This window comes from Prosopis cineraria, unplaced genomic scaffold (assembly GCF_029017545.1).
Source record: "Prosopis cineraria cultivar Desert tree isolate PC_DT_omini unplaced genomic scaffold, ASM2901754v1 PC15, whole genome shotgun sequence".
NCBI classification, from domain to species: Eukaryota; Viridiplantae; Streptophyta; class Magnoliopsida; order Fabales; family Fabaceae; genus Prosopis; species Prosopis cineraria.
This window is the reverse complement of record NW_026555346.1, coordinates 6,048,429-6,326,856: the sequence shown is the minus strand read 5'-3', so window position 1 is coordinate 6,326,856 and position 278,428 is coordinate 6,048,429. Positions and strand designations below refer to the sequence as shown.

General features: G+C 34.0%; 37 protein-coding genes, 1 long non-coding RNA gene, 2 other non-coding genes and 1 pseudogene across 68 annotated transcripts; 21 read left to right on the top strand and 20 right to left on the bottom strand.

Annotated features, from left to right (window-relative positions):
• Window positions 1-11,926: 11,926 nt before the first annotated feature.
• Window positions 11,927-14,691, top strand: LOC129294714 (putative clathrin assembly protein At2g25430). Of its 2 annotated transcripts, none has more exons than XM_054933179.1 (2): window positions 11,927-12,121; window positions 12,252-14,691. In XM_054933179.1, the coding sequence occupies exon 2, from the start codon at window positions 12,351-12,353 to the stop codon at window positions 14,304-14,306; it is 1,956 nt and encodes a 651-aa protein (XP_054789154.1). In that variant the 5' UTR covers window positions 11,927-12,121; window positions 12,252-12,350; the 3' UTR covers window positions 14,307-14,691. The 2 variants fall into 2 exon arrangements, with proteins under 2 accessions (XP_054789154.1, XP_054789153.1); XM_054933178.1 differs by having other exon boundaries at window positions 11,927-12,126.
• A 5,460-nt stretch (window positions 14,692-20,151) lies between these two features.
• LOC129294253 (G-type lectin S-receptor-like serine/threonine-protein kinase SD2-5) lies at window positions 20,152-23,131 on the top strand. Its single transcript, XM_054932470.1, has one exon. The coding sequence runs from the start codon at window positions 20,518-20,520 to the stop codon at window positions 22,972-22,974; it is 2,457 nt and encodes an 818-aa protein (XP_054788445.1). The 5' UTR covers window positions 20,152-20,517; the 3' UTR covers window positions 22,975-23,131.
• An 11,297-nt stretch (window positions 23,132-34,428) lies between these two features.
• Window positions 34,429-39,864, top strand: LOC129294626 (protein WVD2-like 5). Of its 3 annotated transcripts, none has more exons than XM_054933060.1 (11): window positions 34,429-34,569; window positions 34,674-34,818; window positions 35,482-35,526; window positions 35,831-36,107; window positions 36,191-36,430; window positions 36,587-36,627; window positions 36,738-36,809; window positions 36,936-37,035; window positions 37,136-37,207; window positions 37,301-37,411; window positions 38,813-39,864. In XM_054933060.1, the coding sequence occupies exons 4-11, from the start codon at window positions 35,841-35,843 to the stop codon at window positions 39,326-39,328; spliced, it is 1,419 nt and encodes a 472-aa protein (XP_054789035.1). In that variant the 5' UTR covers window positions 34,429-34,569; window positions 34,674-34,818; window positions 35,482-35,526; window positions 35,831-35,840; the 3' UTR covers window positions 39,329-39,864. The 3 variants fall into 3 exon arrangements, with proteins under 3 accessions (XP_054789035.1, XP_054789036.1, XP_054789037.1); XM_054933061.1 differs by having other exon boundaries at window positions 34,468-34,574; XM_054933062.1 differs by lacking the exons at window positions 34,429-34,569; window positions 35,482-35,526 and having other exon boundaries at window positions 34,586-34,818.
• A 1,106-nt stretch (window positions 39,865-40,970) lies between these two features.
• LOC129294375 (uncharacterized) lies at window positions 40,971-42,031 on the bottom strand. The gene is made up of 2 exons (XR_008589378.1): window positions 41,552-42,031; window positions 40,971-41,119 (listed from the first exon to the last, which is right to left on the bottom strand). It is a non-coding gene; the product is annotated as an uncharacterized LOC129294375 (long non-coding RNA).
• A 638-nt stretch (window positions 42,032-42,669) lies between these two features.
• On the bottom strand, window positions 42,670-46,415 carry LOC129294374 (EIN3-binding F-box protein 1-like). Its single transcript, XM_054932694.1, has 2 exons — window positions 46,143-46,415; window positions 42,670-45,389 (listed from the first exon to the last, which is right to left on the bottom strand). The coding sequence occupies exons 1-2, from the start codon at window positions 46,165-46,167 to the stop codon at window positions 43,477-43,479; spliced, it is 1,938 nt and encodes a 645-aa protein (XP_054788669.1). The 5' UTR covers window positions 46,168-46,415; the 3' UTR covers window positions 42,670-43,476.
• A 6,833-nt stretch (window positions 46,416-53,248) lies between these two features.
• On the bottom strand, window positions 53,249-57,055 carry LOC129294623 (uncharacterized). Of its 6 annotated transcripts, XM_054933052.1 has the most exons (7): window positions 56,451-56,582; window positions 55,707-55,874; window positions 55,477-55,610; window positions 54,521-54,782; window positions 53,889-53,976; window positions 53,721-53,787; window positions 53,249-53,645 (listed from the first exon to the last, which is right to left on the bottom strand). In XM_054933052.1, the coding sequence occupies exons 3-7, from the start codon at window positions 55,480-55,482 to the stop codon at window positions 53,592-53,594; spliced, it is 477 nt and encodes a 158-aa protein (XP_054789027.1). In that variant the 5' UTR covers window positions 55,483-55,610; window positions 55,707-55,874; window positions 56,451-56,582; the 3' UTR covers window positions 53,249-53,591. The 6 variants fall into 6 exon arrangements, with proteins under 6 accessions (XP_054789027.1, XP_054789025.1, XP_054789026.1 ...); XM_054933050.1 differs by lacking the exons at window positions 55,477-55,610; window positions 55,707-55,874 and adding an exon at window positions 56,726-57,055 and having other exon boundaries at window positions 54,521-54,777; window positions 56,451-56,580; XM_054933051.1 differs by having other exon boundaries at window positions 55,477-55,874.
• A 1,741-nt stretch (window positions 57,056-58,796) lies between these two features.
• On the bottom strand, window positions 58,797-64,768 carry LOC129294201 (phospholipase D alpha 1-like). The gene is made up of 6 exons (XM_054932386.1): window positions 64,730-64,768; window positions 64,506-64,635; window positions 62,265-62,330; window positions 59,817-61,677; window positions 59,266-59,728; window positions 58,797-59,026 (listed from the first exon to the last, which is right to left on the bottom strand). Exons 2-5 carry the CDS (start codon window positions 64,593-64,595, stop codon window positions 59,286-59,288), a joined length of 2,460 nt encoding a protein of 819 aa, XP_054788361.1. The 5' UTR covers window positions 64,596-64,635; window positions 64,730-64,768; the 3' UTR covers window positions 58,797-59,026; window positions 59,266-59,285.
• Window positions 64,769-65,903: 1,135 nt separating this feature from the next.
• LOC129294221 (phospholipase D alpha 1-like) lies at window positions 65,904-69,472 on the bottom strand. Of its 2 annotated transcripts, none has more exons than XM_054932421.1 (5): window positions 69,364-69,472; window positions 69,180-69,275; window positions 68,534-68,599; window positions 66,558-68,430; window positions 65,904-66,468 (listed from the first exon to the last, which is right to left on the bottom strand). In XM_054932421.1, exons 2-5 carry the CDS (start codon window positions 69,267-69,269, stop codon window positions 66,020-66,022), a joined length of 2,478 nt encoding a protein of 825 aa, XP_054788396.1. In that variant the 5' UTR covers window positions 69,270-69,275; window positions 69,364-69,472; the 3' UTR covers window positions 65,904-66,019. The 2 variants fall into 2 exon arrangements, with proteins under 2 accessions (XP_054788396.1, XP_054788395.1); XM_054932420.1 differs by having other exon boundaries at window positions 69,180-69,272; window positions 69,364-69,434.
• A 1,459-nt stretch (window positions 69,473-70,931) lies between these two features.
• Window positions 70,932-71,918, top strand: LOC129294808 (ethylene-responsive transcription factor SHINE 3-like). Its single transcript, XM_054933306.1, has 2 exons — window positions 70,932-71,067; window positions 71,192-71,918. The coding sequence occupies exons 1-2, from the start codon at window positions 70,988-70,990 to the stop codon at window positions 71,673-71,675; spliced, it is 564 nt and encodes a 187-aa protein (XP_054789281.1). The 5' UTR covers window positions 70,932-70,987; the 3' UTR covers window positions 71,676-71,918.
• Window positions 71,919-77,357: 5,439 nt separating this feature from the next.
• On the top strand, window positions 77,358-77,430 carry TRNAR-CCU (transfer RNA arginine (anticodon CCU)). Its single transcript has one exon. It is a non-coding gene; the product is annotated as a tRNA-Arg (tRNA).
• Window positions 77,431-77,666: 236 nt separating this feature from the next.
• LOC129294082 (probable carboxylesterase 17) lies at window positions 77,667-79,010 on the top strand. Its single transcript, XM_054932196.1, has one exon. The coding sequence runs from the start codon at window positions 77,811-77,813 to the stop codon at window positions 78,732-78,734; it is 924 nt and encodes a 307-aa protein (XP_054788171.1). The 5' UTR covers window positions 77,667-77,810; the 3' UTR covers window positions 78,735-79,010.
• Window positions 79,011-80,527: 1,517 nt separating this feature from the next.
• LOC129294490 (DEAD-box ATP-dependent RNA helicase 15) lies at window positions 80,528-85,961 on the bottom strand. 2 transcript variants are annotated; one of them, XM_054932916.1, is made up of 13 exons: window positions 85,908-85,945; window positions 85,800-85,845; window positions 85,542-85,657; window positions 84,965-85,065; window positions 84,333-84,505; window positions 83,980-84,211; window positions 83,772-83,890; window positions 83,086-83,142; window positions 82,808-82,992; window positions 82,320-82,464; window positions 82,131-82,214; window positions 81,990-82,053; window positions 80,528-81,205 (listed from the first exon to the last, which is right to left on the bottom strand). In XM_054932916.1, the coding sequence occupies exons 3-13, from the start codon at window positions 85,652-85,654 to the stop codon at window positions 81,195-81,197; spliced, it is 1,284 nt and encodes a 427-aa protein (XP_054788891.1). In that variant the 5' UTR covers window positions 85,655-85,657; window positions 85,800-85,845; window positions 85,908-85,945; the 3' UTR covers window positions 80,528-81,194. The 2 variants fall into 2 exon arrangements, with proteins under 2 accessions (XP_054788891.1, XP_054788890.1); XM_054932915.1 differs by having other exon boundaries at window positions 85,800-85,961.
• Window positions 85,962-91,656: 5,695 nt separating this feature from the next.
• On the top strand, window positions 91,657-92,550 carry LOC129294606 (uncharacterized). The gene has a single exon (XM_054933020.1). It carries the CDS (start codon window positions 91,657-91,659, stop codon window positions 92,548-92,550), a length of 894 nt encoding a protein of 297 aa, XP_054788995.1.
• Window positions 92,551-96,028: 3,478 nt separating this feature from the next.
• LOC129294482 (probable sugar phosphate/phosphate translocator At5g25400) lies at window positions 96,029-97,670 on the top strand. Its single transcript, XM_054932900.1, has one exon. It carries the CDS (start codon window positions 96,303-96,305, stop codon window positions 97,350-97,352), a length of 1,050 nt encoding a protein of 349 aa, XP_054788875.1. The 5' UTR covers window positions 96,029-96,302; the 3' UTR covers window positions 97,353-97,670.
• Window positions 97,671-97,991: 321 nt separating this feature from the next.
• LOC129294481 (pentatricopeptide repeat-containing protein At4g21065-like) lies at window positions 97,992-100,758 on the bottom strand. 3 transcript variants are annotated; one of them, XM_054932898.1, is made up of 2 exons: window positions 98,807-100,758; window positions 97,992-98,713 (listed from the first exon to the last, which is right to left on the bottom strand). In XM_054932898.1, the coding sequence occupies exons 1-2, from the start codon at window positions 100,623-100,625 to the stop codon at window positions 98,709-98,711; spliced, it is 1,824 nt and encodes a 607-aa protein (XP_054788873.1). In that variant the 5' UTR covers window positions 100,626-100,758; the 3' UTR covers window positions 97,992-98,708. The 3 variants fall into 3 exon arrangements, with proteins under 3 accessions (XP_054788873.1, XP_054788874.1, XP_054788872.1); XM_054932899.1 differs by having other exon boundaries at window positions 98,822-100,758; XM_054932897.1 differs by having other exon boundaries at window positions 97,992-100,757.
• A 1,378-nt stretch (window positions 100,759-102,136) lies between these two features.
• LOC129294447 (uncharacterized) lies at window positions 102,137-109,315 on the top strand. Its single transcript, XM_054932835.1, has 14 exons — window positions 102,137-102,477; window positions 102,635-102,771; window positions 102,884-103,029; window positions 103,234-103,379; window positions 103,589-103,668; window positions 103,845-104,102; window positions 104,239-104,349; window positions 104,516-104,638; window positions 105,210-105,331; window positions 105,408-105,477; window positions 106,180-106,272; window positions 106,578-106,705; window positions 107,896-108,037; window positions 108,781-109,315. The coding sequence occupies exons 1-14, from the start codon at window positions 102,342-102,344 to the stop codon at window positions 108,913-108,915; spliced, it is 1,827 nt and encodes a 608-aa protein (XP_054788810.1). The 5' UTR covers window positions 102,137-102,341; the 3' UTR covers window positions 108,916-109,315.
• A 2,436-nt stretch (window positions 109,316-111,751) lies between these two features.
• LOC129294435 (EG45-like domain containing protein 2) lies at window positions 111,752-112,864 on the bottom strand. The gene is made up of 3 exons (XM_054932814.1): window positions 112,597-112,864; window positions 112,222-112,501; window positions 111,752-112,073 (listed from the first exon to the last, which is right to left on the bottom strand). The coding sequence occupies exons 1-3, from the start codon at window positions 112,847-112,849 to the stop codon at window positions 112,067-112,069; spliced, it is 540 nt and encodes a 179-aa protein (XP_054788789.1). The 5' UTR covers window positions 112,850-112,864; the 3' UTR covers window positions 111,752-112,066.
• Window positions 112,865-114,173: 1,309 nt separating this feature from the next.
• On the top strand, window positions 114,174-118,196 carry LOC129294434 (adenine nucleotide transporter BT1, chloroplastic/mitochondrial-like). Of its 2 annotated transcripts, none has more exons than XM_054932813.1 (3): window positions 114,174-115,422; window positions 116,939-117,100; window positions 117,415-118,196. In XM_054932813.1, the coding sequence occupies exons 1-3, from the start codon at window positions 114,877-114,879 to the stop codon at window positions 117,847-117,849; spliced, it is 1,143 nt and encodes a 380-aa protein (XP_054788788.1). In that variant the 5' UTR covers window positions 114,174-114,876; the 3' UTR covers window positions 117,850-118,196. The 2 variants fall into 2 exon arrangements, with proteins under 2 accessions (XP_054788788.1, XP_054788787.1); XM_054932812.1 differs by having other exon boundaries at window positions 117,376-118,196.
• Window positions 118,197-119,334: 1,138 nt separating this feature from the next.
• On the bottom strand, window positions 119,335-126,408 carry LOC129294242 (cellulose synthase A catalytic subunit 1 [UDP-forming]). The gene is made up of 14 exons (XM_054932451.1): window positions 126,141-126,408; window positions 124,960-125,155; window positions 124,696-124,877; window positions 123,994-124,105; window positions 123,725-123,911; window positions 123,247-123,513; window positions 122,808-123,153; window positions 122,589-122,726; window positions 122,375-122,500; window positions 121,702-121,914; window positions 121,358-121,616; window positions 121,033-121,229; window positions 120,567-120,917; window positions 119,335-120,242 (listed from the first exon to the last, which is right to left on the bottom strand). The coding sequence occupies exons 1-14, from the start codon at window positions 126,219-126,221 to the stop codon at window positions 119,655-119,657; spliced, it is 3,243 nt and encodes a 1,080-aa protein (XP_054788426.1). The 5' UTR covers window positions 126,222-126,408; the 3' UTR covers window positions 119,335-119,654.
• Window positions 126,409-128,130: 1,722 nt separating this feature from the next.
• LOC129294243 (transcription factor HY5-like) lies at window positions 128,131-130,612 on the bottom strand. Its single transcript, XM_054932452.1, has 4 exons — window positions 130,430-130,612; window positions 129,830-130,010; window positions 129,545-129,701; window positions 128,131-128,419 (listed from the first exon to the last, which is right to left on the bottom strand). Exons 1-4 carry the CDS (start codon window positions 130,524-130,526, stop codon window positions 128,348-128,350), a joined length of 507 nt encoding a protein of 168 aa, XP_054788427.1. The 5' UTR covers window positions 130,527-130,612; the 3' UTR covers window positions 128,131-128,347.
• Window positions 130,613-135,205: 4,593 nt separating this feature from the next.
• LOC129294651 (uncharacterized) lies at window positions 135,206-137,806 on the top strand. Its single transcript, XM_054933098.1, has 3 exons — window positions 135,206-135,404; window positions 136,857-137,088; window positions 137,391-137,806. Exons 1-3 carry the CDS (start codon window positions 135,265-135,267, stop codon window positions 137,685-137,687), a joined length of 669 nt encoding a protein of 222 aa, XP_054789073.1. The 5' UTR covers window positions 135,206-135,264; the 3' UTR covers window positions 137,688-137,806.
• Window positions 137,807-139,109: 1,303 nt separating this feature from the next.
• On the bottom strand, window positions 139,110-142,489 carry LOC129294129 (UPF0481 protein At3g47200). 2 transcript variants are annotated; one of them, XM_054932269.1, is made up of 2 exons: window positions 142,348-142,489; window positions 139,110-140,608 (listed from the first exon to the last, which is right to left on the bottom strand). In XM_054932269.1, the coding sequence occupies exon 2, from the start codon at window positions 140,606-140,608 to the stop codon at window positions 139,343-139,345; it is 1,266 nt and encodes a 421-aa protein (XP_054788244.1). In that variant the 5' UTR covers window positions 142,348-142,489; the 3' UTR covers window positions 139,110-139,342. The 2 variants fall into 2 exon arrangements, with proteins under 2 accessions (XP_054788244.1, XP_054788245.1); XM_054932270.1 differs by having other exon boundaries at window positions 139,110-140,597; window positions 142,348-142,484.
• A 2,249-nt stretch (window positions 142,490-144,738) lies between these two features.
• LOC129294099 (tRNA (cytosine(38)-C(5))-methyltransferase 2) lies at window positions 144,739-148,930 on the top strand. 2 transcript variants are annotated; one of them, XM_054932231.1, is made up of 10 exons: window positions 144,739-144,940; window positions 145,029-145,139; window positions 145,397-145,490; window positions 145,568-145,686; window positions 145,850-145,912; window positions 146,710-147,067; window positions 147,200-147,294; window positions 148,040-148,102; window positions 148,268-148,332; window positions 148,548-148,930. In XM_054932231.1, exons 1-10 carry the CDS (start codon window positions 144,845-144,847, stop codon window positions 148,624-148,626), a joined length of 1,143 nt encoding a protein of 380 aa, XP_054788206.1. In that variant the 5' UTR covers window positions 144,739-144,844; the 3' UTR covers window positions 148,627-148,930. The 2 variants fall into 2 exon arrangements, with proteins under 2 accessions (XP_054788206.1, XP_054788205.1); XM_054932230.1 differs by having other exon boundaries at window positions 145,790-145,912.
• Window positions 148,931-150,737: 1,807 nt separating this feature from the next.
• LOC129294464 (uncharacterized) lies at window positions 150,738-154,507 on the top strand. Of its 4 annotated transcripts, XR_008589396.1 has the most exons (5): window positions 150,738-150,942; window positions 151,804-152,229; window positions 152,584-153,911; window positions 153,997-154,050; window positions 154,164-154,507. XR_008589396.1 is itself a non-coding variant. In XM_054932860.1 (3 exons), exons 2-3 carry the CDS (start codon window positions 151,831-151,833, stop codon window positions 153,337-153,339), a joined length of 1,155 nt encoding a protein of 384 aa, XP_054788835.1. In that variant the 5' UTR covers window positions 150,738-150,942; window positions 151,804-151,830; the 3' UTR covers window positions 153,340-154,507. The 4 variants fall into 4 exon arrangements, 1 of the variants encoding a protein (XP_054788835.1); XR_008589395.1 differs by having other exon boundaries at window positions 153,997-154,507; XR_008589394.1 differs by having other exon boundaries at window positions 152,584-154,050.
• A 6,628-nt stretch (window positions 154,508-161,135) lies between these two features.
• On the bottom strand, window positions 161,136-163,959 carry LOC129294645 (GTP-binding nuclear protein Ran1A). The gene is made up of 8 exons (XM_054933092.1): window positions 163,837-163,959; window positions 163,595-163,664; window positions 163,118-163,174; window positions 162,912-163,029; window positions 162,332-162,421; window positions 162,057-162,236; window positions 161,882-161,959; window positions 161,136-161,607 (listed from the first exon to the last, which is right to left on the bottom strand). The coding sequence occupies exons 1-8, from the start codon at window positions 163,837-163,839 to the stop codon at window positions 161,538-161,540; spliced, it is 666 nt and encodes a 221-aa protein (XP_054789067.1). The 5' UTR covers window positions 163,840-163,959; the 3' UTR covers window positions 161,136-161,537.
• Window positions 163,960-165,425: 1,466 nt separating this feature from the next.
• Window positions 165,426-167,264, bottom strand: LOC129294739 (protein DUF642 L-GALACTONO-1,4-LACTONE-RESPONSIVE GENE 2-like). Of its 2 annotated transcripts, none has more exons than XM_054933209.1 (3): window positions 167,111-167,264; window positions 166,510-167,010; window positions 165,426-166,015 (listed from the first exon to the last, which is right to left on the bottom strand). In XM_054933209.1, exons 1-3 carry the CDS (start codon window positions 167,181-167,183, stop codon window positions 165,471-165,473), a joined length of 1,119 nt encoding a protein of 372 aa, XP_054789184.1. In that variant the 5' UTR covers window positions 167,184-167,264; the 3' UTR covers window positions 165,426-165,470. The 2 variants fall into 2 exon arrangements, with proteins under 2 accessions (XP_054789184.1, XP_054789185.1); XM_054933210.1 differs by having other exon boundaries at window positions 165,426-165,997.
• Window positions 167,265-172,748: 5,484 nt separating this feature from the next.
• On the bottom strand, window positions 172,749-174,800 carry LOC129294655 (cytochrome b-c1 complex subunit 7-2, mitochondrial). Its single transcript, XM_054933104.1, has 4 exons — window positions 174,622-174,800; window positions 174,328-174,485; window positions 173,726-173,773; window positions 172,749-173,024 (listed from the first exon to the last, which is right to left on the bottom strand). Exons 1-4 carry the CDS (start codon window positions 174,713-174,715, stop codon window positions 172,956-172,958), a joined length of 369 nt encoding a protein of 122 aa, XP_054789079.1. The 5' UTR covers window positions 174,716-174,800; the 3' UTR covers window positions 172,749-172,955.
• Window positions 174,801-176,567: 1,767 nt separating this feature from the next.
• Window positions 176,568-181,223, bottom strand: LOC129294654 (probable boron transporter 7). 2 transcript variants are annotated; one of them, XM_054933102.1, is made up of 12 exons: window positions 181,034-181,223; window positions 180,444-180,546; window positions 180,274-180,356; window positions 179,930-180,122; window positions 179,691-179,829; window positions 178,936-179,101; window positions 178,674-178,840; window positions 178,368-178,541; window positions 178,160-178,255; window positions 177,935-178,051; window positions 177,519-177,826; window positions 176,568-177,429 (listed from the first exon to the last, which is right to left on the bottom strand). In XM_054933102.1, exons 2-12 carry the CDS (start codon window positions 180,542-180,544, stop codon window positions 177,042-177,044), a joined length of 1,932 nt encoding a protein of 643 aa, XP_054789077.1. In that variant the 5' UTR covers window positions 180,545-180,546; window positions 181,034-181,223; the 3' UTR covers window positions 176,568-177,041. The 2 variants fall into 2 exon arrangements, with proteins under 2 accessions (XP_054789077.1, XP_054789078.1); XM_054933103.1 differs by lacking the exon at window positions 181,034-181,223 and adding an exon at window positions 180,795-180,813.
• A 1,064-nt stretch (window positions 181,224-182,287) lies between these two features.
• Window positions 182,288-188,776, bottom strand: LOC129294246 (probable 1-deoxy-D-xylulose-5-phosphate synthase, chloroplastic). Its single transcript, XM_054932460.1, has 10 exons — window positions 188,410-188,776; window positions 187,077-187,196; window positions 186,803-186,967; window positions 186,409-186,559; window positions 185,925-186,193; window positions 184,935-185,214; window positions 184,110-184,402; window positions 183,528-183,806; window positions 183,045-183,329; window positions 182,288-182,635 (listed from the first exon to the last, which is right to left on the bottom strand). Exons 1-10 carry the CDS (start codon window positions 188,554-188,556, stop codon window positions 182,483-182,485), a joined length of 2,142 nt encoding a protein of 713 aa, XP_054788435.1. The 5' UTR covers window positions 188,557-188,776; the 3' UTR covers window positions 182,288-182,482.
• A 1,207-nt stretch (window positions 188,777-189,983) lies between these two features.
• LOC129294249 (probable histone H2A variant 3) lies at window positions 189,984-191,932 on the top strand. Its single transcript, XM_054932463.1, has 2 exons — window positions 189,984-190,150; window positions 191,480-191,932. The coding sequence occupies exons 1-2, from the start codon at window positions 190,043-190,045 to the stop codon at window positions 191,774-191,776; spliced, it is 405 nt and encodes a 134-aa protein (XP_054788438.1). The 5' UTR covers window positions 189,984-190,042; the 3' UTR covers window positions 191,777-191,932.
• Window positions 191,933-192,175: 243 nt separating this feature from the next.
• On the bottom strand, window positions 192,176-203,436 carry LOC129294245 (carbon catabolite repressor protein 4 homolog 6). 6 transcript variants are annotated; one of them, XM_054932455.1, is made up of 17 exons: window positions 203,300-203,436; window positions 202,818-203,208; window positions 201,725-201,891; window positions 201,322-201,387; window positions 200,717-200,769; window positions 200,029-200,110; window positions 199,887-199,918; window positions 198,919-199,000; window positions 196,274-196,366; window positions 196,134-196,166; window positions 195,957-196,045; window positions 195,576-195,880; window positions 194,964-195,494; window positions 194,042-194,163; window positions 193,788-193,873; window positions 193,431-193,515; window positions 192,176-192,667 (listed from the first exon to the last, which is right to left on the bottom strand). In XM_054932455.1, exons 1-17 carry the CDS (start codon window positions 203,378-203,380, stop codon window positions 192,584-192,586), a joined length of 2,382 nt encoding a protein of 793 aa, XP_054788430.1. In that variant the 5' UTR covers window positions 203,381-203,436; the 3' UTR covers window positions 192,176-192,583. The 6 variants fall into 6 exon arrangements, with proteins under 6 accessions (XP_054788430.1, XP_054788431.1, XP_054788428.1 ...); XM_054932456.1 differs by having other exon boundaries at window positions 194,964-195,476; XM_054932453.1 differs by having other exon boundaries at window positions 194,964-195,880.
• Window positions 203,437-203,732: 296 nt separating this feature from the next.
• On the top strand, window positions 203,733-205,958 carry LOC129294248 (uncharacterized). The gene is made up of 7 exons (XM_054932462.1): window positions 203,733-203,875; window positions 204,357-204,399; window positions 204,482-204,574; window positions 204,662-204,724; window positions 204,803-204,898; window positions 205,103-205,180; window positions 205,604-205,958. The coding sequence occupies exons 1-7, from the start codon at window positions 203,733-203,735 to the stop codon at window positions 205,688-205,690; spliced, it is 603 nt and encodes a 200-aa protein (XP_054788437.1). The 3' UTR covers window positions 205,691-205,958.
• A 1,105-nt stretch (window positions 205,959-207,063) lies between these two features.
• On the top strand, window positions 207,064-209,329 carry LOC129294247 (uncharacterized). Its single transcript, XM_054932461.1, has 4 exons — window positions 207,064-207,616; window positions 207,951-208,255; window positions 208,340-208,550; window positions 208,737-209,329. Exons 1-4 carry the CDS (start codon window positions 207,371-207,373, stop codon window positions 209,226-209,228), a joined length of 1,254 nt encoding a protein of 417 aa, XP_054788436.1. The 5' UTR covers window positions 207,064-207,370; the 3' UTR covers window positions 209,229-209,329.
• Window positions 209,330-210,776: 1,447 nt separating this feature from the next.
• Window positions 210,777-212,557, top strand: LOC129294117 (hydroxycinnamoyltransferase). Its single transcript, XM_054932251.1, has 2 exons — window positions 210,777-211,273; window positions 211,357-212,557. The coding sequence occupies exons 1-2, from the start codon at window positions 210,851-210,853 to the stop codon at window positions 212,272-212,274; spliced, it is 1,341 nt and encodes a 446-aa protein (XP_054788226.1). The 5' UTR covers window positions 210,777-210,850; the 3' UTR covers window positions 212,275-212,557.
• On the bottom strand, window positions 212,414-212,485 carry TRNAG-UCC (transfer RNA glycine (anticodon UCC)). Its single transcript has one exon. It is a non-coding gene; the product is annotated as a tRNA-Gly (tRNA).
• Window positions 212,558-214,387: 1,830 nt separating the features above from the next.
• LOC129294165 (pleiotropic drug resistance protein 1-like) lies at window positions 214,388-218,432 on the top strand (annotated as a pseudogene).
• Window positions 218,433-223,473: 5,041 nt separating this feature from the next.
• LOC129294100 (probable indole-3-pyruvate monooxygenase YUCCA4) lies at window positions 223,474-226,241 on the top strand. Its single transcript, XM_054932232.1, has 4 exons — window positions 223,474-224,429; window positions 224,571-224,819; window positions 224,912-225,034; window positions 225,861-226,241. The coding sequence occupies exons 1-4, from the start codon at window positions 223,794-223,796 to the stop codon at window positions 226,080-226,082; spliced, it is 1,230 nt and encodes a 409-aa protein (XP_054788207.1). The 5' UTR covers window positions 223,474-223,793; the 3' UTR covers window positions 226,083-226,241.
• A 12,754-nt stretch (window positions 226,242-238,995) lies between these two features.
• Window positions 238,996-249,349, top strand: LOC129294384 (transcriptional corepressor LEUNIG-like). 3 transcript variants are annotated; one of them, XM_054932713.1, is made up of 18 exons: window positions 238,996-239,222; window positions 239,719-239,816; window positions 239,943-240,052; window positions 241,851-242,219; window positions 242,311-242,399; window positions 242,780-242,861; window positions 242,946-243,021; window positions 243,182-243,231; window positions 243,529-243,834; window positions 243,974-244,171; window positions 244,830-245,060; window positions 245,147-245,291; window positions 245,822-245,931; window positions 246,123-246,272; window positions 247,313-247,468; window positions 247,564-247,680; window positions 248,354-248,560; window positions 248,934-249,349. In XM_054932713.1, the coding sequence occupies exons 1-18, from the start codon at window positions 239,191-239,193 to the stop codon at window positions 249,075-249,077; spliced, it is 2,670 nt and encodes an 889-aa protein (XP_054788688.1). In that variant the 5' UTR covers window positions 238,996-239,190; the 3' UTR covers window positions 249,078-249,349. The 3 variants fall into 3 exon arrangements, with proteins under 3 accessions (XP_054788688.1, XP_054788689.1, XP_054788687.1); XM_054932714.1 differs by having other exon boundaries at window positions 238,997-239,222; window positions 244,815-245,060; window positions 245,174-245,291; XM_054932712.1 differs by having other exon boundaries at window positions 238,997-239,222; window positions 244,815-245,060.
• A 2,397-nt stretch (window positions 249,350-251,746) lies between these two features.
• LOC129294604 (gibberellin 3-beta-dioxygenase 1-like) lies at window positions 251,747-252,857 on the bottom strand. The gene is made up of 2 exons (XM_054933018.1): window positions 252,397-252,857; window positions 251,747-252,326 (listed from the first exon to the last, which is right to left on the bottom strand). The coding sequence occupies exons 1-2, from the start codon at window positions 252,855-252,857 to the stop codon at window positions 251,747-251,749; spliced, it is 1,041 nt and encodes a 346-aa protein (XP_054788993.1).
• An 11,180-nt stretch (window positions 252,858-264,037) lies between these two features.
• LOC129294719 (protein TIFY 8-like) lies at window positions 264,038-268,738 on the bottom strand. Of its 2 annotated transcripts, none has more exons than XM_054933185.1 (6): window positions 268,313-268,738; window positions 267,322-267,509; window positions 266,773-267,221; window positions 266,574-266,661; window positions 264,422-264,584; window positions 264,038-264,340 (listed from the first exon to the last, which is right to left on the bottom strand). In XM_054933185.1, exons 1-6 carry the CDS (start codon window positions 268,536-268,538, stop codon window positions 264,288-264,290), a joined length of 1,167 nt encoding a protein of 388 aa, XP_054789160.1. In that variant the 5' UTR covers window positions 268,539-268,738; the 3' UTR covers window positions 264,038-264,287. The 2 variants fall into 2 exon arrangements, with proteins under 2 accessions (XP_054789160.1, XP_054789159.1); XM_054933184.1 differs by having other exon boundaries at window positions 264,038-264,344; window positions 268,313-268,737.
• Window positions 268,739-273,598: 4,860 nt separating this feature from the next.
• Window positions 273,599-276,231, top strand: LOC129294666 (photosynthetic NDH subunit of subcomplex B 3, chloroplastic). Its single transcript, XM_054933121.1, has 6 exons — window positions 273,599-273,965; window positions 274,109-274,222; window positions 274,567-274,620; window positions 275,216-275,278; window positions 275,387-275,449; window positions 275,892-276,231. Exons 1-6 carry the CDS (start codon window positions 273,783-273,785, stop codon window positions 275,925-275,927), a joined length of 513 nt encoding a protein of 170 aa, XP_054789096.1. The 5' UTR covers window positions 273,599-273,782; the 3' UTR covers window positions 275,928-276,231.
• Window positions 276,232-278,428: the final 2,197 nt, after the last annotated feature.

The following is a 278,428-nucleotide window of genomic DNA, read 5'->3' as shown; positions in this document are numbered from 1 at the left end:
ACGAAAGAGTAAATGAGGGCTGTATGAATGATTAACTTGATAGGATTTTGATTTAATCTAAAATCTTATCATTTTTATAAAAAGACTGGATTAGGCAATTCATAGTCTGATCTAATCCTAGTATGACCTAAAGTTAAACAGGATTGAATTGATCCAGTGGGACTAGGAAGCTAGCCTCAATCTTTTCTAATGTCTCACTTCATTTTTTCCTTTTCATTTATGAGAAGAAGTAATTTATTTTAACATAATAAATTCAATTAACATAATAAAATTACTTATTTATCATAATAAAAATAATTATAAATTTACAATAATCTCCAACGACATCAAAAAGTATTTTAGTTATAACACAAATGATTCAAATTAAATAAACTTTACCAATATTAAATAACCTCCAACATGTTTTAAATTCATTACATTAAGTTAACAACAAATTTTATCAATAAAAGAAAAGGATTAAGGTTAGTCAATGCTGAAATTTTGTTGATATTCATGATTTTATAAGTATAAAATAAAAAAAATACTAATTATTATTATAAATTAACTCATTGCAATGATAATTAATAAATTTATTATAATTATATTAAATAAATTTATAAGACTGGACCAGACCAGATGACCCAGATACTCGATTCCTTGTCCAGTTCAGCTGAAAAAAAGAGTTTGATTTTTTTTATCTTAAAATACTAGTTTTTATTTAGATTGGATTAAATCAAAGGACTTTTGCAAGGCCCTGAAGTAAATAACTATTTGTTTATTCTTACACATATTATTATTTTATAAAATAATATAAACAGTAATTGCGTACCTCGTAAAAATTAAAAGTTTAAAAACATGTCCTGGTTTAAAATTTATTACTCTTTTTTTGGACCAATCGTTTAAAATTTATTACTCAATCCACATTTAAAATGTAAGTAACGTGTTTATTTGATAATTTCCTATCCCTATGAACAATAAAAATATTAATAACAGCTTATTTATTTTAAAATTATTTATCCTTACAAATTAAAATATAAGTGTTTGCATCCAAATTGCACCACGCCTGATTGTTTTTTACAAACAATAAGTAACAACACGTGTTGTTTTATAATTTGTTAGATATCCATATTAAAAGGATTGATTATCTTTTATATTGATTGTTATAATACAACAGTAACAACAAAAAACTTATCCCACCAGGTGAGATCAGTTGTATGGCTACATGGCTCTTATAATTTAGAAAAATCATAAATCACTTTTCACCATGTAGCCATGCATTTGTATATTTTTCCCATGCTTTTCTTTGCACATTCCCAATGATTCTACAATTTAAAAAAAGTAAAATTTTAACTTGTAACTTGCATTTGCTTGTAATCATATTTCTTCATTTTTTAAATATAAACAAATTTAACGAATTCACTTAGTCTAAGAAAGATGTTAAATGTAACAATTATATTTGAAATTAAAAATTTAGGATAAATTATCTTTATAATCAATGAAATAAGTTTGTCTCACAAAAATAATTTTTTATTTTTATAGAGGTATTTTTCAAAATATAATAAAAATTTATTGAATTTTATTATTTTATTTATAACAAACAATAAATTATATGATAGTTTCTCTCATGATAAAAACTGAAAAAGTATTTATGAATTTTTTTGACAGCTAGTCCAAAGCCTTGAGAAGCTTGAAAGAAGTACAGTTAAAATTAATTATTGTTTGCAGAAATGATAGAAATTAAAGCATCAAATCAATGCCACCAATTGTATACATCATTCATGAGACTCTCTAAAATGGTAAAGTAGGGGAAGTATCTAAAATGACTATATACAATCTATAAAACCATAAGATATGATGATCGTCGACCAACTGAGGAGGTAACCCATTTAAAAGAATAAGAAATGACAAAATCGTTGTTATAGGATTTAATAAGTAGGAGAGCCCATCAGAGAGCATGGCGATGGTAGGCTAACCCACTCAACAGAGATCAAATCGAGCCTGCTGGAGATTGATGAGGCAATTAATTTGATATTTGTCAACAAAAAGCTTAATCTGGTGGAGGACGGGGTTAGAGTAAGGAATGGCTTGAGAAGGCAAGTCTCAATGCTCGTTTTGACTTCATAGCTGTAATATGTAAATACATATAGGTTCGTCATGGGATACACGGAAAGCTTTTGCTGGTCATGCATTAGTGGTGGGTTGGTTACGTCGCACGTGTTAGCTAGTATTTGCTATTGTGTTCTGTATTAAACGTATCGATCATCGATTAGTTTAAAACATATGTTGTATATATTATATTTCAAATCCATGTTAATGTGTATTTTGTAAATGGAATTTAGTGTAATGTCATTGACATATACCATGCCTAGTTTGGCAGGCTGCATAACACTTTTACAAGACTCGTTGACGGGACGTTGAACCATATGCATCATTTTCAACCAATTCAATATTCATATTTGAAAGCGACGACTTTAACTAGTTTCAGATTCTATTTAAGAGAGTCTAACCCTTTTTAATTTCTAAATTGAAGGCTCCTTGAGACTGTTCCATCTTATATGTATAGTGTTGATTGATTCATAATTTCAAACCTCACAGAGTTTGAGGTGGTGAGTCAATGCTTGGTTGAAAACAAAATTTTTACCTCATGCATCAGAGACAATAAGATCTAATAAAAATGACACATTAAATTTTAATTTGGTTAAAATACATAAAATTTTCTTAAACTTTAAGATAATTGTACATAACACTCCTCACCTTCAAAAGTTTAAAATTAATCTTCCAACCTTTAATTTTATTTTTCAAAACCCTCTATTGTTAATCATGTTATTTTTTCATGAGGGCTAAAATATCATTCAACTAAAAAATGTCACTAAACAAAAATATTATATTGTATAAATATTAATAATGATTTTTTATATAGTCGAGGCATTGAAAAAAATTATTATTATCACTATATAAAATTTTAATATTTATGTCTACATTAGTTTTATCCATGTTTTTTTGTTAATTTTATTATTTTAAAAGACAAATTTTTATTTATATTTCCATATTAGACTAATGTAATGCACATGGTTAAAATATTTAAAATTTTAAAATATTATCATGTTAGGTTATTTTATCCTTTAATAGTAGAAAACTATGCACCATAGATAATAAAAAAAAGATAAAATAATATAAAAGAAATATTTAAAATTTTATATGGTGACAATAACATTTGTTTTGGCTATTATCAATGCATCAACTATTTAAAAAATATAAAAAATTAATTAGTCATAGTTCTACAATATAATATTTTGTTTAATAATATTTTTTAGTTGAATGACATTTTAACCCTCATGAAAAAATAACATAATTAGCAATAGGGGGTTTTAAAAATAAAATTAAAGTTTAGAAGGGTTTATTTTAAACTTTTAAAAGTGAGAAGTGTTATATATAATTGTTGCAAAGTTTAAGAGATTTTTATATATTTTAGCCTTTTAATTTTAAAAAATAAAGGGATATTTGTTTAAATTTAATGATGAGATAAAATTTTTCTCATTTTAATTATTTAAAATTTAAAATATATATTTTAAAAGTTTATGATTCAAATTACCCCTAAACCTATAGTTTAAAATTCAAATCATATATTAACCCTATTAAAAAATTATTTTAATATCCTTAAAGTAAAATATATGATTTTTCCTTTATTTTATCTTAACTATATAGATTTTTAAATTTTTAAAATCCATACGAATCCTTCTTAAAATCAATACTTAACAGTTATAAAATATAAATATGCCTTTTATTTTTAATTTTTTATTTTTATCCATCTAATCATTAATTGACAGTTAGGTTATATATGTTGGATTATAATATCATTTTAATATATTCTTTTAAATTTGTATTAAAATTTTAAATTTATTAGTCATATAAACTAATTTACTTAGTTTTTTTTAAATTAAATACATACTCTTTGTTTTAAAAAATATAAGATATTTTTAATTAATTTTACTCTCAATAAAATAGTTACTTATTTTATTTACTATTTAATTTAGTGTTTCACTCTAAAATAAATATAAAATAATTTATTTATTAAGAATATTTTTTTAAAAAAGGGAACAATGATACTAAAAATGTCTTATATTTTCTAACATTCTAACCCTAAAAAATATCTTACAGTTTTAAATGAAAAGAGTAAGTTTATTAAAATAATATTTCAAACATGTATATTAAAAAAAACTTGATGAAATAAGAGATAAATTGATTAATATAAGTTTTGCTTATGTTTATTTAAATTTTGTAATCTTAATAAAATATTTTGAAATTATTGTCATACTTAATTATTATTATTTTTTGTTGCCACAAACTATTTGAAATTCCTTGAATTAAGAAGTAAGAGGATAGACAAATAGATTAAAGGAATAAATTAATAATTTAAATTTTTTCAACACAAATACAAATAATAAATTAAATATTTTATTATATTTAACATAATATTCCAAGTCATATTAAAAATGAGACTAAAGTATATGTTTTTAAAATAAAGAAGAAGTCTTTATAATTCTAACAAAACAAAAGAGATGTAAGGGTATTTTACTCTATAATATATTAATTTATGAAAATTAAAATTTAAAAATATTTAATTTTAATTTTTTGTTTGTATATATTAAAAATATAAATAACAACTCATTTTATTTTAGAATATATTATCTTCTATAAGTTAAAATATAAGGAACAACTTCTTCTTCTTTTTTGTTTTCTAAAATATCCTCATAGCTAGCAAGTATGATATTAAAATTTTAATAGGATGATACCTATAAGGAATAACTTTTATTTTGTAATATATTACTTTTATGCATATAAAAAATAATTATATTTTTTAAAGAGTATCATCACCTGCAATTTGAATTATAATCTAACTTATTCTTTTTCAAAATGTGTTACTTAATGTATCACTTTAAGAAAGATAAAACATATACTGTAATGAATCATACTACAATTTATGTGATAATATTATTTATAAATCATAATTATAATAATTGTAAATCAAGCAAATGATATAATCCATGTTTTAATACCATTTACCAACATACGTACAAACATTACGAGTAACATAGTGATTATTAAGAAAAGACTAGGTGTGCGATGAAAAATAAATTTATTAATATTATATAATTAATTTGTAGCTCGTAATTTTTTTACTCAGACTTGAGGCACATAATTATATCAATATTTTTTATAGGTGTTCAAACCATAATCAACTTTTACTTTTAAATGATAGAATAATAGATTTGTATATGTTATACATTTTAAGAATATAAACAAGTTAATAAAAATTTTTACTATTGATCCTATATGATCTTTTAAAATATAAAAATTTTATTATTTTTTTCTCTTTATGTAAAATTTTAACATTTAAAAATGAAATTTTATATGGCAAATGGTTTTCATCCTTTATAAATAAATTTTATTAATTAAATTATAGGTCCTACTCACATTTCTAAATATAGACCCCTACTCATACTTTTTAATCATAGGTCTCACACACTTTTTTATGACACACTACTCCAATTGTTTAAACATGAAGTTTATTAAAATCTTATATTTTCTTCATTTTTTTAGAGCTTCAATTTATATTGAATTTAAAATATCTAAATATATAAAAAATTTATAATTGAACTTGACTCTTAACACCTCTGATTTTTAAGTTTATTTAGGCTAATTTAATTTAACTATCCCAAATTATTTAAAAATATTTTATTTTATTTTCTCTTTATTATCAAAAATCTTATATCCACCTCTAATTTTTACAATGAATCCTATATGATCTTTTATAATATAAAAATATTATTATTTGTTACATCTTATCTAAAATTTTAACATTGGCAAATGAAAATTTATATGGCAAAGGTTTTTCACCCTACATAAATAAATTTTATTAATTAAATTATAGGTCCCACTCATATTTAAAAATGTAGACCCCGACCTTGGCATATTTTCTTATCCAATTTATATTTAATTTTTTTAAAAAGTTGCAAAATAAATACATTTAAATAATAATAAATTATTCTTTTGATAATTTAATAATTTTTAGATAATATTTTATATTTATATTTAAATAGGGGTCAGTAGATGAAAATAAAATCTTAACAATAAAAGGAAGGTTTGTATTTTATAATTATCTATATTAAAAAATGTTTATATAAATTTCAAAAACGAAAGTGATGTGTTATTAATTAAAATAAAAATATAAAAAATATTTTACTTATTTTTAATTTTAAGTTTTATATTAGAAATTTATTTATTTAGATCCCACGCGTATTTTTTTACCCACATTATTTTGTACCTTCTTACTGTATCATATTAAAAATTTAAGAAATAAAATTTAAAAAAAATGTGAAAAAGTCATATGGTACATCTAATAGTAACAAATAAAAATTTTAAAAAGGTGAAAAGGTCAGACCACAATGATAAATAAAAATAAAAATAAAATTTGAATGATACTGTAGATATACAGTACCATCCATAACAAATACAATAGATTATATACACAAATATAGTTGCATTGATAGCTCATCATTCTTTTTTTTTTTCATATTTTAGATTTTTTATTCAAATTCAACGTGCACACACTCTGTTGATTGCGTAATTTAAATTTAAATTTAAATAAATTTTCTCAATTGAAATCATACCACGTGAATATTGAATCAGCGTGACTTGAAATATACACGCCTTGTTGTTTTATAGCCTGGATTAATTGTTTCATTGTATTCTTTTTTTAAATACATTGAATGAAAAATAACATAGTTGAAAATTTTCAAGTTAATGATATGCTTATTTGAATACACTTCTGCGTACAAAAAAAAATCCTTTTATTATATTATTTAATATTTAAAAATACAAATATATAAAATTTAATTTGCATGTTATAAATGTGTATTCTATTTTAGTTATCGAAATCATGAAAATATAAACAACTGGATTAAAGCAAGAAAAAATTTGGAGTAGGGAAAAATGCAGCTTGTCAATCTTTTTTTTCCCCGCCAAGAGAAATGCTACTTGTTTTGATTCAGATGTATGTACGAAACTTTGAGATCATCGTGTCCCTTCCGCAGGCAAGTACTAGCTTATATGGATCACGTTGCATCTAATTAAATAGAATAACGATACATAACATGTATACACTTTATAAAAATAATCATTGATATGCTTGGCATAAGTTGAATTCATGAATGAAAAAGGGAGATAGTATAGAATAATCTGTAAAAGTAAAATTACCTTTTTTGTAAGAGTTAATGAGTAAATAAGACCCTTAACTTTTACTCAAAAATTACCCTAAATGCTAAACTCTTTAAATATGTAAAATAAATCTTAAATATTTAATTTTATTATAAAATAAATCATGACTGTTAGCTTTTTGATACTGTTACTATCATGTAAATATTGTTTACGATTTATGTTCTCACAAATTTAACCCCGACTGTTATAGTGTTCGTGTGGACAGTAACAGTGTTAAAAAAGTTAATGGTCAGGATTTATTTTGTTATTAATTTAAAAATTTATAGTTTGTTTTGTATATTTTAAGAGTTCAAGACTCAGAATGATTTTTGAGCAAGAACAATAATTCAGGATCCTATTTACTCATTAATCTTTTTTATAATGAACACTTATAGGTATGTGAAAATATTTACAATTGCAATTACAACAACTTCTTTCACCCCCTCCTACTTGTGGCCACATTTGTAGAAGTTTCAGTATTAAGATGTAAAATTATCCAATGTTTTTAGGAATTTTCGATATCCTTAAATCAATAATAATATATGAATGTCTATTAATTTTATAAAGGAAAACAACTTTCTCCAATTGGTAAAAATAACTTGATAGCAATCATTAATTCCTAAAGAACAAATTTAAGAGACTAGGGACAGAGGAATGTTGACTTCTTTTATAAAATTAGTGAGTACTCACGCAATATAAGTTGTTAGAGAAAATTCTTTTGAATATTTTTACACCTTAATGCAAAATTTTAATTAAAATTTACCACCAACAAAGGCAATATAATCATGGCAAAACGATTGAGAAAATTTAACCTACATGTCCTTGTAATTTTGCTCAGTTTTCAATTGAGTACCTATAGTTTAGTTTATTTTAATCAACTCTTTATAATTATGATTTATTATATATGTTATGTTAATCCCTTGAAGTTAAAACTAGAAATGAAATATTAAATTTTACAAAACAAAAATGCTCTTGAAATTTACAAAAAATGTAATTTAATGCTTTTAGTCAGACTCGGAAAATGATAGTTTAATTTAATACACCGTTTACATTTTTATTAATTTTTTTATAAAAAAGTTATGTGTATAAAGTAATATTTAGAAGACAACTTAGTTATATAAATTTTGAGTTATAAAAATTATGTAATAAATTCTAAAATTATACAATCATTTAATAAAAATAGTTACTGGTTTTGTTTTCTAAAGAAAAATTTAAGGATTTTAACCTTCAACGAATAAAAAAATTAATCAATCAACCTATAAAAAGCTCAATTAAAATAAAATACACTATAAAAACTTAATTTATAATTGAATAAAATTGTAAGGATTTGTAGATATATTTTCTCAAATGATTGCGGTGTCAAAGTAGCAACCAATAACCTTGGAAGTTGCCATCACCAATTTATTATGCACATACGTAGATGCACGTGTGTAATCCAGATGATGAGGTGAATGCATCATGCAACTAAGTAAAGGCAGAGCTAGGGTTTAATAATAAAGGAATTAAGATTAAAAAAATTATGTATTATGAGGCTTTCATAAATTTTAAAGAGACTGAAAGTATATAATACCTATATGATATAGCAAGAAAGAATTAAAAATTTGAGAAGTCATGACACCCTATTGGTCTCCCATTTCCGTCTCTTTAATCAAGTAATGTTCCAACACCCGTATTATGGCTTCTATGCTTGCGTTTTCTGTTTTTTGTTTTGTATTTTTTTAAGTTTTCAATCCTACCAATTTATTAAGTAATGCAAACAAAGTAAAATCCAGGAAGAGTTTTTTCTTTTTCGGGCAAAAGAGCAAGAGATTTTCAACGCGGGTTAAAAAGCAATGAAAACCAATTTAAGAAGACTTGAATTAGTCGGCTATAAGCGAAGTATCCCCGACATAGTTCTCTGGTTTTGAACCTTGGGGCTAGCAAAAGCCACCTCTAATCATCTTAGGGGCACATACCAAGACAAACTATTTGGCTAGTAAAACTTTGTTCCGTAATTTATAAAGCTGGAGCTCAAGTTCCATTGCTAATCCACAGACAATGCCGTCAAGTAAGTGAATAAACAATTCCCTAAATTTTAGGTTGAATACATAATATTATAGTCATTAAACTTATTTATTATGTAAATTATTTACTTAACATTTTAAAACTATACAATCTAACTCATATTTAAAATCAATAATTTAAATCAAGTTTGATAATCAACCCGCACTCTTCTAAAAAATTTGGATCAAGCTAAATCGGGGTTTAGACTTGGCTCAAATATCCAAAATATTTTTTCCAAACAAATATATAAAATATAATAAATATTAAGTAATTTTTTAAAATTTTTATTATTTTATTTTAAAATACCATATATTTAAGTGCATTACTATAGTTATTTTTTTAAAAAATTAAAAATATTTATATTTTCATATTTTTATTATTTTGAATCAAAAATATCTTAAAATAATATTTTGTTTTTTATATTTTAATACCAATTAATTTTTTAAATTTTTTTGTATCCTATACATCATTTGAGTACTTAAAACATATATTTTATATTTCCTTTATAAAATAACATAATTAATTTTAAAATAAAAATTTAATTAAAAATAGTTTTAAAAATAAAATTCAAGTATGTATGAATTCCTAACTTTACTACTAGATAAACAGAATAAATAAAATAATATTTTTGAATAATTATTTGATTAACATCTAAGCTAAACTTGATTAAAAGTTAAGAAAAAATTAGAGTAAATACATCTCATATGCAGGGGCTAAACAATATTAAAAGTTAAATAAAAATAATTCAAAAAATAATATTTTACTTATAACTAATTGATTTTTTTATATAATATAATGATGGTTATTTTTTTATATTTTTAAAAACAAAAAGTATAGTTTACCTAAAAATTATTAAAAAATTTGAACTAATTGGGGCAATAATTTTAAATTAACGGTGTAACTGTGATTGAACTGAAATCAACTTAATCATCTTAAAATAATATAATTTAATTAAAATATATAAAATATTTATATATGATCATGATAAGAGTAATATTTAAATAACTAAAACATTAATTTACAAGCAAATAAAACATTCATGAATAAATTACACATAATACAGTAAAACAATAACAAAGTTACTTAAGTATAAAGTGGATAAGTTATTATTTTTTATATTATTCTTTTAGGTTCAAAATAATATTTTATACGTAATAGAATTATTTTAAAATTAAAATTAGTTTAAAAATAAAAAAATTTAAAAGTTTTGAGTGTCAAAGCCGGGTTTAGCTATATGAGTTCTTTTTAAGGATACTTGAAGCCTGATTTGAATAAATTTTGCTCGAATTAAATTCAAATCGAATAAGCTCGATCCATTTGAATCACTAACTCTACCCTTGCCGTCAACAAAATATAATTTTGACAGTTGATTGATCAAAAAATAACATAAAAGAATTTCAAAAGTTATAGAAATGACAAAAACATCTTTGGCCATTTGCCTGTAATATTTTTGTCCCAATCTATAATTATTTTGGTTTTTTTCAAATTTTTTAAAGTCTTTTTTATTTTTTTATTAACTAACAATTAAAGTTAATTTTTATTAACAACATGAGTTAAATTATACCATTTTAAAAAATTAAAAAAATAATTTATATAATAAATAAATTTAAAATTTATAATATTAATTAATATAAAATTTAAAAAATAATTTACTCATTCATGTGAGTCTGCTCTTTGAACAAGAGCACATGCAAGCCCCCCTCTCCCCACAGAAAAAAAAAAAAATCTTATTCCTTTAACTGAGGGAATTGTAGGTGATCAAATAAATGAAGTAGCCAGCTAAATTAGACCAAGTTTGGCGGTTAGGGGTTCGTGATCAATCACATTTATCAGCAGCTCAGCTGTCTCCTGCAGAATTTTCATCCTCGTGGACATGGATTGTGCAGGAAAACGCAGGGAAGACGATCCCACCACGAAAAATTACCTTCTCGACAATCTACAGTTCCCATGAACATACTGCTGCTTTTTTCCTTCACACTCAATGTATGATGTCATCGGTCACCACATTTGACATGGAATATACACAAATTGATACCAAAATATTGAGTTTCAAGTTTCACTGGACAAATAGTAGTAGTATTGAAATCAATTATTGATCTGTCCAATATATAATATATTATTTAAAAAAAGGTTCCTCCCATGTCAAGAATCACCATACGCCCTTTTCACCACTAATTATTCTTCTGTCCTTCTGGGCTTCAGGCAGGTCTTTTACTCTTCCTCCTCCTCACTGCTGCTCCAAACGAATGGAATCAAACTATATTATTAGTTAATCAATATTCTGTGGCAATTATAAGCCAAAAGGAGAGCAATAAGGGAAGAGGGAGGCAAAATTACCAGAAATAGCAAGCATATAAAACAAATCACAAATTCGTTGCTTCCCGTAAATATAAAAGTATACCGTTTTAAAGCTTTGAACACCTCTCCCCCGTAATTCCCACCGACACGCCTCATCCCCTAAAACAGAAGTAGGCCCCACCAATCCCCATACCGATATCAGCACCATCTCGATCCACGTGTCCGCTCCCCTTTCCACGAATCAATCACGCTCACGTCACCGGATCCCTGTGAGTCGTATCGTATAGGCCAGGGAGTCCCGACCGCACTGGATCGCAGCCTCCTCCGTATAATGCAGCTCTTTCCCAAACAGACCCGCACATCGCGGATTAGGTGTTCCGGTGGGTGGAGCTTCCTCGTCTCCTCGTCCAGATCTCACACCCCTGGCTTCTCGATTCAAATCCTTCCACCATCTTTCGTCTCCCACAGCTGCGAATCCACAATCAAGAGTTAATCGGAGCATTCATACCCGGATTATTCGGACCGCAGATCTAGGAGAAGAAAAGTAAGGTCAGTTCCGGGAATTTCTAGTTTCTAATTTTGGAAAATTGTTATTTCAACAATTTGACCTGAAAATTGACGAAGACGAGCTCTCACAAATTGAAAAAAATGCGATGATGGTTCTTTACTTTCAGTTTTGAGCTCGGCGAGTTGGTGACTGAAAGGGTGGGCGACTGTTAGATCCGGGTCGGAGAAAGTGGAATAGTATCTGGCCTGGGAATCATCTTTGAGAGATGGCGCCGAGCACGATCCGGAAGGCGATTGGGGCGGTGAAGGACCAGACTAGTATCGGGATTGCGAAGGTGGCTAGCAATTTGGCACCGGAACTCGAGGTGGCGATCGTCAAGGCGACGAGTCACGACGATGACCCAGCAAGCGAGAAATACGTACGGGAGATCTTGAGCTTGATGTCTTTTTCTCGTGGTTATGTTCATGCCTGTGTTTCGGCGGTGTCCAAGCGCTTGGGGAAGACCCGGGACTGGATTGTGGCGCTCAAAGCACTTATGCTTGTGCACAGGTTGATGAATGAGGGCCCCCCCTTGTTTCAAGAGGAGATCTTATATGCGACGAGGAGGGGAACTAGGCTTCTCAACATGTCCGATTTCAGGGACGAGGCTCACTCTAGCTCCTGGGATCATTCGGCTTTTGTCAGGACCTATTCTATGTATCTGGATCAACGGCTCGAGTTGATGTTGTTCGACAGGAAAAGTGGGAGTGTTGGGGGTGGTAGTGGCGGGGGCAGCGTGGACGACAGATTTGGGGGGAGAGATAATTTTAGGTCACCCCCACCGAGACCGTATGAAAATGAGTATGGACATGGAGACTTCAGGGCGGAAAGTGGGCCTGGTGGTGGGATGCGACGGACAAGATCGTTTGGTGATATGAGCGAAACGGTGGGTCGAGAAGGTAGAGAGGAGAAAAGGGTCAATACTCCGTTGAGGGATATGAAGCCCGAGCGTCTTTTTGGCAAGATGGCTCATCTGCAGAGGTTGTTGGATAGATTCTTGGCTTGTAGGCCTACGGGATTGGCAAAGAATAGTAGGATGATTTTGATTGCATTGTACCCTGTTGTCAGGGAGAGCTTTCAACTGTATGCTGATATTTGCGAGGCTTTGGCTGTTTTACTTGACAAATTCTTTGATATGGAATACCCGGACTGTGTTAAGGCATTTGACGCATATGCCAGTGCGGCAAAGCAGATCGATGAGCTTGTTGCCTTCTACAATTGGTGCAAGGATACTGGTGTGGCAAGATCATCAGAGTACCCTGAAGTTCAGAAGATTACAAGTAAGTTACTGGAGACACTGGAGGAATTTGTGAGGGACAGGGCAAAGAGGCCTAAAAGTCCAGAGAGGAAGGAGGAACCTCAGCCTGTGGTTAAAGAAGAGGAGCCTGCACCTGATATGAATGAAATAAAGGCATTACCTCCGCCCGAGAATCACACCCCATCTCCTCCACCAGAGCCAGAACCTCAGCTGCCTCAGCAGCAAGTTACAGAGGACTTGGTGAATCTGAGAGATGATGGTGTCTCCGCAGATGATCAAGGCAATAGATTGGCTTTGGCACTCTTCAATGGTGCACCGGCTAACAATGCAAATGGATCATGGGAAGCATTCCCATCAAACGGACAGCCAGAAGTAACTTCTGCCTGGCAAACCCCAGCTGCAGAATCTGGAAAGGCTGATTGGGAATTGGCATTGGTTGAGACTGCTAGCAATTTATCTAGGCAAAAAGCAGCTTTAGGTGGTGGGCTTGATCCGTTGTTGTTGAATGGCATGTACGATCAAGGAATGGTGAGACAGCATGTCAGCACTGCCCAACTGAGTGGAGGGAGCGCTAGCAGTGTTGCATTGCCAGGACCAGGAAAGAGCGCGACCCCTGTTTTAGCTCTCCCAGCCCCAGATGGATCTGTGCAGGCAGTTAATCAGGATCCATTTGCTGCGTCACTAAGCATTCCACCACCATCATATGTGCAAATGGCTGATATGGAGAAGAAGCAGCATTTGCTTGCACATGAGCAGCAGGTGTGGCAGCAATACGCGAGGGAAGGGATGCAAGGTCAAACTAGCTTGGCCAAGATCAATGGAACTGGATATTATGCTGGGGCTCCTATGCCAGCGATGCCTTATGGAATGCCCCCAGTCAATGGAATGGGACCTCCCTCCGGGTATTACTATACGCCTTACTGATTTTCCCCACACAACTTTATAGATGACTCCGATAATTTCTTATGGTGACCTGATGGCTGATGTTTTGTTTTTTGAACGATGTCATGTTATTCTTGAGATTTGCACATTATATGATGAGGATTTTGGGGACACTGAGTTGGAGAGACAAGTTTCTTGTCGTGGGTTTGATGGAGGGAAATGTGTAATTCAATTGTGATGTCTCTTTGTTTTATAATTGTAGAATTTTCTTCTCGGTTTTGTACTTGATGCTTCTTGCTCTTCATAGACAAACTTGGCGACTGTAAATTTTACTTAACGTTTGCTGCTGATTGAGTGGTATACTTTGTATGCCTAATTCTATTTCTAATTGCGGGAAATAAAATTAGAGATCCATTGTTCGGAACCACACACTGCTTATTAATGGTTTCCTCCATGTGTAGACAGCGCGAGTAACATATTCCGTGTCTGTCAGTGGATGGAGCTCGAGAGGACGTGCCTATTCTTGGGGGACGTTGGGGTTTTCTAATCGCCTTTGTATTCACTATTTACTATTTAGAGTCAACCTTATTTTCTTTGGTCCTGAGAAATACTTAACTAGATTGGGTGAATCACGTGGTTTGTGATTTATTCAATTAAAATATTTTAAATAATTTAAATAAAATTTTGTATGATATTTTTTAAATTGATTTTATTTTTATAATAAAGTACACATTTGATTTTGTCTTTTATCTCTTAATTATCATTTATATTAGAATTAATTTATATATTTGATACTATCTAAATGTTATATTTTTTATTGAATAGACTATAAATAAAGTGGTGCATTTGGTCTATTTAAGTATTTTTTTTTTAATCACATAATACAGCGGCCCATGTCAATATTACCACGTCATCAACTAATAAAAAATTTAACCAGTAAAAATATACGCGTGGTACTTTTTCATGTAAAGGGGGAGGCACTAATGGTAAAAGCATGGCTGAATTCCTTTAACCATGTCACGGTGGATTGAGAGGCTCTGGTTCAGGCATTCAGCAACAGGATCTTCTGATTGAATGGCTCGGCCTATGCCCTCTCTGTTGTGGCTTCTCCTGGGATTACAAGCCCATGACCTCTTGCATTATAAAAACCTAATAAATGTGTTTTTTAGTGTTAAAAGAAATATTATGATGATCAGTCACATTATTTAGGTTACGTATTTTGATATTTCTGATGTGAAATCCGTGTTGATAGGGTGTGCGTGATATGAATGAGTAAGGGGGCTGAAAAGGTCAAACATTTCTACAAATTTCATTAGGAAAATGGTGAGGGTATAGGCTGATCTTTGCCGTTTACCAACAAAGAGGGGCCCTTTATTTAGAAGGAAAATTGAATTTTGTCATGGTGGTGATCGCGCCGCATGAAGTTATGTTTGAATGTGTAAAATAGTTGGGACTTCGGAAAAGTATTGACATGGACCAAATCGAAGGATAATGAGAAAGTCCACCATCCAGCGTGCCCGTACGCTGGGTTTTTTTTTTTGGGGGGGGGGGGGTTGACCAACAGGAGAACTGCTTGTTTACGTTCTACGATTGTGGCGGGGGAAAAAATCGTTGGACCTTTCTTTGCCGGCCAGCTATAAAAATGACGGGAGCCGAAAGGTATCTGAGAGCAGTGGTAGACAGTTAGTGAGATAGCTTGATATTTTGAGCGGAAGAATCATTCTATAGGGTCCATAGGGTCTAGACCTTACTCCTTGTTTATAATTATTACGTGGGGTTTAGCGCACAGCTGTATGAGGCAGTGCCACCGTCCACGCCACAGGTTTCACGATAACTCATAAAAAGCTTTTCGGCGTCTACAATTCTACATGACCTGCCTCTTTTCGGCTCAAGGCTCCAAGTGGGAAAACCGTCCCGCGCTAGATCCGTACTTTGCGTCCAGCTTCCTCTCCCATGTTTCCTTTGTTCGTGGAATTCAAACGCAAGGCATACCCTCCCGTTAAAAAATATAAATTATTTTTTTTAAGTGTTGTATGTTTAGAAATATAGAATATTTTTAAATCTTTTAATTTTTAATTATTATTTTTTTAAAATACTTTTATTGAATAAATAACTTTGTATTTATTTTAATATATTTATAAGAATAAATATAAAAAAATAAAATTAATTCAAACATAAATAATTACTCTATTGAATGTAAGATTAAATTAAAAATATTTTATATTTTTTTTAGCAGTGGGGTATGTACCTTCAATTCTAATCTGGCATTCACTTAAGTTTCAACCTCGTGATTCTCTGTTAGTCACACTTTCATGTGTATTACATTTGTATTAAGAAAAATTTAAAGATAATTTTGTGATTCCACTGCTGCATAACTGTTTGTCTTGCTGTGGTAAGTGGCAGTTGGGCTATCAACTGGCTGTCTAGTTTAGGTGACTTGTAACCTGTAAAAGTTTGATATGTTCGGCAATTGGGAGGGGAAGGGTAGTCAAAGTTTAAAACTGGAGTTATGGTAAGGCTCAGCTGACAGATATTAAAACGTCAACTGATCAACTGGCAACCTTGATCGGACGCTTGTGGGGCCCACTCTTTTCCTAATCACATCTATGCCGCCCCTTCTTCACCTGTTTCTGCTTTTTCAAAGGTCAACGACATATTTTTCGGTGATTATGGCCCCCCCCCCCTTCCTTGACCAGAAGGTAGATTCTGGGTTTAACTTCATTTCTTTTGTGGGAAATAAATGGATCCGTAAGAAACGAAAAGCAAAACCCCACCAAAAACATCTTTTGTTTTGGAAGGCAAATGCCCATTGGAGGGCTGGTTGATAAATCCCTTGGACCTGTAGGCCCATCAGAAGGTTATGCATGGGCCATTGGAAGACATTCCTAAGATCATAACATGTATAGTCTTTTCTTTTTCTTCTACATATCAAATACTCCCTCCATTCCTGTATGTATATATTATATCACATAATTTTAAAAAATTAATTAATTATAATAATTATATTTAAAAATAAAAAATTAAATTAAAATATTCTATGTTAATCAATATAAATATATATTAATTATTTTTTATTAATATAAATTATGTGAAATATATAATTTTGCTTATATAAAAAATAATTAAAAAGTAATAATTTTTTTTATAAATAAAAATAGAGGGAGTATACCGGATGCGTTCTTCTTTCTCACTTCATTTTTCAGATTATTGTCCAAGCCCATAACAAGCCTTGAGTTAAAGATGAGAAACTCTGCTGACGGAATAGTTTGCTTAGGAGTTTGCCTATTATAAAATTTATCAAATAAATTTCTCTCTTCATTTTAATTTATAAGACACTTTTAAAAAAAATTTTATATATCAATAAATTTTATTAAATATGCTTAATAATATTATTTTTTAAAAACAAATATATAAAATTATAAAAATATTTTTTATTTAATATATTAAAAATAAAAGGAAACAAGAATCAAATAGAAATAGAAATTATAATATTAAAATAAGTCCATTCAATAAAATCTTAATTTTTTAAAGTATAGGTTAAATTATTTTCAAAATGTCAGAGCATGGAGTATTTCAAATGATAATATCAATACGACACCCCATCTACTCGAGATTCAAAGTAATCAAGCACCGGAATCATGAATATTACCGAAGAAGTGTCTGACGGTTGCGTTGACACTCGGTGACTGGAAGTGGGAGCTGGCACGGTGGCGAATAATAAAATAATGGCGATGATGAACACAAATGCTGATAAAATGGCAGGAGCCAACTTATGCGTGTGGTCTGGGGTGGATCATTTGGTGTAAAAGCAACTATTTACATATATAAAGCCACCCGATGACCCGACATTACTTCAACAATAGGTGAGTGTGGAATGTGGATGGGAATCAAAGCTGAAACTTGAAACCCTCCTAGTATTTTAAAAAGGGAGTGGTTAAATAAAGTCTTACACGTGAATTAAATAGCATAGTTAATGCACTGGTGATTTCTTAACTGATATCCCAACGATGTTGATTAACAAAAACCTTTTGAAAATTGAACACGATTGTCTACTGCTGCCCAAAGCTTTAAGCGCTGACCTCGGCCGCACTGAACAAGAGGAGTAATCCTCACGGAATCGCAAAAACTAGCATTATTTTGACCTAAACCATCTCTCTCTATTGGTGGATTTTCCCTGTGGTCTCTTCGACAACAAAAACAATTCATTAATGCCGTGGGAGCCAAAGTATGCTTCCGGTGTCTAATTCTCTATTCAAATTCAAGCGGGAATGCTGAAATGAAATTTTGGGATCGATCATTTCACCCCTAATTCAATTTGTCTGAAAGTTGAGACTTTAGAACTGTTCTATTATTTTACACTTCCTCCATTCAAAAAATGTAAGACATTTTTTAAGGAATTGAATGTTTAAAAATGTAAGACATTTATAGTTTTTTGAGGTGTAATCATTATCTTTTTTTTTAAATGTTCCTAATGATAGATGATTTTATATTTATTGTAGAGTATTTAATAGAGATAAATATAAAAAGATAAAGTCAATTTAAAAATAAATAACTACTTTATTGAAGGATAAGATTTAATTAAAAATATCTTACATTTTTAAACAGAGGGGATAGAAGTTTTTTTGTGTGAAGCGAGGGCATGCAAAGTTCAATACCTAATACTCAATCCATCAAAAATTATAAAACATTTTTAAATATATTTAATGTTCTAAAATATAAAACACTTTAAGAAGGTTAAGATTTTATTAAATATGTTTATTATAATATTATTTTTTCTTTCTCTGTTTGATCTATGTCCCCCACCTTTTTTAATATATTAAATGAAAGGTATTTTTAAAAGTTTTTGAAAAGATAAAATTGTTAAACGTATTTAATATGAAATTTATTAATATATAAAATTTTATTTAAAAATGTATTATAGTTTGATATGAAGGGAGTACTTTATATATAAAGAAAATTTTAATGAAGTCCCCTTAACAAACTTAATTTCAGTTAAAACTTTTAAAATTATGAAGTTTCACTGCATATAGGAGGAATTGAAATGAAATTAAAGAATTGACTGAAATGATTTTATTATTTCAAATGAAATGAACAACTCATGTAAGGAAATTAACAGCTGATGGATGAAAAATAAACAATTGATATTGGTAAAATTTGTAACTCTTATTAACAGTATAACACCATTATGAATTTGTAAATTTTATTTCACTTACATTAGTTGTTTATTTTTCACACATAAATTATTTATACATATAATTTCACTTGTTTATATTCATAAAAATATTATATTATTAATAAGTTATAAGAGTTGCAAATTTTACCCATATTAATGGTTTATTTTTCATAAATTTATTGTTAATTTTTCTATATAAATTATTTTTGTGCCCAATTTTTTCGAGAACAGCAAAGTCATTTCAATCAATTTTTTTAATTTTATTCTAACCTCTCACATGTGCCATAAAATTTTAGAATTTTAGATGCTTTAACTAAAATTAATTCGGGTTCTTATTGAAATTTTCCTCATATATATGGGCTGAATTTGAATCTTAACGTGTCTGAAAAGCATCGCGCAAGAATTCGACACGAGGGTCTTACTTTGTCCTCGCAAACCCTCGACCTGTGCATCAACCATTCTCTCACGGTCTGTGACAAAACGTTCAAAGATTTCGATCATTTCAAACATTGTCTAAAAAGAAAAAAAGAAAAAAGCCATTAATTGTTCTAACATTGATGTGATGGATAAAAATGATTTATAAATAAAAGTAGGAGTATTTATTATTACCTGTAATAATATTCAAGACTAGTTAACACCACCAAGTCTGAAAAGGATCTGTCAGATTGACAGCCAACAACGCTATAAAATCTCGAACTTCCCTATAGTTTTAGAACCGCCCCACTGCAGATTCATGAAAACAGTCAACGACCCCTGTCTTCAAATCCCACTTGTTCTGTGTCGCATCCTCATTCTTACCCCACCGCATAATTGCCATGCATTAGCAAATCCACGGTTCCCCCAGTTATGGTTATCTCTTGACTCTCTGCAACTTGCTCTCCCTTTGACTCTCATGATCAAATTTAAAGAGTAACCGGTGCCTATTTTGTCGGCTTCTTCTCAAGTTGCTCGTCCTACTTCTGACTTCTGCTCCAGCAAGTCAGATCACCTATAAGCTCTCAATATGAGTCTGTGACTTGCTAAATGTCCTTCTTTCTTGTATCGAGTTTTTCTCTCGAGTAACAAATTCTTGGAACGATCATGGAAAAAAATCTCCTGTCTTTGTTCCATATAATTGCTCCCTTCATCTTGGTGTCGATTCTTTCCCTTTCGTCTGAAGTCTGTCTAGGGAGGGTTCTAAGTGTTGGCAAGATCTCTCCAGGATTTCAAGGATCTTATATGAGATACATAGACAATGGTGGCAAGTTTCTCGAGTCAAACAGTGGAGAATTCTCCTTTGGCTTCATCTCTACAACAAATGACACCTCATTATTTCTACTAGGAATCGTCCACAGGGCTACCGCTACAGTGGTTTGGACTGCAAACAAAGGAAGTCTTGTTTCAGATTCTGATAACTTTGTGTTTGATGAAAATGGTAACGCCTTCTTACAGAAAGGAAGATCCATGGTCTGGTCTACAGATACTAGTGACAAAGAGGTCTCGTCAATGGAATTGTTGGACACAGGAAACCTAGTTTTGCTTGGGAACAATGGAAGCGTTGTTTGGCAGAGTTATAGCTACCCAACGGATACCTTGTTTCCAAATCAAGTCTTCACAGAAGGAATGAAACTTATCAGTGAGCTTTCACCTCATAACTTGACCTATGTTCTTGAGATCAAATCTGGTGACGTCATTCTTTCCGCTGATTTCTTAGCTCCTCAGACTTACTGGTCCTTACAGAAGGATAACCGCAAGACCATTGATAAAGATGGTGGTCTTGTGGCTTCAGCATCACTGACTGAAAATTCCTGGAGGTTCTATGATAAAAACAAATCCTTGTTGTCGCAATTTATTTTTGCTGGAGATTCAGGGGCGAATACCACTTGGGTTGCTGTTTTGGGAAATAAAGGTTTTCTCACTTTCTTTGGTTTACAAAGTGAAGGTGCAAGGAGTGTTTCTCCAATTAGAATTCCACAAAACTCTTGTAGTACACCACAACCTTGTGGCCCATATTACATATGTACAGGTGATAACAACTGTCGTTGTCCTTCTGTTCTTAGCTCTCGTTCGGATTGCAAGCCAAGGAATATTGTCTCTTCTTGTAATGACTCTAAAAGTTCTGTTGAGCTCGTGAAAGCTGACCATGGAATCCATTACTTTGCGCTTGATTTTCTTCCACCCTCTTCAAGAACTGACTTGAATGGTTGCAAAGATTCTTGCCTTGGTAATTGCTCGTGCCTTGCTATGTTCTTCCATAATAACTCAGGGAACTGTTTTTTGTTAGACAACATAGGAAGCTTCGAGACTTCTGATGCAAATTCAGGGTTTGTTTCTTACATCAAAGTCTCGACTTCAGGAAGCAGAGGTAGTAATGAAAGGAGCAAGAATCGCACCATAGTTGCTGTGATCTTTGCCTTATCTACATTACCTGTAATATTGGTTGTCTCTTATTTGGGATTTCGATACTGCAGAAGAAAGCCAAAATTGGATGATCCTTCTGGGGAATATTCAGAAGATGACGTCGTCTTGTTGCGGAATTTAACTGGCTTGCCAACTCGTTTTAGCTACAAAGATCTTGAAATAGCAACAAATAATTTCTCAGTGAAGCTGGGACAAGGGGGTTTTGGTTCGGTTTATAAAGGGATTCTACCGGATGGGACTCATGTAGCCGTGAAGAAACTGGAAGCCACTGGGCAAGGAAAAAAAGAGTTTAGAGCAGAAGTTAGCATCATCGGAAGCATCCATCATCATCATTTGGTTAGGCTTAAAGGCTTTTGTGCAGAAGGATCTCACAAGCTTCTTGCTTATGAGTACATGGCAAATGGGTCATTGGATCAATGGATATTCAAGAAAAGCGATGGAGAATTCATGCTGGGTTGGGATACCAGGTTTAATATAGCACTGGGAACAGCAAAAGGACTAGCTTACCTCCATGAAGATTGTGACTCCAAGATTGTACATTGTGACATCAAACCAGAAAATGTGCTTCTTGATGACAATTTCCTTGCTAAAGTATCAGACTTCGGTTTGGCCAAGCTAATGAATCGTGAACAAAGCCGTGTTTTCACAACACTCAGGGGCACAAGGGGATATCTAGCACCAGAGTGGATCACAAACACGGCTATATCAGAGAAAAGTGATGTTTATAGCTATGGGATGGTGTTGTTGGAGATCATTGGAGGAAGGAAGAATTATGATCCTAATGAAACTTCAGAGAATTTCCATTTCCCATCTTTTGCTTTTAAGATGATGGAAGAAGGGAAACTGAGAGATATTGTTGATTCAAAGTTGGAAATAGATGAAAACGATGAAAGACTTCATAATGCTATTAAAGTCTCATTTTGGTGCATGCAGGAAGACATGTCTCGAAGACCTTCCATGGCCAAAGTTGTTCAAATGCTTGAGGGTCTCTGTGTTGTTCCTGAGCTTCCAACTTGTTACCCATTGGGTTTTCGCCTTTACTCGTCTCTGTTTCATCCCACCCGAGAAGGAGTTGAACCATCAAACTTTAATAAAGGTTCTTATATCTCTGCAGTTCATCTTTCAGGACCAAGATAACAATAACGCATTTATTTGGTACCAATGACACAGTTAGATATCTGCAATGTAAATTTTGTTGAGTTTCATGAGGGATATATAGTTATCAGGTTTCATGTTCAGATTGTTTCCAGCGTTACATGGTGAAAGCAATTTGATTAATATTTATAAAATACCATGAGATTATTAACTAATCCAAATAAATGCCCAATTCTCTCTAAATTCCAGAGGTTTCAAAACAGGTTGACCCTAAAATATAAATGTTTACTAGCAAAAACACCCATAATACCCGGTTAAAACTTGAGACATAAGGGTTGACTCTGAAATATTTAGTGCCCCCAAACATTGCTGGAAGTAAGTGTTTAATTGGAGGCCCAAATTATTAGTCTTCATGTTATGGTAAAAATGTACCGGCGCGAATGAATGGCTCAACACGATGCTGAATCAGAGGCACTTAACCTATTCATTTTTTGTTTTTTTTATTGTGTAAATAAATTCATTTGTTGAACTGATACGTTGAATAACTGTGAGAAACAGTGAGAATATGGAGTTTGAAGATTTTAAAAAAGCACAGTAACCATGCATTTTTGGGAATATGGGGTTTAATTTGTCGATATTGTGAAGAGACGTGAACGGTTTGATTTAGTCAAATTGGTGCCTTCCCAAACTTGTCGCTCCTTAATACATCTCTTAATGAGTTTAACTCTTTTTCCTTTTTTCTAAAAATAAGCACATACTGTATGCTATATATATGAGCAACAACTTCTCTTATGTTCAATTTAAAAAGGAAAGTTATGTGCAATTAAACTTTTTCTTCTCGGAGCTTAAATTTACTTGCCATCAACTTTTAAGCTTTGACTCAAAAGAAAAGCCCCATCCTTTTTAGAGGAATTAGCCTACCGATCTGGCTCAGACGTGACATGTCAATTTTAAGAGTTTTGCTCTGTTAAACAAACTATCTCAAAATAAGAAAATAGGGAATGACTATTTAGGGCATTAAATTTATTCTGGTATCCGATTGCCTTGTGTTTCACAACTTCACCACTTCAAATGCAACAAGACAACGTGAGAGTTTGGGATTTGCATTCAGTTATGCTCATTAGGGCAGGAATCCATTTGAGTCCAAATTGATCACTATCATTCATTTGAATTAATTTTTAAATATTGTTAATATTATATTTATAAATATAAAAAATTTTAAAATTTTAATAAATCTGTTTATTACTAATTTAGCATAGATTTAATAACATTTTAATTTAATATTAAAAATTTTATAATTTGATTATCTAGATAGTTTAGATGCAATCTATATGACCTAATTTAATATTAAAAATTTATAAATTTTATAAATTGATGATTTAAATGTATTTTAAATAATTTAGATTTAATATTAAATTTTTTATATTTCTTATTTTAATAAATATAATATTGAAAATTAATTTAAAAGAACAGCAAAGATCATTTTAGATTAAAATGAATGCTGGCTCTGATGAGCACCAAGTACACACAAGAGTTTGTTGGTTGACTGGTAGAATAGCGTATGATAAAGTACATGTCAGGGGCTTGACCTGTATGTACGAGTCACAGCGTGTGCAAAAATATCCACATATTTTAGGCAAACATGTACGTAGTTTTAAATCACACTGCAGCAAGATTAAAGACAAGAATTTAGTCCCTCGGTTCTCATGCACTGCGCAATCATGCTGATTAAGGCGTAGGAGTATTCTAGAACTGATACACCAGATAATTATATTGTTTAATGGCGCGTGTATAATTGAGGCCATGAAAGGTGACCCACCAGAGTGTCTGGATTAAATCACCCTGCTGGTAGAGATACTCAGGACCCACAATCAATGCCCGAAGAGAGCGAAATACAGTGTGTGTGTGTGTGTGAGATAGAGAGAGAGAGAGAGAGAGAGAGAGAGAGAGAGTTTTGAACTATTTTACTTGACAAGCCCAAAAATCAAACCCATGAAGGAAGAAAGAAAATGTTGTGGATGTGGACGAAAGTTTTGTCCTCGTGGGTCAATGCTGATGACTAGAAGCCTGATAAAAAAAACGGTGAGATCTTGTGACTTTGTGTTTGGCTGGCATCTTGGTTTTTCTGTGAAGCAAGTGAGAAATGTTTAGTTTAGTCCCACACTTTGAAAGTCCAAAAATTGAAAATTGGAATGCACGAAAGATGTTGTTAGGAATCTTATCATCATTATCTTTTAATAAAAGAAGTGGGGTATGTTTATGGTTGCACTCTCTCTATTCCTTTCCCTATTATGATTGATGATTGATTCAACTGGTATTCAAATCACCAACAAGCCCAGGGAATTAACAGTAACCTACTTTATAAGGCGTTTCATAAATGTCGTAAATATGAAATTAAATCTTCCATAAATCAATCTTCCATGGCTAGACAACAGAAACAGATGAGGCTATACATGATGTTAATTCTCTTTTTGAATCTAGACCCGTTTGAGACATGGTTATAAAATATTAGATATGAGTATTTCTCTTATTAAAAATTTAAATATTGTTTTATCAGCGATCAATCATTTCCATCACTTGGTAGTAGAAACTTTTTGCATATCAACGTGACTTAAGTTCTTTATGCAGGATTTGTTTGTGGCCTTCCATTCTCAAAATAAATAAATAAATAAATTCAACCCCTTTAATAACAATCAAAATCTTATATCAGTAAATATAGAAGACTGAAATTGAGGGATAGGGGGTTGTTTGCTTGTAATCTAGTGGATCAGCGGCCAGCCCAGCCGAAGAAAATGAAGGATCTAGGATAGAGGACTAGGTCATGTTTGGCTACTTGTAGTTGATGCGTGGAATATTGTTGGGGAGAACGACAATTGCTGGAGGCTGTCTTTTTCGCTGCCACGCGAAACAAGTGACACAAACAAGACTACAAAAGTGTTTCAATCTTCATCGTCCGAATGATGATGGTGATTATTACATTACACAATAAGTGATGCTTATCCACAAACACTCACTTCCTTAATGCATGCGCCTTAGTGGGTAATTTCCCCCTCAATTTACCTTCACTCATTATCATGCCTGTTTTCTGTTTTTTCATAATACCAACCTACACTGTACTTTCTATGTACGTTTACGCCAAATTAGTTGTTTTCAGGTACTCGTGATTTATTAATAATACCTTTTATATACTTATTTAATGTTATCTCATCATATTCTGACATTATTAAACCTGATATTTGCGAATAACTTTTCTAATATAAGTTATTCCATTTCCACAATTCAAATCCTCGATTATACTTAAAGAAAATTAAGTCCCTTTCTTACTTGACTAGCTACTATTGAATATATTTGACATTGCATGTAAGAATATTTACTGTTCATTTGTAATTAAACAACTTGCGTGTAATCAGCTGAACGAGTAAATTTAGTTATTTCTTTTTTTTCCTGGTAAGGAGTAAATTTAGTTATTTCATTAACTTCATTTGCAAAACGTGCGTGTTAGTGAAGGTTGCTTGGGCTGGTTTTCATATATTCAAGAACTTCGATAGTATTGTACTTGGCCATGAAAAGACAGTATTGTGCCGAGAAAAACTTCGATAGTAAAATAATATCGCATCAATATAATGACCGAAACATAATGTTAATTAATTGATACTATCTTTCTAAATCAACTCTTCATCAATATAATGCCTTCTGCGCTCGCCTTTGAATTTGTTCATTTCGGGCCAAATAAAATTTTTCAATAAATAAAATTGTTTTAATTTCAAAATGAAAAGAGGTAAACTATAATGTACACTCCGTGTATATAACTCAGGTATTCGTACATTATATACATTGCTAGATTATGATAACGGAGAGCACGTCGGGTGGCTAGAAAAAATGTTGAAATACGCAAAATGTTTTTTGAATGAAAGACGGGGTGAATAAAATGTATGTCAAATAATGAAATATTCAATTTTGTTTTGATTAATTTTTTTAAATCATAATTCTCCCTTAATTACTAGCTATTTTTAAAATTTTGTAGATTTATACATAGAAATTTCAGATATTAACTTTAATGGAAAGCGTGGATGTCTTGTCATTATTGGTATTACAGTTCATTAAGCAAAGGGAAACAAGTTTGATTAAATTAAACGGTGATGCCTCGCCACCTAACTCACCACCCCATTTAAAAGATAATGACTGATTTACTTGCTCTCCGTGACTAATGTGGGTCTTTGATCATTATAGGCTAGACACAACACGCTTCAATTGTGTGTGTGTGTGTGTGTTAAAGTTATACTTATTTTCTAAAGATATGACAAAATTACGCCCGATATTTTTAATTTCAGATTCAGATGCCAGATATGGCTCTCGTAAATATAGAAGTCGACGTTAAACTTAATAAATTAAAAATTAATTTTTTATTGATAAGAATTAGTGTTTTTATAAAAAAAAGTGTATTTTTCTAAAAAAATATAAAATACAAATTGTCAAGAAATAACTAATCAAGAAATACTTTAGGGGTCTGTCAGAAAAATGATTTTTCAATGAAAGATCAATTAATTAGCGGGTGAAACTAAATTTACAGTACAAATATCACAATTAGATATTGCTAAAAATGATTTTTTTTTTGTCAAGAGTTAAAAATGAGTTTAATTCTGAATAATTACATGGGAGAATTTCAATGATGACAAGGAAAGAGAAATATTTATCAGTTGGTCCTAAAAAAATTTAAAAATTCTCAACAAGTTTTTAGAACTGAACTGAAATAAAATTGATGACTGAAAATACTGAATTTCCCTTCTATAAAAATTAATAAGTAAAGATTTTTTCTATGAAGTGTGTAAATGTTACATGTTAATCATGTTACATTACTTATTGCTTCTTTTGTATTAGTTATAAAAATTTTGAAATGATATTGCAACAATAGATATGACAAGTTCATTCTAAAACCCCTTATAGTCAACTACATTACTCAATTATTATCTAATTTTACTCATTAATTGCTTGCTTGTATTTATTAATTCATTAATAGTAGTTGTTAAATAGCCAACTAGTTAAGTACGTAGCTTCGTAATCTTAAGAACATTACTTATTAATTTCATAATTTTGTTAACATGACTTGTTAACTACTTGACTTACGAATCATTTACAAAACCTATTTACTTAATTTGACTTAAAAAAAATTATTAATTGTTAATTTTCTTATCTCAGTTGTCAATGCACCAATATCAATTGCAAATTATCTGACTTCACTTATTAATAATCATGCTAGTTCAGTTTTTTGTCCGAAACGTGGAAGTTGTTAATCATATAACTTTTACTTGTTTAATTTATTAATATCAATTATAAAATATATGACTTCACTTGTTTACAGTCATATTAATTTAGTTATGTTGTCTGAAATACATAATCATTGATTGTTGGTTCTTCAATTTTATTTGTTAATTTATCAATATTGATTGTCAATCGCTTTTTCCTTTCCTTTGCAGATCACTGTTACTGTTGATCTATAATTGGATTGGATGAGCAGTAATAATTTTTTAAAAAATATTTTTTATGTTAACATATCTTGTAGGTATCATTAATATTAGGAAAAAATGTAGGGTCCACGGTAAAAAATTAATAGCAAATATAAGATTCATATTAAAAATGATAAATATGAGATATGTTATATGCCACCTGTATTTTGTACAGGTATAAAATAATAAACTGTATAATGAAATACAAAGCTAAATAACAAATTATAAGATACAATTTTTTATTTTTAAAATTTTAATTCATATGAAAATAATATATATATATATATAATAAATTATTTTTTATATTTTTAATATCCACGGCTAACAAATTCTTATATATAATTGTTTAGAATTTAAATCATCTAAATTTGATGTCGGTAAGTTTTCATGAAATGTGCCCTTTTAAGGAAGAAAGAAAAAACTTTATATTTTATAAAAAATGACAAAATGAAAAATATTTAAAAATAAAAAATAAAGCTTACTAAAATTTATAGATATCAATCTTAGAAAATATAAATCTAAATTTTTAATATATGGAAGATGTTATTTATATGTATTATGCTGGAAAAAATTTAAAATATAACAAATTATTTAAATTTTAATTTGAACATAGTAGTACATAAATTTAAAAATTTAAGTTATGACATATAAGTTTTAAATTAATAAAATACAAATTAGAATATATTGTTATTTGAATTTTAATTTGTGTGAGAACAACACATCATAGGATAACAAATTGTTTATTGTAATTTTTCATATATATATATACAAATTATAAAATAATATACGTCAAAAATAAAATAAATCATTGTCAATATTCTTAATATGCACGAGGTAACAAAATTATTATTAACATATACAAGTGTATCACAACTTGAAAATTTATTGAAAACATTATAATTATGTACTTTAAATTTAATACTATGAGGTTGATAAATTTATTTTCATTACATTTCCTAATCCTAAATCCCTCTTACTCGTTATTTTATCATTACAGGCTTATATATGATTAATAAATGGTACTATAATAGTGGTTATTCTACTTGCTTAATTTAAAATCATTATTCATATTTATTTTTACTTTTATCTATAATTATGATTTATAAGAATTATTATGACATAAATTATAGTGTATGATTTATTATTATACATGTTTTATTTTTCTCAGGATGCATGGACCAACAGATTCTTAAAGAAAATAAACTAATTTTATTTTGCATCATATGCTAAATTAAACAAAGATTTATAGTTTTTAGAATGCATAAGGGCAGTGCATTGTAAAATATAAATTGTTTCTTAGAAATTTAGACAAAGAAAATAGTGACAAATCTAATAATATTTGTTGGAGAATATTTTTTTTTCTTTAATTAATTATGTGGTAGAACTTAACGGTAAATTTATTCTTCAACAGGATTTCAAAGTTTGGAAGGGCACAAATATAGGTTTTGCTTTCTTAAATTCATTAGGGGGCAATATCTTTAATATATTTGGGTAAAATAAGTTTTAAAATAGAATAAATTTTTATTTAAATTTATACTTACGTAAAGCAACACATTACAAGTACATGAAAATAAATTATTTTAAAATTTTCATTTCTTCATTTCATGATTGATTACCATAACAAATCGTTACAAATATTCAAAAATATTTCGAGTAAGTTTTTACAATATCCATGCAAAAGTTAAAAACTATTATTAATTCTTATGTGCCGCACGGCTTAAAACCCAGCTAGTTGAGTTGTAAAGGTGGTTTAAATTTAGTTTCCTGAAACCCTTAATTTACTTTTGAATTATAGACACCGCCATCGCTTTCTTTTCATTTGTCATTTACACGAAAAGGCTACCATACTTATATCAGCATTGTATATACTTTTGTTGACAAAATCTGACGCTTATGTCCCTGCGCGTTGACGCAATGACAGAATTTAAATGAAGTTTCTCCCAGCAAAAATGTAATAACAATTTTTACAAATCAATTTTACATTACACAATAATTCATGAATCTATTAAAATATCAACGATAGACATTTTAGTATTTCATCACACATGCACATATATGCTGATGCGCATTTTTTATGAATTAAAAATGGATAAAGTAGTAAATTTGATCATAAATTATTTTTCAAGAAACATCTGGTAGTCTAAATTATCAGATGATGTAAAATAAATTATGAACTTTAAAAAATGAAGCATCCAATAGCCCACCGTTACCTTAAGCTAACAGATGTTATGTGAGGCCCGCAATGACACATGACACGACACGGGCGCAACACGTTAACATGGTAAAGGTGCAAATTTAGTCATGAATTATTTTCCTAGGAGCATTGGGTAGCTTTTACTATAAAAAAAATGGATCATCCAACATCTTCTCATCAATTTTGACTAAAACACCATTTATTTCCATACTTATAATGCCCATAAAGCATTAATCTCCCAGTCTTCTTGCCTTTGTTCTCAATATAAGCTTTAAAAGAAGATATTCAATGAGTTTTTATCTGAAGACATTTACAAGGACGATGCCAATGAAGTAAAAACTTGATTCTAACTTAATTTAGTCATGAATTATTTTTTCTACTTTATTAGTGTCGTCCTCATGAATATTTTCAAATAAAAACTCTTTGAATCTCTTATTCTCGAGTTGAAATTGAGAATGAAGGCAAGAAGATTTAGAGATTAATGCTTTGTGGACCTCATAAGTATGAAAATAAATTATGTTTAGTCAAAATTGAGAGAAAGGTGTTGGATTATCCATTTTTTTTACAGTAGATATTACCCAACGCTCCTCGAAAAATAGTTCGTGGCTAAATTTACACCTTTACCATGCTAACGTGTCACGCCTATGTCGTGTCACGTGTCATTGTGAGCCCCATATAACATCCGTTAGCTTAACTTAATGGCAGGTTATTGAATGCTCCATTTTTGAATGTTCGTGATTTATTTTGTACCATCTGATAATTTAGGCTACTAGATGCTCCTCAAAAATTAATTTGTAGCCAAATTTGCACCTTTATCCATTAAAAATCAACGTACTTAAAAGGGCGATAATCAATTTTCCTCCAAAGATATTCTCTCTGTCTCAAAGATGGTTCAATGTCCTCAAATATAAGTTACTTGGACAAAAATAAAATTTTATTAATCATATTTTTTTCAATATTACTCTTCATTTTTTATGATATTTTATCTCCCTAATTCACGAATAATGTTATATTAAACTAATGGCGCTTTAAAAAAATTATATTTATATTATGAAAAATAAAATTGTGAAGGGTATTTACTAAGATTTATTTTATTTGATTTCATGTTGGATTGAAAAAAATATATTTTATAAACTATGACGGATGCATGGGCGGCGCTAGGTATAATTCGGGGGGCATTGCCCCCCCTAAACTTGGAAAAAGTTATAAGAAGGGATTATATGTTTCACTATTTTACACCTCCTATTTCAAATATTTTACACCCTTTAACCTGATTTTAAAAATATTTGAGTTTCAAAATTTTTTTAAATATTTTTAGCTAAAGTCTAAAAAAATATTGCATCCCCTGATCTAAGGTCCACTGGACGGATGGATGCGGCAATTTCCCTGGATGGCTTAATCAATTTCTACTTGATTTTATTTGGATTGCACTTTGATTAATTGTTACCAAACCCTTTTGATATGACTCGTTACTTGTAGTGATCTAATCTCCCAATAAAGCATTCATAAATTAAATTGACTCGCCTAAACTTCCGTGGCAGGATTCTAACTAACCAAACTTAAATGCTATTTTATGGTGTTGTTTTTAAAACAGGTAATGACAATAATTATACAAATAAAAGTTGATCGATTTGGCACCCAATCATCAACAAAAGAAGATGAAATAATTAATTTACGGGTCATGTTTTGATTTTGATATTTCATGACAACAGAGATGTTTGTTTTGGAATGCAAACGCAATTAATTATCTAATTAAAGTTAAGTGTGTGTTTGGATAGTAAAAATAATTAATTTTTGGCTCAAAAAATTAATTTTCCACAAAATTATCCAAACACCCACCTTTTTGGTTAATCAATTGTTGGGTTAAAAGTTGATTATTTTCAGAAGCTGAGAATCGGAGCCTCTATAAAAAAAGCTTGTAAAAAATGTTAGAAAAAATTATAAAGACAAGCCTAAAAAATAATTATAAAAAAGCACATAATTTAATAAAAATTAAATTAAATTCTCTTTTTATCTCTCTTTTTTTAATAAAATTCAAACTTTATATTTTTAAAAAATTAATATTTGATATTTAAGAATTAAATTATATAGTAATTTATATAGTTAAAAATTAATTTTTATTAAATTATTCAAATATCTTCAACTCTTTTAAAATTAATTTTAAAAAATAATATTTAAAATAAATTACGTTATAATATAATTAATTATAATTAAAATATATCATTTGAGTAATTATTTTTTTAATTTATTATATTCAATTAAAATTTAAACTGACAATAAAAAATTGATTATCCAATCACGGTGGCCATTGGAGAAGCAATTGCCAAATACGAACGCTGTGTCGTGTTTGTGGATGACATCTCATGTTCCCACGCGCCATCTCCTTGTTGGTTTATTTGTCGTCTTCAATAATTCATTATTGGTTATTACTATATCTAGCATACACTGCTAATACTTATGACCAATTTTTATAAACTAATTATTAATAAAATAAATTAGGCTAGCTCTTGAGGTTTCTTTGAATATATTTGATTTTATAAATTCAAAATGCATATTAGCCCTCGTAACCTTTTGATGTATATTTTAAATTTTAAATTTTCTATTTCAAAAAAAAAAAGAATATCATATTGTAATTTTATTCTCAACATGATCAGTAAAATTGTAAAACGATAAAATTATCGTTAAGTCCGCAAACTTCAATATTGTTTGTCAAACAACTTCAAAACCGCGTGTTTTTTCCCCTCCTCTTTGAACCATCTTCTCATTAAACAAGTTCGAAGGAAGTTCAATGCACTTTTTAGAAATTTGAATATCTACTTTAATCATGTTTTGCAGTTTTAAAATATTCATTTACAAATTAAGTTTGCTTCTTGATAGATCTATAACATGCGTGTGTGCTGAAAGATTGTAGGACACTATCTAAATTGTCAAGCTTTCTTTGCACTTTAAAAAAAAAAAAAACAAAGAGAGCGTGAGCAGAGTTTGTTTTATAAAAATGAAAAACATATTGCCATATTAATTTTTTTTTTATCAGTCTATATTAATTCAATTTAAGCTTTGGTTAAATTAAAGTTGCCATTACTTTTTTTAAGCTCCCCCCTTCCTCTGGGACCTTCGATTGGAGATTATACTGTTTTGTACTCTTCTTTGTTATTTTACTTACATTCTTTCAATTTTTTTTTTCTATTTCTACGAAAAATATTTCATTTAACTAATAAGTTTTTACAAATAATATTTTTATCAGTTTACTCATGTAATAAAATAAATTAAACCCTGTACATTACGTCTCACTAATCATGATCTGAGAAACCAAATATACTTTTCCATGTCACATAACATCTGAAAAATAAACCACACCTCAATTTCCATATTCTATAAATGATATTACTTGTTATAGAATTTTTAAGATATATTCCTGTATTAACTAATTCATTGGAAACACGATTCGTTAAAAATATTTTATAACATTGAAAAGAGAAAGTAAACATCTTTAAATTTATAGTTTGCATATTTTGTTCAAGAGATAATAAAATTTATAATCTTTTAAATTTGACTCAGTTATTAATTTTATTTTTGAAATTTAATCTTCATCATTAATGAATAATAATTAAATTTTAGGGACTAAAGGGACAATTTCGAGAACCAAATTTAAAAGTTTTCACTATCTCTTGGTTTAATTATAAATTAATTATAATTTTCTTTTATAAAAAATAAAAAAAAAAAACAATGGACGGGGTTAGACATTTAAGACTGTTAGTTGCAACTTGCAAGTTTCGTTGTGGAGTGCGTTATTTTCGTGAAAACCGTATGTACAATAACTGTAGAGCTGAACGTAACCGTATATTCTCACTCTTCGATCCGACTGACTCTTCTACGTTTGCGGACAGCGACTTCAGTCATCCCCGAGTTGGATTTGGAGGCTCCTGCTGTAAAACTCTTGTACTGTAATCCCCTCTCTCCCACCGCTTCATTTTTGAATTACAAAATCCACTTACTCATTAATAAGTCTCCTCAACTCACTTTGAATCTTTCGGATCTTACAGGCTCCGATTATCTGATCGTCAAATCCATCCCCATTGCCGCTTATCCCTTGCTTTCTCGGCCAGATCTCTTGGGTCCTCCGCAAATCCCTGGTTAAATAGCTATTCGCGGTTTCATGGCATTTTGACTGTTGTTCTCTTTTACGAGGTAGCGAGGACTGTGGAATTTCAATTGTCAAGTGTTCAGTTTGTGGGCAAACTTTTTGGAAGAGACAATTATGAAGAAAGTCTCTTCTTTTTTTGGTCTTTTTCCCCTTGCATTCCAATTATAAGAAATTCTCAACTTGATGCTAGTCGATTTAGTTGTTGTGTATGTATCCCCAGTTGCTTGTCTGCAGACTTGTGGTCATCATCTGTTGACACTATTAGTGGATATCCAAGTGTTTCTTTTGAGTTTATTACTTGACTGCTCGTGCTTCATTTGATTCCTGAGAAAATGCCGCACGAGCTAGTTTATTCTGAGCTATACATTAGTTCTCTGTCAATTGAAGCCTTGTAGACATCTTTCTCCCTCTTATTAGTTTCCCGCCAGCCAAATTCGTCTTTCTTTTTGCCTTTGGGTTCTTTCTCCCTCTTATTAGTTTCCCGCTAGCCAAATTCGTCTTTCTTTTTGCCTTTGGCTACTAAGCTGAGATTCTATGCATCTTTTTATTCAGCACAGTGCGTCTGCTGATTAATATCCATGCCTTTGAAACGCCGGGTTTATACTCTCATTATTTATTGAAATATCTAAATTCTGATTGTGTTACCGCATTCCTTTCTCCCTTTTTATCCCGTAAATAACTTATGCTGTTATACTCCCACATGACAGGTCTATAATTTTGTAATTTCGCTCCTATCTTTCTCCTTCTAGTGGGTAAGTTGCAACTAGACCTAAAGGCTTATGAGTCTGTGTTCTGAAAAATGGCATTCTGTTTTGTTCTTTGTGTTGTATAACTAAATTCATTGTGGAAATGATAAGGTTAAAATGTATGCAAACTTGAAAGTCTAGTCTAGTTACTCGATTAAAGCCATTCTGGCTGAGAAAGCCAAGGTAAATCTTCTAGATAAACACCATAGAATTGGTGAGACATTTCTGCAAGAATATAAGTTCTAGTGCTGTGGTTTTCTCGTCTTGAATCATCTCTAAGTTCAGTTCGTTGTCTATATGCAACTTGCAGGTTTTTGTTAATGATGGATTCAAGTAACCTTTCACCTGCTGTTGGACTTGAAACAGCCCATCAAAATGGTGTTGATGAAGAACTTTCTGACTCTGGAAAGCATGATGTTGTTCCAAATGATGCTGAACCCATTGTGGCTGAAATTGCAGAGGCTGTAGCTCAAAATGGTTTGGGAAATGATGTTCTGTTGGATAGCCCTGCAACTGACATATCTTTTGCAGAAAGCAAAGAGGAATCAAATGACAGCACAGTCAGCAGCAATGCAGCCATTACTCAGGCAAGTGACTTTTTTGCTCTTGAGTTGATTTCATCAAGATATTTTGCATTTTCAAAAATCTCATTTATGTGTTATTGTTCTAGCAAGAGGAAGTGAAAATTACAGATCAATCACAACAATTAAGATCATCAAAGGTTCCTGTCAAGACCAAGGCTTTGAAGCCAGCTAATCCTAAGGGTGTTCATACAAGTGGGGTGAAGAAAAGTAAGGACAGAAAGGATGAAGAGGCACAGACCTCTTTGTTAAATGGCTCTTTGACTCTGAACTCTCAGCAGCCCATTAAAAGCAGATCATTAAATGACCGCAAGACTCAAATTTCCAGGGTACTATTTGTTGTTGTCTTTGCCTGCTTTGCCTAATCTTTATTGAAGCACTCGTTATTTGCCTCCCTTTGTTTCTTCTCTTCTAATTCTTTTTCATTGTTAAAACTGAATGACATGGGCAATCCCTAATAATGTTCTACGCCTTGTTTGTCTCAGCATTCTGATAAGTCTGATGCAGCATCCTCAGGTTCACCTGTGTATGTTCCTTGTATTGATTTGTGTATACAAGTACTTTGAGGATAGAAAATTTTGATATAAAGCATTGATGGTAATTATTCTACTTGTAACCGTGATTTATTGTACACAGAGAGAATAAAAAACCAAAAGCATTGAAGAAAGGAACTCTTGATAAAGTTGAAGGAGAGGCAAGGTCTTTTCTGTATCCTTTTCTTTATAGTAAGTTCAAGTGGAAGCACTCGAGGTCTTTCTATGTACATGCAGTAAGTCTATTTTGGTGTCTGTGGTGATATGTACGATTATTGCTTATCCTTAGTCCACTCTGTAGAAATATCACTGCAGAAGATGCCAAACCTCCCAAGGTGGGGACGCTTCCAAATTATGGATTTAGTTTCCGGTGTGGTGAACGAGCTGAGAGAAGAAAAGAGGTAGATTCCACTTTCTAGCATATTATTTATGTTGCAGATTTATTTTGCAATAGGGTTTGTACTTTGTAGGTTCAAATGAAATTTATATTTTGCTGGACAGTTCTACTCTAAGCTTGAGGAAAAGATTCATGCAAAGGAAGTGGAGAAGAGTAACTTGCAAGCAAAAACCAAGGTAGTGATATATATATATATATATATATATTTAGGTTGAAATGTAACTGTTATATGCTCCCTTAATCACATTAATTGCACAATTCTTTTATAGGAGAGCCAGGAAGCTGAAATTAAGATGCTTAGGAAGAGTCTAGGATTTAAAGCGACTCCAATGCCGAGCTTTTACCAGGAGCCTCCTCCTCCAAAGGCAGAGCTAAAGAAGGTGGGTTTCTCTGTGTGTGGTGGTGCAGAGGGAACAAAGGTTGGCATGTCTTTGTATGTCTGTGGTGCTGTTTGAATAGCAACTGCACAGACATACACATATCTGCAATGCATATAGCTTTAGAGAATAGTCAGAGGATATAGGATTGTGTTAAACCTAGCCAGAAGTGTCCTCGTGGGGGGTGAAAGCTTTCTTCTCACCATACCCCTGTTTCCATTACTTAGCATCTGTCTGAGTCAATATGTCTTGCTTGTTATTTGATACCCTTTGATCCAAGCATTACTGTCTCTTTTGGCTTGTTAGAAAGAAGTTTCCATTGGTAGAATACTTATTAATTGCTGCATGTTTGGACTCTATGGCAATGGTCATAAAATTTGATTTTGTTTACAACTAGACAATTTAGATATCATATAGATGATGATGGATGAGAATGTTCTAAATTATATAATGGATGTCGTTTATGTACCATATAATAATGATTTTGCTATGGAAAGCTGTATTTTCTGAGGTTGTTGGAGGAACATTTGCAGAGGTTGACTAAAGTGCTTTATGCGTATGATAATTTTAAAATTCTGTGTGTTGAAGTTCATTAATCCTGATTTCAATTTGTGAATTTGACTGTTCATGTTAGAAATTTAAAGACTATCTATCAGTTGTTGTATTGCCGCAACTGTTCCTGTAAGCTGCTTTCACCAATCTTTATAAGAAATAAACGTGGATTGTGATTTCATGAGTTACATATGTTAAGCTGTTTTGTTTAAGTTCTGATTAATTGAGCTGAACTGTGCTTGCAGGCTTTCTAGGTTATGTTTTGTTACGAACATTTGATAGCTTTTGATTTATTGACATAGATTGCCTCATTTCACTTATATCTATCTATCAGTGAATTAATTGAGTGGATGTGGGTGAACTTATATCACTTGGACTCCGATGGATTTTGAAAACTTCCTCATATTAATAGATGGTTTTGTGGGGATATTCTATTTATTGACCTCGAATATCATTTGGCAGTTGCACAAGTCCTTTCTGTGCCTGCTTTACTGCAACCAGAATTGAATGTTCAATTTTTAAAACTGCAAGCTTTCTAATGCCTTTTAATTGTATAGTCATGCTCCTTGTTGCTATCTAGATGTGTATGAAACATGAGATGCTTCATAAATGAGCCGTATCCATGTTAACCGATGGTGGTCATCCATCTTAGTGATGATATGTCACTGCAGATTTTTTCACATTGCAGCATCAATGTCATAATTCTTAGAGATGTAGTTATTATGCACAAAACAAGATCCTTTTTGAGAGCTTGTCTGTTATCTGAACCATAGACCCTTTTTTTGTTTTTTTGTTTTTTCGGCTTTGACATTTGAAATAAAAAATTTTAGCCATTGGACATTACTAATGTAGATACCAACTACAAGAGCAAAATCTCCTAAGCTTGGACGAAGGAAGGATTCGACGGGACCAGAGTTAGATGGAAGTCCTAGCAGCAGTGCTCAATTGGGTCGTCTAAGTCTGGATGAGAAAGTGTCTAAGAGTAACCCCACCAAGAAAATTACTCATGCCCATCCAAAGAAGCCACAACGGAGATCTCTTCCTTCTAAACTGCCTTCTGAAAAGACCAGTTCATCCAATTCATCTAAGGCACTGAATGATGAGAAGACCACGTCATCCAGTGTAACAAATAAAGGTACCACCTTGTCCAGTATTGTTGAGAGAGAGAAATGTCAATTGGATCGTGCAGCCAATGAAGAGAATGGTGCCTTGTCCTGTAATACAAGTGAACCTCCTTCGCTGAATATAGATCAAACAGCTCTCTCAGACAAGCCAATCGAAACAGAGCCTCAAGTGAATGGTGACATTGTGGTTGAAGAGCAACCTCAGCCCCCATTGGTGCAGGAACCAGTCGGGGCAGACCATTAAGCGAACAGCAGGAACATAAACATGTGTTGAACTTTTCAGAGTTTGTGGAGTCATCGCGTGAATGTTAAGGCAAATAGCTGACATTATTTGACAGTGAAGTTTTGAAGATTTGCATTCTATGGTTTGTGATGTCATCTTGTCCATAGCAGCGTTGTTTCTTTATGTTCTTACTCTTCAAGGTTGCTGTTTTTGCCCTTATTAATATCTTGCTTGCAACAACGTAACTATTTGCCAAGTAATTGTGGCATACATTATTTTGGCAAGCAGAAGTTGCCTGTGTTGTTTAGTGTATATCTGGTAAAGTTTTGAGGAAGCTTGGTAGTAGATGGTTCAAGTTACAGGCCTTTGTTGAACAATTAGAAAAAGCTTTTTGTGTTTCGGGAACCCTCTTACCGAATATGTATACTTGTCAGGTCGATTTCCGCTAGTAGTTAATGATTAGGATTTGAATTTGGAGAGCTTGTTATTTCTTCACCTTGTATATCATTATAGGATTTTGTTGGTAAAAGTGTACCTTTAGCTTTTTAGCTTTTTAATCTCATATAAGGTTTGATTTCTTAATTTTATAAAGTTTTTTTAAACTTTTAACCTTAACATTGTTAATTTTATTAACAAAATATACGGATATTGAATTTTTAAATTTTAACAAAATATTTTTAAATGTTAATATATTAAGTTTAATTTCTTAAAATAATAATGATAAACACAACATATCATCTGAGATTAATAGTGTTAAAGTTAGATGATTAAAAAAAATTAAAGGATCAAACTAAAATTTTATATAAAATTAAATGATAAAAATGCAATTTTGCCAAGTTGATTCATGAGGCCATCTTTATTTATTTATTTGCTTTTTTTTTTTCGGGTAGAAGTGGAGCAATAAACTGACGTCCGGTTGAGCTGCACAAACATGATCTATTTTCTTTATAATTTACAGATTGGATGCCCTTAGTAAATTTTGTATGTTGAAAACGATGTAATTCTACTGAATTTTCAAGCGCAGCGCATAACTTATTTTCTTTAGTATTTTTTATTTCAAATACCAAATGTGGAACTCATATCCAATATTTTCAAGTGCAAGGTCGGTGAAAGTTTTTTTTTTTTTGAATTACTAGCAAGTATGTTTTTATTAAAGGTAATTTTATTTGAAGTACAGTCAAATAATAAATATAGACACATTTTTTAATAAAGATTCAAACCTTTCGTTACTTAAGTTGTGAGAGACTAACTTCATTCACTACATCTCATCCCTTTTGATTGGAGGAAGGCTTATATTAGGGCAAACGAGCGGCCTTGGATTAAAAGATGATAATAAATAAAAAGCAAAGCCCATAATCCACATAACTCATTTGATTTTGGTTTCAAACTCGTGGATGAATCTATTCCAGAGGACGCCGTTTTCCAATTGGACGCAAAGCCTTTAATTTCTTGTTTGGGTGGGGCCACTTGTATCAGCAATGATACCTGGAATTTAATGCTTAGACCCGAGAAGACCAAAATTGGCTGAAGCATCATTTTCAGATTTTAATGGAGTCTGTTTTCATTTCGTCACATGTATTTCTTTTTTAAGTTTTGTCATTTCCTTTTTTGTAAAAATTCCTAACGTCTTCTTATCTGCTATTATCACCAGAAGACACAAATATAGACGTTAGGTTATTAACATAAATATCTGACCTAAGATCCACCGTCATGGACATAATATGGAAGCTTTCGTGAGATTCAAGCTTGAACTCTTTCCTGAGGAGTGAGCCAGAGAATTGGGTACGATGGGAGCTTATTTGTCATGTTCATCTGGAAGAGAAAGTAAACGCTTTTATGAGACTTGTTTATGGCTTTTTTCTTCCTTCAGAAAAAGTAAATGCTTCCTTTCTTTGATATTGCCGTCTAATCTATTATGTCCACGATCTCACTGTTCTAAAATCAACACAAGGCCCCACTACCCTCTATTATTGCTCTCTCCTCTATCCCATGAACTTCTCAAATGTCTATTCAATGGATTGCAAGAGTTATTTCAAATCCTTCCCATAGATCTCAAACCATCCTCCCTCTAAATTTACAGCATCAGAACAGACCATCTCCCTCTAAATTTACAGTATCAGAACAGAGTAATGCAATGTTTAGCAAGCCAAAAAACTATTTTTTTTAAAAATGCCTCTAAACTGGCTTCTCATACAACTTTCAAGCTTATGTGAAAGAAATCAATGGTGAAGATGATATACAAACCTGTGCTTAGGAGGATTAGATTACATGCTTGTGAACTAAGTGTGGGTCTGGTGAGGATTAGACAAAATATGATTGTAGAAACACCACTGTCCCTGAAGCCAGATACTGTTGAGGCGCGTGGAAAGTCTCGACCATGATAATTCACACAGTACAAGAGGGTTGACAAAACTGAAAGTTTGCCCCTCACGGAAGATTTTCTAACCACCACAGATTTCCCAGTGAAGCTCACATGATTCACCGGTCTTTTTTATAAAATCATTTGTCTCTGGCGTCACCAACCTCCATTATTTACTCAATATTTTATTTACCAATAGCTAATGCAGACAAATCAGATTATAGGAGTATTTTTTACTCTCTCCATTTAAAAATATAAAATATTTTTAATCGAATTTTACTTTTAATAAAGTAAATATCTACTTTTCAACTAACTTTATTTTTTAATATTTATTTTTATTAAATCTCTTATAATAAATATAAAGTCACTATGAGGCACTTTTAAAAAAAAGATAATAATTACATCTTAAAAGATAAAATATTAACATTTAATTTTTAAAAAATATCTTATATTTTTAAGGGAGTGATTACCTGTTAGCCTCTACAGAATCGAGTCACAAGTAATATGAGATTTAATCTGAAAATCTCGAACAAATTAAGGGATGGGCCAAAATGCAAATGGGGCTTCTGAGCACCGAGGGAAGCTTCGTATGTCTAGTCCAGTGACGTGGGGCGTCAATAATCAATAATCAATAATCAATAATCAATAATAGCTCAGCTTTGCTTTACATGACAGATGCGTGTGATGTTCATGTGCCATTGCATCGTCTGAAAACATTGTCTTGCAGTGGGGTAAATAGTGATTCCACCCAGCCCAGCCATCCTTCTGGAACACGTCAGCATTCTATAACTAGGCTTCCAAAAACTCCCCGAGTGCGTTCAATTCAAGGGCAATCTTGTCATTACAATACCCAATCTTATTTTTGTTTTTCATTCACAGCCATCGGTTCTCCGAATTTATTGCTCAATTTCAGGCCAGAAAGGAGAGGAGATCATTGTTGAAATGGTTAACAAGCAAGAGTACAATCAGCAGATCCAAGAGGACACATCTCACGCTCAAATGCTAACAGAAGAAGATTGCAGATCTTTATTCATTACTTTCCATAACATACATCAACAAAGGGCAGGCATCAATATAATACACGACTCAAATCAGATGTTGCAGTTTACAGTTCCCGAAAAATGAGGCCTAAAAAACAAGGGCTTGGTGAAAAAAACAACCCTTCCCCCATGTGGCAGGGAGGATTGTCATGGCAGACCTGTATAACTTGCTGCCACGGCCAAAGCCCTAGAAATCAAGGCATCATCATAACTAAGAACTACAAACTGCATCAAGGATTACATAACCACAGATTCTTCAACCGAACCTGCCCTTTGAGTAAAACTGAGACCCCAACCATCACGCCTAGAGTTTACAAACGCGAAAGATTTGGCAAAACATCAGATCGACTCCAGTACTGATCGCTGCAAGAGACTAGAAAAGGAGAACTAAAGACACACATGGCGGCAAGACCAACGCAAAGCTGAGCTAAAACCATCAGGTGCAAAACACCACTAACAAAGAATCCTAACCCCAGAACTCGGTATCTATGTTCACGGAGGTTCACAGTCACTTAAAAAGACGGCATACCATGGATTGGAGCCAAAAACTTTGAACAGATTTCCGATTGAAGGAAACCCGCAAAAAAATAAAAATTAAGTGACTGTATGCTCCGGAAAAAGGGAACAGAGACACTGGATGACTAAAGACCCACAGGTAATGGACCCAAAAACTACTGTGCAACGCTAATCGTCTAAAAAAACCTCCTGCCTGTTCCAATTCGTGGCACTAGCTGGCTGTTCTAATTTGCAGTGAGATTAAGTCGTCCTGCTCAGAAGAGGAAGTCACACCTCCAAAGAAGTTCCAAAAGCAAATCGACGGATCTGCTGCTGATTGCTTTGCATTGCTGGATATTTAATCCCAAAAGGGTCTGGCCCAATTTCGTCAAACTAGACAGGCTCCTATCTGAAACCAAAGAGCAGCCTGCCAAAGAAAGGACCTGCAAGTTGAGTCGGTCAGCACTGCCCAGGGCTGCAATTCCAGCATCAGTGACTGTGCACTTGGAAACGTCAAGATCAGATAGCAATGGGCAATTTCCGGCAATTGCTATCAAGCTAGCATCACTGATTCTTTTACAACCATCAAGGTTTAGCATCTCAAGTGTCCAGCCATGCTTATTGGTTATTGACAAGACTACTTCGTCTGTCAGATTTATGCAACCACTAAGATTAACCTTAACCAGACCAGCCTCAGAGCATTCCATCAGTGGAAGCAACCCAGCATCTGTCACACCCTCAAGGCGACTTAATTCAATATGCTGCAGATGAGGGCACAACTTCCCTAGAACAGCCAAGGTGGAATCACCAAATCCAGGGCAGTTAGAGATTGTTAGTGATTGGAGTGACTTGCATGGAGACACCTGAGGCAATCTCAAATTCAGATCTCTGAATCCAAAGCAACTTGCAAGGGCAAGAGCCTTCAATTTTGCACTACAGTTAATAACACCAAAAAACCCAAGTTGGGTAATCCTGTGGCACTCCTCAAACCGCAGGCTCTCAAGTGATGGAGCAGCTTTGGCAAATGATAACAATCCATTGTCCGATAGAAATGCACATTTACGAAGGTGGAAGTGTTTGAGATTCGGACAGCCCTTTCCTACAGATTCAAGCCCAACATCTGTAACTCCTTGGCAGGATGCAATCGTGAGAGACTTTAGCTTCTGCAATCCATGACCACTACCCATGACCCAGAATCCCCTCTCACCAACATTCGGGAGGCAAGATAGGACAAGATCAGTAACTGCCTTTCCATAATGTCCAATAACAGCGAGAGAGAGATCAGAAATAGCCAGACCCTGAAGCTTCACCTTTACCAAATCAAAAGAACGTGAAGAAAGCAGGCCTGCAATTCCCTGATCACCAACACATGCACAGTTCTTGATTGAAATAGACCTCAGATTGGGGCATAACTGCCCAATAGCTTGTAGACCGTCATTACCAATTTTAGGGCATGATTCTATGGATAACTCAGTCAAATTAGGGCAGTTCTTTGCAATTGCAATTAAAGCCTTGTCAGAAATTGCCGGGCACTTGCAAAGGTCCAGCTTCTCTAGCTGCTGACATCCATGAGCGATATCAATAAGGCCTTCATCACTGATGGTGGCAATATCCCACAGTGAAAGCCCCTTTAAAGAAGGGCATCCATGGGCAACAGACTTGAGACCTAGATTGGTCACCGCACGATCTGAATTGCTCCCATGGATTGAAAGTTGTCCAAGTCCTCCACGAGAAGCAGTACCAACAGCAATGGCAGCAAGTCTAACATCCGTTGCCTTCTTACCCACTAGGCTCCGGGACAGGTATCCATCACCCCCAAATTCCAGATCATCAGCCTCCTTTGCACAAAACTTGTTCTCATGTCTGGTGACTTTGCTGCTGCAGATTTCATCCTTACAAATACTGCTTAGAAGCATAAGCCAGCGCTTGGAGACACGAGCACATGCACTCCTTTCTTGGCCAACGGGCAACCTTCTAAAGATCTCAAAAAGGCATTCATCTGGCAAAGCTTCAATAGATGTATTCTGCTTCTGTTCAAACCATTCTCCGTCAAAAACAAAAGGTGCTGTGACACGAGATCTCTTCCGAGGAGGAAAGTAAACATCAACATGGTTGCCAAGAGACAATAATAGATTAGATTCCTTGGGATTAGTGTATATTGATCCCCCAGGGCAAAAATCGTCACCTCCTGATAATCATGAACGCATGCTAAGTCAGGAAAATTAACTCCGTGCAAACAAAATTTGACTAGACAAGTTGATTTGACCAGTACGTGCAGAATATGAACTACCAAGTCTGTGAATGAAACCATGGAATAAAATACAGACAACCACGTATATTTGTGAAATTCATTAGGCTCTCCTAAATCGACAGAAGGATTAAGATTTGGATTAACTTTCAACAGAAAATATCGATCTCAAATACGCACTCAAAAAGACTTTTTCTCCTCTTTTCATTGAACAAAAAGGTTTATAACATAATTCCAATACCGAATTAGCTGTCTTACAAACAGAAACCAAGCTCACAACAAAGACTAAAATCCGAAGCCCTGGATATCCCTCGGCATCATCTGAGGAAAAGGAGGTCTATCATGAAAGAACTAAAAAAATAACCCCTGAAACCTGATTACAGAATGCATATTTTCCTATCCTCCACATATCAATCAGTCATCGAAAACCCAAAAAAATTAAGCCTAAAGAAACTGAGAAAAACGCAGTAAATAACTAAAAGCATCGCGGGGCAACAAAACTATTTGCACGATCATCAACTACCACGATTAAATCTCAGCGCAAAATGAGATTACCATAAAAAAAAAAAAACTAAACTTCAGTTTCTATTGCATGTCCAAAATTCTAAACAACCGCAAGCCAGAAGAATTTCAGGATAAGCATGACAGTCAAGCCCAGGAATCAAACACAATAGGATTAATCCATAAACATACCGGTGAACCCGATGACCTTGGACATGGGTACAGTTCAACAAACCCCGGGAGGTCAAATCTGCAGTGATTTCCACCAAGGAACCCTCGAAAAAGAGCAAAAACGATAGAGCAGAAGAGAATTTTGGCGTTAATTGCGTTGTATAGATGTTGAGGGCAAGAATGCATGAGAGAGTGGATCTAGAGGATCAAGAAAACCCTATTAGATAGGGCAAAAAGGAAGATGGGGAAGAGGAATTGGGGAGAAGAGAAATGAAGGGTTGAAGTTTGTCAAAGGGCTTATATTATCGCGAGTGGAAATAGAATCATTCCGGTACGCGACAATACACTGAATGGTACCCACATGCAATGTATCTGGGCATAGAAAGTGGGGTTTCTTCGTAAGATTCTTCCACCCCAAAAACCAGAAACCAGATATATGGGGATCTGGTTTTGATTTTCCAACGTATTTTTTTTAATTTGATAGTTGGCATTTATTTGTTTAGTTGGTGGCAAAAATATTAATTAAAATTTACTATTATTGGTGGAAAATTAATATTTAAATATATACATTACTTATTTATTTTCATTTTCCATCACAGATAGAAAAATTTTTATATTGCTGGCGGGTAACCAGCTTTGAATTGAAGATGTTAAATTCATGTAGGACAACTTATTTATGAGTGTGAAAAATTGGTGCAGATAAGCATATCCTCAAGGTGGATTATGAAATATAGAAATAGAAAAGATATGATTAAATGACATGGGATTCATTTTTCACACGCCTGAAATTTAGTACATTTACTTCTGTGGATTTCTAGGAATAATGCTCCTTCTTCACATCTTTTTATTAAAAAAAAATTCAATAACCAAATTGCGTGGATAAAAAATATAGTCAAAACCAATTATATTTAACAGATATGATAAAAATGTAAATTTTTTTTTAAAAAATATCCCCGTGTATGGTCTATGGAGTTCAATGGTGGTTTACAATAATTGATGTCATAAATATGCAACAATTCATGAGGGTAAAATAGGAAGACAACAATAGACATTCCAAACAATAAGTCATAACGACATAACCTCTTATAATTTACAAATAAGATTAAAGAATCCTTGTAAAGCCTCTTATGAAAAGAAGAAACTTTTATCCTTATTACCAAATATTGCTAAGATCTGTGAAAGAAAAGTGAATGCAACAATTTTAATTTGGGTAAAAATAGAATTTTAAATGGTTTTTTACTTTTAATAATATACCAATTTTTTTTCTTAACATGAGTGAAATTAATATTGAAAACGTCTTTGCTTAGACCACAATAAGTATATTGAGGTTTCCAAAGTGAACTTGTGTCTAAAGTAATGTTTAAATTGAACCTAAGTTTAAGTTTTGGCAGGTATGGGTGTTTTTTTTTTTTTAAAACCTTGATATTGAAGAATGGCCTGTTTCAAATGAAAGAGACTGGAATGGAAAGTACAGAACCACTTGTCAAGAAAGTTCGTTTTTCTCCTTTGAAACAAAATTATAAGGCACGAAACTTTCAGGTTCATGCATGGAGACCAACTTGATATTTCTGAAACGCTTTACGTTTAATTTAATATATAATGGAGACATTGGAAAACACATGATGTATTATTATAAATCAATGACATATGGTCATGGTAGGTCCATCCTTGCATTTAATTTGCCTATTATTGTCTGAAACGGGCTTGTATGCTGGATTTTTTTTTTTTTAACTTTCTTTTTTCTCTCCTTTCACACTCACGAGAGCCATTAATTAATATTGAGTTCATAAAGTCGGCCCTTTTAAATTAAAAAAAATTGAAGGCCAAGCCACTACTTTAATATTTAAAAAGGTAAATTAAATATAAAAAGGCTGCCTGAAAATAAAAGGGTCGATCCTTTTAAATCTTAATATATTTTTTTGAACAACATAAAAAAATAAACAAAAAGAAAACAACACATCACTCAAGTTCAGCACTCATTATATAGTCTAGATAATAGATACACGTATTATTATTTGCTTACTTTGAATATTTTTTCATTCTTTAAATATCTTAAAATTATAATTTTGATTTATTATTTATTGCAAATAATAAGAATGAAGAAGAAAGATATGAAAAACTTAACATATTTGCCATTGATGAGGATCCATAAGGAGAAGGATCAAATCATATTGATGTTGATGATGATAAAAATCATCAAAATTTAGCTAATGATGCTACCAATGTGTAATTGATATCGGAGTTAATTTTGAGATGTTATTTTTTTATCAAATTTAAAATTTTTGTTATGTGAATTGATTTTATTTTATTTTTCTTAACTTAATGTGATGTGTAATAATTTTGTTATAATTTTAAATTTTTTTATTTTTAAATTGAAAAATAAAAAAATAATTAGGGTCGGTCTTTCAGCCTTAAGGGCCAAGATTAGACTGCTAAAACTAGAGCCCTAAGATATAATCAAGTTTAAAAGGGCTTGACACTTGAAGAATCGGTCTTAATTAACACCTCTATGTGTGTGTATTAAAGGTTATTACAAATCATGTTGAAATGTTTCCATGCTGGATATCTGCAAATCAAATTAAAATATATTATATTATATTCCTCAATTTTTAGTTATTTTGTAAACAAAGAACTAATGTGTTGTATGACTGTGTGTGCATGCAATAAAATCTAGGGACAATATAGTGAATTTTTTGTTAAGGTATTATTATAATTAGTGGCAGAGTCAATATCTAAAGTTAGGAGTGCAAAATAATTTAATAAAAAATTAATATTTTTAAATAATAATTATGCTATGATTAAAATTATAATAATATAAATAGATTGATCATCATTTTTCTTTTAAAAAAATTATATTGAATATGTTAATATGGTCATTTATTATAAATACGCTCTTTATATATATATATATATATATATTATAGGATAAGATATATATTTAATTTTTTAACTTTACTCAACATTTTATTTTAATTTTTTAATTTTATAAAGTATCTTTTTAATCCTTTAAATATAATATTATTAGTTTTATCTCAATAAATTTTCATATTAAACTTTGAATATTGATAAAAAATTATCAAATGTTGATATTTTAAGTTTAATTTTTTTTAAATAATAATAATTGACACAAAAAAATTATTTAAAATTAATGATGTTAGAATTAAATGACTAAAAATATACTTTATAAAATGAAATGGACAAATTAAAATCTCATATAAAGTTAGAGAACTAAAAATATACTTTAACTAAATATTATATATTTAATAAGTTTTTAAGCTCAAATATTTATTTATTTATTTTAGATGGTACAAAATATAAAGAGTCAGGAGTGCAAAGTTATAAAATTTATATGACTCATTTATAATTTTTTTTAAAGTGAGAGGGATGCACTCGTAACCTTCTAACTAATGTGGCTCCGCCACTGGTTATAATCATGATGATGATAATAATAATAATCGGTTTACTATTTTTAGTTAATAACAAATATTTTCAATTCAGGAAATTATTTTTATTCTATTTTTAATTTTATTACATCCTGTACGTTGTTTAATTCATATGAAATCGGAATACTCTCTTCGTTTTGATTTCTTTCACGCTTCATATGTAAGATGTTTTTTTTTTTAAATGTTTTTTTAATGATCATATGTTTCAAACATACCCTTCAGTTTCAGCTAGGGGGAAAAAAATAACATACCCTTCACTAATTAAGTTCAGGTTAATTAGAAATTAATGTTAAACGAATGACTTTTTTTGGCTAATTTTTTTTAAAATTTTATAAATATTTTTTAAGAAATTTAATGTTTCCAACCATATTTAATAAAGTTTATCAGTCCTTAAAATCTATTTTAAAAATATCTTATAAATTAATGAGATTGAAGAGGAATAATTAAAATGTAAAAATGATATAAAATAACCAACAAGGACTAAGTTTAACAAAAATGACCAAACCCTCGTAAATTTGAATCTCTGTTAACAAACATGCTAACGGTTAGTATCAAACTGCCTCGCCTCATAATAGATGATATCAATAAATAAAGAAAAGAAACGAAGTAAAATACAGGAAAAATGGGAAAGAAGCAGAGTAGAAGTGAATTATGACTTGTGAGGAAGATGAGGCAGTCCTTTCTTGGCAGATTCACAGGCAGACGCACTCACGTTTGGTCCCCAGGTTCATTGGTTGAAGTCAAATGCCACCCACCCTCTTGTTTTTTTTTTTTTTTTCCCATTCATTCACACACACCATACTTGTTTAAACATGTACACCGTACTTAGCTTACATAATCTCTCTATTATTATCAATTAATTATAAAATAAGACTTTGGAGAAAGCGAGATTCGCTTTTCCTCAAAGCATATCATCCCCCACTTGCCTTATACTATGCAATACATATTATAATCCCACAACACGTATGTGCTGGTCTGCCATGGATATGCATGCAGTACCTTACATATCTTCAACTTGTAACCTCAGACCTCGGACTATTCATGTCTCCAACTCATCCTCTCGTCTTTATATAATTTCTTCATCTCTCCTTTTGAGGCTAAACCCTCCATTAAATTATATCCAACTTGAACCACGTCCATGTGCCGCTACATCACTGACGCACACAATCACAGTCTGGCCTGTATTGTTTTGCTGGTCCAGTAACAGCTTAACAAGTTAAGGAACTTTGCTTTGCTCTGAGGGGCTTTGCAAAACGATAAGGATGCAAAAACATAAAATCTGACAATGGAGAGTGGGAATATATGTATGATCTTGAACGAGCAATGGCAAGGAGATACGTCACTGCTAAGGTCTAGTCTGTTTTACACACTTCTCTTTCCATGGCCTCAGCAATAACTGATGTGACACCATTACTTTGACTCTATGTCATCACGGCCACACACCCGACACCCGCATATGATAATTGCACAAACAAACTTTCTTAAATTGTGAGAAATTTTTATGATTGATATTATTTTGAGGAAAAAGACAATAATAGTTCCGCCCACTTTGATGGCATTTTTATTTATAATCCTCATATAGTTTTATTTTGTTGTTCTAATTTCTTTTAATTTAATCCATAGAACATTAGTTCTCGAAGTTTGTAAAAATATGCATAAGGATCATGAGTTAACACTGATAAAATTAATTTTGTTAACATATAATTAACTCTGTTAACCTATTTGTTAAATTGTATTCAATACACCTTCATCTCCCACATATTTTCATGCCAGCATATTTTAACCATGGTAGTGGCAAATGAGTTAGCTGAGTTATAATGAAATTAACTACATAAGTACCAACCAACTCATGGCTGTTATGAATATTTTTAAAATTATAGGGACTAATGTCGCTGATGGCGAATTGAATTAAAAGAGTTGAGAACAATGAAATAAGATCACAGAAACTAAAAACAAAATACAGTTATTATTCGTTACAAACAAGTTGATCCTTCCCTCAACGTGCATGGTAGGTCACAGGCATGAGCGTTAAGTTGTAAGGATTGTGGGGGTGGTTACTTCTTGTTAATGCTGTAAAATCTGTAATGCGTTAAAAGCTTGTTATTATAAATTATATGTGAGATTAAAATTAAAGACATGAGTAGGGGGATGGGGATGGGGATGGGAAGATCTTATCCCATTAAACAAATATACTACTGGAAATGGCCCACACCGCACTTTCTCTTTCTCTGGTGAGAAAGGCACATTCCAAAAGGCAATGTTGTTGTGTGACACTCGATGGTGGTGGTGGGGGACGAGGCGCACACGTTGTCTCAATCCTTTGTTTTTTTCTATTATGGAATGAACATGGACTACATCAATCACCACCTTGTCCTTGTTTCATCGTTTCGATTATGGTAATGAACATCGTTTAGGTTCAGTTTGGAGGCCAGAGCAGTTCCTCTGTTCTCTCCCTCTTGTTTTGCTTTGCTAGGTGCTGCCTGTGAATGAACCAGCATCTGCTGCCATTGGAGTTTTGAGGGGCAACATCAGTCATCAAATGAGCCATTATTCAAAGGATCAGCCCAAAACGAGGAAAAGACATTTGGGACTGAATATATACTGAGGAGACTGTAAAACAAGGTCATAAAGTTCGATGATGATTCCACCGTCAACACCACCAAGTCTGCTTATAAGAGGAAGGAACCATCTTCACACGGCCCTGGTTCTGGTGTGGATATTACTTTTGATTTTCAGCTGGGCCGGGGCTTCACCAGGAAAAAAAAAAAAAAGAAAAAACATTAACCCACAGCCACAGAACCAGGCAATAGTTTAAGATTTTAGGGGGCGTGGGGGAGAAACAATTATTTGAAATCTTAAATTGTTGAAATGAAGGATCATAATCCTTATTTATAATTAAAAATTAAAAATTATTAAAATAATCAATGAAATATTGTTTATGAATTTAAGAAAAGTTTGTTGTAAATTTAAGTAATATCATGTGCAAATCAATGGAAATTTAATTATAAATAAATAATCTCATTAATTTATCCATTGTTATTTTTTAATTTAAGAATAGTCACTTATAAATTTTAATACGATTGCTTGTGAATTTATGAAAAATTAGTAATAAATAAATAAGTAGTTTTATAAATTTATACATCATTACATGTGATTTAAAAACAATCAGTAATGGATTTAAGAAATATTACTTATAAATATATGATTAAAAAACTTTTTTATATGTTTTAACATTCATTCATAACTAATTTCTATAATAAGCGATGTATAAATTTATGTAATTATCAATCCATTGAGAATTAACTTTCTATGAGTTCACAAATAACTCTCTTAAAATTCATAACTCACTTTAAAAATAATAATAATAATAAGTGACATTCCATTAACATTTCAATAATTAGAAATCTTTTTTTCTCAAAGTAATAATTAGGAGTCTTATAATTGCAAATCAAGATTATAATCTTGACATTTTAATAATTCAAGAGCTTCAGTTGTCTTTAATGCTTTCACAAGCTCCATAAATAAAATTTTCCCAATTTTTTTTTTTTTTTGGGTCCACTGAATTAGCTGAAGCTGCTGCTGCTAAATTGAATAGTCTGTTCTGTAAGGAGGGGCATTCATGTGTCAAATATCTTAAATTATTACGGTCCATATTATTAGGACAATCGTTGAGGAAATCGACAATAACAGAATCCCTTAACCATAAAATGAAGCTAAAGAGGGTTTAAAATTTTCTAACATCATAAAAATAAAAATTCAAAATAAGTAATTTAAGGGGGGAGGGGGGACCCTCAACGACCTCTCAAGCATTCGCGTTATGGTATATATACCTGGAACACAGGCAAAACAAGAGCAGAACATTCCTTTAAACAAATAATCCAATTGACATAACCAAAGTAAGGAAGAGACGGTGTAATCAAATTACAACATCCACAACTCTGGAAGCAATGAGCAGGACAATGAACAGATTCCACCTGAGCTCCCTTCCTCTGCAAAATCCAAGAAAAATAAGGCCAATTTTGGTTGATCAGTCATACAGACCATCTTGCTCCCAAACTTCAACAAGAAAGTCAACCATTTCCTGCCATGACAATCATTCGAAGTCAATTTCACGGTCCGTTCCATGAATGAAAGAAGCAAGTGTAGAAGCACTCACTCTCAGAGGTACAGGCCGAGGAAAGGGCTTGTTGGTCCCGAGTAGGCTCTCGTACGTGGCATTCCCGCTGAGCCAAACATAATCTCAATTAGTATTGCAGAAAGCAAGTGTTTATGCCACACATTAACGCTTAATGCTTCATTGCAGAAAGCTTATGTATTCCTTTACCTTATTTTGGGTTCTCTAACTTGTGTCTGCTTCTCAGACTTTTGGCTTCCAATCCATTGCTGCCTTATCTGGTTCCAGAGAAGAAGACCTGCATTCATCAAACTCTTCAGCGATTAAAAGTAATACCTACCAACAAACACATAGCTCAATTGATAAGAAATTGTGCTAGCTTAACCAGTAGCCTTGAATTCAAGTTCTAGATATGTAGCCATGTTAAATGCTCATGGGGAGAGTTTTGCTGCCAATGTAGTCCTACCTGGCTCAGCTCATGAATAATAAGTAATTGGATCCCAAAAAAAAAAAAAAAAAAAAAAACCTTGATGATCATAATAACATGATGATTCACAACCAAAAAATAAAAAGAGAAAGTATTAACACAAAAGACATCAAATGGCTTTGACCAATCAACTTCCCCACCATAAATCTCATCTTTTTGTCAAGAAGAACGAAAATCTATAGGAGCCACAGCAATGCAGCACCAGCATTCCAGGTGGCACTCTAGCTATTCCAAGCAAGACACAGCAGAGAAAATGAGTACCAAGAAGGTACAAAATTACTAGTAGTCTTTGATAAAATCCTAGACAAGCACATGAAGCAACTGATAATAGATAGATATATAACAGCAAACTTGCCATGATTGATGAACTCAGGAGGATCAATCTGACTGCTGGAACTACTCTGGGGATCAGAGGCATGGTTAGATATGCCAATTGATGAGAAGCTTCTCTGGGACTGACCAGCACTGTGATCCATTCTTACAGGGCTGCTATTCCAGAAGTCTTCTGATCCGTTATCTTTTGTCTCTGTTGCACTTGGATTCCTTAGTCTCTTGGATGGATCGTCAATGGAAACAATTATTGGAGATTTTACGCAGCATCCTAGGCAGCCTCTGCTCTGTTACAAAGCAGGTTCAACCTGAAGCATGATTACTCTACCAGCTTGAATTTAAAGAAGATGATGATGAACAGCAGATATTAGTCATGACGCATGAATATGATTTAATTCACATACCATAACCTAGCATACGTAATTGAGGGTGTTACTCTGTTTACCGCATCATACTTTTTGTTCGGCCAAATTAGTACATGCACAGAAAACAAAGCAGAGAGACCTAATAGCCTTCAATTGCTATGAGTTTCTTCAACAGTAGCATGTTAATACTTGCAAAAAAGATTGCATTCCCTCTCTAAGGTAAGCTGAAAATACTAAATGCACTCCAGAATAAGAATGCTAGCATTTCCATTGCGTTGATAACCTTTTAACATTCACTACGCTGAATTCTAGAAAAGTCACAATATGATGCTCTTCCACATTTCTAGTAAGCCACTAAATAATACAAACTTCTACTGCTCTTCCGCATTAAATGTTCTTCCTCCTCATTTCGTACAAGCCATGAGACAGTATATTTTGATTTCTTTCTGAAACAGATACTTTCTTTTTGAAAAAAATACATAAAAAGGGAAACAACATATCATCTGATATTTTCATGTCAAATAACATCACTGAACGCGAGAGCAATGTTTTGGCAGGAAATATGCTCAAGAGTTAGAAGAAAAGCACTAGAAAGGTTGTGCAAGGCTTAACAGACCAGCATGTAGAATTTGACAATCAGGTCCTGAGTACCCAATCGCCGGAACAACTTCTTTATCCTTTATTTATTTTTCTTCTTCTTCCTCTCCCTTTATCTTTCAATTGAACTCACAACAGTTGAACAAGATGCCGCTTATGATATAGAACAAGGACACGAACACAATTAGTGCTACAACTAACAATATAATTCCTGAAATTGAATTCCGTAGGAAATAAATTCTTCCTTACACTATAAAGCTCCTTGCACTTAAGCTTTAACTTTTCCATGGCAGAAAACACCAGCACACGACAACAAGCGCCACAAAATAGTAAAAATGAATAGCAGGGTTTCTTCCCCGAGCATCTCTCCCATCGTGATAACAAGCAACACCTAGAATACATACCTACAAGGCAATCCTAAAGTGGGGAAAATATTATATGCATCTAATCACCAACTTCCCAGGAACCCAAGGAAGGAATGGAAAACAATAAAGCCCAAGCAAAGTTCCCTGCTCACCAGATCTTATGCTTGCTTAGAAAAGAAGCAGGAATAAGCATGAGATTCCAAATAAGATTAGAAGAGTACTAATGACTACAGAGAATGACCTTAACTTTTCCAGAAAGTGCAGGAAGAGGCAAAATAAAAAAAATGAAAAATATAATAAAAACCCAATCTTTAGTTTATCAAAGTTTCAGAACTAAAGTCAGCAACATCTACACGGTTTTCTTTGAGCCCAGTGGTTTGAATCTCCGACAACCAGAATCTCAGATCGTTTTCTTCCACAACCTTGTAACAAAAAAAACTCAACGTGGCTTGTTTTTTCACTATCTAAGAAAGCTGACTAAACTAAACAGTATCTGTCTGCTCTCTGGTAATGTAATTTTCTGTCTTGTTTAACCAGACAAGGTAGAAGAAAAATTCAAATGGTAAAAACAATCTTGTTTTTCTCTGCTACCAAACAACGCAAACAAAGACAAGACCAGTAAACTCACCCCATTGATTCCAGAATTCCACAGACCCAAGGGGGAACGTATCTACAGAAATGCATTTACGCAGATCGCAGCAGAGATCTGTCCCATATAATACGAATTCCAAAATCCAGGAAGGAGAGAATTCAATACCCTGCATGTACAATAAAAGGAAGTGAAACCCTCAGAATTTAACCCAATACATATAAAAGAACGGGGAACAACAAGCGAGGAAACATTCTAGCTGTTACGTTCCCGAAGGGGGGGAGGAATCGAACATAATAAATTCAACAGGCTACCTCTAATCTAAGCTTCCCGAGCACCCGTCTTCGAAAACCCTAAAGAGAAGAAGAATGCCAAAAAGAGGAAGAAGGCTGAAAGAGCGTGCTTGCTTGGGACTCCCAGAAATAAAAAGCGAAAATTTTCTGACTTTCCTCCGAATATATGCGGATAAAAAGAAATTAAAAAAGAAACAACCTGAAAGTTGACATGCTCAAGTTGAGGATTGCGAGTCAATCTCTGAAAGGTTGGCCATATGGTAATTTGGTTGGAAATATAACCAAAAGGGTTCCCATAGTTTCTCCACTAATGTTATTCAGATGATAAACGAGATGAGGCGATAAATTACTCAGAGAAATAAGCATGCTTCTTTTACTTGCTACGTACGGTACAGCCACAGGAATTTTATACTCGTTACATGGAATTTGGTTCTTGACTTTTCAACATCGCACGGCACTACGCAAATAAAATACAACGTATCTTTAATTCATAAGGTAATTACATCAATTTCAAGATTTTCTTCGGCGGAATCATCTAACCATTAAGTTTCTAATAATGGTTTTCATTGATGACATATGGTTAGTGCGTATGGATTGAGCATCTGGTTCCTTTCGCTGCCATATGCCGTCTTCTGCAACTTTGGATGCCTCGCATGCGTCAATGTACTATCATGCAGCTAAACCCTAAACCTTTGAGATGATAATTACGAAAAATACAACATTTACATCTTTTTGCCAGCCACAATATTTAAATTTGCGTTCAAGGACAAAAGTGCTAATGAATTTTTTACTCCTAGAGGCTCTCAATATCCTAAAGTGAAGAATAATATAAAAGTGTATGTAATATTGATAAAATGAGTGCAAAAGTAGCTGCACAGTTAAATTTGATTAACATTCTTTAATATCAAACGTTCAAAAAAAAAAAGCAAATATAAAGTATAAAAATATCCATAAACTTTTTATCTATGAGTTTGTGGTGTCCTTGAGTCAACAATAGTATATAGATACCCATTAATTTTATAAAAGAGGCCAAATAGCTAGGTTTGACCATAACAACTTGGGCTTATTCGAGTTAACCTGAATATTTAAATATCAAAATATTATTTTATTTTATTTTTAGAAAATTTTAATTTTTATCTTTAAAAAATAATGATTTTTCAATTTTTATATGATTTTAATGTTATTTTATTAATAATAATAATAAAGAATTTAGGTATTTAAGCTAAGCTCCAAGCAAAGAAAATTTGTGGTTGCCTCAAGCCTAATATTAAGATTTTTCAAACCTATTCAAATTGGCGCGTTGAGCTAAATCCAAATTATCATATCTAAGTTTTCCTAATCCATTAAAACAACTTAATGTTGCCTATGAAATTCTAAGAATACAACTTAAAGAGTCGGGAAAGGTTATCATATTTTATAAAATTAATAGGTACTCATGCATCATTGTTAATTTTAGGATACCAAAAACTCTTAAAATAAAAGTTTATGGGTATTTTTACATCTTATATTTGCTCTCTCTTTTTTTTAATAGTCAAAATTAATGAACATTGGTCATATTTAATGGACTGAGCACTTTTGCACCCATTGCATCATCTTTGTGGGCACTCTTGTACCATCCTTTACTTAAGGATATTGGATGCCTTGAAGAAAGAATTCATGGATATTTTTGTCTTTTAAACTTGAATTTTTACTTAAATGTACAACATTACAAGGTCACCCCCCTTTATATATATATATATATATTGGTAGCTTCTACTAAAATCTAACCTAAAATATCACTTTATAAGTATGGCTAATCTCCCCTGTAACCTTGTAGTGTGACCACTCTTCAACCTTCAATCATAAGTTGTGCTTCCTAACTAGGAGGCCTATTTGGCAAGCAAGAAAAAAAAATAATTTGAACTTTTTCATTTTTGATGTTCTAAATTAACGATGATCAAAATATTAATTACTCATTAGGGCAAGGCCTTTTAAGATTCAAGATATATCGGTTTGATTAGCCACTTTTTTGTGTGGAGGAGTTGTTTTCTTCTTGTCTTTACTTACCAAAGAAAGATAGAATTATATGAGTGATTTTGTAAAGAGCATCAAATAACACATCAACACATGCCAATTATATATAAAAAGATCGAAAGCTTTTACAATAATTCCAACCTTCTTGGCATGATGAAATTTAACACTATTTTTGAATAATCGTTCTCATTTTAATTAAAGAAGATTCTTATAATCGATAGAACATCTACTTCCTTTGGCCATCCATGCATGCCTTATCTCTATCTTCTTGCCTCACTTTGTTGCTTGTGGTAGCTGAAGCGACTAATTCTTCAAATATAATCATTACAATTATTAGACCATAATAACTATCAAGTAAAACAAGATTTTAATGTGAAGCTTTCGTATAAAGAGGCTATGAATATGGAATATTGTAAAGCAAAGATCAGTATGCATGATCTCTATTATCCATGCACATTATGATAGGAGAATGCAACTACATGACGATGAACAATAACTAAACTTGTTGGATCAAATAAGTATCACAAAGAAAGATGGGTGTTGCTTACCATGATCATCATGCATAAAGTTAGGTGGTGAGCATTGGAGGAAGGCTTGATTTAGAACCTAAAACTGAAGCATTAGTGTCGGGAAAGAATTCAAACTCTTGTAATTGTGTTACATTCCCATCTCTAGTTATATCTATAGGGTAACGCATAAGGTGGTTGAATGAACTTCGTGGATCAAATGTTTGACTTGAGTAATTTTCCCAGTTCAAATCTGAAAGATAATTCACAAGCTTCACACAATCTTCACTTTCTGGATGGTCAAACGCTTCATCACCTTTAGGATTATTCCCAAGGTGCTCGTACCATAAAGCTCGTCTAAATCCATATATCTGACCTCTAGGTGGGCCATAGGATGCAAGGTGATATGGTTGGAATGCACCCATTGCAATCTCACTATCTCTTGCACCATCCATTGATCTCTGGTTTATGTTGGCAGAACCAATGATTATGTATTCATCATCAACTATAAAAGCAAAAAATCATTGAAGTCTGTTAACATGTTAAACTAGTTAACTTTAAAGTTCAATGTTACAGAGTTTTGAATCTCTCACCTATCATCATCTTGGCATGAACATAAATCATAAAGCGCCTAGCATTTTGTGCCTTGCTATAATTACTATCAGGATCTGGTCTCTCTGGAGGAACATATTCACCATTTTTCTTACTCTCTCGATTTCCAAGGCAGAAAAATGTCAAGTAATCTCTAGGGTGGGCTTTAATTCCCTTTCTCTGAATGGCTACAGCAATATCAATATACATCATCTCCATTGTCCTTCTCTGCCAATCTAATATTGCTTGTACTGAATCACTCTCAGGGACACCTTCTGGCCACATTGGAATCACAATGTACACTGAAAACCTTTCTCCTACTTCAATCTTGCTTATGATCTTCAGGGACAACTCCTTTGGTATAAGATGTAGAGCCCCAATATCTTCAACTTTTATGTCACACTCTTTCCAACCATATGAACTCCCTAAGAAATATTGGTTTTCAATGTAGATGAAGTTCTTGGCTCGTCTAATTGCATTTATATAAGCATCCTGAACACTTCTATCAATGATGTTATCTTTCCCACTGACAAGGCCTAATTCAATTACTTTAGATGGGTCTTGAGGAAAGCCAGAAGCTGCACCACTATCAATAGATCTGAATAATTGAACAGTCCATGTATGTCTATCATTTGTTGTTATGGAAAATTGAGGTACTAGAATCCGATCAAGAAGTTTAGGAGGGAGTAAGAATTTCTTACCAACTTGCTTCTCCCACCTTTGTTGAAAGTTGAATAAGACATCCCAAGCCACTGGCCCTTCTAATTTGCAGTGAATATCATGCCACGGCTCTCTTGGGCCTCCTTTCTTGATTGAAGCTCCAGGAAAGTTAGGTTGGTGGAAATCATTATAATGGGTTGTGTTGAGAGTTGAAAATAAAGGATGTTCTTGAGTATCATACCTCCCATCACACAGATCAATACCACCAATAAAACTTACTATCCTTCGCCTACTATCAAATCCTCCGCCAGGTACTTCACTATCAACAATCACTGTCTTTTGATGATGAGTGAACATTGTTGAGATCTCAAAACCTTGAATTATGCTACGTCCATCATCTGGGTTACGTGGACACAACACACATTGCACTTTAGTGTTCTTAAAATACTCTTGTGTTTCTTGATCATGAGTTGCCATCAACCCATCTTTCTTTATCTCTTTAATAGAAGTTCTGTCATCCCACACAAGCATCAGAACATTAACACCTTCATCAGCTTTCTTCTTAAGAAGTTCCCCAAGGGTCATATTTCCCCCAGAAATTGGCCTCCTTAGATCTCTTACTAAGGTTATTTTAGTATATATAGACCATCCAGTTATGTAAACCAAGTGCTTAGCATTTGTGATTGCATTGAAAATGTCCTCCCAACATCTATAGGGCTCATAACATCTTCCTTCGGACAGAGGAATCCTTGGAAGATAAGCATTTAAGATATGAGCATCTTGGTAAAAAGTAACTTTGCAGCCAACTTTTTGGGCAAAGAATGCACGAGGAACACCTGCATTTCGCGGGCTCTTGATTCCTTTAGACCAAGTTACATCCATAGTAACATTAAAGAATTGCATTCTAACATGTATTTTAGAGCCACCCTGTATGGGACGACGATCTTCGTCGGTTATAGCAACCCAAGTATCCATTATATTGCCTTTGAGGATTTGCTCAACAGGTACATGAGCTCTTCCAATAAGAGTTGCCCCAACAGGATTATCATATTTAAGAGTGAATATAATCTCAAAAATGGAATGGGCACAATATATATGAAATGTCTCGTTCCATTTAGGTTTAGAGACTTGGCGTATCATTCTTGTTCTCCCAACCCTTGCTTTATCTAAATCAACTGTTGCATACAATCTAGTCCCAATTATCTACATTCATACAATTTCAATGTTAATTAGATTTGTGATCTTGAAAAAGTGGAGGCTATAATATGTTTCAATCATACTTAAACTATATAGGTGAGATTTGCTTAGTCATAAATTGATTGGTTTATATTACATCAGTCAATACTGTTTATTTATAAATGTGTTCAATCAATATCAATTAAATAATACTCCATCAGTTTCCAGTTATAGGATGCATTCTAGGAGAGTTATTTAATCCTTAATATAAGACAAACTTCATGTGGTATTAATTATATTTTTAATATTATTTTTATTTAATCTTTTTAACTATAAGGGAGAATGTAATGTAAATTTAAAAATTTTTCATTTTAATAGGGATAAATTAGAAGTTCAATTTATTATCAGATAAAGTTAATAACTTAATCACTTCTTCTTAATTCTAGTAGGATAGATAAAAATGCCAATATATCTCAACCTCATATTTTGTGCAGCGGCATGAATTTCAATAAATATTTTTCTCACATGATAGCATAAACCTTCATTAATATGGAAAAACATATTGTCACATATTTGTAATTGAAGTTAAAGGAAAAGGTCAACAATTCACATACTTGAGGTTTGGATCGCAAAATACTCTTGACTCGGGTAAGAACTTTCTTCCCAAAATTTCTTGCACCCTAATTTTTAAAATCACAAATTGGAAAAAGAAATTAGAAAACACAATATAAAAAATGAAAGGTATAAGTTCAAATATTTATCTTCCAAAAATAAATAGAATATTGTATTGCACAATTTTAAATGATAAATTATTTATATAAGTGGCTAGACTTGAAAATTACAAAATATATATGACATGATCCCTGATAACATTAAGGAAAAATTAAATTTTAACAAATGAACACCCAATGATATCCACGTGTACACACACATATGACTAGATTGAGCAATGGCAGACCTATATGTAGTAGACTATGGGCAAATACCTCTACTCAACTTAAAAAAAAAAATTTACATTTAATATGTATTATAATTTTTGAAAATTTGCACCTAATAGACTTAAAATAAAATATATTTCAATTTTAAAAAAAAATTAAGTCTAATGGATTTTAAATTCAAAACCTATTAGATTTAAATTTATATTATTATTTTCGATCATATAATATAAATTTATATTATTTTTTGATAAAAATAATACAATTTAATTTTTAAGGTAAAGGTATAAATTTAGTTATGAACTATTTTCTGAGGAGCCTTAGGTATCTTATATTATAAAATGGTATAAAATAAATTATCAACTATTTAAAATGTAGCATTTGGCACCTACAATCCATTTTTAATGAACATTCATTTGTCTCTCTCTTGTTTGTTTGAAGCAAAAGCTATCGTGGTACACGTTGGACTCTTAACATTCACGGTTGCAACTCGTAAGGATTCTCTTAACAAACATTCATTTATCTCCCTTAAACACCGAAGGCAAGCCTCTCACCCCCTTAAGTACTACACTACCCTTGGAATCTTCATGGATGACGTCAAGCTCCGAGGCAACAATGCCATCTTCATCAATGTAAAGATCATCTAGGTCTTATTAGTCCTTTTTGGTTGCAACTGCCATTATTGATTGCAAAGCAGTGGTAACATTTGCCTAAACAATTTTCAACTTGTTGAGATTAAACCTCTTGACATCCTCCATGCACATGTTTCTTGAATAGCCCAACATTTATAGTCCCTCGAATCAACTCATAGCCACGCTTCCTAAATTGGTAGGGGCTATCGAACGGTAGGCTATACTAGCCAAGTAAGACTACCCACCCTCATTCCTCTTCACCCTTAAAATTATGCTCTCTATCTTTATCATCATTATCACGAGCACCCTTGTTCTTAAGCTTTTAGAATAGAGCTTATGGATGGCCTGGGCTAGCAGCTAGACAGGATGTGGTACGGGTCTGTGAGACTTGGGAAGAGCTTGAAACCCTTTCATGGAGTAAGGAATGTGTGAAGATTGATAGTTACTAGTATCACGGTTGCTTCCTAAATACCGGATGAGCGAGCAACGCTAAATTAAACAAACTTGAAATAGAATTACTTTTTGTGGAGAAGAAGAAGAAAGGGATGTGTAAGTGATAGCTTCTTCAAGTAGGAAGGGGAAGAAAGGGATTAATAAAAACAAAAGAAGAAAGGGATATGTGGGTAACAGCTTCTCTTGATGTTTTTCTTCAAGTGTATTGAGTTTTACGTCATTAATGGTAGTTGCTAACAAATGAGAGAGAAGGAAGTTTGAGAGAGGTAAGTGTCAAAGAAAAGATGAAATATGGTTGGTTAAAAAGAGAATTAAATGAACATTGGGCCCATATAAATGGACATTTGTTAAAAATAGATAAGAGATGTTGAGTGCCCTATTTTAAATAATTAATAATTTATTTTACATCACCCTATAATATAAGATATCAAATGCTATTCAAAAAATAGTTTGTAGCTAAATTTATACTTTTATCCTAATTTTTATTATGTTTAAATTTTACATTCCATTAATTTAAAGTCTTTCGTCATGTTGAAAGATGAATAAGTTATTAGAAAAAATTCATACGGGTCAACTTTATGATTTTATGCTTCATGTGTGCTTTTTTATTTAGTGTAATTAAATAGCTACTCAAGAAGATGCATTTATATATATATATGTGTGTGTGTGTGTGTGTAGATCAAATGTACGTAGTCTATTCTTTAATACACATGTGAATTAAAAAACCAAATTAATAATGAATTAACAAAGTATACTCAAAAACTCATGACAGCTCAAATGAAATTCTCTGCAAGGGTCTCATAATGAATCAAAGAATTGATTTTGAGGAAGGCACCTGGTTGTTGAGATTGAAGTTGTGTCCAGAATGTAGCTTATCGACTTCATATATGATCACTTGAAGCGTCCCGTGCAGTAAATGCAACATTCCCTTTAATTATATTTACTTTTCGATCCTCCTCAATGATCTGTGAAAGAAAATCATACACACAAAGAGATCAAAAGAATTGATCCGCTAGGAAATTTTCATGTTTAGACTTATAGTTGCTGAAATGTAAGTACGTGGATATTGATGAGCGTGGTGGCTGATGCGAAGAAAACTTGAGGAATGATCTAGAGGGTAAAGCTTGAATCATCATATATTTATATTGCAAAGAGGCAAAAGGTGAAGATAGAATCTAGAGATGATAATGTTAGGCTTTGAGATGAAGCAAGAGATGTGTGAATGAGAAGTTAAAGGTAGAATCTATTCCCTGCTTTCCGTTCAAGTTCAAGAAGACGTACTTTGATTAGACTACCTGTGAATAATAACTAGTGTTGTCATTGCCAAAGTATATTCTCATTGTTGGCTTTCCCGTTCTGTTTGTTTTGCTTCAGAAACATCGTCAAGTCATATGATCTAAATTTGAAAGCCTTGGATTCATTTTGAAACAATATTAAATTACATCATTCATTCATGGTGGTGTCATTATACCCCTTTCAGAGGATGAAAAAGTTGGCTAAAATTGGTTACTAAGGATAAAAAATTGTTATAATTTTTCAGAATTATCTAGCCTTCAAAGTTTGATGCCTGATCTTTTTTTTTTTTAAATCTCAATAATAGATAATACCACATCCGAGATTTGAAAATTGATCCCTGCAAATGCAAATAAAAAGTAAATTTGCATATGGCATATGCACATCTCCAGTCTCCACCAAATAGACCAATTTGAATTTTTTTTTGTATTTTTTGAATAAATTTTCTCTTTCTATATATATAAAGGAATAGAGAAAAAGGAGGGGATGACAAAAATAAGTTAGATGCAAGTAAATTTTCTTTTTTTATTCTTTTTATATCTGTACTTTTTAATCAATAATTGTCGAGGAATATGATTTGTTGCGACTTTCATTTTCAGCATACGCTTATCTAATCAAGCATTTATTTTAGTCATCATAACATGTGCTTCTTCTGGCAGCTTATTTTAACAAATTATATTTCCTCTCTTAAATCTTGTCTTTTCAATATTCCAACAGTGATAAATCAAATTAAAGATGACCATGATATTTAATAAGATTGTACAAATCACACACACACCCCCCTTGATTAATTAGACAACCTACAAGGTGAAGTTTGTTGTCTTCTTGCATCTTTTATTTTGATTAATTGCACAAGGGATTTCTGTAAAGAGCGTAATTGATGATATTTGAGATATATATATATATATATTGGGGTGAGAAAGATAATTAAATAAATATATTTATAGTTACTAAAATTCTATTGCATGATATTATAACTTGAACAGTTTGCTCTTGATGGAATCTTTGACATTGACTTGTTTAAACAATACATAAAAGATACCTAAGGAGTTTAACCTAGGTGGTGAGGATAGGAGGAAGGTAATCACTTTTCGAACCTAAAATACGAGCTTTGGTATCAGTAAAGAATTCAAATCCTTCAAGGGTAGTTACATGCCCACTTTTTGTTATGTGAACGGGGTAGCGCAGGAGGTGATTAAAGTTGTTAGAATCAGCCTCACTAAATGTTTCCTTTGTGTATAATTTCCAGTTCTCTTGAGTAACATAGTTCACAAGCTTCACACAGTCTTCACTTTCTGGACGGTCCAACACTTCGGCATCAACATCTCCAAGATGCTCAAGCCATAATGCCCTTCTGAATCCATGTATCTGACCTTTTGGTCGATTCTCCTCCTCTGTTAGATGGTGTGGCTGGAATGCCCCCATTGCAATTTCTGTGTCTCTTCCTCCATCCATTGATCTCTGGTTTATGTTGGCTGAACCAACTATTATATACTCATCATCAACTGTGAGGAAACATAAACATATGCAAATCATCAATAAGCTTTCTTGCTTGTGTTTAAACCAAAAACAATTTTTTACACGTGTAACTTACCTATCATCATCTTTGAATGAACATAGATCATGAAGCGCCTGGCTTTTTGTGCTCTGTCATAGTTACTACCAGGCACTGGTCTCTCTGGAGGAACATATTCTCCAGGTTTCTCTACCTCTCTATTCCCAAGGCAAAAAAAAGTGAGATATTCTGTGGGGTCCGCTTTAGATCCTACTTCTTCAATGGCTTCAACTATATCAATATACATCATCTCCATTGTCCTCCTTTGCCAATCTAATATTGCTTGAACTGAAGCACTCTCAGGATCACCTTCAGGCCACATTGGGATCACAATGTACACAACAAACCTCTCCCTTGCTTTAATCTTGCTCACAATCTTCAGTGATAGCTCCTTTGGTACAAGATGCAGGGCCCCAATATCTTCAACTTTTATATCAGTTGCTTTCCAACCATATGAGCTCCCTAGGAAATACTGGTTTTCAATATAGATGAAATTCCTAGCTCGCCTAATAGCAATTATGTAAGCATCCTGAATGCTTCTATCAATAATGTTATTTTTCCCACTGACAAGGCCTAATTCAGCTGCTTCATTTAGGTCTTTTGGAAACCCAGAAACAGCACCACCATCAATGGACCTAAACAACTGAACAGTCCATTTCTCATTGTCTTCTAATGCTTTTATTTCAGATGGAGAGACAAGAATTTGATCATGCATGGAAAGAGGTATGAGGAGGCCCTTCCTGACTTGCTTCTCCCACCTTTGCTCAAAATTGTATAAGACATCCCAAGCAACAGGTCCTTCTAGTTTGCAATGAATGTCATGCCAGGGCTCTCTTGGACCTCCTCTCTTAATAGAAGCTCCTGAAAAGTTTGGCTGATGGAAATCATCTTGATGGATTGTGTTTAGAGTTGAAAACAAAGGATGCTCATGTGTATCATATCGGCCATCACACAGATCAATTCCGCCTATAAAACTTACAATACTCCTTTTACGTGTTTCTTCATTTGATCCTTCATTAATGCCAGATAAGTCACTATCAACAACTATTGCCTTTTGGTGGTGAGTGAACATAGTTGAAGTTTGAAGCCCTTGAATTATGCTCCTTCCAACATCAGGATTTCTGGGGCACAAGATACATTGTACTTTAGTATTCCTAAAGTACTGTGCTGTTTCTTGATCATGGGTTGCCATCAAACCCTCCTTTTTAAGATTATCAGAAGTTCTGTCATCCCAAATAAGCATAAGCACTTTCACTCCTTCCTCTGCTTTCATCAAAAGCAACTCTCCTAGAGTTATGGTTTGCTCCCCATAGTTCCTAGTTAAGGTTATTTTAGTGTAAACAGACCACCCAGTTATGTAAATTAAGTGCTTAGCATTGCAAATGGCTTTGAAAATGTCCTCCCAACATCTTCCTGGATTATAATATCTAATTCCCCCAGACAGTGGGATAGATACCTTGATGAAGTCATTAAGGACATGGGCATCTTGGTATAAAGTTACTCTGCAATTTTCTCTCTGGTTGAGGAATGCATGAGGAACTCCAGGATAATCTGCACTCATTATTCCTCTAGACCAGTGTGGATCATTGGTCACATGATCGAATTGTATTTTGACATGTATTTTAGAGCCACCTTGTATAGGACGAGAGTCTTCATCATATATTTGAAATTGTGTGTTGATTGGGTCCCCCTTTAGAACTTGATCTACAGGGACGGAAGCTCTTCCAATCAGGGTTGCTCCAATAGGATTTCCATCTTTGACTGTGAATACAATGTGTGACACCGTATGGGCACAGTATATGTGAAAGGTTTCGTTCCACTTGGGGTTGGAAGTGTGATGTCGTATCACTCTGGTTCTTGCAACTCTGGCTTTATCTAAATCAACTGTTGCATACAATCTAGTACCAACAAGCTTCATACCGTTTATAGATAAAATTAGTTTCATAAGTATATGACTGACACATAGGAGTAAATTAGTTGATGTTGAATTTAGCAGAAAAGGTGGGTGAGAATACCTCTGGTCGACACAGTAAACAAGCCTTGACTTGGGCTAGAAATCTCTTCGTTTTGTGAGGCGTATCCTTAATTTCACATTTTCAAAGAAAAAGCAATTCAGTTTAGTTATTTTCTATCGATAAACATAGAAGAAAACAATGGACTTCAGCATTCGGCATTGAGAGTTCTAGAACTTTATTTCGTAAAAGTCTTATATGTACAACATTAATTTTCTCCATCAGATTGAGAATTTGGGTAAGTTTTTATATTTTCTATGGGAAACTTGTTTAAAAAATTATGGGGACCGTAAGAGTATCCTAAAACTGCGTAGTTTTCCAGGCTGCATTATCCTAATATGTTGTTATAATTTCTTGATTAAAGGGCCAAACTGAGTTGAAATATCTAAAGAATTTTGAAACCTTGAATATCAGAAAAAATATGGCTGACATGATGAATGAGCTGAAAATTTTAACATTATGATTCATACACTGATCACATTGTATGCAGACTACTCTTTCATAATACGCATATATTTAATGATATCTTTGTGCTAAATAGCTAGATTAGACTGTCTAAGTTCAAATTCAATGGATCCAGGATAGCAGACACTGAAAACTATTATCATCTTTTTTTTTTTTTGGTGAATAGAGAAAATGGAGAAGGTACCTTATTGCAAAAATCCAAGTTAGATCTATTGTGCAGCTTATCAACATCATATATCGTTACACAAAGCGTCCCATGCAACAAACACGCCATTTACTTCTATCACACAACCAAAAAGGTTAAAGTAAGTTATACAAATATAGACAGAAGAATTTCAACGAACATGTGGCAGGCGGGGTAAACTAACACGAAAACTTATAAGGTTATAGGTAATCGAGGCGCTAGCTCGTCGAATATTTCTTGGACGAAATCACTATTCCTTTAATAGAGCCAACGTTTGCAATTGTGTGTCTCTAAATATATTTTGGGGGGGGGGGAGAAATTTGTGAGAGAAAGAGAATGTAATGAATATTTGGTTTGAAGCAAGAGAAGCGTATCCAAAGAATATAAGGCTAGTATCGATTCTCTCCATGACTTTACAAGTACGTTGTTACAAGACTAGAAACCAATTTACCAAGTTATTCTTTCCGAATTATAGCCCAAACTAAATTACGTATTGGACTTCCTTCTCCGTCTTCGTTTCTTGTGTTAATACTTCATTACCTTGTCAGCTTACGTGTATGATCGAAGAAACTAGTAGTGCCTGCGTATATTAATGGATTCTTCCGGAAGCAAGCACAATGGCAGAATCTCGGGTTCATTAATCTAATGACGCATTGAGTTGTTTTTGTTTCTCTGTTGTCTTTACTTGGTTTCTTCTTCTTAAAAATGCGAGTCAAATTTGATTATTATAAGTTAATTTAGGTTTCAAGTCTTGTTTTGTTGCCATTGTTGTCCAAACAAAATGTTCTGAACCTCAAGTGACCCTGGGTAATTTGCTTGATTTTATATATATTACATCAATTGCAACGCACACGCGTTATTAACTTGACATGCATATAATTAATTATAATTTGTATATAAAAAAGATTATAATTTTGAACTTTCTCATTTCTCACTAATTTTCGCTCCCAAACATAATTAATTAAAAAACTATACATCCAAAATTTTATGTCTGCTAAATTTTGAGCAGACCCTAGCCCTACCAATAAATGAAGCAAGCAAAAGCTCTCCAATAAGGAAGAAACGTGTAGCTGTGGTGTTACAAATAAATTGTCAATCCACAACAACCATAGTTGACTTCCCCGAGCCATTGCACTTCTGGGCAGCAACGAATGACTAAGTCAACGAGAAGTTCTTGTGTCCATACAATTCCAGTTGATGATTTTCTGATCAATGGTCCCTCTTGTCCCTGAAATGTATTAGGGATCCTCCCAAGTTTTATCTTTAACCAGTCGTTTCAAAGAAGACAAGTTGAGAATCTGGGGGCAAAAAGTAAGCAGCTTCAAATTATATCACGGGAGCGATCTGAGGGATTCCTGATTCAACAATAAAAAAGTGTCTTCTTTTTTGGGTTCACAAAAACCCAACCCAGAGTGTAAAACAAGTTGCTTTGAAAATGTGGATGGAAATTGAAAAGAGAAAACATTATCTTCCTCTCATGCAAAAATACACATATCATTATTTTGTTGTGGGGGAGAAGAGAAGGTCATTTAATTGAGTTGTTAAGAAGCTATGGAATAATCAAACCTGTGCAGGTGAAACTTTTATTGCAATTTGTACTGTTCCAATCCCACTTTCCGACCAATCCACCGACAATCAATAGCAATTCACGAACACCTCACAAACTCCAATGAGTTGCTCCTTCTTGACTTTATACCCTCATCTCATCATCCCACTATTAATATCCCTGCATCTCCATTATTCGTACTTAAACTTAAGCCTTCTCTCTCTCTCTCTCTCCCCCCCCCCCCGGATCTCCATGAGTCAGCATGGTACAATCAAAGAAGTTCAGAGGAGTGAGGCAGCGCCAGTGGGGCTCTTGGGTGTCAGAAATTCGCCATCCTCTGCTGTAATCACCACTTACTTTTTTATCTATGATTCTCTTACACTCATGTGCTACATTAACTGACGTCATTTACTACTGTTAAGATTCTGATCTCTGATACATATCACTGTATGTGTGTGCGCTGCAGAAAGAGAAGGGTGTGGCTAGGGACATTTGAGACAGCAGAGGCAGCTGCGAGGGCATATGATCAAGCAGCCATTTTGATGAATGGTAGAAATGCAAAGACCAATTTCCCACCACCTTTGAATGAAGCTGAAGATGGTGGGTCTTTCTTGTCTCCCAAGGCTCTCTCTGAGCTGTTGTCCACAAAGCTTAAGAAATGCTGCAAGGACCCATCTCCATCCCTCACTTGTCTCAGGCTCGATTCTGATAATTCTCATATTGGTGTGTGGCAAAAGAGACCTGGACCGCGCTCTGATTCCAATTGGGTCATCAGGGTAGAGCTTGGCAAGAAACGAGCACAGCAAGATGATAAAACTGCTGCAGACGCCATTAGCAGTGAAGCTGCCAGCGAGGTGGAAGATGAAGAGGCAATGCAGATGATTGATGAGCTTCTTAATTGGAACTATCCTTGCGATTCCTCCAGTAGCCCTGAAGAAGAACAAAGATAACCTTACCATCTCAGGAGCCTTGAATTAGAATGTCCTTTTTTCTGCCATCTTTCGTCCATTTACTCCAGTCTTCTTTTGGGAAAAAAAATGACAGCGAGTCTTCTAGTACACCATGCATGAGTCTATCTGGAAGATGATGTAAACGTTGCACAGGAAGTGCTTGGAATAACACAAGCCTCGGGCACTATTTTCTGCAGCCATAGTCCTCTTAGTTGAGGACAGTTCCGAGGTTATTTTTCCTAACTGGGTTAACTTTTTTATCTGTGATTCGTAATTGAAGCAAACAAAAGGACAGGAAATTGCCCAGGTTACCTACTCTCATGCTTTTTCTTCCTTTAATCCTTCTGCTTATTGCATGCTGTCAATAATTAAAAGTTGCCTGCTCTTTTTCCATATCCACGAAACAAGCATTTGCTTTAATCCTATCCACCATGGTTAATCAGCGGGGCTTAGAAATTGGCCATTCTGGTAGTAGCATTTATTACTTGTGTGTATTAATGGGCCCTGAAATAACTCTTACACTGAATGTGAAGCACTTTATGTTGGACCATAAATATAAAGTCCGCTGGAATGCCCACTTTATCTTCAAGATTTTTCTCGTGAATTTCCACTCATCAATATGCATTGAATTGATATGACTCAAAATTAATCCATAATACATGAGCAGGGCACTTCATTGTCAGAAAATCAAAATTATGTAGTGGATAAAGCTTCCGCTTATGTTACACTAGTCTTGTACTAATATGTGAAAGGCAATAATCTACTTGAAAATTCTTTCTTGAAAGAAAATAGAACTGTCAAATACTAGTAGAGATTACAATTGGTCATGTATAGTGAATGGAGATTTGATGAGAAAGGAAGAGTTCTGAAAACCCAATGGCATATGGGATAATAGTAATTCAGAAAAAAGAAGCATAAAGGGTCTACATCATTGGCTTTGGCATTTAAAATACTCACCTACACGCCAAAACATTAACATATATAAATAATGTTCTCTTCCTTTACTAGCTATCAAGCAATTAAAACTTAGTACGTATGGCCCTAAAATGCTGAATCCATTATCATATTTCTTTCTTCTATCCAGAAACCCGCCCCCCGGGGGGAAAAACGGGAGAAATTGTACAAGAATTAAGTGCGAAAATAACAGAAGCTTGGATATTGACAGGTGTTCTCAATATGAGATCACATGGTAGGTACGTTATTTTCAGTTGTTGTTGTGACAGCAATTAAATAGTTGTCTCATAATTTAAAAATTTACAAATGCACCAGCTAAAAAGGGAATGGCTGTAGAGCCTTTCATGGTTGAGTACGAATTAAAAGTTGCCAAGAGTTTAGATTTTCTGCAGTAAATATATATATATATATATATATAAGAAGGAGAAAATGAGAATAAAGCAGAAAGTAGAAGATTTCATGCAAACTTGCTCTTAATAATGCACAACTGTGCTACAAAGGCTTCAGAGTCAGCTGTTAGTTTCTTAGCACCAAAGTTAGTGGTCTGCATTTATTCTGGTTTTCTTAACTTGGACAATAAGTTGGATCGGCTTCTACAATACCATAAAGCAGAAATTGACATGAAAAGAATGAAAAGCCTTGTGGCTGGGTTTCAAGAACTGCTCTGCTTCAGGCATCAAGGAGGAACAGTACAAAAGAAGATGATGACTTATTGTTATTATTACTATTATTTGCCTTGAATTTTTCGGTATAAAAAGCAAAGAAATAGTCTGTGTCATCTACAGACTCCAGCATACCTAACATGCTTTCTCTATAATTGTGAAAATGATACAAGGCTTCCCATCAATGTCTGTCTCCATGTACTTTAGTGGGGAAACTATTTCTTCCAAATTATTGAAGAATTAATTAAACACATCAACTCAATTGGTTGCCGTGCATTAATACTTTTCTTTATGATGAACTGTAATATTTGTTCGGAAATGCTGATAACTCGCTCTTGTTGACTGGTTAGACTGCCCTTTTTCGTTTTTTGTCGGTTCTGGCCTTGATCTATTTAATGAATTCATCCACTTAATTACTTGCCTGAAAATATTATAGCTTACATGTTAATCCACGGATAGAATGGAGCCTGCACTCTGGAGCTACTGACAATAGTAGAAGTAGAAATTTGCTATAGAGGGTGTAATTGTACAAGATTTTGAAGTCGTGGAACTGTGACAAGGCAAGTATTCAACCTAAGATAGGGTGTTTGGCAAGATTTTAAAAACCAGCCGGTGGTCCGGTCCGGAACATACCATTAAATCGCCAAGTCAACGAACGGGTCAAATACCGGAAACTAGTCAACGAACCGGACAAAAACGGAAAAAGCAACCGGTCTAATGAGTTGATCGGTATACTTCAAAAGGCCAAAAAGAACAGATGGAAGGGGTAAAAAAGCAGATAAAAGATAAAAAACGAGGAAGATGAAAGTGATTCACCAAAAATATAGAAAAGAAGACATTTTTCAGCAAACCATCCTCTTCAATATTTTTTTTTCATCATAAATTTATGATATCTAACATGAAAAATATAAGATGAGAAGCCACAATGCTGAAATCAAGAGACATCGATGGCTGAGAGACGAGGTAGAAAGAAGAAGACAAGAACCCTTTATGCTTTAGATTGTATTAGGTTTTACTTTTGGGCTTTTAGTTAGAGAGAATGACAATTGAAAACCCTGCAAGGACATTAATATGAAATAAAAACCTTTGAACTGTAAATTTCTAATGGTTCAATTGTAAATTCTTAATATTTCAGTTGTAAAACGTCCTTGATTTTTTTAAGAGTGCTTATTTATCATTCTTACTTTTGGTTATTAATACTGGTTGGTGAACACAATCTTTCATCACTATCCACGAGCCTGCAACATTTTTTAATTTTTTATATTGTTTTATTATATTCCATTAAACAAGAAAGCAAGTAGCGGAAGGGAATTGGGATGGGAGGGAGTTGAAAGTATTATTATATTTTTATTTATTTCTCAGACAATGCAAATAATTTTTATATGAATGATTTATATTAACATTATGGTTTATATATAAATATTATTTAAAATTATTAAATTAATCATAACTAATTTAATTATTATTCAATCACTAACCTTTAAACCAATGTCTTGTTTGATTTAATATTTAGTTCAGTTTTTAAAATATTGGATAAGATGAAAAGTGGGAGTGAGGAAAGGAGGAGGAAGAAAAACCTAATGAATTATCACACATATCTATTCAAGACCAGAGCTATCCGACTCCATGTCCACTCACCTTAGGCTCAAAAGTGCTCCTTGAACAAACTAGATGCTGATTCAAATATTCACATTTAAATATACAAGAGATATGTTCCAACAAGTTTGCGTCCAGATTTCTAGCATCTGCATCACCACATTCTCTACAGTAAGGGTGGAAAATACAGTCCAAGTACTAAATGTGACTGATAGAGCAGGTTTTTACCTTGGCAAAAAAGATGGAAACAAGCCTTAGACAGAAAAAAGCATAGCAATAATAATGACCACCAATTCTAACTCCATAGAGTTGTAGCTTAAACTTGTGTAAGTAGCAAAGTAGCCTTAAAGCCAAAAACAGAACAAAAAACAAAGACTTACAGCTTTTTAGATAGGTACTTTGTCAGAGAATCAAATGGCTTAATTGAATCAACGTTTTCAATCCTACAATCCCATATCTTAATGCGAGCCACGTAATCAACTAAAAACCCAAGGAAATTTGGCATCTATACCATACCAAAGGTGATAAAGCCGGATGTAATAGAACAGCTAAATATGATGCATCTTTGTCTCTCGATCTCATTGCGTCTCTAACTAAGAACTCTGCCTTAAATCACACTTTATCATAGTCTTTTTGCTTGCATCATTAAGAGAGAAAGCAATGTCTCTGTTGAAACAAAATTTGCATGTCTAACCAAGTGGATCAGCCAGAAAGTCGACCCCTCAAGCAGGTCCTCTCCAAGCAACTTATAATTCATATGAGTTAACCAAAGTCCCAATTTCAATAATTACATCAAATAGCTTATTAGGAGTTGTAGTTATCCTCCTTTGGTTCAACGAGAATGAGTTTTAGGTCCCCAAGCTAAAGTGTTGATTCCGCCAAAAAAGATCACATTGGCCAGCAGCATTGGGGATCTACTTTGATCTAACTATCCAATCCACCAATATGCTCTCCCTAGCTTTTTGGAAAAAGATTTTTGATGCAAACATGAATGAACTTTTTAGAATATACGTTTTGAAATAAAATACTAGCCAAACAACTTTCATTTTATAAAAACCACAAAAGTCATTTAGGAATGGGGAGAGTTGAATACCCAAACGAGCACTAACTTAGATAATGATGAAATTGTTGCGGTGAGTGGCATTGAGTTAGCTTCTCCACTGAGTTGATGAAAGGGATTCACTATGTCTCAGACTTTGCTTTCGTGCAAAAAACATGACGTGTCAATTTTTTTGTTAGAATCATCGATCGTTGACCCTTTTTCATTCATGTTGCAACAAACCATTTTTTTTCATTTAATATTATGAGGTATTTTTTAACTGATTTACACATTTTCAATGAATTAGTTAATAGTTAATAGTTAATAACATTTGAAATTGTAGATTTATTATTTTATATCTAACCTTTTTTTGGTATCCTATTTTATGTTTACCCTTATCTGTGAAGTATATTGATTAAAAAATTTGTTAATTGTATCTCTAATTTATGATGTTTTTGGAAAAAAATATTATTAACTATACATTAAAATATTCAAAATATCTTATATTATATTTGTTAACATGATATTTCAAAAAACTGTCTTGTATATTGAATGAAGGGGACATTTCTTGCGTGCATTTGACGCATCGATTATAGTGGAACCAAAATTGAGGTTTTATATTTATTTAGTATAAGGTAGAGAAAAGGTGAAAGAGCATCATGCTTCTAATATTTAAATTTTATAGAGTATTTTATTTCTTTCAATTTTAGAGAAGGGCCAAACACTCTCACTAATCTGCCTCCATATACTTTATTTTTTTAATTTAAGGGACAAGTACTAATGATTTGATATTACAAGTGAAATAAAACACACGACCTCCTACTTATAAAGAAACTTGTATGCCATTAGGTTATAAAGCTATTGATGCCTTCATATATGTTATTAAATTCTATAATTTGCCCTCTTGTGTTCTAATTGCTTCTTTTGCTCATTGTTGTGAAAACTTATCTGATACTAGTATTGTCTCGTTGTCATTTTCCTAATAAACCCTCTTCATCAAGTTTCCCACAATTGTTATTTATAATGTGGTTTCAAGTTATTAAGAGATACTTTTAAGTTACTCTTATTTACTGCTACTTTCATTTTAACTTAGCTAGTCTAGTCACTAACCCTATGCAACACCCTTGTTAGCCAAGTGAGTGTGCTCAAATTATGAATCATAGTTGAGTTGTGATTTCTTTTTATTCCTTTTTTTTCCCTCAAATTATGCATGATCCCTATAAATATTGATAAAATATTCTTAAATATTGATATATTAATATTATTTTTTAAATAAAAAATAAGAAATATAATCATTTGAAATTAAAAGGGTTAGAGTTAAATAAATAAAAAAATATTTTATAAAATTAAAGAACCAAACTGAAATTTGATATGAAGTGAGTAGACCGCAATAAAAAGGTTAACAAATATAACTACGCAGAATCAGCCCCAGCGCCTGTAGCTCAGTGGATAGAGCGTCTGTTTCCTAAGCAGAAAGTCGTAGGTTCGACCCCTACCTGGCGCGAAACCATAGAGCCTCTTTTAGCTCAACGGCTGTCGAATATCTTGGCCTATAAATCAACTTGAGGTGTCTCTACGAGACTCTAGTTTTCAAATCACAGTTTCACACCTTCAGCAATTTTAGAATAGTAATTCGAGACTGGGAATGTCATATGTTGTGAATGTCCTTTAAAAGGAAAAAAACAAAGAAAGCAAAATGTTGTGATCGTTGTATGTTGCAAGAACAGAAATAGAAGATTATCTGCAACAAGGCCAAAACGAGATTTACGTGACCAACAATACATCTTGTGGCAAATATATGTAACCCCGGCTCGAGATCCAGAACCTCATCATCCTGATCAACCTCTTCGTCTCTGAACTCGTTCTTAACTATAAGCCCATATAATGTCTCTGATAGAAGAAGCACCAGGATACCTTCAGGTCTACTCCGACGGTTCCGTAAAACGCTTTGCCCCTGAAATCGCGCCGCCTTCTGTAAACTCATCCTGTAAATCCAAGGACGTGATCATCCACCCCTCGAAACCCGTCACCGCAAGGCTCTTCTTCCCTAATTGTCCTTCCCCGTCCTACAAGCTTCCCGTCTTGGTTTACTTCCATGGCGGCGGTTTCTGCATCGGCTCCACCACGTGGCTCGGCTACCACCAATTCCTATCCGACTTCTCAGTCGCCTCTCAATCCATCGTTCTTTCCGTCGATTACCGTTTGGCTCCGGGGCATCGTCTTCCAACGGCCTACGAAGATTGCTACGCCTCACTTGAATGGCTTCATGATCATGCCGGGTCTGAGCCCTGGCTTCAGCGAGCCAATCTGTCGAGGGTGTTTCTCTCCGGTGATAGCGCCGGTGGAAACATCGCACACCACGTGGCCATGAAGGCGATGCAGAACATTGCACGTGACTTGAAAATCAAAGGGATATTACCGATACATCCTTATTTTGGAAGCGAGAAGAGGACGGAAAGAGAGAATGCAGATGAAGCAAGAGGGGAAGTGAGAATGAATGACATGTTCTGGAGGCTCAGTATGCCAGAAGGCTCAGACAGAGACTACTATGGGTGCAACTTTGAGAAAGCAGAGATGTGTGGGAGTGAGTGGTCTAAATTCCCTGCAATTCAAGTTCACGTGGCTGAGAATGATTTTTTGAAGGAAAGGGGAGAGATGTATGCAGAGTTCATGAAGAAGAAGGGGGCAAAGGAGGTGGAGCTCGTGGAGGCTAAAGAAGAGAAACACATATTCCATGTGTTCCATCCTCAGTCTGAAGCAACTCGCTTGCTTCAAACCCAGATAACCCGCTTCTTGAACACGCATTAATTTAAATCTCTAAGTTTCAAATATATGTGCTTGACTATATATCGTCAAGAAGTTGCTCCTATATATACTGCTTTTTTGTTAATGTCACGGTAACTTTAATTCTATTTGATCAACTCGTTTGATTGCGGGTTAACCTTTTTTTTTTTTTTTTTGGGCATGAGCACCCTCGTCTACCGAAAACAGATAGATAAATGTATATTGGATACATCACCTAAATAATACTTGGACTAATTTATTTAAATGGGTGAAGGTAGAGTGATTTATTTATTTATGCATGTTCTTTTCCTGATATAATGGCAAACACACACGGACAGAAAAGCTCACAAAAGAAAAGATGAGAAGAAAGAAAAAGAGCCTTAACCGAATCCATTATTACCACCGTGGCACCTTCTGTCGCTGCCCTGTAAGCTGAAGAATTTCGTCAAAGTTGCCGTGGGGAGTAACCTTTCAAAGGGCATCATCGGCAACAATATTATTGAGTGGCCCCATGTCTTTATTGAAGTCACCCTTCAACAAACTTGTATTCCTGCCTTTATATCCCACACGATTATATGTTTAAATGTCATGTGTAAATATTTTTATCGGTGTACTTTGAACTTGAAACATCCTCATTTTGATAAGCAATTAAAACTCAATTCACCTGAACTTTTTTTCAAGAAAATAAACATACTTGTACAAAAATACAGGCGACACGCAAGACCTTCCCACAGTTCAAAACCCACTGCAAGGCAAGAATCAAGATTCTTCACATTATTTAAGGGTCGCTAGTTCAAATATTTAATATATTTCTAATTATATGTGCTAAATCAAACATTAGAGGTAATATTTATAGAATATTATTTCACAACATTAAGTTTGTGCAATGAGTTCAGATTTTTTTTAATTTTTTTTTTCATTTTATGGGCATAAAAGAATTTGGAAGGAAAAAAGCAAGATGTCTTCTCTTTAATTTAACAAAATGTTATTACTGATCCTTATGAATATAATGAAATAATAATTACTAATTACTAAATATTTATAATTATGAAATGCAACATTTATATAGAGTATCTAAATTTTTTAGTATGTAAATTTCATACTCCACGCACACATAATTATTGCACATATCACGACTCTTTTTTCAATGTTCATAATGTACAAAATATTTGTAAACTACATCTTAAAAACATAATTTGACTTTACATCTTTCCTAAAAAACTTTCAGCCAACTTCATCCCAAAAAGATTAAAAGAAAATAAAATAAAACATATAAACATACAAACATATACATATATATACATATTTTTTGACTCGTTCATCAATTTACAGGTTCTCTGCCAATGGTTCAACCTTCAAACTAGTTCCCCGTTTCACCCAGTACCAGAACTTGAAACTTGGGAGGAACCACTTTCTGTATGTAATTTAAAGACCTTGGCCAAATGTTACTACCACCTTTTGGTTTTGAAGTCATCCCACTGTCTAAATATTCGGCTTTAGTTGTTGTTTTACAAATTCAAGATGTCGTTTTGATCCTCAACATCAATGACATCAAACTCCGACCTTATAATCAAATGAATCTAATAATGAGTGGTCCAAAAATAAAAGATCTACTGAATTAGCTTCAGGTTACATTATTATCAATTTTCAAACATCGCTGGATTAATCTTCTGATCCTCTCCTGCTATTTTTAAATACTAAAAGCAACAGAAAAGCACCTCGTTTTCATCTTTAAAAATTATTCTCCAATAGCTATAAAAGCATGTTTGCACGTTGATGAAAAATCAAATGTCAAAGATCCAATCATGATGCAGAAATAACCAATAAAAATAGAGGCAAAGATATGGGAGACATCTATCGCCTAGTCGTCTACCGAGTAGCCAGCATCTTATGGCACAATTTATACATCAAACTACAATGACGGGGAACAATTCGGCCAAAAAACTATGGTACATTATGCCTAACGATTATCATCAGAATCAACTAAGAGACGATTAAATGGCAACGAACCTGATATTCTGCTACCACGAGCTTCGCCCAAAAAATGAATTGCTTGCCCTAGAAACATGCACTCAGAACTCCTAGATGGGTCCCAGGCACGAGCAACACTTTAAAAGACAATAATAAAAAGCATGTGGTATCTTGACAAGCCACCATATCAACTTCCAAACTAAAATGTTTCAAATGCGACGAGTTAAAACGAAAAGTGTAGCATACGAGCAAATCTACACAACATAATAATACACAACACAGCAAATGAAACCCAACGTATAAGCCATATATTACTGCCAAGTCCTCATGCTGATAAGCTTTCAAAGTAGAATGGCCTTGACTGCCTACCACACTACAAAGAAAGGACTTGATATTATCAGTGGGGCGGATCATCTGCAGCTCAAGAAGCGGTCACTCGTGAGATGGAAGTAGCCTCCAAGAGCCACTTGTAAGTTGTAACATCCAAGCAAATGATGTTTCGTCCACATACCACTATGATGGCACTGCATAAAATGTCAAGGAAACCCAGCAAGAAACATGAGCGTCTCAAAATAACAGTGACACAACTCCCAAAATAAGGAGGAAAGAGAAGAAATGCCTCCAGAACAGGAAAATAAGCATGTTTTGCTAGCAGATTGTACAATACAAGTAACTAAGAACAAAGTACTTTAAAAGGGGGGAAAAATCATGTATTTGAAACAAGATCTTGTTTACAGTTTCAGAGAAATAACCAAGGACATAAAGCAATTTAATTAAGTGCAGTTCAACAAGCGTGAACTGCTTACAGACTTTGCGCTTAAAGAATACACTAGAAAAAAAATCCAAATGGAACAAAAGGAAAGTTATGAAATTTCAAGAACAATGAATTCTTCACTTTAAAACCTCCAAGCCAAAATAGAATAAAAGGTAAAGATGTGCTTTTTTCGGCAGTTGATGCCTAGAATATCAATAATACAAAATATGTGAATTGCAAAGAAATTGATGAATGAAATGCTCTACCCATGACTTGCGAATAATGCAGCTCCTTATAAATGTATACAACAGCCAACCTCAGCTATTGTGACAAGGCTTGTGATTGTTGCCATAGTAAACAGTGACATTAATGATAGTGATATCATTATTGATACTGATTCACTAATGATAATGATATAACGATTATAAGGATGCATACCACACCAATAGGATGGGGATGGCAAATAAGCATGCGCAGATAAGTAGAGCATAATAGAACAAAATACAGGATGAACCATCATGTGGATCAAGTTCAAGATATGAGAAAGAACATACTGTATGTAGAGGTATCAATCTGCTCCGGAAGCTGCTTTATATCAACTTCAAACCTTGACTGAACCTGAAATATAGAATAGTCAAAATTCAGAACCGCCAATGAGCCCATCATCAATGCAATGATTCAAAAAAGACCCTTACATTGTTAAGAACATCGACATCAGCAGAACACGAAACAAATGTAATTGCAAGACCTTTGGTGCCAAACCTTCCAGCTCTGCCAACCTGGCCAAAGCCCCACCCAAGATAAGAGAAGAGAAATTTATGGTCTGAAAAAAAAAAATATTGCACTAAAATTAAATTTCAACAGGCAAGATTTTCCAATCATACCCTGTGCAAGTAGGTGTCTGCAGAATCAGGCATGTCATAGTTTATTACAATGTTAACACGCTCGATGTCAATTCCCCTCCCAACTAAGTCTGTTGCCACAAGAATCCTAGTATGTCCCTCCTTAAAGCCTTTATAACGCTTTAACCTACAAAACCATAAAATAGATTAGTCTCGCAAGCTACCATTACATGCTGTACAGAACCACTTTCACTAAAAGTGTATAATTAAGCCCCAGAAAAGTACACAATTGAACCTCTTTATGAGGTAATAAGTACAAGACTCATGAGCAAGCAAGACAAATAGTGGATTGAAAAAGGTCCCAAAGGCTTCACCCCTGACACAGACACATCCATGATTCTACAAGCTAGAGTTATGACAACTATCATTCATAAGTTATGACAAAACCCAACACAATGATGAATAATTGATTTATTGACTGAACATTTCTATAATTTATTAGCATACACTGATATCCTCATAATACAAACCTTTCCTCCTGTGACATGCCAGAGTGGATGCATATAGATGGGAAGTTGCACTCCACAAGTAGTCTGTCAAGCTCAGCTGCTCTACTGACACTCTTCACAAAGATAACAACTTGGTTGAAGTCTAGTGCATCAAGAAGGTCGTTCAACTTCCGGTTCTTTTCTTCCTCTTTCAATTTGATGTAGTGCTGCCATTTAAAACATCCACGTAAGCCATCTACATGTCATAAGAAATTTCTTTAAAAAAAGGAAGTAATGAATCTCTCATTTAAATAGCCCACCTGCACAAGTCCATGAAGGGTCAACTTGGCCTCGTCATCAACATAAATTTCCATTGGCTGTAAGGAACAAATGTCACATAAATCATATTAGAGGCCTTCCTCAAGCAGATGGAATCCAGAAGGAAATGAATGATGGATGCAGATCCCTTGTATCACAGTTCTGGTCCATCCGTTTAGTCTCCTTGCAGATACCTTTATTTAATTCATGCCAAGCAAGTGCCAGACTCTTTGACACACTTAAGTACAGCAACTAGCACGAACCCTAGAATACACTATCACCCAAAACAACTCTCAAAGGAGAGATAAAAAGAAACAGCCCAAGTCGTGAAAGACCTCACTTGACAGGCACAGGCTTCAAGGGACCCCAAAAAAAGTTTAAATGCAGACAAAAATTAAAAAAAATAAAAATACTATACACAGAGTGATGGCAGAGTTGAACTACTAAACATTCTCGTCACAATCTTCAAGCCCCATTTGCCGCAACCAAATCACACACTTCACCCAACCAGCTGGACATCCTAAAATTTGGCTGGAATAAAGCACTGTACAGATAGACCCAGAACTAAAAGCAAATATAGGCAGAACCACAACATCCTGTATCCTACATATCTAATAAGGCTCTTAGAGAATGCGGCAATATCAAAAAGAGACTTCTCATTCAAGTAGTACTGGCCATGGGACATTACATCTTGCATAAATTTCTTGCAGACTGGGCGAATTTCCTTGCTGAGTGTTGCAGAAAACATCATAACTTGCTTATCATGAGGAGTCATCTTGAAGATCTCTTGCACATCTCTCCTCATGTCTACAGAAGGCACAATGGATATTATTAAAACCATGTTAAATTCACATGGAGCATGAAAGTAGGATTTAAGATAGAGCAGCTGAACATACCCAGTGATTCCAGCATCTTGTCACACTCGTCCAAAATAAAATGCCTGACATTCTTTAATGAAAGATCCTTATCCCTAGCCAATGCAAGTATTCTTCCAGGTGTTCCAACAACAATATGAGGACACTCATTTTTCAACAGATCCTTGTGAACTTTAATGTTGACACCACCATAGAAGACAGCAACCTTGAGATCAGGCAAGTAGGTACTGAACCTCTCGAACTCATGGCATATCTGCGTGAGACAGATTGTTGACATAATTAACTGGTAAGTACACATAAATATCTGGTAGACTACAAAATGGTATCAAGTACTGGAAATTCTTTTTTACTCAGACTAAGCACCACATAAATACCTGGTATGCTAATTCCCTTGTATGACACAGAACAAGTGCAGCAACTTGGCCTGAAACGGGATCAATCTGCTGTAAGGTTGAGAGAACAAAGACAGCAGTTTTTCCCATTCCAGATTTAGCTTGACAAATCACGTCCATTCCAAGGATTGCTTGAGGAATGCATTCATGTTGTACTGATGATGAACCACAGAAAATGGGCCGAAGGAACCAGTTGTAAACAAAAAACCTTTCAGACCCTTTAATTTGATAGCTTTACCAAACCATGTTAAGTCTCCAACACAAGATTATGATAGAAGAATTACCTGCAAAATGAAAATTAAACAAGCACATAAGAGTGGGAACATTGTCATGAATATCACATGCATCAAAGTGTATACAAATGGAGAAAAAAATAACAATGAATTATTCAAACTTTTTCAAAATCCCCAAAACTCCACACTAGAAATAATAACCGTGGAAACAAAAAAAAAATGAAGAGATAAAAGCAAACTAACGAGACTTTTTTTAACAAATATAGCATGTTTCCAAACAAAAGTCCAAATCTCAATTAAAGCCTAGAGTCCCTAAAAACTCATAAAATAGATGCAACAAGAATGAATAAGTTAACGAGTTTGGAAGTTTTGATGATTTGCCTTCAGAAGGATGCTCAAATCCTGAGTCTACAATGGCACGAAGAAGCTCTGGCTTCAGAAGAAAGTCTCTGAATCCTGAACTATGAATCCCAACGTAGCCCCTGCCAACAGAAAAGTAATAGGAGGCACATAAATAAGCGGGCAAAGAGAAAATCAAGGACAACAGATATTGTTTGCAAATTAATTGAAACTATTAACTCCAAGAAAATAAACCCGTAAAATCCCCCCATATTCATTTTCAAGACACTGCTCTCTATAAAAACATCCGTGATATACCCGTTCCAATAGATTTATACTATCTATACTTCACGGGGAATCTAGAAAGGCTTTAAAATAATATTGGACGACCTAAATTTATATCTTAACCGGACGTCCGGGTCAAATACATCGTTTAGAATAAAATTCACCAGATCTCATGTCTTTTCCAACATTTCTAGGGTAAGATTTACCGATGACCCCCAAGCCTCACCGATCAATTCTCCATCTAATCAATCTATGCAAACAAGTCTGGGTACCAGCCAATTCGAAAAGCCGACACCCGGCCCCAATAGGCTATGATAAATAACAGAAAACTTACTTCTTCACAGCTTCACCATTGACTTTGGTTCCAACGGAATCAGGGGCTTTGTCTTCTTCCTCTTCATAGTCAAGAAGCTCTTCCTCGTATCCTTCATCCTTTGTTTCTCCCATATTCTGCAAATCCCAAAACAGTAGAGCTAGTTAATCATACCAGAACATTAAATTCTCGAAAACGAATCCAGGACTAAAACTAGGGTTTAAAACTAAAACTCGAGGAAGAAAGAAAAACCTGGGGTTTAAGAATATATGAGAATACCTGTGCGAAGACTTGGATGAGAAGACTGGTTTAGGGTTCGAAGAGTCTGCAAATGAAATTTGTTAGCTTAAAGACAATTGGGTGAAAAGAAGCTTCAGAGAGCGGAACCTCTTCGAGAGTGTAAACGACGGGGCAGCGTCACGGACAACTGATGGTAGGATTGTGAAATTGGAAATAGAAGCAATTTTATAACCTAGGTGTTTTTGTTTCCCCCTTTTTAACTTTTGACTAAGGGGGTAAGAACCCAAATGTTATTTTTTCGGCCAGGGCCCAAATGTTCGCCAACAAAACTAATTAATTGATTATCTATTTATAATTAAAATAAAATAGTCCAAATATTTAATTTGAGCATTCAGAATTAAATATTTATTTCTATCATTCATATCTTCTAAAATTGATAATATGAGTCAACCTATGATTCACAAGCTAGCTCATAGTTGCGAGCTTGGCAAGACAAGTTGATCTACTAATAAAAGATATTTTTGTGTATGCTTTTTCCTAATTTTGAAACTTATAAATTCACTTATTTTCATTATTTTTTGTAGTAAAAAAATCATATCTTCTCCCTACAAATTAATTATCCAAATAATAATAAAATTCCTTGTAAATCATTAAAAAAAATACATTAATACAGTACAAAATAAATATATATCAATCATAAACAAACATACTAAAAAGTTTAATTATAATCCAAAGCTTCAAGATTTATTCTAATTAATCATAATACTATTATTAGAGGCTACAATAACATTAAGTTAAGTAGATTAACCCAGCGCTTCATTTGCTACAAACAAAAAAATGAAACAACGTGAAAATATAATTAATGTGTAAAAGTCTAAAAAGTAAATGCAAAAATGTAGTTATCGAGGTGCAGAGATTTTGATGTATTTCCTTTTATTTTTATTCACATGACTGAATTGCTTTCTCTTATTTATTGCATGGAATAAAAAATGCAGCTTGATACATTAATTTCGTTTATATTATATGTTGATATTGATTTTGGTAATGGAAATTCATTCTTCATCTCTTTGTTGTCTAAATGAAGTATTCATACCCTTTAATGAAAGTTAATTAGTTTAGTTGTTAAGAATATGCCATAATACATTGAGTCTAATTTCGGTTTTGGATGGTCCATCTTAACCATTTTTATTTTATTAAAATAAAAATTATAAAAATAATATAGATTTAATCTTATGGCCAATTCAATGTTAAAAGTTCTTAAAATTTGTATAAATTAACTATCCAAAATTACTTTAGGCGATTTAGTTTTAAAATTTTGACAAGTTAAAACTTGAGAGCAATTTTACAATTTTTATTTTTTTTTAAATGATAAGTGGGCTAACCCACCAATTAGTGAGTTTGTTATTGCGGGTTTAATTTATGCAAGGCAAGTCAAAATCACCTCACATAAAATTAAATTCATTTTTTTAACCCAACTTATATATTTTTGTGAGTTAGCTCAATCTATATTACCGGCTATAGTTAATAGCTAGTTGACTGATTATGAGAGGTCCATGAAATAGAAAGTTCATATTTCTCTCAATTTGCATTTCCTTCCATTTATCTCATAAATAAATTCCAGTCACTTAATTGTTCTAGCAATTAAATTTATTCTTTTTATATGCATGTAATTGTATTAAAATGGGAACAAAAAATATTGCATCATTTTCGTTGTTTAGGAAGGGGAAAAATAAATTACAATCCAAATTAATGAGATATATATGTATAATACATATGGCATTCTTCAATTTAAGAAGAAAATACCTTGTAATGATTTAGACCAATCCAACAATTAAAAGTCAAAATCGAGATAAATTAAGAAAATTATAACTATGAATTGAGGGGATCCAAAGCCACCGATTTTCTTTCTATCTTAAATATCCTGAGTTCAATTAGCTGAGGAGATTCAAATCATGGTAACCATTGTTATTAAACGTGCGACTCAACTCGGTTCACTCATCGACTTTACGATCTTGCAACCAATTTTTTTGTGTCAAGTCGCTAGTAAAATTGCTAATGATGCTAACTCAACCAAACTCGTGAGAGAGTCCAGTAAACTCATATGAGTCATGCTTTGTCGCCGCTTTGAGAACGAATTTAAATTGGTTCCAACATTCACAATAACTATTAGCCAGCTGACCTGTTAAGCATCTTTAACAATTTTTTTTTTGTTTTTTATATATATGATAACAATAGACGTAGTGACCATAAATAAACAGGAGGAAAAAGCGAAATCCCAAAGAGATATAAGCAAATGTCTTATAAAAAAATATAGTAAATAAATTAAAAGTTCAAGCATAGCATGCTAATAAAGTTGATTTTTACAAAATTTTGGTGTTGATTATAAGTAATTATAAACGATCAATAATTTTAAAATTAATACAATTTGAATATTAAAAAAATTAAATCACCTGAGGCTAGAACAGGTGAAAAAAAAGGGAACAGACATGATTGGATTAGAGTTCAAATTTTCTTGATATAAAAAATAACACGCGCGCGCGCGCGTATATATATTGATAAAATGCACATATATTCCATTCTGTTTTTTATCATTTGGCCTATCTTAAAATAATTTTTTATGACATTCATTGACAATAATAAACTCTTAGGAGTTTACATTTGGAGTTTACAATAGGAGTTCATCTGATAATTAGAAAATCACAAGTTTGACAATCTTGATGGGAACATTTGTCTAAGATTTTTTTTTTTTAGTATAAAGAGAACAGTATTTTAACTTTTCTAATCAATAATACTATATCTATAACAATAAGCTATGCTTGGCTTGTTACTAGAAGTATTTAACTTATACCCATCCCAATTAATCCGGTATCGTCCTGATTATATCGTAATGAGTCTTATTCTTACTCAAAAACAATCAAAATAAGACTTTGAAGGACAAGACGAGATACAAAATTACTATCGAAATGTCCGGTTTCATCCCAAATATTACATATATTATTTTTTATTTTACAAATATGCATTAAATATATTAATTATACTGATATAAATTATACTTATATCAACTATTGATAAGTACATGTTTTATAATTAAATAAGTATAAATTTTTATTTGAGTTTATTATATTTATTAAAATTTTATATCTATTTAATTAATATTTATATATTTTCTTTCGTCACTTCATTACAAGATAACGATAAATTTTTATATAAAATCTACTCATATCTTTATTTTTTACATTGCATCAGAAAATTTACAAAAAAAAGGGGGGAGAACAAGAAGACTGGAGTAGATAAAAATGTGAGTCAATATATGGATATAGACATATATATACACATAGATGAGGAAATTCACAGAGGAGTTGAAGAAAAATAAAACAAAATAAAAGCAAAGAAAACCTAGTATAGGGTAAATCATAAATTCTAATGCTTTAAGTAATTATGTTTTCATCATTGTTATTTTCTTGATTTATTTTTATATTTTCATCAAATCATTCATTTTATCTATTTTTTTCTAAATTATTAATTATTTAAATTAGTAAAAGGGTGATTTTCTTGTGGTTTTGACACTTTAAATATTTCGGGCAATTTATTATTGTGATCTCATAATCTGTGAGAGTAATTAATTTTATCCATTATAATTTTAATATTTGCAATTCTTATATAAATAACATAAACTAAATAGGATGATATATTTTTTATAATATATTAATATAATTTATTCTTATATCTATCTATTTAATAATTTTTATTTACAACATATTTCTTATTTCATGTTTGGAAGAGTAATTAACTTAGAACATCTCAACTAAATCAGAAGAATAATGATTTGACGTTGTGCTTGGCTTGCTTGTTGTTACTGCTATTATATTCCAGAGATCACTTATAATTGTTATTATAATGTATAGTTATGATTAATATAATTCAATAATTGACTTTAAATTGACGTAATTTATATACTTATATTATTTTAATTTTAAACTTAATGAATTATATAATTTCAAATTTTAATCAATGTTATTGTTTAAATTTTTTTTGACATTATTTAATTTTTTAAGATGACAGGACGCCTCAATTTTATCCTAACTTTTAATGTGATAGGACATGAGACAATAATTTAATTTTGATTCTTTTTTTTTTAACGTCTCTTTGACTATGAAAAACCAATGTTTTGAATTCTGAAGTTAATGAGTTTGGCATATTCTCTCTCTCACACTCGCTAGCATTATTTTCTTGTTTTTCAGGTGACGTAGTAAACCATGTACTGTATGCAAACCGTGTTTAAGTGGGATTTGTGTTTTTGACGGAATTAAAACCATACCCTGAAACAATAAATGAAAGAGCGATGAGTTAAAACCAGAATCATTCATTGAACAATTGAAAAAAAAAAAAAAAAAAGGAACTACTCATTGAACTGTCTACATTTCTTTTTACTATTCAATTGAACTGAACAACCTAAATTTCTCCTTTTGTTATAGTTGAAAGATTATTTTAACCAACATGGGTGACTCAAATTAATTAGACTATTTAATTTTTACCTATAATAATCATCATCATCATCATAATAGTAATAATAATAATAATAGCTTTCAGAAGAAGAAGAAGCTTTCATGAGAATTTAAAATTTCATTTCCGGTGCCACTTCAAACATTCATTTCATATCCTGTCTCTATTGTGTGTTGAAACATTTTGCACTAATCATAACCGTCAGTTATATTTGACTTGTTAGCGGGCAGGTGACAAACTCTCTGCTTTTGACTTTGAAATGCTGGTGTTTTGAATTCTGAAATTAATGATTTCGTCATACTCATATGCACACGTATATATACACATGTTAAATTATATGCCTAACCAAAATCATTGAGATGTAGTTAAATCATTAAAATATTCTAAGAATGAAACAACTCTCCAAGTTTATCCTTAATTAAAATCAAGTTATAGACAGGAATTTTGGAAAACGCTAATTCTTCTAGGATATATGATTGTTAAATTATTCTTGAAGGTGATTGATATAGGATCAGAAGAAGTATCAAACAGGAAAAAAAAGTTCATGCACCGTATTTAAATTCCCACACAGATTCCTAATATAACTTGTCATGATAATAAAATTATTACACTTGGCTAATTGATTATTGGGATTTGGGAAAATGACAATCAATAATCTTCTAAGAAAGTTAATAATACTATATCAGGATTTTTAAAAGACCTTCACTGCTGAAATATAGAATGATGAAGGCATCATTTAAAAATAAAAATTAAAATAAGATCCTGATTTAACATTTATTTTATTATAAAGTTTTTAGTTGTTATTCTCCTTAGCTTAGTCGTTTATTGATGAAGTAGAGAAACATATAAGCACAATTTTTTTTTTTTTAAAGTAGGTTCTACTTAGGCAGCTGGTTCATTTGTACAGAAGTGGTGTTTATTATTTAGTTTCTTAATTTCTCTTCATACTTCACCGTGGTAAAAAAATCATTATTTTAACATACCATGTATATACTTTGGCAAAAAAAAAAAATCACATCCAAGACAATAAAAGAAAAGGTGATGAATTAAATTGAATAAGAGAATCCGGCGTGTTGGATTTTGGATGCAAATTAATGGATTAAAGGCAAGGCATTGAACCAGGCCGAAAAAACAAAAACAAAAACAGTAAAAAGAAAGTCTAAATACATGATCATAAAGTCAATGCAGGGTGACACATTCAAGTCATCCCCAATAAAATCAAAGAAGATGCATTAATGGCATTAACCTCACAAATTAATTACCATAAAATAGAAAATATTCAAAATGAGATTCTCACACTTGACACACCATTACTTTCAGTATAATATAAAGAGGAATGTGAGTGTTCCAAGTCAAAGAAACACACACACTCACACACACACAGGGACTGATAATGATGCCTATACGTGAAAGTCAGATTCATCTCTTCCACAAGGTAGACCGAGAAGTGTTCTGTTGCTTGCTTCTGAAACTGTCTCTGGAACCTTCTCAGTGCCTTCTCATAATGTCCCTCTGGCTCTGGCTCGAGAACGTAGGGTACCCTAACGTCGTCCCTCAGCTCGTAGGACTCTCTAGTCCTCTCCTCAACGCTGTGGCCAAAGAAGCTCAAGCTTGCCTCAAGTGTCTCGAAGAGGATAACCCTCGCATCCCTAAAGGTGGTGGCCTCCCTCTCACTTCCACACTCATTGAAAAGGACATTTCCCTCCAACTCTTTCACCTCAAAAGGTTCACTGCCATCGCCGGAATCAAGAGCGTCCTCAACAACGTCTCCGTCAGAATCTTCTCTGATATATTACACAACGTTCTGAGTATTAATAATAACGGCGCCGTCAGGTCCGGATTCGGCCCGGGTCCGGGAACGAATGGGTCGTTGTCGATTCCGGGTTTTCCGCATCCGGTGTTCGGGAACGTGACCGTGCCGCCGTTGAGCCACGACTTGCCGGTGGAGCTGTGGTGGTACGATGACTTGGACGACAACGTGTCGTGGAGCAGCAGGCCATCGGATGACGTGAGGGACGAGGACAAGACGATGTTTCTGACATTCTCGAGGGGATTTCCGGTGACGGAGGAGGAGGTGTTGCATCTGTTCACGACCAACTTCGGGGATTCGAGTGTGCGGGTCATAAACATGGGAGAACCGGACGCTGCGAACGAGCAGCCACTGTTCGCGACGATGGTGCTGGACAGTGTGGCTACCGTCGACGAAATCCTGATGGGGAAACGCATCGCCAAGTTCAAGATTAACGGCAAGCACATCTGGGCTCGCAAGTACGAGAATCGTGTCTGAAGAAGAATCCATGCAACATTAATCAACGCTAAAACAAAACTCATATATATATATATATACGTAAGCAAATATAATAATGTATGTGGTATGTGATGCCAAGCGCGCATGTCACTTTCCTCGTCGCCGATATCGTGATGCTCTATGAAACGTATGAATAAATGCAGTGACTGACACAGAATATGGCTTTGGGGGAGGTTTTGCTCAATGCATATAGCCGTGTGTGTTGATTTTTACTACCTTAAATCTCGTCTATGTTTGTCATTGCACTGCTTTGTCTTATATAATGGAATGAAAATGTTACAGAGCATCTTCACGCTGTTCTTGCCTTCCCGCTTTTCTGCACAGGGTCTGAATTAGAATTATGCACTTGCATGTTAATAAAATAACAAAGAAAAAATTAATATTTTACTGCTTGAACTTTTAATTTAATTCAGTCTCTTAAACTTGCAGTGATTTAATCTCTCAACTTTTAACTCATTTTTATTTAACTTTTAATCTCTTTTTTCATATTAACTTAAATCTCGTATCAAAAAGTAAGAATAGAGTATTTTAAAATAAGATATAAGGATTTATTTTATTTTTAATAAGGATAATTTTTAAAAAATTAAAAATAAAGACTGAATTATAAATAAATTAAAAGTTAAGGAATGTATCAAGTTATAATCAAGAGATAAATTACAATAGAATTAAAAGATTAATTTTTTTAAAAACAAAAGTAATTTTATATGCAACGTTTATTTTACTATTGCCGGACCCATTAGTAGATTAAACGCTTCGCGATCGAGAGGCTCAGAGACAATCAGCATCTCAGACACAGCAAATAGATCGCTGAAGGGAACACAATTGATGCCTAAAATTCATTTTATTTTAAAATAATTTATAATGTATTCTAAATATGAAGAGAATCCCATAATATTTTTTTCGAAAAAGAAAAATATAATGGCAAGTACAATCAATAAAAATATGTAGACCCCGACGTGATAGTCCAATAACTCTTGAGTTTGATTTCTCTAAATAAAAATAAAAAAAAAAACCATGAGGGCGTTCAAGGGTGTTTAAGAATTAGAACTTAAAAAATTCTGAAGCAAAAATTCCAAAAAATTAAAATGAATGCATCATTCTTCAGGCGGAGTCCAAAGTCATATTTTAGGTTCTGGATGTGTAATATATATATATATAATGAAACCTTAAAAAAAAAAAAACACACACACACACACACACACACACACATACATGAATGAAGCACCCAGACGACTGCTTAATAATTTGGGCCTGGGCCTCTTATAAGAGCATATGGAGTTGTTGACCGATGTTGAAATTGAAGATATAGAAGCTCGTTTGGTTCGACCCAAGTCAGCCGAAACCAAAGCATTGCAAATGGAATTAAATCAATTGTTGGTTCGACTCAAGAAAACCCCATTTACAATGTGTTTTTTTAAATTAGTTTAGTTATGTTGATAATTGCGAAAGATGTGAGGAAAAAAGAAGAAAAAACGAAAGATGAAGGTGAGGAGAGAACACGAAGGTGCGTAAGAAATATGGTTAATATTAAAATGCGAGAAATATAAAAATCAAAGTTGAAGTTGAAGGAGGAGGGGTGTCAAAATGTGAGTAAAGAAAAAGGTCATGAATGAGATCTGTGCATTAATCAAATAATATTAACAACGATGACAACAATAACAACGAATGCAGTTACAGTCTACAGAACACGCGACTTATGTGGCACATTTCAGTTGGCCTTGTCGTCAGGACCTAAATCTGCCTCCAAGGTCATATTAGAGTTGGAGATCCTCGCGCGTACAAATACCACGATAATATCAGCGAACTTGTTTGTCAAGATCAAATAAATTAGGGAAAATTAAATTAAATCTTGAAAGAAATAATTAATGATAATTAGATCTTGATAATTTTTTCTGGAGAATAAGTTACAGATATGAATTCAAATAAATGTAAATTTAAAAGTTTTAATTTTAAATAAGACATTTTAATTTTAAATGTAAACCTCAACTTGCAATGCAAATCTAAGTTGTAATGATTTAAATCAATATTTATATTTTTTTTGAAAAAAAATTTGTTGGGACCTAACTGTTATTATTTCCTTTTCTAAAATTTTATTGCCATCCACGAAAAAAACACATATACCCTGGTATTGGTAATAGTTTAGCTTTCATAAATAATTAAATATATTTAATGATGAAAAATAGCATGCTTTAAAAAGTTAAGTGATTTGGGATTGTTTGCTAAAATACAGCTTTAGTCCTTTAACTCGTACAATATTTTATTTTAATCTCATAATTTTATAAAATATTTTTTAATTTTTTAATTCTATCGCCGTTAGTTTCATAAATAAAGAATTCATATGTTGAACTTTTAAATATTGATAAAATATTTTTAACATTGACATGTTAAATTTTATTTATTAAAATATTAATTATTGACATAGTAAGTAATCATTTGAAACAAATTATGTTAGTGTTTAGAGGATTGAAAAAATATTTTATAAAATTAAATCGTCAAATCTGAAAATTAGAGGATTAAAATTGCCCTTTCTTCCATTTTTTTCCTTTGGTTAACTTGTTCACAATAGTTCATTTGGGCATTGACATTCTAGAAGTTCATATTCCAGAAATTAATGTTTAACATGCTCTTTGAACTTAAAATAAAGCATCAGCCTAAAATAAAAATAAAAAAAGAAGTTAGACAAAATAACAGGCTTAAGATGCTGACAAAGACATAATCCATTTTTAAAAGAAGGGTTGTGCTATGCATAAACTTGACGTAACTCTCAAGACTCGGAGTAACTGAACATTGAAGACTGTTGAGTGGATATGGCATTATTTTATGACATGCCAAGAATCTTGCAAGGTTGTATGCAAGGTTTTATTAAATGGTTGTTGATGTTTCATGCGTAGGCATTGAATTTTGTAGGTACAATGGACTCGGGCAAATTCTTATAAAAGAAACAAACAACATCAAAGGGAGGATCATCATCAAAATCAATCTGATTAATATTAATATTCACCATAATTCATTTTCACTTCCTAAATTATTCACCTTGCATTTCCAATTTAGTCTTATAATTATTTTCAGTTTCTAGCTGCAATCAACAAAACTCTGTATCTACTTTCACAATAATCCAAAACGCCTTATATTCTAACCTTTTTGTATCTTCACAACACTATAAAATATAATGAGAAAGTCAGAGAATTTTATTATTATCTTTGAGATCCAATATCTTTGATACATCTAGTATTTATTATTTCCTGAAAAACACACAGCAATATTTTGCAAAGTTACGACGAGATATTCATCTTACGTGGAAGGTAGATAACCTTTAACACGTTAATATGGTAGTTAATTAATTTTTTTTTTTGGGTCAACAACTATGGTAGTTAAATCAAATCCCAATAAAATATACAATCCAAAGAATGAATTCGTAGCCAAATATAGATAACGGTCAAACCATCATTTTGCACTGCGGAGAAACATTTTCAGTTCACAATCCATCACACAGGAGAGAATCCATCCGTGTCAATATTTCATTCATTCATACATTTAACATTATCTAGAAAATAGCTTTCCATTTCCACTTTTCCGCTTAAAGCACACCAAAGTGTGGAAGCTGTTATAGCTGTTTATTTCACCGCATGAAAGCTGAAACCGCTCTTTCTGCCTCCGCTCACTCGCCATTCTGATCCAGACCCTTTCTTCTCCTCCTTTCCTGATCAGTTTTTGCCATCGTTTCTTCCACAATGGGTAATGGAGGCTCTTTGAGCGAGGGTGTTCTCAGGAAGATCATCATCTCTTACACCTACGTCGCCGTATGGATCTTCCTCAGCTTCACCGTCATCGTCTACAACAAATATATCCTCGACAGGAAGATGTACAATTGGCCCTATCCCATTTCCCTCACCATGATCCACATGGCCTTCTGTGCCTCCCTCGCCTTCCTCCTCGTTCGCGTCTTCAAGGTCGTCGAGCCCATCTCCATGTCCCGCGACGTTTACATCTCCTCCGTCGTCCCCATCGGAGCACTCTACTCTCTTTCTCTCTGGCTTTCCAATTCCGCTTACATCTACCTCTCCGTCTCCTTCATCCAAATGCTCAAGGCACTCATGCCCGTCGCTGTTTATTCCATTGGGGTTCTGTTCAAGAAAGAATCCTTCAAGAACGAAACCATGGCCAACATGGTCTCGATCTCGCTCGGCGTCGGCATTGCCGCCTATGGAGAAGCCAGATTTGATTCTTGGGGCGTGATTCTTCAGCTGGGCGCCGTCGTTTTTGAAGCTACCAGGTTGGTAATGATCCAAATCTTGCTTACCTCTAAAGGTATCTCTCTGAATCCCATTACTTCTCTTTACTATGTCGCGCCTTGTTGTTTGGCCTTCTTGTCCGTGCCTTGGATCATCGTGGAGTACCCTGTCTTGAAGGCAGCTTCAGCCTTCAAATTCGATTTTGTGATATTTGGGACCAATTCTCTGTGCGCCTTTGCTTTGAATCTTGCTGTTTTCCTGCTTGTCGGGAAAACCTCTGCTTTAACGATGAATGTGGCCGGCGTGGTGAAGGACTGGCTGCTGATTGCTTTCTCGTGGTCGGTTATTAAGGACACGGTCACGTCCCTCAATCTGTTCGGGTATGGACTTGCCTTTTTGGGCGTCGCCTATTACAACCATTCGAAGCTGAAGGCCCTTAAGGCCAAGGAGACGCAGAAGAAGACTACACAGACCGATGAAGAGGAAGGTAGGTTGCTGGAGGAGAGAGAAGGGGACGGAATGGGGAAAAGGAACGAACTGCAGAATTAATTCTATAGCTAATTTAGACAGATTTAGAACGGAAGGGAGTCTGAAAATAAAATGAGGAGGAAGAGCAGTCTTGATATTTTGAATTGGAAGCAGAAAGGAATTTACGTACTCTGTTTTCTTTTTGGCATCCTCTGCTCAAATTGCTAATTCGGTATGGCATTCCAGATCTTCATGTTACTGTTGCTTAGATGTGTCATTGACCAAGAGTTTCAAATCCTTATTGGCTTTCTGTTTCTTGGCATTTTGCTCTGTACTTTTATGTTACGCTCTTGTAGAAACTCGATTTCTGGAGTTTTTTTTACTAGCTCTTTTGGCCAATCTTGTTGTATGCTGACTATTAATTCATTTCTGTTCACCCGAAAAATGCGAACTGGTTTAATCACCCCCAACATGCAGCTAAATCTGTGTAAATTTCGGCTCATTTTGACATGGATCCGTGACTCCAACTGTAAACAAAGTATAATTAAAAAAAAAAATTAATTCCTACGTCGCAAGTTAAAAATGCACAAGGACATGACATGCCCATTTCCATTTGACTGCAAAAGAAGTCAGGTTTCCTTCCTGGCTGGAAATCCAATACATCATCAAAGATTGCGACGCTGTGAAAATAGACCACTTTCTTGTCTTAAGTGATAGAACTGATGAAATATCAAGCAATATATTTGTCTGCCTTAAGTCATAGAGAGCCAGCTGGGTTTTAAGATATTACATGAAACGGAGCCCTATTTGTATGGGAATTACATGGAGATGCAGGTCTCGCCTCTTCAGCATCATTATCTAGTTGAATGAGTCCTTGGAATTTTATGAATCAACATTCTTCAGCAAAGCAAGCGAATTCAACATTCTTGCTTTTAGCTTATCGTGGTCCCTGCTCCAATTCAGGTTGACTTCCGTTTCATTAACGCTGAGTTCAGTACTCCATTTATGTCTCTAGATATAGTAAAAGAATGGGGCTGGTAGTCACCAAATTCAATGTCACAAAAAAAAAAAAAAAAAATGAACCCTTGCCACTTCACTTGACAAGGGACCATTTCACTACCCTTCCTTCCAACGAACCCAGAATCTTTATCGACTCAACAATAAATTCATTCTGATGGTTCGGGTTACATCATCCACAGGGCATTTGGGCTGTCAGTAATCCATTGGTGAAACACTGGCCTGGGCTTGGTGCATAATAAAAGAAGGCCATCTCCCACGATAAATTGGAATCCGGTCATGGAAAATATAAAAGAAAATCTATGTAGCTTTCTCAACTTTCCCAACAGTAGTCTAAGATCAATTAAAAAAAAAAATGACTTCCTACTGTTACTGGGTACATGAACCTGACTGGGATAGCTTTGAAGTGATCGGCCGCTTCTAACCTGGAAATGCCATGAGGACAAACAAAGATTGATGCTTTAGGCAAATGATTCACATATCTTTAATGCTAAAAGGATTTGGTCACCAGAAGTCACCACATGAACACGAACCACTCTTGAAGTGGTGGAAGCGATTGCGGTCCCTCACCACAATCTCTCGGTTATATATCTTTGATATGAACTTCGTGGCTGAGTGGCAATCTTCACAAACGCGCAAATTCTTCACAAATCTAATTGTTGTTCCAGGGGGTGTGTTTATAAGAGCAAAAGCTATAGCAAGCTTTTCACTGTGTCTGTATAAAGAATCCTCTTTGTCTTCTTCGTCAATGTCAAGCAACACCTGTGATGTTGTAGGCACATATCCTGCCCTCTTCATCTCCCTTCCCATCTCATCCATCATTTCATATATTTCTTTGTACTGGTGGTGCGATTTATCTCCAGCCACAAACTCGTACAATTCATTATTTAGCTCTATCATAGTGCTCCCTGGAATCTTTTTCATCCCTTTCATATCCATCATTTCTCTAATCTTGGTTTTCCTCTCCCAGTGCAGCAACTTTGCATAAATGTTTGAAAGCAGCACATAGTTAGATTCATGCATGGGTTCGTTTTCTATTAGCTGTTTTGTGATGCTCTCTCCGAGCTTGAGCTCTCCACGGGCGTGACAGGCAGTGATTATGCTTCTCCATATAATCTGGTTTGGTTCAATGGGCATTTGCTGTACAAAATCAAGAGCTTCTTTTACAAGTCCAGCTCTGCTGAATAGATCAACCATACAGCCATAATGTTCTATCTTGGGCTCAATTCCGAATTTCTCCACCATTGAATTGAAATAATGACGTCCTGCTTCAACTAATCCTGAGTGGCTACAAGCAGAAAGCAATCCAATAAAAGCAACATCGTCAGGGGCCAGTCCTGCTTCTATCATCTCTTTAAACACAGAAACAGCTTCTTCGCCACGACCATGCATGGCCAGACCAACAATAACAGAAGTCCACGAAACTATAGTACGAACGCTCATTTGTCTGAACAATTTTATGGCCTTGTCAATCGCACCACATTTTGCAAACATGTCTATTAGCGCATTGCAGAGCTCCACAGGCTGTTGGATTTTTTCTCGACGAACATAAGATTCTATCCAATTCCCTAGCTCAAGTGCTCCTGAATCCGCACACGCAGATAAAACCGAAACCATTGTGATTTCATCTGGGCGAACTCCCATAACCTGCATTTCCCGAAACAATGCAATGGCGTTTGCAGAACGGCCTAAACGTGCATACCCGCCAATCATCGCACTCCATGTCACTGAATCTAATTTCGGAGTTTCGTCGAACACCTTTCTTGCAAACTCGAGCCCTTCGTCACAACAACAGTACATGTGAATCATTGTGTTCTGGACATGAAGATCGTCATCAAATCCGAACTTCACGACCGACCCATGAACAGATTTGCCTAAATTCAAATGTGCAATGCCCGCACAGGACTTGAGGACGAACGGGAAAGTGAATTTATTAGGGAAAACTCCATAATCGAGCATAGTTCGGTAGAAATATATAGCCTTTTCCTTTGAGTTACTCGTATGAGCATACGCCCTAATGACAGTATTGAACAGGAATGGGTCATAAACACGGGTGTCGGCGTCGGGAGAGAATACAAATGACGAAGCATAATGGATGGCACGAAGCTCGGAGGAAGTGGAGGCAAACTTGGTGAGGACTAATGGGTTGTTTCGAAGACCCAATTTGAGAATAAGGGTTTGGATTTGAGTAAGCTTCTGGATAGTATCGCAGGATTGAAGAAGAGCTAAGCAGCTCTGCTCAGCAACTCTTCGTTTTGTGGTATCGGGTGGAAGTTGGAGATTGGCCAAGAGACTAAAGGTGGTGATCGGACGACACAGGCTGGTCGGAAATCGCATAGGTTCGTTTCAGAACCCCGGACGGCTGATAGCCTAATACCAGCACGCCCGGTTCATGGCTCCATGCTTCAGCGTCCTCTTCCCTCCTTTCATTTGACCGACGAAAATCTACTTCCAAGAAAAAGAAGTCTGAACTATACATTTTTGGCCCAAAATTTTTGGTGAAGACCAAATACTAAAATATAAATTTTAAAATATCAAAATTTGTTTTTAATTAAATTTTTTATACTTTATTTAACCACAATTTAAATTGAATTTGATGGATATATTACTGATAAAAATAAATAAACAAATAAATAATACTAGAAATTAAAATAAGTAAAAAATTTCTTGTGCTTTAAAGATTTACAAATAAGTTGTTATTAAATTTTTTTAAACCAATGAAAAAATAAAACGTAATAACTTTTTAAAATAATTTTTTTAAATTTTATTGATTTAAATTTTTAAAAATAATAATTTTAAAATTATATTGAATTAATTATTAAAAAATTAAATATTTTTTTAAAATATACTGCTTTAGTTAAATTTAATATTATATTTTTATTTTTATTTGTGTGGAATTGAAATCTGCACTACTTTATCTTTAAAAGAGTTTTTTTATAATTTATATAATACCATTTAATTTTAAGGTATTATTAACAAGGTTTATATTAAAGTTATAATAGTCAATTAGATTTATTTTGTAACCTAATTTTAATTTTTATGGTACTTTATAATAAATATTATTTTTTCAAGTCTTTAACAATAAGTTTCTCACAAATAAAATACTCCACAGATAAAATTATATTGAATTAATTATTAAAAAAGTAATTATTTTTTAAAATATATTGCTTTAGTTAAATTTAATATTATACTTTTGTTTTTATTTGTATGGAATTGAAATCTGCACAACTTTATCTTTAAAAGAGTTTATTTATAATTTATATAATATAAGTTAATTTTAAGGTATTATTAACAAGGTTTATATCAAAGTTATAGTAGTCAATTAGAATTATTTTGTAACTTACTTTTAATTTTTATGGTACTTTATAATAAATATTATTTTTTTCAAGTCTCTAGCAATAAGTTTCTCACAAATAAAATATTCCACAAATAATATAATAAATCAAATGTTGATTTATTATTTAAAAAATAAAAAATTTATTAGTAAAATATATTTATTTTTAAATATTATTTTATAAAAAATATAATTTTTAATTTCTGTATTTTTTTAATATTCTAAATTTTTATATTTTTATATTTTTATATTTTAGATTCAAATAAAATGTAAAAATTTTAAAGAAATTTATAACGTTAAAAAATAAAAATTTAAAAATTTAAAATATAAAAAAAATAGACATTTATAATAAAATACTAATAAAATGTATGAATAAAAATTATATTTTTTTTATTTTATAATTATATATTATATATTAACAAATTTAACAACTTTAAACATAATTATAATTACACTGCCCCCGCGCTTGAATCAAAGTCTTGGATTATGAAACTCCCAATCTGCATCCAACAGAGATCCATCCAAAGTTTCAAACCCACCCTCTCATTTCGAATAAGCTGTTTTAAGTTTGTGCTCTCACGTGGCTGTTGACTGGTGAGAATAGCGGCCACGTCAGTCTCCATCCACGATCGACCCCTATATGAATACGAATATATACGATCGAGTCCCGCGCCATGAGGCGCAAGTCGCAGCCAGGGTGATTGCTAAAGCGTACGAGAATGATCAGAAGGATATCAATTTGGTATCATATTTCTGAGGGAGTCGTTGCTAGAGGAATTTCGAAGTTCGGCGTCAATGTAGTTCGGTCTTATTGTGATGGCTCCCAGTCACGCGTTCGCCATCAAAAGATTCCAGGTACCTCCCACACTTAATCAAGTTTTTTGTTTTTGTTTTTTAGGCTTTCGTCGTGAAACTCCATTGTGCTTAAATGTTTAGATTTTCAACCATTCAAGTGATTCAATTATTTGATTTGAATTTTACGTTTCTTTTTCCTGTAACTGTGATCCTCCAGGGCCGCTTGTGCAGTATAGAAGTCTGGTTGAGCAAGGGAAGCTGCAACATGATCCTTATCAAGAAAGTGTTGCTTCAGAGCTAGAGAAGTTGCTTGCAAGGTTGGAGCAGTATGACAAAGAAATGGAGGAATATCAGGTAAAACCTATTCTATTCACTCTCTACGTCCGCTAACAATTTTCTTCTATATGAAATATATGAATGCTTATCTTGTGGCTCTTGGATACTTTTGAATCTTAACTCCTCGCAGGTAAATCTGTTCAACTGGGAGAAGAATCGGGAAAGTGAACGTCGTAGACTCATGATGCAGGAAGTCGAGCTCCAGCAACAACAAGAGGACTGGTGGAAGCGGTTAACCGAGCGTCGAAATAAACTTGTTGAAAGATGGACCTCTCGGTAATTTTTTGGGCCGAATTTGATATGGTCTGATTCAACTTGGCTTTGATGTATCACTTCTGATTTGGAACTTTTTCTGCTTGCCCTTAAAATGAATCCGAACTCAAAATTCAGTATTAGCTAATGTGTTATTATTCCAAATCAAGTCTAAAATCGTTTCTATCTTGATTATTTTCTGAATCAATGTATGCCTTCACGACTTAGGAAAATGCCAAAAAATATGGAGTCAGGAGTGGGAAAATGGGTTTCGCATCTCAATCGTGAGAAGAAATTAGACTCACTGGTCGGTCCTCGTCCAAAAGCTCCACCAGCCCCAAAAGGACTTTACATTTATGGCAATGTTGGCAGTGGTATGCTACTAGACATTGTTCTGTTTACCAGGAAATCAAACTTATGCGGTTATGCCTGCCTAGTTTGGTTTCTTTTTTTAGTTAAATGTATTGCTTGAAGTTTCTGGTTGTCATCCACTGCATTAGATATATATTCTTTACTCAGTTCACTTGGTAGACTTGTGCTGCTCAATTCTTTTATTAATTTGCTAACATTGTGAGTAATGAAGGGAAGACAATGCTGATGGATATGTTTTATATTGCCACTGAACGAATTGTTAAACATCGAAGAAGGTACCACTTTCATGAGGTGGGTCTTAAATATGTTTGGGCAATATGGATCCTAATGTTAGCTTCGAGTTGGGCATCATTTATGCTCTTTCTGAAACATCTGCTTCGTTTATCTATAGTTAGAGTGGGACAATTGCATATTGTGTGCACAAAGTGCTGAAAGAGAGTCATGCTGTTTTTACCATTTTTGGGCAGGCCATGCTAAAAATAAATGAGCAAATGCACAATATATGGAAGAACCAAACCGAGGAGAAGTCTTTGCAATCAAGCATTTCTAGTTGGATCAAGAATCTTCCCTTTGACTCAAAAGCCAAGGAGTGGCTAGCTGCAGAAGAAAGATACAAAGAAGAAGTGCATATGAAAAACATTCTCCTTGCTGTAGCAGACAAGTTTTTTGTGGATCAAGTAGAGAATGAAGGGGGAGCTAGGATTCTGTGCTTTGATGAAATACAAGTAAGCAAAGCATTTAACTCCTGTTATTATGGATACCTGGTATCTTCATCCTTATTTTGGAGTGCTTGCAGTTATTTTCTCCTTTGGCTGGCTTGTAACTTTTTCCATGACCAAATATTGCTGCTCTTTATTTCAGACTGTTGATGTATTTGCTATTGTGGCTTTATCTGGAATTCTAAGCAGATTGCTGAGTACTGGAACTATAATTGTGGCTACCAGTAATCGAGCACCAAAGGACTTAAATGAGGTGTGGTATTTACTAATCAAGATTCATGGTTGGTGATAGTATTTTCACCAGCCAATCAATATTTTGTAGTCCTGATTATTTTTGGCGGACTTGGAACCCAGACAAACTGAAACAAGTTGTTCATTTTTTTAATTATTTATTTTCTGGAGAATCATTGTTTGTGCAGGCTGGTATGCAAAAAGAAATCTTCCAAAAACTCGTCTCCAAATTGGAAAAACACTGCAATAATGTATTAATTGGTTGTGAAATTGATTACCGTCGTTTAATAGCACAAAGATCGGTAAACCAGGTGAGATATATGTTGTATTATTTCTTCCTTCCTCTGTTTTATCTATGGGGAGATTTTTGCATCGATTCAATTTTAAAATCCAAAGAAAAAAAGAGTAGTATGCAACGATTTTCTTTTCAAAGAACTTTGCTCTAACTTAGTAATTTGGTGGAGATTTGCACATGTAGCTACAACATATGCATGATTATTTTGCTTATATTACTTAAAATCAATTAGTATCAAGAGGGAACAACAATGTCATCTAGTTAATTTAGTCACTTAAATTGTTAAACAAGATCCAAAAATTTTGTTGAACGCCGCTAACTTCTTTTTCTTTTGTGTAGGGAGGGGGGAGTCTCCCACAATTAAATTATGAGAAAGTCTTTTCCCCTAGTTGCTTTGCTAAGCATGTGTGATCAACTATGGCTGTTTTTTTTCTTCCTATGGTTGATTTTGCTAGCTGGATCAATGTTAGCTGCATATCTTTCTTAAATATTATCACCAAGAAAGCTTTCAGGCATAGTGATATTGACTTGCAGTAAAAGGCTTCAATTTCAAACATATTATGATCTTAACTAGTATACAAATGTAGGTACATTATTTCTGGTCTCTTTCGAGAGATGCTGTGAATGAATTTGAGAGAATGTGGCACGGTATGACAGGAAGAATGGGAAGAAAAATAGTCTCCAACACTATCTCGGTGATGTTTGGAAGGTAGTTCACTTAAACTTAGAGCTTTCAAACTTAAAAGGTGCGTAATAACATTAGTCATATACTTTGTTTCTGACAGGACACTTGAGGTTCATGAAAGCTGTGATGGAGTTGCCCGCTTCACATTTGAGTATCTTTGTGGACATCCGGTAGATTTTTTTTTTTTTTTTGTGGTTTTGTTATTGCAAGTTAATCTATTGTCTTGGAAGCTTATTCTCTGACTTCATTGGAAGTTAAGCTTGTGAATTTATTTAATCTTTCTGTGGCTGAGTAATAACTAGCCCCAGGAGTTAGGGTATCAATAGGATGGAACCCGTGAATATATAAATTCTGTTGTCTTTGTGGTGGGAGCCTTAACTATGCGCCAGGACAATCAGCGAACACAGCACCTCCTAAGGAAGGATGGAGGGCTTGGCTATAAATCAATAAATAAAACTTTTTAGTTTTCGCTACTAAGGTTTACAATATAATTGGAAATATTAAACTTCTAGCTATGAGCTGGAGTTGGAGAATAGTTGAGCAGAAGGAACAAAAGATCAAAAGAATGGAGACAGCCATGTAGTATGAAAGTTGAAAGAGAGAAATGTTAGCCATGAAAACCGAGAAAACCATGTTCATGTACCTTCTTGTAGAGGACGTTGTGAAGTTACAAATGCCATGCCCCATGCTCTGTTCCTATTCAGTTGTTCTGTCAGTGTTACTTGCGTTCTTAATAGATCTTCATTTTTTAGTAAATTTTCTTTTGTTTGTTTTTATCCGTTTTTGAGAGTGTGAATGTTTAGGCTATGACACAAGATGACTTGCAATTTCTCCTTCTACTCCTACCTCCCCCAACCCCTCTCTTTTTCCAGTTGGGTGCAGCTGATTATATTGCAATAGCTGAAAACTATCACACTGTTTTCATATCTGGCATTCCAGTGATGAGTATGCGTATTCGTGACAAGGTATGGATGATGTTTTTTCTGTTTTCTTTTTTAACTGTGTCAAACACTTCTGATTGATATGGTGCAACACTTTTGTTACACAACATATGGCATATAGTGTCATGTCTTATATCTCTGTCAATACGTATGCTTTCTAGGTTAAAAGGTATTCTTGTCTGATTTTGCAGATTACATGAGTTTCTTATCTACTTCTAAAATACAATGCTTTAGTCTTATGTGCAGATCACTGAAGTTTTTAAATTTAGTGTTGTTGGTATGGCTACACATCATTATCCTGTTTTGAGCAAACACAAACTACTTTGCAGGCACGGAGATTCATCACCCTTATTGATGAATTATACAATCATCATTGCTGCTTATGTTGTTTGGCAGCCTCTTCCATTGATGAGTTATTTCAAGGAACTGAGGAGGGAACACTCTTTGACTTGGAGAGGTAATTTTATCTATTTGTACCAGCTACATAGTAAATCAATACTGATTCAATAGATCTTATCAGTATACACTGTGCTTTAACTGTTTGTGTCATGAAACTTGATAGTTATTTTGTTTACTTTCTCTGTCATTTCACCAATTAAGTGCTCATTTCTGCATTTCTGGGCAATTTTATGCTATACGATGTCAAAATCTCGAGAAGATTAAAAATTTATTCTCATGGATGTGCGTTTTTTACAAATGGTTGGATTTCATGAGAAATTTCCACTGTATAGATTAGTTCATGTTTCAATATATTGTCCAGTTGTTGATTATAAGCCTATACTTTGAATCCAGATGGTTGATCAGAATACGTTGCCTGACGGATTTGTTTGATATAAAACTCTTTAAAAACATTGTGAAAATTTCCTCTGAATGCTCGCTTCCAAGTTCCAAAGAGTGGCACACTAAATTCCGTGAAAATTATGCAGTAAAAGGACAGTTTGCATGTCTAAAAGATGATATTGGCAATTTCATATGTTATTCATCTCTGTGGCATGAAATGAAAGTAGGCAAGAAGAAAGCGCTTTTCCTGACACTTTTCTTAACGCTGTACCATAGGTGAAAGCCTTTTTTTTTTTCAGCACTAGCTTAGTTGGAAGCCCAAGAAGATTATGAAATAGTTTTTACTGCAAGAAGCTTCAGCATTTGCAGAGAGTTTTCTGAACATCTTACCATAGGTGATATATTGTTTCTTGCTCACTTCTAGGTTGCACGGTACCCAATGTAACCATTAAGTTAATTCTACAGATAAAGTTGAGAAGTTATCAATGCCTTATAATTGAAGGTGCATTTACTTGTACCGCTGAACTTGACATATAGCAGTGGAAAATTTGGTAAGGATTACCACCAGTCTAAAACTACATTAGTAAACACGTGTTACACATTTGATAAAGAAGCCATAATTGATTAAATCAGGAACTTGGTCAATAACTCAATATTTTCTGTGGGCCATCTTTTGTGAACTCTTTCAATCGATGACTACTGTTTTACTTGAATTCTATCCTTAAGGCTTACACTTTCTGTCTGCTAGAAGCTGGTTTTGAGTAAAGGATGCTGACTGGATTGCTTTCTTGTTTCTTGGTAATGTGGTGGTCGTAATTAAAAGATGCATGGTGACTGAATCCCTTTACCCTCTTGTTTTGTTTCCAGTTTCCAATTTGAAACAGAGATTGAAGGTGGGAAACTTAGACGAAATGTCTTAGCAGAAGGCAATGTGGGATCAGGAGGTGCCCCTTCTGGTATCACATCCATTCTTTCTGGTCAGGAAGAGATGTTTGCTTTTCAGCGAGCTGTAAGTATTGACCTTTTCTTCAGTCTCTCCCCTGCTTGCTGCTGCAACAGAATCTCTAGTTAGTATGAGTTTGATTAATAATCCATTCGGTGGATCCTGTTCCCGACTTAAGTATTTGGCGTTTTTCATGATTATGTTTTTCTACTACATGGTTGCCGCCTGTTGGTGATCATAATATATGCTAGGTTTTCGTATGCTTTCTTCTGCATCCCAACAGAGCGAGAACTCTACATCCTCATTACAAGTAACTAAATTTGAAGATTTAAGGCTTATTACTGGATGATATAATTAGAATACTGTACAAATGTGTAGCTTCTGTCATCTGTAACCAACTTCCTCAGATTCCAAGGGAACATATTTCATTCATGGAGCATCAGTAAACGTGCTACATGATACACATAACATATTCATTTTTCATGTGTTAATTTGTTGAATACATGATTTGAATACATGATTACATACATACATACATATATACATGCATATTTAGTATCAGTACCATAATTTTTTAAATTTGTCATATCCTATTCTGACATTGTACGATATTGTACTCAATACTAATGCCCATGCATCATGGTACTTCATAGATGAAAACTGTCAAGAGCATAGTTAGTTTAAAATATGAATTGGTTCTGTGTATAATAAATATATGCGTGTCAGTCATCTCCTGTATTCTGTGTTTTTTTCCCCCCAATAATGAGAGAATAAGGGGGAAAATGTGAGCATAAGATCTTTCTCTGTAGGTCTCACGCTTGATTGAAATGCAAACGCCATTGTACTTGGACGGAGTCAGTAATTTCCACCCTTACTTCCAGAGGCAACGTCAAGAATCTCATAAGATATCTCACGATAACTTACAACCTGATATATCAGTCTGAACAGTAACCATTATTTCTGCCAGCTAATCAACTGTTTAAGATGCAGTTCGTGGCTTCAGTTCTAGTGAGCCTACACTTCCTTGCTTTTTAGCAATAAGCATCGGAAGAGTAGTGATTAACTTGGTGGTAATGCCGATTCTTTGTTCCTTATATCCATAGATAGCGCAGCAATGCATAAATAATTAATGTTTCTTTTTAAGTTGTTCTCGATATCGAAACTCTGAATGACGCTCAAGTGTATCAGCGTTGTTGTTAGTAGAGTGGCGAATCATGATTGATCTAGTTCAATGGTAATTTCTTTTTTCTTTTCCAACTTGATGAACTGATCCATAAATCATTGGATATAACAGATGTTGAGGGTGAAATCTGGAGCTTTAGTGAAATGCTTACCTGTTTTACATATTGCTTGTATCTGTTGCTTTAACTTTTACAATTATCCATTCTATAAAGTAAAATACTTGTTCCGATCCATAATATAAGTATTTTTTTTCATCTAACTTTGGTTCAAAATATAAGCAATTTGATATATGTAAATTTGTTTTCTCATTTTATCCTTTATATTTATTAATATATATATATATATGTATGTATATGTATTTGTGCAAGTATACTTTTCATTCATCAATCATCATAGAGTGCTTTAGTAATTAAGATTAGGAGTAAAAAGAAAAAAAAAACAATAAATATTTTTATGAGAATGGAGACTCTATTGATATGTAAATTTTCCTTAAAAACTGTTTATATTTTGAATTGAAAGGACAAAGGAGCATATCATTAAGTCTATATTTCTAGGTGAAAGGCTTATTCCCGCTTATGAACCATCATTTAACAGAGGAAGATAGGAGCAAAGGGTCACAAATCCTAATTCACAGCCATAGGCACTTTATGTAAAATGGAGGAGTTACATTTTATCAAAAAAAAAAAATGGAGGATTTACAAAACCTTGAAGACATGTTGGCACTTTGATGTGCGATGCTTATTTATGAACCAAAATGATTAAAAATAATAGTTCCGCAAGAAGAGTTTTTCTTTTTTCTTTTTTCTTTTTTCGGTAGAAAATTTTTCTTGTCATCACTCATAATCTCAAACTGTGGTTCATTCCAAATGAGGTCGGGTTACGTGTTCTCATTTTCTAAACCAGGGCAGACAAGGGCCAAAGAGAGGAATCAAAATGTAGTTGAAGTGAAAGTCCGCCAGAGTTTTATGGCGATTCGCTGATGGAATCCTAGGGAAGCTTGCGTTCACTGTACATCATTCTACGATCTCCAAAGAAAGCTTTCACCTCAATCTGCTCTCAAGGTCAAAATCAACCTTGCATACTATTTTTTTTTTTTTTTAAAAAAGGCATAACACTACTTGGACTTGGTCATTTTTGTCAAACACGTATTGTTATGGATACAAAAAACGATTTCGTTGAAGATACGCGCATGTGGTGCGAGGATCATGCTCCACGCACTGAATCCAAACGCATATTTGATTTTTTATTTATTTAATGGCACAAGCTTTAAATTGATTAAATGTAAACTTTTAAATCACAAGCGTGAAATGAAAGTAACGTTGAGCTCAGCTAACCCACAAGATAAAACACTCATTTATTGTTAATAAGTGACAACGTTAATGATTAGCATGAATAATGTCTATCTCTTCTTTTCATGCGAATCCTGCTCACTGCAAGACACAAGGAAAACAAAATGAAATTGATAACTACCGAATCTGCGGCTAAATTATCTGTTCCCGTCACTAATTTGGAATCTGTAGTGTCTTAAACGTGATTACAGATTATGCTATGAACATGAGGACCTATTTGCTTATTAAAAAGAAATGAAATGAAATTGATAAAAAAAAATAAAAAAAATACAGTAATCAAAATACAAAATAGAGATGACTCAACCATATTTATAAAGAGGTTTGTGTAATTTAACTTATAAAATTGAGTTATGATTCCTAAAGTTTGTGTTAAATGCGGTCATTCTCACATATAAGTATATGATATTGAGTGTTTTCATATTTATTATAAAGGAGTAGATAATTAAATTCTTTTTTGTTCTTATTTTCTTAATTCATTCTATTTCATTCCTTTTAAACAAGGAAACCGCCCTCAATTCTTACGTCATACTGAAGTTATTTGATTGTGCTCTCACCACTTAAAAACTGAACATTTCACCACTAACAACAGGATAAGATTATTATAAGTCTTCAGCTTCTTTTCTGATGACTTCCCTACCACTTCGCCTCTCCGTATATGCCAATTGCTTACTTGCGTGCTTCTAGTATTCAATGCGTGGCTGCCACATGATGAATTGAGATTTGCATGCATCCATTCTGAATAGATAAATCCTACTCATATTGGGGGAAAAGAAAGAAAAATATATTAATGGTTGAGACCTCGCCGAAAGGATGATAAGTTTGTTTGAGAATTGAGAAAGTTCTCGTTAAGGAGATGATTCCTCAGTCCCTTTCAATGACCATTGTCCCTTTGTCACTTGATTCAGTGGAGGCTTATGCCTCATCTTGATCGGTTCCGAATCCCTTCAAGGTCAAATAAACCTATTAGCTAGGTTCTATATCCTTCGGCGTTGAGTAGCAAAGCTCACTGATTCTTATTCGAGTGTCCAAATACAGAAATATCTCGTTGTTCCTGATCCCAGACCAGAACCTTTTTCCGCTTCAAAGAAGTTCTCTTTTCATGCTCAAATATTTCGTTGGTATATTTCTAAAACAGTGCCATTTAGTGACTTGGGTCTCGTTCTTAGAATTAGAATTGGAGGGTCTCGCTTTCGGCACTAAAAATTCCATCCTTTGATCGAACAACATGGTAAAAGAGAGATGCTATATATATTCTGATCACTTGTTAGCTTATTGAGAACGCTTCTCAGCGGGAATGCCATAGAAAAATGCCCTTGCACCATTGTGTCAATCAGTCACACAATGTTGGTTCTTGGTGCTGAAATTATTCTTATGTAAATGTTTCAAATCGTAAGTACCAGTAAGCATAATTTCTGTTAAATTTATGCTGAACATTCTAGTGTATTACAAACTAGCATCATATTCATGTCTAATTAAGTTAACACGATAGAAATCCACACATTCTGCTAGCAGTATTCTGACTTAAAAGCTGCCTTATTCCTTGAGCCGAATATGAGATTCTGTATTATATCCTGTATGAACAGCCATGGAATCAAGTAGATTATAGATATATATATATATATATATATAAGTAGAGAGAGAGAGAGAGAGAGAGAGAGAGAAGAGAATTGCTGCAAGAGTAAAAGAGGAAGAGGATAGCTAATAGCAGAGAGCACTAACTCGACATATTCAATGTTGATATCAGCATGATGGAAGCGGGAGATGGTAGCGAAGGCACTTTTTGATAAGAGAATTGTGTTAGGACATGGCGATTTCTTGCACAGGTCAACCACTTTGACGTCAACACTGTCCGATTTGCAAGGCCTATTGTTTCCACTCACACACCTTATTCTGTATCTTCTTCCACAGGCTGCTCCGTTATCCCACAGCCCTTCGCTTACCGCCACGAACAGATTTCCCGGCGGAAACTGCTCTCTCTTGCTCCCATCACAAGCAGTCGCTGCCACGCAATCAAACCACACGAATCAATTCATCACTTTGCATTTGCCTTAATTGATTCACTAATTAATATATAATCATTAATCAATCACTCACGTAGATAGGGGGGTCCATAGGAATTAGCTGTGCCAACGTCCCCAACAACTAAGCTTGCTTCTTGGACCAAGAGGCTTGAGAGTAGTATTGCAATACCAAACAGCTTCATGATCTCAAAACCAAGGATCGATGAAGGAGAGGGAATTGTGTTTGTATCAAACTTGGTCACTAGCACTTGATTCTGCTTAATGGCGCATTTTGGTCTCAATTTATAGCCATTGCACATTCTTTCTACAGATGCGTGATGCGTCATTAATTGTTTTACAGTTTGATTTTTGAAGCTGAGCATATATCTCGCCGCCAGGAACAAGAAATCACGACACGTGACTCACGCTTTTATCTTATTGCATCTAGCCATTGATGATGAGAAAGGTGGAAATAACTAATTAATCTCCTATTTTTAACCGAAAACGGGGCCAGGAATATATGTGCCATAAAAAGGAAGAATATTATATTTTAATTCATAATTTTAAGCTTAAATTTATGCGTTCTTTCATATTTATACATATATATTAATATATATTATTTATTAAATCTAATTTTATTCGATATAAAATTTTTTATATCAATTCAAGTCATGCTTAACCCCTCTAACAATACCTAAAACAATAGGCATTAACTAGTCTATATTTACAATTTTAAGTAATAAAATTTATGCATATATAAAAAAATATAGAATGGCGCAACATTTATAAGACATAAACAATATAATTTTATTTTAGACTTAACCCTGTAGATAAATAGGATTCACTCTGGATAGATAAAACAATAAAAGTTTGAAAATAGTGAAACATCACCTTTTCCTAATTTTGGAGAGGTGATGTAAGTCAAATAGGTGATAAGCTCCAAACTTTTCATGCCAGTGATTAGGGTTTGATCTTGCTAGATTCAAGACAAATGCGCACTTCTATTTGATTCCCACTTTTAATAGTGTTGACTCATTATCCACTGCAATTTCATCACATGTTAAAACAAAGTGCTTCTAAATTGTAATTTTCAATTGTCACAGTTTAGAGTTCAAAGTTTCCTAATATTACCCAGGAAAAAAAAAAAAAAAAACACGACTACGCACACAGGAGGTGAAGCAGAGCCAAAAAGATGAGTGAGCACTTTTTTTGCGAGGATCAGAGCGGCAATTGGTGATAGGTGGAGCATGACATTCACCATTCACCCCCCCTTGGACTGTAGCTCCAATGCTAATCCAATATCACATTCCTCATTAATCTAATGATTACTTTATTAGATCAATTTTCTTTTAAACGAATCCTATGAGTGTAGGATACATGGTATCCAAGATATTAATATTAGTAGATGCAAAATAACAATAAAATATATAAAATTATAACAAACCGTATCGCTAACAAATTATGAGCAATCAAACTCGTTCTTCAAGCTTTATAATGTGAAATATACTCAGAAAACTCATCACGATGGTTTGTTCATCTTTTCTTCTCCTTGCCGAATACTATGGGCTAGGCTTATGTCACCATGACCCATTGGCCTGCCTCTGGTTGTTACGAGAAAGCCCATAAATAAGCATGAAACCAAATCCTCCTGATTCAAGTGTTCGGCGGGGACGTTCCAATTCTATCAGACTAAATGGCATAAAAGGTCAAATCTAACATGCATAAATGAGAGAGAAGAGAGATTGAATGCGGAGAGGAGCACCTTATTCCCCACTTGGCCTATGAATCAATTTTTTTCCCCCCTTTTATTACTACTTATGATTGTTACCATTACTTCATAAGGGATATATGCAAACGACCCTAGAAACGGCAGGAGGAGGCGGAGCAAACGACGTAAAAATGTCATCACCCTCCGATGTCGCATGTGTTCACCCGATTCCATAGCACTATTGATTAATCAAATGCCGAGAAAACAGAGAAGCAAAGAAAACCTACCATTATATATACACATCCCATATGGCGTGATGCAGGAGAGAATCAGTTGCTGTGAGGGAGTGACGCACACAGATTATTATCTGTGCCTTCAAGCATCCTTTTCTCCTTCCTCACCTTGGTATTCACCGCGGTTGGAGTCGGATTGTTGAACAAATCAGTGCTGTTTCTTTACGCATTAAGTCGCTCGCATTCCAAACGTAAACCAGAGTATTGGTTTTCTGTTCTCTTCATGCCCTTTTATCAAGATCGATTTCTTTGTATGCCCATTTAGTCAGAAACAAATCTCCCTCCCCATTACAGCCTCCACACGTTCGAAAAATATGAACAAGACGGATTTACATTAAACCCTAGCGTACACCTTGTCCCAAGGCTTGAATTGATGGGGAGGGGTGGAATTCCGTCAATTGATGACGGAAGAGATAGGCTTTTCTCAATCTCAGATTTGGGGTCTCCATGGAGTATTCAAGAGGGATATTATCCTCCCGGAGGCTTATTTGCCAGCGTGAATCAGATGGGAATGGGTTTTGGCGCTCAACCCAATGCTTCTGATTCCCGCGACAATGGCAACGAAAAACTACCCTATGCTGAAATGTTCGTGAAGTATGTGCAATCACTGGGCAAAGTTGAGAATGATGGAGCAAAGGAGGAAGAAGGGAATAAAGGCAGGAAGAAGGGTGGTCTCAAACTGAAAATTAAGGTCAGGAATCCATCACTAAGGAGGTTAATTAGTGGCGCCGTTGCCGGGGCGGTGTCCCGAACCGCAGTGGCACCTTTGGAGACTATAAGGACTCATTTAATGGTTGGGAGTAGCGGCCATTCTTCTACTGAGGTGTTCAGCAATATTATGAAGACTGATGGTTGGAAGGGGTTGTTTAGGGGCAATCTCGTAAATGTGATTCGGGTTGCACCAAGCAAGGCCATAGAGGTAGTATACTGTTGCTCGGTATATCTATCAATTATGAAATAGCTGGTGGCTTACTTGGTTGATTTTGAATGAGTTTTTTTTTTTTTTTTGGTTACTTGATTGCTTTCTGGACACCACCTTCTGTGTTTTGCAGTTGGATTCTACCCTTTGGCTATGAGGAAAAACTTGTTGCAGTTTTTCAGTGTTTATTATCAAGTTTTTGATTTGTGAGATTTATGACATGTAAAAAAAAAAAATTTTAGTAGTTAATAATGTGGCATTGAGTTAATAAGCAAGATTATAATATTACTTAAGAACCTAATAGCAGCAAACACTCAGAATTTTACCCAGTTGCTTACTTTTTGATATCAAGTGTGTCTTTTTAATCTAATGAATGACTGCAGACTTTGTATCAGCATTATAGGATGGCCACCCATAATTTTAAATTACAGAAGCGTGCTGCAAAAACTATTGGTAATGTGGAGTTTTATGAATGATTGGGCATTGGCCATGGCACCTTCGTTTGTAAATTTTTGAAAGGGCAAGCCGCGAAGCCCCCAGCTTGCCTCATTAGGTAGCCCATCAGTTTTATTTTTGATATTTTTTGGAAGAGTTTCCTTGTACCAATTAAGTACATGTTAAAATTGGTATATTGGATTTAATTGATGGTAATTTCCTAAAATTTCTTTCCCCCCACTGTTATTGTGTCACCAGGTTCGTCAGGATTGCCTTGACCTTCATTTGTCGAACTGTTTTTTATTCCTTAAGCTTCCTCCAACAAATATTTTCTTTTCTTTTAAAAGTGTTAATTTATATTTCCCTTAAAGGAAAGGGCTTTTTATGAGCTCGCATTGGGCCCTTTTCCTTCCTTCAAAGTGATTGCCACGACATTTGAGACTATTGTGAGGGGACTTGTCAGAACCCGTTTTGTCAAACTGGATTTTTTACACCTTGACAATACGGTGTCCCATCCTACCTTTGTCCTTAGGCTACACCAAGTGGCATCTTCAACCAGATGATTTAGCAGTTTTATAATCCCAAGTTCTATGGCTTTTGATTGTTGAAATTTTAGCTACCAGTTATTCATTCATTTCTGGAAATAGTTTCTTTAAGAATCACACTTTTCCCGGGTTAATCTAGAAGAATGATTTTCCTTAATTTGATTTTGAGAAGGAATGACATGCCACACATTTAAATGCAAAATGACATAGTTTTAATCGAGAACTAAAAAGTATATTTAAACGTTTGTTATCAGATTAGAGAAAACATGAAAATATCTCAATCTTTCAGTTTCCTAGTTGTTAAATGTTCAGTCTTTGCTTGCCTTGCTTATCCTTCCTGAAGATACATTATCATTCTTTATGGAAGAAAAGTGGGGAAAAGTCTATTCGATCTTGCACATGGTAATGGTTCCTTGGAAATGCATGCTTCAAATTTAGAGAAGTATTTTCTTATTTTTCATGAAGGGATCAAATCTACTCTTTCATGGTATCTTTTTTTTTTCCCCTCCTAAATATATTTTCACCTATTTCTGCAGCTATTTGTTTATGATACAGTCAACAAAAATCTATCACCAAAGCCCGGGGAACAGCCAAAACTCCCTGTCTCTGCATCATTGGTTGCTGGAGCCTGTGCAGGAGTTAGTTCTACTATATGCACTTACCCTCTTGAGTTAGTCAAGACTCGACTAACTATTCAGGTATGGGTGGCCAAAATGTGTGTGTGTGTTGTTGATTTTCCTTTATTTAAAATTTCCCATCCTGCCTGAATTAGAATAAAGAAGAATGACAACTAAGGACCTCTTACAAAGATGAATACCAAATAAGGAACTTTTAAAGAGAGGATGAGTACTGAATTTGAGAACCTAAATTATGATAAGATCTTGATTTGACATCAATTTTTTTATGAGGTCTTTAGTTGTCATTCTCCCATAGAATAAAGAAAGCTTAGGCTGAATTAGTAATTCTGCTGCAGAGAGGTGTTTATAATGGTTTGCTGGATGCATTCTTAAAGATAATTCGTGATGAAGGCCCTGCAGAACTTTATCGAGGCCTTGCTCCCAGCCTTATTGGAGTGATTCCATATTCTGCCACCAATTACTTCGCCTATGACACACTGCGGAAAGCATACCGAAAAATTTTCAAGCAAGAGAAGATTGGCAACATTGAAACCCTCTTGATCGGATCGGCAGCTGGTGCAATTTCAAGTAGTGCTACTTTTCCGCTTGAGGTAGCTCGCAAGCATATGCAAGTTGGAGCTCTGAGTGGAAGGCAGGTTTACAGAAATGTGATTCATGCTCTTGCAAGCATACTTGAACAAGAAGGGATTCCAGGTTTATATAGAGGGTTGGGACCAAGCTGTATGAAGTTGGTACCAGCCGCCGGCATCTCCTTCATGTGCTATGAAGCGTGCAAGAGAGTTCTGGTTGAGATTGATGGCGAGGAATAAGGATGAGAGAGGCAGAATTCATACTTCTACTTTCGGTCCCAGGTGGAATTGCATACTTAACACGTTCGGCTTATTTATTTTACATCTTCTTTTAATAATATTATTGGATATTTTTCCCCAACTTTTTTTTCTTGAAGCAAATTAGGGTGGAATATTGGTTTCCTAAGTTATCTATTCTTTTTAACCACTTGACACTTTAGTCAGTTTAGGCATCCTCCTGGCTATGATGGTTTCACTTTAGGTGTTACTTGTCATACTGTTCTTATTTTCTTCTCTGCATAGTGACTAACCTGTTTTGGTAGGGTGCTTATTTCCTTTATGCTCAATTCTTGACTTCTCGTTGGTAATTTCTGAGGAAATTCTTTACTGTTGATAATGTTAGGCATTTTAGCCCATTAAGTTTTAATTATTTTCAGTCTTGTTGGGTAGAATCAATAACCTTCATAGGAGTTGGAACGAAAATAAGAATGACATTAATAGTTTATATTTAGGTTTGGTGATGCTATGAGAATGACATTATTTTATTTTTATAAATGATGGGATGGAAACATCACATTATAATAAGGGTAGGGTTGGGAAATAGTACCGGCTCGGCCCGTTTAAACTTGACAATTGTTAAGGTCAGGGCGAGCTCGGTTAAGCCCATTTATTTATTTATTTATTTATATTTTAAAATATTATTATGATAATATTATTGATATTCTTGATAATGTTTCAAATATCTAGTTGTTATAGTAGTTTTTTTAAAATTAAAATTTACATAATATTTTGGTTTGTTTAATATTTTTTGGATAAAGTTTGGTTTGTTTAATTATAGACAATGATTTTTTTGTACAAAAAAATAATTGTTTGATCTAATTTAAATTTTAGACAATAATTTGATTCATGTTACATAGGTATGTTAATATTTTTATATTATATTTTTTAATAATAGAGTATTTTTACATTTATATAATTTTGTATTGTATAATTTGAATTAAGAATTTATAAATTTTAAATATTTTATTATTTAAAATAAGAATATTTTTGCATGATCAAGATATTATTGATATTAAGAATTAAGATATTGTTTATATAATTTGACATTAGAGTAAAATTTTATATTATAGTAAATGAATGAATTATTTTCAATTTGGGAAAAAAAAAGAAGAAGAAGAAGTGAAATGGCTTGAAGCCTACAAGTAAGATCATGTTTCAAATATGAGCCTCTCAAAAAGTACTCAAACTTAAACAGTCTAATTTTTTTAAGGTTGGATCAGCTCATTTTTCTAACTCTAAATAAGAAAAACTCAAACAAATAATTATAATGTTGCTTGTGTTTTTCTCTCGTTTCCACCAACTTCTTCAAACCAAAAATGATCCAAATTTCTCAAGTGTAAATCAAGTTTCAAATAAACACCACCAGACTCGTGAAATTGCACTCCAATCCCGCAGAGAAGGCAATATGCTTCAGCAATGATACCATGACAGCAACACAGGCACAAATTAACAACTTAGTTTCCTTTCATCAAATAAATTATTTTAATAAATAACTTGTTTCATTTGGACAAAAAATATCACACCCACATAGAGCTCTACGCAAGGAATCTGACAAGGGCAAATAAATAAATAGTAGAACAAGTACACCATAGGGATTAACCTTCTCTCTCTCTGATAAATCCCCTACACTTGAGCTCCTTCACAGACAAGTTAAATAGACCGACCGACTCTTGCTTTGCCTATATACATGGTTGCATCCTCAAGTCTCTGAACAAAAGGGGAATCTTAACACATCCGAAATCTTCATCATCTTTCATCAAAAAGAACTAGCAGTTGATGCCACATTGACCATTGCCAGAAGCTTTCGAGGTGTCGTTGGTGAAGGGGTCAATCCTCACCCACAGCAAGGAGAATATGGAAGCAAGAAGTATAGACCACACAATAACAATGGTTGGGGTACGATTTTGCCTTCCAAGCAGACCCTTCAAGAATGGATATAGATGGGCAACCACCCATATAGCAAAGAACAGCTTTCCAAATAGAGGACCCCACGATTGGTATCCACTGTTAATGGCGTAGGATACACCAGCAACGATCCCTATAATGTTCACTATAAGGACTGTTGTAGGAGGGATCAGAAGTGATGTCCATTTGAACACATAAAGCTCTGCGAAATCCCCATCATCGTCAGATGCCTTCGACGTCACAGTGAAGTTTGTATCAATCCCGGCAAGCACTTTTAGAAGCCCTTGGAATACGGCGAAGAGATGTGCGGATGTACCACCAATAACCCAGAACTGCTCATTTCTCCACCAGTCTTCTATGCCAACCCCACTCCACCTGAGCTCAAGAATTGAGGTTGCAAAAATGGAGACGAAGAGAAGAATAAACCACATGCTAGCAAAGTTGCTTATCTGCATGGAATTAAGTAGATTTCCAAGGTGAGGAAAGCTCAGCTCAATGATCAGAGTCCAGGGGGCAAAAAGAAGAGTGAATCAATCAGAGACTTCCATTGGTTCACTCAAATTACCAGCTTCCCTCAACATAAAATTATTATATACTTTAGTCTGATTTTAAATATTTTGACTGAAAAATCCTTCATTAACTGCTGTTAAAGATTTTTATAAAATAAAAAAAATGGACTAAGGCACATGCTTTGAAAATACAAGTCTTAGTGATTTAGACAAATAAAACTTGAGAAATCTCGCACACAATATCAAATGGAAATAATCACCCACCTCTGGAATAATAAATTTATTAGTGAGAAGACAAAATGCAGGAAGCACACAATAAGCAATCAGCGGGATTGAGGTAAAAGGGTAGACGATTGTGTTAATATAAGCCAGCCTCTGTAGGGGCTTCAATTTTCCATTGTAGCCATACCATAGGGGACAATGCCTGCTAAGAAAAATCTCGATGGACCCCAAGGCCCACCGAAGCACCTGATTCAGACGATCAGAAAGATTGATGGGAGCAGAACCCTTGAATGCAGGGCGAAGTGGCATGCAATAAACAGAGATCCAACCACGCGCATGCATCTTAAACCCAGTCAAGATATCTTCAGTCACAGAACCATAGATCCATCCAATCTGGCGGAATAAGAACAAGCATGGTTAAGAATTCAAATCATTAATACCGCTTCTGAGATTTCTTTACATTAGTGGGCATTAAATCAGAAGTAGAACGGTAAATTTCCAGTCTAACCTCTTTACCCCATTCTGTCTTGTCTTCATAACCGCAGCTGATAACATGGATTGCTTCCTTGAGCAGAGTCGCAGGGTTAGTTGAGGGAGGAATGCCACCCTGCTCCATGAAGGTGGCGGCAATGAAAACTGGGGACTGACCAAAACGCTTCTCTAGGCTCTTCTGAGACATAAGAAGTGACCTCTCATCATCATACCCTGCAAAAGACAAGAATACATCAATTGAGAATTAAACGACATAAGAAATTCAGCACGTAGAAATCTCAGATGCAAAAGCATCTGTAAACAATGGAGTCAAATGGGAGATTTTCAAAATAGCAACAGACCTTCAACACCCTCATCTATGTCTTCCATATTGAAGATGGGAATGGTGGATTCAGTCCTTTTTGCTGCCCTCTTCTTGTCAATATACTTCTTATCTTTTCCCTTCTTCCTAGAACCCCAACAACTCTTCACAATAATATTGGGCTCCAAATCTTCCTCAGTCAAGACAGGATCATAGCCATACAGAGCCTGTCTATTGAAACAACAACCAGTTCCAACATAGACTGGGCCCTGGACACCATCTTGCCCCTTCATGTTGATCTGAAAGGTAATGAAAGGAATGAAATTCAGCCAATGCATGAAAAGACTATTTTATAATGCTAAAAAAATTAAAGAGGAAACTTACATCAAAGAACACAATATTGCGATTGGCATATCGATCATGCAAATCAATGCCATCAAACCGCTGAGGGAATTGTACATAGCAAGTCTTCTTCCCCAGAACAGGATCCATCATAAAACACATAGCTTCCTTAAGAGCTTTGCTATTATTGAAATAGTGGTCACAATCGACATTCAATAGATACGCACCATTGGTCAGGACAGCTGAAACTCGAATCTGTATCGTATAAGATAAACCCATGTTAATATGTGTACTTTACATTTCTATTAAAGCACAGCCAAAAATATTGCATAATGGCACACTACAACATTGTAAGAAACTGCTAGAAGTTTTGCAGGAAGGAGTGACAATTGAGGTTTCCTTCAAAGTTCAAATTAAATTAGACCACCCACATGATCAAGCATGTGGCTAATAGCATCACGTCCTAAATCAGATTTAGATGATTTGATATTCAGAGTCTATCAGAGAGCATCATTGAATAAGATTAGTACCCAATTTGTAGGTCGTGTTCCAAAATCGATATATGCATTTCTATAGCTAAAGCCAATAAATGAAACCACTACAAAAACATCATATGCTCAATAACTGCACGATTATATACAGCCATTGATGAATAAACGTGCACATCACTTGAACCCAAGATTTGAATGGAACAAGATACTTCAGCGTCACATACCAAAGCATTCATAGCTCCAGCCTTCTTGTGATGCTGAAAACCTGGTCGTTTCTCACGGGAAACATAAACAAGTCTAGGTAGCTCATTTCCATCTGTATCGAGCCCTCCGCTATGACCTAAGAACACCTGTATGCAACATAAATTTTACTCTCAACTTGAACACATTGTAAGGGAGAAGCCACATCCACAAGTGCACTTGGAGAAGGACATATACCTGAATCATTCCAGGATGATCCCTTGGATTATTTCCAGGCCAGGGAGTTCCATCCTGCATTGTCCAGCCTTCTTCTGGCATCTTTTGAGCTTTGGCTACCAGGGCATTGATCCTTACTTTGAATTCTTCATACTCTCTCTGTTGAGCAAAATGATCAAAATTTAGAAGATCTGAAATTCAAAGTAAAAACTGATCACATTCTCCATCGTAAAAAAGAACCTTCATTGCTCGGCGCTCCTTCACAAATGAAGGTTGAATCTTGTCCTTCAAGTAATCTATCTTCTGAGCAAAATAAAACTCGGGGGCTCTTGGCTCAATATTGTACTTTTTGCAGAAGGGCACCCACTTCTTTGCAAACTCAGCAGTTTCTGAAAGGGCTTCAAAAGTCAACATAGCTGAACCATCGTCTGACACATAGCAAGAAACCTTATCCACAGGGTAATCGACAGCAAGTATTGACAAAACAGTGTTTGCAGTGACAAGAGGAGGCTCTTTGAGGGGATCCACAGTACTAACAAAAACATCCACAGGAGCCAATTGAGATGGTTCTCCATCACGATCATATCTGAACAAAAAGTAAGTGTTAATAAAACAGCAAACCCTGTCTTGATTATTAAAGTTCAAAACCCTGAGTAAAAGATATATAAAGAATCCCCACCTTAAAGTAAGCCTGTCAAGATAAGTCTCCCGATTAATGGGAGACCATTTTGGAAACTGATCCAGTATCCAAGACATGGCAAACCAAATCTCACAGATAACTGATGTCAGCCAAAGAGGGTATGCATCTTTAACAGGATGAGTCACACGATATTGTAAGAAGAAGCCCAGAATAATAAGACGGAGTATAATAACAACACGATAAGGGGTCAAGTGAGAAGAAGAAATGGGCACCACACGACTCAAAGGTTGTCGAGCATCATCAACCCTATAAGGAACAAATTCCATTAGATTCAAGAAAAATACAATATTTAAGTAGATGAAAGTTTATAGGTCATATTATTATATATTCAAGATCAAGATTATAACATGAAGATTGTTCTAGGCATCAATCAAATAAACATTGGAAAACAATCATTGATGTAATTACTTTCCAAGTTCAATCAGCTCAAAACGAAACACTAAGGCAAGTGACTTACATTTGCAGTTCTTCTCCATTGGAACCTGTCCCTTCGATGTCACCCTTCCCTTCAGTATATCTACCAGTCATTTGCACCATGTTTTTCTCCTGCTTGAGCTTCCAACCTTCAACCCTTTCTTTCCAGTCAACATTAGGCAGACCATAAGAATTCAAGTCCTTTGAAGGGTCTACAATTCTCACGGGGACTGAGATAGGAAAATTTTTTTATCAACAATTCATACTAACCATGAATATCATATGGTAGCATACATCAGCTCAACTTTATACCTGGTTGCCTTGGATCAATGTAGGGAAGTGAGTGAACCTTTTCAGATGGACCCAGAGGACCTGATGTAGTCCGCACAGATTGGGTATCAGGCGTCGGAATCTCACCAGACATCTGATCATATAAAGAAACAATTGGTGAACTAACAAATATAAACTGAAAATTACTAAGCAAATGGCTGGAGAACTCACAAGACAAATTCGATCATATATTAAATATAGAATTAACTTAAATATTGTTTTATGATTTTACTAATACCACCAAATACAGAATGCATATAATGCTCTTATACTCAAAATAAATAAGAATCACAGCAAAGACGAGAAAAACAAAAGGTCCAAAATATTCGTTGACACTTATTCTTCACTCTTAGATTGCAGTTCACAAATAACGACAATTTACCGCATTTCATGAGTAACAGCTACCACGCAATATTATTTATTATTTTATTAATACCACCATATACAGAATGCATACAATGCTTCTATAAGTGGAATAAATAAACATTTACAACAAAGAAGACAAGAAGGAAAAGGTCTCAAATATCCATTGACACTTATTTTACAGCCCTAGATTGCAGTTTGACTCACTTGATGAGGGACAGAGAGAGGGAGGGAGAACTAGAAGCAAGAAGGGAAAATCCAAAAAATGATCCATGGGCAGCAAAAACAATGAAAAACAATATAGTCATTGTGACCCAATACCGGCTGTCCATTGGTGAGGAGAGGAATTGGTTGTTGAGAATCATATCTAGCAGATGAAGAGAGTTCAGCATCTTCTCCTTCCCACTGCCGCCTAGGTTTCGTATTTCCTTGATCATAATTGAACTCATTCTCAATATCATCAACATCATCCTCATCGTCATCTCCCTCCACTCTTGGACTCCCTGAAACATAGATTCATTTTCTTTATTCCAAAAATGAAATACAGGATCAGACCCAAAAATACCATATGAAGGGGTGGCTAACCTTTGTGCCTCTTGTACCTAGTCTTGCACTGAGGGCAAGACTTGTTCCCATCTTTTCGCTCATATTCATAGCAAGGACGACAGACTGGGAAGGCACACTCATTGCAAGCAACAAAAACATCACCAGTTGCTGTTAATCCCACAGTATCGCCACATATTTGACAGATTTGGCCATTCAAATTCTTTAAGGGTTTGGGCTGCAGTGTGTACACATTTTATGAGTTAGAACTACAAAATTTGAACTAACCTTTTAACCAAGAAAAAAAATTAATTGAAGCATTATCATTTTCAAAGGAGATGCAATACAGAGGTGGCATGCCCCATCCACGGGGATATTTATACTTGATAAAACGCAATTGAAAACAAGTTCGATGCCATTATATTATTGATTTTTAACAAAGTTAATGACGTGATGGATAAGGATCAGAGAAATATGTACAGCAGTTGAGTACATCCCATTAATACCATCAGAGTACTGTGCTTATTTACAATCGTAGTTCAGACTGCAGCCAGACCAAATGGTGACCGACAACTTCCACATTCTAACCTACTATGAATAACTTCAGTTTATGAAAATATCCACAAGACATGAAACTAAAACATCAAGTTCCGCCTTGAATGCATCATTAAGAGAAACGTCAAATTCAGATTTCGAGAGCAGCAATAAACTTCTTCATACCCACCCATCATCATTTCAATCGTATGGTGAACCACCCCAAAACCAAAACCGAAGTCCAAGCATTTTCCATAAATTAATTGACCCAAAAAAGAAAAGTGTATCTGCCTCTGGATAACTTAGACAAGAAAAAAAGCCTAAGAAAATGCAAGAGGGGAGAAGGAGAGAGAAAGCCGCGGGATCAGGACTGACAGACTTAATTTCAAGGAATCTCCAGCGTCTATACCTTTTAGTCTCTTAGAGAACTAGATCTGAACCACAAAAGGCAATATAAGAAAGTAACCGAGAAGTAAAACGAAGCTGGAGAGCGCCAATTGAATCTACTGCAGAGTATTCAATTTGATCACTTCCCCTTGCCACTTAAAGGAAGGGGAAAAAATAAAGGAACCAAATTTTCAATCCACACAATCTCTCACAGAAGATACACATGAAGTTTTTAAACAACAACATTGTTCCCGAAAGGAGAAAAAACAGAAATCTTGAAAGGGATTTATAAAAACACTAACCCCGCCATCTGAATCGTGACGAATTCGGACAAGCTCGTTCCTTTTATACGATCCAGCCACCATTCCGGCAGTGGCTTCCATCTTTTCTGCAATTACGTTTCTCTGATCTCCCTCAGAATGTGCAGATCAATCAAGTTTACGATCGAAAAAGATAGTGAGGGAGATTTCGAACCACCGAGACGGGGCAAAGCTTAAAAATCTTCGCCCGCTCAACACGGCACCCTTCAAAGTCTCTCTTCCCTGTTCCAGCTGCCGATTCAGTCCCCAGTGTGTCTCCATCTGCTTTATTATACCCCTTTGGCTAATTTTATCGTCCTGAGGTATTTCTACTGGCTAGACCGGTTGCCAGTACACTTGCTTCAGTCCCGGTTGTTAACCTCGGTTGAGTTTCTTACCCAATTACTGTCAAGCACTTCAGATTTTCTCGCGGGGGATTAGGATTTTGACTGGGCCCACTGGACTCGTGGACTTATTACCCAATCAAGTTCAAACGCGTGTTGTTACTTGGCGTTACTCTGAAGAGACAGGAAGCTGTGTGAGGACTTCAGACGCCAAGTTTTCCGTGAACTGGTACCAGGCTGTCCTCCCCATTACCGGTTACTTTCGGTACCGCCGGTGTGCATATCAAACGGCTGTCGGTGCCACATGACATAATTAAAAATGTTAAAAAATTGAAATGAAATGAAATTGATAGAAAACTACGTTCCTAACCCCCTTGCAGGCTTTTTTAGTTTTTCCTTTTATGCTGGAGGGTCGTTAAGACGTCCTTATAATTTATACGAATTTGTTAGATATTCCATTATTAATTAATTATTGAATCGTGGATCTATTTTTATCTTAACAATTGATACATCATTGTTATTTCAACGATTTGCGATCCGGTACATGAAAATCACCCTCAATTTTACAAATCTCGGACAAGAAAATTTCATTCAATGACAATCGTCCCATAATAATTTTTTTTATGAAAAAATGATGATTACGTCTCAAAATATTAAATTAATGATAATTAGATCTCTATCATTTTTTAAAAAAATTAAAAATTTAAATTTAAATAATTATAAATTTAGGAGTTGTGATCACAAAATGTGTTTAAATATAAAGTGTAACTATTAAATTGTAACAAAAAAAATCTATTTATAACTACTTAAATTAATATTTATACCTTATTTTTAAAAAAATTTTATCAAGACCTATCTATCATTAATTTAAGTTTATGAGACGTGACTATCATTCTTCATTTCTTCATTTCATATTATTTTGCTTCAGGGCAATTATTTTTTTCTTTAGCCTGGGTGCCATCTGCCATGAGAGTCGCTTTTTAATTTGGCTTTCATGCCTCTATGGCAGTGACGCAGGTACAGGGAATATCTGATACCCCATCCACATCCGCAGACGATAGCAACCGCTCTTACGATTTGCATCATAGAACCCAATGTGAGGGAAATGCCAAAGTCAAATGCTACGTGTTCATTAATGTAATTAGAAGTGATTTTAGTTATGATTAATTTGGCATTTCCTGTTTAACGTACAGCTTCTTAGTTTGTTATCAATTTTGCGTTATCTGATATGATTACAATAATCGATTACATAAATTGATGGTTGCTGCCTGTTCCAACCCTCTTACCGGCTTGAAAAAGAGAATTCTTCCCTGGCCGAGAAAGTTGGCGTTTCCTGCCATCTTCCACGTTCATTGTTAGTTTACGTTTCTGAAAATAGATCTATCAATAATTTAATCCGTGATTGTGTCTAATAATTTAAGAAGCACGTTTTGTTAAAACTATTCATACTTTTAGGAATAGCAGACCAGAGCCAGTTAGGTGGGCTCTTGGAAGGCAATGCCTCAAGTCACACTTCCAGCACTATAGAGGATAATGGCTTCCATAACCACTGCACCGACAGATCACAGTGCCGTAACTAATATCTAGATTTTGCAAAAATCGTTGAGGTTAGTCAAAACTCAATTAAAAAAAAAATGATGCCCCATATCTGAATTTGCAAAGGCGAAAGAAGTGGTTGAGAAATTGAAACGTATACGATGAAACTCCCATCAGAGATCAGACTGTAAACAATCAAGGATCACGACATTCCAACGCACACCTAGTTCTTTCAGCTGCTTTTTCACTTATATTTTTTTTGCCTTTCAAGTTTCCTATCTCTTCCTCTATCTTCCTTTCTATAAGTTCCTCTAAATAGTATATTGTATCTCACATAGTTCCTTCAGCAATGGCTCCAGCACCAGTGCCTCCTCTCCTGCTTGCCGTTGTGTTCTTCAGTATCTGTAAAAGGGCAATAACACAATTACTTCGCAAAATCAAAATTCATATGATTACGTTTTTGTATGCGCAAATCGGCGCAATGCGTGTGATACAGCGCTTTCTGTTTTCAAACAAGCAAGCAATGAATAAAAAGAAAGGGATTTTTGTCCAACATACACACATTACACAATGAGTAAAATGATACAGGCGTTGACGCCTAGGATGGTTGCTGATAATTCTTGAATCATTAATCCCAAACTCAAGAGCTTTTCCCAATTCGCCTCAGTCAAACATGTTCCACTTTAAAAATCTCTAGAAATTCAATCTAACAAAAAATTAATAGACCCAGACCATGAGAAATAGTTACGTGGATTAATCAGAGACTGAGAAACTCACAAGTGACCTGCATGTCTTCACACTCCATCATCCGTGTTTTCCATTAGTTCCTTAAGTAGATTGAACCCACCCACGAATTTCTTATTCAAATTACGTTGATAGGGACAAGTCGGGGACTCAATTCCTTTGCAATAAAGACGACTTAAAAACCAGTAGTATCAATTAAACAAACTTCCCAAATAACAGCCTCTCATCCACATTGCTTCTCTCAAATCTGATTGTTATTTAACAAATTAAAGTGAAAGATGCAAGCCTGAAATCATCCGTGACATGGGCCAAGTTCAAAAACACGTGCAGACAAGCGCACAAATGGATCAATATCAACTCTAGGGACAATCATTGGCCATGATATACAGGTAAAGAGGAAAGACCAACAGGTTTTATCAACAACACAGCCCTACTAATGTTGATCAATGGGCATTGCAGGGGTTTTACTCCCGCACTTCTTTGCTCTAATCAAACCATATCATAACATGTGTCAAGGTCATTTCATATGCATACTTTCCGATTGAAACTGCTAATGTATTATAAACTGTGGATAATTTATTAATAACACTTAACTAACCCCGGTCCCCTATTGTGTTCAAAAAGCGACTTTTACAGCACAAGTCTTGAGCAGTGATTCATCATAGTTGATCTTAATGCCATTTGAAAAGGATTTGGTGCATGAATCATATCAAAAGCCAATTGGCTCAGAATGCTCATTGAAGAACAAACTGAAGTTGAGATGGTAACAAAGATATGACATACATGTCTTAGCATCTGATTCTCGTTCTGTAAGGTGGACAGCCTCTCTTCAAGCTCTGAATTCTTCTTCTCCAAGTCTTTAACCTTAGTTTCCAAGTCAATCAAATATGCCTTCTTCCTCTCCCTAGCTTGCTGCGCTGAAACTCTGTTCCTCAGTAGCCTATTCCATCCACATCCCACCATTAAGAGATTACAGATTTGCAGTTAACAAGCTGTGATGAACTAGTCGCAGGGAAAGGAGCAACAAGGTAAATTCAACTACTCATATTGGTCCAACCTCACGCGTACCTCTTTAGCCGCTTGCTTTCTTTGTCAGCTGAGTTTCTCCCTCTCTTCCTTTGACCCTCCACTGTCCCTTGAGCCCGGTCTGTAGCAGCACCTGAACCGGAGTCTGGGCGAGAGGCGGACGGTCCGGCGGTCTCAACGCCGATCTCCGGCACCCTTCTGATCTCCTCGTCACTCTCAATCCCTAGATTAAGGCAGATTTTTGAAAAGAAATTCAAATGATCTTTTTCAGCTTGCACAGTAAATGAAACCAATGCAACAGGAAGGGCAACTACGGCTTTGCAAATTCTATATGCAAATGATTTTTTTGTTAAAATACAGAAGTCTGGCGGCAAAAATATCAAAAACCACAAATTTCAGATGAAGGGACATGAAGCTTCCAGAAATGTGGAAGAATATTAACCATATTTATTGTGTGCAATTAGCTTCGTCTACATTTAGGCACTACTGACGGTCCGTCGGTGTCTCTACCGATACAGAGAGCTCTTTAAATGTTAAAGAGTTTATATTTGGCCAACAAAAATGTTAACAGAGATTATGATATCCAATTGATGAGATGATCAGCCGTAACAAGAGCAGAAAGGCATTCATAAAACATTTGACCTTCTTTTACTTCCAGTTGGAGAGCTGAACTGGATGATTTTTCGCTGCTCGAAGGCAGAGAGCTTGCGGCAATAGAACTTGTAGCTTGCTCCTGCATTTTGCCCCCACGAGACGACAAAGCCAGAACGAAACAGGAATGACCGAGTGGATTTCAGCAAAAAGAAAAAGTACTTGACGATTGCTACTTAAGGAAGAAGGAAAAAAGCGGGACGATAGATGTCACACAGAGAGTTGAGCAATTCACAGGAAAGATGTTGACAGTGTGATTATGGCCGTTGGATGTAACTGAAATCGACGGTAACAAGGGGACAATCGTGGAAAAATATAAGCCATGAGGAATCTGCACAATCAAAGGCTGCTTCACGAGATTATTGGTCAAAAATTAAAAAGGGGGGTTATGGGAGATCGTGGAGGAGCGTGGAGTGTTGGATTGGTGTTGCATCCAACGGACCAAGAATGTGATGGAGAACATGGAATGTAGACCGGACCATCGCACGTGCTCAGTAGATTCAAGGGTTGGCACCGTATAGGAAATGGAACAGGGTAGAGTGTGCAGGCATTATCCCCAACTTTTTTTAACAGGAAATTAATTTTTTTGGAATATTAGTTTTTTGGCTCTTACAGCATATGCATACATACATGTTTGTATCAATATTTTAAAAATCAGACCGTATGTAAGCCAACAACTCAACAGGTTTTAGTTTTCGCAATTTAGTTGGTTGATAAAATTGGCAGTATGATAATGTAGTGATTAAATAAAAAAATATTATATAAATATTGTATATCCACGTATGCAATGCACAAGACAAATCCAAAAACAACTTTAGGGGGCCAAAATATAAAATTGCATAATGATGGTTGGGCAAAAATTAGTCTTAATATTTTTTACAAATAAAAATAAAATAGTTTTTTAAAAAAATTTGTGACATGTAAATGTTATATTCCCACGCTTAGAACTTGCAATATCAATATGTGCAATCTTCCCCCTCCAAAGAGTCCAGAACGCCATGTTGCGTCGTTCTTGTGAACATGCTTCTTTAGTACTTGGTGAGCATTGTATTGTAGCCACGGAGGCCCCTCACAGGAGAGATTATTGTATTTTAGGGGTATAAGACCTTGAAATTTTTGTAAACTCGTACGAGTCAAATAAAATTATATTTTAAGGTAAAAATTTGAACATGTTCCTAATTTAAAAAGGTAAATACTTCATACTAATGGCTTTGGAAAGTTTTACACCAAGTTTAATAATTGGATTTGTTAACTACAAATTTTAAAGTTTTATCATATATTTTTAAATTGCGGTTATAAAATTAGAAAAATTGAATTGTGTTGTGAAAGTATGAAAATTGTCTATTTAATGTATGGTGTGTGTTTATGAATATAAAATACATTTATAATTATAATTCAGGATGCAATGTATTGATTATAAGTTAATACTAAAGATGATGAACATATATAACCGTTAATATCAAAAGTTGATAATTAATTGAATCTTGAGTATGTAGTATGTATTGTGATTGACAAGTAAATGGTGGATTGAGGAATTTTAACAAGTCGGTATATTCTATTTCATATTTTGTGTTGCATGTTGTCCAAGAGATTAACAAGTAATTGTTCAAATATTGACGAGTAAGTGTTTGAGTTGTAGCAAACAAATATTTGATCATTATGTCCCTTAAAATACCCTATTATTTGAAGTATTTTATGCAAAACATTTGAAGAGATTATCAACCATGAATTCTAATATTGACTCTAGTGTCAATTAATTGCCAATACACTGGTCAAATTTTTTTGTGAACAAAACCATAATCACCTTCTAAATTTGCAAAAAGCAAAAATTATGAATAGGTCTCATAAAAGTAACTTATTTAAAAATAAGTCTTGTAAATTCAAAAATCATGACAAAATCTCTTAGAACTTAAGTGTAACTTGAAGTTAAGGTAAAAAGACAAACTTCTCATGTTAAAATAATTGAATTGTATCTTGAAAAAAAAAACTAAATCTCTTCCTCTCCTATGATTGATTCAACCCTGGCCTATTCAAATGGTTCCTTGTTGCTAAAGGTGAAGCATGCAAGTTACAGAGGCGAGATGTGAGAACAAAGATGAAGCAAGCATGGACCTTGCGAACTAGAAGAAGGTGAATGATGTGGAATTAAGAGGGAGGTGAAGGCAAGCGAGGCACCTTATGAGTGATAAATGTGATGAAGACTCTGTTTAAGCTGTTTGTTGGTAATATCTTACCCTGTCATCGATATTATCAATGTTCTTCTTAAAGTTGCCTATGAATCCAACTAAGAATCGTATAGCCAATTCTTCTTTATTTGGTCATTGCATTTCAATTTATCATACTAGACTTTATGGGGCAGACTTAAGGGATGTCAAAGCATACCTCAATGGCCAACTTTCTTTGAAATCTTTATCTTGCCCTTTGATTAAAAAAAAACAATTACCTACAAATCTCATTTTGATTGCACTATAATTTGATTTATGGGGACTTGTTGATTGTTGAAGACTATGAACTATGAATTTTGTGTCCATTTTTTTAGTTTTTGTTGGTTTGATTTTGTTTTCACAGTTATAGCATCATACTTATTAACTATGATAAAAAAAATAGATGCAATTTTAGCTATAATATCTCATATATCTTCAACTCATATCAATGCATGAGAGGTTTTGGAAGCAATAGGTTGTATCTTGATGGTCCAAATGATTGTAATAATTTAAATTTTACCAAATGGCTGGATCTTAAGTTAGTCAAATGGCCTCATTGTTAGGATATATGTTCTAATAAATTGTTAGATATTTTAACAGACAAGTTAGATTGGTTTTGTCCCATGTCTTACTGTGAAAAGTACCAAGGACTTAACCTTGAGGAATATGTGTTGCTTGAAAATCAAGCTATATGAGATAAACCAACTAAAATTGCCCTTCTTATTCTTTATTTTTTTACGATTATGGCTAGCTAAATTAATTTTACTTCGCTTTTTTTTAATAAATATAAGGAAATTATGCTTTTGGGGGGGGCAGGTCAATGGCTGGCTAAATTTATTATCTTTATGAATTATTAGTACTCTTCCATTTTGCTTGAAACACACAGAATTGCCTAACTCATTGAAATGTCAAGTCTAAATTTAGATTTCATGCTTGTAAATTATGAAATTTTGGTTGTAGAAGAGAGAGCTGTAGATTTGGAACTTGTAAGTTAAAGGCACATTATGATAAAATCTTCCACAATCATAGATTTTATCATATTTACAATTGTCACTTACTAACTGCGATTTACAAGTATACATTCTTAATTTATAAGTCATATTTTATGTTTTACAATGTTAAAGCTCTCAACAACTCTACCTCTTCTTCAAGATCCCCACTTCTAAGAAGTTGTTAAAGGTACAATTATGATTGAGGCTTGTTGTTTTAAGAAAGAAATTACATTTGATAAGCTGTAATTTTTTATTCAATTCTTACAACTCAGATAACAAAAATTATTATTCCTTAAACAAAAGTTGTGTCGGGCCTTGTTATTTTTAATAAAGATAAAATGATATTTTCACCTTAAAAATCACCATCAAAGTCCTCAAGAACTTTAATAAAATTATGACATTTCGAGATATTAGACCATCATTTATATAATTTGAGAGGATTTTATTATCATTTTTTCTATAAGATATTAATTAAATACTTTTAACTTGGTATTGTCTAAGTCTACAACTGTGATTGATTTAAGGGGAGGAGAGGGGAGGGATTTTGAATATTTTTTGTTTGGTTCACGAGAGGAGAAGAAAGATAATAACTAGTTTATCATTATACCCATATATTATTTATACCCATGCATGCTAGCTAGAAAGTGTGAAAAAATATTAACTACAAAAAATGAACGAGGAGAAGGATAGATAAAATATTTTTCAAAAGAATTTCCAATATAATTAATTGCAAGCTTTTTCTTTATATATTTAAAAAAGTTATCTCCCTCGTTCCAATCTCAATCGGCGCCTCACCTCTCCAGTCTCAACCCCTTTTTGCCTCTCTCTTGCTCTCACTCTCACTCTCCCTCTCCCTCACCCTCATTCTCACTCTCTCCCTCCCTCCCACTCCACCAGATAGTTAAGGCTCCTCAAATCATGATAGCACCTTCCATGGGGTTCACCATGCTCCACCAGTCTTAGACAACACCACCCATCACATTGCACTCCCTTTCCACTCGCCAATGTACTAAATTCATATCTATAGCTTTTATTTCAATTAATTTAAAAATGTGAATGATTGCTATTGGTTGAGATGTTATTTTCACTAGCTCACTTGATTAGACTGCAACTAAAATGACAAGGTAGAAGAGTTCAATAAGACGATTATCCCGATAAAGGAATGCTGTCAAGGAAGGGCAAGATTGTTAGAAGTTTTAGCTCTCATCTAAAAAAACCCAATTTAAAAAGGAGTAATACAAGGAAAGAGGAAGAGGCATTTTATCTGGCCCCTCCAAATTTTTTCAACTAAATGAGGGGGAGGGGAAATTAATCCCATAAACCAAACATATCCTTGTGAAGCCCATACCTACTTCCTTTTTTGTAGGATCAGCGAGACAGGCCGAAGCCTGGGAAAGCCCATACCAACTGTGAGCCGCTAGTAGCACCAGCGACGCAGTAAGGCTCCAGGGCATGGGCCAAGTTATCACTATCCGAGATATTTTTGACCAGCATCATTATTCAATATAAACATTAAACAGGCCCGGAAGGGGTGGGGCACCTGGAGGCTGGAGGTTCCACTAGCGGAGAAGCAGCAGTATCCCACCCCAAACCCCCCCCCCCTCCACCCAGTGGTTCCATCGCGTCGACCATGGCATCGACTTCAAAAGTTCCGTCGTCTTCAACATCTGCATCCGCCTCATATTCTTCCAGGCGATGGGTCAAGAATATTTCGTCCATAGCAGCTCGCATCTACTTCCTCCTCATATTTTTCCAGATCCCTCTCTTCAGGTAATTCAAATTTCTACCTGCTTCTTGTCTTGTTTCTGGTGCTGATAGAATTGTAGTTGTTCATCATAACAACTGATGCACTCGTATTACGAATTTAAGATGCGTAAGGAAATCTTACTTGCACTTTTTTGAAGTCTATCATTGTGTTGATTCCTTTTCGTCGTACCTTTGGGAAAACATTATTTAATTTATGTTTAGTAGCTTCATTGGTTCATGGTTTAAGCGTTCAACCATTTCTTCTTTTGTTTTCCAGAACATCTTACTGTGATTTAGATCCATGGGCAGTTCAGTTATTGGATAGCCGTGAAGTGTGAAAAACAAATGAAATTGTCTTCGAGAGGGGTCACTGTCTGATCATTTGCTTGAGTTTGCTTGTCGTTGACTTTTTTCCTTAGAAGATAAATATCATATTGTTGTCTTTAATACATTAGGAAATAACTTTCGGTTTTATCATATTCCAAACTCAAGTTTTGTCGCAATCTAAAAATAAATCATTTCAATTGCGAATCTGAGTCACTCGTTGAGCATGTAACAGTTACTGTGCTCCTTAGATGCCAGAATTGTGAGATTGGTAACCAATCTGACACCGTTGATTATCAAAGCCTGTCATAGCAAAGTTGATCACGCAGTATTAGATCTCATAATTGGCAGCAAATCTGAGTTATCATGCCCTGCCGAAAGGATACTTAAGCAGTTAATTGCATGCTCTTTTCGTTGAACTACTGTTTTCACAAGGCAATATTTGGTGTCAAAACGTCTCATTAAATTGTCATTGTTTTGATAAATATGACTATAATGTGACTTTACATTGGTTGGACTTCAAGCTTTTTTAATCCTGAATTTTTCTTTGAAATTGATTTTCAGATACAATTTTTATGCCAGGCACCTGCTATTGAATTTAGATATTAGTTCAACAATGAGCTCACGCCTGTGCTGATAGATTACATTTATAACACATGCGACTAAAATTGTTGAGGCTCTCTAAAGTATGAAAATCAAAAGTTATTAAGGATCTCCTGTTAAGAGTTTTATTTATTGAATCTTCATTCTTAATGTAATGACTGCTTTTGGGACTAGCCTTTCGGGTTTGAGGCGGCCTGGTGGCAACTCACCTTTAAATTTTTGTTTGACTACCAACTATGATAACGAGGCAATTGCGTTTGTGTCCGTGGGTTATGTTGTTACAGAAAGTGCAACAATGTATTTTAAGATTGATGGTTGACTGCTTAAAATGACCTTGATATTGGCATGTTCTTGTTTCCACTTCAAATATGTCCTGTGTTTGCTGCGATGAAAAAACATGCAATCAAACTTGTTTAGTTTCTAATTTCTGAGATGCATATATTAATATACGTTCCTCCCTTTCCCCCATTATCTATATTTTTCTATTATAGTTAGATACTATACATTTTAGCATCCAACACGTCTGAAATATGTCTGTCTCTTTTACAGGGTCACTTGTAGATCTGGTGTCTGCACAACCCCAATGCACGTCACATCGTCCCAGTTGATCGCAAGTGAAATATTTCCCGTTCCTCTTATTAAGGCTCTCCTATATCCTGGAGCTGTTATAAATGGCCTTATACAAAATAAGACTGTTCCAAGCTGGGATGATTTATTGGACATATATAACTTGACTAGTATAAAGGAAGCTTCTGCAGTAACTGATCTCCAACGCTTAGAGGTTAGGCCACTCTTTTTGGTCACTTGTTATTCTCTACATTGAGTGGGCTTCTATCCATTCTCTTTTGTTATTGATGCTTGTCATATATTCCATTTTGTGGATATTTTCTATTTCTATTTGTCTTTCGAGAATAGTGTTATGTTTACTTTTAAACGATTGATGGCTTGGTGCTAAGTAATTGACCAACTGAAATATTTTTAGCCTTTGAGATCATGTAAAATTTCTGGTATATTATAATTAACCGTTGATTTGTGTTCATTGTCATTATTACTGTGACGTAACAATTTGTCATTGCTTCACAGGTTCTTGCAGGTAGCTATTTCTCTGTGGCAGGGGCGCTCGTGGGTCTTTTAAAGCCAGGGAGAATGAGCATGTTCGGGACACTTCTTGTAATTTGGGGACTTGTGAAGGAAGGGATTTTAGGAAAACCAGTAAATACTGACCCTTCTAGAGCTGTGTACGTGTACCCGACAATGCTGATTGCCCTGATATGCGCCTTCTCATCAGTGAAATATGATGTGAAGAAAGTTGTTGGATCAGTCCCTGCTCGACCTACTGCTAAACCACTTCAAAACTCATCCAAGTCTAAGCTTAAATAGCCCTTACTTGTGTTCCACAATTTTTCGGTTCAATTGTTTATGAGTACATTTCTATGCTTATCTCTTGTGTATTTATGGTCCTTATGGATTATAATCACATAATTTTGGTACCTCGGCAACTTTGAGTTTCCTCGGTAGGAAAAATCATTGAGGACATGTGGCTAACATAAGAATGTTTTTTCATTGTTTTTTTTTTGGGGTTATTTTAGTCAAAAAATATAAGTTCATGTAATAATCACTTGATAACAAATCAAAAAGTTTTTGTTTTCGTTTGTCATGACGAAATTCAAACCACACTTTTGTAAGATACAAGTTGATATTTACTATCTGCGCCCCTGTCAACTTTTTATTGATGACTTTAATCACTTTTTGTCTACAATTTTTTTTTTTTTTAACAAAGCAAAAATTGACCTGTTTGTGAGAGAGAGAGAGACAATCCCTCTATATTGTACAAGAGTCCTCGCTGTAGTAACTATCATCACTCAAATTAAATTATCCTGGTTCTCTATTTCTAATTAATTTGTACTTCCAATTTACTGATATTTAAAACTATATTTTATTTTTATTTAATGGAACGTTTTAATCTAAAAATTATTCATTGTACCCTTTAATCAAGGACACTTAAAAAAAAAAAAAAACATATCAGAAGTAAAATTAAAGTGCTTATCCTCATATACTTAATGTACTTTTATGCTTTATTCAATCAAATCAAAATAAATAAATTTTAATAGGTTAATAATATTAATAATAAGAGTTTGTTATACAATGAAAAATATATAAAGATTCCATATGTTTTTCGTTAGTTGAAGACAAACACTACAAATATATAAAGCTTAGTATATAAGTTTTTTTCATTTCAGAATTATCATGCTTAGGGATCACCTCTTTCAAAGATCTTCTGAGTTAATACATATCCTAATTTGAAATCCCATACTTAAAGTGATCATAGTCAATTAATTTTTCATTTGGATATGCGTTGTTATAAGTTTAAAAATAATTAAAAAATTAACACCAAACATACCACCAGTATCTTGAAATTTTCTAAATAATCAAATATAAAATAATGATAAATTTACCTAAGAGCTGAAATGCACCAATACTTGAGGTTTTTTTGTTTTTTAAAAAAAGGAAATGTACCTGTATCAGTTAATGGTGTGTGCATGTGCACGTGCGCGCGCTCATTTTTATTTTAACCATTCAGGCTTCATACATGTTTTAATAAAATTTTATGTTTCTCAAAAAAAAAAAATTGTAGAATTGATACAAATTAAATGTAATAGACAGGACATGGCGGGCCCTACATGGGGTTAAGTTGAACCGGCCATATCATGTTCGGGGCGCTTAACGATAAAGGAGCAAAAATGCAAAGAGTGTGAAAATTAAATAAATCCAATAGGTTGCACCCGGAGAGAGAGAGAGAGATGAAATCCAACATGCCTTCTTTATTTAGATGGTGTTGCTCAATTAATCCAATCTTAGTGAAGGTAGCTTTTTGTACTTAACATTTGTACGCTAGTACGCTACCATGACTAGAATTCTCTCGCTATTAGTACAAAGGACGATGGCATACACAAGAAGAGGCATAGACAGAATGCTCCAACAGTAAATAAATCACCAAAAATGGAAAGGAGAAGTTCAATATGACAATCCTTGTTTTATTGCTGCACCACTTGTATGATAGAACAAAGAGTTTGGATTAAAGAGAGAACAAGGAGTAGGATTCCAGCAACAGAAGCAGCAATTTGCCAAGGAGTGTTGCAGTAATCACGCCTCAAAGTGGCCTTCATGTTATGCCAAGGATCTTTACAGAAGATATTCAGGTCCTTGCAGAGTTTTGAGTAATGGGAATTGAAATTTACGTGCGTAACATTTTTCCAGAGGCTATTGAATAGGTTGGCCACAGAATTGGCATCCCCTAGCCAATTAAGGATGACTCCATTCTGAACCAAGACATCCACATCTTTGCTAGTGTTGATAAGAAAGTCCATAACAGCAACATAGTCAACAATGTAAGAATTAGAAGGGTAGTGACATTGCTCTAATGCTACTAAATTGCGTAACAAAGTCTCAGTCCAGTCCTCCACTTTCAACTGTGGTATTTCAAGAACTCGCCCCGAAAATTTTATGTCCATTAAGCACGGGCTTGTACTTTTCCTAAATCTTATCCCTGCCTCAACTAACTCAGTTGCGCTCTGAAGATGTACCAATGATTCATGCGATCTATTTGGTCGTCTACTTAATGGTTGTAGGTGAAACGTTCTAATCAAATCAGTGAAGTGGCTTATGCTGATATCATGAGGGGTTAATTTCATGTTGTTGTAATAGGCAAAGTAGTCAAAAGTAAGTTCAAGAAATGAAGGGAGTCTATGATCGATCTTGCTAGAGGGAAAAGCTATATTGAATAGCCTCTCAAGAATAAAGAAAGGTAGCTGATTCTCAAGTAAAAACAAATCTAATCTCATAGTAGTAACTAGCCATGGTTTTAACTGAATACTATCATCTTGGGACCAATCATCATAATAGGACCTTAAAAAGAGCTCAAATAAGAAACACGAATCCACTAAAATCACCTTCACAAATTCCTTAATACTAAGCTCAACTGTGTCTGAGTAACAACGCCGAACACAAGGCTCAACCTCTTCCACGGAGCTAATTAATCTATCCAAGCTTATGGAGGTGGAAACTCTTTCAGAAAAATGCTTGACATACAGCAACTTGAATTTTTCCATGTTTTGTAGTCTAGGATGCCCGTAGTGAAAGGGGCCAATAGAAACAACCTTAGGGGTAAAGGTATCTTCATTCAATTTGCGAATATCATAAGGTACCCTATAGATGCAGCAGTCAGCAGTCATGGCCGGTTCTGCCTCGTCCAACATTGCGTTAATTTCATTTACAAAATCATGGTGGTTCCTGATTGTCATCTAAGGAAATAAGCAGTGAGGAACACAAGAAAAATTGAAGAAACTAATGAAAACGTTGAAAAAGTGTAGGATTATAACCAACACATCACAATATCAGTACTAATTTAAGAATGCATTTGGTAAATGAGAAAGGAAACGAAAGAAGGAAAGTGACAAGACTCTTGCGTTTGGTTTGATGGAAAGGAAGGATGTTTTCATACCCATAGCATTTTTTAAAGTGCTAATGGGTTCCATCGAGCCCATTTTGTTCGTGGAACATTTTTGCAAGTATGGGAATAAGAATAAGAATAAGATTTGATAGAATGAGATAAATATATTTGGTATGTCATAGAAATAAATTGACATTTGTGCTTAAGAATAAGTTTTTTAAAAAGTTAATTAGTGTTTATAGATATCTTCCCATTAGCAACAGTCAAGAATGAAGAAAAGATACATAAAATGAAAAATAGGATAACAATAGATGTGGAATCAAATGGGTTGGAGCAGCCAAATGGAATTATGTCTGCGTGGCCATCTTTTAAGATTGTTTTTTATGGAATGAATATAACAGGCAAACAAAGATACAGGTAAATAGGAAGGTAGCTCTAAAGATCGATTCAGAGATTCAGCAACCACCAGAGTTCAAGCAAGCAGGTATCTGCATATGTCACACTTCTCCAGAACAGAAAGGTTTGGTATTGGAGAATCAAGGGAAGGATTACAAGATACACGTTAAATTTGATTTTAGAATAGAAAAGGAAGAATGCAATTTAAGGTCATAGAAATATGCATCGAGTAAGGCAGAAGTGAGGAAGAATGCATCCAAAGAACTTGGTAGAAATACGCTTGTTTTTCCCTTTGATATTATTATACACATCTCTGTCGCTTTAGAAATTTATATGTATACATTCATATACATGTATATGATTTGCGATCAATAAGACCTATGCAACGGAAGCATTACAGTTCATCATGGAAAGCAGAACACTGACAGCAAAAGGCATGAGCACAGAGAAACATCAGGTGACTGTTGTTTTAGTATTGCTGTTAGGAACATGTAGAGACATGTCGAACAATAGCAAAAGGTGCTGGATATCATTTTTAATTTTTCAATCAACCATAAGTGTCTTCCACACATGACAATGCCAGGTTTCACACCCACCTCGGATGGATAAAATTGTGAGCTTCAATTAAATTACAACTTTGCAAATGGGATTTCTAAGTGTCGATTGTTCTGCACTGAAAATACAGGACAGGTCCTTCATAAAAGAAAGTCTTCTAATGAACACTTAGAAATCTAAAAGCAAAACATAAAAACTTTTTCTAAATCTGAGTAATTGGAATGGACACTACAATTCAATAGTCGAAGCTTCTCCTTACATTCATTCTATTAATAGAGTTCCCGAAGTGGCTCAACATCAACTCAGTTAGAAAGAAGCTATGCTCCCCCCCCCCCAACAGATCAAACGGACCAACCTCAAAGCAAAGCAGAAAGAACAGGCACAGCATGCATAAGATCTAGGAAAATTAAGCATTCGAAGGTCAAATCCAGTATCTGCAAAATCCAAAAACCTCCCTCTTTCTCTACAACATTGCGATAGTGGTTAAGAAGCGATTTATTTAAAAGAAGTCCGAAATATATAATGATAACGACGCCTATGAGTCGATGAAATTTCTGATTTTCAAGTATTGAGAGTTTCGTGGCTTAGTCGGTGCAAGAGGATGAAAAAGTGAAGGGAAACAATTATAATAAAGCATACCTTGGGCTGTAATGTGTTTTTGGGGTACAAGAAGCAAGATGCTAAAGCAGCCACGAAGATATATTTCGCGTCGAGAGAGAGAGATGACTGATGACGAGCAAAAGCGGGCTGGGGAAGAATGATGAATAATTAAACACTACTGATAATTTTAAAGATTTTGTCTTCTTCATTTCCTGGATTTCTCCGCCTTACTAGTTTGACCCACCACCCACGTGCGAAAGAAAAGAGAAATAAACGGTCTTCAGCTGTCAATGTCGACTCGTAAGGTAATATTTTTTTCAAAAAAATAATATTAATATATTTAAAATCTCTCCACTTAAAAATATAAAATATTTTTATTTAAATTTTATTTTTAATAAAATAATTATTTATTTATTAAATTAATTCTATCTTTTTTTATTTTTATTTAATATAATATTTTATTATTAAAAAATATAAAATGTTATACTTAATAAGGACACTTAAAAAATAATAATAATTACAACTTAAAATGATAATAATATTTTATATTTTTTAATATTTAATTATTTAAAAATTATTTTACGTTTTTAAATAAAGAAAATATATATTTATTATATGTTTATTTAATTAAATTGATATATATGTATTTTAATGTCTTAAAGATATCAATAAAATTATGACATTATATAAAAAATTATTTTCTAATCCCTAAGAACTTGGCTGACATTTTAATTTGTTATGAAATGACATATTTGCCCTACTCCCTCCCTCTTTCTCTCTGATTCCCCGTCGTCTATGCTCTCCAACCTCTCTCCCCTTCCTTGCATATTTAATTTCTGACCAGAACTAGCTAGAATAACTAAATTTATGCATCGTTATATGGATGCCCCTTAGCTTCACCATCATCATCTATAACAAGCACATCTTCGACTCCAAGATATAGAATTGGCCCTTCCCAATCTCGCTTGTGTCCTTGTTCACGTCTTACATCTCATTAAGCCCATCTCCATGCCTCGCAAACTCTACCTCAAGTCCGACGTGCCTATCAGTCCACTCTACTCTCTTTTTCCTGTGGTTCTCCAATTCCACACATATACACCTCTTTGTTTCCTTTATTTAGACATTTAAAGCACATGTGCTTCTTGTTGTCGTTTTTTATTCAAGGGTGAAACCATGGCTGTCGGCTAACATGATCTCAGTTTATATTAGGGTTGTGATTTTGCTATGTGCAGTGTGAAGTTAAATTCCATGCCCAGGGCATTAGTTTGCAGATGTTGCCGACTTACGAGGGCATTTCACTTAACCCCACCATCTCACCGTCCCGTGTTGCCCCTGTTTGGTGTTCTTGTTTATTTCTTGGTTCAATATAGTATTCCTGTCTTGGGGGGATCACTCAAATTTTCATGTGGACTTTAAAATCTTTAAGGCAAATGTGTTTGTGCTTTTGTTTTAAGTCTTGTGGTCATTTTGCTTGCTGGGAAAACTTTGGCTTTCACCATGAATGTTGCCAGAGTGGTGAAGAATTAGTCGTTGGAATCAAAGAAGTGGGAGAGGAAGGAGAAGAATTGGGGGCAAACATGTTAGTTCACATAAAACTAAAATGATAGTGAAGTTCACAGGGCTAAAAAATTCATTACATTCATGATATTTATTTATCATTCATACATTTTGGATGAATGTTGTTACTATTTTTCCTAAATATAATAAGATTTTCAATTTGAAATGAAAAGACACCTTTAAGACTTCCAATTTTTTTCTCCTGGCTAATCTTCAAGACTTCCAATTGAAATTTGACAATTTTCAAATTGACTCCATTGGATTTATAAAAAATTAATGTTTTAATTGTTTAATTTTTAATTCTTCTGCAACTTAATTTTTCAATTATGATCTGTTATGATTTAGTCTCTCAACTTTTGACTTGTCTATAATTCAATCTCTTAACTTTTAATTCATTTATGATTCAATCTCTCAACTTTTGTTACTTTTATTTTTTTATATCAGTTTAGATCCCATATTAAAGAGTAAGAAGAGGCTATTTAATAGTAAGACATAAGCATTTATTTTATCTCATTTATTTAATAAAAATATTTTAAAAAAAATTTAAAAATAAGGATTAGGTTATAAGTGAATCAAAAGTTAAGGGATTAAATAGAAGTGAATCATAATTGAGAAATTGAGTTATAAGTGAATTAAAAGTTAAAAGAGGAAAAGATTAATTTTTGTGAGAATTATATTAAAGTTTCATATAAAAAGATTAATTATTACAAAATTCATCATCATTAATATAGTTTAGTTTGATTATTTATAAATCTTATAATAATTAATTTTTTTGTGCATGGGACCTGCTGTAATTCTCCCTTCATTTTTTCAAAATTAATCAACGAATTATATTTAAATTTTTAATTTTAATTTTCTTCCAGCACCGTCGCGCCACCAGAAGAAGGTTGCCGCCGGATGATTGGATGCTGTGTTGTTTTTGCCCCGCAGCTCAGTGCCATCAACTACTTGGCCAATCCGACTCCGGATTCTGGAAACCATGATTAACGGACTCACCGGAATGGAAAAGGCCTCCCCTGGCTTTGGAAATGAGCGTTGGAGGGTTCTTGAATTTTACAGTGGGATTGGCGGCATGGTACGCTAACCCTAATGATTTTTTTAATTTATTATATTTCATCTTTTAACTGTTGTTTTTCGATTGAATTTTGTGTTGTACTGTTTAGAGATACTCGCTGAAGAAATCAGGCGTGAATGCAGAAGTTGTGGAAGCATTTGAAATTAACGACAGAGCCAATGATGTTTACGAGCATAATTTTGGTCATCGTCCTTTTCAGGTCTGTTACCTAAGCCTTGTGTTCAGGAACGCGGCCTGTTTTTGGGAACAGTAGTTCATAAGTATGATTTACCTTTGTTGCGTGCTTCTGTTGGACTTAGCTCCCGTATTGGGATATTTGGTTAATTTCAAGCTTTATTTAAGCTAGGCAGAAGCTGCTAAAAGCAACAAAGATTTGCCAATGAGCCTCTTTTATTCATATATTTATTTGTTTTGGGAGCGTGGGTTTGATTGGTTTTGTTTTTCTACGACTGGCAGGGAAATATTCAAAGCCTGACGGCTACCAATCTGGATGGATACGGAGCAGATGCATGGCTTCTTTCTCCTCCTTGCCAACCTTACACTAGACAAGGTGGAATTCTTTGTCCTTCTAATTTCAGGGTTTATTTTGTTCTACAACAAAGAATTCCTTAAGCATCTTGAAATTAGGTCTCCAGAAGGACACTGGTGATACTCGGGCATTCTCCTTTCTTCAGATTCTTGAACTTATGCCATTATTAAAGCATCCTCCAAGCATGTTATTTGTGGAAAACGTTGTTGGATTTGAGGTTTGTTCATTTGATTCAATTAGTCTTACTTAATTTCTTTACCAATTTCTTTCACTCATTCTTCTTTCTTTTGTGTCTCCCCTCCCTTCCCCATTGGTTTCAGACATCTGATACGCATGCAAAAATGATTGAAATATTGGAAAAAACAAATTTTGTCTCTCAGGAGTTCATTTTGAGCCCATTACAATTTGGAATCCCCTACTCGAGGCCGCGTTATTTTTGTCTGGTAGGCTCTCTTAATGCTTGGCAAATTATTTGATCCGTATGTTTTCTTTAAAGATTTAGGATGTATTTTATATTATTGACCAATGAGCAGTCAACTGGCAAAAGGCTATAAAGTTTTGGATATGATTACATATTTGTGATCTCTCACAGTTGTGCCTACAAAATGAAATATTTGATTGTTGGGTCCTCAATTGAGTAAAATCCATTGTAAAATCTTTTGTTCTATGGTCTGACTAATAAAAAACAAAGCTTTGTCTGATCCTTGTCATCTACAATATAGAGCAAAGCGCTTTCTATTTGAGATGTTGTTTGATACTTTGTCCTTAGTTCAATGATATTAATTGCTGTATGGACAAAAATTATATAATAGCGAGGATAAAATTTTTGTTCAAGGACAAGGATCTGTTTTGAAGAAGATATTGTAGTACTGAAAATTGCACATGCAATTATCTTAAACAAATATCTGATCTTATAAAACAGAATGTTTTGATTCCATTAAAGAATGGGATTGAACACCTTGTTTGGTGGGGCGGTGACTGTGTAAACTTGCAATGTTTTCATGAGTTGGTTGATGTTGTTTATGCGTGCTTTTCCGCACTTTGATGTGATGGTCAAAGTTCTTGTTAATCACTTGACATGCAAATTGTGTTTTTCTCATGTTACATTTTACAGATGTTAGGGCAGAAGCAGAATCAACTATTCTTCTGTTTTCCTTTAAGTTTCTTTTTATTTGAAGACCTAGATATTTTTCATGAATCTTTTTTCATAATTATTGGCCCTATTCAAATAATTTTTAAGGCGAAAAGAAGACCTTCATCCCTTGTAAAAGAACGTCAGAACAGCATACCGATTCAATCTCCCAGACCATTATTTGAGCATGAAGATACAGTGACTGATGAATATGTTTTGTCGCAAAAGGACTGGGATAAGTTGTTGCAATCTTGTCAGCCAATTGAACAATTTCTTGAATTGAAGAATCCTGGCAATGATACAGACGTTGAATCTGCATCACTGGTCACTGATTTACCCGGAGATTCTGTTACAAGTTTGGAGAAACGTGATGTTCGTGAATATGCTGGGGAAGTTCTCAACAGAGCCTCTTTAGACCAGTATTCTGTTCCTTTGAGCTTGATAGAACGATGGGGAAGTGCTATGGGTATCCATGGCCTCATTAATTAGTTGCCGCATGTAAATTCACTGTTATAATCTGAGCATTATGCATTTTATTTTTTTAAATTAATATTGGTCAATATCAAGTCTTGGCCTCCTTTTCCTTAAAAGGGTTTAGATATTGTCTATTCTGATTCAAAGCGCTGCTGTTGTTTTACAAAAAGTTATTACAGATATGTGAAGGGAACTGGATCACTTTTGGCAACTGTCCAGGTATTGCTTCCAGTTTGGTCAAAATCCAAGTTTAAGTCCGCAAGTTTGCCAAAATTTCATTCTTGTCCCTTGTTTTTTGGTTTCATTTTGTTCTCCAAGTATTAAATTTGTTCAAAACCTTTACTATTTACCAATAATGTTTTTAGCTTTCTTAAAAATTTTCTGATTTGGATATGATCTATTGTGGCTGACTGAACTGGTCAATGCCAGAGAGGTGGTACGTATGACACTAGTTATTCTATACTGTCAGTCACACAACCAAAATGGCAAAAAAAAACCGGGGGGGGGGGGGGAGGCGGCACATATCAGTAAATTACCCAAAAAAAAAAAAAAAAATCAAATCAAACCAGATTTGGTGGTAGACATACGGTCGAGTATGAGGTCTAAGATCAACGTAATGGAGCAATTGATTGTATTTCTTCTCATTCACTTTTTCACCCTCCACTTGACTTGTCTTTCCATGCATTGCAGAGTTTGAAGAACGAGTCACTTGAATAATGTAACTTGTTATAGCTTTTATTACACACAAACACACTTGGAGATTTTTTTTTTTTGGAAATAAAACAATTACAAACAAGTAAATAACTAGTCTTATTTTTCATTCCACTGGAACAAATTTTCCTACACCCCTCAAACCCTGAATACTATCTGCTTTCCTTTCATACAATTTTGTTATTGGTTCTGTGGATATTAGAATCACGCTTCTTGCTTCCCTCCACCATAACTAAAATTTTCTAATATGCAGCCGGAGAGGAAGGACAAAACATCACTGAAGGAACTGTGCCTTAGATATTTTACCCCAAGGGAGGTGAATGAGTATACCTTTGTCGCATCATTACCTAGAATTTCAGTACAGACTAAATTTACTGGTGTCTATCCCTATTTGCTCACATGCATGAATGTATTTTTGGTAAACTTAGCTTAATTTCAGTGCATAATTCTAACATGCGAGGCATTGCAATTCTATAACTAGGTTGCAAATCTACATTCTTTCCCCGAAGATTTTCAATTTCCACAGCACCTAAGTCTTAGGCAGAGGTATGCCATTTTTTTAGTTTAAACTCTTATTTTTGCCTGTTCTGTTTGGAAGAACCTGGATATTGGTGTTGTCGACCCTTGTCGTTGTTCTAGTCATGGTATTTCAAGATATCTAGAATAATTAAACGGGGAGACAGCTGTGCCAATGGACACGACAGCCACGATCTATTGCCCGTGTTTTCATTTATGCCAATAAACTGTGTTGTTCTGCACAGGTATGCTTTGCTCGGGAACAGTTTAAGTATAGCAGTTGTTGCTCCCTTACTACGCTATCTTTTCACGAATCCTTCGTGATATTCGACCACATCATATGCTAAGCGGATTCGGTTTTCTCGTCCACGCCCGTCACACAAAATTTTGCATGGTGATGTGATTATAGAACTTGGTCATCTTTGAAAACGCTGTAGGTTCTTTTTGTTTCAGTCGCGAAAATGAAGTCTTAGGTGTGTTTGGCCTTCCTTTACCACACAATTCAATTTATAATGTAGTTCTTGTGACCGTTTGTCAAGACTGTCTAACGTATTATTAGTCATGTGTGCTGTAGTATTTTGTGAATGCGTGGCCCGATACCAAGAAATTTACTGTTAGTATTTTATTATATCATTTGTTTATCGATTTCGAGTACTCCTATCCTTCACAATCGATAATTTGTTGAATAATGAAGATGTATTATAAACGTTGTATTTTTTATTTTTAATTAAATTATATGTCTCCCTTGTCATATCCAAATGGTAGTGTAATTGGTTCGAAGAAGCTAGCTAAATTTGGCATGTCCAGATGAGTGCAAAATTTACAAAAATTAATATCCACACTGATTTTATAGAAGCCCTTTCTTTTATACAACATATTAGGGAGTTTGTAATGAAAGATTGGATGGTTGTTTTTAATTATGTCTTCAAAAAAGCTAATGAATGTGTTGATAAGCTTGCATATCAAGTATTTTAAGATAATTTAAATTTTATTATTTTTAATCAACTGCTTATAGAATGCTGAATCCTCTTGGAACTTGATATGATTTGATTTTTGTAACTTTTACAAGGTTTCTTTTCCTTATATTAAAAAAAAAATATTTGGCATGTCCAAAGCATCGACTTTGGATTTTTTTTTATCAGATTGATTTTGGATTTAATTCATTTGTTAAGTGAAAAAGATTAATGCGTGCATTATTAATGGCACTATTTATAGTTATAAATGGTATGGCATTCGTCCTCTAAATTAAATTTTACTGAACTGGAAAGTAAGGTTTGATAAAGGAAGGCGGTTCCAAATAAAAAAAAAGAATTAAAAAAAATTTCAATATGTGTTAGATCCACATTATCATAATAAATATAATTTCCTTGATTTAAAACGAGAATTGAAGAATTTAGCCCCAAAAAACAGAGCATTGAAGACAATTTTTATGGTTTTGGCTAACAACTATTTCGCTTTTATTTCAACACTTTTCCATCAGGGGTATGGTCTGCTTCTCGCATTTCTGTTAATTCGAACGTCAATTTTTTTTTTTTTAATAAGCAACGTTAACTTTATTTCAATCAAATATACAAATAAAACAGTTTCATTTTATTTCAATCAGAATTCAAAACTATATTTCGGTCAAAATGTTTAACTGTACCATATTAATATCAATATCAAGTTTATAAAAAAAAAAAAGTTCAATCATGAGATCGTACATGCATGTATATATTTTTTATTTCCAAAAGTCATAGGAGGGCTTCTTTTTTTTCATTTTTTTTTGGGGGCAGTTACAGGAGGAGTTTAATGCAAGTCCCATTAAATTGCTCATGAGAGTTTCCACCAAAAAAAAAAAAAATGCTCACGAGAGTTTCTACCAAAAAAAAAAAAGCTCATGAGAGTATAAATTATTAATTATCAATAAAAAATAATATTTCTGGTTTAAAAAAAAAGCTATTTAAGAAGCATCATTAATTTTTATAAATCAATTTTGAGAATTTTTTACAATATTTGTTTTGACTTTTAAAAATTATCAAGATACGAAGAAATATAATTTTTATATTTCAAAAAATATTTAAATAAATTTCGAATGATGGGGGGATATGTTCATAAAAATATGGAGATGTATCATAAAATTTGAAAATCACTGCATAAATATTTTTTGTGTGAACGTAAATATAAAATAATTTTATTTTTTTATAAAATATCTACAGAATAAATTATTTTTGGTAAAATCTCTAAACTATTTAAGTTTAAACAAATGTGCGTTAATCATATGAACAAAACGTTAAACATACATATAAAAATAAAAAAGAAAAAGAATGCGTTGAGCTTGTAAGATAAGAATATCCTAAGAAAAAGAACAGTATATGCAGCGCTTTTCTTGGAAATGTATAAGTTGATCTAATATTCAAACCCCGCAATACGGGCCCAGTAAGGTGTGGGTACAATTTCTGCGGCCCATCCGCCCTTTTATTCCCCTTATTCAGAATAATTATAAACTGTTTTTACTTTACTTTTTAATTACAGAAACCCTAATCTTTCTGGCATTCATCCGAATCGAATTTCAATCCCTTAAGCAATATTGTCGTTGGGGGAAACACTTCGATATTACGATCAAGAGTTCAAGCGATCTGATATTGACCATAGTCGAGGAAGGTCGGTATCAACGTTTTTAATTTTATTTTCATGTTTACTATTCAGATCGTTTTCTGATTTTGCATTTTTATTTTGTTTGTTATTATTTTGATGATAATTTCAATTCTCTTGGTTGCATTATTGCGCTAATTAATTTTTATTTCGATCTTCTCCGTATGATCCTCTCATATGAGTTCTTAATCTGTTTACTTTTTTATTCTGATCGTTATGGATTCTGGAATTTTTTAGGGCACTGTTTCCGTTATATTGGCCTAAGGTTTATTACCCCCTTCCCCTTTTGTAATTTTTCGTATCAATACTGTGTAAATCATGTATTTCTAGGGTTTTTATGTTTATTTATTTTTTCTACAGTGAATCAGTGAAAAAGATTAATAAAATAGCGATTTAATCATTCTACTCATGTTTTGTCAATATGATTGTGGTAATTTTTTATGTGTCTCTCATCGCAAAATTTACGGGTGGATACACTTTCAATTAAATAAGTTTTTGGGTAGTAACGAACTCATTCTCCCCTGAATGTGTCTTGTCTGTCTATTATTTAAGGCAAGAGTTATGTAATTTTTTTTAGTTATTTGCTATATTTTCTCCAATGAAAATATTATATATGAGCATTTTTTTTATAACTTAGCACCAGCATAATGATTCAATACATGCGCCTCTTCATATCATTTTTTTGGGTAAATTGACTACAGACAGTGTAAAAACTGTTTTTAAAATTATTTCCTTTTACTTGTTATTTTATACTCGGAAAATTTTCTTATACTTTTTTGGAGCCAAACAAGCCAGCTTCTTTGTCCTTGAATGTCATCCATGATTGTAAGATTAATCTTTGAGGCTAAGATATATTATGGATTTTTACAGGTTTCAAGTTGATTTAAAGTTGTCATTATGAGATTCAAAAGGGGAACAAAAGTTGAGGTCCTGAGTTATTGTGAGGCGCCTTATGGGCAATGGCGTTGTGCTGAGATTATCTCTGGTAATGGGCACACTTATAGTGTCCAGTATAACTGTTCTAGCTTGACTAATGAGGCCATGGTGGAGAAGGTTCCAAAGAAATCTATCAGGCCTTCTCCCCCTCTTGTAAAATGCGCTGATAGTTGGTCAGCTGATGATGTTGTTGAGGTCAATCATGCTGGTTGCTGGAAAGTGGCTGTTGTTTCAAAGTTTATCAGTGAAGACATTTATTTGGTGAGGCTGCTAGGATCCTGCAAGGAGTTAAGAGTTCACAAGTTTAACATAAGGGCACGCCAATGTTGGCAAGACAACCAATGGATTATGATGCGGAAGGTAGATTTCTATCTGATTAATTTGCTTATGATTTGTTTTTTTATTATCAAGAGTATTACCGCATGATTTTCTCTAAACTTTGTATTTATCTATTTGAGTATTGAAAACTTTTGGCAGTTTTATTCTGTTTAAATCTATCTAATTCATAATGAAAGTTAGGTATTGATTATAGTATTATTATTTATAAGTGGATGCTGCTTTAAATGGAAATGACATTCATTCAATAGAGCAACTTTTTAAACAATACAATTGTTATCTTGCTTGAGTCAGTTTAAATTTGAAATATTTCATGATCACTCTGAAATTTGATGCTATGCCTTGTGCTGATTATTTGTGCCCTTACCTTCACTGCAGGGAAATTCTAGAGTTGGGAAGTCTGGCAAGAATTTGAGCTTTAACAGTTATAAGATGAAACCTGAAGTTCCTCAAGCTAGAAATGATTGTTTTCCCATAGTGGATGGAAGTGGGCTGCGGGAGTCTTATCTAGTGTCATCCACGTCATTGAAGAGAGTGTCTCCTTATTGCTCCTCTTTCATTGATACTTATCCAAGAAAAATGAGAGCTGTTATGAATGAGGAAGTGCTTGAAAAGGTAGATGCTGGTTCTTACCCAAGTGAACATATGGGTGAAAAATGCATGCTTGCTTCCTTTAATAATGGAACAAATCAATATAATGAAATGGCGATGGTGAACCCTAATAATGGTACGTCACATTGTCTTGAAAGAATCAGTGATTCTAATGATTCTTGTAGTGATATTTGTTCAGTTGGCAGTTGTAGTGTGATAAGTAGCGGCCCAAACAAATTCTCTAGTGATATGTTAGCAGGTCTTTGCCAAGATGCAGATAGTCTTTGTAGCGATGCAGAGTCTTTAGATGTTGGAGGTGAGGAAGAAAAATGTTCCCTTTATCCAAAAGAGGATATAGCAGCCAGAATTCATAGGTTAGAGTTGCATGCTTATTGCAGTACTCTAAAAGCTATGTTTGCTTCAGGTCCCCTAACTTGGGAACAAGAAGCATTATTGACTAATCTTCGTATTTCACTCCATATTTCAAATGATGAACACTTGTTGGAGATAAGGAACTTAGTTTCTTCTGGTCAGCGTTTTTAATAATTTCTGCAAGCAATGTTAGCATAGGATAGTTTATATTATGTTCTGATCTATGTACAGCATTGTAAGGCTCAAATAAGAAGACCATAATCTTGGTATTCATCTTGTAATTGTTACTAGAATTATTGTGAATTATTACAAGCTGTGAAGTTCCCTACTCTTTTTTTGAGAAGCTATTTGAGATTTAAGTGATACTTTTCATTATTTAAATGATAATATAGTTGTGAACTGGTACATCTGGAATGATTTGCTGCAGCTACGCGGGATTCATCTAATTGTTTCTTTGATAGCTGTTTGATGCTATGACAATAATTTTATCACAATGTTGAAAAGCTTTTTTTTCTTTGCTTTGAGAATCCTCACTGCTTGAGTTGGGCTGTGGCACTGTAAACACGTCAGATGCGATACTTCAATTATGATGTCTTTATGTCAGATTCTGTGCTTAATCCTTGTTGGTTTCTTTCTGCACTTCTATATCATTCTATGATAGTTAAACTCTGTATAACCAGTCAATGATCAAGGACTGCGACTAGTCTATGTAGTGCAGCACAAAATATGGCAGCTTACATGATGTGGGTAAACTTGATTTGCTGTCTATTTGATAGCGCACCAGAAGTTTTGCTTTTTAACTATTGATGAATCGACTACATTTTCCAGGGCCAGTGTTGGAGGCCTGCATGCCTTGCTTCCAAAGGTTAAACATGATGCTAGGTTTGCCACTTTTCTCCTGGCAAATTAGTTGATGACATCTATTACTAATTTTGTTACGAATGACAAATTTCTGACCAGTGTGTGCTATCCTCGTTTCTGTTTGAAATATATAGTCCATTTCAGGTATGGTTAGAAAGGACACTTGCTGTGTCAAGTCAAACATGAACTTCCTAATAGCTGCTGTGATATAACCGTGACATGGAAGTCTAGTTCTCGCTTGTCAGGTGGATTATGTTCCTGGAAATGGCATACTCTATCCTGATAATTGAAAAGCCTTGTGATGTTGGGCTTTTGGTATTTTTATGGTAATACTAATGTCTTAGGTGTAGGCTTGTTGGATGCGTTAAGGTTTTTATAGATATTCTTTACTAATGGCCTGATTCTAAAGTTAGAACTTAGAATCTGCTTTAGTATTAATTGAAGTATGCGAAAATTTTTGAAAGGCTTACCTTTTGCAGCTCTGATCCTGACATGTTGGAATTGACTGACATAGATCATATTCCAACATTGATTTTCGGGTTTTTTTTTTTGGCTTGTGAAAATTGTTTTTTTTTTTGTTTGTGAAAATTGTTTAAGTGATTACTTAATGTGAACCGCGAGGGAATCTGAACCTCTGCTGCCAAAATTGGTTCTACCCCTCTGCATCCAATATGAAATTCACTGTTAAATTAGTCTAAATTGATCTTAACCGTTGTTTACAACCTCACAAAATCAATTACTCATCCTCTCATTTATTTCTGATGTTTTTGCTTCATCTTTTTATATCATCAAATGGCTTCCTCGAAATGCGCGTATCATCTAATTGCTTCATGACTGATCCGAAATTAGACCTTTAAATGCTGTTAAACTCGGACCCAAAAAAATGCTGCGGGACTTAGCGAATTGATTCCATACTACGTCGTTTTGGCCCTCGATGCGGAGAGATGTTACCAATTTTGCCAGGGAAGATTCAGATTCCGAAAAAGCGAGCGAGGTGTTGTAGCACTTTTCTGCTGAACCATCCATTGTCTGCAAATCATTAGGCAGACAAGTAGATAAGGATTTACTCGTATATGATAAATGTTATCTACTTATTTTGTACCCTTTGGGAATAATTTGCCACACGTGAGTTTGAAAGGTCTGCAATACCGATCGTGGCTTTGGTAACACGCGTAAGAATCTAGCAAGCGGAATCTGTAGATTGGCTTAAAGACGCCCGCAAAAGTCCACTTGGCGGTCCGATTCTGGCATTTGCAAAATTGATTTGGCCCCTTCGCCCAAACAAACGATTTGGGTCGGCGACTTCGATGGTTATGGGGTATGGTTGACGAGTCAGGGCCATGCAACGTAATATTTTCTCTTCTGTTCTTAGATGTTTTTTTAATTATATGCTCCACTTTTAAGTCCACATTGTCATTAAAGTATGATATGGGTATATGTCCCACTTAAGTCCACGTTGTCTCAGATGAAAGGGATTCGAGTCCTTTGACTGTCAATTCCTAGATTTTTTTTTTTTGGTAAAATGAATTGGTGGGTAGGCATTAATAGCATGAGGTTATAAGTGGAATTGAACAAGTGACATTCTATCTATAGGAGGTTAACTCCTAGCCAAGTTTTCTAGATTTACAAATGTATATTGTAAAATGCATATATTCATATGACAATGATCATAGCCTTATTCCATTGAATGAAGTTAGTTGCATGGATGGTATTATGTTATTGTATTCTATTAATAATCAATTCTTTAAGTTTGTATTTAGATGGGTAAATTTTAGTTGAGAATTTAAATTTAAAATCTCATATTTTTTGTTTGAATGCTATAAAAAATTTTAAATTATAATTTTAAAATTCTTTATTTGGATCTTAAATAATATTTTATATTTTATATTTAAATTTAAAAGTAACTTAGATAACGTTGGAGGTCCGGGCGGTTGATTTTCACAGGGATCGGATTGCCAACATCAACTAGGATTGAACGATAGACTTCCTTGAGATTTTACCATAGGTGACAACTGAGATCGAATAGTCGACATCCTCGATATTGGATCGTGGGCAATAATTGGGACAGGATTGTTGGTAGTGATTTGGGTAGGACTGCAAGTGTTAACAAGGACTAGATAGCTGCTTGCAACTAAAATCTGACAGTTGGCTCCCATTATGATTGGGACCAGCAATTTTGACTGAGACTGGATTGACAATCTCAAATAAGACTAGATTATTGACAAATTGGTCTCAATTGAGGTCGCCAATCTGGCCTTGGCTGAAGCCATCGGTCCTTGTCATGTTGGGATTTGATTGTTAAATCCCAATGACAGGCGGTTGATGAGTCTCGATTAGCATTGGAGGTTTTATCCTAGTTGGTGTCGGCAGTTTGGTCTCCATGAAAGTTGGCCATTTAATCCCAGTTGTTGCTAGCGGTACAGTCTCCATGGAACTTTGCCATTCAATCCTGGTCACAAGAAGTGGTTCGGTCTTGGTGAAAGTTGGTGGGCCAGTCCTAGTCGTCGCCCGCAGTCTAGTCCCAATTAGCACTAGCTGTTTGTCCAAGTGAAAGTCGGTCGCTAGATTTTGGTTGGTGATGGTGGCCTAAGCTAAGTTGGCAGTGGTAGCTCAACCCATATTGACATGGCATGGTTTGATCTTGGTCACAACTGGTGATCTAGTCTTCTTTAATGTCATCGACAGGCCAGTCAAATTACAAATTGATTGAGGCATGATTTGAAATAATATGATTTAGAAAGGATTTCAAATTATAAAAAGATAAAAATAAAATTTGATTTGGATTTGAGTTAAATTTAAACCCATACATTTTTAATTATCTAAACAATGAATTTGGCTCAAATTCACATCCAAATTCAAATCCAAATACATCCAAACATAGCATAAATATATTTTTTTATTGGAAAGTCTCATTCAATAATTTAAGGTAGCGTTTGGATTGATAGATTTAAATTTAAATTTTAGAATTAAAATATTGCTTTTTAAATCTCACATTTGAAATTCATGTCATTAAACTTTTTTCTTTTGATAGTTTAAAAATTTTTGAATGAAAAAGAGATGAATTGTTTGCTAAAAAAAAAAAGAAAAAGAGATGAATTGAGATTCATGAAAATTTGAAAATTGAGAGTTTATTACTATTTTTAATTGACATAAGATGAGAAGAGATATGAATGTCATAGAAGTATCAATAATAAAAATGAGAAGAGAATAAGTGTTTGAAATAATTAAAATTTCAAAGGATTAGGATGTAAGAAAAAATTAAAATTATAAAGAAAGTATAATTTGATATCAAATTTAAATTTATAAACTTTTATGTAATGAAAAATTTAGTTTAAATTTAAATTCTTCAAATCCTCATTAATTCACACAAGGCATAAATGAATTTCTTAATTTTTTTTCTTACTTTTTACTGAATTTATGAGCATCTAATCAAATGCTTTTCACATGCTTTTGCACCCATTACAATCTTTCAGGCTATATCAATCTTGAGATAATGATAGAAAAGCACCCACAAAATAAGATAATCTCATTTGAATCCTTTAAAATGGCTTATTTACTCTGACGAGCCAAGAAACTTCTCTGGAATTATTATTATTATTATTATTATTATTATTTTTACAAAACTACCAAATTAACCCTCGGTCCAACTCCACACCTATTACCAAAAACCAAACCACAGCTCGCTCTTAACAGTGACCAAAGTGATTTTAGCTTTTTCCTCTAATGGCTACGATGAAGGTATGTTGCCTGCTCCTTCGTCTCATCACCACAACCTACCTGCGACACCACCAACAGCTTCTGATATGCCGGACAATCTGGGAAGAAAAGTTCAAATGTCAAACTTCCAGAGGAAGCTTACTGGAGCATTTAACCCTTTAATTTCCAAATTTGAAACCCATGCCTCACCCGCCATATCTACTATATATTGGCACCTAATCTTCTTGTCCAACTTGTGCGCTTAACCTGTTCGAAGAAATTCTTTAGAGAAATGCTTACCTGTGGTTCGTGAGAGATGTACGTCGTGAAGAGAGATGGACATCAAGAAGCGGTCCATTTCAAACAAGACAACTGCTCGATTGAAGAAGCTCAGTTATGGACCGAGCACCGAGCGACGCCGTCACGGTGTGGATGGTTTCAGAGAGAGGAAGGGAGGAGAGGGGAATCGGACGAGGGAGCTGGATTGAGGGTCAGTTTGGTAATTTTGTTAAAAAAATTTAATCCCAGAGAAGAACCTTAAAACTTCTTAACGATTAGACCCATCTGGGATTCTTATATTTCATGGGAATTTTCTTATCATATTCTCATCAATCTTTTTCAGTTCCTAAGGTATAACATTTTATTTTAAAAAAAATTAATTATATGACTAAATATTTTAGGGAAAATCACATAAATTCTAATTCCCAAAGAATCCCATGAAAGCATAGATGACCCTAAAGTACAATGAACTTTAATTGTAATTAATTTTTGAAATACATTAATAAAATACACTCTAAAAAAATAAAAATATTATCTCCCTATGGTCACAGGATAAAAGTGAATTATGGTGAGTTGATAACGAATTATTGTATTGTCATTCTTGTAAGTTCAAATATCAATAGATTTAAAAATAATTAATCGTGTTAAATGGAATTTAAATATAATTTTTCCTATTTTTTATATAAAAAAATTTATATTGGAAATTGACAACTAATCACTTGTAAGTATTCTAAGATTAGTTGTCAATTTTCCATGCTAAAAGTTGTCAATTCCTTATGCTAAATTTATTAATATATCATTGACAAGTGACATTAAAATTAACCATTTTAATATAAAAAATTGATTACTGTATAGGAGATTGACTACTAATATGTTGCAATTAAGATCAAGATCTTTATAGTTGGCTAGTAATATTTTAGATATATTTAACAAATGATTAAGGGTGAATTTTGCCTTTTAACTAGTTAAGAAAGTGACCCTAAATTTAATTATGAGTCATTTATATCTCCTTAACCATTAAGATTTTTAAATTTATCACCTTGCCCTTTGTACAGTTAATTTTTTTGGTTAGTTGGGCCCACATTTAATTTTTTAATATTTATTTATTACTTATTTTATCCTAAATTATAAGACATTTTTAAACAAAATCTCACATACCAATAAACTTCATTAAATACACTAAGAATTTTAATTTTTCAAAATAAAAATATAAAAATTTAAAAACACCCTTCATTTACTATAATTAAATTTACACTTAATTAGTATTAAATAGAGAGAGGGAGAGAGAGAGAGAGGATAATATTAAAATAAGCCTATTTAATAAAACTTTAATTTTCTTAATATGTTTTATATTTTGGAACGACAAAGCTATCAAAAAATGTCTTATAATTTAGAATAGAGAGAGTATAAAATATTGCCTTATGGACCCCACTAATATTTTCTATATTTTTTAATAATTTAAAAAATTCTTCTCTTACACCTTCTCTTACCCCCCTTCTCTCTCTCTCTCTCTCTCCATTGTTCGACCAAGACTTCCTCCTCCTTTTCTTCCACCTCTCTAAACTCCAACTCAGCTTTAGTTTCAACTCTGATCACCTTTTCACCCTCCACATTCTAGGACGAGCTACCTTAAGATCAACCTAACCCACCTTCATGCATGTACGTGTCGCTTATGGATGAGAGCCACCCCAAGATCAGCCTAACTAAGCTGTTGCAAGAAGGTAACAATATTGAAGAGTTGAGTTAGCTTGTCACAGTTTTTGATAGTGGCTGTGATCTTCTTGGACATCCTAATGCTTATACCTATTAAAGGATAAGAAGGACAGTGAAAGAAAGAGATGAGAAGATGATGAAGAAGAGAAGACGATTGTAGAGAGAGGGAAAGGGGAGAGACGGAGAAAGAGAGGAGGAGAGGAGAGAGGGTGCATTTGGTTAGCAAGGTTGAGCATCCATGGCAAAACTTACATGATAATAATGATATTCCCTCAATTTGCAATTTATTTAGGATAAAGCTGCATTTGCAAGTTAGCATGTACAATATGAAGAAGCCGCTCAATGTTGCTATGTATGGAGCTCATGACGAGTTCATAATGGCTCTCAAATACTTCACCCTCATCTTCTTTATCTTCTCTCTCTTCTGCCACTCTCTCTCCATCAGGTTCATCAACCAGGTTAATATCATCAACATACTTTCTCTCAACTTCATGCTTCTCTCTCTTGCTCGGGTTGCTTTACTTTGGTTGTCATCCCTCTTGCTTGATTAAACCAAGGTAAGTGAATTGGAAGGGAGAGTGCTTCACTTCTCTCTCTTGCAGAACTGAATTCATGACTTACAACAAAGTAAAGCCAACATGCTCCCACCAACAAGCCATAAGTTCAATAAGAAGAGGGTGAGATGGAGAGATAGAGACGGAGATGGATGGAGGAGGAAGAGAGATTTTTATGTTATAAAAAAAATAAAATATTAGGACCCAATATACAATATTTTATAATAAAAAATATTAAACAATTTAAATGCGAACCCATGTGACAAGAATAATGTATCACTCAACATCAGACACAATCAGCAAATTTTTGGAAGCTAAGAGATAAAATTAATTTTAAGTTAAATTTAAACTAATTTATAATCTTTTATGCACCGTTCAAGAGCAATGTTAACCTTTAATCCCTTAACAGAGAGGCTCCATGGACAAGTAGCGGCAAAATCTTCTGGAATCCAAGAGATTTTCACGCCGAACTGAGTCACTAAGTTTACTCCCATGTCCTGCAGAAGTTTACCCCCATGTCCTGCAGGGCATGGGTAGGGCACTCACTAACCGTCCTGATGACAGTCACAGAATAACTATATTACCACACATTCTCTCCAGCCATTGATCCCTAAAAATTTAAAACGAGATAAATGTCTGTCCTACCTAACCTTTACAGCAAAATTGCGGTCCCAACATAAAGAACATTTTTACACGTTTTTATTTTTGGCCTGTGAAAGGGGGGGGGTGGTTTCCAGAAGTATCCTTTTCAAAAATTTCCAAAGCATTTCCTCATGCATGCCTTCTTAGTTAAGAATAAATATGCAAATGCAAGGCCATATTAAAAATACAACAAAACTACAAATGTATTGTGCTCAAGACGGGTAAGTACGAAGGTGGTTATTAAAAAAAAATGAAAGACGGGGAAGTACTATTTTGGGCAACACAATGTCAGCTAACATAAGGCTCACATCCCGCAATGTACTCAACCTTCGTGCACAAATATCCGCGTGTTCCCCATAACAGAACAAGGGTTTGGCTGTACATCCGTTCAATCGATAGCGAGATCTAGCCAATAAACTTCCAGGAATATGGCTGATGTGATGCTAAATTTTGTTTTTAAGATAAAAAAAAAATCAAAAGGTAAATTTCATACCCTCAAATATCAATGGTACAAACCCAAAAAAACATATATCTTAGCATCATACACAAATAGCAGCGTGTATGGAGAAAGTTTCACAGACGCCAAGTCTATGAAAATATGCTCCGCAGTATTGGACGCGAATTTTACTCAAATGCGTCGTCGTCGTCGTCTGGAAGGGGTTGAATAGCAGCTTGAGCAAGCTCTGCCTCGTGCCTGCAACACCAACAATGTAGAAATTCAGCAAACTACCAAGAACACAGCATTTTGAGGATGAAAAGAGTTCCAAAAACACGACATTAGTTGGAAGTTTAGTGGGTTAATTTCTTTTAGCCGCATATATAAATCTAGCTACTGTAATTCCCAACTAGCCTGTGAGGCACAATCGGCCAGATAGTTCTTCAGAAAAATTGCTACCTTACCGCTAAATTATGGGAGCACAATCATAGCTTAAAATTTTCATAATCAATAGAATTGCACGAGAAATTACTGTTGCTGTGCAGCCAGATCAATCTGAACTTCCGGTGGAGCCAAGGCAGGAGATTCTACGAAGTGCAAATTAGGATCACTGCAAAAATGATGCGAAAGGCAACAGATAAGTTACACAAATTCTGGACAAAATAAATCGAATTTGATGTCTGTATTAGAAGACAGTGGCAACTAACCCAGCAAGTTTCCTGGCAAGGTACAGGAAAGGCTTCTCAAAATTGTAGTTACTCTTTGCTGAAATCTCATAGTACTGCAAATTCTTCTTCCGGTGGAAAGTAACTTGCTTTGCTTTCACCTGCCTGTTCTTTACGTCAACCTTGTTGCCACAAAGAACAATTGGGATGTTTTCACAGACCCTGAAATTGCAAGCACAGACTATCCATGAGATATTAATGATGTAGGTTATCATTACTACTGAAAGCTAAAAGGTTTATGGGTTCCAATTACTGACCGGCAAAGATCACGATGCCAAGTGGGGACATTTTTGTAAGTCAGTCGTGCGGTAACATCAAACATGATAATTGCACATTGCCCATGGATACTGCATCATGGAACACCATGTCTTATAAAACAAGACAAAGCAAATATATCATCAAAAAATTTGAGAACTCGTCTTTTTTTTTCATGCATGTCAATTGTCACTGTACAATTAGTACCTACAAAAGCAAATTTGTTTGCAGTAGATAAACCAAAACACATTAAACTAATTAACTTATCAAATTAGGATAATCGTCCAAGTGAGGTAGAACTTTCATTCAAGAAATGGAAATGCTAAAAAAGTGGGAACCTAATCAGGGAGGCAGTTCACAGTTGCCATAGGACATAAAAGCCAAAATCAAAGCCATTACAATCAATCATACATGAATAAAATTTTGCGTGAGCCAAACAGAAGAACTATGCATCATTATAGAGAAATTCATATGTTCACAATAAAATTCTGTCCCCTATATTGCCACAGCATACCAGGTGGACATATCAAATGAGGAAAAATTTGCAAACGAAACTGAAATAAGCTTTATAGATAAACTCACTAATATCCATCTCTGAGACCACCAAATTTCTCTTGTCCAGCTGTATCCCAGCAGTAGAATCGAATCTTCCCACAGTTTGTGAAAAAATCCAAGGGATGGACTTCTACCCCAATGGTAGCTGTTTGCAGGACACAAAACTGAGTCAAAATCAAGATTGACGAGAACCGCCAGCGCCCGCAGTTAACATATGCAATCATAAATTTTACGTTCATATTTCTTCTCAAATTCTCCAGTTAGATGCCTCTTCACGAACGTCGTCTTGCCTGCATTATTCAAGAGAAGTCCATTAAAACCAAACAGCCAACGGCCTCGTGTATGACTAGGAGTTTTAAAGCAATTGTAAATTGTAAATGCATTCATCAATCCCCAACCCAGAGACTTATACAACCGTCACAGTGATACGAAGGCACACAGAGTACTAAACTTCTTAGCAAACTGATCGGTACACGCGTAGGTTTACAAAACACTACTTTGGCGTTGGAAGACATTCACCCGGACCCTAACCGCCAAAGAGCTGTGCTACTAAAAACATTGAAGCTCAACGTGTACGCCAGATGACAACATGAAGAGGTAGGGTTGCCATATTTCACCGGAATCGATTCAAAATAAAAGTACACCACGAAGCCCTAATAAACCACAGAGATGCATGAAAGAAAAATGAAATGTACAGATGTCAAACGCACCAGTTCCACCATCACCAACGATTACGAGCTTGAAGCTGGGATAATCAACAATTTGCTGGTTCGGCAAAGCCTGCATCAAGGTAGCAGTAAGACCAAATAAACCTCGTCAAGGAAGGATTGCTGATTCGATTGGGAAATGAAATCGGTTGAGTTACGCAGGAACGGGAAAAAAATTCACAACAAACCAGAGAGAGCACAAATAGGTTTTGAAGTGAAAGGACAAAAGGAAGAAAGATACGTACCATGGCAGAGGAATGCAGCGAAGCAAGCAGGATTGAGACAATTTTTTGAACTTGGAAGAGTGTAGAACAATGTGTTGGCTTATAAGGGAGGGTTTCAATTTGGTCAAAAAAACAAAGGGGAGGGTTTCAAGTCTGGGAGAGGCCTAGTCAAGCGTCAAGCTGACGCAGCAATCTCCACCGTCCGATTAAATCTCCTCCGCGAATTTGAATTGTTCACCTTGGGGAATGGAAAATGGGAAATGGATTGGGCTTGCCGCTCACCCCATGAGCCGACGTGTTAATTACAATTAGACTATCGATCTTATTCGCTTCAGATAATTAAAAAAAAACTAATATAAAATTATTTATAATCATTCACTGCTTTATAAATAATTAGTAATAGTAATTTTTATAATGAAATGTTGATAAAAATAAGGTATTTTAGGAATTATATATCTTTATAAAAAAATTTAATTATTGGTTCAAAAGTTAGTGACTTTTCATGAAGTTGAGCTTGAGCCTCAAATTTTTCTCCAAATAAATTGGATAAAATTTAAATAGCTTCTTCTTCCTTACTTTATTTTTTTTATATATAGACCTCAATATTATATATATTTTCAAACTTATCCAATAAACAATCAGAAGAGTTTTTATCTTTAATGTTAAAAAAATACTATATTTATTTGGAAATAATTTAAACACTCTTTTTAGCAAATAGCTATCTCTCGGAAAATACACTTCACGAGAAATTAACTTGTCATGAAATTAAATTCAACCAAACGTTTGTATGTACAGATGGATCAAAGACCCCAATTATACAAAGGCTACGTAAGAAAAGACACACACAGTACAGAATCACGTTCCTGGCTTGGAAGTTGAAACACAGTCCCCCCCATCCAGGGATGCATATCCGTCCCATGTATACAATTACGTATCAACACAGAACAGCTGAGAATGCTTTATTATTTTATTTGGCTTGCCTCCGCTCAGCTTTTATGGTGGATTGTTAATTTTAACTCTGCCTACAATATTTCGCCATCCTTTCTCGGGCTCATCTGCATAAAAAGAAGATTCATTATCGATCAAAAAGCATTTTCAAAGCTGCAGCGATGGCACTCACAGAGCAACTGATATTGTCTCGCTGTTGAGTTCTTTCACATCCTTTTATATTTCAGTATGACAAAATGACAGCAATTTTGCTGAGATTTTAGTTTTTCAGGCGAATTATGGCGGGACTTTATGTATTTTAATCTTGTCACTGCTATTATAGAATTGATCTTTAAAAAAAAAAATATTTTGCTTCTGGGGCTTGCCAACTCATTGATTGAGTTGATTCCTGTGGCTCGTTACGTGCTGTTCTGTCCTGTATTTCCTTTTAAAAATGATTACTATGTACTACTTATTCCTAAATCGAGAGGCTTATCATCTTCTCCAGTTGGTGTTGTTTGATTCATTAGGCCAAGGCACATGAGCGCATTTTGCAGTTTCAATCACGTTATTCCATACATACTATACTGTATAGTATAGACTCCTGTTCCCCATATATGAAATCAAGACGACGCTAATACCATTCTCTGTTTAAGAAAACATAATTATGCATGCGCGGCTAGTAAGGCTCGTAATAACAATTGTGATAAATTAGCTAGATCCATTTGTTATAGTTTACGAACACTCAAGAGCTTAACGTCATCAATGACTGGCCCACACAAGGAAGAGTAGTCATTGCTTCTCATAGTGTAGAATGTGCTGAGGAACATGATGCGAGTTCTGGGACTAACAGCCACAAACTTGAGAACCGCGCGTTTAAACCCTCCCTTTCCTTTGGACTCGTACGGCACTTTCATCGTGTCTTTGCCTGCAAAAGCTTCAACAATCAGAGATCCTTCGCATGCGTTGTTAGCGTCTCCCACTGCGAATGAGAGCACGTAGGTTTTGCCAGGGACGGTTCTGGCCACTTGGGCTATGGCACTCTCTTTGCCGGCCACGAGCTCCACGGCTCTTCTTCCTTGAGGAACTGAGAAATGATCCGAGTCTACGTATTTCACGGCCTTCAGAGACTCTACCGTCCATCCCGGCAACGGCGAGTGGCCGTCTTCAATGTTGGGTGGGATAAGCACACCCCAAGATGTGTTGGGGAACACGTACGGTCCTTCTTCAAACCCACCATTCTTCAGTATGTTCCCTGCAGAATATTTAACATCTTACAATGATCAATTACTTTCCCCTCATTATTGAACACTAAAGAGCTCTCACACACACACACTCCACGGCTGCAGGATTGGGTATCTTTTTTGCTTGCTTAAATGCTTGGTCCCTTTCTGTGCCATGATATGACTTAATTTCATGTCATAACATTTCCCTGACATGTATATTTTTCTTGGCAGATTCTATAAGGGAAAGTGAAATTCAAACCTTCACCTAGCTGTTAATGCTTGACAGTAAAGAGTGATGTCCCTACACAATTAAACCGGAATCAGACTACCATTACGAAACCAGACATAATTTGAAGCCAGTCTGTTAGTATCAGTAATCCTTACAGAACGCAGTATCAGTATGCATTATTGGGTTACATAAATGTCACTGAACAGCCTATCTAACTACCTCAGTGGGGCCATTAAAAGCAATTTGGACCACAAAACAATCCACATACCAGCGTGAAGAGACTAGAGAGGGTACAGAGAGAAGATCACTCACTGTTAGTAGGTCTTGGAGGGTATAAGGCTTTGACAGCAACAGAATCAATGAGTGGGCCACAGGCTGGGTCCTCCTCCACTCCTGGGTTGTGGATCAGTATCTGGGCCTCTTGGTATTGGGCCTTGAAGGCCCAAGCATAGGCATCCCAACCATTGCTGCTGTACAGAGTTTGCATTGGAAGCACACCAGAGTGAGGCGAAACAGACACGTTCAATTGCTCCTCTTGAGCACATGTACGTGCAGCCACGAAGGAGATGGAATAGTACATGCCCTTTACTACCTTTATGCTTTGCCCAATGGACGCCTCGTTGCCAAGCCTCACTGCATAGGCTCCTTCCGGGACCACCAGCAACATATCACCCTGCCTGTGTCCTGATTCTATGTACTCCACGAAGCCTGATATTTCCCACTCCGGTATGGCCCGGCTGCCGCCAATTACCACCGTGCCGTTCATGTCTGATGGCTTGGGACCCTGCTCAAAATTCCCATTTGCCAACAGTCCTGCATCATTGTATTAGAGCAATATATGACCACTAGGCATTTTAAAATAATCCTGGAAAGTGAAGTGTGAGAGAAAATGAAGAGTGAAGGTGTGGCTTACCGTCGGAGAAGGAGGAGGAGACATGGAAGGAGGAATATAACAAGAGAAGAGACAGAGAGATAAGGCATGCCATGTTCGGGGGACACTGGGAGGAATGGCTTATTAGATGGTAAAAAGAAGCACGTTGCTTGGCGCAGGGCAGGTGCTGGCCGAGCATGGGCTTTTATGCATGCCCGCTTATGAGAAAGCACTCGGATTTCACTGAAATATCAATTATGCCACTCATCCCCTGCATTGAATTGTAATTAAAATAGAAATTCTCACTCGATGGCCTATCTCGTGTCTCTTGTTGTAACTAGTGATTTTAAAAACTAAACAGCTAAAATCGCTGTTTAATCTGACATTTTTTTTAATGAAAAATGAGTTATAATATTACTTCTAATCTCACATTATATTAATCATTCTCACCTTTTCCTGATTTAAAGGGTGTTTCTGTCATTCAATTGGTACGGATTATCTCTTTGTTTTTGTACCTTTTTCCCTGCCTGTCATATCTACCCCACCGCCACCAATCCACCGTTACGTTTGCATAATTTAAAGGGTGTTTCTGTCATTTCAAGCAGTAATGATTTTGATTTGCTCCTCTGTCCTCTCAAAGCGGTAGACAATGCATGACCGATTTTTGGTTGTATTGGACGTACAGATATTGTAAATATATTATGGACTTCAGAGAGAAGTTAATATTATAAAAAAATAATATATGTGTGTGTGTCTGATGATACATGGGAATAAAAGATGTTCGTCAGAATATGAGTTTTTTTTTTTTACATTTTTTATGTGTTTTCTTCTTTATTTCAATTTTAGAACAAAATATTATAAATAACTTTAGAGGATGGATTCTGGATCGTTAGAGGCAGATTGTGGACTATAATGACGGATGAGAACTTTCTTATACGACTATATACATGTGTGTGTTTTTATAACATGCAAATTTAATGCAAGTTTTTAGACAGTTCAATTGTTTGTAAAAAAGGTCTTAAAAAGAGGTAAAAGAAGTTTAATTATTCGTGATTTTTATATCAGATAGAAAACAGTCCATCCTTACCAAAAAAATCTTGGATATTTTGGGAAAATAACAGTCGACTTATTATTTTTATTTTCTGGTTTGATTTGGGGGGGTTAGCAAACGAAACAAGCAAGTGATGCTAATTAAGAGAGCAGTTATGATACGAATGATTGATCACACACATGGACGATTCTGTGGAGGAACATAACATGTGCAATACATCATCTTTGGTTGGAAAACTTAAGTACTTGGGATCTTATCTTGGATGATATTATAAACCAGAAGGAACTGGATTTGCTCATGTGAAAGTTGTAAATAAATTAAAATACTTCGCTCTCTTTGGCGTCATTCATATCTAGTTTATACTTGTAAATTTTCAAATATAAAATTTAACCCAGAATATCAACAAGCGTTGGTCCTAGCACCAATGGATGTTTATCCCAGAGGAAGGGACAATGACCGCTTAATCATGATCTCGAGTTTGGATTTATATGAATGTGAAAAGGATGTTTTTAAAAAAGTTATCTTGATTAAATTGATAATATTTAAATTTGACCTAGTTAAATAATCATATAAAAATGGCCTGAAATTAAGTTGAGTTGTAATCTCACTCACCACCTCAATCAATCTAATTAACACTGTAAACCAACTTGGAACTTTCCGGGAAAGAAAAAAGTGTAGGAGCAAAAAATGTGAGTTGATATTAAACTGCCGAAAATCACTTCTATGAAAATATTTCTTTTCAATTGGCTCTTGAAGTGCTTTGCGTGAGCGTGTTCACTTCGATATGAGAGAAGGAAAAAGAAAAAAGAAAATTTATATTCAATAACCTGATAAAAGACTTATTCATAAAAAAAAATTAATAACAAGTTTTATTTGAAAAAAATAAATCTATATGTTTATTTTAATAATATTTTATTTTATATTAGTCCTTATATAAAAATAAAATTTGTCAAGTTTTTGAATGTGATTCTTAAAATAATAATAATAGTAAAGAAGGAACAATTAAGGGCCCATATGAAAAGCAGCCTCTCATGTATGCACTTAATCTGGATTCCAGCATGTGCCCGTCTTTGCTATGAATGATTCATGGTTCAAGTTAAAATTGAACCGTCTACGTTTAGTCTAACTCAATTATTACATTAGGCTTGAATGGCGGAAATGATCGTTTTCGTGCCCGTTTGGTTAAGTAAAATAATCGATTTTTTCATTGAAAAAATCAATTAACCAAAAAAAAAAAAAATCCAAACGTCACCGTTTGTCATTAATCAACTGTTGGTGTTAAAATCGATTTTCTTTTTTGAACGCTGTATTTGCGAGCTTCTGATAAAAGCTGATCAAGGATATTGGGAAAAATTATAAATAAAGGTAAAAAAAAATAAAAAAAACACAAATTTTAATAAAAATAAACTTCAACCCTCTTCTCTTCTTTTTTTTTTTCATAAAATTAAAACTTTAGATCTTATAAAAAATTACTAGCATAAGTTCTTATTAACTACCACCATTCACTTAGTATTTACTATAAAAATAATTTAAATAAAATATTAATTAGTAGAGAAAATTAATTTAATTTAATTTAAAATTTAAGATCATTATAAAAATTATTGTAGAGGTCTAGAAAGAGAGAGAGAAATTTTACAACATTTTTCATATTGTTATATTTTTTATATTACCAAAATTTCAAGACAATGCTTAACATTTTTGTTAAATATGGCTTATATCCATGATATCATTAGAGATCAATTTTATATATTATCATTTTATTAGTTATTATAAAATTAATGTTTGGTATTTAAAAATTAAATCTTTCTCTTTTATTAAATTTATTTAAATTAAGATATATTAAGTTATTTATTTATGTAAATTAAATTGTTAATATTAATATAATTCTAATTTTTATAATTAATCAGATATATAATTAAAATAATACATTTTACTTCTTAAATAAAATTTAACAAATTTAATAATATTATATACAAATTTATCAATAATTTAATTTTGAAAGGTAATATATGGTAATTTATACAATTAAAATTGATTCAAAATAAATTATTTAAATATCTTCAATCATGTTAAAATTAATTTTTAAAAAAATAATATCTAAATAAATTTTTTTATAATATAATTAATTATAATTAAAATTAATTATTTAATTAATTATTTTTATAATTTATTATATTCAACTAAAATTTAAATAGACACTTTAATTATGACCAAACGTTAAATTTAGGCAATGGTCATGTTTGGCGTTTTGAATTTTGAGATGTGAGAATGGACCACAACCAAACTTTCTACGTCTTCTCATTTGTTAAGAGGTGCAAATAGAGCCTTAGATGGAGAGAAGAGTCCGACAATGTCAGTCATGCCTCCACACCTGACAACTCTCTCCCTCTTTTGCTTTAACCTATCTGGTATATCTAGCGGGGCCTACTAATAGTGTTGGGGACTTGATCTTTTTGGTGGGATGGCTTTTCAATTACACTTGGATCAAATTGATAAGAGAATCATATTAATTTGATTAGATTTCAAGTTTGAATTTTGACAGTTGCGTTAAATATTTGGTAGGAGTACTCCACGCTTGATAGGATCTCATAAGTTTTCAATTTGGATTAATTTATATTCCATTAGGTTCCTTCATTTTTGATGAGATAGGCTTATCTAAGACACTAGGTGCAATACTGAAAAAGAATAAGAAGAAGCTATTTCCCCCTAATGTATGTTCTGGATAAATTAGTTTTTTTTTTCCGGTTATGCTTTGTTCGTTTGGAGAGAAAAAGTGAAAGGAAAATTAAAAAAAAATAAAGTTTGCCCCCATTTGAATGAGGAATGAAAAATAAAGAAAAAAAAAAGTAAGGAAGAAAATAAAAAATGAAACCATCACATTTTATACTTTATCAATCTCTTTCTTTTATGCAAAACCTCTCTTTCCTACTCTTCTTTAAATTCTTAGCTAGGAGCTACAATGTTTCATTGTACTTTATAGGTGATTTATATTTAATTGTAATAAATTATCTCCATTCAATATTTTAAATAAAAATAATATATTTTTATTAAATTATTTTGTTTTAAGATATAATATTATGATGATATATTTCTAATAAACAAATTGATTTTAATTTTTTTTATGAAGTTAACTTTAATATAACTTTTCCTTTTAATTTGTTTTTTATAAACATAATATATGAAACATGACATATTTTGATATAAGGGTCTAATAATTATTATAATATTTACTCATTTTTTTTCTCCTTATTCTCTTAGGCTCATCCAAACATAAGGGAGGATAATATTTTCTTCTTAATTTTCTCTGCTCTTTATTTTTTTCCTCTCAACTTTTTTTTACGTCCAAACAGGGGGTTAAGGAATGTTTTTGGTTCTCATGTTTTTTTAATAAACAAAGGATTAAACATCTTTTTTTTTTTTTTGAGCAAAGGATTAAAACATCTTGTTGGTTGTTTATTGCTATATTGCACTTTATTGACGGACAACGGTCTCATATGCTGGTGTCTTAGGAGAGGCTGATCCCATGAATCTCCCCACAAAGCAAGTTCAATGGAGCCTTTAAGCTCACACCGGCATAAATTAAATGTGCTTTCCTCCCTCGATATTTCTCTTCCATTCTTTATGTGTTTTCAAATTTGATTACAGTAAATGAGTGAAAGAGAAAAGGAGGCAGAGGCGTGTGGTGGAGAGAGGGGAGCTATGTCAAATGTGGGGTGCACAGCCACGATTGAGTTTTGTCGTTTTGACTGGATGCTCTTGGGATTAAGATTGTCATCGCCACTCACTATTATCCTTGTTGATTCATTTCACTCCCTCCCCACTATTGCCTCCTTATCAATTTCCTTGATAATCAGTATAAGTGAGGCTTGATTCGGTTATGCCTTTTGAATTCTTATAGACACATTCATGGCATATCCAACATTTGCCTCAATAATATATTATATAAGACAAAATTAACTAATTTCATGGTTTTTAAAGGGTCATACTTTGCACTTGTAAAAAGTAACTTTCTAACTTTACCCATAACTCTATCATAATAAAATAGTACCTCTCAAAAATTTTAAACAAGCTAATTTACTGCAATTAAGAAGGGGCAAGAATGAAACAAAAAACTTTTACTACCACATCTTCTTAATATATTTCCACTGGTTCTGAATACAAGAAAAAGTAACAAACTCATACAATTTAAAAAAATTAATAAAATGTAATGATTATATTTAACAATAAAAAATTAAATTAAATCATCTCCATAATTAATAAAACAAATTTATCTAATAAAAATGAATATCAACTTTATGATAAACAATTTAAGAAAAATGTCAAACATGCTTTCTAAAATCTCTCACTTAGAAATAAAAAGAAAAAAAATTCTATTATACTTGAAAACGAAATAATAATAAAGATCTCACCATAGCCTTTTTATTATTACCAAATAAAAAAAGAAGAAAGAAACACGAGGTAAAAGCCACACATAAGTTCAAGTTAAGTTACATTGCTAGGCACCATCTGATCATAAACCAATAGACTATATGATGGTTAATTTCCGGATTGTATGCATAGCCCAACTCGTACTGAAACATTGCTCTGAAAGGACTAACTCGGAACATCAACTTCAGCCAAACATGCAAGTGACATATGAAAGGTTTTGTATATATTTATTAGATAGCGTTTGAGGACGACGGTCCTGCTTTTCAAAAATACGGTTCATGAACTTGGAAAAGGCAAGGTTGTCCATCTTTCTTTTCCAATTGAAAGGGAAAAAGAAAAAAACTAACAATACAAATTCAAACAAGATCCCACTCCAATCGAAGCAGTTTTAAGTAAAATTTGATGCTCTCAAGGAATGGTTCTTTGGTAAAGAGGCAAAGCTCCCAATTCCTCGCGCTCTGCTCTCTCCTTCTTCACCTGCAAAACGTGGATAGCAAAGTATTTAGCTGCAGTTACCACACTACTATTTTTAAAGATTAATACTTCTTGTTCATGCAACTCAGCAAAATACTGATATCAAGTAGCTCATATAGGAAAATTCTCGAGACAATTTCACAAAAAAATGGTTACACTCAAGCGCCAGCTCAACACAAATGGATTTTCTTTTGTTGATCATCATCCTTAAAATAATTACATAAACCTGTGTAAGGAGGTTTCCACGGTTACTAGGGCAAAATTATTCTGCAAGTTTTTTCTCCTATAGAAAAGGTCATTTTTTTAGGGTAATACATTGTTTTGGACTTTCGGCTCATTATCTACACATCACATGCCCACATGATTATGTAGTAAGGAATACATTCATTCTAACCTTAAATTATGCCAAGTCAACAATGAATATGGAAAAAGAAAGTACTAGATATGGCAGAATATTGTCAAGTCAAGTGATGAAGAACTTGACAACAAGAAAGACAAGTACATCGGAGCAACAGAGATCAGACAAAACCCCTCCATGGCATGAGGAAAAAAATTGATAATTAGCACGCTCAAGTTATATCCTCTCGTAAGCACAGAAACATAGGACTATAACACAATGCAAAGGATGGGTATAATCATGACACGTAAAATCAGCCACGACCACTGTCACCACATATTTAGTTATTTAATTTGAAAGTACTTACAAGGGCCAGCATATCTTGAAGGTAGCTTCTGAATGGTGTCTGCATCGCCTGTCATAAGGAGAGACATTAGCATTTACATCTTAAATGCAGTTTATAAAATTAAACTTAGGTTTCGAATGATAGTGGGGATGTCGCTCATGAAAGTGTCCATTTTCATATATGCAAGCAAAATGCATAATCCAAAGGTTTGATCAGATATGTCATTCTGACTCCATTAGACCATTGGTTCAAAGTATCAACATTTCTATCATATATATTCAGAATTTCCATGTTCAATTGTTAATGAAGCTAACATCCGCTCCTACCTTGCTATCTAATCCAAGGCCAGTTACCAATTTTCCATCAAGTACAATTTTCAGAAATCAACACATTTTTTTCCTGTCAAAAAGGCTTCTTTCCGTAATATTTCCACAAAGAGCTTTACTAACCTAGAAAAGAGAACCAAGCATTGACAAAGAGTTTTACAAAAGGATGGAGTGGTTAATGGTTCAAAACAAAATTCCTGATATCCAGGTGTGCACAACTCCGTTTATGCGCAGAACAATCAAGGAAATAATAGCCAGAAGGCATAAAGTAGGAAGAACAAAGAAGAGGCGATGAACCTGAAGATTCTCGGGGAGGTACTCGTGCTTCATGGAAAGGTCCATAGCGCGCTTAAGACGCTGATTGCGTGCGTCAACAATCTCCCTAGGCAGCCGATTCAGGGCCTCCTTCACATCAAGATCGTAATACGGATCGTAGAGATCATCATATCGGAGCCCTAATTCCCAAAATTAACATTAAAAAAGAGAAGGTATTCCGAAAAACAGTGACATAGATAATGGTTAAAAAAAAAAAAGTGGGATTAGGGATTAGAAAAGAGAGAGATAGGGAGGAGGAGGAGGAGGAGGAGAAACCGTATTTGCGAAGGCGTTTGGACATGGATTTCATGTGCTGAGCAGCCAACCAGTTCTTCCTTGGATCCAGAAATGACTGCAAGAACGACGCCATTGATCCCTCTCGCTGATTCACTCCGCGAGTGCCCTTTCGTCTAGCTCGGGCTGTCGCTGATTTATTTGATATCTCGCGATGAACTTAGGAGGAGCAAGGGCTTTCTTGTCTCCTCATAATGACTCTTCCTCGGCTACACGACGACGTTTTACCTGCTCTTTTTCCCCCTTTTTTAAAAAGAAATTAAACATTATCTTTTTTATTTTATTTTATTTGTTTTTCCACTAACTTATTTTCCAAGATTTATAATATATTTTGTTTGACTTTCCAAACATAATGTTGGTTAGTTAAAATTGGTAATTCAAATTTAAATAGATCAGGCGTATTTTGATCAAGCTGAAAATATTATATCTTTTTTAAAAAAATTTTATAAAATTAAGCATTGTTCTAACTATTCCGGAGCAAATTTGAGTTAACTTATTAACCTTAATTTAAATTACTTACTCTATTGTTAATATATTAAAAGGTACATAATTTTTTTTTAAAAAAATGTCAACTCAATTAAATTAAATAATACTTATATGTTATTAGTTATAAAATATTTTTAATATGTTTTACTGAAATTAAAAAAAATATTAAAACTTGTTGATTATTTTTAAACATTCAACGAATTATTAACTTTGTTTCTATTAAATATATATATTTTAATAATATTTTTTTTTGACATTCAGTTAATGATAAAAGGATTTGTTATAAAAATTTAATGATATAATTTATAAATATAATTAAAAAAACTTCTCTCTAATAGAACTGGAGATAGTATATCTTTCTTTAGCCCAAAAAAATTTAGATCTTTTTTTTAATTCCTAACATAACCTAACAAGTCAAAAATGTATATAATCACGCTTTATTATTATTTTTTGGTCTGAAATAATCGCGCATTATTAGACATTTCAAGCAAAACCATCTCAGTATCGATATTGTTTGAAATAGTAAATTAATAATCAAAAGCGGGCTTCTATCATACAAATTATACGTGTTTTTTCATGGTGACACAGGTTCTTAAACTATATAGCAAGAGTTGTTATGCGCTCGTGCTTATGTTATAAAACTTGTTGCAATCACGGTTGCGCCAATTATAGATTTTTTTTTTGGTGAATTGATTACATATTCAATCATAACAAATTCAATTTCAATTAAAAAGAATAATTATCACTTTAATTGATTATCATACTTAACACTGAATATATTAATTTAGTGTTGCCAATTATACGTAGTAGTAAACAATTTAAGCCAAGAGAAAACATAAATTAAAGGAGGACTTCACTTTCTTCAATGAGAAAGTACTAATGTATTACATGTACATGCATGGAATAATCTTGTCACCATAAATATCACGTTTTAATTGAAGGTTTTTTTTTTTTGCCAACCATTTTTTTTTTAGAAGATTGAGATAAAAGCCAATACTCTTAATCTTTGTTTGCAAATATATTTTAAATCCGCTACTTTCTGCTAGTGTTTTTTTCCCCTGGTATAAAAATAAGCGAATATTTGACCATATCAATATTTTGTCGATTTAATGCCATCAAAAAAGTTTTTATTCTTTCCCATTTGAGAGAAAAATGATGTTACAATGCAAGCTCACCAATCAATGGTTGGCATTCAATCCAAATATGTATTAAAAGAGCAATCTGAGTGTGTGAGGGCTTTCTTTCCTCAATGAAAAGGCTGTAGATGCGAGTGTACGTAGATTTACATGATTTATATATAAACAATCCAAGTTCGTTTGTCTATTTTTGAAAAAAAAAATTGTTTTATTCATTAGTCGTACATGACAGAAGTCATTCAATTAATGTCATGACCACGCAATAAATTGTAATCCTATCTATCATCCTAAGGGATATATCAAGAATAGTAAAAGATGAATGTTTTCATTTCCTCTCTTTCTTGTAAAAAACTCTCTTCCTCCAAGCCCACCAAACCCTTGTGATAAATTTCTCAAAGGAGGGGAACAACGAAAAAACTCAAGATACCAGCAATGAATTCTAAGGTATTTTCCTGCTGCAAATTCAGAGTCTGTTTCAGAGTTCAAACGATTCCTTCCCTTCCTCCCACCGAATCCTTCCAGACTCCAGAGAAGATGATCTTCAACCTTAATCTGACTATACAAAGAATCATGAGCACAAACTCTCCTGAGGATTGCTCTTAATATGGGAACCCAATCCAGATATCTTAACCAACAGCCAAATCCATATCATGTGTCGAGATGGCGTCTTCTGGATCAGCCTGTCTACTTTATATACATCCATGAATGCCATACTTTACCACAGATATATTTAAAGCTAGCTGTGAGGAGGTGTTCTGTAGGTTCTAGTTGTTTTACCCATTAGTATTTGTCTTCACTGTTGAAACTCATTCTATGCTTCATCTCTCCCCTGTGGGTTGTCATCTCATCCAGTAACTCTGCATCAAAGAAATCGTCAGATTTCTCATCCGCTTCCGGCACTTCAGTGGGATCTTTAGGGGCACCAGCAACTTCCTCGTACTCAGAAGAATCTAGTTCCTGGAGATCGCCATTGCTGAATACCTTGGGAAGCACGTGCTCTCTTATCACTATGAGAAGGAAGAACGGTAGTGGAAACAAGACCCCCCCAATAGGTATCCATGTCACTCCGAAACAGAACAGAAAATACAGACACTGCATCAGTGTAAAGAGAGCTATGGTTTTGAACGGCACTGACTCAACGAACGACGCATGATCGCCTTCCAAAATTCTGCCAAAACACAACCAGAAACATCAGAACTATCATTTGAAGTGACCAAATACGCAGGGTGCAGACATTATATATGCAAGGGGGCTTACTTGTGACGCCTTCCTGGGGTGATAAAGAGAAGCAATATTCTTTCCCAGAACTGATTGCCTGGTAGACTGTCAATGGCCATATAAGCGAAATAACCCCAGAGAACTGAGGTAGGTATCATTCTGATAACCGGCATGGCAAAAACGGATGCTCCCACCAGGAGGGACTGCAACAAGTTGCTTAACCTTTGCTCGTTCACTCGGACTGGCAAATAAGCATCAATTTGTTTCTCAGGATCAAATTTTTGTTTCACACCGTCTTTCTCATAAGGTTTCATCACAGCCTCTTTCAGAGTCTCCAACTCTTGTTTCTGTTAATTCCACATTCAAAATATGGCACAAAATTAATGGATTCAGATGCTCTTCAAATGCCTTCATTTGTGCATAAAGCCACCAAATACCAAGAAAACCATGCTTACCGTTGGGGCTGTATCCATTTCTATGAACACATCGTGCATCTTTCCATATATTTCAGAGTTGCTCCTCTGTTCCTGAATACATTCCTTGGCTTTTTTAACCACTCTCTTGCGCATCAACTGAGAATTAATCAAGTTATATGAGTAAGAATCTGTTCAATTTTATGTTAAAGAACCTATCCAGCACTGATTAAACCATTAATGCAAAGTAAATATGATATTAATTACCTGCCTCTTAAGAACTGCTAAACTCTTGGTATGCATGGGGGATTGTGGAAGGACTCCATTGGATGGAGGAAGCCCAAGAAGACCGCAAATCAAAGTCTAAAAAGGAATAAAGATATTATAAATATGAAATCATCAAGAGAAATCAGAAAGATCTATTCTCTATGAAGGAACTTGTTAAAGTTTGGAGGCAAAAAAATAATTAACGAACCATAATTCCAAGCAGAAACATATCGTGGTGGTAGGCATCTGGATTTTGAAGGTTGAATTCCTTTTGTTGAGCCATCTGGGAAGCTACATTGTGATCGAAGAAGTATAAACCTGCCACCATCACGGCAGGGATAATTGCCGCAAAGATGTAAAGCACTGGCACCTTACCCATGTCCTGCAGTTCGTAGTTTCAACATCAGATAGATTTTGTGGCTCAAGCAAATCGTCACTTGCACTTCACAATTTTGAGCAGTGCATCCATTTCTCATTGAATTGAAGCAAAGTAACAGTGGTATAACATCAATACCTTGACTACGGTCCAGTGGTACAGTGACGCGGCTTCCCAAGGAAGAGGACAAACCAGCCTTCTGGGAACACCGTGTGGAATTTTGGCCGGTGTCATATAAGATAGCGCAGACCAAATCAAGACCACCGCTGGAACCCCATAATCTGCAACGAAGGCTCGCATCCACCCTGTGAATGCCACGGAGAATACGAAAGTGGCTGTGAGATAAATTACGCCTAACATGAGTCCATAAAAAAGCTTTTATTTGTATGATTTCATTTACCTGTTCCGTAACGCCATGATCTTGCAGTTCTGCTTTTGTGGGCAGTGAGAAGTACCCCGAAGGAGAAAATAATAGCAAGTAAGCCATTTGCATACAGCCATTGAAATTGAAATTCCTCCAACATTGGATTCTCATTCTTAGGTATTTGGAACTCGGCTACCAGTCCCTGCGATTCAAAGTCAATCTCAAATGTCAGGTTGATCGCTCAAGTTAAATGTAATCTGATTGTGGGGAATTTGTGGTTTCCTTAACTGTAGTTTCCTATTCTATTTTATTTTATTTTATTTTATTTTGCTTGATTTTAACCCTTTCAAAGTAATTACTCTCTTTCTTAAAAAATATAAAATACTTTTTAAAAAATTAAATATTAAAAAATATATGATATTTTTAATCTTTTAAGTTATAATAATTTTTTTAAATATCGTTATTAATGATGATTTTATATTTATTGTAAGATATTTAATAAGAGTAAATATTAAAAAATAAGATTAGTTTAAAATTAAGTAACTACTTTATCGAGAGTGAGATTCGATTAAAAATGACCTATATTTTTGAATGGAGGGAGTATTATAATTGATTTTGTATAATAATTCAAATTTATTAGATTCATTAGGATTTCGTGTTATATACAATCCCCAATAAATATGATAGAATAACCAGAATAAAATGAGAAACTACAATCAATGATCAACCGTAATTAGATTACATTGCATTAATAATTTGCAGTCAACTTCGCTGGAAGGAGAAAGCAATACCTTTATAGCCTCTTGAATGAAAAGAACAGTAATCAACATGCCAAATAGTTCCCCTGCAATTCTCGTAAATTTGTTGATGATCGTGCACGTATTAAAAACTGCAAGCAGAATCAACATGATTCCTGTCCAAACACAAACCCTGTACGTTGATGAACAAGCATGTTAGACAAAGATCCACTATGATGTGGAAATAAACAAGAGTTGATTAAGCCCCCCCCCAAAAAAAAAAAAGAACTTACCAAGCAGCCCAAGGCAGAAACAGAGCAGCACCCAGTTCTGGCCTTTGTTTGCAGATCTCGTACAGATAAGTGTACATTATAGCAGTGGGTTCAGCAACCCCCAAAATCAGCAGAGGCTGGCCACCAAATATCGAGTGAATAATTCCACAAAGAGCAGTAGATGATAATGTTTCCACCGTACTCAATGCTCCATCTGATTAAACATGCATGTTTTTAAAGCCTTTCAAACGACTACTATAATTGCAGCAAAAGCGACAAAATAGCTTTTAACTTTATACATATACATATATATATATATGGCAACGAAAAATACAAATTAAAGCCGTATGGGAAGAAACGTTTACCAGTATCTCTACTGAGCTGCTCTCCAAAGGCGATAACAGGTAGAGCAGAAGCGAAAAAGATGTAAAAAGTTGGACCCAATATCCTGGCATAGCATAGTTAAAGTAAGAACCATTCATACATTAATTACCAGTTTGCATGTAATTAAGCCTAGAGTATAAAGGAGAATTACTTGAAGCCAGAACAGGTTCCTGTAATCCAGTCTTGTTTGTAACATGTAGCTCTTCCTTTAAAATCTTTAACTATTCCCTGACCCGGTTTCATGTTTCCCATTGCTGACGAAGGAAAAATTTACGCAAGGGTTACATATGAAAAGGAGTGATTCACATGCAAGTTTCAGAAAAGAGGATTCATCAGCGTCATCAGCAGGTACAGCCATAAAAAAGCAGGAAAAGGGTACCCCTTATACATATATAAATAATTTAGAATCCATTTCGTCTTTACCGTTTTTATTCTTCGACAAAGCTTTTCAAAAATATTACCGAGCAGAACGTGTAAAGCTGGATTAAAGCATGCAACATACATATAAGCGTAAAAAATCGGTTTGACTGCGTGTCCGGTAAGAAACGATTGGGGAATGAAATAATAGAATGCGGCTCCACGAAATTTCCCAGTCGTCATTCATCATTGGCGCAAAAGAAAAATGAAAAAAGAAAAACTCCATAAATGAGTTTATAAAGAAACAGACATTAGTTGAAAACAAAAGAAAACAAAGCGGCATGATCAGGTTGATGCAACAGAGAAGAATGAATGAGGACGCACGTAGTATTGAGGGGGAGGAGGGGGCCCACGGGGACCCTCACGGCAAATTGAGGAAGGCGATATTAGTGCGAGGGGAGGGCTGAGGCAAAGATGAACGGCGGAGGACCCTAATTTCTGGTATTTCCTTTCTCTCTCTAAAGCTGGAGGCCAGAAAGAGAGAGAGAAGGAGGTGAGAGAGGCCGGAGGAGAGGGTGGCAATTGACGTGCAAAAATTAGAAGGTTCAGCCATGCAAGGCGGTTTTTGTGGGGCCCAACCTTGAACCTCCATGCTTCTGTGTCCAAGGGTCTCGCTCGATTTGCCACGTCCCTGTACTTGATTTTTTTTTTTCCTTTTCCCCCCCTTTTATTCTTGGTTTGACCAGTGGTTTTGAGGACAGACTTTTTCCTTAAATCCTATGAATTCACTGATATAATTGCTATAATTCCTAATTAGGATCTTTTAAATTTAATACACAATCTTTGACTATAAGATGACAAATTTAATTACAATATTTTTTGATAAATTTAATTTAATTACAACTTCTAGTTTTGGAAAAAGAGAAAGAAAAACTTGATATTCTTTTCTTTCATTTTTTTATAACATCTTTTATAAAAAGAAAGTGAAACATTTATGATGTTTTTTTTTTCAAAAATGCCCTTCATAATTGCATGATATTAATGGTTGAGAGAGAAAATTACATTGTTGTATCCCAAAGAGAGAGAGAGAGAGAGAGAGAGAGAGAATTATAGTGATATTAATCAAAGGGTAATTTTTTTAAGTCAATTGACAATCAAACCATAAAATATACAACACTATAAGGTAAAAGTAGTAAATCATGCTTTTTAAAAAAGAAAGAAAGAAAAGAAGCTAAGTTAAGAGTTTGTGAGGTTGGCTATGGAGAACTAGCTTCCTAATAAATTGGGCGCGCCATCGCTATTGGAGTGCAGGCATGCATGTTATGTTCACGTAAGAGAAACAAGTCAAGAATGACGCATAAAAATGGAGCAATATGCCGAAACTTGGACCTGCATGACACTTTATGCTGACGAGTCCCACGTTAGGTGAGGAACTAAGGTTTTTGGATTTAGCAAGAGCTACAGCGAGAAATGGCAACAGTTTGTTAACAATGTCTCACTTTACATCACATTCTTGCAGATCAGAATTTCAATCACGTTAACCATGAATGCCATTCTAATCTTGTACTATCCAATACAAGGAGAAAGAAAAATCATGGCAAAAGATGTATTGTGCTGAAAAAATCATGGCAAAAGATGTATTGCGCTGAAGCAACCTCAACTGCGTATATAACAAATGGATATATATTTCATTTTGACATTTGTACTGTACAATTAACATATTCAAGATATCACAGGTAACCTATTTATATACAAAAATCAAGGGATCGGTAAATTAATCTATGAATGCGTCTATCAATTTCCCTATCTCTCAACGGCCATGCAGGATGGCAGTCATGAACACATAAAAAGGAGGGCTTCGCGGGTACGACCAAGCAAGCTCAAAGCTGTGGCAGCAATGTGGTGTCCAGTCAGTCCTGCCTGATCAAGCTGCTCGTTTGGTGATGCATGCTCTATGTAACTGTCCGGTAAGACAATAGGTCGCCACTGGCAGAGTCGATTTGGAAAATAAAATAAGATATCAGACGGTTGGCAGTTAAAATAAAATCGATGTAAATATATATTGTAGAATTTATAAGAAATCCCACTATCCCCAGCTTTGCTAAAATCACTCATGAGAGGCTTGTGTTATAAACTCTGTAAGTAGGTTTTGAAAGTAAGATATTTATGTAATTTTAACCAAATTCGAAAGAAGTTTATATTAACATCGAAGATAGAGAGGAAGTCTTCACAATTTCAACAAATTAGGAGAGATCTATGTAATTTATTATAAAATTTACCATAGCTTTCTGGACCACACATGAACACATATAATTCTTGTCTTCAATAGATGGACTTCCCTAAACAAGAAAAAACTGACAGAGAACGGCCTCACCACATTGGACGGAGCAATTACCTTAATTTTTCCATCAAGCTGTCCATCAAGAGCGAAAAATTGGGCAACATGAGAACCAAATCCTCCAATAGATCCTTCCTCAACAGTAATCAGGAAGGAATGGTTCTCACAAAGCCGCCTGAGAAGACTGATGTCCAGTGGCTTGCAGAACCTTGCATCAGCAACTGTGACCTCGATCCCTAGCTTTGAAAGAAGTGTGTGGGCTTTTAGGCAGTTCTCAACCATTGATCCGTATCCCAGTAAAGCAACGTCTTTTCCTTCAACAATAATTCTTCCTTTTCCAATCTGTGTATTAATATAAAAGACCTCAACAATTAAAAGAACAAACGTCATGTTATCTTATATTATGAGAAATCTAGGGGAAGTGGAAATCTCAAGTTAAGTTTGTTATGGACAAACTATCAATTAGTTTACCCCTTTCTAATTTATATAGGCTTTACTCAACCTGCAACGTATCCTGAAAATAGGGTGCCAATAAATTACCTCAATGGGTACTCCATTGCATGCAGCGCAGTTGCTCCTAATTATAGCACCTCTTGGATACCGGAAGCAAATTGGCCGATCATTGACATGACTAGCAGTAGCCACCATGTGCACAAGCTCAACCTCATCAGATGGTGCCATGACTATCATATTTGGCAAACATGACATGAACGCTATATCAAATGCTCCGCATTGGAGGGGACCATCAGAACCTACCAATCCTGCACTTGTAATGACAAAACGCACTGGAATTTTCTGTTGATCAACATCATGGATCACCTGCATACGCACAAAATAAAATGTTAAAAATGAAAAATCCTATTCACAATATCAAATCACTCATTGATCGTAACTTCAACATAAGTAGGTGCACTCCCATGGGGGCATGCCCAGAGAGAGAGAGAGAGAGACTTATGCATACAATAATAGAAGTAATACTAATAGTCCATTTCTTTCTGCTTCACATTAAGATCGTTGCTGATTTCAACTACAACTACACTTCTCTTACCAACCCTGATTGTCTGTGAAGAACAGATGGTTGTTACCATGATAATTTATATAGAAATACGGGTGAGAAATTACTTGGTCATAAGCTCTCTGAAGGAAGGAAGAAGGTATTATGCAAAAAGGCTTCAATCCACCACATGCCAAACCAGATGCAAATGTAACTGCATGTTGCTCAGCCATACCCACATCGAAAAACTTATCTAACATTTTTTCTCGAAACAGTTGATGTGATGGTTCCATCGTAGGTCCTGCATGAACTACCACAATATCTTTATCTTTCTCTGCTTCCATGACCAAAGTTTCTGCCAAGCAATCACTATATGTCCGAGGTTGACCAGCTTGATGAAATGAATCAAAGCTGCTAGAACCTGAAAAATTAAAATAGGTAACTCGTGAGAATTGTAAGACCTAATTGGCCATTATTGATAGTTGGCAAATATGTTATAAGCGAGGTCATAAAGAAACTGAGCTGTCATCCTCTGACGTGCAAAAGGTTCTGAAGACATGCCTTTGCACTCACATGAAAAAAAAAAATAGAAGAGGATGGCCAACTCCAGGCAATGCATGTTTTAGCTCAAAGTCAAAAACAGCTTGGAAAAAAAACATTTTTTAGCATATATGGAGTATTATATGCTTCATACGTCAGTCACTCAGTCATAAGAAGCCACAAGATTTTTACATCATTTAAGTCCATCAATCAATGAAGAAAGTTAAGACAAAAAGAAAAACAACAAAAACAATATGAAAGATGAAGCAATTCAGAATGTGCATGTGCATTTTGTGTTTCCAACCCAAGCAAAGGTGATTTCATTTTCTGAAATGCTTGGTAACTAAAGCAGAGACATACAACTAAATGTAACAAAATATTAAAATAAGAGACAGAATAGAAAAAAGCAGTACCGTCCTGCTGCTTTTCTGCTACTGTACTCAGATTATATTCCACTCCTTGGTTTTCACCAGTTATTACATGAATCAGGACAGGGCCCATTGAATCAAGAGATGCTACTTCTTCTAGAACACAAATTAGCTCCTCAATGTTGTGTCCATCCACAGGGCCAATGTAATACAACCCAAGCTCCTCAAAAAGAGTGGATCCTAGAGGACCCATCATACCACGTGCAAATTCATCAACTTTAGCTGCTAGTTCATGCATACCTCCACCAATTCGTTTTGTAACGCCCTGACAAAAACAAAAACAATCACTTCAATGTAATGTGAGTACAAAGAATAGGAGAAAAAGCTTTAATTGTGTTGTCTACAATGAAATCTTGCAAGGGCCCATAAAGCTCAGTGCCCACAACAAAATATATAAAATTCATCTTTTGAATTGAACATATCAGATTAAACAGATCAAAGTAAATCTCAACAGAACGAATATTATTATTATTGAAAACCAAAAAAATGAAAATGGAATTTCTAAGGAAGGATAATAAATAATAAGTGCATGTCTATTTTGTAATGAAATCACAAGCTTGCCCGGAACCACTCTAGCATGTAACAATGAGAAGAATAAGAACATAAAAGGGGGGAAAGAGGATTAAAATTGGACATGCAAATCTTCCCTAGAGTACAGAGAGAAAGAAATATCTTTCAACCAGGTTGTCAGAGGATGCCACATGATTGATCAAAACCAGAACCTTTCAATGGGGGGTGTGCGTGCGTAGAGAGAGATACAGGGCATACCACCATTCATATCAAGATATTCTAATTAGTATTTCATTACCGAGAAAAATGCATTTTGTACTAGTAGTTACCACATTTGAAGCATGAAAACATGATTTTTGAAGATCAGTACGTCAAATATAAGCGCCATAACTTCAGCATATGGATCCACATATAAGGAAAACAACTTATTCAACATTGGTTTACAATATAGGAGCAGAAGAATACTTTAGCAACTTCTCTAAACCTTCGGAAAGATTTACTGGACTGGATCCTGCTTAGAGTACCAGATAATGCATTGATTGATGCCTTTGGGCCCTCCTCAACTTTTGGATGTAAAGAGTAACGGCAGTCATTCAGAATCACAACCATATTTGAGTCCAAATATCCTGCATTGCTCATTGCTTCATAAACTTGACCAGCCATAGTTGTCCAATTGCTGATAATTGCAACTACACGTTCTCGCCTCCCCTTCATATCCCGTGCAACTGCCATACCTGAAATTAAACAAATAGATGACTTCAAGATTCATTTGAGACATTATATATCGGAATTTGATAATTGATGACACAAAGTTGCCTCTTTCAATGCAGAAAAAATTATCTCATGCCAATCCAGATGAATTTTCTCATGATAGTGTATAACAGCAAGGAAACAAATAGACCTCAAAATTTTGCCAAGTATGATTGACAGAATTGGATTCACTAATTACCAAGTCCAGCAGAAATGCTGTTGCATCCATGACCTGCACCGAATGCATCATATTCACTCTCAGATCGAGACGTAAATCCAGAAAGGCCATTCTTTTGTCTCACTGTCTTCATGAGGGATCTCCTTCCTGTAAGAATCTTATGTGCATATGTCTGGCAACAACATATTGATTAGATTACATGATCCAAGTAAGGTCATTCAACAGTTCGTTAGAAAATGAAATCGAAGAAAGAGGTATCTTTCATAAGATTATAACAAAATGAACTAATTGACAGGCATAGTATATCAGCCTTTAAACTTCACTCTCCTTTATTCCCCAAAAGGAGAGAAGGAATTTAAAAAAAAAAGGAAAAAGAAAAGAAAAACGGGAACAAGCATTTATGGTAAAATCTTACTTGATCTCCAACATCCCACAAGATCTTGTCCACTGGAGCATGAAAAACATGGTGTATTGCAACGGTCAGTTCCACCACTGCCAAACTTGCTCCAAATGAAATGTGTGCATTTAACATCATCATAGACAATTCCAAACGGATTTCACCTGCCAGTTGCTTGAGTTCCTATAAATTATGGTGTAGGAAATAAGATCTTGTGAGCTTGCCAGTAAAAATGATGTAACACTATCACCAAGAGGAAAAAGATAAAAACGCTTTTGAGCTTATAACTAACCTTAAGAGATAAGTTCTTCAAACAAAGAGGACTATCAATTGCATCAAGCATGGGTGTCGGCACTTTCTCCCAGCTGAAATCATCAATATTAGGACGTGCACATATACGGTCTACAAAACCCTGCATCAAGATCATGTAAGATACAGCTCACTCTTCAAATAATTAACAAAACATAAGTTTTTACTCTAAAATAGTTGTTAAGGAGAAAATGCACAATTAAGATTTTAAGCTTGTCATACTTCTTATATGTCTCTCATTTGAATGTTACAGTCACCTTAGAACCCCATATCACATACCATGCTGTATTTCAATCCATAGATTCTAACAAGTATACCTCAGATTTGTCAATAAATATTTTCTTTGTATTTATTCCTCAAGATGATATTGAAGAAGACAGCGTTTGCAATTTTGTAACTGGCAAAACAACCAAAGGGTACTGACTGATCTTCATAAATTCACACAAGACTTGTCCAATAAATATAATAAAATCCTTCATACAGTGATAGAATAGTTGATTGATAGGCTTTGTAATTACAATCAACCCAAGAGTAAGAGGAACGTCTAAGAAAATTTTCAATCTTTGAGGTCTCTGAATAATTAAATCCTGGAAATAAAACTTATATGGCTACATAAATTTTCCTCTTGGCCTGTCATCTAACACCGTGTGTATATAATAGTATGTTTGTGCAATGCCAAGCAAGATTCATCACTGCCTTATATTTTGAGATACTCAAGCTAGTTAATTGACAGCCTGACACCATAGTAATTTATCCACGTTATCTTACTACCATTCTCCCACCTAGTGGGATAAAGCTTCTTGTTGTTGTATCTTACTGCCATTAAAGCTTTTACAATCCAGCAAAAACCATATTAAACTAACCAGATTTCAAACTTTCAATTTGTTAGCTTTTGGATGGAAAGGGGCGTAAAAAAATGCCAAACTTCACGTGATTAATCACAACATATGCCAATTCTTGAATTTGTTTATTTATAATTAAAAACTTTTGTTCCGTCGAACCCTTTCGAAGTCTGATCAGTTCTATAAACACAAGGAAAATACTGAGAAATTAGGTAATTTGAGTAAAGTTCAACAAAATCAGGCAACAGAAAAATGAAAATGAATAGGATTGCACATAGTGAAATTTATTGTTCCAATGCCTTTGCAACTTAAGCATGTGACTTAGATGAAATTCATAGTTGCGTCTTCCTTTAGAACGATGATAGCATTACAACATGAAGTAACAAACTGTAAATGCTTATCTGCAAACTGTTTTGTTTGGGGGAAGTGATTGAAACCTAAGAACCCTCCAAAGGAAGGGGACAATTAAAATACCTTTGACGCTGTGGAGGACACAGAGCTTGGGCACAAACTAATTCTTGAAACGTCAACATTAAGAGGAAACTCGGAGCTTGAGCTATCCAGTTTCTGGATGGAGTGAACGGCAAGTCCAAATGGGTATCTAGCAGATGCAGTACCCATCACGAAAATTGATCGAAAACTTCAAAATTTATTGAAAATAACTGGCAGTGGTAAGCATGATTCCCGAGCTGCAGCTCTCGAGCATTAACAAAAATGAAAAATTGACAAAAACCGAACGCGAATCCTGGGTGAAGTTCACAAAACGACAGAAGAAACATCGAAGGGTATCGTAGAAAGACAACAGACGAATCAGCCCAGTTAACGAGGGCCGGAGTCTATCGTCGCATTTACAACAGAATTACTGGCTCAAAATATATATATATATATATATATATAAAATAAACTAAAATCTCCCTTTACAATTTTATTTATAAATTATTTTTATTATTATCAATATTAATATAATAAAAATATTAAAAATAAAAAAATAAAAAGTTAAATATATCTTTTAAATAAAAATTAAAAAGTAAATAAATTATATAATATTATTTTTTTCTCTTTTACATTTTAAAAATATTTAAAAATTTTAATTTAATAAAAAACAATCATATTAACTAATAAACCTATAAAATAAATCATATTATACTTTTAAAACACGCCTAATATACAAAATCAAGGCGAGTATTTGTTAACTATATATGAATTCATAACCTTCTTTTCATCTATCATGAATTAAAACCAATAATAAAAAATAATACATTTTTATAATTATAAAAACTTCATTAATATACGGATTTTTGTCAAGATATATTTATATTTTAAGTGGATTGAGTATTATTGTATTTCTCTCATTTTGCTCTTCATTTAATGAATCAACTATAGCATGATTCCACACAATAGTTTTATCAGAGACGATTTTCTGAAAAAAAAAAACTTTTTTTAAAATATTTAGATAATAAAAATAAAATTCTTTAAAGAAAGCGATCGTTATTTACTATTTCTTTATTATATTTGAGGATAAAGGGAGTGTGTATTATCAACCGACTCAGTCGTAGTTTATAGCCCACAAAGGGATTAAAACTTGGATGCTAGACGTTGATTACTTTGAGAAATTTTTACATGCACCCAGCCGCATTATTGATGCTCTATTTGAAAAAAGTGTATTAATTCAGTTAAATGAAATTTTATATATAATTATTTTTAATAATTTTATTTTTGGAACAAAGCACATCTTTAATTTATTGTTTTCTCTCTTTGTTATCATTAAACAAAGCACATAATTTTATATGATAGAATATAAATGATGTGTTATATTACACGATAATGATTATTATTACAAATGAAGAATTTTTTTTTTTTTTGGTTGGGAGTAGACTAAATGAAGAATATTGGGACTATTGAGCTAATCCATTTGCTAACTCGCACATCACAATGGGCCTAAGTCCAGAAGCAAAAGACTTCTATCCCGTAATTACATAAAATAAAAAAGAAAAAATAGGTTAGTTTAGGAAAGAAAGTCGTAATAAATAGGAGAGGTTCCGTGCCTCGTGTCATTTCGGTGTCTGTCGGGTTCATTCCTTGTAGATTCGGCAAATTGCAACGGAAAATGTCGGGAAAAGGAGCGAAAGGGTTGATAATGGGTAAAACGCCAGCTGCCAACAAGGACAAGGACAAGAAAAAACCCGTTTCTCGCTCCTCTCGTGCTGGTCTTCAGGTTTTTCATTAACCCTTCTTGATTTTCGTGTTTTTCTTGCTCTCATTTCATTCTCATAATTCACGTTCCCTAGTGGCAAAGCCTTCGCTAATTCGTCGTTGAGTCAATTGCGTGTCTATGGATCGTTTTTGGATCCGTGCTTTATTTGTATGCGAATGACATTCATATCAGTAGGCAGATGATTACAGTTGCAGGTCGCAAATTTCTGCAACATGCGCTATATGGTATAACGACCATATAACGTTTACACTTTCTGCTCATAGTATTTTCTGTTCCTTTTACTTTAAGGAGAAGTAATAGTTGGATGCTCTAGTTGATTATCTCATCGGTTTCTCGTTTGCTGAAGCGCACATGAAATGGACTTGTTTAAGGTGTGTATGTATCTGTCCAAGTTATAATAATCCCTCTGGACGGGACTGAAGCCTCGTATGGATGTAGCTCAGTGGAGTAACTGATTACAGATGCAGTGCTTGATAGCTCTACATTAGCTTTGACAGGATGGAGTTGATTTAGTGATTTGGGTTCTCTTATATTGAAATTCTCGTGTATATGAGCGTGGTCGGAAGAAGTGCAGCCTGCGGGCCTGCAGGTTTTAGTTATATTGTCGTTGAGAAAATATGACTTGTAGGGATTAACATTCATCTTATTCCCCATGCTATGATTATTTCGATGGTCGCTTCCTTTTAACTGTTGAATGCATTAATCTTTAATTTCTACAATCGCCTTCCAGTTTTTATCAGGACTTGGCTTCGTTATGGATTCTTGTACTTGTTAACTTCAAAGAACGAATTTCTATTGGAATTTGAGGCTAAAACCTTGTGGATTGGTATAATTGTCTTTATGTAAAGGAACGTTTTGCATGATCTTGCATTCCTCATGTCATTGCCCTGAAATCATATTCAATACATTTGTCATTATATCTAGCACACCTCCAGGCATTGGTTTGTATGTAGTTTTCCGAAAGCAGGCAGCCTTAAACAATTGGCTGTGTGATATGTGTTAAGATTGATTGAGATGATAAGTGATGCAAAAGAGGAGGTCGGTGAATGATGCTTGGCTACCATACATATATGCTAATAGTAATATTTAGTGGTGGAGGAGGGGTTGTTGTTTGGTAGGTGAGAATTGTTGTTGCTGATTAATATTTTCCCATGGTTCTTCAAATTTTACTGCTCCCCTGGTTGGATCTGCAGAAATGTATGATGTATGGTTTGAATTGTGACGAATTTCTAGGAACATCTTTCATCATTGATAACTGTTAGTGTAATTTTGTTCCTTGATATTCTTCAAGGTAACTGATGCATCACTGTCTTGTATATTTTTTCACAGTTTCCGGTGGGACGTATTCACCGACTTCTGAAGTCAAGGGTGACGGCCAGCGGACGAGTAGGTGCAACCGCCGCAGTCTATTCTGCAGCTATCTTGGAGTATCTTACTGCAGAAGTTTTGGAGTTGGCTGGCAATGCAAGTAAGGATCTCAAAGTGAAGCGCATTACGCCAAGACATCTACAGCTTGCAATCCGAGGAGACGAAGAGCTTGACACCCTCATTAAAGGAACTATAGCAGGTGGTGGTGTCATTCCTCATATTCACAAGTCTCTTATTAACAAGTCGTCCAAGGAGTAAGGTTTCTTGTGTGCCAGAATCGACCATGGAAAAAGTGGAACTCTGCTGTAAATGGGAGGATATTTCATTTTGAGGATAACTGAGCAGTTGCTCTAGTCTGATGCAAGCAACCTTCTGTGGTAATTTAAGTCGTGATCCATATACGTATTAACAAAATTCCATGGCTTGATTGGCTTCTGTTCTATGGCACGCAATGCAGCTGGAACTAGCCGTCTAGGCCTGTTCTTCGCATGCTGTTAGTCACTAACAACTGTGTAAAGTCTATACTTATTAAAGCGAACCCGCAAGATCCAATTGAAACAGTAAGGTGACCAGAAAATAAACCGTCGATTGGACTCGCCCCAACATGTCATTTCAAGCCGAAGCGAATGGGGTAGGATTTGCTCAAAGAAGTTAAACTTGATTTAAGAGCTGGACATATCAGTTAAGTTGAAACTTTCTGGTAACTTACATCTCCCCCTCAAAATCACACACGCTTAATGGGATTCAACATTTTCTCATATAAGACATGGCGCAAGCCCGGTCATAGCGTGGGTTTCGCGAGGGGCACAGGCTTGATTTACCCTATCAGTAATCTAGCTCCTTATCTCCCACCTACTTCTTTAATTTTCTTTACACCATTGATTTGAGGATAACTAATTTATTGAAATTACAAAGATATACTTACCCCTGAAATCTGCAGAACTTCCTCTCAACCTAAAACATTTCCTCTGAACCAAATTTTGTGATTTTTAGATTGAAAAAGTTACATTCTATCCCAAAAAAAAAAAAAAAAGTTACATAAATCACAAATTACTGAGTAAATTGCTATTGACCGCCCCCGCTGGCATTGGTAACTCCTTTCACGACCGCCAATTCGGAAACTAAGGCAATATGATCGCTACCCCATTTCTGTAGGCATACAGAGAAGGCGTTAATAAAACTCAAGCGACAATCCATTCAAAAGCAAAATACCTAATGTGAAAATTGATTATACGGGAGATGTAAGGAAATGAGCACTGAATTCACGAGATAAAAATTCAGATGAACAAGAACTAAAAATAGGGTCTGGACAAGCACCGGTAAGTAAAATACCAAAATGCTCATCCATCCCTCTTACAGTCAACTCTATTGTGGAACGCGTCACAAATATGAAGGATCTTTTATATTCACAAAAGACGATGTATATGATGCGCCACGCCAGGAGTCTATTCACTCAATAGCACCCCACACGCCATTAAAAAGGGAAGGTTGTGGGTTTAAACCTCAAGTAGTGTAGGAGGGGTTGTGCGTGCCTGTCATTCTTCCTTATAGGGAAGGGTCAAGATAGGCGTGTTCATGTAATTGATGTACTTCCTCCATTTTTATTTATAAAATTAATGAAGGCTTAATTAACACAATTAATAAAGGGTATTGCAGTTCAATTTTTTATTTTTAAACATAATTAATATAGTTAATTGATTTTTTTAAAACTATGTGATATAGTTTTTTTCTCTCCTAGAAATAGAAATGGAAGGAGTATATGATACAATTGAAAATAGATTAAGAGACTAGAGTCTAGTCTAAAGATAGAACGTGAGGTGAGTCCTACAAACAATCACATTCTAAACCTTACAATAAAATACCTTTTCTCCCAACTAATCTTTCAAACAAAAAACTACACATTCAACCATACCTTTGTTGGGAATCCTGGAGTGAATTCCATAACTCGTTTGGGAATCGGAGCAAGAACCCTAATTGTTTGGAGACCATCAGATCGCCTGTATCCCAGATCAATGAGAAAAGTATTCTATCAACCTCTCGTAGACCAGAGATAAGGATGCAACAAGAAAAATCAGCTCTTGAAATATTAATTGATAATGAAAATCAGTTACATCAGATATACTACTTCGAAAATCATAATGTACGTCCTAGAACATCAGAGATAGTATTTTTTTTATTGTATAATTATTCTGATTTCAACCCAAAATAAGCAGGCAGCAGGGGGTAGTAAAACAGCAACCCATAAACTTTTAAGAGTCTTAGCACCTACCAAATGTAGTCAACAGTACCCAAGAAGCGTCGGTGATAACTAGTCACCAAGGGTTCTCCATTAGGGTCCCTAGTCCCTGGACAATACTGCAGGCATGTAAAAAGCACCAAGTAACAGAAGAATAATAGAAGAGCAGAAGTTTTAAAATAGTAATGATGCAACATATCTCAATTTGCATTTTTTAGAACTACACAAGCAAGAATTATGACAATTTCTCCACGAAAAAAAAAGTAGCAGAAGAATTTGAGACCTACCATAACTTCAACATATGTGCTCCTGAGAGGCAGAGAGTGCTCCAAGAAGGTGCAATCTGAGTTTCCTGTAGCAGTCTCTATTTCCGTAGGAGTCCACAAGGATGGATTATAAGTGGTACTCTCTGCATCAACAGATATAGATTTTGGACGTGAAGGTTAGTCAACCTCCACAGCATCACCTTGTGCATGAAGTAGCTAAGTTGTCAGTAGCAGAATCCAGGGGTGAGCAAAACCGAACCGAAACCGAAAATCGAACCGAATCGAATCGAATTTTATCTATTTGATTTTTCGGTTCGATTCGATTTTTTTATTTTAAATATTTCGGTTGATCGGTTCGATTCGGTTAGTAAAATTTAAAATCGAATAGACCGAACCAACCGAATTACATATAATTTATTAATTTATAAATTATATTTAATTTATAAATTATTTTATTTTTATTTTTATTTTTTATTGTAATAAAGAATAAAAAATAATAACATCACTTGAAACCCCATTTCAATCAGTCACTCTCATCAGTAGGTATTGTGACTGGATTATGAGGCTATTATTTGATCATCGGTGTTTATTTATGGTTGTTTATTTGATTATCCATGCCTTTATAATATTTGGGCTTTATGTCATAAGGGTACAATTAGAATGGGCTCATATTAAAAAAATAAATACAAAAAAAAGGCCCAATTTTGTAGTGTTGTTTGTTTTAATATTTAAAAAATAGGCCCAAACCGAAAAACCAAATTAACCGACCGAACCGAATTATCAAATTTCGGTTCGGTCCTTGTTCGGTTCGATTGGCTTGTTCGGTTCGATTCGGTTTTCATTTTCAGTGTTATTCGATCGATCGGTTCTGCATATTTTGAGACCGAACCGAACCGAACTGACCGATGCTCACCCCTAGCAGAATCCAGTTTGTCAGACTTACCTGACTTTTCAAAATCTGTCCCAAATGATGAAAGGAAGCCTTCTTGAGCAGTATGCAATGCGGATGTAAAAGCATCAATATCTTCACCACTATTTTCATGGCCTAGCATATCTTTATCCATCTCATCAAAAGACAGTTTCTCTACTTTCTCTTCTAATGGAAGGTCAATGTCCGTGGATTGCCTTGATTCGTCAGCTTGATATGAGGGTAAAGTGCTACTCATTGGGACATCAGAAGTCAGCTCAAATGATGGGCTTTCTTCATGTGTCAAATGAGGGGTTTCAATAGAATCAGAAATTGACATCTGACTGGACAGGCTAGTTGAAGAAATTTCTGCACTGGGAAGCTCTGATGACTCGGGATTTGTTTTGACCCTGAAAGATTGAGTGTCTTCGCCAAGGGAGGTTGAGCAATTGCCAAACTCAGTGTGCTTATTTCCTTTAGGAATATCCAAGTTGAATTTTTCACTTAATAATTCTGGATATGAAGAAGATACAGCATCTGATATTTGTTCTGCGCATGCCATCCCAGCTTTATCAGGGGAAACAGCTGAAGATGTCATAAGTGTAATGTCCTGAATATCATTGTTTATATGATCAGCCAGCAACCTACCTTCATTAAAAGATGTAATGGACTCCTCTTTTATGCCATCAACTTCATTGATAGTCATATAATTGTCTAAAGTAGTCTGCTGAATAACCTTCTCTCCATACGAAGCACTGCTCCCATTTTCACTTTGCACATTTATTGAAGACTTAGTAGACATATTCAATGCAATCTGATTATACTGACTTTCCACTATGTTATCTTGATTGTCCAATTTCTGCAGATCTGACGAACAAATATTTTGTTCAATGGTAACTTCCTTGCTACCCATGACAGATGTGTCTTGAGCAAAAGCGTTTGCAGATCTTTCACTGCATTAGTTTGTCAGATGTTATGAGATAAATTAAATTAATTTAATAGCATAGACACAACATGCACAGAATATACCTAGAATTAGGACCTTTAAGCCATCGTTTGTGAATCTCAGCAGAAGCTTGTCCTGATACTTTATCCCTATCTATTCCAGACAAATTTAACTGCAATAAAATGAAATTATCATTTTTGTAGCTTAATCGGTGTCGATCATAAAACCTGAAAAAAGAGAGTAAAGGACCACGAGCATACCTTTTGCTCTGAAATAAAGTTGTATAATGGACTCTGAGACCAGATTTTTTTTTTTAAAAAAAAAAAGAAGTTAACATCACAATATAGAAGCAGCATTTCTCACAGAATGCGCGCCAAAAAAGTAAAGTGGAAAAGATAACCTTCGGGGTACAATTAAAATCCCCACATATAACAACCGGAGCATCATCCCAGATTTTAGAAACAGCCTTAGCTCTGTCCAGTAGCACTCTAACCTGCTTGAAGTAAATATATAGCAGAAAGCAATTACAAGAAGAACGGAAGCAGCTGATGGAGTCACTAGTCAAAATAAAATGATATGAGATATATCGTCCAGCATTTACAGAGATAAGAATCTGACAGACTGACATGATGCACATTCATTCAAACTTGCATTTCTGTCAAAATTAGCAAGTTAACAGACTGAAAAATCCACATCAAGCAACACAATATGACTCAAGATGCTGGTTAAGGACATGCCAGCCAAATATGCCGTAACCAGAACCATGTTTTGGATAATCATAAATTATTCATCGACAAACAGAGTGTAAAGAAGAATGATCTTTACAAAATGGGTGCAATCAGTAAATAGAGAGTATCTCTGTAACATTAATTAAATAGTAAAGAATTCAAAATAGAACAGTTTCAGTTGCATAGAGACAAGATAGAAACTAGTAAACATGATCCTACAGGGAAAGTAGCATTTGCCATGAGAAAGGAAAGAAGTACAAAGATGGAGGGTAATAAAATCCTCCCACAATGAAATCATGTCAAGCAATGACTGTTGAATCAAAAGTAGGAGTAATCTTCCACAGCTTCAAAGAGATAGATATATATCAAATTATTTGATATGGCAGAAGGAGATGAAGAGAGAGAAAACAAAATAGAAAACAAAGAAGAAATTGAAAGAAGAGACAGAGACCAGAGATAGATAGAAGAGAGAATAGAGACTAAATAATACTTTTCAGATTCAATCATAAGCGTAGCCTCATATTACAATTAGGGTCCCTTATATAGGTTCCCAGATCCTTTATTCTCTGCAGCAACTAACTAATTAAACTCAACTAACCAACCAACCGACCAAATATTCTTTATTTCTTTATTTATTCTCTTCATATCAATGCTCCCCCTTCAAAACCCTTGACTACAATGAAACCTGAGCTGATGCTACAGCTTTAAAACATAAAAGCCATCTATCTTGTTTATCCCAAAGACACCTTCACATCACCAGGACTTCCATGAACTCATAACCACTGCCCAGTATCAGCTAGAATCAGTTCTTCAGGTTCAGGAGGAATTTCAATAAGCTGTATCCGCATCTTCTCATCTAGAAAACATCTGTGACCTCAGAAAAAGGGTTTGCAGCAATAGAAACAAAGATTCTTGGCATGAAACTCATCAACACCTGGTGGGCTTAGTGTCTTTGTGATTCTCCCATCAGTTGGTGAAGAAGACCCAACTGATGAAGAAATAGAGGGAACATGACCTCTTTTTGAAGAAAGAGGTTGGGACATGGCCGAAAAGACACTTTTGTCCTTAATGAAATGGGACCCGCCATCTCCAGCTGCCACTTTTGCATCCTTCCACCTTTTGGACGAATATGAGACATGTGGAAGAGGACCCAATAGACCAGCCCAAGATGATCAATCTCTCCTACTTTTGTTGGAATCTTTGTACTCGGCATACACCTTCGTCAAATAAATCTCCTGCAACCTTGTGAGAAGTTGAGCATCCTAGAGAGTAGTTGGCTTAAGTAAATGAACAAGTCTAGTCTAACAAACCCTTCTTCTAAGCTTTCAAGATAGGTCTACACTAAATAATCCTCTGTTAAGTCAAGTTTAGGTGTGATTTCATCAAAGGAGTCATTGTAGTCACCAAGACTCCCATTCTATCGAAGCCTCATCAGTTTGACCATAGCTGCCTCATAAGGAAGCTCAAAATGCTTCTTGATAGCCTCCACATATTCTTCCCATCCTATTGCTCTCCCTGGCAAGTACATTCGAGAGCTTGGTGCCATTGAAATGCTTTTTCATCTAGATGGATGCTAGTCGTCATGACCTTCCATGCTTCACGCATGTCGTCAATCCAAAATTAGCATTCGTATTTCAAAATCCAACTGAGAATATCATTTCTTTGAAATCTAGGAAACTCCATCGTAGTGAAACAAGTTGGAGGCTGGTAATCATGGTGCTTGTTTCTTGATCAATGATGATCGCCGCCACTGCTGTTCATTGAGTTTCAGCTATTACAAGATTCATCAATGATGCGAATCAGTTGGGCAACCTAAGCCATCAACATCTGCAATTAGGTCTCTAAGGTACGAACTCTTTCATCATTCTGTTCTGCCATTCTTTGGGACGTAGGCTTGGAGCAATTCTTGGGCATGTAAGGCTGAGGAAAGAGGTCTGTAGATACCACTTGATATGGTGGAAGGAGATGAAGAGAGAGAAAAAAGAATAGAAAACAAAGGAGAAATAGAAAGAAGAGACAGAGAGAAGAGATAGATAGAAGAGAGGAGAGAGACTAAACAATACTTTTCAGATTCAATCACAAGCATAGCTTCAGACTACAATTAGGGTCCCTTATATAGGTTCCCAAATCTTTTATTCTCTGCAGCAACTAACTAACTACCCTCAACTAACTAACCAACCAAATATTCTTTATTTCTTTATTTATTCTTTTCATATTATTATTCATTCTAATTCCTAAACTTATAATGAACTAAAGATTGGGCAGAGAAAATGTGAGAGAATTTAAACAAAGAACCTGCCTCACAGACAGTGCATACCTGGCCAAGCTTTATTTCTCCTCTGTTGGGATTGTAAAGAACATGTATGTTACAAATCACAACTTTATTGGAGCCTGTTGAGCTGCAGATACCTTGCAACAATGTTAGATTGAGCACAAAAATATCAAATAGTAAGGATGTATAATAATTAAGGAAATGTGTGTGCGCGTGCACGTGCGCGTGCACGTGCACGAAAATCTATAACACTCTGGATGCCTCAATCATGAGAAGAAAAAACACAGCCATTCTAATACAAGTTAAGCTCAAGTCAAATAAACTTTGACCTCATACACGATCCAACATTATAAAGCTTCAATATATGAAAATCCTGTGAATTTACAGAAAAATTCATGTCTTCTGAAAATTTTAAACATAAACCTTCCAAGACAAGATACCAGTCATGTTGACTTTCTTGGGAAAACTGGAACACATTCTAGTGGTTCATTTTGCTTTTTGTCTCTATTTCAAAATTACCATAACGTAATTTCTTTTTCTAACTTCGCGTGGGAGAAGCACACTGCTAAACAAAATAGATTTTTTTATGAACAAAATAGATTGCACCCATTATGGCTTTTGTCTCTATTTCAAAATTACTGTAATGTACTTGAAGTGGATATTGAAAATTTCTGACTGCAGGGAGCATTCGTCTAATACGTTCATGTAAGATCAATGCATTTACCAAGTAGACTGCATACACTTTTTAGAAATACCTTTTTAACCGCAAATATAGTGTTCCCATTGCTAATATTCATTTCAAATTTTCTTAGAGCTTACAATCTAGTTCATTTATGATATATTCAATGACAGCAAAGCTCTCTTACCCTTACAAGAAAAAAGAAGAAGATAGAACTCAACACTTTCCCAGTAAAAGAAACAAGTTATATGGAACTGAACATGCAGCCACTTTCTCAAGAACATAAAGTTAATAAAAGTGAACAAATCCAAATTACAAAAGGATGGATAAATACCTTGATGGTGGAAACCCATCTTGATTCATTAACTGTTCAAGGTAGCAAATTATGTAAAAGGAGTGCATGCACACTAAGGAGGAGAAAAATTAGCTCAAAAAATAAACAAATACAAAACTAATATGAAAGTATTATCATGTACCTCTAGCACACATATCTGAGCGACATTGTCCCTAAGTCCCAACTTACTAAACTCAATGCACTCTTCATACCGCAAATTGAACCTACCAGATGCAAGCATGAATAAGATTATTTTCATTATTATGTGAAGAAAATAACACACTAAAGTCGCCAGCTAGCACCAGCCAGGTCAAGCTAATTGTTAACCTAAATTTCATGCCAAAAACAATAATAATTTATACATAAAAAGTGCAAGAAAACACAAAATGGGTTAGAGGTATTAAAATGATCACAAAGTATTTGAGGCATGCCAAAAGGCATTTGAATTGATTTATTATTATCTTTTTTATTTTTTCGTATCATGTTCTGGGCGATGTATCAATCATACTTTGCGTGAAATTGAATCTCCTCCCCACAATTTTAATCATAGTGCTCTCTTGAGGAATTGAACCCAAGTTGATAAAGAGAGATATTATCCCTACATCAATTGATCATACCCCTTTGGACTATAATAATCACACTCAATGCTACATTTCAAGCATAAAGCCACAAACAAGATGGATTCTTATAAATGTAATTTTGCCTCGGAAAATATTTAGCACAATAAATGCTGTTAGTATCATATTAAGGCATTGAAGTTACATTAAACAAATGGAAAGCAGCATTTAGGCTTCAAAATCAGCATGGTTCATGTTAAAGCTGTAAAGGACCTTGATGTTCGCCAAAAGATCGCACAGCCATCAACTGGATTACCCGTACGCATCTATATGTTAAATGAAACAAAATTAGACTTAATCATGCAGTTCAAGCCTTTTTGTGGCAAGAAGCAGAGTATAAGATGATTAGACAACGAGCGGATAAATATATTAGAAGTTAAAAAGAACACTTTTGAAAAGTGATGATGCTGAAGATAGGAAACTTCACATGAACTGGTTATAACTTGGCTTATAACATTTGGGAGAAATGACAAAGCACCCAATCCATCGAGTAAATGATGTGGCACAGCTGTTCAATATGTCCACCAAGTGAAACATAACTTTTTCTCTGTTTGACTCCACATGGACACCATTCATTCTCCAAAAGATGATGGATTAGCAACAAACTCCTAACAGCCTTTATTGTGTGGGACACTCAAGTCTTTCAAATTCACAATAATTGATGACATATCTTGTTACATATTATCGTTAAATAAGTATGAAGAACATTGTCTCTTGATAATACTTACAGAAGTTCATTCAAAAAACGGAGCGTCTATCAAAGCAATGCCCATAAAAATTAAAAAGTAGCATAGTGAGGATTGAAGAAGCTAACACACCTTCCAGATGCCACTGTATCCTTGGTGCTTCAACTCCTCCTCCAAATCATCAAATCTATCAACCTCCTGAAAGAGATAATATATTAAAAAGGAATATTCTTTTGATGGTCAATCAAACATTCTAAGTTTAGCTCATACAAGCACAAAAGATAACTAAGAGTAATGCGATCTGCACATTAGACCCTGAGAATAATTTCAAAAGCCGAAGGGCAACTTCAATTATTGTTTTGAAACTAAGAATAAGTAATGAGATATTAAATTGAATCTCCCCTTCAATATATCATTCTCATATAGCCAAGTGCAACATCTGCAGTTCATATTGTCTTGTACAAACCAAATTAAATCATGAAAAGCACCCAACAGATTTTGAATATAAAGACAGTTCATATTGCAGATAGATAACCTGTAGACACATGATATCAGGCGACCACAATCCAAGTTCAAAAACTATATTTCTCTTTCTCCATTGCCAGTCCAACATCCAAGGAGGTATGTGAGAGTAAAGTTTGCTCCGGTGATCAATAGCAAGGTAGTCGGCCAATACATTATATGAAAGAATTATAAACCGTTCTGTGAAGTATAAAAAAATATTACAGTAGAACAAACAAAATTTGAACACAAGATAATCTTATGACTTCAGAGACTAAAACACCATACCATAGCCATTGCTGTACATCTAATGATTTAGAATTTCAAAACAATCAAACATGAACCACATAGATGGAAACAAATTTGATCATGACATGTCCACCTCTCAGTTGCAAATTCTTTACAATGTTATCCAATTTACAACCTTTTGGAATTAAATGGAAAAGGAAATAGGATATAAAAATCTGATTTTATAGATGAGAACCGACCATTATACTCTTACTTTTAAAACATATTAAAGAGAATAAGAATTATTAAATAATTATTACAAGTGTATGATAAACGCTACAAAATCTTTCCTTCTTTTCCTTTTTCAACATGACAGCAAAGATGCCCTAAGCTCCTACTCTGGGCATTGAGAATGACTGAAGTAGTATACCGCATCATTTCTTGCCACAGACTAATGATAGTCATAGTACCATTCCTGCCTGGGCCTTTCATCTTAAGAGAACCTAGCATCTTTCATCAAGCATGAATAAAAACTTCAGCAAAATCAGCTTATATTGTTCTTTGTTAGTGTTGACTTCCCGAAAACAAAATTTACCAATCAAAACCATGTCATTGCTCAATAAACTTGTATAGAGAGATTCTTAATAATAGAATGTTTGCAGACTCTTTCTTATCATAAAAGTAATGACAAAACATTTTACTATCATGAATTAAAAATGTAGACCAGTTTAATATTACTTCAACAGAAGCTTCCTGGTTATGGGATACTATGCTTAATCAAAAAACCCAAATCCATTAACAAAAAGAAAAACTTCCCTGATAGACATCTTTCTAAAGCTAAATTTGAAGACCATCTTTAATAAGCCAACAATATTACAATTACATGGGTGTGAAGTTACCGCAATGAGGAGGAGGGGACGCAGCAGCATACTCCCAATCTCTGTAATCCGGAGGCCGCGGTCGGACCTTTTGAGCTCCATTGTAAGGAGGAGGGTGAGAAGGATGACGAAACTGTTGAGCATGGTTATAAGGAGAAGGGTGGCGACACTGTAGGGCATGATTATAAGGAGAGGGGTGGCGAAACTGTTGGTTCCGATGGTAAGGTGGGAAAGGTCTTGGATTGAAAGATGGATTCCGGTCTCGCCTTTGGTTCGCGAAGCTTCCGCCTCCATCTCGCCGGAATGCCGAATTGACATCTTGGACTGACTGGAAGTGCTCATCGCCAGTCACGAACTCTTGCCTCCCACCGGAATAGGGACGGTTGAAGAATCCTCTTCCACGTCGACGAGGCTACAAAAGAGTAAAAAGTGCACATTAAACTTTCAGGCACACAAATTTGTGCTTGCAACAGTACATGTAGGCATCGACAGTGGGAGAATACATGATGGTTCGGAAGCATGATGGCAGCGTTGGCGTCAGAAGCAGCGGCGCCAGCGAGCAAACGGAACGGCGCACGTCTCATTGTAGGAGGAAGCGAGAGGGAGAGTAGGAAGGGAGGGGAGCAACTGATGGGCCATTGCGCGTGAGGCGGTGACCTGGCGCGTCTGCGCACGCACGCTCATTGATGTGACGCGTGGCACATTCCCTCCACCCCGCGGGGGGCCGGCTGGTGTGAAGTTTTGACCCTCAAATCCCTAGTTCGAACCTTGAGGAGTCAATTTTGTTTGAAACGATTAGTAAACGAAGAAAGGAGATATCGAAACACAAACGTCCACGGCAGAAGGATCAAACACCTCATCTTTCGAAGACGATTATGGCACCCGTCATCACGAATACAAACTAAGCAGAGATTAGGAAAGAAGAAGAAAACGGCGATGTCGTTTGGTTCATCTCTGTTGTGTCCTCTGTCTGTTTCATTTTTCTCCAAGGTCAAATCTTCCAACACCCCAAATAAAACCTGGTTGACTTCTCGCTTCAAGGCTTCTGCTGAGGTCCCCGATTTTCTGTCTGCTAATTGGTATGCGTCTTTATTTCGCCCCCATCCTCCTGACGCTGTTGCAGTGCTTGCTCTTGATAGGATTTTGACTGTGTTCTCTTTTTTCAGCTTGTTTCCATAGGACTATAAGCTAACCCTAGTTCCTTTCTAGTATTACTTGAGAAATTTACCGTAGTAAAATGGAATTCGTCATCTTCTTTTCAATATTCGTGAGTAGAGCCGGTGTATATTAGTTAAATGCATGGAGTAAGTATGCAATAATGCATTATTGAAGGTATGGAACTGACAGAGCAAGTTCCTTATTCCTCGGTACAGTAAAAATAACGCCAAAAGATATTTTTGGGATAAAATTGTTAGTTTTACCATCAGTAGCTTGCCTTTCTTTGATATGGATTATGGAAGACCTTGACATTTTTTCCCTTTTTTTGATAAAAAAGGAAGGCCAATTTTTCCCCGTTTTATCACATAGTAACTTGCAATATTTCGGCTTTCTGTTCTGCAGGCTTGAATCTCGCAAGAAAAGGCCTTTTGGCCCAAGATTAGATGTAATTCACTGACTATGCTTGATAGGACTGATTGACTTTTCCGTGTGCTCCTTTTTGTTTTAATTATTAACTCTTTGTAAAGTTCAATGCAGAAGAAGCTGTACATTACCAGCTAGAAGCATTGAAATACAATGACCAACCCCATCAAGATTATGGGATTGAGGTTATGTACAGGGTAATCTTGTTACCTAAAATTTTCTAAAAGCTATTGTGCCATCCAGGACACAGCTTGATTCGTAAGCCTATTCTTCTGCTATTGCAGTTCGCTGGATTTGATCCGTTTGAAAGATCAACCTATTTTGGACCATTTTTTGATTTGGGCCAGGTTAGTAATGTCAGGTTATTCTTACTTTATACGGATGATAATGTTTATGTTGACCGTGTTCGCTTTTGTCAAGTACAGTTCGAAAGGTTTAGGCGTATTTTTCACCATTCAACCTATCGAGTGCTACTAGGTCACAAGGAAAGAAAGATTTTGAGCAGTTTGTTTGTGGAGGAGGTATCGCTTTTATTATTATAGTAATGCGTATTTTGTTTCTAAATTTATGGCTTTGTGCATTGGGGTCATTTCAAGTAAGAAAAACATGTATGCCTGCCTGTGTATTTACGATTTCCAATACGTTGGTTAGTTCATAATGTCCTTTTGCAACAAAAAAAAAAATCTTCGTTTATACCATTGATCTGATTGATGAACTCTAAACAGAATAAATATAAGCAGCGTGTTTGGATCCGAGGAAATCGACCAGAGGAAGAGGAGATATTTCAATTTACCATGGTGCAGGTCTGTTCATGGCACCTTTCAATCGATGATTGCATTCGTGCATGGCATTTCATGTTCCATTTCAAGCAATAGGCATTTAGAAGCTTGCTTCTCATAGGGATAATGCTTTTAGCTTTACATTTTGTCTGTCTGTGTGTTTTAGATATCAGTATCAGTAGTAATAGTAATTATATGTTTCATACAGTAGGCAGCTCCCATGCATATCCCATCATGTACATGTTTGATGCATTCCTGTGATTAGTTCTGAGTTTTTGCTGATTTCAGTGGGCAAATGGCGATCGCCGTTCTCGTTTTCTTATTCAATAATCTCAGCTGTTGTGTCGATAAATCTATTATATGGCCTCTGTTACGATGTAGCGGCTTTTTTCTGACTGATCGGTGTAATGTAACTAATGTAATCCATGCGTTGCTCGTAACTGGCAGAGAGTTGGTGGTTGCTGGGATGGTTATTGGTTGACAGAGTCTCTACTTCATGATAGCGATACATTTGCTGGTGGGTTGGCGTATTGAAAAACTTGCAAGGATCAACTTTTCATGTGGCCTCGTGTCCAAGCAAGATCTGCTACGAGTCTATTAGTTATCTCTGTAAAATTTGTACATAAGCAATACATCCAGCTAGTAATGGGGGTTATAGCTTGCCTCCAGATACAAATTTGACTTTGGCAGGCTTCTACGGGCTTGTGTGTGCACAAACACGCACATGTATGTACGTATATTTACGCCCAACCCACTTATTCTACATTTACCTAATTTAATTGTCCGTCTCGTTCCTTTGTCATGCTTCAACGAAAAATTGTTTTGGTTTCACGAAAGGTCTGTGCCTTTAACACATTACTTTTCTAGATTGCAAGGGGACTAAGTGTAACGGGCTGTTTGGTTCGATTTCATAAATTAAGATTACTTAATCTTGATCGCATTTTTACTATTCATGTTGTTTAGTTGGTGCAAGGTAGTGTAAAGATGATTACATCATGCAATCAAAAATTACTTGAAACATTAAAATTTGGATTACATTGGGGAATCTATGTAATCCTCATTCCTAGTACCAAAAATCAAGCTTTTGTTATAGTACTCCTTCCTTTGTCTTACCTCACTTTTATCATTGGACACTAAAATCATCCACCTTCTGTTGCAGCGATTGTTATCTATCCAAATTTGTCTTCCCCATCTTCCTCCTCGTTCCTTTCTCACCAAACATCACCTCCTTATTTTTCTTTACTGTTCTCCATTGTCCTTGTGAATTTAAACTTGCTACAACCTATTCGAAATTCTCACTATAAATTAATGGCGGCCACTTCAAAGTTCATACAAAGTACTATTGTACCACCAACTTTGACTTCTTATTGGATACCATATGTAATCTTCTTCCTCCCCATTATCTAGTTGATGCTACCTCCCTCAATCTCTACAGCTTCCATTGATCCCATTGTCGACACATTAAAGATCTAATTTGAAAATTGATTTTATATGTTGATTTTTCAATTTTGTTCTCTTTTAATTTTGAAGGGTGTTTGTATTGCGATGGGAGGAAAGGGCAAAGAATTTTTTTTTATGGTGTTTAGCTTGTGTTGGGCTAGGAGGAGACCGACCATGGTGATCAGCGAGGATTGACAAAGAAGATGGAATTATATCTTTTTATGAGGGTAGTTGCGTTTTTTTATATTTATGTCAATTTAATAGAATATAAATATTAAGTTTGATTCCCATACTCTTAAATAACATATCAAACAAATTCTTATAATTTCTGTTACATTCCCAATGATTCCATGAACCAAACGGCCATAAGGAAATGGCAGAGAAAAGGATTACATAAAATTCTCTTAAATTTGAAAGAACGAAATCGCAGTACAGTGATTTAGAAATAGCATCCTTTCTCTTTAATATCAAACAAAACAGAAGTTCAGCGAAGTATCACCTTTGGCCAATACGAAAACATCAATCTCCTCTCAGTTGCTCTAATTTGGCGAATCTAGTTTTGATAACTGATGCCAGAATTCTACCCCAAAAAAAAATGATGCAAGAAAGTGACAGCTAAAAATTGAGAAATGAAAAAGCAAAAGAGCAGCACTGTGACTCGGTAAATTGTCTGATATTTCTATTGCTGATAACGTTGATACTGTTAATTCTATCAAAAACGATTGTGGCTCTGCGTGTGTTGCTGAGTTTTGCTTGGAAGAGAAAACAGAGAACATGGCTAGCGATCGAAAGCCAAAGGCAGTGATTGTGGGGGGAAGTATAGCTGGGGTATCAACCGCACTTGCGCTCTGTTCCACAGGCTGGGAAGTGGTGGTGCTTGAGAAAACCAGTTCACCTTCCACCGGAAGTCCCACCGGAGCTGGTCTCGGACTCGATTCTCTCTCTCTAAGGATCATTGGTTCATGGCTTTCTCAACCGGAGCTCCTCCACCACTCCACCATACCCCTTACCATAGATCAGGTCCGTTCCGCTTTGAAATTTTCAATTGCTTTGCCTTCTTCGTGCTTCTTCGCTTATGCAATCATTCGTTTCTTTAATTTTTGTTTTTGTTTTTTTTTTTTAACCTTTTGGTACGATTGTGCTCAGGGTCTTATTAGTTAATCGAGGGGTTGTGAACTGAAAACGGTATCTCTCAATTCTTCCCTTTATTGGTTGCCTTAAGTGAACTAATGAACTTATGTTTATGTATTTTTCTGAATTCAAGAGTTGAAGTTGTAATTTTGGAATCTCTCTAGCAACCTTAGTCTTTCTCAATTAAAACAATGACTTCATTAATTTATGGTTTCTTGAGCAGAACCAGGTAACTGATAGTGAAAAGAAGGTGAACCGGACATTGACAAGAGATGAAAGTTTCAACTTCAGAGCAGCACATTGGAATGATCTTCATGGCCTTCTGTACAATGCATTGCCACCGAATGTATTTTTGTGGGGTCACCTATTTCTCTCTTCTCATATTGCTGATGATATAGCCTCTGTTGCAGTTAAGGCTAAAGTTCTGAAAACGGGTGAGATCATCGAGATAGTAGGGAATCTGCTTGTTGCAGCAGATGGCTGTCTCTCCTCCATCCGCCAGAAATTCATCCCTCATTTTAAATTGAGGTTTCTGCCTCAAAATGAAACTGATTCTAGCGCGCACACAATTACCTTAGCATGTGTGGAAATCATTGGGGACTGATCTTGCAGGTATTCAGGCTATTGGGCTTGGAGAGGGGTTCTTGACTTCTCAAAAGCTGAGAATTCAGAGACCATTACTAGCATCCGAGAGGCATATCCTGATCTTGGCAAATGCTTGTACTTTGACTTGGGATCAGGCACGCACAGTGTGTTCTATGAGCTCCAAAACAAAAGGCTTAACTGGATTTGGTATGTCAATCAACCAGAGCCTGAAGTCCAGGTAATTGTCCCTCTTAATACTTTCATTCACTAAATGAAAAAGAACAATTTACACGAACATAACTCAAAAAACAAAAAGATCTAGCAATTATCTTTCATCATTAGCTTCCTCCAACCATAGAGGTGGTAATAACCATTAGCTTTCCTGTAACAAAGTTTGCCGGCTATTTGCTTTCTAAATTTTCAGGGAACCTCGGTGACGATGAAAGTGAGTAGAGACATGATCCAGAAGATGCTCCAAGAGGCGGAGAAAGTTTGGATTCCTGAGTTGGTAAATGTCATGAAAGAAACAGAGGATCCATTTCTGAATTTCATATATGATAGTGATCCCTTGGACAAAATATTCTGGGACAACGTGGTGTTAGTAGGAGATGCAGCTCACCCCACAAGTCCTCACTGCTTGAGGAGCACAAACATGTCCATATTAGACGCAGCAGTGCTAGGAAAATGCATAGAAAAATGGGGAGATCAAAAGCTACGATCAGCTTTGGAGGAATATCAATCCATTAGGCTGCCAGTCAGTTGGAAGCAAGTTTTACATGCGAGGCGTTTGGGGCGCATAAAGCAAGGTTTAGAACCTTTCGACCCCAAGTCACCCAGGCCAGAGGATTGCCAGGAGCTTCAGCAGAAGAACATACCCTTCTTCAACCACGTGCCTTCAATACTTAATTCCATTTGATTGCCTATAGCAGTAAAGATATAATCAATTAGAACATCAATTTGTGTATTACAGTGATACCAACATGTGTTATAATCAATTATTGTTTCTCTTGTGTCTTATTTCTCTCTTCATTGTTTTACTTATCGCAACTTGAAACTAAAAATTCTCATTATTAATGCACTAATTCGCATTGTTTTCAATATTAATTCAGAGAAACACAAAATCACCCGCCCCTCGTTGATGCATCAATTTGTATCCAGCAGTGATCCCCTTTAGTGTTGTAATGATATTACTTCTCTCACACGGAACTCTAAACATGATCTCCTGCAATTGCCTTGTTGACACTGAAGTACAGAACAGGGAATTGTCTTGGAGTCGGAAGAGTGGGCGGTATTGAAGGGTCTCAAGTTCGTATGGGAGATGGGATTCAGGAACGTTATCTTAGAGTCTGACTCCAGAGTCCTTGTAGAATTTCTCCAGGAAGAACGCACGGGGCGAACGTCTTGCAGTTTGGTCTTGTTGGAAATTTCTAAAATGTTGCTCTGCAACTGAAAGGAGGAGATTAATTATGCCCCTCGTGATCAGAATCATGTTGCGGATACGTTGGCAAAAAGAGGAATAGATGGATCTGAGTTTTTTTATTCTGTTCTTTTTTTGCCTGAAGGACATTGCGTAAAGGGGGATTATGGGGTCTCAATCCCCAAACTCTGTTTAGTTTTATTTTGCAACTGGGGTTAAGAAGAAGAAGAAGCAAGAGGAGGAGGAGGAGGAGGAGGGATTGTCTATTGCCTTGTTGAACAAGCAGTGTTTATATTGGCCAAAGATGTTGGCATGGGTGGCCCAAATTTTTTCAAAGAGAGAAGGTGATGAAAAATTACATGCCCTATTTTAAAAACTTGCCTCAATTTTTTTAAGCTAGGTTTAAGTTGTAAACTTGTAATAATAATTTTCACTTTTATAGCAGGGTCCCACCCTCCATATGGGCTGTTCTTTCATTTGCACTTGGGCCTACCTTGTATAATGTGTAAGGCTTAGGCCCGTTTCCTTTGTTCACCAAGAAAATTTTAAAAAATGGAAAAATGGAAAAAAATGTTTTTCTAAAAAATCTTACATGAAAAAGATAAAAAGTGGGGGAGTTCATAGATGGTCTAGTTTTTTTCTTTTTGATTGGATAGATGATGTAATTTTTATTGCATAGAGGATACATTTTGTCTTGGACAAGAAAAAAGTAAAAAAAAAAAATTGCAAAACAACAATCGCATCGATTAATTTATAGGTGTATAGCTTCTCTTTGAAATTTTGAAAATGGGCATTTTAACGAATTAAAGTCATTTTATATATTAGATTATAATACAACTATGCATGACTCAAGATAAAGTAATTTGAAAACCCTCATTAGTAAGATTTTTAAAAAAAATGGCCTTCAAATGTGTAAATTTCCCAAAAAGCCCACACTAGCATGGGTTCACGAAATTATTATTGTGTCGTGTATCCTGGGGTGGTTAATGTACATGAAACAATCATTGTCCTTCATTTTAGCTTTCGCACAAACACAAAGATGTGATGAATCACAAGGCTATAAATCAACAATAAATAAACACCACTGCCATGGTGATCTTCGCATAAAGCTCTCAACAAAAATGGACGAGATCACCTACATCTGCAAGCGAACAGTTGTGAGCACAAAGCCAGTTGAAGCAGGAAAGAACTTTCCCTTATCAGTTTTGGATCGTCACATGGAGAAAAACCACATCAGAATGGTGTACTATTACCCCAGTTCTCCACCTGATCAAGCAGATATCGGAGAGGTCACCAAGAACTTGAGAACCTCTCTGGCAGAAACCCTTACCTTCTTCCCCATAATGACTGGACGCTTGATCAAAGACGAAAAAGGCCACTGGAAGGTTAAGTGCAACGATGCTGGTGTCAGAATGGTGGAGGCAAGAGCCAAAGGAAGTGTTCACCACTGGTTGAAACATGTCAACAGAGAAAAAGAACTCCAACTCGTCCATTGGGAACACATGTTCCATAAACCTTATTTTTGGTCCACTTTTTACGCTCAGGTAAATATGCATGTGTGTATTAATTTTTACACTGGTTTGAGTGATATTGTATCAGAATAGTGATACTGGCTTTGTTGGTGCAGATAACTGAGTTTGAAGAAGGTGGCTTTGCAATAGGGCTGAGCTTCACTCATCTCTTGGCAGATACAACTTGTGGGACGAGGTTCATGAATGCTTGGGCTGATATTTCATCGCTACGCAAAATGGTTGCTCCTCCTTTAGTTCACCCACTTCCTCCACGCAGACTTGGGAACAAAAGCCCTAACCACCGACCATACACTGACTTGATCAATCACTACCAATCCTCTATTCTGAAACCCAATATTATTAGTGTCACAGAAGCAAAATACACTACCATCAGTTTTGGGTTCTCAGACGAAATGGTTCGAACCTGCATGAGCATGGTTCGAGCTCCCGGTGGACCAATTCTCTCACCTTTTGAAGCCTTAGCTGGGCTTTTCTGGGTTTGCTTGAGCAAGATTAAAGGAATGGATGATACTGGGCTAGTGGATATGTCTATATGCTTGGATGTGAGGAAGGCGTTGGGCTTGGACAGTGGCTTCTTCGGGAACTGCACGCTTTATAATAAGGTGCGTGCAGGGGATTTAGGAAAAAATAATAAGTTGGCACAAGCAGCAAGTGCCATCAGAGAAGCAGTGTCAAAGATGGACAGTGAAGGAATAATGGATTTGATTGAGTGGCTTGAAGATAATGATATGAATTGTCCAACGATGATGAACGGCCATGATGTGATTTGTGCTAACATAGAGGAAGTGAACCCCTATTTAGCAAGGTTTGAAGGTGAGTTTGAACCTATTCGTGTGAGTTATTATGCAGAGCCAGTTTTAGGAGAAGCGCAAGTGTTGATTATGCCAGCGCCACCTGGGGAGGGTCCGCTAAGCCGCGTGGCCATGTTGACCCTTCGAGGGGACGAAGCAGTTAAACTTTGTGAAGATGATCTCATCTCACACTTATCTCCAACTACTTCCATGAAAAGCTAATGAGCTTTTGGTGGTTTTGTTGGAAAAGAAGCATCATCAAATTAAGTGAATTAATATTAAAATAGGTTTAGCGTCATATCATACCTGAACTTCGTGGATGAACCTTTGTTATCATGTTGAAGAAAAATAGGTCAGATTTTGCGTCAGCCGGGAGTCGAACCCGGATCTATTGCTTGGAAGGCAATTATCCTGACCGTTGGACTACTGACGCAAGTTGTTAGTCGTGGGCAAGAATGAATACAGAAATTGACAACAGCCACAGTTAAAATCGGTAGCAGCGCGATTTATGTTATTCGAAGGCTTTCTACCAATATTACATATATAAATATATATTTGATATGATATTTCACGGTTCCTTTCCGCTCATAAATGTAATGGAAAGAATTAAATATTTAAAAATATAAAATATTTTTTATTTTTAAAAATGTAAAATATATTCGATATGATATTTTAGATTCTCTTTCTATTCATAAATGTATTGCAATTTTTAAAGAATTAGATATTAAAAAATATGAAATATTTTTAATTTTTTAAAATATAATTATTATTTTTTTAAGTTCTTTTATTAAACAAAACATTTTATATTTATTTTAAAGTAAAATATTTTATTAAATAGATATAAATATGATAAGATAAAATTAATTTAAAGATAAATAATTATTTTATATTAGGATATGAGATTAAGTTAAAAATATTTTCTATTTTTTAATTTTTTAATCAAAAAAGTATGTCTTTCATGCATTGCTGGGCTTACATACGAGAATTGAATCATATGTGCTGGGTTTTGGAGGAAATGAATAATGCAAACCTGAAAGTTGTCAATTTGAGTATCTTTAGTTTGCCTATCTCACCCATAATTTAAAACGATTAGATTTCTCAATTAAATTCGCTATATATACGAATTAAAATTATCTTTCAAAAAACGACCTTAGTCAAATGATCCTTAATAAGTACATTACCTTCTCTAATTTCTCTCTCATTGTATTGTTATTCCTAAATCATCTAATGAAAGGTGAGTTTGCGAAAATCTAATTAAAGGTGAGATTCTCACGCACGGAGAGGGTTTTTTTTTTTTCTTTTCTTTTCTTTTTCCAGTAATCATTTGGGAAAACTGTTGATTTATTAAATTAAATCGTTATTTATCCCCCTCATGGTCTTCACACCTTCAGGTATGCTACATAAAATAATCATATTTTCCCTTTTTTTTATTAAAGAAGAACGAGTTTTTTCCCCCTTTTTGGACTAAATTATATACTATTCTCCTGAACTTTAAATTACATACATACATATATATATATATATAGAGATTCCTTAACCTTTAACCCCCCATCTCTTATTTATACAAATAAGTGTACATAATTAATTTTATACATTAATTATCTATAAATAACTTAAAGTTTATGAGAGTTATTCATAAATTAATCAGAGTTTGAAAGCTTAAATGCATACAAAAATAAAATTTAAGTGGTATAAAATTAATGGCTATAGGTTATTTGTATAGATCTGGAGTTCAATGAGGTTTGTTATTAAGTTTTAGAAGTTAAAGAAATCATCTGAATATGGTTCAAAGTTTAGGAAAGTTGTGTGTAATTTAACCTTCCTTTTATAATATGAGAGGTAAGTTCACAATAAAGATTATCTCTTCAAGATATATACTAATTGCAAAGAGTATATCTTTTTCAATTAAATTGCTACATATATAAACAGATTCAAACTCTCAATTAATTAAATGGCAAAAGCTTCTACTAATCGTGCGAATTTTACTTGATAGAGCACGTTTCTTTTTATTCTGTGTTTCCTTTGTGGAGTGCTTTTTTATTTTTTATTCATGCTTGTCTCTCTTTTTTAAACAAAGAGGAAAAAGAAATGCATTTAATTAATTAATCAGTTCCGAATCTTCACGTGTAAAAAGCTAAAAGAAAATTATTTATTCAAAAAGTTAAATATTCTTTCACTTTCTAATTAATTTCAAGATTTATAGATGTTTTGATTTTACTTTATCTTTTTTAAAACAAAATTAAAAAATATTCAAAATCTAATTGTTTTAACCAACAATCCAAAGTATAAACTGTCAACAAAACAAACTACACCTATTAAAGCTAATAGAGAGATTAGCATGTCTTCTGCATCAGAGAGACTAGCATGAAAACAATGGAGAGTGGCACAAATCTGTTCTCGACATCTGAACGCGAAGATGATGAGGAAGCTCTAAAATGGGCAGCAATAGAAAGACTCCCTACGTATCTGCGCATAAGGAGGAGTAAACTCGTGAATGCAGAAGGCAAAGCAAGAGAGGCAGATATCACGAAATTAAGTTTAACAGAGAGAGAGACTCTCTTACAGAGACTCGTGAAGATAGCAGAAGAAGATAATGAGAAGTTCCCGTTGAAACTCAAGGAACGGATTAATCTGTGAGTTGTAGTTAGGATTGCAGAAAGAATTCATGAATGATTATGATATAGTGATTAAATAACTTGCACGAGTGTTTTATATCATGCAACTTCTTTGGTCTTTAAATTGGAATTGTTTTCGTGATGCACACTAACTATTTGTAACAGAGTTAGACTTGATATTCCCACAGTTGAAGTTCAGTTTGAGCATATAAATGTGGAGGCTCTACGTTGGAAGCAGAGCATTGCCTTCATTACTAAACTTCTTTGGTAATGTAATAGAGGTAACTCAGCAAAACAGAGACTATGTTTCTCTCTTAGTTGTCGTATTACTGTCCACAGTTCATCACACTATTTCGTTTCTTATTTAATTTCCAAGGATTCTTAAACTATATTCACGTTAGGCCAAGTCCAAAGAAACCATTACATATTCTTCAGAATGTCAGTGGAAAGCCCGCAAGGTGAATTCAAGACATTCGTTTAAATAAATAGAAATTCAATTAGATCTTTTTCTTTTTGTTCTAATAGTGAGATATTTTACAGAATGGCACTGCTTTTAGGGCCCCCAGGTATTGGAAAGACCACTTTGCTGTCAGCTTTGGCTGGAAAACTCGATGCCAATTTAAAACTTGGCGTGAATAAATTTTTAATATTGAGAGTCTAATTCTATTCTTGACAAAACCTCAGTATTCAGGAAAAGTGACATATCAAATCCGTGCCGTAGAGAACATTAGCTTATATTAATCAGAATGATGTCCACATTAGAGAAATGACTGTGAGAGAAACGCTAGCCTTCTCAACAAGATGTCAAGGAGTTAGAAACAGCTATGGTTAATAATTGAATCACTTGAACTGAATCCCAATATTCGAAAGGCCTCTAATTATGGCTTGTAATAGCGGCTCTGAAATTCACCTTTGCAGAGTTGTTGGCAGAACTTCTGAGAAGAGAAAAGAAAGCAAGGACTAGACCAGATCCTGATATTGATACATACATGAAGGTGAGGTTTATTTCTGCAATGCTGAAGATATTGTTTTTCCTCATACTGAATGCCTCTTAATCCTTGCAGGCTGTAGCACTATAAGGATAAGAGACGAGTGTGGTCACTAACTACACTCTCAAGGTAACAACTCAAATTCACCAAATATGACACGTGGTGAAACTTTAAGTTTTTTTATGTTTTCCCTTCTTTATAATACAGATTATGGAACCAGAAGTGTGTGCTGACATTAGGGTACGAGACGAAATGATAAGATGTATATCAAAGGGACAAAAAAAGCGTGTTACAATAGGTATTCCCTAGTTGACAAACAACTTGACATGTGAAATTAAAACCTTCAACTGCGTTAATTGATAAAAACTTTTAGGCATGAAAGGGAGATGCTCGTTAGTCTTGTCAGAGTGTGTTACTTATGGATGACTTATCAACTGGTTTGGACAGTTCAATAACTTTTCATATAATAAATTCAATCCTATAGTCCATCCATATTCTCAATAGAACTACACTTGTCTCTCTCTTACAACCTGTGACAAAAACTTACGAGCTATTCGATGATATCATACTTTTCACAGATGACCAAATTGTGTACTAAGGTCCCAAAGAAAATGTGCTTGAGTTCTTTGAATCCATGGGCTTGAAGTGTCCTGAAAGAAAATGAGTTGCTAACTTCTTACAAGAAGTATATATACGTGTGCAATTCACTTACTCAAATTAAAAGCAGTTTAAATTTAATTTTCTTCTTGTGCGCATGTCTACATACATATATACATATTAATTTTTATCACTTCAAGCGAGATGAAATAGGTGACATCGAGAAAAAATCGATGGTAGTGCTGGGCACATGAAGATGCACCTTATAGTTTTATTGCCGTGAAGGAGTTTGTTGAAGCCTTCCAATCACTTCATAGAGGGCAAAAAATTAGAGATGAGCTGGCCAATCCTTTTGATAGATCTAAATGCCATCCAGCTGCCTTGACCGCAAAGAAATATTATGTTAGCAAGAAAGAGCTGTTGAGAGCATGTTTTAGTAGAGAATTTCTGCTTATGATGAGAAATTCCTTTGTCTACATATTCAAAGCCACCTAAGTGAGTTGATACGCTATTCACTTGAAATTCAAACTTCAATTTTGCATCAATATTGACTCTAAATACTCGATCATATGATGACAAATAAGGTGTCTCATACTTTATTCCTTTTTTTGTTGGGAAAAGGATTAGAAGACAGATGGGTTGTTCTAGAGATGTATTTTGTTCTTCTTTTCCCCTTACAGATGTCTTTCTTCCAACCTTTCAGCTTACTTATTTAGCTGTCATTACTACAACATTATTTCTACGAACTAACATGCATCGGGATACTGTGGCGGATGGAGGAGCTTATATGGGTGCTTTGTCCTTTGATGTTATTATAGCCCTGTTCAATGGTATATCAGAGCTAAACATGACCATCATGAAAACTTCCCATCTTTTACAAGCAAAGAGACTCTATCTTTTATCCTTCATGGGCTTGTTCTCTACCACCATGGATACTCAAAATGCCAATAACCCTTGTAGAAGTAGCCATTTGGAAGGGCATCACTTATTATGGCATCAGTTTTGATCTAAATATTAGAAGGTGAGAACCTAATTTAAAAAAAAGGATCGTTAAGGCCAAATTAAATTGATAATTTCAGGTTTAGTAAACTAATGAGAATTCTCCTTGGCAGGCTCTTCAAACAAAACTTCCTTATTCTATGCATTAATCAAATGGCATCTGCACTATTTCGATTGATGGCAGTACTAGGAAGGGATGTAATTGTTGCAAATACTATTAGATCATTCGCTTTACTTATAGTTATGGTTTTGGGTGGATTTGTAGTTTCGCAAGGTAAAAAAGATAAAGTAATAATAAGGAAGGGGAGGAGGAGGCTGACATCATCAATGTTTTAAAACAATTGACAAATATGTTCTTTTGTTCTAGAGAATACACGTAAATGACTCATATGGGGTTATTTGTCCTCACATTTGATGTACGGGCAGAATGCTATTGTTGTGAATGAATTTCTAGGGCATAGTTAGAGAAAGGTGATCCTTTCTATCTTTATTAATCATTTAGTGGCCAAGAAAGTTGACAATTCAAAAGAAAAATGAGATGTAGAAGGATAGAAGGATATATTAATGAGAAAGTTAGGTGATTGTCTTATAGGCTATTGATAATTTTGATGAAGGATTGGGAGTTATGGTATTGAAATCTCTTGGATTTTTTCCAACAACTTATTGGTATTGGATTGGAGCAGGAGCTTTATTTGGTTATACCTTTCCTTTTAATTTCCTTTTCACCTTGGCTTTGCAATATCTCAAATGTAAGCAAAATATTATGGCTTATTTTCTTAGCTTTACTTTCCATATTTTACAAAACCTCTCTTTTGATAATTGTACATATTATTGTCATAGCAATCAAAAGCAACCAGAGCTATCAACAGAAAAACTACTCAAGAGAAATGCTTTTGAAATTTGAGAGTTCACTGACCATCCACTAACAAAAATGAGTTCTTTTGGTGAGTTCTTGACCTCCTTTCTCTATTTGTACTTGAAGTCTTATACTGAAACCTATTACAAACAAGATGACAGGTCAGAAACAAAAATCAAAGAAGAAGCATGTTTACCATTTCCTAGACGAAGTATTAATAAGGGCATGGAGCTTCCTTTTCAACCTCTATCCCTCACCTTTGATGAGATCAAGCATTTTGTCGACATGCCAAAGGTATTTTGTAATCTGGTGTTCATTTTTCATACATCAACTCTTGTATTAAATCCTTAGGGTAATGGGAATGGAGAAAATATGCTTGAGAGAACTATCCCCTTTAAGGCTCCACAATGTTCGAGTTTGGATTAGTCGAGGTTGTCGGTTTTAGATACTGAATGGTTATTAAAAAAAATTAAGCTCCAACAAAGCAAAACCTCTTATTTTGCTTTTTTTTAACGCAATAATTCATATTTTTGATTAATATATCCAATAAAAAAATGTCCTATCCATAAATAAAATCAGAAATATGACATGCTTTCAAGCTAAAAAAATATTTATAGATGCATTTATATATTGTTCACTAATAAAATCATCATATCAATAGTAAAATTTAATTCTACAACTTTATATATCATAAGTCACATTTTTTTTAACTAGACTAACATTTGCTAGCATCTTGATAAATTATAAGCAATGAAATGAACTCACTTTTGTACGCTCTACAAAAATTGAGACTCGCCATTTAGTTAATAAAAGAAAATGCAAAGCCTGGCACAATCCAAATGTTCAAAATTGTGTTGCTGAAAAGATAATACTAAAAAAAAAGTCTTTTTCCTATACAATAAGAAATTTTCTTTTAATTCAGATCCAACTGTTTTGTAAGTCTACATTGAGCTAAAAAATAAAATATAAGGATGAGATCCAAGGTGGAGGGAGTGCGGATTCGCCTTCAACTTGGCGTGACCACACACAGCTTTTTCGAATCTGCCTCACGCCCTCCCCATTCTCCTACTCCTCGGAGCATGCTTTGTGTGTGACGTCATCTGAATCGCCCCAACGCCCAACTTCAGTCAAATCTTTCTATGCCTCCCCCCTCAACCTACCATTTCCCGACACGTACCCTCCCCATCTTAATTACTAAACTACCCTCTTCTGTCACATCACCCCACTCCTCTCCTCACCTCCCTGGTTTTCCGTCACCTCCCCGTTAACGTGTTTTCCGTAATCGTCTAAGTGCCTTTTTGTCATCATAACTGCAGCTTCCTTGGCTTCTCCACCCCTGCGCTCGTCTCCACCGATTCTTATTTGCCCGATCCCTCCCACGTGACAGGCTGCCCCCTTGGTCACGTGACATCATCCTCGCCTTCCGTGTCCGTGACGCAAACTTGACTCTGCCCTATTTCACGTAAATACAATCCATGCGCTATATCTCCCACCCGGACCTCCCAACCTGTGCTGCGATATTTCATCCGTTCTCTCTTGCAGTGCCAGGGCCAGGAAGCTGAGAGGCTAATCAGTAACCATTTTTAACGGTGACGGTGGGGAACTCTTTAGTCGTTCAATGCCAGAGACTCCAACTGTGCCCAAGAACTATACGTATCAGAGCTCTTAATAACCCATCTTGCCAATTCCCTGCTTTAATGATAACGCAGTGTTGTGTTAATGTGACACGTTTCAGTTTTGCTGTGATCTGCTCCACGGCCTAACAATGATTGAAATAACACCTTTTGAGTTCTATATTATTGCCCGCCTTGAAGCTACGTACTGCCGTGTTAATTGTATCAGTTCCGTGTGTGTATGTGAGAGAGAGAGTCAAAAGCGTGGTAAATTAGTAGTTTCTGGAAAGCTTACGCATTTGCAAACTGTCTCGACTGTACGTGCAGTGCAAAAGTTTCAAATTGTTGCATTGATTTAGGCAAAGAGAGAAACACATCATAGCTTAATTATAGATAAAATGAATTTTGTCAGTTCCTGCTGTCTTCGAAGCCTTTTTTGTGCTGACGAGATCTGAGATTCTTGTCGAGTAACTTTTCCCTTACATCGTAACTTAAGAATATATAAACGGGAAAAAAAAAAAAAACTTGTCTGTAATAGTTTAATCTGTCTGTGTTTATTGGTTACAACGTAACATACGTAGCCTTTTATCTTCAAGAAATATTTAAACACGAACATCCGGTCCATTTCTGTACACATACACATATATTATTTTCGTGATCGACGGTGGTTTATGTTGTGCATGTTCCGTAGGTTTTGTGATGTCTCGTTCTGATTATAGACAGTTAAATGATGAATGAGCGTATGGCTAACATGTTATGCTGCTGCTCGTGCTCACATGAATGCGCGCGTGTTGCTAATATATACTACAATATAATAAACTTCTATTTAGCTTCTAGCTCGTTGAAATATATACATACATACATATATATATATATATATATATATTTGGCCAAAAAAAATGAAAAAAATATATCCTCGCCTGCACGTATAGCACCCAATGGTCAATGTGAATACGCTTTAGACGCTTGAAAAATGCGTCTTCTCATCGTTCTTTCCTCTCTTTGATGACTCGACCCAGTTATTAATGTTCAAATCTAAACGCGTTTGTCTTGTTCAGATACACACCCACATATATATACACAATATCGGTCCCCATGATTACAAAATTATATGAGAAGATACAACATGCTATACGTATGTATATATCTAGGTTGAATACAAGTCGACTTTAATCTTTTCTTCTAAAAGGATCACGTGTTAACCATTAGCTGTGTCCTCAGGGATCGTTCAAAAGTATTTTGGGAGATTTACAATATTTTGGCGGCAGTCTCTCTAATTTGGTAGAAAATAAAGGATCGGTAAAGGTAATGGATCTTTGGTCGTGACAATTATTTAACCACGTCAAATTTAGATTTTTCAATAGCAAATTATTTTTTACACTTGTCACTGTTGTTACGTACTCCTGTCCCTCTCAGTTCTTAATAATTTTTAATTTTACGTACTGTTTATTTCTTATAATTTGAAATACATTTCTTCTATACAATAATTCATTATGATCGTTAATGATGAAATTAGAAGGTTATATAATTATCATTTCAAGTTTGAAATTGAATAATTTTGTTTTATAATCAAGGACCGGAGGAAGTATTGCTATTAGTAGGACCATCTACAAATTAAAGCGCTACTCTACTCCTTTCGCGCTCAATTGTAAGGTAAAATTAATTAATTTCATAGTTCTTAAAAACTAATAGTAACTAATATCTGTAAACTTAATTATAAAAAGCTTGACTTTTTAATTACCTTTTATTAAAAGTAATCACCAAAATAAAATTTGTAGCTACACCTTGATGCAATTATATATGAAGAGACAGCATTAACTGGGGGAAAAAGCCGCTACTTTATTAATGACTTTCTAATTTTCAATCACGGTGCATGTGTGAATTGTGATAAGGAAGCAGCAATGAACGAGACCAAGGATGTACCCACAAACTACAGGCTTACTAGTTTTTTTCCACTACACCATTTTCCTTTCACTGCAAACCAAAACTGTTTAGATTACATTTTAACTATACAGATTAATCTATACTTTTTAAAACTATTAAATCTAAATAATCTAATTCAATTTAAAAGTCCAAATCTTTAGTGAAGTGAAGCCACATACTGCAGTGGGGTAATTGCCCCTACAACTTAAGGAAAAAATATATAAGACGATCCAAATAATTTTAGCTGTGAAATTTAACTTCCCACATCATTTCGAAAACGTTCAATTGTTTTCGCTAATAAAATTTCAATTATCCCATTTAAAAATTGAAACCTAACATTTTATCTATGTATACCAAAACCTTAAATAACAATAGTTTTAGGATGAAAAAATTAATAATATAAAAAAAGGATTCATGAAACTTTTTTTATCGCAAAAAATTCTCTGTCGGTGCATAGTTTTTATTTAATGAACATAAAAAACATGACTCTCATCTCACGGACAAAAAAAGTTACATTGTTTTTTTATTATAATTTTAAAGTTTGTTACATTGTTTTTTAACATTTATTTCTATTAAATTGTGCCTTTAATATAATTTAATAGCTATTTAAATTATTTTTAAAATAATATTGATATTTATTTTAAGTATAAATTTTGCCCCACTAACTCATTTCTGTATTTATAAATTATGAATTGAGGTGAAATTTTATTTTTATTTAAGCATTTTTGTTCATTTTGTTAATTTTTAATAAAATATAAAATATTCTCTTTCTTTCTTAAAAAAATGAAAACTTCACAGAAATTTATCAATTTCAATATCAGAGGATTTAAATCCCTCGTTTTTCTATGTCCATTACTAAATGAACGAATATATAATCAGACTTGGCTTCTCTCATCCCACCTCTTATTTAATCTGGATCATCAAATTTGATCTACACAATTCAAATTAAATATATTTATTTTTTTAATTTATAAAAAATTATAAAATTTTTAATAAATATGTTTCATTACTAATTTAGGTAGTATGGGTTTAATATATATAGTCCAAAATTAACATTATTTTTTTATAATTTTTATAAATTAATTATTTAAATATTTAATTTAAACATAAATTATCCAGATTGATGATAATATTTAATAAATTTTTTATCTTTATAAATTGACTGTTCACATGAACCGTACTAATTTAATATTAAAATTATAAAATATTGTAATATTAAATTTGGGCTATTCAAGTTGCTAACTAAATTTACTCAAAAATGTTATAATTTTTTATTTTAATAAATATAAAATAAGAATGTTTAACCTAGATGGTACCCATTGAACAGGAGGAGGGAAGCCAAGTCCGTATGTAATCATCAGACGCTTGTGGAGCGGAGAAGCCATTCACGTCGTTTTCCCCCATGCAAAGAGTTTATATATATATATATATATATATATATATTATATTTCACACGCCCCCGTGTGCGTCTGAGTAGTGCGTAACTGCTTCATCAGCTCCCTCTCTAGTCTCCACTCAGCTTAATCCAATTTACGTGGATCCCGTAGCTTCATCGAACTTGATTCCCAGATCCTTTCTTATTTTTCGGTTACTATAAATAAAACTACCCAGCAAGCCTCAAATTTGAGTTGTGACTTGATATCCATAAACTTATCTATTTCATTAATCAATCGACGAATTTTTCTCTCCTACAATTGCGAACTTAGATGAGAGTCGTCGCTTTCTATTTTAAACCCAAATCAAGTTCAAATCACACCAACGAAAAACCAGAACACATTATCTATATAAACGGCACTGAGACAGCTAAAACCCAAGGCATAAGCACACAGAACACTCGGTCTTGAGAATCTGGAACACGCTGCGATTTGTTGGTGTTTATTACATAAACACTAACACTCTCTCTCAAAGTCTGTCGCTTTGCTGGCTTTCTCTTGCATCTAATAGGCACTGTTCTCATTTCACAGTACCCAAACCACTCTCCATCAATCTTTTACCTTCTGGGATTTTCCATAGCGTCGTAAGAAACTGAGACAGAAAAAAGTCACTCTCTTTTCTTTCGGCTGGGTCATTCTTTTTCGAAAAAGCAACTCGCTTTTTTTTTTTTTTAACCTGTGTGGCAAGCTAGCTTTATCGGGATTTAATTTCTTACATGGCTTCTTGCAAATCACAAGTGGAAGCAACCGAGTGTGTGTGGGTTCAGGGGCCTATCATTGTAGGTGCTGGACCCTCTGGTTTAGCCGTCGCTGCTTGCCTCTCTGAACAGTACCGGGCACCTTCCCTTGTTCTTGAGAGGTGCGACTGCATTGCTTCTCTCTGGAAGACCAAAACCTACGATCGTCTCAAGCTTCATCTTCCAAAACAATTCTGCGAGCTTCCTTTAATGGGTTTTCCCGCCAATTATCCCAAGTATCCTAACAAGTATCAGTTCATCTCCTACTTGGATTCCTACGCTTCACGCTTCTCAATTCGCCCCAAGTTCAACCAATCCGTCCACGAAGCTCGGTTCGACCCTGCCTCGGGGCTCTGGATCGTCCGGACTCAGGATCTCGTCTACGTTTCTCGGTGGCTCGTTGTGGCCACCGGCGAGAATGCTGAGCCCTTTATTCCTAAAATCGTCGGGATTGAGAATTTTCATGGACCAATTGTTCACACCACCGGTTACAGGTCTGGCACTGATTATAAGAACAAGAAGGTTCTGGTCATAGGTTGTGGCAATTCTGGTATGGAAGTTAGCTTGGATCTCTGCAACCACAATGCAAGACCTTACTTGGTTGTTAGAAACACTGTGAGTTTCTTCTCCGTTTTGCTTTCTTTGAACCTCAAAATCGGTGTTCATCTTTTTTTCCAATTCGGTCAAGTCATCATGAAGTTAAAAAGCGTGTCCTTTTTGCTCACATTCGCATAATTTTATGTTTGAGACGTGCAGGTCCATGTTCTCCCTCGAGAAATGTTTGGATTCTCAACGTTCGGACTAGCCATGACCCTAATTAAATGGCTTCCGTTAACAATAGTAGACAAGATCCTCATACTTTTGGCTTATTTCATCATCGGAAACACCGATCACTACGGTATCCGGCGACCGAAGACCGGCCCAATGGAGCTTAAATGCGCCGCCGGAAAATCCCCAGTTCTTGACGTCGGCGCCCTGGAAGAGATCAAAGCGGGAAAAATCAAGGTGTGTGTGTGTGTACTTATAGTCTTATTGTAAGCTAGCATGCTCTGAGATATTATATTTGAGCTGATCATTGAGATTTCTGTGGGTTTCAGGTGGTGGATGGTGTGAAGGAGATAACCAGAAATGGTGCCAAAATGGTGAATGGACAGGAGAAGGAGTTCGATGCTATAATATTGGCAACGGGATACAGAAGTAACGTGCCTAGTTGGCTCAAGGTAACAATTTTAACCTCTTCTTTGCTACGTTTTTAGCTTTGTCTTATTGTCAAACACTCATGACACTTCATTTTCTAGAGTTTGGATGCATGCAGATCCACCACCACCATATATACCTACAAATGTCTTCTTTTCTGCACGCAAAAGAGAGAGAATATAACCAGTTTACCTTATTTGTTCCTTTCATGATTTTTTTTTGTACCTCCTAAAAATGCTTTCTTAAATTCAAACTTTGCATGTATTCCTTTGCGTCGCACCAACGTTTTTATGATGATGAGTAACAGTCATTGGATATCGTGTTCACGGCTGTTAAAATCACATCCAGCTGCAAGGTGTCGTTTATTTTTCTTCTGTTTTCTGAACTGACTCATCCTTCGGTCAATTCCCTCTGATCCTTTTGATTCTTGCTTTCTTGTCTGATACTGATATTGTCACTAAAATCCAAAGTTTGCACGTCACCGTTGCCAAAAAAAAAAAATTCCAGGTAAACCAGTGGAGTCCTCCTTAAAAAGCATATACCTCTGTTGGTCTATCAACTCCATCAATATTAATATAATAAAAATATAAAAATAAAAATAAATATAATTTTAAAGTAAAAAATAAATAAATAATATAATTTTTTTTTCTTTTTTTTACCTTGTAAGATAGCTTGAAAATTTTAATTTAAAACAAAACAATTTTATTAGTTAGTAACTTATAAAATTGACTTAATTATACTTTTAGAATGTGATTAATATACAGTAACGAAGTAGCAGCGTATAAATAAATGTATCTTCAATGTTTATGGTTTAAACTGAGTGTTTGGGGTTGTGCATGTGACATGCAGAGCCGTGAATTCTTCACCTCGGACGGGATGCCAAAAACGCCGTTTCCAAGCGGATGGAAGGGAGGGAACGGATTGTATGCGGCAGGGTTCTCGAGAAGAGGGATACTCGGAGCCGCCTCGGATGCTGTGAATATCGCGAGAGACATCGCCGATCAGTGGAGGAATGTTAAGGACCATAAGAGTTACCGTGAACCACAGATTATCCTAGCCGATAGTCCCTAAACGTTGACTATTTTTTTCTGACCAATCGTAACCTTGATCAGCGATCCCAGTTTTGTTTTTTTTTTCCACCTTTTTAAATTTTTCTGGCGAGAACATGATCCGATTTTTTTTGGACACCAACTGTGTAAAGGAATAAGAGCCACTACGATTTTTTTTGGACACCAACGATTTTTTCTGGAATAAATAAACTGTAAGCACAATTTTTTTAGTGCATCTATCAATCTTAGGCTTTTAATTTAACTCTTAACAAGTTCTCTTTTAAGTTTTAAAGCTTCATTAATATGCTTGGCTCACAGGCAAAATAAAAAAGGCTTCGCAAAAGAAACGGGTACTGGATCAATCTCGACATGAATGTTAAGAAATTAATAATACACACTCTAGCTAAAATATAAATATGATCAGAGTCGAAATTTCTCTTAACTCAAATCTATTCTTATATAACAAGTTTATCAAACAACGGTCCCACAACTCGAATATTTTTCAGACATTCTAATAAGTTTACTTTAAAAAAGAGACAAAATTGACAATGGAATAAAAATTAAAATAATAATGCCCAAATCAAAAGCCATTTCCTTCAAGCAGTTGCATTGGGCGTTCGTGCTTACAGCTTCCGTCGAGCAAATGTTGCAGTAAAGAGGAATCTCCGAACTGGCCAACTGAAAAGCTTCGAGCCCCAACTTGTTTAGGAGAAACGTGAGTGCGAAGGCAAACTATATATATATACATTGACATTTGAGATGGCGACTTTAACTAGGTGATATATCTGGCGCGGTCATAGAATGCTTCATTGCTCTCAAGTCTCTGCGTGTCAATGAATGTGAGTGAAATCAGCATAGTATCGATTGGGTTCTTTTCTTTTCTTTTGGGGTTAAAGTCGTGAGAGGAGGCAACGTACGTAATGCTGCGAGGGCGTGACTGTGATATAATTGAGACTATGATAGGGTGGTGTCACTGATCTCTTGCACAGAGACGTTTGTACGAACTCATCAGACCTCTCGATTGACATCTTCCCCCCCCCCCTCTCTCTCTCCTGTGCCGCCGCACGTAAAGACAATGGATAGAGTCTGCAGCGAGGGGAGCGTGAAAACAGAAACTTGAGATGGTTCCTATGTGCATGAGAGGGAAAGTCCAGCGAGTGAGTTAAATCCTCATTTTCATGCCTTCCTTGTCCACACACGCTATGCCATGCACGCCTTCACTTCTCTCTCTCCCCCCCCCCTCCTTCACTTACGTCACCACTCTCTCTCTCTCTCTCTCATCTGATCGAACTGACCACTGAGACTGGCCCCTTTCCTTTTCGTGGATAGTAATATGACTTGAGGCAGATCGCAATATTGCATGCTTTCCTTCCTCACTGTGTCTTGCTTTCGTTCCGCATTATTCCATTCACTTCTCTCTCGCAAGGACGACGCCGACGGATGATCCACACGCGCCGCTCAAGCACGGTGGTGTTGGCATTACATGGCGTGAGAAATTATGCTGCAGTGCATGCATGCATGTGATGTGGGTTGGCACGGGCATGGGAGCGAGGCATGTACGAATTCATGATACTATTTGTTAGGTTGGGTGGGATTGAGTTTTTGCATAGTGGCGTGTGTACTACAGTACTACGGTGTGTGGAAGTAAAAAGCTTTGTTTTGTGGGACTGTTGTGTGACCGCGTGATGATGATGTGTAAAACAGAATTTGGGAAATCTTCCCCGATCAGGAATTCCTCTTGATCTCTGGGGCCCACCCCATCCTTCTATCTTACTGCTCTCATGCTTTTCTAGCTGCTTTGCCCCAGCATACCTACATTTATTCATTTTACAACATTTGAATTTTGAGATGAATTTTTTTTAAAAAAAATACTGTGCATTATTAGTGAGTGCTATTTTAATTTAATATCTTACATTATAATGGCAGAATTTTAGTTAAGGGCACTGTAAAGGCTATATTTTAAGTGAGTCCAAATTTTTTTAAAAATTTTACTTCAATCAAATAGAGAAAAGTTAAGAGAATTTTAATTGTTAAAAAAATTAAAATATACTTGAATTATTATACAGGATCATTAGTTATTAATTTTTTACTACACTTATTAATTTATTAATATTACTTGTAAATTATTGACATTAGTTGTTAATTTATTAATATTAGTAACATTAATTATTAATTTACTAACTTTACTTATTAATTTACTAATATTAGTTATAAATTATAAAACTTATCGAGTGATTAACAATTGATATTAATAAATTATAATACTAATTTATAATTAATGTTAATAAATTAATAAGTAAAGTTAGGGATAACTATATCAAGTTTTATATAACTATTGATATATCAACTCATATAATTTTTTATTATAATTGTCTTACTATTTACATTTAATTTCCAACTCTTGAAATTTTCATTTAACGTGGATAATCTTAATTTACAATGCTTAGTCATGGTACATTTTTTAGTTCAAAGATAATAATTCGTATGATTTTCATATATTGTACGGAGTCAAAAAGATAGTCCCACTAAATTATGACTCGAATAGATCTTGTTGGAGATTTTTCATTTTTCTCTGGGCAAATTAATATTTTTATCTTCTTTCCCCCATTAGCTCGAGGCCTCTTAGCAGGCCAACAAAATCGTATATGTATCCATTTATGGGCTTCAACTCGGAAGCCCATTTTCTCATGTCCATGGTTGCAGAATAATCAAAGCAACCCCCAAAATTGTTACCTTGGCTGTGACACAACCCATCCACGTATATTGGGGAGAAATTCTGTTTTTCTGTCCTTGTTTTTAATCCGACAAAATCGTTGACGGTGACATCAGATATATGTGTTTTGTTTTTAACCTCTGCTGACCTTCACTCTCTAAATTTTACATCATGTTGCTGAGACAAGAAAAGTTTAAATAACTATTATATTATATCAATGTGAAAGCTTGTGTTCGTGTTTGTAGTCTAACTTTTTATGTTGATGATGGGGCCAGTTGTAATGTTTCTAAGTTGAGATCTCTCCCTTCTCTCTCTTTTTGATTGGAGAACAACCACAGCAAGAAGAAAAAACAAGGCCAACAAGGGAGTAACGTTTCTGAGTTAGGATATATATATATATATATATATATATATATTTTAACTGAGCACGAACGTGATTCTATTTCAATGATATTAGATATAAACACTTCTCTCATTGTAAATTAAGTTGAGATCTTTCATTAATGAATGAGTCATGTCCTGCATGCTACATTCATTACTGTTCTTTTACCACAAACCTTTGAAAATGGATCAAGGTTAATTGAAGGTTGGCACGGGCTCCAAGGCACGCAAAATAAGCCAATAAATAAAAAACAATAACACGAATATTTTGATATCAAAATTATAAGTAATGAGATTAATTGTAAATTATAAAGGAAAAATTACAGTTATGTCTCATATAAAATAATTTATTATCAAGAGATTCCATAAATTTTATAAAATACTTTTAAAATTCAAATCCTATACATTCACAATTTGACAAAGGGCTTGCAACTGGACAATAGACATCATATGTTAAAACCATTTTTTTATGGTCCAATATTTGAGATGATAACTTTCATCCATTTGGAAAGTTATAACTCCATCGATGTTACTTATCAAATAAAAAACTTGTTTGAAAAGACTAGCTAATTCTTTAAAAAGAATTAATTTAAATCCTGTAATTGTTTCTGCTAGACTAATTGGTGACCACCTTGTCTCACCACCCTAAGAGTCCATTCATTTAATAATGATTTTTCATAAATAGGATATATTACCCTTATACCCATCCATAAAAAGATATATTACCTATGAGTATTTTTTTAAAAAAAGACTTATTCCTTTCTCATCCATTTGATTGTGTGCTTGATACGAGCACAACAATTTTTTTAATTTGCACGCAGCATTCTATTATATTCATTCATACCTTGCCATCTTTGATACGGATACACTACCAAGCTTTTAGTTGACATTTCTCATAGACTACTCGAAGAAAAAAAAAACTCACACTTTCATCCACCTTTCGAAGACCTGTAAGCTTAAAAATTGGAAAAATCTCACTTAAGGCTGCCATAATATAGAATTTTACATTTAGAGTCTAATACAATCTGAAAACTCTCTGTAAGTCTAATGGCCTTGAGTGAAAACATGTTTTAACAAAAAAAAAGAAGACACATTTGCCTTTGATATTTTGTTTCCAATTACAGAACATTTTGTTGAGAATTTATAGAAATATATGTATTTATGGATATTCTATTTTTCTTTCATCTTGCACAACTTGTACATTTTAAGTTAAATCATTTTCACTATACCCATTTTACATTGTAGGACATTGTGTTGAGATTTTATAGATATTGTGTTGTATATTTATGCACATTTGTTGTTTTTTCATCCTTTAAAATAAAACTAAGGTATGGGATAATGGATATCTAGAATATCAAAAACTCACATTTATTTATTCTTGAACTTAATATTTCACTCATATTTAATTTTTTATAGTACGGATGTATTAGTTTGCTGGAGACAGTCTTGTTTAAGACACAATTAGGTACTATATGTGAGCATCTTTTCCATAAAAAATTAGAATCATAACTTGTCATGTTGTGAAAATTTAACTTGTTTTGCTAAACTCAGCCTCTACTTATCATATTTTAAAGATTGCATATGCACATGGGCATGACATGTCGGCACTAAGCATTGGCCAGGTTTGGTGAATTATCAATCTTCATTAAAATAATTGAATGTTGACTATTAAATTTTAATGATAGATTTGGACATATTTCAAAAGATGATATCCTTTATAAATTCAATAAGCGTTCATATACCATTGTTAACTTAAGTATATCAAAAGTTGTTTGAAAAGAGTTTTTAAATATTTTTTATATTTTAACCATATTTTATAAGCATTGTGTTTGAGTTAAAATATAAAACGTCGTTCAAATAGGTCACAAAACTAGTTAGATTAAGTAACCAAAGTGTCAAGCCTAATATAAACAAAAAGAGCTGGCCCCAATGCTCGATAAAAGCCACAATAAGTAAACATGTCAAAATCCCGTTAGTTGCAAACATTATACCGTTGGCATGAAAAACATAATCTCAATTAATGTTAAAATCTATGGACTTCACGCCCAAGTATCTCGATGAAATGGGCTAATTATAAAAATAAATAGTTTGAAATAAAGACCGTGTCATGGGTTTCACGAAATTCTTAATTCTTCGGCAAAATATGTTTAAGTCTTAAGGAAGAGGCTGTTATCATTTTGACACTATAAATAGAAGATAAAGACACAAAAAAAATTAGTTAACACTCAATCAAAGACTCACATTTTATACTTTTTAGCCTTTTAGTTTATCAGTTAATCTTTCAGTTTGGATTTGTAACTTTTTCGCATTTCAATAAAATCAAACACTTGTTTTACCAAAATTTTATATCTTTTTACATCCGAGTGAATTGTAGTAAGGGAGCTTGGGACCTTTTTGTTATCAATTAAAACTTCGTGTCTCTAACATGTCCGGTATTTATTGCTCACACACGAACACATTGTATCTTATATTTAAAAAATAAAGAATATCAATGTATTTAATGTTCAATTTACGTGTCATGTTTGTACGCAATGCCCCCATCATTCTGTAAGATGTTTTTAATCATAACGTGACACAATTAAACTCAAATTTCATGCGACAGTGAAAAGAAAAACTCATGAAACGTGAGGAAAAAATATGAGATAAACACCAACACCTCATCCATAATGACATAATAGCTTCCATTTTCAACTCTTTTGTCAGGGAAACGAAAAGCAAGGCCATAAGAATAAAGCCATTTAACTGTCAAGATGTACAAATGAGCTACATTTGTGCAATCAGCCTTATATACTTAATGTATTTTACATAATTAAATCATGATAAGTAAATTTTAACGTGTTAATTAAAATAATTACAATAATTTATTATAAATGTTAAAATATATAAACTTTTTGAACTTTAAAATAGTTGTATATAATTCCCCTCACATTTAAACACAACCTTTAATTTTATTTTTCAAAACCTTCCACTAATAATTAATTATTATTTTATTAATATAATTATTGTCATGTTAGATTAACGCAATATACATGACACATGATATAGAGAAAATATTATTATTATTTTTTAACACAGTTTGAAGGGAGACAAAATTATAATTTCTATTTTTAATACGCATGACAATACTCTTATTTTTTTTTAGTTGAGTGATATTATTCTCATTGTTTACAAGTAACATAATTTAAGAGAAAAATATAATTTTATTATTCTTTATCAATTAAAACATCCTTTTATATCAAACAAATAAAAAATAAAAAATATATAAAAGCTGTCATGGATAAGATATTTGTAAATAAAAATTTATCCTTTAATACAGGAAAACCATGACATTTTACAAGTTATTTTTAACAAAATTGATACAAATCATCAATAGAAAAAATATCTCATTCTAAAGATACACAAATTTTATTTGTAATATGCCGGAAACATATATTATTGTTTGAATAAATACTTAAAACTTTATTCAAATGAGAAAATAATAGCTACAAACAAATAAGATGAAAAAAATAGAGAAAGAAATTTATATGACTTTTACCAATGATAGTTTTTAAATATTTTTCTTTTCATTTATTTAACATGAAAGGCTGTTTTAATTGATAAATAATAATAAAATTATAATTTTTCTCTTAAATTGTATTGCTCGTGAACAATGAAAATAAGTTCCCTCAACTATAAAAAATGAAAGCATCGTCAAACGTGTTAAAAGTAAAAATTACAAGTTTACCCCTTCTTAAATTGTGTTAAAAAATAATAATTTTTTTTCATATCATATATCATGTGTATTGTATTAATATGACATAGAAATAACTATATTCATAAAATAATAGTTGATTAATGGTAGAGGGTTTTTAGAAAAAAATTAAAGACTATGGGGTTAATTTTAAACATTAAAATGTGAGAGGAGTCATATACAATTGTTTCAAAATTTAAAAAGATTTTATGTATTTTAGCTTATTATAAAATAGATATTCTATAAAAGACTCACACTAGTTTTATTGGAAACAATCAATTTAGTATATAACATCATGTATAAAAGTTTTTTCTATATAAATAAATAAAATATCCATGCCTGTGATTTTAAAAACATAAATGAAACATTGACAAATATTTATCATTTTCTTGCCGAACAAACATTAAACATCGAACAAAAATAATAAAAACACGATAAGTATGTGTGCTATTGCATGATTTCTTTTTAAAATTTTATCCATAACTAGATTTTACCCTACACAGTAACAGGATATTAGATTAGGAAAAGAATGAGATAGAGATTTTAAGAAGTTTGTTTTTTTGTATCAATAAGCTTGATTTAAAAAAAATGATATGAGAGGTCAAAAAATTTTAATTGATTGTTTTGCATCTCATTTCTATTAAAAGATTTTAACCCCACATGTTCATGTTTAAATTCAAACTTGTCAACCTTTCTCCTCACTTCCATTCCTTATCACCCCTCTCCAGCCAAACATGATTGAAAATTAATTTAAATTAAATATTGAATAAATATTGTCAATGCTATATAGGAAAGGGAGATACATAAAAAAGTCAATACCAGATTTTTTTTATTTTTTATTTTTTGCTAAACACCAAATTCAAACTCAAGATCTTTTTTAAGGAAGGGAGGTAACACTCACTAAGACAATTAGTGGTTGACATATTATTTTACCTTTTAAATCCAATAAATCCTTGATTGAACTTAAAGATTAATTCTATTGAATATAGGGATTGAATTTTTCCATCCAAAATATCAATATTATTATCATTTTAATTTAATTATTGCAAAAAATAAAGGCTAAAATGTATAAAGTTTTCCTTAAATTTGAGACAGTTACATATGATTTTCCTCATCTTTCAACGTTTAAAATTAACTTCCTTAACCATTAATCTTATTTTTCAAAGCCCCTCACCATTAATTAATTGTTAGTTTTTTAATATAGTTATTGCCATGTCATATTAATGCAATACATATGACAAATGATATAAAAAAAATATTTTACAAATTGTCATTGATATATAAAAGCTGTCATTGATAAAAATCATATAAATAAAAATTTATTCTTTAATATAAGAAAACTATGATATTTTATTAGTTGTTTTTAACAAAATTGATACAATTAAAACACTAATAGCAAAAAAATATATCTTATTCTAAAATTGCATACATTCAATTTGTAACATACTAGTAACATGTTTTTCTTATTTAATAAGTACTGTAAACTTCATTCAAATGTGAAAATAACAGTTACAAATAAATAAGAATATAAAGAAAATAAACAAAGCACATAACAAAATTTATATGATTCATATCAATGGCCTATTGGATTTCTTTTTCATTTTTTTTGAATAAAGGGTTGTTTTAATTAGTAAATGATAATAAAATTATAATTTTCTTCTTAGATTGTATTACCTATGAACAATAAGAATAATGTCACTTAACTATTAAAGAAAAATAATAAGAGCATTGTCATATGTGTTAAAAGATAAATATAAGATATATCTTGGGTGGATGTGAAAAATTCATGTTCTGCCTTATGAGTGCATTGTCAAATATGTGAGCATTATTGACAGTCCCTTCCCATCTAGCCATGACATAAGTGAAGTACACATTCCAATCAAATATGACTATTATATTTTCTGTCAGAATACCCTTCCTTTCAATATATTTCCCTTGCTTTTCAACACTAACCATGCATGGGATATATTCAACAATATTTTGAAACATATTGACCATTTTATGAATCCCTATCCTCCTAGTTGGATGTAGGTCATGTTGCACCAATTTATTGCAAAATTAAAGAAAAACATCCCTTTTCATGCTAATCATGTCACGATAGTGCTAAAGATGCCCTTGCAACATTTCTCCTACCTATTCATGACCTAATTACAAGTTGGTTTTTTAAGGTTCTTTAAATAATTATTTTGTTGATTAATTAGCCATTATTATAGTAACAGCCTCAACCTCGTCTTTTTTATCTTGTAAGAGCGACTATAACAAGTAAGACTATATACTTTCATACACAAAAACTGTATAATGTACTTTAGTAATTGTTACACTGTTTATTAGTAACGTAAAATAAAGACACATAAAATAGTAGTCTAATAACACAATCAGTTTGTATAAAAATACATAAAATAATAGTTTAATAACACAATCAGTTTAAAAGTAAGGTTAATAGTATAAACAACAATAGCAAGTATTAAAACATAGAAAAGACAAGCAACAATTGATCCATGCTACTTTCTAGGCCAAACACTTTAAATATGCCACCAATGCTCTTCTATTTCTCCTAAGCTCAATATACATCTCGCTCACAGTCCTATCTAGCAAGGCCGTGACACAATTTCTAAGAAGCGTTCATTGCTTGCAATCTCCTCAATTTCATAAAGTTCTGTTGTTGTATCTAGAATAATTTGATCATTTGGTCTCACTGCACTTTTCATTGAATTAACAATTGACTTCGCTGCTCTAACTTTCTCCTCTTGGGTAATAACCAAACAACTCACTTCATTAGCCATGATATATGTAGGATGTCTTTCCTTTTTGTTTTGACTATTTTCACTCTTCTTTCGCTTATCCTTTGAATTAGTACTACCATTGTATGCATTGTTCAAGATAGTCTATTTAATATTAGGGATAGCTCCTTCATTATTGTCTATTGCATCATCATTGTCCCTCAATCGTTCTGTCAAATCCATTTTAGGCCTATATACATGTTACAAATCATTAGTCGCAAGTATTTATATGTAAGTGCTCCGTGTTGGAGTAGCCGTGTCAATTCTCAAAATTCTCTTGCACATTTACAAGAATTTAGTACAATACATTTAAAGAATAAAACATCAAACATATAACATGGCATTTAAAATTTTATACATCAATCTTTTGATCCTCCCACTCATTTGGTGTTGATACAATGTTCTTATCTTATCCCAACCTATTATAGTCCTTCCTCGAGCTATCCTACTTATTTTTCAATTGCTTCTTGTCAAATTTTATCGAGCTTAATGCATTGAATTACTGTGTTAAAGCTTCCTTACTTGTTGCAGAGCTAACTTGATGAAAGGTTTTATTTCTTCTATAGCCCACAGTGCCTTTTCTTTACTCATGACTGCCAAAATGTGATATTGTCAATATATAGGAAGGAAAATAGGAAAAATGGTGACAACAATTGAGACTAGTTGCAACCATACAAGTCAACTTAATCATTTGGCTTCATTTAGTGACATAAGGGGACTTACTCTAATTCATATGATGTCAATAGCTAGATGGTTTATCACGATTATAGAAAGCCTACTCTAATTTAATTGTTATTATTATTGGTTTTTCTCCTCCTCCTCCTCCTACTTTATATAATTTTTATTGCTTAACCAAATAATTCTAAACATCATGCCAACGTACAAAAAAATGTAAAAAATGTTTTAACCAATAACTATGCCTCTTAAGCTTGCTCATTAAATGATATTAACTCTTAAGACTCACAAGTTAAATTTGTCTTCCCTAATCTTATAAGCCAATGCAATAACGGTGTTTATTTTCAATTTCTCAACTTTGTTGAAGAACCTTGAATGAATTGCATCATCAGCCACCACCCTCAAGTTCGTATTAATATGAATATATTATAGAAGCCATCGTGAGGGCATTTGAAAATAATAAAAAGAAAATCACAATTTACAACTTATCTAAATAAGCAAGAACAAGATGAATGACATAGTATTGGGTTATCCAGTTTACAAATTTTCCTTAATGGAGATCGAGCCCTCAACTCACAGTAATAACATCCATACAAATCAACTCAATCACTTGGCTTCATTTAGTGACATGAGAGGGCATACTCTAATCCATATAATGTCGAAAGTTAATGGTTTGTCATTATTATACAAAATCACTCAATTAACTCAGGTTTTTCTCATGAAATACAAATCCAACTTGTACCAAATATTCAAAAACTACCACGAGCAAATCAAAAATTAACTCCAAACACAAGTTAGAATTCTCATGAGTGACAACAAGAGGGAAAAACTCAGGCCTGATGTGAAACAATATCTAAATGACTATGGAATTGTCCATTAAACCTCTCGTGAAGAAATTGTCAAGTACTAGAAATAGCAAGAGATCTCATGATCAAGTGCAATGATCAAATAAAAATAAAGTACAGCATAGCAAAATGTCTAAGAAAAATGAAGGAAGCCACCTAATTCACAAGCACGGCAAAACAAAGAAGGCAAACAAAAAGACATAAAAAATGAGAGCAAAACATGCACAAAGAACTTAAAAGTACCTGGTTCGCTAGCATGAAAAACTCACAAATGGGTTGAACTCAGACGTACGAAGTGATTTTTGCTTTTTTAAGCTTTAAAATGTCTTTAAAATACAGACAATATCTTGATTTATGACAGAATAAAGATCACTGGTGTGAGTCATCTCATATCTGTTGGAGTGAAATGGAGAATACAATAATAGAGCAATAAGAGAAAAAGATCACCTGTAAATGAAAGAAACTAAAAGAGTTAACTCCGATCTATGGTCACCGGATAAAGGAGCAGTGACAACGAGGAAAGGGAGATTGGAAGTTGGAGGAACAACAATGATGACCCACTGAGAGGACAATAGATGATGAGAGAATTTGAAGAGGAGAGGGGTGAAATGTATAAACCTTTGTGCAAACGAATAGAGAACAATAAGGGTGGTATGATCATTTATAAAAGTAGGTACAAATTTATTTCTCTCATAATTGCTCCCAATTCCCATTTGTAATTTGAAGTTCATCTAATAAAATAGTTTTCAAATCCACTTTCAAACCATATCTCAACCCACATTTGGAAAGTTATTTTACCCACATAAAAATTTCCCAAGCAACTTTTAGTGCTCATTTGAATTTTAATTTACACTTGATAAAATTATTTGTTAAATTTGACAAATACATCCCATGTGCGATTTAGATGTACTTTTGAAGGTTACCTAAATAAGTTATTAATATGTAAAAAATTTAAAAGTACTTTTCAAATGCTAAATATTATTTTTCCAAATGCAGCCTTACTTTTTACATCATGAAGTTGACTCAAACTCAATAGTAAAAAAAAAAATTTGACCCCATCTTTTTCTCAAACTAACTTTACCCAAAATAATTTTTTAACTTTTACAAATTTGGCAGTGATTGCCAAGGCTTAAGGCTTAATCTAAAAATAAAAAGAATCAAATAAGGGTGGGAATAGGTCATGTATCTATTAGGGGCCTATGTCCTGACTTATTTTAAGTACAACCAAACCTATTTAATAAATAGGTTTAGGTCAAGTTCAATTTTTTAATTACATTAATTTTATCATTTAATTTTTAATTAATGTATTCTTTTTTATTTCTAGTTATATTTTTAATTAGATTAGACTTATATATTGATTTTAAAGTTATTATTTTATTATTGTATTATAGTTGATAAGTCTTTTTAATTATTATATATTATAATTAATAAATCATGTTATACATTTATATTAATAGTTTTGAAGTATAGTTGAGACATTTAATATTAAAATATGAGTTTGTTTAAAATGCTTACTTTTAGGTAAACTTTTAAATAAATTTTCAAACCAGATTAGGTTTTAAATATGTTGATACCTAAACCATAAAAAAAACTTTCTACATATTTTAGATCAAGGCTTTTAATTTATTACATTAACTGATATCTCGTTGATCAAAATTTAATTTAGCCTAACTTATTGTTACTTTTAGAATTAACTATAAGTAATTAAATGGAACCACGGAGCGCCTTTTTTTTTTTTTTTTTTTTGGGACGGCGGATCGCGATTAATTGAGGCGTCGCCTCTGTTGATCCGTTGGATTTTCATTTTCTACGCCGGTTCTGCCTATGCGCTCGCTCTCTCTCTATAGACAGTGTCTTCTCTTTGTCGTATGCTCCTGTCTGCTGTGGCAACACGATTGAAGTCTTTCTCTCTAGCGGCTTCCACATCGTCTGGAGCCGAACAAGTCATTGCCTGAGAGCATCCCTCCTTATTGTCTTCTACCGAGTCACGCTTTGGTTTCAACAGCATGTCTCAGACTAACTGGGAAGCTGATAAGATGTGAGTTCCCATTCTTCTTATTTTATTTTTCTGATTTTCGCTTATATATTCTTCGCTTGTACCATTTTGCAACCTGGGCGATGCTTCACTTGTTCACTCTCAATTGTTTTCCCATCTTCATTGCCCTTTCCTTGTTGATTTGGGTTCTTGATTTTCTCGGAGCTATTGTCTCTGGGTTTTGATTGGGGCCAGGTTTATTTCCCGTGGTTCAACATGCTTGCATCTTATACGCGTTTGGAAATATTATATTGGGTGTCTTAGGGTTTATGCTCTCTGCAAGTTGAAGGGACACTCGATGGAATTTCACCTTTAGCTGCTGAACTTTTGTTTTAGCATGTGGGTCGCCGATAATTGACATCAGCGTCTGCCTACTGACACTGTAGTAGCTCAATAGCTTTTGTCATCTGTTCCATGTTACTGGATGTGAGATTTTATCTTTCCCTCTTCCAATCCGCGTGACTGATACAACGCTTTATTGAAACAAATGATATCTCAGGTTAGATGTTTATATCTATGATTACCTAGTTAAGAGGGATTTGAAGGCTTCTGCTGAGGCTTTTCAAGCTGAAGGAAAAGTATCCTCGGATCCCGTTGGTAAGCTACTGAGAAATAGTATATTATAAATAAGAAGATGAATCTACCTGTAATATTTGTTTTTGCCCTGGTTATAGTCATCTCTTTTTGCATCTAGTTAATTTGATTTTTTCCCTTGTGGTGGAGCCATTGATGCCCCTGGAGGATTTCTGTTCGAGTGGTGGTCAGTATTCTGGGATATATTTATCGCCAGGACTAATGAGAAGCACTCAGAAGTTGCTGCATCTTATATCGAGGTTTGTTTTAAGTACAATTCATTGTTTTCTTGCTATATATTCTCTCCGTCCTTATATATAAGTTTTTTTTCTTTTTTTTAGAAGCTTATTTTGTCCCTAAACATGAAGGATGTTATGATATTTTCGAGTAATTAGACAATTTTATCCTTGTCTTGAAAAAGGAGAAGAGATGTTGATTGTATGCTTTATCCAATACTACCATGATATTAATTGATATCTGGGATAAAATTGGACAATTACTTTGATTTAATGGAATTTCAATTAAATAGGAAACTTTTATTGGTGTGTGTGATTCGGTTAAAAACATCTTATATATATGGGCGGAGGGAGTATATCATTAGTCACATGCTATTTGGATAGTACTATGTTGTTATGATTTTAACAGGGAAAATATAGTCCTTTGGCCGATTCCTCTTGCGTAGTTCAATGTGATTTGCAGTTTAATAATAATTTTCAGGATTCCAATTAATGTCTTCCTTAAGGAAGTTTGTGTTCAGTGGGGCGTGATCTTTTGGTTTCTTTGTCTTAGCATACAGATAGCGATTTTATTTTTGTTCTTTAAGCTAGTGTAACTTAATCAATTTATGGGGCTTCAATGCTTGGATGTGCTATTTCATACTAGCTGTGATTCTAAACAGGGTAATCACTGTAAATAAGAGTTTTGATTGCTTTGCGAATGCAGAAATTATAGATCAAAATATGTTCACAAAGGCTTAAGAAACGAACAATTGCAGTTTGTAATTCTTGTTTAGCGTAAATATTTAGCAAATTTTTTATTCAAAGTGTGATATTCCTAAAAGCATGATTGATGATAGAGCACAATGAATCTATATAGTTGATTCCACCTAATGGGATAGGGCTGCTTCTTCTTGTTGTTGTTGTTTATTCAAAGTGTTTAGGCAATAATTCAAAACTTAATTGAGAGTCAACAAATAAAATGGTGGGTCCCATACTTATTGCATCTCTATATAGAAGTAACACTTGACTTTTCCTAGGAATGTAGAGATCCAAATCAATGCCTGACTTACTAAATTGTAGAAAACTGTGGATTATTGGAGAAACTATTGGAAATGTTATTTTGCCCCTTTATGTAAAAAGACGTTCCCGTCTGAATATTTCTGGGCATTGAATGGATGAATTCATTATATAAATAAACCATTGTTATATGATTATATCTTAAACAGCTTCTTCATCAAATCAAATCTGTCAGAAAAAGTTTCTGATTGCGAGAAAATGAAAGCATAATATTATGATATCCAAACAAGAATTGAAATTTTATATTTGGGTTGAAGGTTTCTCCACCTAATTTTCTTGTTACTTACCTTTATAGATTGATTAATGACTAATAAAGGCATAGTTGTCACCAAATTCCATGATTTCTATTTCTTGAGGCATCACCTCTGTTCATTTACAGTGTCTTATTGTTTAATATGCTTCTGTCCTCCATAGGCTTGTAGTTAAGATAAAAATTCAAGTATTTCACTAGTGTGATCAATGATTTTGTCATACCCTTCTATTTGTTGTATTAAAGAAAAGGAAAAGCCTTTCGACAGTGCTTTGACTGCTTTGTGAAGCTGCAGACATTATACAAATATATGATTTTGGCCAAGGAATTAGAACTCAATGGACAATTAGTTTAGTTATGAAGAGTTAATACTGTTCGCTAAATTATTATTAAAATGCAATAAAATAATGACATACTGGTTTGTGGAATATAATAACATAGTGTACAAGAGAAGGAAGAAAGAAAATCCCACATACCTTTCAAAGCTTATGAAGTGTGAAACTGCAATTGCAGACACAGTTAATTAAGGCAAGGGAACAGCATCAGCAGCAGCAACAGCAGCAGCCACAATCCCAGCATCATCAGCAGCAGCAACAGCAGCAGCAGCAGCAGCAGCAGCAGCACCAGCACCAGCACATGCAGATGCAGCAAATCCTGTTTCAGAGGCAGCAGCAGCAGCCACCGTCACAACCACAGCAGCAGCAGCAGCAGCAGCCACCTCCGCAGCAGCAGCAGAGAAGGGATGGGACTCATCTCTTAAATGGCACTACAAATGGGTTAGTTGGAAACCCTAGCACTGCAAATGCCATGGCAACAAAGATGTATGAAGAGAGGTTAAAATCTCCCCTTCAGAGGGATTCTTTGGACGATGCAGCCTTGAAGGTAAGGAGATGTTCAGTCTTGTAATTATCTTATGAACTACTGTTCTCATGATACCACGTTCACCATAAATATCTCTGGGTGTTTTATGCAGCAAAGATTTGGTGACAACATGGGCCAGCTCTTGGACCCCAATCATGCCTCAATGATGAAGTCAGCTGCAGGTTCTGGCCAGCCTTCAGGGTGATTTTCTCAAATTGTTCTAATATTTTTTATTACTTTTTATTTATTATTATTGGGATATTTGCTTGTGCAGAAGGTGGTGACACTTGATTAGTCTCTAGCTGGTGGTAGAGTTAGTTTAAGCTTGGTTATAAATAGATAAGTTGAATCTCACTTCATTAGGTTAATACAAAAACGGGATCATTCATGATAAATTTTGTCATAGTCATCTCCTGGCGTGTTTTGGGGATTGGGCGTTGGAGGTAAAATTATTTATGTAACATGCAACTGCCCTCTTGTGCCTCAGAATTAAATGATGTGCTTTCAATGGTCTTTAGCATTTGGGATTCTCTTCAGAGATGAGTTTTCACATTTTTATTATCACAATTTCTTCATTTCAGACAACAAGTTTTGCATGGTGCTGCTGGTGGGATGCCTCAACAAGTTCAACCTCGTAGTCAACAATTGCCAGGGTCTACTCCAGTATGTTATTGTTCTTGAAGTAATATTATTTCCTCCTATCTTCTCTTTTAGTAATTGTGCCCTGACATGCCACTTGGAATCCAGGATATAAAGAGTGAGATTAATCCTGTTTTGAATTCAAGAGCTGCAGGTCCTGAAGGATCATTAATAGGAATTCCTGGTATTCTCCCATCTCATTCTTTGTATATTGTAATCGATTTGTATTCTTCCTTTAGAAACTGTTTGGCAGGCATGTGATGGGATTTAACAGTGAAATTTTATGACGTTTTCTTGCTGTTCTTGCACATATACTAAGTTAACAGAAGGTTTTCTTGCGCCAGGATCAAATCAAGGCAGCAATAATTTGACTCTGAAAGGATGGCCACTCACAGTGAGTCATTTTCAAATAGCTTACATGAAATATATTACTTTCGATGAATATGCTGTCTCTTCCTAAACCTGGTGAGGTTGTAAATGTATCATGCATATGAAGAGGTTGTACATGGCCTTTCCCTACTCACTATTAAACATACTGAACCTCTTACTGTTTAGAAACAATGGCATGTTGTGTGAAGCATATAGCGACATCCACCCTGATGAGTTTTACCAGCTCAGTGCCATTTGTTAGTGAAAATAGGCAATGGATTAATTAAGTTTCCCTTTTCTGTTATTTTATTTTGCTTATTAGGACTTGGATCAACTGCGCTCTGGTTTTGTTCATCAACAAAAGCCTTTTATACAGGCTCCTCAACCTCTTCATCAACTACAATTGTTGCCACCTCACCAGCAACAGCTTATACTTGCACAACAAAATTTGTCATCCCCATCTGCCAGTGATGAGAATAGAAAACTCAGAATGCTTCTGAATCAAAGGAGTATGGCCCCAAATAAGGACGGTCTTTCAAATCCTGTTGATGTGGTCTCAAATGTTGCATCACCTCTTCAAGCTGGTGGTTCTATTTTGCATCGTGGGGATACGGATATGCTAATGAAGGTGCTAGTTCCATTTCAATCATCATCCGCACTCCATCTACTATGACTTTTTGGTTTGTTCACATGTACTATTTATATATCTTGCTGATGCAGTGCAAGTCTTATGACTGGCATGTTCTGAAAGATTCTATTATTTGTAGTTTAAGTTGGCTCAGTTACAGCAACATCCACAGCAGCAGAGCAACAATCCACAGCAGCAGCAACTTCAACAGCATGTTCTATCAAATCAGCAACCTCAGACTTCAAACCATAATATGCATCAGCTAGATAAAGGGGGCGGCGGCGGCAGTGTCACCATGGATGGTAGCATGTCAAACTCCTTTAGAGGAAATGATCAGGTCAGTTCTTTACCGGTTGCTCCTATCTCACCTGTAATTATTTAAACTTTGTGGTGTTACTGGGCTAACATATTTTTCATGTCCCATGAAAGAAAATACGTAGTTCTAAATGTGGTTGGTGAATTTTTTAACGCACACAAATTGCATTTGTTAGATGTAGAGCAACTGGTCATCTTCTGAAAATCATACAGCATTGGTAGAGTTGTATGATAAAAGTTCACCATACCTTTTGGCTCTGCTATGTTGACGCCCAAAACTCGCCAGTCACATGAAGCCCCCTCTTGTAGCATCCTCATTCCCTGGCTTTCCATATTCTGTCTTCAAATGTGTTCCTTTCATGGCTAGCTTCTTCTTGACAGAAATAGATTGGAGATCCACAGGGGTGTTGGATCTGGATGTGTTTACTTGCTCATTTTTTATTCAAAAGATCACAAATTAGTTTCCTTAACATGAAGTTTTCGCAACTGAGTAGTTGGAAATGGATTTTACTTCTTGCCAAAGCCTTTCTTACAAATGTATGGAATAAACCATTTGTGGCAGCCACAATGAAGAGGTCCTTTTTTTTTGGCTTGTAACTTGGGAATCACAATTTAAACCCATATGAAATGGGTTCCTAACATGGTTTTCCTGAATGCACTTTAAGGTTTCCAAAAACCAGACTGGGAGAAAGAGAAAGCAGCCTGTATCTTCTACAGGTCCTGCAAATAGTTCTGGAACAGCAAATACAGCAGGTCCATCTCCAAGCTCTGCACCCTCAACTCCTTCAACTCATACACCTGGAGATGTGATATCAATGCCTGCTTTGCCTCATAGTGGTAGTTCTTCAAAGCCTTTAATGATGTTTGGCACTGATGGTGCTGGAACTCTCACTTCGCCTTCAAACCAGTTGGTGAGTGGCTTTTTCTGTGCAGTTCTATAGATGGAAGGAATGATATGTTCCTTGCACGTAGACTCATTGCCATTCCATTTTGGCAGTGGGATGATAAGGATCTTGAATTGCAGGCTGATATGGATCGTTTTGTGGAGGATGGATCACTTGATGATAATGTTGAGTCTTTTTTATCACATGATGATACAGACCCTAGAGATACTGTTGGTCGTTGTATGGATGTAAGCAAAGGTGCAGTATGCTATTGTAGTTGTTGATCTTAACATAATTTAGCTTCGTTCCCTGTTCTAACTAAGCGGCATCATCCTTGTGATTGAGTTTCTTAAATATGCCTGTTTTTTATTTTGGTTTGGTGCATTCTCTGCATGCTTTTATCTTTGCAGATAGTTCATCTATTAATAGAAAATTAATAGTGATATGCAATACCTAAATAGTTTATGTACTTACATAAATTAATAGTGATATCCACTCGGTGCAGCTATCAGTGACTTTCACTCTTGGGACTGCCTCTGAAGAGACTTTCATTTATATTGATTTATCTTCCTTACCAAGCACACTTTTAGAATATTTATCATACATTCAGTTTATTTATTGCCTAATATGTTGTTCGTATTGTAATTTAGAAGGGATGTGCTTCTTTATTCTATTCACTTCTACCCTTTTTAATCCCTTTCAGCTTAGAAACTGATACCAATAATCTTTATGTTTATATTTTATATATTGTGATTTCTTTGGAGGGTACTAATTTGCGTCTGTTTCAGGCTTCACATTTTCTGAAGTAAATTCTGTACGAGCAAGCACAAGCAAAGTTATTTGCTGCCACTTTTCATCTGATGGGAAATTGCTTGCCAGTGGTGGCCATGACAAGAAGGTTAGTTAAAGTATTAATCTGGAAAAGCTTATCTGGTTTAGTACTTCATGTATGTAATTGATTTCCTAACATTAGCTGCAAATTTGTGCTTTTGACTTTCTTGAAGAAACAAGGTAAAGCAATTGGACCTCTATTATTGATTCTACTTGATGTGCAATTTGACATTTTCTTTCGATGGCTTTTTAATGCAGGCTGTGTTATGGCACACAGATACCCTAAAGCAAAAAGTTACTCTCGAAGAACATTCATCTATGATCACAGATGTCCGTTTCAGTCCAAGCATGCCACGTCTTGCAACATCTTCATTTGATAAAACTGTCAGGGTTTGGGATGTTGACAACGTTAGTAGTTCTTTCTCTTTTTACTCAACTAGTATTATTCTGATGAGATTTTTTTAAATCATGCAATGAGTTCTAATTTTGTGGAGAATAATGGTCTGAATGACTTTTTTCATCTGTACACAGATTCTACCCCCCCTTTTTTTTTTGGCACGTAGATGTGAGTCTTAGGTCTGATGTACTTTTGAATGCAAGGTTGATGGCATGATTGAGTTCGTTGTTTGTATTTATAGAAGTACATAAACTATTGGATTATGATTAGGGAAACATGCTTTCTTTTAATCGGGTAATGATAACGTGTCTGGGATAATTGCCATATACAGTTGAACGCAAGAAAATATATATGGTGACATCCCTCTGAATCTGATGCTAGTCAATCAAAAAGCATTTATTTGTCAACAAGAAGCTGGTGGGGCTTTCCTGTGAGGGACTTGGTAAAGACATGCTACTTGTAAGCCATGGTGACATGCAGAAGAGAAATGACACTGGTATTAACATCTGATGGCATTGGGGTTATTTATGTCAAAGGGAGTGGGTGTCATGTTGAGGAAAGCTAAGTTCAGTCAACAACCCTCAACAAAGTTATTTTGAAACATGAATCACTGCAAGAGTGTAGAGGATTTGGGACACAGTCTTGTTTCTTGCCCATCTCAAAAAGACGTGATAATTTATCGTCAATTGATTATTTCATTTTGTGATTATAATGTTAAAACTAATTAACAAAAACGCATATGTAATTATCGTTAGTTAATTACAGTGCAACCACAGACATAGTAATGAATCATGAACCGATGCATCCACTAATTTATTGACTGGAACCTGGGCCTTGCGTATAGAGATTATGATGATATTTCTAGGACAACAGTGGTGTACATCCAAGTGTTTATTAGACACGGAAAATTAGATATTATAACAAGGTCTATCTATGACTGGCTTATTGTTCATATTGTGGTTTGTTTTTGGTCTAGCTGTAGAGGCATTGTGCCTTTTTTTTACATTGCTATCCTGCTTGAGCTGAATATATTGATTCTCTCATAATGCAGCCTGGATATACAATTCGCACCTTTACAGGACATTCTACATCAGTTATGTCATTAGATTTTCACCCAAAGAAAGATGATCTGATCTGCTCATGTGATAGTGATGGTGAGATACGATTTTGGAGTATAACCAATGGTAGCTGTACTGGTGTCTCAAAGGTAAAAATCTGAGTCGTCTTATTATACATGCATGCCATTTTTATAATTGCTTGTTGACCAGCGTTTTCTACACTAATAACTGTCTTGTTGAATAGGGTGGCACTGCCCAGATGAGATTTCAGCCTCGTATGGGGAGGTACCTTGCTGCAGCTGCAGAGAATGTTGTCTCTATACTTGATGTGGAGACACAAACACGCAGATATTCGTTACAGGTTCAATTTCATGATATAAGATGCACTTCTTTGTCATTTGTAGAAAAATATATATCAATCAGAGGCATGCATTTTTGCTTGAGTCGATCTAAGAGTTATGGAGTTGATGTTTTCTGTTCTGTCTAGTTATCATTAGACAATATAGAGCAAGAGTTTGTCTCAGCAGGAAAAAAATTTTCCTGCCAAGTTGTCATCTTTTTTCTTTTTTTTTTGTAGCCCAACAAATTCTGTCTTCTTTACAAGCGATAATATTGCAATATTGACTATTTTGTTTGGGAGGAGGTGGATAAAGTGTTGCACTTACTAAAATCTTTGTATGATGCGTGTTGTCTCTGAAAGCATATCAATTAGTAAAATATTTAAAATGAGTTGAAACATTTGAGACCAGATGAAGATATATTGATGTGATTAGAGATTTAAAATGGTGGTATGGATGGAATTGAGCAAGCACCGCTCTAACTTAACTACCAATAAAAGCTGTCTTTGCCGGAGAGAGATCTAGGAAAGGGATATTATTCTAGTTTTTGTCGGAATCTCATACTTCTCTGCAGTTTGTCTATTCTCTCTGTGATGACATCTTGTCAGCGTTGACTTTATATGTTCCTCATCTTTTGCTGTGTCCCAGCCCAGGATCACTAACTTCCTCAAAAACCCGATGATACTATGATTGTAGGGACATACAAATCCAATACATTCTGTCTGCTGGGACCCTGCAGGCGAATTACTGGCTTCTGCGAGTGAGGACTCAGTTAGGGTTTGGACTATCGGGACAGGGAGTGAAGGAGAATGTGTTCATGAGCTAAGCTGCAACGGCAATAAGTTCCACTCCTGTGTTTTCCATCCAGCTTATTCTTCCTTGCTGGTCATTGGCTGTTACCAGGCAAGTTACATTCTGTTTCTGGTTATTTCTTTTCGGTGTTGTGCTTTCTAGACATCCGTGAGTTTGGGTATCTTTGTTCATGTTCATTTTGTTCTCCCCCTCCCTAATCCTCATTTGAATAGCATACAAGAGTCAACTCTGAGAGGAGGCTTCGGGCAGTTTATAAATGCCAAGTTTCAGACGATTTTTTCAAATTAGAATTACCGTAGATAAATTTCACATTTGGTTATACTTTGTTAGAATGATGTTGGCTGCTATGAAGCTCTATCCTCGTGGTTTTGTTTTTCCTCTTCCATATTCTGCAAATGATTCTGGTCAACAGTAAGAGGGTAATTCTGACGTGGTGCTCTTGGTAAATGCTGTGCATGAGCAGTCTTTAGAGCTTTGGAATATGGCGGCGAACAAGACAATGACTCTATCTGCTCATGAAGGTCTCGTTGCTGCCTTGGCAGTGTCTCCAGTGACTGGCTTGGTTGCATCAGCTAGTCATGACAAATTCGTCAAGCTCTGGAAGTAACCTTATGTTGTGTCTTGTGTGTTGTAATGCTTGCAGTTCGGAAATAGGTCCTACCACTGTTGATCACGCATGTCTCTGAATTACCGTTTTGCGTGCCTTTTAGTGTATCCGATCTTCCCTGTAATTTTAGATGCTAAAGTTTTTATAATGTTGTATTTGTCATCGTGCTTGAATGCCTGTTCCAGTTATTAGGTTTTAGTATATACTACGGGGATTTCTACAACTGCGTTGGGCATCATTTGTTATATCCATTGTTAACTTCCGGCCCATAATCTCTATCCATCGCTGTCATCATCCATTTAAAGATCTCCACTCTGTGCCTCAACGTACAGATAACCCATTGCCTTTTAAATATTTTTTCACTCCTCCTTTTTTGAATAATAACAAGTCCATTATTCACTAAAGCAGATAAAACAAAACAACAACTTGGGCAAATTACAACAATAATTTGTAATTGGCCCTTGTCAACAAAGATGGTCAGGTTGTTGAAGCATATTCTTCTGTAAGGTCTGAGTGGCAGAAATAGTGATGGGGTGCTTCTATGAGGCATGTATATGTATATATATACACGCGAGATTATCTTATTTGTAATTTTAAGACTTTCCTGTACATAACTTGTCCCGTCAAGAGGCAAATACGTATTCAATTGATTTATGCTTCGCTTGGTCCTACAAAGACCCCAAACGTTTTCGGTCAAAAAAAAAAAAACAGAAAACCGATTGTTCAAGTAAGCGACCATCTAGGCAAGCCTCGATTAATGATATGTAGGAGGTTTGGTAATTGTTTTATATTATTAATAATGTCAAAGAAGTAAAGCTTTAGGTCACCTTTTTTTTTTTTAAAAAAAAGGGAGGGATGCCTTTCTCAATTTTGGGAGAATGACGTTTAAAATTTTAATTGAATATTGTCTTGTAAAAGCACACATATGTTATTATTAAAAATTAAACCTTAATTTGTTAAATTTTTGAAAAAAAACTTAGCAAAAAAATATAAGATTTAACTTTTAACAACGTGTATGTATTTTTACGAGACAATATTTAATATAAAATTGATGGGCTTTAATTGTGATAAATTCTTTTGAGAGAACTTTAATGTCATTCTTTTATCAATTTTTCTCCCACTTCTATGGACAACAAATATTAAAGAAGAATTTCAGGAGAGATATGACATAATAACAAATAAGGCCCATAAAGCTATGAAATTTTAATTCAATCTAAAAGGATTGAAATAAAATTAATTTAAATGACAAAAGCATTGAAATAATCTTTGTTTAAACATTAAAAAGACAGCAGTTAGATTTATAAGTGGTGTTAGGAATGAACAATTAAAGTTAAAAAATTTACAACTAAAATTACTTCATAAATTCATATAAACTAATTGAACGAGTATTTTCATTTTTTTTAAGGATTAAAAAGTCAAGTAAAGTAATTTATAAATATTGTTGAAAAATTAATAAGTAAAGTTTTGACCAAAAAAAATTAATAAGTAAAGTTAAGAAATTAACAACTAATATTGCTTCATAAGTTCAGATAAATTAATTGAATAAGTAACTTATGAAGCAACTTTAATTGCTAAATTTTCAATTTTAATTGTTAACTTTCCAATATTATATATAAACCTGACTGTTATTTTTTAAATGTTTAAATAGAGGTTATTTCTATCCTTTCATTATTTAAACTAATTTTATTTCAATTATCTTAAACTAAAATGAAATTTCAAATTTTAATGAAGCTTACTTATTATTATGTTATATTCTTGGTCGTCTGCTGAAGTTCTCCCAACATTAAAGGTAGTCTACTCTTCTAGCAGAAAATACAAGCGTGTAATGTCACCGTAAGGACGTCTTCTTCCCCCACCCCTCCAATTTTATTTTTTTTATTGACTGGAATAATAAATTAAAAATGTTAAAAAAGAAATTAATTCTTCTATTTTTCATTTCCAGACTATATTTATATTGTTATAAGTTTCAAGACTTTCTATATTCTGGTTTTTGGAAATATTGAGAATGGTGGAGCTACATATTTAAATTTCTGAGGCATCCACCGAACTCACCTGTTAACTTAAGGTCAAAATTTATGAGCTAACATTAAATTTGTCCATATATGATTATGTAGTTGTTATCATTGTTAACAACATACTATATATGTCTCTAAAAACATATGTTTGTTCTATTTAAAACATGACCGTCTAAATGCAAGAAAAAAGTATCGAATGGATCATTGACCTTGAGAGCAATATAGTACACTCCTTCTTAAGAATTGTACGAAAACAAGAGAGTCGTGAGGAGGAATATAACCCATATCGTTTGGTTTTCAGTTCAGTCTGTGTGGAGCTAATTAAATCCATGGCTCGGTCTTCTATCTGGGTCGTGGCAGCACAACGCGAGTGCTGACTTCAATATATAAATGACCTTGTCCTTTTTTTTCCTTGATACAGTTAACCAACTTCTTTTGCTCCCTACTCTTTCAGATTCTTAAAAGAAGTTCAGTCGCAGGTTTCTGCGTGTAATATAATAATAACTTATTTGATAATATTAAAATCTTTTTGATAACTATATAAAGTATAAAAAGAAGGAAAAAAAGCAAATATTTCAAACAACAAATAACACAGTAAGAGTTTGTCACTCTATATTATTGCAACAGAACATATATAATTTTACGGTTCAAGCTTTAAACGGAGATGGAAGCCAAAGCATTAGGTCGATCCTTGGCCTTGATAGCATCATATTCCTTCAAGGTGACAACACGAAAACGAGGATGAGAGTGCAAAGGAGAGAGAGGACTTTCAGGTGAGGGCCTGTGGAAAAATGCAAAGGAATATCGATGAGCACTCCTACTCACTGTGACGCGATGCAACACCGATGTGAACTTCCCATTCGACAGTATCTCAAGGATGTCACCGACATGCACTACAAACGCATCTGGATCCGGGCGCACCGGAACCCACCCGATTCCTTCTTTGAAGATCTGGAGCCCACCGGTTTGGTCCTGGGTCAGGACTTGGCTTCGGGTTTGGGGATGGACTTGGGTTTGGTGGAGAATTGTGATGATGGATGTGTCTTTGTGTTGCGCGAGACCTATAGCTCGATCTGGGTCTGGACAACTTGGATACGAGTTCATTTGAAGCGTTTGGTTATCGCTCTTCACCCATTTCTTCTCTTTATCACACACCCCCAATAAATTCAGTATCATGCCTGTTACCTTCTCTACTACATTTTTCAACTGCTTTTGAATTTCTTCCATTTTTTCACTGCACCAACAATATGTTATGTTGCATATGTATGAAGATTGTATGTCGTAAGTAGGAATAGTATACATACCTGAAACGTGCAAAATCATCATGATTAGTAAAAACTTTCTTAGCATCATCGTAGGAAGAGCCGACAATGGTGAATCCTTCGTGCCACATGACCTTCGGAAAGAATGGTGAAATGTAAGCAGAACCATACCCAGCCTGTGCCCCAGGAGGCCTCAAGGCTTTCACCTTTTGCTCAGCTGGGAGAGAGAAGAGGCGTTTGATCTCTTCATTCACGTGGTTCAACAGAGATAAGGGTATTCCATGATTTTTCAGTTGAAAAATACCCCACTCCTCGCATGCAAGCTTTATGGTTTCCATGGCATTCGGATCCGTGAGGTCCACAACAGGTATGGATACGGAGCCATCATCAATGATGTCAGAGCATCCTTTTGACCACCATGTGTGAGAATCAGGTAAGCTCTCTGCTGAAGAAAAGTCCATGGGAATGTTTTTTGCTGCTTCAATGGATAGATCTCCAGCCATTTCAAGGACTTTCAGTTCGATTACGTTTTAGGAGTATCGGAACGTACAAGTGCGATCAACTGTTGGAATGGTCACCATACCGTTGCAGTATTTATATACTTAGAAGAAGGGCTGGATTCATCCCTCTATTAAATAACCAATATATATTCATTAATTGCAATACATGAATCATATAGATTTAATTAATTGCTTACATGCACCATGTCATGAATGCTTCAGTTACCCTAATGGAGCAACATGACTTTGCAGTTAGAGAGACAGGCACCATGCATTGTAGCGTTCATGGTACTCTTTATGGTTTTTGATCACGTTGGGCCAAGAATGAGAGAGCAAGGTGATCAACCATTAAAACATCTAGTCTCATCTATAAATATTTTTTGTCAACGCTATTTGAATTTGGATGCCTGTGTTAATTTTGATGAGTTCTTAAAATTTAACTCATCTAAACTTTTTCACACACACAAAAAAAAAAAAATCTAATCCCATCTGATATGTAGTACACACACATGCATGCACTATATATTTGAGGAAAAAATGGTCTGTAAGTTCTTCTAGTTTTCTTTAATTTTGAATTGAGTTCATGTAATTTATTTTATTTTAATCAAATTCTTATAATTTGATCGATTAAATACATTAATTCTTAGGAGTTAATATCATTTAAAAAATTTATTTTAAAAAATAAGATTAAGAACTTTTATATTTTTATTAAAATATTAGATAACATTAGAATTAATTACATAATTTTTATAGTTCATAATTTATATAATTAAGTTATGTTTTCTAAATAAATTTTATATAAACAGAGTTTTCATAAAAAATAATAAAAATGTAAAAATTGTAAGAAATCAAATTTTCATTTTATTTTGTTGGCTAAATGTATTAAATCAAAATTTCTATAAATTTCAAAGGTGTTTTTGTTTTGAAGAAGCTAATTATTCTTTAATAATTTTAATATTTATGGATTAATATCAAACTGTTAGAATTTGATTAAAACAAAATAACTTTAATCGATCAAAATATAAAGGTTTAATTATAAATAAATAAATTATAAGGACCAGATTCAAAATTAATGAAAAATAAAAGGACTCGCAAAGAAGGTATTCATAGATTTTTTTTTTAATTAAAAGACATTATTTTATTATAAGGTTAGTTGCTTTAAACATGCAATTTCGCTAGGCCCCAATAATAGAAGACCGAATTTCTAATGTGGAAACCCTGGTTAACATAATTTTAGGTACATTTATTCGAGATTTTTCAAAAATGTATGTCATTCACACAATTATATATATATATATATATATATATTTTCAAATTTTGCATGTACCAGTCACAATACATATGCATCATGTCATTTTAGATATTATTGAATTGTATCCTTTCTTTGTACAATATGAAGAAAATGAATCACATTATTTTAGGTATGTTATCTATGAGAGTTTTTCAAAGGTATATAATTCACTCATTTAATATATAGAGTAACCACTAAATACAGTGAACAAAATCTCTGGTCATCATACATTTCCTAGCTCTTCATTTTTCATGATTCATTTTCTGAGCCATCTACAAACGCACATCACTATTCAAAGAATTAGAAGAAACCTGATGCAAATGCATTGGGTTCATGATAAGTTTTAAAATATTAATTGTCTATAAATAAACAAAATTCTTAATTATGCCACAAACGACATCAAGTTGGCGACACTGTTCTTGGTTATATTATTGAGGGAAACTATAAAATTGAATTAACTTATTTATTTTGAGATTTCAAGTTTGAATCCTAAAAATATAGAATCATATTAAATAAATATGTTAAAAATATTGTTGATGTATTTGTGAGACTGTCATTAGTAATAACTGTAACATCCCAATTTAAATTTTAATAGTTAATTTGGGTTAATAGAAATTTTGAAAAATATTTAGAGGTAAGCAAATTAGTAGAAAATGATTATTAAATCTAATTTAGGATATAATTCTAAATTAAAATAAAAAAATTAAAAAAAAAATTAATTAATTAAAAAATAAATAAATAAAATATTATTAAATTAATATTATTATTATAAAAAGAAAGAAAGAGAAAAGGTATGAGAAAGAGGAAGGAAAGAAGGAAGAAAACGTGAGCGCTTTCGGTGCAATGATTATATATATAATAATAAAAAAAAGGAGAGAGAGGAAAGAAGAAATAATAAAAAAAATATGGGACCCACTGAATTTTTATAAAAACTCACCCGTTTCTTTCGTTTCTTCATTATTCCCAGTGCGCGAACTGAGGCTGAGAGAGCATCTAGTTTCGCCGGTGCGGGAGATCTGAATTTTTAAGGTAAGAGTTTTTAATAGAATATTTAAGGTGTGATTTTAAGCTTTTCAAGACTAAGTAAGTATTCTAAAAAATTTTCTTAGTCATCCTTCCTCTTTGGTTTTTAATTTTGTGGTGGTAGAAAATTTAAGATCTGGAAGAGGGATGAATTTATGTTGAATAAATATGGTTTATGAAGTTGTTAGTAGTATAATAAATGTTCTAGAGTATAAATTTGTTGATGATCTTTAAATTTGTGGTTTATGGATCAAATTTTAAACTAGATCTGAAAATATATGTTGATTTATTGAGGTTTAGATGATTATTTGAGATGAGAAATGAATTATTATGGCTATAAGATTATGATTTTAAGTTAGAGATTCAATTTTTAATTTTTGAATATTTTATGTGTGAATTTATGAAATAAAAAAAATTGATAATAGAAATTAGTTTAGAAGTTGATCTTTAGATTATTAATGTTTATTGATGAGTAAAAGAGGAGTTAAAAATTTTACTTAATAGTATTAACTTTAGATTTGTATTAAGATTGAAATTAAAAATTATGTTATATTTTTAATTCTATTATTAGAATTATTTTATTAGTTTCAAAAAAATTGAAACTAATATTTATAAATAATATGTTATTTGTAGATTTTATTATTGGTGAAGATTGTAGTGGGAGAGAAATTGTAAGGAATAATTTATTGAAAAAACCACGAGGTAACCATGTTTTTAATTTATGATTTGTATTACTTCATGTTAATTGGGTGATTATTGAGAAAATTATAAATTTTGTAATATTATATAATTGTGCAATATTATTATGAATTTATTTGATTATTGTGGGAGGTGTTGGGAGACTTGCTATTGTTGTTGTATTTATATGCCACGTGGTACGCCCCTATTGGAGCTCAATAGGTGGCTTGTAAGGGCTCGGGCTAATCTACCTTTGGCCGGGTAATTTAGCACCAAATGAGGGCTACGGCTCGAGGTTAATGGAGGGATATAAAGATGGTTGTTTGTGTGTATTGTAATATTTCTTATATTTGTTGGAATTATATTATTTTTAATTCTCACTTAATAAGCACATACTTAACTGTTTGTATACACTATCATAAATTGGCTTTGGTTACTGGAACTTTTGAGTCTCATTATGTGGTTAACAATTTTGAGGAGAAGAGCCACGAGTGACACGTGGAGAAGTCCCAGAGGCTTAGTGGTTTAGATCCACTGTTTCTTTTGGGTATTTGATTTATGATTTATAATGTGTTATATTGCCAATATTATGACTTTTTATTTATTGACAATTATATGAATATATAAGTGTAATCATGTCTTTCAAACTATTTCTATTTTTGATATACTTTGGATGACTGTAATTTTAATATTTGATTTACTTTGAATTGGTTAAAATGGCATGATTATGAGGCCAAATAATTGTTTTGTGTTGAAAATTAACTAAATTGTTTAGTTTACTTGTTGGGAGTATAAGGATGGACAAATGTGATTTAGCCTAATAGCATGTGGGAGGTAAAAATTTATCTGAAATGTTATATTGTGTGAGTTGAAGCCAATTATAAAATATTTTATATTAAAATTATTGATATAAAAATATGTTGGATGGCTGTAACTCAACTATGGTTGAGTTGGTTAAATTATTTAAAAAAAAAATTTTTTGGTGTGTTACAATAACGATCTCACACAATAGAGATTTAAATTAATTTGGATTGGAGGTGATAGTGCTTTAAGTTTTTTTAGAATATCAAGCCATTGAATAGAAAAAGTTCCGTGTCAAGAATACTATATTTCTTTTAGCTATATACATTAAATAATCATCCAGGTGTGAATTTTCGTTTAATTATTTGTATTTTTCATGTCAACTATATTGTGATTATTGTCATGTCTATAACTATCAGATATTGGCAGTGTCACTGTGACAAAAGAATAATACGAAGTTTTTGCTTTTCGTTGTTAACGGATAAGTCTTAATTTTAAAGACGAGCGTATTATATTGTGGTATCCAGAAGCAATATTTTTTTAGCTTCATCGGAGGAGGAATCAATTGATGGTGGCGAACCCTCAATGCCACATGAACTTGGGAATGAATTGTGATATCTTCCTAATGATGTTTAATTTAGTCGCATGAGATCCAATACTATTGGGTTAGATTCTAACATTGTCGCACGAATTTGAAATTGATTTGCTTTCATGTTCTTTACATCCTTCCCACTCATTTCATCCTATATTATAAAGTATTTTTTTATTCATTGAACATTTTAATAAAAATAAAGTTTTATTAATAATATTTTTTTAATATCACTTTCATTTTCATTATATTTTCTCCTCTTAATATTTTTTTATAAATAAATTATTAAATGAAGGGTATTTTTTATTTTTATTTTAAAAAATAAAATTGTAAAGCATTATATTTAATAAATTTTATTGATATGTATGATTTTGTTAAAAATATCTTTTAATTTAAGACAAAATATTAATAAGCTTATAAATATCTTATTAGACAAGCTTCTAATTAATGCCCAAGATTTGGTCGTATCCAAAATAATTAATATATTTTTCGGAACTACTCTTACCTATTAAAATTTACTATTGGTCATCTTTATTACTTCCTCCTTCTCAAATTATTGAAAATTTTTTAGTAAAACTAATATATCATATCATTTATATCTATTCAATAAAAACATGACATTTAAATGATATTAAAAATAAATTAATTTTGATAGTAATGATAGTATAAAGAGAAAAAGAAAAAACTTAAATGGGTATTATATTATAAAAATATATTCATTAAAAATGATGATAAATAAGATTTTGTCTAATTAAATTGGTACAATTTTATTGAATAGATCATGAATGACATGGTGTACTAGATCCATCTAAGAACTTTTTCAAATTATAAGACACTATTAGATAAAATCACGCATAACAATAAAGCTTATTAAATACACTCTACAATCCTACTTTTTTTAAAACAAAAATACAAACTTTAAACAATATCTTTCATTCAATACTCAATTTGTTAAAGAATGTTAAGAAGGTAGAATATATAAGAAGGATAATATTGAAAAAAATATTATTAATAAAATCTTATTTTTGTCAAAGTCTCTTATATTTTGAGATATCGAATCTCTTCTAAAAATGTCTTATAATTTAAAATAAAGCTAATACTAACTTTAATAATAAACTAACATTGTATGGATATTGATATACGTAATGACCTCTATTAACTGTAATCAAACTCGACTACTTGAAAACCCTTAAATGTTAAGTATCAATCATGGCTAAACAGGGATGTTTAATGTACAAAAAGATAACTAGAAGCAGGGATCCTTAAAGCTATTGGATAACCTTAGTAATGTAATTCGTTAAGGAATCAAAGTATAAAATATATGCAAAAATGTGGAAAATAAAAATAGCATTGGGAAACAATCACATAAGGACAAGACAATCACTTATACAAAAATTGTAGCATTCGCCACGACTGAAAGTTCTTCTACTGTAACTTAATCATGGTCCACTGCAACATACAATACAGAGACCACTTCATCATAGCTAATGGCTGAGCCTGTCGCGGCCAACCCTAAATGAACCATTTACTGCAGCGAAAACCCTCTGTTGGCACATAAAACACAACGGCACCAAATAGACTTTAAATGCATCTAATTAATTTCCTAGACCATCGATCAAGGCAATACAAACACCCACATGCAAATAATTAAAATATCTAACTAATAGTACTATTCACAACTCAATCTAATACCAAGCAAGAATTCTAGAATATTAAGTGCTAAATGAGCATTTATGTTCCAGGCACCTAAACAAGTGTCTTCCTTCTCCAACCACTTATAAAACATGTCTCTTGCACAATCAATCATGCACAACTACTCAAGTCAATTAATATTTAATGTTTCAAGCAAGGCTAACAATTTAATCATAAAATTCACACATATGCAAGGTTAACCTTCCTACTAAAAACATGAGGCCAATAACAAAAAATGCCTAAATCAACAAATAATACTCACGTACAAATAATTTATAATTCTGTTTTTTTGGGCTAGAAATAACCAATAATTTAACAAATACAAATATGCTCCTACTATTGACAAAATAGTACTAATTATACAATAACCAAATTAGAGACTTTACAAGCATATCTTTAGTTCTTTGACAATGATGCTTCTCCTTTTCCCTTAGCCTGATCATCTCCTAAAAAGATATTAATAAACAAAAGTGAGATTAAACAATTTCAGTAACCAAAAAATCTAAGCAAAGCATATTACATTGTGACTATTACAAACAAATAGGCAAAATATATTATACAAGAGCAACCATAAATTGAGCACATCTAATATAGTATAGTATATCACATGCTCAATAGAATCACCTTATATCTTTTGTTTGAACCCATGGAATGTTAACTCGTATAGGTTTAGTTCATGTAACTGAATTATCCTCGCTCTCCAACTGTGAGGGATTGCCTAGCCAAAAGTTTCCACAATCACTCTCATATAATAGGTTTTCCTTACTCAAATTTTAAGATATCATAAGTGTAACATCCTGATTTTTATATAATAAAGAAATTATGGAATATAGGTTTTGAGAAAAAAATGATAATAATAGGAATTTATATTATTTGAGGTTATTTAGAAATGATATTATGGTTAGGTATTTAATTATAAATTTAAAAATTTAAATTTAAAATTACATAAGCAATATTTAGTTAAGATATAATACATAAATAATTTTTTTTATTGTGTGTTAAAAAAAAAGAGAAGGTAGAAGGAACAAAAAAGGGGGGGTGGAAGGTTGTTGTTTCTAAGTCCCACATTGGTTAGATGAGGGAAGAGAAGAGGTGCCTTCATGTATAAAAAGGAGGGAGTGTGTGCATTAGGAAGCATAAGAAGCTAAGATGCAATTTAGAGGAAATTGCAACTTTTGGCCCAAAGGTTTGAATAATTAAATTCGAACCTATAGTTTTTTTTTAAATATAATTTTAGGACCACAATCCCATTTTTATATTATTTTTCTCTCTTCCTCTCACGTTGCTCGACGTTTTTCTCGCAAGGGGGGATTATTTTCTTTTTCTTCAGGTATGTTCTAACTTTCCTGTTTAGATTAGCATTTAAAAATTTATTTAATTACAAAATTAATTTTATAGTTATTTTCTAAATAATATTAGCTTTCTAGTGATATGATTATTTTGTAGGATAGAATAAATATTTTGATTAGGATTTTTCTATAGGATAGTTAATCTGATGATATGATGGATTAAAAATATAGGTTAAAATTTTTAGGGATGTAAAAAATATTATAGAATATTTTTCTTAAGGTTAAAACTCATGTTTAAGAATTTTTAAGTTAAAATCTAGATCTATATGGTTGAATTTATGTGGAATCTGAGACGTAGGGATAAACCTATGATTATTAAATATTTATTTAAGTATGACTAGGTATTTTTGAGGTTATAGAAAGGTGATTTGAGGCTTCAGGATAATTCTAAAAATTTTAATTTATTTTTGGATGAATTTTTAGAATATAGAAGGATGAAATTGTGATACTAGAAGTGAATTGAGGATAAAAAAAAATAGTTCATTAGGGTACGAGAATTTTAGAAAAGAATTTGGGAAGTTAAATGAGGCATAAATCTTAAATTAGTGTTAATATGGACTATAGATCTAAGACTTTCTAACTCTTTAAATTAGAGTTATTTATTTTAATGTAAAATTAATATATAGTATTGTGAAATAATTATGTAGATTATATTGACAAAGATAGTGGTGAAAAAGGAGTTGTGAAGGGGAACTTATTATTCAAGACATAAGGTAACCATTATTAATGTGTTGTGATGGGTGTGTTTGTGAATGGTTATGAGTTGTTTTATTGTTTGGAAAAATTATGAATTATTGAAAATAAATACTGTTATATACTTCTGTGAAATCATTGCCAAGTGGGTTAAAAATTTATTTTTGTTTATCATGATGAGATATTATTGTTCGGATATATTCCTGTTTGGATATTTGAATGATGCATGACTTGTCAGGGTATTTTAATGTATGGTGTTAATGGGAATTTCTGTTCGGTTAATTATTACCACGTGGTAAGCCCTCATTGGACCCAATGAGTGGCGTGTCGCTTGGTCCAACTCACCTTTGGCCGGGTGATTTGGCGTCCGAGCATGGCGAAAGGAGGATATAAGGTGCAGTCATGTAAATTAAATACTTGTTCGATTTGTTTGAAAGTATTGTTCGGTTAAATGTTTTGTATGCCCACTTAGCAATCGCATGATTAGTTACATCCGCATGCATCATTACATATTAATTTTTGGTTACTGGGACTTTTAAGTCTCATTCCCCGTGGTTAATATTTTTACAGGAACGAGTCAGGCCGAGAAAGCACCAGAGGTGTAACTATGGTGTATTAAACACCATCTTTTACGTTGCCTCTTATTTTGGATTATACAATGTATCTTGTGCCAACTTAGGACATATCTTCTTTGTGAAGCATGTAAACTCTAATTCTTTTTATTAAAAGTATTTTTTTGACCAAGAGGATTATGTTTGTCCCTCTTGATTCATGACCTAATTTAAATATCATGCCATGAGGATCCTGACTGTCCCTCATGGTTCTAATTGCTTTTTGAGATATTTTAAGACCTGTGGTATATTATCTTGGATGTATTATGGTAAGAAAATTTTCTACCATGATAATGGTTTTAATAATTTGTGAAAAATCGGTTTGTAAATTTGAGGGTGTTACAATAAGTACCCAACCCACACCATCTAATTTTAGATCGATGATACTGAGCATCGTATTTGACCTCTGTCACACCCATGGGTTATTGGCAACATCAAGCAAATTTAATAATAAAGTATGCCAATCATTGTACGCAAATTTAGTGGAGGCCACATCAAATATATGCTACTAATTACAAGTCATTGATTTTATAACAACTAATTATAGTTACAGACATAATAATATGTAATAGTTTAAATGTCAATTATCTCAACTTTTGGATTTACCACTCCAGGAGTATAACTTTGGATTTTTAGGGAAACTTCTTACCAGTGTGAACTCTAGCACACTATGCTTTATAAATAATGCTATAAAACAACATTAATACTAATCATCATTAATTAATCCTTAATCATAATTAAGGCCTAAACCCATCATTAAGTATGATTAAGCCTAACTAATCCCAAAACTAACTTTCATTTTTTTATTTAGCTCCCAGTAAGCTTAATAATCACTGCTAACCACCCTTATTAGCTCAAACATAATTATTTAAGATTATGGTTAACTTTAAACCTCTCATTAATGGTGTTTATTGCTATCAACTACTCAAACTCAAGTTTATATGCATTAAATAACACTCATGGACTCCATCAGAGTCATAGGAAAGGCTGGAATGTAACTCTTAATTTAGATATCAAGCACCGTAGCTGTCAAAAACTATAATAGATGCTTGAAAGGAGTAGAGGAATAAGAGAAGAGGTTTATACAATGATTTATAAGCTCCAACCACTCCAAAATGCCCCCAATATAATATAAAGCCCTAGAAGAGTTCTAATCTCTCTTTCTCTAGCTCAGTTTTGTGCTTTTCTCCTCTAAAACCAAAATTAATCACGTCTTTTATTTCAAAAAATTTTGACATGTCTGCCACAATAGATTTGTCAAAATGGCAAACCCCACTATTTTGGGTTCAAGATGCCCAATAGCTCTCCAAGCCTTATCTTAATCATCCTAAAAGGTCATCCTAACTTTCTAATTAACTTCTAATCACCTAAATTATTTAATTAAACCCCTTGATTAATTATTATAAATCTTAAATTAAAATTTAGGATGTTAATAAATTGAACTATACTCAACTCGATAATCATAAACATCTTATTAATTAGCTATATAAAAAAATACTTCCTCTATTAAAAATATAAAATATTTTTAATCAAATTTGACCCCCTTACAAATTAATTTACTATTTTTAAATTAAAATATATTTTTATATTTATCTTTATTTAATACTAGTGTCTCATTTAAAAATAAATAAACAATGATTCATTTATTAACAAAATTTTTGGAAAACATATTAATTACACCTTAAAAATATAAAAATACCTTATATTTTTTAATATACAATCCCTCAAAAAATGCCTTCCATTTTTGGGGGAGTATTTTTATTTCATTTTTCATTTTTTTTCATATTGAGAGAGTTCCAACTACCAACCTGAAACTGCACTAATCTATTATATAATTTCATCTCATCTTATCCTTTTGAATTTCTATGCTGCTAAGACAATAAATATCTCTCGACAATTGAGATTGGGAGATATTTTATTTTTTAAAAAAACAAATACATATTCTATTCAAATTTAAGTTTTAAAAAATTACATCATCGTTAGGTTTCTAAAAAATTTTTGAGGATATTTTAAGGATGATTTTTTTTTTTGCACCAAAATTTTAAGGATGATACAATGATAACGACAAATTGTACCAAAAAAAAAACGATTTTTCACAACAAAAACGAGTCACCTTTTTTTTGCCCACACAATTTCAGCGTTCAAGATTATATTTGTATCACTCCCTTAAATTTTATGTAGATTTTCTACTTTTTTTTTGAAACAATTATAACTTACCAATATTATATTTTTAGCTCAATTTTGACGAGCTAAGAAATTTTCTCTTGTTTGGCCAAAAAAAAATATTTTCTTTTGTACTACATAGAATTAAAAAAAAAGCCACTATTTATATTTATAATTTTTATACTTTCATAACTTAATGAATAATATGACATGACTTGCCATTGACAACAGGCTTTCTTTCATTAGATGACCTGTGAATTCTATCCTGCGGGCCTCACCAGTCTCAATAAGCATTTTGATTTTGTGAAAAGCTCCAAAGCCAACCCATCAATCCTAGGGCACTTCACGCATTCATTTGATATTTCTGATGGACTTGTTTGGACACGTGACATCACGAGGATGAGAAGAAAGCTCATGGCAGGAATAAATTATAAAAATGGGAGAATAAACTCGTTTTTAATCAGAAAGATCCAAAGTCAATCAATAACCAATCCATCAATCATTGGGCTGTCTTCTTCTCTTGAGAAGTTGGATCTAGCTCGGCTACTTCGACTGGGTTTCTAGCATCTTCCCTAGTAGCAACACTTCCTTGAGGTCTGCCTACAAATCAACAAGGTTCATGTTATTAAGCAATCAAACGAAGAAAAGAAACAGATAGATTTGCAGCAGAGGAATACCTGATGGTGGTGTAGTGATGCGATCAGCAGAGGGAATGGCATGAAGCTTCCCAGTTTCAGTGTGTGAAGTATCATGAAGCAGCTTCAAAGGAGGCTTGGGCGAGCAAGTACTTGTGGACCAACTCCCTCCATTTGACCCTGCTAAGCTCATTATCACATCTGCCTGCACACCACATTCATCCACATCAGTTGCTACTGCCACATCCGCATGCACATGCATATATTCACACATGGAACCAAAATATCGAGCAAAATTAGTCACGAATAAGTGAAAAATGCTAGGGAAATCACTATCAGGTCCTATATAAGGAATCTAAATGCAGAAAAATCTCATGAAATTATAAAATTACTCTGATGTTTCGTGTCCTTTACTGAAGTTGTTAGTTTGCCATATTGAAGTTGTCAATTAATGCTTGATAGTTGTCAATAAAGTTGTTTAGTTGACAGCTAAGCAACAATAATTAGCAACCATCCAACAGTAATTAACAACTTCAGTAAAAAGATGTGAGATTTCAAAGTAATTTTGTGATTTCATGAAACTTTTCTGCATTTAGATTCATTGTATGGGATCTGAGAGTGATTTTTTATAAAATATTTGCCACATCTACCTAGTAAATTGTAATTGTCTATCTGCATAATTCATATAGAGACTTGTAGAATATCAGTATACCACTCTAGAAAGGAGTCGGCACACAATTATGCTAAATATCACTACCATCTTTGGAAGAAAGATACATGTCCAGATTGTCTGATACTGATGTCACAGCAAAAGTTCAAGATGATGAGACGGTGTGTCTTGGCCGAAAAAGATTAAGGAACAAGACTATGCTCAGCACCAAGCCATCTTGATTCTTGACAGAGAACATAGCGGTTACTCTTAACTATATAGTTTCTCTTGTATAATTCTAAACTCCATGTGCTGCTCAGCCTATGTCATTTTTGCTCTAGTTCTTTGATGAATGCCAAAAACATGGTTAGAAATGTGAATGCACGCAGGTTGAATATAATCACCAAATTTCTTTTACTAGCTACTGCCAAATCAGTAAATAGATCGAAGCATATTGTTGTGTTTTCGTTTTTTTTTTTTTTTTAGTGTCACTATTCGCATATTTGTTTAGATTGAAGTTAGCAACAAATACGTGGATAATAACACAAAAAAAGAAAAACAACAGCAAAAAAATGCTTGATACCATCAATCCTTCTAAGGAAAAGATGGTAAAAGAGAGATGGTGCAAACCAACATGGAGTGCCAAAAAGTTGAGAAACTTGAAGCAGTAACTGCGATTCCAAACCAGCATTTTCAAGCACCAACTTGAAACATAGAAATGCAAACCTACTAAGATAAAGAGCATACAGCATGCTCATCATCATCTGTAATGAGTATTACCATCAAAATATAGAAATGCAAACCATCAAAGTACAATTAAAGCTTTAATTCCTTTCCACTACTTTTAAAAAGAAGCAGCAGCTTTGATTCCTCCTTGGAATTATGGGAATTGTGGAATATGATTGGCAGTCCAGCATTGATATTTTACTGCCAATGACCCAAATTTCTTTTCATAGTTGAATCAAGTATGTCACAGACGGTTTTGGCGAGCACTTCCATGCACAAAAGTTCCACTGGATGAAGATTAGTAACTTAACACAAACAAACCACTTTCTTACAGCCAGTCATAAATTAAAAAAAAAAAACTTACCAAGCATATATTATTTTATCTATTCTTGTTATCCTACGCTAGATATAACCATGGATAAACAAGCATTATACTTGTACCAGTAAGTGAAATAGGTAATCTTCAACAGTGACTTTCGCCTCGTCAATAAGCATTTTATGTAAATAGTCACCCAGCTTTTTTCCAGCAACAACTACAGATTCAGCATGGACACAAGAATGTGCAGGAAGTAGCTAAGTAAATTATTGCACCAATAACATCAACGCAGCCACGGAATGAACTTAAAATATCAATCCCAGACATCATTTCCAATTAAATGAGAAACACTAAACAAATTCCTGCGTTTAAACGTTTCATGCTACGGGGATCTGCAAAAACAGAAATGCTTTCCTGCAATAATTCATAGATATACACCAATTTCTGCCTAAAAACACTAAATGCAATAGAATTATATCACCACTAATAATCAAAGACCAGACCTTGTTAGGGTGGACATTATCGAACACATGAGCTCGACCTCCATAGAATATGGTCATCTGGCAACTGGCAGATCTCAACTCATTTTGGCTGCGGTCAATGACAAATACATATAATCAAATAGCTTTCTTTTCAGAGTTAAGAAGTTGAAAATAAATAGATCATGGAGCATAAACTGATAAGTGTATTCATAATATTTACCTTGTAGGTGTGGATGATTCTAAGTCTATTATATTCATCACACGCTTTGGCCTGCCTCCACCCAGCACCATTGCAGATGGAGTTTTCTCAGTGGCAGCAGTTGTGATGTTTATAGAGCTCAAAATTCCAGGGCCCTTCATTCCAGTTCTAGATCCTTCATCAGCAGCTGACTGAGAGATAAATGAAGGACCAATGTTAGCATCCCTGACCTTGTTTGAAGCTATCTGGTGCACAACAGGTGTTAATGGAGCCCCATGTGGCGGATGATGCATTGAAGGGCCAACATTCATAATAACAGACCGTTCCCATCTATTGGCATCAAGCTTGGTTCCAGTAAGAGGCTGAAATATCTGAGAAGCTGAAGTTGGCTTCTGTGACTGCGTACCAAGAAAAACTTCATCGTCGTTAGATCTTCTATGATGCTCTCCTCCAGCTGTACTCCGGAACATCTAAACATAAACTCAGCTCAGTATCAAAGAAAAGAAAGCAGGAAAATTACTGGCAGCTATATTGAATATAGGAGAGGAAAAATTTGATCATGATTCGTACTTTCATCAAATGTGAGTTTTGAATAGAGTCAGGGACCATTTGGAAGGCATCTCTGGAAGATCCCATGAAAGCAGAATCAGAACTACTTCTCTTGTTTCCTATTAGCCTGTTGCTTAGCCCAGTGTCAGAAAAATCACTCCTAGGTCCATAAAATGGAACTCCCTCGAGATGATTTCCTACCTTTCTTTCTATCAAACCGATGAGGAGAAAACATCAAACTCTTTTAGAACTAAAATACCCATAAAAGACCACAGAAGCTTTCCATAAATATTTCGATAAAAAAACAATGAGATTGAGGACTAAGAACCTCCCATTTTAATCTATGAAATACCAAAATAAATAATAACAATACAATAAATATGTGGGGACGAACAATAAGTGTCATCATTACTCAATTCACAGGTATTAACAAAAACACGGCAGTAAGCTACATAATTTTTACTGTTCAAATTTCAAAACTTAGTGTTGTCTTAGCACGCATTCAGTTCTTTTCTCCACATGTATTTGAAAGCAGAAAACCAAAACAAACAAGATTTGCAAAGTTAAATTATGAACAAAGAAAACTTAAATTTAGAAAACTTCCAGAAAATTATCTTACTGACACTAGGCGAGTGCTTGATGGAATAATGAAAACAACTTTCAAGGGGAAAAGGTTAAAACAAATCATATCATGCATATATACTGTGTACAGGAAAGGATGAAAACGTTCCAAGATAACCAATCTACTCCAATTCTGAACTCACTAAGATCAGTCTATCAGAAGGATTCCGCGCTATGAAGGAGCAAGAAAGATAGAGAAGAAACGGATGGCTAGAGCGCATAGTATGTGAGAATCAACACAGACACATACGAAAAATCAGGTCTTCCCACAAAAATTTCTAAACCTCACCCACCCAAATGCTGGAAGGATAGTGTATGGTACAAAAGAAGTTTACTTTTCCCCTTTATACGGTAATAGCTGAAAATTTAGACAAATGGGGGGCTTACTCACCAGAACCGATGTCAGATGTGGTTGAGAAGGGACCACGGCCACCGCTAGATGAGGCGGCAATGGACATCGATGCCGAGGACGGCGACGCCTCGGACAGCCTCACGTTGGCGGTTTTGGGTTCCAGAACGAAGTGGGAATCATTGGGCTTCGAGCCCAGAAAATCATGGAAGACTGGCTTCACTAATTGTTGGCTTGCACTGTTGTTGTCATTGCTATGCTGAGCCATTAACAGCACGACTGTAGCACAGCCTTCTCGTTCTCGCCCTCCATTGCTGCTTCGCTCCACGCGCAGAGAGATAGAGATGTAAGCAGAAGAGAGCACGATCTCCAGAAAAGATGAACAGAGGGAATCAGAATCCTCTTATGAAAGAGAGAGAATGAGAAAGCAATAAAAAGCAAAAGGTTCTCTAGGCTGCTGTACTCCTCTGCTCAGCTAAATAGGCGCATGTCTGTTTATCTCTCTCTCCCCCCTTCCTCTTATTGTCTTTTTCCTCAATTTTTATAAGATAGAAGCAGGAATTCAATCATTTTTTTTTTACGATCAAATTATAATACCTTTTATCTTAAATTATAAATATTTTTTTAAAAAAATTAACATTACAAAATATAAAATATTTTTTAAATATTAAAATTTTATTAAATAAATTTATTTTAATATTATTCATTCTTTTTGTATATTTAATTTTTACTTTTTTAATTTATTAAATAAAAAATATTTTTAAAAATTTATATTTTTATTTAAAAGAATAAAATTAATAAGTGTATTTAATAAAATTTATTAATATATAAAATTTTATTTAAAAATATATTATAATTTAAGATTGATAGAGCATTGAAAAGAAATTTAATGTCTTTGATATTACAGGTAAGATATACATTAATTAATCAATCAATAATAACAACTTAAAATTTTATCAAAAAATTAATATTAAATCAAGACTTTATTATAATTTAATTTCTCAAATTCAATATTAAAAATATCGATTTAATATTAGTTTTTTGTAAAACATTTTTAGTTATCATTCTCTCTTGATAATAAGATGCTCTCTCTCTTCTTGAATATGCGAAACAAATGACTAATGTCTCATTTTTTTCAATATCAACACATAATTAATTTGATTGGTTAAATATTTTAAATATGCTTTAATTTTTCCCTTCAAAAAATACTTCTAATAAAGTCAATGAGCAAAGTCATTCCTTAACTAATTCATGACGATTCAATGAATGTGCATTAATCATATCACTAGCTTTCTCCGGTTCTCTTATAAATGGGACGGAAGGAATGTAAAAATAAATTACGGTATTTGCTATTTATAGATATTAAACAATGCATATAAATTCTGTTTTCCCTTTTTTAAAGATTTATTCAGTGCGCTTCCTTTTTAATATCACATTAATATTAGATACTTCGCCGGTTCTAATTTATAAAATTTTTTTTATAGATATTTGATTTGATATTAAAAAAAATTTATATACTTAATCTTGTATATTTAATATATTTATTTTTAATTGAATCAATGTGAATCTTTTATAAACATTTTTATAATAAATTATTATTATTAATCTAGTTGACACATTAAGATACATTTATTATAATTTAATTTAATTTACACATATTAAGTATTTAATGTTAAGTACACGCACATTTTCCTATCCCAAGACAGAAGACCTTTTGTTTAAAAATAAAGTTTCATGGATTTTTTTTAATGAAATTATTCTTTTCATTATATTTTATTTTTTAATATTATTTTAGTACAAATGAAGTACTCCCTGATTTTATTTATAAAATAAAAAAGAATATATATCTTAGTCCTATTTATGAGATATATAAATGATTATTATATATATCTTCACCCTTTTATCCTTGTTAAATGTTGAAAATATTTTTAAATATTAGAGCATTTTTTTAAAGCGTTCTAATTAGAGTAAAATTGAAAATTTGTTGTATTTTTAGAAAGCTTAATAAGGTTTAATATTTTTTTTAATTATGATAAAAATATTAAAAGTGACTTATAAACAAGATCAAATAAAATATTAAAAAAATATTTTTTTAAGTTATATTTTAAATAAAGTTGCAAAATATAATTAATAAATTTTATTGATATAGGTTGTTTTGTTTAAACATGTCTTGCGAAATTAAGATAAATGAAGTAGTATTATATTGACCGATTGAAATTGTATAATTAGATTTGACCTTGGAAAAAGCAACCAATTTTCCATTTATAAATAATCAATTCTCTTTCCCAAGTCCGTTGTAACGCAGATGTGAGGGCGTGTGTGTGTATGGTGGGAAGAGTTGGGACAGCAAATAGGACAATGGCGCTGAAGTAGCTTGGTGAATACTGGCTTATGAGTTTTGAGTTGGCTCGTAAGGCCGTGTTTTTGAAATAATTACCTCAAGCTGAAAACTAAACTGGTCAGAGTAATAATTTAAAATTAATAATTAAAATTGTACTCCCTTCGTTATAAAATATTTTTAAACAAGATCTCACATATTATAAAATTATATTAAATACACTTAATAATTTTATTTTTTTTAAAATAAAAATATAAACATTTAAAAATATCCTTCATTTAATAACATTAAATCTACACTTAATTAGTATTAAATAGAGAGAGAAATGATAATATTAAAATAAATTTATTTAATAAAACATTAATTATTTTAAAGTATCTTGTGTTTTAAAACAACAAATATCTTCTAAAAGTATCTTATAATTTGAGACGGAGTGAGTATTTGAATTGTGACCAAATCAATCATAAATAAAATATTTCATCAAATAGGTCCATATAGTGGTTCAAAAGTTTACCAAAATAACTAGACAAATAAACCCGCATTTCAATACTAAAATTTTAAGATAACTTAAAATTTTAAATGCAAATATTTAAATTTGGTCATAAATTATTTTCTAACGACTGTTGAATATTTCATACTATAATATGATAAAAAATAATCATCAATTATAGAAAACGTAGCATCCATGACCTTCCGTCCATTTTATCTAATGTTCGTTTATTATGTCTACGAGATCCACAAATTTTCAGTTGACTCACTCTTCCATAACCTTGAAATCGAACCTTGTCTTCTTTTCACCATCTCTGCTGTCTCCCATGGTCGAATGAAAAGTGTAATGGATATCTAGTTGAGAGAGGGAGAAAGAGGCCAGATAAAGTTGAAAAAGGGCATAGGCAAAATCAATCCATCATCAACCAAGTGAACGAAAACTAGAAATTGAACGAAAATGTAAGGGCTTAGTGGAAGGCAAGAAGCACAAGCGTGGATAATAGAGCACATGAACACAGAAGCAACAATTTTCCTGGAGCTGGTGCTAAACCCTCACCTAGTTACGAAAGGTTGAACCCAACAATATTCGTTTTCTTAGTTTAACGAACACACATCGAGCCTCATCAAAAAGCCAAAAAATGCATACACATGCAGAAGTAGAAGGATTATACCTTTTCTTAGATGGGCTTGAAAGTAGATTTTACCAACTGAAATATTTAAAACTTTGGAGATGTGCATTTGGGACGCCAAGCAAAGGTAGCGTCTGACGGCTTGGCATGAGATTGAGTTTCCCTACCCATATCTAAACCATTCAAATTAATTGAATGGTACAAATTTAAAGTATTATTATATTATTACTTATTATATTTATTAAAATAAAAAATTATAAAAATTATAAAATAATTTTAATAAATTTTTTATTTTTAATTTGGTCTATTTTTAATTTTTTAAGATTTAATTTAATATTAAAATTTTATAATTAATGTATATTGATTATTTAAATTTATTTTGCATAATTCAGGACTATGCAGAGTGCATCTGAATAATCAATATACATCAATTATAAAAATTTTAATATTAAATTGAATCCATTAAATTAAATTTAAACCAGACTAAAAATAAAAAATTTATTAAATTTATTTTATAATTTTTTTTTAATAAATATAGTATATAATAATATATTAAATATGAATCATTCAGATTAAAATTTAAATGGTCCAGATTTCATTCAAGAATGAGCAATAGAAACCAGTCCTGCTTGCATGTGAAGGCAAACATGCATTGTTTTCTCTTCCAGGGAAAAATACAACAACATCTTTCATGAAAAAACTATAATAATACAATAAATATAATAAATACAACCTAAGTTGTCAATTACATTAAAAAAAGTAAACGATCTTAGAAAACAATAAAATAGTAAACCTAAAATAAATCAAATATTTAGAATTTAAATATTAATACAATCGACAAGTCAAATTAACTAAACCGATCTTGCACAAAAATTAGTAGACAGTAGAATTTCAATTTTTTTATGATTTGTTCGTACATATTATTTAAAAGATTATGTTAAACCACTAACGTGCTATCGTTTCAAATTTTTCTTATATTTTTTAAACATTTTAAATTCAATACATTCGTGTAATAAAAATTACAAAGCATTATAAATAAATATTTTGTATGGTAATTATACATTTAAAAACACATTTCATTACAGATAATCTACATAATTTTTGATTTACCAAACTGATTTTAAAAAAAAATACCCAAATATAAATTTTATTATAATAATTGACTTTTATTGAATTAATTTTTGTCAAATAAATTATTGACAAACTAATTTTTGATCAACAGAAAACCAAACACAGAAAATCAAACACACATATTTCATTGAAGAGGAATATAATCCTTTATTGCAGAAATTGTTCTCCTTTTCGAAAATGAGCTAATAGTTGCAAATTGGACAAAAGAAGAAGAAGAAGCAGATGGAGGAGGAGCTCCCGCTCTACCTGAAGAGCAAGTGCGAGGTTTCTCCTTGCCTTTGATTTCACCTATAACGTGCTGTCCTGGGTCATGCTTTTCAGTTGCTTCCATTTTGTGTTCAATATTGTGAAAATGAGGATGAAAAATATATGAGGAAAAGAGAAGAGATTGGTTTGATGTGCTAAAAGGTGGACAAAAAGTGAGCCCCACAGTCATAATAAACAGGTGCTGGACAAGAAGGACGGGAAATTATAGATGATACAATTTTTTATAGTTGATAATTTTTTTTTGCATAACTTATAATATAAGATATTCAGTAATTATAACAAAATAGTTCGCGATTATACTAAAAATTTATCTTAAATTTAGAATTTAGATTTAGAAATTATAATAAAAACCGGTCTACCCGTATTAACTCATATTTTCCATCGTTCCATTTACTTCTACTTTCATTCACAAAGTACTTTTATATTAAAAAAACTGTACGAAATGTCGAAATCAGGGGAAGTTCCTAATATCGCGTCGTTTTGGTATTTTTGGAAGAGGGGGTCTAGTGAGCGAAGCTTCCAGGTTCCAGCAAAATCGGAGAATGGGATAAGAGGGCGAAAATAAATACAAGTCGTGCAGGACATGAGGATGAGGGAGGGTTAGTGACTCGTAAGTTGTAAGGATAAAGCGTGCGCTCGAAGCAATTGAAACAAAAGAATGGCTTCGATTAACATATTCTCTACCATTTCGCATCCTTCACCTGAACTGCCCGCCGGCGTCCGAACCTCTCGGAATCCAATTGGCTGTTACCCCCTCCGGCGGCCGCGCTCAGTCCCGTTCGCCGGCAATTCCTCTGGAATTCCATCCGAGAAGCCTGAAATCGAGCTCGAATTCATTGGGGTACTAGTTTATAGAATATTATCTAGATATTTATGCGCCTTTATTATTCTACAATAATGCTGAATCGTAGGACGTGAGAGGGCTTGCAATTTTAGTTGTATTTTGATCTCTAAGAATAAGCAATTGAAGATTCAATCTGGCAGCCGACGCCGGGAAGTGATGGGTCGTATCCTGTAGAGAAAGCTAAAGCAATTAGTGGAGAGAAGCTGATGAGGAACATCATGCTGGATAACAAGATCGAGCTTTATGCCACGTATGTAAGTATCAAGAGTCAAGATGATGTTATGGTGGTGCGGCGTCGTTTTGGTGGTTTCTTAATCATTTCGACAATTACGCATATGGCAACGCAGTTTTGCATTTCGAAAAATTCTTAAATAAATGTGGTTTAGTTTACAAACCAATTTAAGCAACAGACTCGTAAAATTTACAGCTGGGATAAGCTTTTATGTGTGTACTGTCTTTTCAAATCGATTACATGCTTCAATGATTCCTTTTCCTTTTTCTATGAATCACAACTAATCATGCTTACTCAATGGTGAGCATTCTTTTATGCATGTTGGCGTTTTTCATGATTGCAAACCGGTTTTTACTGTTCCAATAGGGGAAGGTGATGAACTGCGGGGGAGGTGGTAGCTGCGGAACTTGCATTGTAGAGGTACAGAACTAGGGCTTTTATTGGAGCCACATTGTGAAATTCTAGCAGTACTAGCCCAAGCCACCCCACAGCTTATAAGTAAACAGAGTGAAAGGTTACTGGTATTACGAATTAGATCCCATTTGAAAATTGGATTTGTGGCTCTGAAGCTCTCAAAATTGTAAATATTTTATCGACGTCTTATTGAAAAAGCAAGAAGGCATTTCGTTGTGCGCCTCTTGCATCTTATTATATATCTGCTTTATTCTGTTTACTTTGATTGATTGATTGATAGTGCAATGAAAAGTGCTTGGAATCTCTGAGATCGATCCTTTATTTTATGGCTACTTATATATTACTTGGTTGAAATGGTATGAGTAAAACAATTTCATTCATACACGAAACAACCTAGATGTGTAAGATGATTTCTAAATATTAGTTTTTAAAATAGGTTTTGTATTCATATTCACATTGAGCTTTTCAGTTCTGTGAACAGTGCTCAAATTTTATTGAACTACCTATCCATACGTTGTCTCCATCAAATGAGCATTAAAAATAAAATTTTCGTCAGTAGGTAGTTGTAAGCAACATTGTTGTTTTATTTCTTCTATTGCAGATTGTTGATGGAACGGATCTTTTAAATGAAAGAACAGATACTGAACTTCGGTATCTTAAAAAGGCATGTTCTGTCTCTCTCCACACCTCTTGCACACGCATTGACAGAGACTCTGATGATTCCGATATTATCATTTATTTTTAAAATCAGCTACTTATTTTGTGGCTACAGAAACCCGAATCTTGGAGGCTGGCTTGTCAAACAATTGTTGGAAACAAAGAGAATTCCGGCAAGGTAGTTATTAAAAATTGATTGCTCTTTGTGTAGTTATTTTTCATATTTTTGCTGTACTGAGTGTTCTATGGATGATGTGTTTTACTTGAAGTATTATTAGTGCAGAACATTCGAGGATTGTGATCTTCTATGATAAAACGGATTTTTTCCCTCCTCTTTGATTCTTTAATAAGTCTACATTGATTGGATATCATGTTTATCACTATGTTATGTCTATAAATGGACACATACAATTTGACGGAAGTCAATTTGCGTACTCTCTGTCATCTTAAAGCAAACAAACCTGATTAATTACTGGGGAAACCCCTGTTGATTTTTGTGCCTGTCCTAAAAGATGGGGTATAATAATATGTTGACAGCTAGTTATATAGCAGTTGGTTTTCAAAAAGACATAAACAGATCATGCTAGTTGACTTATGTCATTGCGGTGATGAATTTTTAGGTGGTTGTTCAAAGGATTCCACAGTGGAAGAAGTAATAAGCCATGCCAAGCCTGAGAAAAGCGAAGCCAAGCAGCATCTCTTGATGCTCAGCCAATAGCACCATATGTTTTCTTATGGGAAGCAAGTTGTTTGAGTTGGAGGCGACATGGGAATATTTATGATTTTATGTGAGATCTTGCCTGAAGCATCACTGCAGGTCATTTATCATAATAAAGTGTTCGATGCTTTAGAATGTAAATTCGTAGATGTGTGTAATGCATTTTTCCTTCTAATGTTAATGAACGACTGCATAATGCTTTCTACATGGTTTATCCATCACAAACAAAACTTCGAAAGCTATGTTCCGAGTGTAAACGTATTTGATCCCGAGAGCAACGATGAGGAAGTTCAGAATTGATATTTTCATTATTATTCCCTGGTTTCAAGACGGGGAAGGCGATCAAAATAATGCAAAATCCAGAGACGTGTGTTTGCTTCAAGTGCTTTTTTCCTGCATCAAGTGAAAGTGCCGTACTCTTAAATACAGTCTTTAATTTGACGATTAGGACACTACTGATGAGCAGTGGGAAAAAAAATCATACCTTTGGGGCTGACATTTAGTTCAATTAGATTGGAGCAATGTGTTATGGGATTAGTTTTTTAACCCACGTGGTACTTAGACATTTTTCACTGAAAGATATTAAATAACCTTGATTTGTAAAAAAGGAAAATGTTTGGCTAAATTGAGAAAATAAAAAACTTGAAAGCAAAGATAGTTGAAAGAATTTGAAAAGTGTGAAAGTTGTATTGTTTGAGAACTCAATAATGTTTACAAATGAAAAGGGATAACGTATTTATAGGTTTCTCTTTGAATTTAGAAAATTCTTACTTTCTTAATAAATGGTAGAGATAAAATTGATCCTACAATTATCGTTAATTTTTTAAAATTCTCTCCTAAACATTTACATGAAAATATCTAGAAATTATTTCAAGACATGTTTAAAACATTTTAGAACATCTTAAAATATCTTAAAATATTTTAAATATTTTCACATCCTTTCATAAACTTTTAAAACTTTTTAGATTGATCTAGATATTTCTATATTATTTTATATATTTTTAAATATTTTAAAATATTTTAAATTTTTGTTGAGTGCTTTGAAATATTCTCTTAAAACTCTTAAAATTTATGGATGTGACAAATGGCTCGGATCTTGACTCTGGCGCATACAGCTGACCAGCAGAAACTTTCTGTGTCCCCCATTGTGAACATGTTTTTCCATCCAGTGACTGTCATCATGGTTAACTTGACTGTGGTTTTTTTTTTTTTGGCCCCAATCTTTAAGTTTATTTAAAGTTATATATATATATATAGAGAGAGAGAGAGAGAGAGAGAGAGAGAGCAGCTTGATTTTCTGAGATTTTCTTTGTGCTCGTGTTCAGATTTGAAGGCCCACGTTCATTCACCGCACGGTGATGTCTCTTTTCACGAGCAATGCCAATGGCCCACACTGGAGCGCTGAATGCCTGAAAGAGCTGTGCCCGGTATAGTCAATGTTTGCTCTCATCTTTTATATTTGAAAAAGTAAAATGAAAAAGGAAAAATGAAAAAAAAAAAAAACAGTGCGACAGTAAAATTGGAGCCTCTGGCATCTGCGGCAGGTATTCTTCATCTCGATTCATACCAAACAAGCAGCAATTGTTGAAAAGAGCTCAATCAATCTATACCCGTATTAGTCATTACATGCTGTTTCAAATATTTCAAATTTACGGAGATGTTACTTTTCTCTATCTGGGAAAGGAGAGATACGTCTGAGAAGGTGCTTTTACTGAACAAAAAGAGCAGAGGGGTTGCTTTCAAATGGGGAGAGCGTTTTGGAGCTTTGTCTTTGGCCTTTTCTCTTGAAGCGAAGAAGCCACCTAGTCCAGAAGAAATGGCTTTTTTTGGTTTCTGTGGTGGGATATCTTTGGGCAAACTTTGATTCTTTTAAATTTTTATAAGGTGGGAACGAGATATATTGTCAATAGATTATTGCCCCCACCTAGTCCCTTCAACTTTTGAGATTGCACAAATGGCGTGTCGTCCCTTTGTGATCCATTTCATTATCCTTATTATTAAATTATACATAGGGGAGCGGGGAAGTGAGACAAGACCAGACTATTGTGTTGGGTTCTTGTGAAGTTTCCTTTATGGTGGCTCTGCCCCTTGTCAATGTCTACATTATGGTCCTTTGAAACATATTTTTATTCTCAATTAAACTATTCGTTGCAGTTGGGAGGGCAGAACCTCGCGGATTTTGTTGGAACCCTTGCAAGTTGTGGGTACGGAAATATATGTGGATTCCAATCCTTTGGTTTTCAAGTGGTCGTCCCCATTCATTCGTCAGTCGTCACCATTTCCTCTGGTGGTCACGTCCATCAATGGCTTTGGTGGGCCAATTTATGGTATTTGCACTTTACATCGGCCCCAAATGTAGTGTAATGCACCGAGCCACCAACCCTTTTAAGATTGAGAGCCAGTAGCAAGGGCTGTTTCATCATCCTGAGCATTTGAATT

What these genes read in the sequence shown, in the direction of transcription:
- LOC129294714 (XM_054933179.1), top strand. Translation starts at nt 12,351, where the DNA reads ATGGCGCCGAGCACGATCCGGAAGGCGATTGGGGCGGTGAAGGACCAG.
- LOC129294253 (XM_054932470.1), top strand. Translation starts at nt 20,518, where the DNA reads ATGGAAAAAAATCTCCTGTCTTTGTTCCATATAATTGCTCCCTTCATC.
- LOC129294626 (XM_054933060.1), top strand. Translation starts at nt 35,841, where the DNA reads ATGATGGATTCAAGTAACCTTTCACCTGCTGTTGGACTTGAAACAGCC. An exon ending in GCAATGCAGCCATTACTCAG is followed by an intron (nt 36,108 to 36,190) that starts GCAAGTGACTTT and finishes TTATTGTTCTAG; the next exon opens with CAAGAGGAAGTGAAAATTAC. An exon ending in GCATCCTCAGGTTCACCTGT is followed by an intron (nt 36,628 to 36,737) that starts GTATGTTCCTTG and finishes TATTGTACACAG; the next exon opens with AGAGAATAAAAAACCAAAAG.
- LOC129294374 (XM_054932694.1), bottom strand. Translation starts at nt 46,167, where the DNA reads ATGTCCAAGGTCATCGGGTTCACCG. An exon ending in CAAGGTCATCGGGTTCACCG is followed by an intron (nt 45,390 to 46,142) that starts GTATGTTTATGG and finishes CATGATTATCAG; the next exon opens with GAGGTGACGATTTTTGCCCT.
- LOC129294623 (XM_054933047.1), bottom strand. Translation starts at nt 55,859, where the DNA reads ATGTATTCTAGGTGTTGCTTGTTATCACGATGGGAGAGATGCTCGGGG. An exon ending in GTTAGAGAACCCAAAATAAG is followed by an intron (nt 53,788 to 53,888) that starts GTAAAGGAATAC and finishes TGTTTGGCTCAG; the next exon opens with CGGGAATGCCACGTACGAGA. An exon ending in CTCGGCCTGTACCTCTGAGA is followed by an intron (nt 53,646 to 53,720) that starts GTGAGTGCTTCT and finishes TTGTCATGGCAG; the next exon opens with GAAATGGTTGACTTTCTTGT.
- LOC129294201 (XM_054932386.1), bottom strand. Translation starts at nt 64,595, where the DNA reads ATGTTGCATTTACTGCACGGGACGCTTCAAGTGATCATATATGAAGTC. An exon ending in ACTTCAATCTCAACAACCAG is followed by an intron (nt 62,331 to 64,505) that starts GTGCCTTCCTCA and finishes TTTAAAAATTAG; the next exon opens with GGTGCAAGAAATTTTGGGAA. An exon ending in TCATGCCAAGATGATGATAG is followed by an intron (nt 59,729 to 59,816) that starts GTGAGAGATTCA and finishes TTGCTTTTATAG; the next exon opens with TTGATGATGAATACATAATC.
- LOC129294221 (XM_054932421.1), bottom strand. Translation starts at nt 69,269, where the DNA reads ATGGCGTGTTTGTTGCATGGGACGCTTTGTGTAACGATATATGATGTT. An exon ending in ACTTGGATTTTTGCAATAAG is followed by an intron (nt 68,600 to 69,179) that starts GTACCTTCTCCA and finishes TGTGAAATTAAG; the next exon opens with GATACGCCTCACAAAACGAA. An exon ending in TCATTCAAAGATGATGATAG is followed by an intron (nt 66,469 to 66,557) that starts GTAAGTTACACG and finishes GTTTCCTCACAG; the next exon opens with TTGATGATGAGTATATAATA.
- LOC129294808 (XM_054933306.1), top strand. Translation starts at nt 70,988, where the DNA reads ATGGTACAATCAAAGAAGTTCAGAGGAGTGAGGCAGCGCCAGTGGGGC. An exon ending in GAAATTCGCCATCCTCTGCT is followed by an intron (nt 71,068 to 71,191) that starts GTAATCACCACT and finishes TGTGCGCTGCAG; the next exon opens with AAAGAGAAGGGTGTGGCTAG.
- LOC129294082 (XM_054932196.1), top strand. Translation starts at nt 77,811, where the DNA reads ATGTCTCTGATAGAAGAAGCACCAGGATACCTTCAGGTCTACTCCGAC.
- LOC129294490 (XM_054932915.1), bottom strand. Translation starts at nt 85,654, where the DNA reads ATGGGAGAAACAAAGGATGAAGGATACGAGGAAGAGCTTCTTGACTAT. An exon ending in AATGGTGAAGCTGTGAAGAA is followed by an intron (nt 85,066 to 85,541) that starts GTAAGTTTTCTG and finishes TTCTGTTGGCAG; the next exon opens with GGGCTACGTTGGGATTCATA. An exon ending in GCAAGAAATTTATGCAAGAT is followed by an intron (nt 83,143 to 83,771) that starts GTAATGTCCCAT and finishes TGTTCCTTACAG; the next exon opens with CCAATGGAAATTTATGTTGA.
- LOC129294606 (XM_054933020.1), top strand. Translation starts at nt 91,657, where the DNA reads ATGATGCCTATACGTGAAAGTCAGATTCATCTCTTCCACAAGGTAGAC.
- LOC129294482 (XM_054932900.1), top strand. Translation starts at nt 96,303, where the DNA reads ATGGGTAATGGAGGCTCTTTGAGCGAGGGTGTTCTCAGGAAGATCATC.
- LOC129294481 (XM_054932897.1), bottom strand. Translation starts at nt 100,625, where the DNA reads ATGCGATTTCCGACCAGCCTGTGTCGTCCGATCACCACCTTTAGTCTC.
- LOC129294447 (XM_054932835.1), top strand. Translation starts at nt 102,342, where the DNA reads ATGATCAGAAGGATATCAATTTGGTATCATATTTCTGAGGGAGTCGTT. An exon ending in GTATGCGTATTCGTGACAAG is followed by an intron (nt 106,273 to 106,577) that starts GTATGGATGATG and finishes ACTACTTTGCAG; the next exon opens with GCACGGAGATTCATCACCCT. An exon ending in TGTTTGCTTTTCAGCGAGCT is followed by an intron (nt 108,038 to 108,780) that starts GTAAGTATTGAC and finishes CTTTCTCTGTAG; the next exon opens with GTCTCACGCTTGATTGAAAT.
- LOC129294435 (XM_054932814.1), bottom strand. Translation starts at nt 112,849, where the DNA reads ATGACGCATCACGCATCTGTAGAAAGAATGTGCAATGGCTATAAATTG. An exon ending in CTATGGACCCCCCTATCTAC is followed by an intron (nt 112,502 to 112,596) that starts GTGAGTGATTGA and finishes ATTGCGTGGCAG; the next exon opens with CGACTGCTTGTGATGGGAGC.
- LOC129294434 (XM_054932812.1), top strand. Translation starts at nt 114,877, where the DNA reads ATGGGGAGGGGTGGAATTCCGTCAATTGATGACGGAAGAGATAGGCTT. An exon ending in CACCAAGCAAGGCCATAGAG is followed by an intron (nt 115,423 to 116,938) that starts GTAGTATACTGT and finishes CTATTTCTGCAG; the next exon opens with CTATTTGTTTATGATACAGT. An exon ending in AGACTCGACTAACTATTCAG is followed by an intron (nt 117,101 to 117,375) that starts GTATGGGTGGCC and finishes ATTCTGCTGCAG; the next exon opens with AGAGGTGTTTATAATGGTTT.
- LOC129294242 (XM_054932451.1), bottom strand. Translation starts at nt 126,221, where the DNA reads ATGGAAGCCACTGCCGGAATGGTGGCTGGATCGTATAAAAGGAACGAG. An exon ending in CATTGATCCAAGGCAACCAG is followed by an intron (nt 123,912 to 123,993) that starts GTATAAAGTTGA and finishes TTCCTATCTCAG; the next exon opens with TCCCCGTGAGAATTGTAGAC. An exon ending in CTTGACAGGCTTACTTTAAG is followed by an intron (nt 123,154 to 123,246) that starts GTGGGGATTCTT and finishes CTTTTTGTTCAG; the next exon opens with ATATGATCGTGATGGAGAAC.
- LOC129294243 (XM_054932452.1), bottom strand. Translation starts at nt 130,526, where the DNA reads ATGCAGGAGCAAGCTACAAGTTCTATTGCCGCAAGCTCTCTGCCTTCG. An exon ending in GAAAGCAAGCGGCTAAAGAG is followed by an intron (nt 129,702 to 129,829) that starts GTACGCGTGAGG and finishes TGGATGGAATAG; the next exon opens with GCTACTGAGGAACAGAGTTT. An exon ending in AGAATCAGATGCTAAGACAT is followed by an intron (nt 128,420 to 129,544) that starts GTATGTCATATC and finishes GCCCTTTTACAG; the next exon opens with ATACTGAAGAACACAACGGC.
- LOC129294651 (XM_054933098.1), top strand. Translation starts at nt 135,265, where the DNA reads ATGGCATCGACTTCAAAAGTTCCGTCGTCTTCAACATCTGCATCCGCC. An exon ending in TTCCAGATCCCTCTCTTCAG is followed by an intron (nt 135,405 to 136,856) that starts GTAATTCAAATT and finishes TCTCTTTTACAG; the next exon opens with GGTCACTTGTAGATCTGGTG. An exon ending in CTGATCTCCAACGCTTAGAG is followed by an intron (nt 137,089 to 137,390) that starts GTTAGGCCACTC and finishes ATTGCTTCACAG; the next exon opens with GTTCTTGCAGGTAGCTATTT.
- LOC129294129 (XM_054932269.1), bottom strand. Translation starts at nt 140,608, where the DNA reads ATGACAATCAGGAACCACCATGATTTTGTAAATGAAATTAACGCAATG.
- LOC129294099 (XM_054932230.1), top strand. Translation starts at nt 144,845, where the DNA reads ATGATTAACGGACTCACCGGAATGGAAAAGGCCTCCCCTGGCTTTGGA. An exon ending in GGCCGCGTTATTTTTGTCTG is followed by an intron (nt 145,913 to 146,709) that starts GTAGGCTCTCTT and finishes ATAATTTTTAAG; the next exon opens with GCGAAAAGAAGACCTTCATC. An exon ending in GATATTTTACCCCAAGGGAG is followed by an intron (nt 148,103 to 148,267) that starts GTGAATGAGTAT and finishes TTCTATAACTAG; the next exon opens with GTTGCAAATCTACATTCTTT.
- LOC129294464 (XM_054932860.1), top strand. Translation starts at nt 151,831, where the DNA reads ATGAGATTCAAAAGGGGAACAAAAGTTGAGGTCCTGAGTTATTGTGAG. An exon ending in AATGGATTATGATGCGGAAG is followed by an intron (nt 152,230 to 152,583) that starts GTAGATTTCTAT and finishes CCTTCACTGCAG; the next exon opens with GGAAATTCTAGAGTTGGGAA.
- LOC129294645 (XM_054933092.1), bottom strand. An exon ending in CGTTGGTGATGGTGGAACTG is followed by an intron (nt 163,175 to 163,594) that starts GTGCGTTTGACA and finishes TGAATAATGCAG; the next exon opens with GCAAGACGACGTTCGTGAAG. An exon ending in GATCTGGCTGCACAGCAACA is followed by an intron (nt 161,608 to 161,881) that starts GTAATTTCTCGT and finishes TTGGTGTTGCAG; the next exon opens with GCACGAGGCAGAGCTTGCTC.
- LOC129294739 (XM_054933209.1), bottom strand. Translation starts at nt 167,183, where the DNA reads ATGGCATGCCTTATCTCTCTGTCTCTTCTCTTGTTATATTCCTCCTTC. An exon ending in CTCCTCCTCCTTCTCCGACG is followed by an intron (nt 167,011 to 167,110) that starts GTAAGCCACACC and finishes ACAATGATGCAG; the next exon opens with GACTGTTGGCAAATGGGAAT. An exon ending in CCCTCCAAGACCTACTAACA is followed by an intron (nt 166,016 to 166,509) that starts GTGAGTGATCTT and finishes GATCATTGTAAG; the next exon opens with ATGTTAAATATTCTGCAGGG.
- LOC129294655 (XM_054933104.1), bottom strand. Translation starts at nt 174,715, where the DNA reads ATGGCGTCGTTCTTGCAGTCATTTCTGGATCCAAGGAAGAACTGGTTG. An exon ending in ACCTCCCCGAGAATCTTCAG is followed by an intron (nt 173,774 to 174,327) that starts GTTCATCGCCTC and finishes TCCTTATGACAG; the next exon opens with GCGATGCAGACACCATTCAG. An exon ending in TTCAAGATATGCTGGCCCTT is followed by an intron (nt 173,025 to 173,725) that starts GTAAGTACTTTC and finishes CACGTTTTGCAG; the next exon opens with GTGAAGAAGGAGAGAGCAGA.
- LOC129294654 (XM_054933102.1), bottom strand. Translation starts at nt 180,544, where the DNA reads ATGGGAAACATGAAACCGGGTCAGGGAATAGTTAAAGATTTTAAAGGA. An exon ending in ACCACTGGACCGTAGTCAAG is followed by an intron (nt 178,542 to 178,673) that starts GTATTGATGTTA and finishes TACGAACTGCAG; the next exon opens with GACATGGGTAAGGTGCCAGT. An exon ending in AAATGGATACAGCCCCAACG is followed by an intron (nt 177,827 to 177,934) that starts GTAAGCATGGTT and finishes TGGAATTAACAG; the next exon opens with AAACAAGAGTTGGAGACTCT.
- LOC129294246 (XM_054932460.1), bottom strand. Translation starts at nt 188,556, where the DNA reads ATGGGTACTGCATCTGCTAGATACCCATTTGGACTTGCCGTTCACTCC. An exon ending in TTCAGAGAGCTTATGACCAA is followed by an intron (nt 183,807 to 184,109) that starts GTAATTTCTCAC and finishes GTGCGTATGCAG; the next exon opens with GTGATCCATGATGTTGATCA. An exon ending in AGCTTGATGGAAAAATTAAG is followed by an intron (nt 182,636 to 183,044) that starts GTAATTGCTCCG and finishes CGACTCTGCCAG; the next exon opens with TGGCGACCTATTGTCTTACC.
- LOC129294249 (XM_054932463.1), top strand. Translation starts at nt 190,043, where the DNA reads ATGTCGGGAAAAGGAGCGAAAGGGTTGATAATGGGTAAAACGCCAGCT. An exon ending in CCTCTCGTGCTGGTCTTCAG is followed by an intron (nt 190,151 to 191,479) that starts GTTTTTCATTAA and finishes ATTTTTTCACAG; the next exon opens with TTTCCGGTGGGACGTATTCA.
- LOC129294245 (XM_054932453.1), bottom strand. Translation starts at nt 203,380, where the DNA reads ATGAGACGTGCGCCGTTCCGTTTGCTCGCTGGCGCCGCTGCTTCTGAC. An exon ending in GTCCCCTCCTCCTCATTGCG is followed by an intron (nt 201,892 to 202,817) that starts GTAACTTCACAC and finishes TATACTTCACAG; the next exon opens with AACGGTTTATAATTCTTTCA. An exon ending in GGTACTGTTGACTACATTTG is followed by an intron (nt 193,516 to 193,787) that starts GTAGGTGCTAAG and finishes TCTGGGATACAG; the next exon opens with GCGATCTGATGGTCTCCAAA.
- LOC129294248 (XM_054932462.1), top strand. Translation starts at nt 203,733, where the DNA reads ATGTCGTTTGGTTCATCTCTGTTGTGTCCTCTGTCTGTTTCATTTTTC. An exon ending in GATTTTCTGTCTGCTAATTG is followed by an intron (nt 203,876 to 204,356) that starts GTATGCGTCTTT and finishes TCTGTTCTGCAG; the next exon opens with GCTTGAATCTCGCAAGAAAA. An exon ending in CATTTTTTGATTTGGGCCAG is followed by an intron (nt 204,725 to 204,802) that starts GTTAGTAATGTC and finishes TGTCAAGTACAG; the next exon opens with TTCGAAAGGTTTAGGCGTAT.
- LOC129294247 (XM_054932461.1), top strand. Translation starts at nt 207,371, where the DNA reads ATGGCTAGCGATCGAAAGCCAAAGGCAGTGATTGTGGGGGGAAGTATA. An exon ending in ATCCCTCATTTTAAATTGAG is followed by an intron (nt 208,256 to 208,339) that starts GTTTCTGCCTCA and finishes CTGATCTTGCAG; the next exon opens with GTATTCAGGCTATTGGGCTT. An exon ending in AACCAGAGCCTGAAGTCCAG is followed by an intron (nt 208,551 to 208,736) that starts GTAATTGTCCCT and finishes CTAAATTTTCAG; the next exon opens with GGAACCTCGGTGACGATGAA.
- LOC129294117 (XM_054932251.1), top strand. Translation starts at nt 210,851, where the DNA reads ATGGACGAGATCACCTACATCTGCAAGCGAACAGTTGTGAGCACAAAG. An exon ending in GGTCCACTTTTTACGCTCAG is followed by an intron (nt 211,274 to 211,356) that starts GTAAATATGCAT and finishes TTGTTGGTGCAG; the next exon opens with ATAACTGAGTTTGAAGAAGG.
- LOC129294100 (XM_054932232.1), top strand. Translation starts at nt 223,794, where the DNA reads ATGGCTTCTTGCAAATCACAAGTGGAAGCAACCGAGTGTGTGTGGGTT. An exon ending in TCAAAGCGGGAAAAATCAAG is followed by an intron (nt 224,820 to 224,911) that starts GTGTGTGTGTGT and finishes TGTGGGTTTCAG; the next exon opens with GTGGTGGATGGTGTGAAGGA. An exon ending in ACGTGCCTAGTTGGCTCAAG is followed by an intron (nt 225,035 to 225,860) that starts GTAACAATTTTA and finishes TGTGACATGCAG; the next exon opens with AGCCGTGAATTCTTCACCTC.
- LOC129294384 (XM_054932712.1), top strand. Translation starts at nt 239,191, where the DNA reads ATGTCTCAGACTAACTGGGAAGCTGATAAGAT. An exon ending in GGTTCTGGCCAGCCTTCAGG is followed by an intron (nt 242,400 to 242,779) that starts GTGATTTTCTCA and finishes TCTTCATTTCAG; the next exon opens with ACAACAAGTTTTGCATGGTG. An exon ending in CCTTTAGAGGAAATGATCAG is followed by an intron (nt 244,172 to 244,814) that starts GTCAGTTCTTTA and finishes ATGCACTTTAAG; the next exon opens with GTTTCCAAAAACCAGACTGG.
- LOC129294604 (XM_054933018.1), bottom strand. Translation starts at nt 252,857, where the DNA reads ATGGCTGGAGATCTATCCATTGAAGCAGCAAAAAACATTCCCATGGAC. An exon ending in GATGATTTTGCACGTTTCAG is followed by an intron (nt 252,327 to 252,396) that starts GTATGTATACTA and finishes TTGTTGGTGCAG; the next exon opens with TGAAAAAATGGAAGAAATTC.
- LOC129294719 (XM_054933184.1), bottom strand. Translation starts at nt 268,538, where the DNA reads ATGGCTCAGCATAGCAATGACAACAACAGTGCAAGCCAACAATTAGTG. An exon ending in CACATCTGACATCGGTTCTG is followed by an intron (nt 267,510 to 268,312) that starts GTGAGTAAGCCC and finishes TCGGTTTGATAG; the next exon opens with AAAGAAAGGTAGGAAATCAT. An exon ending in AAAACTCACATTTGATGAAA is followed by an intron (nt 267,222 to 267,321) that starts GTACGAATCATG and finishes GTTTATGTTTAG; the next exon opens with ATGTTCCGGAGTACAGCTGG.
- LOC129294666 (XM_054933121.1), top strand. Translation starts at nt 273,783, where the DNA reads ATGGCTTCGATTAACATATTCTCTACCATTTCGCATCCTTCACCTGAA. An exon ending in GCGGAACTTGCATTGTAGAG is followed by an intron (nt 274,621 to 275,215) that starts GTACAGAACTAG and finishes CTTCTATTGCAG; the next exon opens with ATTGTTGATGGAACGGATCT. An exon ending in AACTTCGGTATCTTAAAAAG is followed by an intron (nt 275,279 to 275,386) that starts GCATGTTCTGTC and finishes TTGTGGCTACAG; the next exon opens with AAACCCGAATCTTGGAGGCT.